The following is a 288,358-nucleotide window of genomic DNA, read 5'->3' as shown; positions in this document are numbered from 1 at the left end:
CGATCATGCTTTGGGCTTGTGTTGCAGCCAGTGGCGTGGGGAACATTTCACTGGTAGAGGGAAGAATGAATTCAATTAAATACCAGCAAATTCTGGAAGCAAACTTCACACTGTCTGTAAAAAAAAAGCTGAAGAGGAAAAGTGGATGGCTTCTACAACAGGATAATGATCCTAAGCACACCTCAAAATCCACAAAGGACTACCTCAAGAGGTGCAAGCTGAAGGTTTTGCCATGGCCCTCACAGTCCCCCGACCTAGAAAAAAAAAGCAGTGCATGCAAGACGACCCAAGAATCTCACAGCACAAGCCTTTTCCAAGGAAAAATGAGCGAAAATCCCCCAAACAAGAATTAAAAGACTCAGCTGGCTACAGAAAGCGTTTACAAGCTGTGATACTTGCCAAAGCGGGTGTTACTAAGTACTGGCTATGCAGAGTGCCCAAACTTTTGCTTCGGGCCCTTTTCCTTTTTTGTTTTTTTGAAACTGTAAAAGATAGAAATAAAAAAGTAATCTTGCTTAAAATATGTCATCTTTAACTTTATGCCTTTTGGAAATCAGGTGATCTTTTACTTGCTTAGCTATTCACAGTGACAGAAATTTTGACTAGGAGTGCCCAGACTTTTGCATGCCACTGTACCTAGTTGCAAGAAAAAGTTTATTTTGCAATTACCTGGTTTTCTGCATTAAGTACTCATAAAATGTGGTCTGATCTTACCTACATCAGAATAATAGACAAACACAATCTGCCTAAACTAATAACACAAACAATTGTACTTTTCATGTCTTTATTGAAGACATTGTTTAATCATTCACAGTCCAGGCCAGAAAAAAGGTACATCAACCCTTGTATTTAATAACTGGTCAAACCTCCTCTGGCAGCAATAATGTCCACCAAACATTGCCTGTAACTGCTGATCAGACTTCCACAAGGCAAGAAGGAATTTTCGACCATTTCTCCATACAAAACTGTTTCAGTTCATCAATATTTCTGGGATACCTTTCATGAACAGCCCTCTTCAGGTCACGCCACAACACCTCAATTGGATTAAGATCTGGACTATGATTTGGCCATTCCAAAAAATGTATTTTCTTTGCTTTTAAACCATTGTGTTGTTGATTTACTCTCGTTTTTTGTTGCATCATCCAACTTCTATTAAGCTTTAGGTGACGGACTGCTACTCATTCTCCTGTAAAAAGTCTTGATACAACTTTGAATTCATTGTTTGCAACGATTGCAAGCTGCTGAGATCCTGAGGCAGCAAAGCAGCCCCAAACCATGATGCTCCTTCCACAATGCTTCACTGTTGGGATGAAGTTTTGGAGTTGGTGTGCAGTGTCCATTTTCCTCCAAACATAGCAGTGTGTGTTTCTGCCAAAAAGTTCAATTTGTGTCTATTCTGTCTACAGAACATTGTCCCAGAAACATTATGGAATATCCAGATGGGCTTTTGCAAACTTGAGACATACAACAGTTTTTTTTAAATTTGGTTTCCTGCATGGTGTCCTTCCATGAAAACCATTGTTGTTCAGTGTTTTTCTTGTAGCGGACACATCAATAGAGACTTCAGCAAGTTCTAGAGATTTCCCACCTCATTGAATGGCAGAGTAGGTTCATGGGACAAAAAGTATTTATGTCCATAAAACTAGCCTATCAAGTCTGTATAATTCAGAAAGCAAATCTATTGGTCCTCATACAATGAACTGAAGGGCGGGGGGAGGGGAGGAAACACTGGCTACATTCAACAAACCCAGTGCTACTTGTTGCTAATGGGCCGCAGAGCAGACTAAAACTGAGATGACAGACCTTAAAGTCTTGGCATCTTTTCCATGTTGGTAGATTGCACAGGATGTCACCAAGCACATAAATGAAAAACAAATACTGCTTAAAGATGTGTAGATTGTGTACTGGGAATTGGCCAGAGTTCTTCTCAGACAACCCAAGGTCAGAATGGCCAATAGAACATCCAGACAACATGGCATACTTGAAGTCTGTTCACTGAAGTACACCTTGGAAATTGGACTTATTTTTGTAAAGGCAGTAAGTTAGGACGGTGGGGATGGAGATATGTCTCTACCAAGGGAGCTGTAAGGTGGCCCTTCCCGCCACTAACCTGAAGATCACCCTTAAGCAAGGTGCATTAGCCCTCAATCAGGGTCACATGAAGCCATGGGAGAAGATGGTGGATGGCTCTTTGAGCAGCTGGTGCACATCACAAGTCCTGGTTACGTGACCACTAACACCAAGCCGACATTCTCAGAGTAATGACCTGCTTGCAAAGGCTCTGCCAGAAGTCGGCAATAGCAAACCATTTCTGTAGAAAAATTTGCCAAGACCAATCATGGTCATGAAACCATGATCACCTATGTCATACAACACAGCACATAATTACAACGATAGAGAAGTTGGGACAGATATCCAAAGTTTAAGGTGTGGCTGTTGCATCCGAGTTTGTTATCACTTTAAATAGTGTAAAAGCTTTAAAATCAATCAATTAATAACAATAAAATCTAAAGCAGAAAAACTCTAAATACTTGCCAGGATGTGGAAATAGAAATGGTTAAAGGAAAATGGATCAATAGAACTAACAATGGGGTAGAGAAGTATGGAAGCTGGCATATTCAAACATTATGCACAACTTTTATGAAGTATTAGAATGAACCACCCTTAAAAAGACATACCAGCTAGTGCATAATAAACTTCTGCCAAGACTGAAACCAGACTTCCAGTCTGTGTGCTAACCCAGTTCATAAAATTGCAGGCTGATTGTTAAACTGGATCATGCTTTTCCCAATAGAGGCACCCAATATCATAAGAGGTAGCTAAAAAGCATTCATCTTGGCTTGACTAATTTATTCTTCTTTAAAGACCTCATGCCTGGACAAAGATGGCATTGGAACATACCAATAATAGCCACAGCTGAGAAGATATAATCAATCAGTTAGCCCGGCTGCTATCTCAAGACAACCTCTCCAAATATTAATTTCAGCCAGCAGATCTATATTGCAATTCAAAGGTAGAAATAAGCAATGAATTATAATCTACAATTAAGATAACCTGTCCAAATACCAATGGGAATATACAAATATATTTGTCTAGAAGCTTATAAAATAAGACGGCATCTTGATAACTCTCTACTTCCCAACTCTCACACTCAATTCACAGAAGTGTATTGAACAAAACTAAGATAAACCATACGAGTAAGAAAACAGGTTATCCAAACATCTTTCTGACATTTGTTCAGACCCTCTCAAACCAGAGACCCTGCTGAAAACTAACCAACCCCAAGTAGTCATCTAACTGGGCTATAAGCCAGACAAACCCTCCTCCCACACCTCCATGGTCCAATATGCCCCCACATTCCTAGCCTGCACCGCATTCCCTAACTTACATTCCCACCAGTCCCGTCTTCGGCCATCCCACTTCAGACAAGTCCCTGGGCCCTGCTCCCGTGCGGCCTGTTTGCTTGGGCTTTCATCGAGCTTTCCTTCGACACGCTGGTCCGATTAGGCTTACCTCGATGACCTCGTTGACCTCCCGAATACACTCCACCATATGCTGGACAATCTGCTCGGCGCTCAGCACCTCGTAGCGGTAATCCTCTTCCTCCTGCTCGGCGCCCAGGCCTCCCAACCCGCCCAGGCCTCCAAGGCCGCCGACTCCGCCGCCAACCCCATCGCCGTCCTGCCCGGGCTCCAGGCCGGGTTCCTGCATCTCCACCTCGCCGATCTCGAAGTTGTCCTCAGGCTCGCTTTCCTCGCTGTACTCGTCCTCATCATACATGTAGCCCTCATCCGAGTCCATGGCTGCGCGGGTGCCGGGTGTGAGCTGCCGGCGTGTGGAGGAGGGAGGGGAGGGGGTGGGTGGGTGGGTGTCCCTGCCTCAGGCTCCGCTCCGCACTCCCCCCGGCAGCGCTACCGCAACAAAGGGACTGGGCCGCGCACTCTCTCCCGGCGACACCCGCGCCTGCGCGCGTCCGCCTCCGTCGTCACTTCCGCCCCACCGACGTGCCACTTCTGCCGCACAATAGTGCCCCCTCTGTGATGTCACCGCCTGTTCGCCGATGCCCTCTCGCGCACGCGTGTTCTGCGCCTCGACGATGACGCGATGACTGGTTGTTCGTCCGCTGGCTTCCCGCTCTCGGGCTGGCGTTTTATTACCACGTTAAATCATGGTTTGGCTGCGACTCTGGCCGGTTCCTGTCCTTTCACCCGCCGGCAGTGCCGAACCTTCCTCTCACCCGCTTCGGTCTCTGAGCAGGAGGTAACGCCCAGTCAGTATTCGGTCTCGCCTTCTCTCCTGCCTGTCTAACACGTCGGTAAACTTCGACCACGGTTCCATCTTGTTTAAAATGTAAGCTTTTAATAAGAAAAGTAATTCTATCCTACATGAAACTAGTGCAAAACCACTTGTTGAGATCCGTTTGTTCGAGACTGAATGAAACTTGTTATCCAATGTCACCTTCATCCAAACAAACCCAAACTGCAGGGTCTATCTCAATTTTTTCCCATTTTGGAAGTTGATTTTCAAGTTTTGGTTTATTGTCATTCAACCGTACACTAGTACATGGTCAAATAAGACACGTACCTCCTGACCAAGGTGCACAACACAGTACATGTAATTCACACACAACACATCAAGTAATATTATCACAAATAAGTTAACAAAATAATAAGGTGCATTTACGACACAAGTTAAAAAGTAAACAGGATAACGCTACTGGTGCTTCATATGTGATGAACTTGGATGGTGGCAGGAAATTCAGTAGTCTTACAGCCTGGGCCCATCCTATACACTTCATACTGTAATGCTTCACGATCTCCTGCCTGATGGTAGGCGTCAGAGATTGTTGGAAGGATGAGACTGAAGATGTTACAAACATCCTCCTTGCTGGAGTAAAAGCAACACATCAGGGTACGAGGGGGTTTGGCATCTATCGAACAGTATGTGTTACAATCTATGGGACATGAATGAAAAATGAGGGTGACTTAGATTAATTATTGAGGTGGTTTGCATCAGATAGTTCTATTGCTCAGAATATGAGCATGCCTTCTACAGCTGTACTTGTGTAATGTGGGCTGTGCTGTTGCATAATGCATCTCCAATTACCTTTCAGAACTGGTGAGCTTCCCCTTTAAACCCCTTGTGAAGGATCTCCAACAATGCTTTTAGATAGGGAACTTCAGGGTTTGTCTGCAGTAGAAATTTTACAAACCCAGCACCCAAGTGCCCTCATTACCATCTCGGGTGACCTCAACCATGTTACCATGGCTAGAACACTGCCCAACTTCACGCAGTATGCGAGCTGTACAACCAGAGGGGAGAGGACTCTGGATTTGATGTATGCTAACGTTAAGGATGCATACAGCTCCTCTCCCCTCCCCCCAAAGGGAAGGTCAGACCACAATCTGGTGCATCTAAAACCCTGCTACGTGCCCCGGTGAAGAGTAAACCAGCAACCTCGAGGACAGTGAGAAAATGGTCGGAGGCTTATGAGGCGCTCCAGGGTTGTTTTGAGGTGACAGACTGGCAGGCACTCTGTCAGCCACATGGAGGTTGCGGGTTTACTCTTCACCGGGGCACGTAGCAGGGTTTTAGATGCACCAGGTTGTGGTCTGACCTTTCCAGTGGGGGGAGGGGAGAGGAGCTGTATACATCCTTAACCTTAGTGTACATCAAATCCAGAGTCCTCTCCCCTCTGGTTGTAAGGACTACTTCGCCATGTATTCAACCTGAGCCTGAGGCTCCGGAGGGTTCCTGTACTGTGGAAGACATCCTGTGCCGAAGACGCCGCGCCCCAACGGCCTCAATGACTACAGACCGGTGGCATTGACCTCCCACATCATGAAGACCCTGGAGAGACTTGTTCTGGAGCTGCTCTGGCCTATAGTCAGGCCACACTTAGATCCCCTCCAGTTCGCCTACCAGCCCCGACTAGGAGTTGAGGATGCCATTGTCTACCTGCTGAACCGTGTCTACACCCACCTGGACAAGCCAGCGAGCACTGTGAGGGTCATGTTTTATGACTTTTCCAGTGCGTTCAACACCATCCGCCCTGCTCTGCTGGGGGAGAAGCTGACAGCGATGCAGGTGGATGCTTCCCTGGTGTCATGGATTCTTGATTACCTGACTGGCAGACCACAGTACATGTGCTTGCAACATGGTGTGTCCGACAGAGTGATCAGCAGCACTGGGGCTCCACAGGGGACTGTCTTGTCTCCCTTTCTCTTCACCATTTACACATCAGACTTCAACTACTGCACAGAGTCTTGTCATCTTCAGAAGTTTTCGGATGACTCTGCCATAGATGGATGCATCAGAAAGGGAGATAAGGTTGAGTACAGGGCTACGGTAGGAAACTTTGTCACATGGTGTGAGCAGAATTATCTGCAGCTTAATGTGAAAAAGACTAAGGAGCTGGTGGTAGACCTGAGGAGAGCTAAGGTACCGGTGACTCCTGTTTCCATCCAGGGGGTCAGTGTGGACATGGTGGAGGATTACAAATACCTGGGGATACGAATTGACAATAAACTGGACTGGTCAAAGAACACTGAGGCTGTCTACAAGAAGGGACAGAGCCGTCTCTATTTCCTGAGGAGACTGAGGTCCTTTAACATCTGCCGGACAATGCTGAGGATGTTCTACGAGTCTGTGGTGGTCAGTGCTATCATGTTTGTTGTTGTGTGCTGGGGCAGCAGGCTGAGGGTAGCAGACACCAACAGAATCAACAAACTCATTCGTAAGGCCAGTGATGTTGTGGGGATGGAACTAGACTCTCTGACGGTGGTGTCTGAAAAGAGGATGCTGTCCAAGTTGCATGCCATCTTGGTCAATGTCTCCCATCCACTACATAATGTACTGGGTGGGCACAGGAGTACATTCAGCAAGAGACTCATTCCACTGAGATGCAACACAGAGCGTCATAGGAAGTCATTCCTGCCTGTGGCCATCAAAATTTACAACTCCTCCGTTGGAGGGTCAGACACCCTGAGCCAATAGGCTGGTCCTGGATTTATTTCATAATTTACTGGCATAATTTATGTATTACTATTTAACTATTTATGGTTCTATTACTATTTATTATTTATGGTGCAACTGTAATGAAAACCAATTTCCCCCGGGATCAATAAAGTATGACTATGACTAAATGGTGAGGAGAGTGGATAATTTGAAAGGGAAGCTACACTTGATGGTGGTATAACAACATAAGATATAGGTGAAGTCCTGGTGAAAGGTCTTAGCCCAAAACATCAACTGTTTATTCTCCTCCAGTGATGCTGCCTGACTTGCTGAGTTCCTCCATCATTTTGTGTATGTTGATCAGGATTTCCAGCATCTGCAAAGTCTCTTGTGTTTGTAAGATATAGAAGCTGCATTAGGACTTGCACCAGTGTCACTTTCCTGAATTAGCCCCATACTTTCAATATCCAAAAGTGTATGGATCTCTGCTTTGAATATATTCAGGTATTCACAGTGCACAATATTCTTTGGGTACAGAATTCGAAGGATTTACTATCCTTTGGGTGAAGAATTTCCACCTTGTGTTGAGACTTCAATCTTTTCAATGTATCGCAGTTCACCCATCTTGTCAAGCCCCGCAGGTGTTTTATTCAGTAACTGGTGTGACCCCCCCCCCCCCCCCCCCCCCCCGTATAGCAATAACTTCAACCAAACATTTCCAGGAACTGTTGATTTCTCCTGCCCATTGGCTTGGAGAGATTTTAGGTCATGCTTCAACTCAGATATATTGGTGAGCTTCCTTGCATGCACTACTTGCTGCACTCCTTCCACAACATTTCTATAGGATTAAGGTCAGGACTTTGACTGGGCAGTTCCAAAACACCAACTTTTTTCTTTTTAAACCATTCTGTTGTTTCTGCAAAAGGACTTGGATGGATTGGAAGACTAGGCAAAGAAGTGGCACATGGAATACAACTTAGGAACATGTGGGGTTGTGCATTTTGCTAGGAAGAATAAAGTTAAACTATTTTCTCTTCCCTTTTATTTTCTAAAAGGGAAGATAATTCAGAAATTAGAGGTACACAGACACTTGTAAGGTTTTAGGTTTGGTGTGATGTTTTTTCTTCAAACATAGCAGTGAGCATTGTAGAACATCCAGATGGTGTTTTGTTCAACACTTTTTTTAATCAGTAGTTTCCTCCATGGTGTCCTTCCATGAATACTATTCTTTCTCTGTTCATGTGTCTACTATAAGACAAACACTGAACAAGAGTGGTGTTCATGGAAACATGGTTTTCCGAAAAAGAAACATTGCTGCATGTCTCAAGTTTGCAAATAACCTCATGGGTGTTCTGCAGTGCTTCTGGGACAATGTTCTGTGGACAGATGAGACAAAAGTTGAACTTTTTGGTTAAAATGCACCCAGCTATGTTGAGAGAAAAAAGGGCACTGCACACAACACCAAAACCTCATGCTAACTGTGAACTATAATGGAAGGAACATCATGGTTTGGGGCTGCTTTGCTGCCTCAGAGCCTGGACAGCTTGTAATCATTGAGGTAGCAATGAATCCCAAACTGTATCAAGACATTTTACAGGAGAATGTTGGGGTAGTGGTCCATCACCTGAAGCTTAATAGAAGTTAGATGATGCAACAAGACAATGATCCAAAAAAACAACAACAGAATACTTTAAAAAGAAGAAAATTTATGTTTTGAAATGGCCAAATCAGAGTCCAGATCTTAACCCAATTGAGATGTTGTGGCATGACCTGAAGAGGGCTGTTCATGCAAGGTATTCCAGCAATATTGATGAACTGAAACAATTTTGTAAGGAGGATTGCTCTAAAATTCCTCCAAGCCAATGTGCAGGACTGATCAACAGTGGAAACGTTTGGTTGAAGTTATTGCTGTACAAGGGGATCACACCAGTTACTGAATGCAAATACTCATAATATTGAGCAACACACATAAAAGTTGCTGGTGAACAAAGCAAGCCAGGCAGCATCTCCAGGAAGAGGTACAGAATGGGAATGGGACGTGGAATTAAAATGTGTGGCCACTCCCATTCTCATTCCCATTCTGATATAATCTATCCACGGCCTCCTCTACTGTAAAGATGAAGCCACACTCAGGTTGGAGGAACAACGCCTTATATTCTGTCTGGGTAGCCTCCAACCTGATGACATGAACATTGTCTTCTCAAACTTCCACTAATGCCTCACCTCCCCCTCGTACCCCATCTGTTATTTATTTATTTATATACACAAATTCTTTTCCTCTCTCCTTTTTCTCCCTCTGTCCCTCTCACTATACCCCTTGCCCATCCTTCCCCCGTCCCCCTTTTCTTTCTCCCTAGGCCTCCCGTCCCATGATCCTCTCATATCCCTTTTGCTAATCAACTGTCCAGCTCTTGGCTCCATCCCTCCCCCTCTTGTCTTCTCCTATCATTTCCGATCTCCCCCTCCACTTTCAAATCTCTTACTAGCTCTTCTTTCAGTTAGTCTTGACGAAGGGTCTCGGCCCGAAAAGTCGGCTGTACCTCTTCCTAGAGATGCTGCCTGGCCTGCTGCGTTCACCGGCAACTTTTATGTGTGTTGCTTGAAATTCCAGCATCTGCAGTTTTTCTCGTGTTTGCGGACTTATAATATTGGATCATTTTTCTCAATAAATAAATGAACAAATATAATGTTTTTGTGATATTTATTTAATTGGTTCTCTTTTTCTAGTTTTAGACATATGAAGATCTGATCACATTTTAGGCCATATTTATGCAGAAATAGAAAAAATTCTAAATCGTTCACAAACTTTCTAGCATCAATGTATATAAAGGACTGTTTGAACACTAAAGGTCACACCATTTAGAAATTATTACTTTCTTTTTTCCCTACTAATGTGGACAAGCTTGTGTTTTTCTGTACCATACTTTTATATGTTGTGTGCTCATCATTCTCTTAGACTTTGTCATCATCATCATCAGGTGCCATGCCCAGTTTGAGCTTTTATGGCCCACACACTCCTGTTTCGAGTCAAGTGGATCAATTCATTGGTATTCATTTCCAGTTCTCTGGCTGCTGACTCCATCATCATTTGTCTTTGCCTTCCTCTTGCTTTCTTCCCTTCAATCTTTCCCATAATTACCGTGCATTCTAACCCCGCTTTCCTAATCACATGTCCAATGAAGTTACGTTGCCTTTTCATGATCTCATGCAATATTTCTCTTTTTGTGTTTGCTCTGTTCATGACATCCTTGTTAGATATTTGTTTTGTCCGTGATATTCTTTGCATCCTCCTCAAAAACCACATCTCTGCTGCTACAATTCATTTCCTCATGTTACTAGATATTGTCCAACATTCTGAGCCATGTAACATAGCTGGATAAACGTAACGTTTCAGTACTCTGAGGCGGGTTGTCATGACTAGTTTAGTATAGGTCAGTATACTCTTCATTCTCGTAAAGGTGTCTTGCCATCCCTATGCTTCTTTTGATGTCCAAGTCGCACCTGCCATCTGATGTCACCTAGCTTCCTAAGTAGCAAAAGTTCTGTACTTGTTTTATATCTTCCCCATTTATTCTCAGCCTGCAGATAGGGTTCTCCTTCTTTTTAGATATCACCATACATTCTGTGTTTTTGCAGTTGACAGATCCATTTTTGCACTTTCTTCAACAATTATATCAATTAAGTTTTGTAGTCTTTGTACAACCTCCAAAATCCCTCTACAGCCATATTAGTGTCATTAGCAAACTTCAATTTATTAGTATTTTAATATCACTGGCATATGTTGTGAAATATATTGTTTAGTGGTATCAGAATCAGGTTTAATATTATTGGCATATGTTGTGAAATATGTTATTTAGTGGTAGCTGTACATTGCTGTGCATAATAATAAAAATAAGTTACAATACAAAATGTATATAAAAATTAAATTAGGTAAGTTAGTGGGAAAAGAGTGAAAATAAGTAGTGAGGTAGTGTTCCTGGGTTCATTGACTATTCAGAAATCTGATGGTAGAGGTAAAGATTCTGTTCCTGAAACATTGAGTGTATGTCTTCAGGCTCTTGTGCCTCCTCCTTGATGGTAGCAATCGGAAGAGGGCATGTCCTGGGTGATGGGAGCCCTTGTTGATAGATATTGCGTTCTTGAGCCATTGTTGCCTTTTGAAGGTGCCCTTGATGTTGGGGAGCTGGCTGAGCTTAGAACTTCCTGCCTTTTCACCTGATTCTGTTCAGTGGTCCTCCATATCAGAGGGTGATGCAATTAGTTAGAATGCTCTCCATGGTACACTTGCAGAAGTCTTTGGTGACATCTTCTCAAACTGCGGATGAAATATTGTTGCTGTTGTGCCTTCTTTGTAATAGGATCAATATGTTGGACCCAGGATAGATCCTCAGATATGTTGATGCCCAGGAACTTGAAGCTGCTGGCCGTTCAATGAGTACTGGTGTTTGTTCCTTCGACTTCCCCTTCCCGAAGAAGTCCACAATTTATTAATTGGTCTTACTGACGTTGAGTGCAATATTTTTGTTGCGACGCCACTCAATCAGTTGATCCTTCTCGCTCCACTACACCTTCCCGCCACCATCTGCAATTGAGCCAACAATAGTTGTGTCATCAACAAATTTATAGATGCTGCTTGAACTGTGCCTAGCCACATAATTGTGGGGGTAGAGAGAGTAGGGCAGTGGGCTAAGCACGTATCCTTTAGGTGCACAGTGTTGATAGTCAACAAGATGTTATTTGTGATTATTTCCACTGACTGTGGTCTCCTGGTAAGGAAATCAAGGGAGGTTCAGAGGTCCAGGTTTTGGGGCCTGTTGATTAGAACTGAGGGTATGATTGTGTTGAACACCAAACTGTAGTAAATAAGCTATGGTTTGATGTAGGTATTGCTATGTCCAGGTGATCCAAGGCCGAGCAAAGAGTCAGTGAGATTGTATCCACTGTAGACCTACCATGGTGATAGGCAAATTGCAGTGGGTCCAAGTCCTTGCTTTGGCACGAGTTGATTCTGGCCATGACCAACCTCTTAAAGTACTTCATCACAGTTTATGAGAGTGCAACTGGATGATAGTCATTGAGGCAGCTTGCCCTGTTCTTGGATACTGGTATGACTCTCACCCTTTTGAAGCAGGTGGGAACCTCCAACTGCAGTGGTGAGAGACTGAGGATGTTCTTGAATACTTCCACCAGTTGGTTAGCACAGGTTTTCAATGCCTTACAAGGTACACCATCAGGGCCCGACACCTTGCGAGGGTTCAGATGTTCTGAAGTTGGTCTCGAAGACAGAGATCACAGGGTCACCAGATGCTGCAGGGATTCACACAGGTGTAGTTCTATTCTCCCATTTCAAAGCATGCATAAAAAACGTTGAGCTCACCTAGGAGCGAAGCATTATAGCCATTAATGATGTTAGGTTTTGCCTTGTAGGGAGTAATGGCCTGCAAACCCTGCCAAAGCTGATGTGTATCCAATTCCACCTCTAATTTCAATCAGAATTGGGGTTTTTTGCTCTTAAAATAGCCTTCTGTTGGTCATGTTAAGGCTTCTTGTCTAATTCTGGATCACCAGTCTTGAATGGCACAGGTCTAGCCCTCAGCAGACTAGAGTCTCCTGGGTCATCCACAGCTTTTGGTTTGGTATGTCCATAATGTTCTCGAAGGCACACATTCTCCAGTTCAGCTTCCCCAATGCGTACCTGACGTTGGCTTGAGGTGCAATGTACACCACTACCAGGATGACTGCACAAAACTCCCTTGGCAGATAAAATGGGCAACATTTGACTGCTAGATGTTCCAGGTCAGGTGAGGAGGACAGACAAAACCACCACGTCGGTGCACCATGATGAGTTTGAGCACACTCCACCTCCTATACCTTTAAAAGACTGAGCTGTCCTGCCTTGCAGAGAATGGTGAAGCCATCAGGCTGCAGCACTGTGTCTGAAGTGGTGGGTGTGAGCCATGTTTCTGTGAAGCAAAGTACACATTCCCTCTGGTGCTGCAACCTTGCTCTAAGGTCCTCAGTTTTATTTTCCAGAGGCTGTACATTCACCAGCAGAATAGGCAGGAGTGGGAGTCTATGGCCTCTGTGTTTCAATCATACCTGAAAGCTTTGTGTGCCTTATCCAGGGATAGGGTTCCTCTTGTCCTCACCTACCACCACACCAGCCTCCGCGTCCAGACATAATTCCTTGTAACTTACGCCAATAGGACTGCCAAGCACATCTTTCCCTCCCTTCCCACTTTCTGCTTTCCGCAGGGATCGCTCACTACGCGACTCCCTTGTCCATTCATCCCTCCCCATTGATCTCCCTCCTGGCACTTATCCTTGCAAGCAGAACAAGTGCTACACCTGCCCATACACTTCCTCCTTCACTACCGTACAGGGACACGAACAGTCCTTCCTGGTGAGACAACACTTCATCTGTGAATCTGTTGGAGTCATCTCTTGTATCCAGTGTGGCTTCTTATATATCGCTGAGAGCCAACATAGATCGGGAAATCGGTTTGCCAAGCACCTATGCTCCGTCTGCCAGAAAAAGTGGGATCTCCCAGTGGCCACCCTTTTTAATTCCACTTCCCATTCCCATTCTGATATGTCAATCCATGGCCTCCTCTACTGTTGTGAAGAAGCCACACCCAGGTTGGAGAAGCAACACCTTATATTCTATCAGGGTAGCCTCCAACCTGATGGGACAAACATCGATTTCTCAAACTTCTGGTAATGCCCCACCCTTCATTCCCCATCCCCTTTTCCCTCTTTAACCTTATCCTCTTGCCCGCCCATTGCCTCCCCCTGTCCTTTCTTCCATGGCCTTCTGTCCTCTCCTATCAGATTTCCATTTCTCCAGCCCTGTTTCTCTTTCCCCAATCAACTTCCCAGTTCTTTACTTCACCCCTCCCCTCTTGGTTTCACCTATCACCTTGTGTATCTCCCTCCCCTCTCCCCATCTTTTAAATGTACTCTTACCATTTTTTTTCCATTCTTGCTGAAGGGTCTCGGCCTGAAATGACAACTGTACTCTTTTCCATAGATGCTGCTTGGCCTGATGAGGTCCTCCACCATTTTGTGTGTATTTCTTGGATTTCCAGCATCTACAGATTTTCTTTTGTTTGTGTCTTATCCGCTTTTTTCTTAAAGGGGAACTGCACTCGCGACCCGAATTTACAGTCCAGGATCCACTGATATCGCTAGACTTGAGTGAAGATAGATTTTGTTAAGCGTCTTGAATTCATACTGCAATTTGAGAGAGAGAAGCATAAGTTAGATGTATCAGTATCACAATGGAATAAAGCGAATTACAGAGGCAGGAGAGAGGACCCTACCCAGGTGGATTGGAGGAGGATAGTGGCGGGGATGTAGGGAAGAGCAGAGACGGCTGAAGTTTCTGGGGATAGTTATGTCCCACAAAGGAAGAAGTTCTCAAATGGCAACCGTGGTTGACAAAGGAAGTTAGGGACTACATAAAAGCCAAGGAAAGGCATATAAGATAGCAAAACTGAGTGGGGAATTGGATGATTGGGAAGCTTTTAAAATCCAACAAAAGGCAATTAAAAACCAATGAGAAGGGAAAAGATGAAATATGAGGGCAAACTAGAGCAAAGCAGGATTCTAATAGTTTTTTTTTCAGTTATATAAAGAATAAAAGGGGGGTGAGAGTTGATACTGGACCACTGGAAAATGATGCTGATGAGGTAGTAGTGGGAGACAAAGAAATGGCAGATGAACTTAATGGGTACTTTGCATCAGTCTTCACTGTGGAAGACACTAGCAATGTGCCAGAGGTCCATGAGTGTCAGGGAGCAGGAGTGAGTGCCATTGCTAATACAAAGGAAAAAGTGCCAGACAAACTCAAAGGTCTTAATGTGGATAACTCACCTGGACCAGATGGGCTACATCCCAGAGTCCTGAGAGAAGTTGCTGAAGAGATAACGGATGCATTGGTCATGATCTTTCAAGAATTACAGTACTCGATTCTGGCATAGTCCCTAAAGACTGGAAGATTACAGATGTTACTGTACTCTTTAAGAAGGTAGGAATGCAAAAGAAAGAAAATTATAGGCCAGTTAGCCTAACCTCAGTGGGTAAGTGCTGGAGTCTATTACTAAGGAAGAGGTTTCAGGGTACTTAGAGACTAATGGTAAACTTAGTTAAAGTCAATATGGTTTCTGTGAAGGGAAATCTTGCCTGACAAATCTGTTAGAGTTCTTCGAGGAAGTAACGAGTAGGGTGGACAAAGGAGAGGCAGTGGATGTAATTTACTTGGATTTTCAGAAGGCATTTGATAAGGTGCCACACATGAGGCGCAAGCTAAAATCCAATGGCGTTACAGGAAAGAAACTAGCATGGATAGAGGAATGGCTGACAGGCAAGAGGCAGCGACTGGGAATAAAGGGGGCCTTTTCTGTTTGGCTGCCAGTGACTAGTGGTGTTCCTCAGGGGTCAGTATTGGGACCGCTACTTTTCACCTTGTTTACAAATGATTTGGATAATGGAATTGGTGGCATTATGACTAGATTGCTGATGATGCAAAGATGGGTAGAAGGGGAGGTAGTACCGAGGAAACAATGTGATTGCAGCAGGACTTAGACAAATTGGAAGAATGGGCAAAAATATGGCAGATGGCGTACAGTTTTGGAAAATGTATGATAATGCATTTTGGTATAAGAAACAATAGTGCAGGCTAATATCTAAAAATGGGGAGAAGGTTCAAACATCAGAGCTACAGAGGGACTTCGGAATCCTCGTGCAAGACTCCCAGACGGTTAATTTACAAGTTGAGTCTGTGGTAAAAAATGTTGGGGAATTTCAAGGGGAATAGAACAGTCGAAGCAAGCAGCTGAGAAGGAGTGAAGAAATCGGGTAGAAAAAGTCGTTTTTTTTTCTAAACACTGCTCGGGGAGAAGGGTCTGCACTGCGCAGGTGTGTGACGTAGCGCGCCAAGGTTTAAAAAGTAGACCACCATATACAGCGGCCGTCATTGTAGCGGCCATCATCGGAATGGACTGAGTCAGAGTGGGACGGCTTTGGCTCAAATAGGCTTCAGCGAGAGCAGGCAGAGGCCAGGGTAGGTTCCGGTAAGTTTTTTGTTCAGATTGTTTAGTGCAATGAGAATGCCAGGCGGGATGTTGGAATGCTCCTCTTGCAGGATGTGGGAAGTCAGGGAGCCCTCCGGTGTCCGTGATAACGACACCTGCAAGAATTGCATCCAGCTGCAGCTCCTAACAAACTGCGTTAGGGAACTGGAGCAGGAGCTGGATGACCTGCGGATCATTTGGGAGAATGAGGAGATTATAGATCGTAGTTACAGGGAGGTAGTTACGCCAAAGGAGCAGAGGACAGGAAATTGGGTCACTGTCAGGCGAGGGAAGAGGAAAGGGCAGGCAGAGCAGGGTTCCCCTGTGGCCATTCCCCTCAACAACAAGTATACCGCATTGGATACTGTTGAGGGGGGGTGACTTACCTGGGACAAGCTGCAGTAGCCGGATCTCTGGCACTGAGTCTGGCTCTGCAGTGCAGAAGGGAGGGTGGAAAAAGAGGAGAGCGGTAATGATAGGGGATTCGATCGTTAGAAGTGCAGATAGGAGGTTCTGTGGTCGTGACAGAGAATCCAGGATGGTTTGTTGCCTCCCAGGTGCCAGCGTCAAGGATGTCTCTGATCGATTGCATGACATTCTGAAGTGGGAGGGTGACCAGCCAGATGTCGTGGTGCACATCGGTACCAATGACATAGCAAGGAAGAGTGAAGAGGTCCTGGACAGTGAGTATAGAGAGCTTGGTACGAAGTTGAAAAGCAGGACCTCCAGGGTGGTAATCTCAGGATTGCTACCTGTGCTAGGTGCCAGTGAGGGTAGGAATAGGATGCTCTGGAGGAGGAACTGGTGTAGGGGGCAGGGTTTCAGATTTCAGGATCATTGGGACCTCTTCTGGGGCAGGTGGGACCTGTACAAGAGAGATGGGTTACACTTGAACCACAGGGGGACCAATATCCTTTCAGGGAGGTTTGTTATTGCTATTGGGGAGGCTTTAAACTAGATTTGCAGGGGGATGGGAACCAGAGTGCCAGAGCTGACAGTGTGGCTGGGGTGAAAAAAATTATGTTGAAATTTTAAGCAAATCCGCTGATAGAAAGGTTGTGAGTGGTGGTAAAAATCTTCTGAGGTGTATATATTTCAATGCTAGGAGTATTGCGGGGAAGGCAGATGAGTTGAGGGCGTGGATTGACACGTAGAATTATGATGTTGTAGCAATTAGTGAAACTTGGCTACAGGAGGGGCAGGACTGGCAGCTTAATATTCCAGGGTTCCGATATTTCAGATGTGATGGAGGCAGAGGAAAGAAAGGTGGGGGAGTAGCATTGCTTGTTAGGGAAAATATTACAGCAGTGCTCAGGCAGGACAGATTAGATGACTTGTCTACTGAGTCCTTATGGGTGAAGCTGAGAAACAGGAAAGGTATGGCCACATTAGTGGGATTGTATTACAGACCACCCAATAGTCAACGAGACTTGGAAGAGCAAATCTGCAGAGAGATAGCAGGCAACTGCAGGAAACATAAAGTTGTGGTGGTAGGGGATTTTCATTTTCCATACATTGATTGGGACTCCCATACTTTTAGGGGTCTAGATGGTTTAGAGTTTGTAAAATGTGTTCAGGAAAGTTTTCTAAATCAATATATAGAGGGACCAACTAGAGGGGATGCAATATTGGATCTCCTGTTAGGAAACGAATTAGGGCAAGTGACGGAAGTCTGTGTAGGGGAGCACTTTGGTTCCAGTGATCATAACACCATTAGTTTCAATTTGATCATGGACAAGGATAGATCTGGTACTAGGGTTGAGGTTCTGAACTGGAAGAAGGCCAAATTTGAAGAAATGAGTAAGGATCTAAAAAGCGTGGATTGGGACAGGTTGTTCTCTGGCAAAGATGTGATTGGTAGGTGGGAAGCCTTCAAAGGGGAAATTTTGAGAGCACAGAGTTTGTATGTTCCTGTCAGGATTAAAGGCAAATTGAATAGGAATAAGGAACCTTGGTTCTCAAGGGATATTGCAACTCTGATAAAGAAGAAGAGGGAATTGTATGAAATGTATAGGAAACAGGGGGTAAATCAGGTGCTTGAGGAGTATAAGAAGTGCAAGAAAATACTTAAGAAAGAAATCAGGAGGGCTAAAAGAAGACATGAGGTTGCCTTGGCAGTCAAAGTGAAGGAGAATCCAAAGAGCTTTTACAAGTATATTAAGAGCAAAAGGATTGTAAGGGATAAAATTGGTCCTCTTGAAGATCAGAGTGGTTGGCTTTGTGCGGAACCAAAGGAAATGGGGTAGATCTTAAATAGGTTTTTTGCATCTGTATTTACTAAGGAAGCTGGCATGAAATCTATGGAATTGAGGGAATCAAGTAGTGAGACCATGGAAACTGTACAGATTGAAAAGGAGGAGATGCTTGCTGTCTTGAGGAAAATTAAAGTGGATAAATCCCCGGGACCTGACAGAGTGTTCCCTCGGACCTTGAAGGAGATTAGTGTTGAAATTGCGGGGGCCCTGGCAGAAATATTTAAAATGTCGCTGTCTACGGGTGAAGTGCCGGAGGATTGGAGAGTGGCTAATGTTGTTCCGTTGTTTAAAAAAGGATCGAAAAGTAACCCGGGAAATTATAGGCTAGTAAGTTTAACGTCGGTAGTAGCTAAGTTATTGGAAGGAGTACTAAGAGACAGAATCTACAAGCATTTAGATAGACAGGGACTTATTAGGGAGAGTCAACATGGCTTTGTGCGTGGTAGGTCATGTTTGACCAATCTATTGGAGTTTTTCGACGAGATTACCAGGAAAGTGGATGAAGGGAAGGCAGTGGATATTGTCTACATGGACTTCAGTAAGGCCTTTGATAAGGTCCCGCATGGGAGGTTAGTTAGGAAAATTCAGTCGCTAGGTATACATGGAGAGGTGGTAAATTGGATTAGACATTGGCTCGATGGAAGAAGCCAGAGAGTGGTGGTAGAGAATTGCTTCTCTGAGTGGAGGCCTGTGACTAGTGGTGTGCCACAGGGATCAGTGCTGGGTCCATTGTTATTTGTCATCTATATCAATGATCTGGATGATAGTGTGGTAAATTGGATCAGCAAGTTTGCTGATGATACAAAGATTGGAGGTGTAGTAGACAGTGAGGAAGGTTTTCAGAGCCTGCAGAGGGACTTGGACCAGCTGGAAAAATGGGCTGAAAAATGGTAGTTAGAGTTTAATACTGACAAGTGTGAGGTATTGCACGTTGGAAGGACAAACCAAGGCAAAACATACAGGGTTAGTGGTAAGGCACTGAGGAGTGCAGTGGAACAGAGGAATCTGGGAATACAGATACAAAATTCCCTAAAAGTGTCGTCACAGGTAGATAGGGTCGTAAAGAGAGCTTTTGGTACATTGGCCTTTATTAACCGAAGTATTGAGTATAAGAGCTGGAATGTTATGATGAGGTTGTATAAGGCATTGGTGAGACCGAATCTGGAGTATTGTGTTCAGTTTTGGTCACCAAATTACAGGAAGGATATAAATAAGGTTGAAAGAGTGCAGTGAAGGATGTTACAAGGATGTTGCCGGGACTTGAGAAACTCAGTTACAGAGAAAGGTTGAGTAGGTTAGGACTTTATTCCCTGGAGCGTAGAAGAATGAGGGGAGATTTGAGAGAGGTATATAAAATTATGATGGGTATAGATAGAGTGAATGCAAGCAGGCTTTTTCCACTGAGGCAAGGGGAGAAAAAAACCAGAGGACATGGGTTAAGGGTGAGGGGGGAAAAGTTTAAAGGGAACATTAGGGGGGCTTCTTCACACAGACAGTGGTGGGAGTATGGAATGAGCTGCCAGACGAGGTGGTAAATGAGGGTTCTGAGAATAAATTGGACAGATACATGGATGGGAGGTGTATGGAGGGATATGGTCCGTGTGCAGGTCAGTGGGACTAGGCAGAAAATGGTTCAGCACAGCCAAGAAGGGCCAAAGGGCCTGTTTCTGTGCTGTGGTTTCTATGGTTTCTAAAAGCAAGGAGATAATGCTTTATAAGACACTAGTTAGGCGCACTTGGAGTATTGTCAACAGTTTTGGGCCTCATATCTCAGAAAGGATGTGTTGTCATTGGAGAGAGTCCAGAGGAGGTTCACGAGGCTGATTCCAGGAATGAAAGGATTAACGTATGAGGAGCGTTTGGACACTTTGGGCCTGTACTCACCAGAATTTAGAAGAATGCGGTGGGGGGGGAATATCATTGAAACCTTATGAAAGTTGAGAGGACTAGATAGGGTGGACGTGGAGAGGATGCTTTCAATGGTGGGGATATCCAGAACTCGAGGGCACAGCCTCAAAATTGAGGGCAACCTTTTAGAACAGAGATAAGGAGGAATTCTTTTAGCCAGAGAGTAGTGAATCTGGAATGCTCTGCCACAGACAGCAGTGCAAGCCAACTCCATGTGTATATTTAAGGTGGAAGTTGATCATTTCCTGATCGGTCAGGGCATCAAAGGATATGGAGAGAAGGCAGGTGTATGGGATTGAGTGGGATCTGGGATCAGCCATGATGGAATGGCAGAGCAGATTCGATGGGCTGAATGGCCTAATTCTGCTCCTGTGTCTTAGATGGTCTTTTGGTTTTAACATGATGTTGTTTACTGAACTACCCATAGCTGTGGATTTCAGCTCAGAGGAGAAAGAAGATAACCTTCCAAAGTTCTGTCCTGAATATATTCACAAAGCTTGAAGAGCAGATTGAGTATTAGACTCTGGTGGGATACTTCCCCCCTCCCCCCACAGAGGACAAAATCTTACTGATGTTTGATCTCGCCATAAAACATGCTTGCTGTGCAAATCCCCCAGTAAAGATCAGTACTTTGCAGGAAGGAACAAAGAAAGTTTGGTATGTTGGAAAAGAACATCGGAACCATAAAATATGATCACTTTTGTAGCTTCAAGTGTGCTCAGGGCTCATTCCTGCCATTGTTGACTTATGCTGAGCAGTTATATCTAGTGAAAAATATTGTGCTGCTGAAAGGAAGTTAGTAGGTCAGACAGTATCTGTAGAAATGAACTAGTGACATTTCTCATCACTGATGCTGTCTGACCTGCGGAGTTCCTTTAATAGCTTAACCTTCACTCTGGATTTCAATGTCTGCAGTGTCTTAAAGTTAATTGTCATTCAACTACACATGAATACAGCCAAAGGATTACCTGGGACCAGATGCAAAGCACGCTACTAAGTCATACACAGCGCAAGGTACATATAGCACATGTAAGGCAGCAGTAAACATACAGTTACACAAAAAATAATCTAGCCCAAGTCCCTGAGTGTCGTATCCTGTAGACTGATGGTGCATGGGATATTGTTGGTAAGAACAAGCTCGAAGAATTCCGATCATCACGCTTTCATGCAGCTGCAGACTGACAGTGACACTAGAGGCTTGTATCGCTGGTGAAAAGTATCCTTTACTTTGGAATGAAAATTATTTCTTTTATGTTGCAAGTCTGAAAGCTGCAATATTAATAAACATGGATGCACCTGGAACTGTAATAAAGAATTTTTTAAAATGGCTGAATTTTTTCAACCACTTACAGATGCGAAGAAAGTTGTGGTCTGGTCTTAAATTACCTTCGTGTGGTAATAAAGCAGCTCTGTAAGAACTAACGTTATATTAATATGGTGCAAAATCTTTTACACTGCTGAACTGGAAATATCAGTTTAGCCAATTATTTTTATGTTTCACTTTCTGGGAGTTTCTGCATTTGTTCTCTGAGTGTTACAGTTACATAGTCCAACTTCATTTCCACATCGTCATTCAGATGAGTAAAGCTTTAGAATCTTTTATAGTAAGAGAGGCAATGTGAATACTTAAAGGCACTGCCACATAAACTAATTTGTTCCCGACACAGAATCAGGATCAGGTTTAATATCACTGACATATATCATGAATATTGTTGTTTAGTGGCAGCAATATAGTGCAATACTTTAAAAAGCTATGAATTATCATTAAAAATATATTTTTAAACACATAATTAGTGCAAAAAGAGAGCAAAAATAGTGAGGTAGTGTTCATTGGTTCACTGTCCATTCAGAAATCTGATGGTGGAGGGGAAGAAGCTGTTCCTAAAAACTTGAGAGTGTGCCTTCAAGTTCCTGTACCTCCTCCTTGATGGCAACAATGAGAAGAGGGCATGTCTGGGTATGGGAATCCTGAATGATGGATGCCGCCTTTTTGAGGCACATTAATACTTGCATTAAAATTCTCTCTAATCACAATTTCTGATGTAATTATTGGACACTTAACCAAGCAGATTGATGGTTACATTACGCAATTAGCACAGATCAAAATGATACAGATTGCAACACCAACAGGATAAAAGATCCTAGTATGTGACTAAGTACTCTAGAATGTTTAACATCTAACTTGTTAAAAATTCTTTTTACTTGTGAGTAGCTTTGGAAATTGAAGAATTGTTGTATAGGAGGAGGAAGTAGATGCTGAGTGAAGGTTTCACTTTAACACCTGAACAAATACTTAGAAAATAATTCGATATTTAAATTACAAAGCATTATACAAATCTTTATTGCACAGAAAAATACATTTAGAGAGAAAAGGGGAAATAAATAAACATGAGAATACCTGCAGATACAGGAAATCCAGAGCAACAGACGCAAAATGTTTGAGGAACTCAGGAGGACAGACTATCTATGGAGGGAAATTAACAGTTGATGTTTCAGGCCAAGACCTTTCTTCAGGACTGCAAAGGAAAGGGGAAGATGCCTCAATAGAAAGGGGGGGAGGGGATAAAGGATAACTGGAAGGTGACAGATGAAACCAGGTGGGTGAGAATGATAAACAGTTGGAGAGGAAGGAATCAACTAGGAGAGGAGAGGTGAAAGGGAAGGAGGCGGGGAATCAGAGGGAAGCAATAGGCAGGTAAGGAAAGGTAAGAGGCCAGAGTGAGTAATAAGGGGAGGGGGAGGGAATTTTTTTTCACCGAAGGAGAAATCAATATTCATGTCATCAGGTGGCAGCTATCCAGATGGAATATAAGGTGTTGCTCCTCCACCCTGAGGTTGGCCTCATCTTAGCACAAGAGACCAACACTTTGGAATGGGATTCAAAATTGGAATTAAAATGCCGGGCAGTTATCCCTGCAAGCAGCCAAAGTGCTACACCTGCCCATTCACCTCCTCCCTCACCTCCATTCAGGGCTTCAAACAGCCCTTCCAGTTGAGGCAACATTTCACCAGCAGATCCACTGGGGCCATTTATTGTGTCTGGTGCTCCCAATGCACTGGTGAGACCAGTCATAAATTGGGGGACCATTTTGTTGAGCAATCTGCCAAAAGTGAACTTCCTCGTGGCCCAACATTGTAATTCTGAATCCTGGATATGCTACATTGTGGCTAAAAAAAAAGTTATTAATGAGATTTGGAGTTTTTTTACTTGGTATCCAAGTTTTGAGCAATTGAAATTTTATTTTTGGCATTTGTCAGAAATTTGCCTGAGATTTAATATTCTGTTCCATGGTAATTAATTTTTTTTGTTCTTTGGTTCAGTCCATATGAACTCATTTGATGAACTTACAATACATCTCATTATTGTAACACAACTTTTTCACACATATGAGAACTCTGTAACTGGAATGCTGAGCTCTCATTCCTGTCCCTCTTTGCCATGTTTCAGTAATCATAAAGGTATCAGTCATCTGCATGACTATATCAGTACTTTATTCTCTGTACTTACATTCAGGTCTATGCCATTTAACATGGCCAAACTCCTTTTTATATCTACTTTATAATTTTGATTTGCTCCAAAATTTCTTACTAATTTCCTATCTTCCATTTCCACTCTCTTTTAATCTCTTCAGAATTAATGCTTCTTGCATCTCAGGGGCTGTATGGAGTTTGCATCAATTCTCCCTATGACTGCATTGATTTGTACAGATGCTCCAGTTTCCTATTGTATCCAAGGACTGTGAACGTGTGTGGGAGAATTCAGAGGGGGTTACAGCAATGTGGGGAGAATAAAATAGGATTAGTGTAGGAATAGTGTAATTGATGGTCGGTGTGAAAACTGGATTAAGGGGTCTGTTTTTCATGTGATTCTGTGACACATTGTATCCAGAAGCCCAACTTATACTTCTGCGTCAAATGTACGCCGTACCTTACACCATAGGGTGACGTGCACCTCCCCGAAAATGTAACTCATGCGTCGCAGTGATGCAGACCGCAGCAACTGTGATTGGTCCGCTTGGTAGCATTGCATTTCCTCCTATGCATTTCCGGTTGCTTTCCACCACCATGTCTGTACACTGATGCAAAATAAATGATTGGAGACGATAAACCAAATCGTCAAATCTACCTGCCGACATCTGAAAATATTTGAAATACATTTTCTTGTCCATGCCTCTCACGAAGAAACTCAACACAGTGGCATAGAAACCCCACCGCCAACTAGTGTTTTGGTGGTGAATTGCAGAGTGACGCAGACACAACTGCACATACTCGCTACGGCGTAGGGCTACGCAAAAGTATAAATCAACCTTAACCATTAACACTGACTCAATTCTACTACAATTACACTAATCCAGCCACACACTCATCCTAATTCAAATGGACATAAAATTTCACAGTTTAACAGAATTACATAAGATAAAAGAAGGTCCTTTGGCCCAGCATATTCATAAAGTACACATCTATACCATTCCCTCTTACCTGCACTTGGTCCATGAGCCTTTTGTGTCCTAGAGATTCATGTGATCATTCAGATGGATTGAATGATGTCAGTGTAGCATCACGCAGGTCATAAAGAGTAATACAACATGGAAGCAAGCCCTTTCTCCCAATGATAATCATCCTATTAGACCACATTTGGCCCATATCCCTCAAAACCCTGCTATCCATGTACTTACCCCAAATGTTTTTTAAATGTTTGCTATCTGTCTCAACCACTTTCTCTGGCTGTTCATTATGTACTGTATATGCTCCAATGTTTCACCATCCTGGAAAAAAGTTGCTTCTCAAGTCCTTTATAAAGCTTTTATCTTAATCCTCTATCTAATTTTTAGTGTCTCTTTCCTGGGGAAAAGACTATTTGCGTTTACTCTATACCCCAACCGATTTTATGCACCTCTACAAGGTCACCCTGCAATCTCCTACGTAGCAAAGAATAAAGTCATAGCCTGCCCAACCTTTCCCTGTAAGTCATTCCCTCAAGTTTTGGCAAAATCCTTGGGTCTCAGGCCTAACTCTCAACTGTTTATTCATTTCCATGGATGTTGCCTGACCTGCTAGGTTCCTGAAGCATTTTGTGTTTGTTGTTTTGGATTTTCAGTATCTGCAGAATTTCTCGTCTTTGTAACTCTTATCTACACTCTTTCCATTTTAATGATGTCTGCTTGAAAACAGGGCAACCAGCATTGTATTGCAAGTGTGGCCTCACCAATGTCCTGACAGACTGCATCATACAATCCAGACACCTAAACTCATTGTCCGGACTGATGAAGACCAGTGAGCCAAATGCCTTTGTCTATCTTTGTTATTGCTTTGAGAGAAATATCTGCTTGTACTCATCGGGTCCTGTTCGACAACATTCTCTACGGATTCACCATTCACTGTTCAAGCCCCACCATTTGTTGGGTTTGATTTCCCAAAATGCAATTTTGGACTTTCTGACTTAAACACCATTTGCCAACCCTTGGGCCAATTGCCTGGGTGATTAACATCTCCATCTAATTTTACTGTCTGTAATACTACCAGTCCTGAAGAAGGGCTTCGGCTCAAAACGTCAACTATTTATTCATTTCCATAGATGTTGCCTGACCTGCCAAGTTTCTCCAGCATTTTGTGCATGTTATAATACTACCTGTTTGAGTGTAATCCACAAACATACTAACCATGCTTTGTACCTTCACATTCAAATTTATACTTAAATAACAAACAACAAAGGTCCCCGCACCAACCCCTGTACGATTGTACATTAGTCAGAAGCATCCAGCATGAGAAATAACCTTCGATTATCACTCTCTGCTTTCTACAATTGAGCCAATTATAAATCCAAACAGCCTATCCATTCTCTCCTTACAAAGTAAGCATTCCAGTCCTGGGGCTCTGTCATTCATTATTAGGGGATAGCATTTTCGCAAGATTGGAAGAGATGTAGTCAAGATAGCATGGGAGCCAGTAGGTTTATAAAATATACTGATAGTTTGTCTCCAGAGATGAAGAGAGAAAGAACAAGAAAGGGGAGAAAGTTGTCAGAAATGGACCAAGTGAATTTAAGGACAAGGTGGAAATTAGAGGCAAAGTTCATGAAACTGTTAAGCTCAGCATGCAGCACCAATTCAGGAAGAGTTGAGGAGCATTGCTAGGGAAGGGCTTGGACATGGACCACATAGCCAACAAAAAGGCAGGCATAGTTGGGGTCCATGTGGGTGCCTCTGGTTACCTCTCAGGTTTCGAGTAAGTAGGAGGAGCTGAAAGGGAAATTGCTAAGTGCGAGCACCAATTCTACCAGATGGAGGAGAATAGTGGTGGAGTGGATCTGGTTGGGTCTGTTGTCAAAAAAAGAGGCAGAGAACTTTAAGACCTTCTTGATGGGGGATAGAAATGTATAGGTACTGACCTCATCAATATAGTTTTTTCTACCTCCTTAAAAGTTTTATCAAATTGGTCAGCTAGGAGCTTATTTGAACAAAGATATGCTGATTGCTTTTGATTAATTACTGCCTTTCAAAATGTCAATTAATGTAGTCCCTTGTCAGGACATTGAAGCAGGGACCCAATTACAACCAAGTACTGTGTGCACTGTGATATTTACTGAGTAGCAAACAGGGGGCAACAAAGTTGGCGGTAAAGTTCAGGCAGAGATCAAAACAGCCAGAGAAATCCAAAAACCAGAATTGGGAAACAGGCAGAGTTGATATTCAGGTGGACAGAGTACAGATACAAATGCTGGAAAATTCACTGGCACAATCTGGCAACAAACAGCTGAAAACACAGGACTGAAATACACTGAGCAATAAACAGAGAGGCAGATGATAGGTGGAGCACAATGAGACACGGGTGGCAGCAGTACTGGTAATAATGAGAAGCAGATGAGAGCTGGAGTACTCAGTAACACAGGGGCCGGAGTAGAGCAGGAGCGAGGACAGGAGCACATGGCAATACAAAACCGCAGACTGACAGCTAGGGGGAAAACACATAAAAAGACAGAGTTCAGCTGGAGGTACTGACATCCCTGACCTCTGACAGACTCACAGGCCTGTGATTATCTGGTTTATCCCTTTGCCATTCTTGAATAGAGATGCTACATTTGTTGTCCTTCAGTCATCTAGCACCTTACCTGATGAAGCTCTCTTGGTCAAAGTTGACCATAGATGTAGCGTCTTAGCTCTCAAAATCGATATGCAGACCAGGGCAGTACAATATGGAGAGTAAGCTGTTACCCATGCAGCAGGCTTCCCCACCCCCCATGCAGCTGATGGAATGGCAGAGACTGATACAGTTTGGCACCAGTGGCATCACAGGTGTTGCCAGTCAGTATTGAGCTCAGCATAAGACTGACTTAGGGACTTCAGCTGTAGACCTTTCCTTGGGGTTTACTCCCAAAGCCCTCCCCGTGAGTGGGTATAGCTGCAAGACAATGGAGGTTTGAGATCAGTTTTCCTTCTCCTAGGTTAGCTGCCAACCACGGTTAATGAGCCTTAAGCAACTGGTTTTAAGGCATTAGTAACCTGCTTTTGCCCTTCTTCCATTAGTAGAAACAATTTCAGTATGAAGATCAGGAGCTGGACTTGGTTGTCAATGGCTATTTGAGATGCACGCCCACTGAGAGTATTTAATAGGTAGTGGGAGCTTATCCCCACTATCCCCCCCACCGGCTATGACAACTTTAATGAACCAGCACCTCAACTGCCAGCAAAGATCTAAAATCTTTGTCAAGACCCCATCAATCTTCTGTTCTGGAGCATCCTGAGACACATTTAATCATATCCTGGAGACTAATTTAAGGCCCACTGACGAATAGATCTCTTTTTTAATAATAGTGTACACTTGGTAGCAACTTTATTAGGTACGTCTGTACACTTGCTTATTCATGCAAGTATCTAGCAAGTCATGTGATTTGCTGAATGCATAAGAGCATGCAGACATGGTCAAAAGGTTCAGTTGCTGTTCAGACCAAACATCAGAATGGGGAAGAAATGTGATCTTTGTGACTTTGATCATAGAATGATTGTTGGTGCCAAATGGGGTGGTTTGAGTATCTTAGAAATTGCTGATCTGCTGGGATTTTCATGCACAACTATCTTGATGGTGTGCACAGCAAAAAACATCCAGTGAGGGGCAGTTCTGTAGGTGAAAATACTTTGTTAATCAGAAAAGTCAGAGGAGAATGGCCAGACTGGTTCAAGCCGATCGGAGGGTGACAGTAACTCAAATAACCATGCAATACAACAGTGGTGTGCAGAAGAGCATCTCTGACTGCACAGCACGTCAATCCTTGAAGTGTATGGGCTACAGCAGCAGAAGATCACAAACATACACTCAGTGGCCACTTCATTAGATACAGGAAGTACTCCAGAATTTCACCATCCCCAACCTGGAATTCCAACAGCTTACTCTCATGTGAAACCAAGACACCAGCTCCTGGTTGGCAAGGAGAGAATGTGCAAGCTGACTCTTGTCATAACCAACAATTTTGCCAGAGACACAAGAAGAACCTATGACAACATTTCTAATCAAACTCAAGCACTAGTTAGATTAACTTGTTATTATAGTGAATGATTGGAAGGATGTCTGCATCACTTCTGCTGTGATAGGTATTAATAGGTTGAACTGACCATCAACCAGTCCCCAGACAGTAACAATAGAAATATTATGTCAAATAAATAAATGTTGAAATCTCAAGGACCATCCTAGGTAGCCAATATAAACCATAGGCAGCCTTCTTGACTTAGCACCTCACAGACAACATGAAGACTCCAAACAGTAGGAGTCACAGAATCCCTACAACAGGTAGATGGCCCCAAAGTTCACCATCATTAATATTTGTGAAAATATCAGGACTGGTTTAATGGGAATCAGCACCAAACTCCATGTTTCATGGGGAAAGAAATAACTTCAGGAAAGAGCAGTGGGTGAAACTGATGCAGGAGATCCAGTAATTTGCTGATAACCATTATGTGCAGGGCTAACAGGATTACCTATAACAAAGTGCACCCCAACTCCTGCTGAAGGCCCCCTGGAAGCATTTCAGTTATCCCTTCAACTGTGATACCTCCTTCTCATGTTTCCTCGATCGTTCCATAGCAAATTTGTCCAGTCTTGATGGCACTCCTGACCAAGGAGAACTTAGAAAGTTTATATGCCAAATGTAAAACAATAAGGCATCAGGAAGAGATGGTATTAATGCAGAAGTCCTCAAATGTTAGAGCTATAGCAAGAGCTGCTATAGGTATACTTGCTTGCATCTTCAGTTACCTGATGAGCTAACTGTAGCCTTTAGCCAGAAGCAGATGTCGTCAGGTGATGTCCAACCTTCATAGACGGTTTCAACCTTTAAACACTACACTCTCCAATTGGCAGGTTAGTGGTGGCCAAGTCACTGCCCATCTAATCTTGACGTTCAGCTCATATACAGCTTCCTTCCCCAACCTGCGAGCTGCTTGGTTCTTGTTCTTTTCATCAAGGCCAACGCAAGCAGCAGTCTCCATGCCGACCTTGCTGGTAACCCTCTAAAGCTGATCTATACAAGGAAAAGCCACATCTGCCATCCTTTGTCCCAGCACTCCTGGACTAAGGACTGTACTTCAGGGCCTTTCTCTCGTGAGCCTCCTCGCATCCTTCCTGCCATGGTACTGTGAGCTCCACTAGGATGACTTTCTTGTTTTTGGTGGACCATAGTACGATGTCTGGTCGAAGTGTGGTTTGCACCACCTCTGGGAACTGCAACTTCCTGCCCACATTGACCCTCATCTCCCATAATTTGGCAGATTGGGTTTAGGCCTCTTTGATATGACTGGTGTGGCCCTCTCCTTGATAAAAATGACTGCCCCGTTTGCCTCTCTGTCAGCTGGTCTCTTTTTACACCTCTCCAGCTCCAGTATATCAGCCTGGGACAGCAGGAACTTGTCGTGGCGCCACCTGTACTGTCCTTGTGTTAAAGCTGTTTTGCATCCTGATAGTATGTGTGCTTGTGAACCCCACTAACCAGAAAGCTTGCTATTAGGGCACTCTCTCAGCTGGCATGTGGGCAGCTGTGATGGAGAGTGTCTTGAGTAAATATGGAATAAAAACATGGATGTGGGGAACTAAAGGGAAACAGAAGGGGCAGATTTGAAGATCATTTTGGATTACTTTTCATGGCTGGACATGAAAAAACATCCCAATAATAATAATAATCAAGGGGGCTGTAACGAGGGAGGAACTTGAAACAATCCCCGTTGGTTGTACAGCAAAGTAGTAGTCACTGTAACAAGAATACACATAGATTAAGATGTTAGCTGTCCTGTGTGATCAGCAGTTGGTCTGCCACCTGTCTTCAGGAGAGAGAGAGATGAGGAAAACAATGGAGCAGCATTTGGAGATGTGTAATGAAGGGACGGGAGAGAGAGTAACAGAAGGAGGGAGCTGTCAAGAGCGGCTCCCCCTTTGAACCCTGAACTGCTTGAAGTGATGGACAGGCAATACCCCAGCAGGGGGATAAAAAGGGACAGGTTCGCTAAGGCACACACGACACCCGAGGTAACAAGACCCTGGAAGCGGTGCGTCTCTCACAAGTCGGTGGGAAGTACCGGGCCATAAACGCACAGGGTGGAAAGGCACGATCGGCGAGAACCTGGTGTGTGTCCACCCTTGCCTGGGTGCCAGGTTCAGCGCAGGGAAACGATCATATCTGGAAACGGAGGGGTCACGGTCGGTGACCTCAGATGACATCACAAAGGACTCGCCCGAAAGCTGACTGCGAAGGTCTGTCTGGAAACCTTGAATATTCATTCGTTTTGCTCTCTCTCTCCTTCCCCCCACTGTCCATCGCCACGGCAGTGATTACTGTGAACTGAACTGAACTAAATTGAACTGAACTTTGTGTCACTTTGAAACTGGTCATTTACCCCTAGACAACGATAGAGCTTGATTGATCCTGTTATCTTAATTCTGTGTACGTGTGTTTATCATTGCTGAACTGTTGCATTTATTATCCTTTTGATTAGAGTACTGTGTTGCTTGTTTCTTTAATAAAACTTTCTTAGTTCTAGTAATCCAGACTCCAACTGAGTGATCCATTTCTGCTGGTTTGGCAACCCAGTTACGGGGTACGTAACATCACCAAAGCACTGCCAGACTGAGTGCTGTTCCAGTGACCAGAGATCATACCTTAGCTGCTGTCTCAGTTTCTTCTGCTGAAATTTTTTTTTAAACTTCAGATGCTGGAGATCTTAAACGAAAAGAGAAAATGTTGTCAATACTCAGCAGGACCCTTTGAGCCTATGGGAGGAGAAACAGAGTTGACATTTTAGGTTGGAAACCATTCCTCAGAGCTAAAAAGGAGACAGAGGAACTAGCAGAATAACTGTGGGTTCTGACAGTGTAAAACTGGAATGATACAAATCAGCTGGCCTCCACAGCCACCTGTGGCAATGAACTACACAGATTCACCACCCTCTGGCTAAAGAAATTTCCTCTCATCTCTGTTCTAAAGGGAAGTCCTTCTATTCTGAGGCTATGCCCTCTGGTCCTAGATTATGCCATTATTACTATTACTATTTATGGTGCAATGGTAATGAAAACCAATTTCCCCCGGGATCAATAAAGTATGACTATGACTATGATTAATGAAAACATAGACCAGCACACGCAGAATGCTGGAGGAGCTCAGTAGGCGACGCACCATCCATGGAAGTGAATAAACAGTCGACGTTTCAGGCTGAGACCCTTCATCAGGACTGGGAAGGAAAGGATGAGGCCAGAATAATAAGGTGGGAGGAGGACAATCTAGAAGATTATAGATGAAAAAATGTGGGTGGGGAGGGGGAATGAAGTAAGAGGCTGGGAGATGATAGATGAAAAAGGTAAAGGACTAAAGAAGAAGACATCCTCTCCATGTTCACTCTATCCACGATTCAACAGGTTTTGAATGAGATTCCCCCTCATTCTTCTAAATGCGAGTGAGTATATGCCCAGAGTCATCAGGCACTCTTCATATGTTAACCATTATACATTTGAGAGCAAAGTTTGTTTAAAAATGGAGAATTATGTTATCTCAAACTTGCTTCAGGAGGGGGTGAACGAATCTGATACTATCACCATGTTTAAGCATCGTTTACATAAGACCCAAAACAGGCAATCGAAGAAGAAAACACAGGGCTGTTATGGAGGTGCCAATGACTGGTTACATCGTTCTCTGATATAAGACCAAATTCCTGTCAGTGTAGTTCCCAAATTACTTCACAATTAGATTTTGTGGCCTTGAAGACTTAAAAGGCTGGAGCAAATAACTAACAAAATAATAGTAAGGTTTTTAAAGGTTACGGGGAGAAGGGAGGAAAATGGGGTCAAGAGGGAAAATAAATCTGCCGTGATTAACTGGCAGAGAAGATGCAAATGCAAGTGGTCTAATTCTGCTCTGATGTCTAATGGTTTAATCCAAACAATGATACACCATGTCTTATAATTCTCATCACTGGAAACCAAACCCAGAGTTAAAGAACCCAAATGTTAGGTTTCAATTGGTGAGTTTCAACAGCCCAGTTCTGCATTTCATTCAACTGTCTAGCTGCATTTATATCAACACTCAGCCAAGCGTTTATATCAACAGTCCAGACCTACGTTTATATCAGCAGTCTAGCCAAGCATTTATATCAACAGTTATCCCTGTGTTTATATCAACAATCAGCCCTGTATTTATATCAAATAAAGGTGCCAATGACTGGTAACAGCACTGTCTGATACAGAGACGCCAATAACTGGTTACATCACTGTCTGATATAGAGTTGTTAATGACTGGTTACATCACTGTCTGATATAGAGTTACCAATGATAGTCTACATCTCTGTCTGATACCGAGGCACCAGTGACTGGTTACATCATTGTCTGATATAAGACCACATTCCTCTCAATGTAGTTCCCAAATGACTACACATTTAGACTTTGTGGCCTTGCAGACATAAAAGGCTGCAGCAAATAACTAACAAAATAAAGGATTGAATGGCAGTGAAGACTCAAATGCAAATGGCCTAGTTCTGCTCTGATGTCTAATGGTTTAATACAAAGATTGATGCACCATGTCTTATAGTTCTCATCATCACCGGTAACCAAACCAAGGGTTAAAGAACCCAAACGTTAGGTTTCAATTGGTGAGTTTCAACAGTCCAGTCCTGCATTTAATTCAACTGTCCAGCTGCATTTATATCAACACTTAACCCTGTGTTTATATCAACAGTCCAGACCCACGTTTATAACAGCAGTCTAGCCAAGCATTTATATCAACAGTTATCCCTGCGTTTATATCAACTAGGGGTGCCAATGACGGGGTACATCGCTGTCTGATATAGAGTTGCCAATAACTGGTTACATCATTGTCTGATACAGAGGCACCAATGACTGGTTACATCACTGTCTGATATAGATTTGCCAATGACTGGTTATATCACTTACGTAGAGGTACCAATGATTGGTTATAATTCAGTCTGATTTTGAGATGCCTATGTCTGGTTTCATCACTCTGATATAGAGTTGCCGAGGATTAGTTACAGCAATTTCTGATATAGAGGCGCCAATTAGTGTCTGATACAGAGTTACCAATGACTGGTTACATCACAGTCTAACATAGAGTTATTAATGATTGTTTATATCATTGTCTGATATAGAGGCGCCAAAGACTGTTACATCACTGTCTGATAAAGAGGTGCCATTGACTGGTTCCATCACTGTCCGATATGGAGGTGCCAATGACTTTTTACATCACTGACTGATATAGAGGCATTAATAACTATACTTTATTGTTGCCAAACAATTGATACTAAAACGTACAATCATCACAGAGATATTTGATTCTGTGCTTCCCGCTCCCTGGTTTACAAATATTAAGTATAAAAAATATTTAAAATAGTAAAAAATTAATAAATATTAAAAAATTAAATTATAAATTATAAATAGAAAATAGAAAAATGGAAAGTAAGGTAGTGCAAAAAAACTGAGGCAGGTCCAGATATTTGGAGGGTACGGCCCAGATCTGGGTCAGGATCCGTTCAGCAGTCTTATCACAGTTGGAAAGAAGCTGTTCCCAAATCTGGCCGTACCAGTCTTCAAGCTCCTGAGCCTTCTCCCGGAGGGAAGAGGGACGAGGGACAAAAAGTGTGTTGGCTAGGTGGGTCGTGTCCTTGATTATCCTGGCAGCACTGCTCCGATAGCTTACGGTGTAAAGTGGGTGTAATAACTGGTTCCATCACTGTCTGTTACAGGAGCGCAAATGACTGTTTACATCACTGTCTAATATAGAGGCGCTCATAACTGGTTACATCACTGTTTGATATAGAGGCGCTAATGACTGGTTCATCATTGTCTGCTTTAGAGGCATCAATGTATAATTACATCACTCTGATATAGAGTTTCCAATGTCTGGTCACATCACTCTGTTATAGAGGGGCCAACGACTGGTTACATCACTGTCTGATATAGAGTTCCCAAAGACAGATTATGTCACTGTCCGATATGGAGGCACCAATGACTAGTAACATCATTGTCTGATATAGAGGCACCAATGAACTGGTTACATCAATGTCGGATATAGTGGCAGCAATGACTATTTACATCACTGTCTGATATAGAGGAGCTAGTGACTGGTTACATCACTCTGCTATGGAAGTGTCAGTGACTGGTTACATCACTGCCTGATATGGAGGTGCCAATGACTTCTTAAATCATTGTCTGATAGAGAGGCACCAATGTATGGTTACATCACTCTGATATATTGAATTTCCAATGTCTGGTTACATCACTCAGATATATTGAATTTCCAATGTCTGGTTACATCACTCAGATGAAGAGGTGCCAACGTCTGGTTACATTACTGTTTGATATAGAGATACCAAAGATGAATTACATTACTGTTTGATATAGATAATGATTAGTGATATCATTGTTTGATACAGAGTTGCCAATGACTGGTTACATCACTGTCTGATACAGAGTTATCGATGACTGGTTACATCACTGTTTGATATAGAGTTACAAATGACTGCTTACATCATTGTCTGATAAAGAGGCGCCAATATTTGGTTACATCAGTGTTAAAGAGTTACCAATTATTAGTTATACCACTGTCTGATATAAATTTGCCAATGACTGGTTACATTACAGTCTGATTTTGCGATGCCTATGTCTGGTTTCATCACTCTGATCTAGAGTTGCCAAGGATTAGTTACAGCAATTTCTGATATAAAGGCACCAATTAATGGTTACATCACTGTATGATACAGAGTTACCGATTACTGGTTACATCACAGTCTAATATAGAATTACCAATGAACTGGTTACATCACTATCTGATGTAGAGGATCCAATAACTGGTTATATCATTATCAGATAAAGAGGCACCAATGACTGGTTACATCACTGCATGATATAGAGGCGCCACTGTCACACTTGATTGGTCCTGTTCTTTCATGTCTTATCCTCTTGCTCTTCACATACTTGTAGAATGCCTTGGGGTTTTCCTTAATCCTGTCTGCCAAGGGCTTCTCATGGCTGCTTCTGGCTCTCCTAATTTCTTTCTTAAGCTCCTTCCTGCTAGCCTTATAATCTTCCAGATCTCTATCATTACCTAGTTTTTTGAACCTTTCGTAAGCTCTTTTCTTCTTGACTAGATTTACAACAGCCCTTGTACACCACAGTTCCTGTACCCAACCATCCTTTCCCTGTCTCATTGGAAAGTACCTATGCAGAACTCCATGCAAATATCCCCTGAATATTTGCCACATTACTTCTGTACATTTCCTTGAGAACATCTATTCCCAATTTTTGCTTCCAAGTTCCTTCCTGATAGCCTCATATTTCCCCTTACTCCAAATAAACGCTTTCCTAACTTGTCTGTTCCTACCTCTCTCCAATGCTATGGTAAAGGAGATAGAATTGTAATCACTTTTTTCTAAAATGGGTCTCCCAATGAGAGATCTGACACCTGACCAGGTTCATTTCCCAATACCAGATCAAGTACAGCCTCTCCTCTTGTAGGCTTATCTACATATTGTGTCAAGAAACCTTCTTGAACACACCCAACAAACTCCACCCCATCTAAACCCCTCGCTCTAGGGACATGCTAATCAATATTTGTGAAATTAAAATCTCCCACCACAACAACCCTGTTATTATTATACCTTTCCAGAATCTGTCTCCCTATCTGCTCCTCAAAGTCCCTGTTACTATTGGTTGGTCTATAAAAAACACCTAGTAGAGTTATTGACCCCTTCCTGTTTCTAACTTCCACCCACAGAGACTCCGTAGGCAATCCCTCCATGTCTTCTTCCTTTTCTGCAGCTGTGACACAATCTCTGATCAACAGTGCCATGCCCCCACCTCTTTTGCCTTCCTCCCTGTCCTTTCTGAAACATCTAAAGCCCGCAGCTGAGCCATCCAAGTCCATTCCTGCACCTGAGCTATCCAAGTCTCTGTAATGGCCATAACATCATAGCTCCAAGTACTGATCCATGCTCTAAACTCATCCGCTTTGTTCATAATACTCCTTGCATTAAAATAGACACATCTCAAACCATTGGTCTGACCACATCCCTTCTCTATCACCTACCTATCCTCCCTCTCACACTGTCTCCAAGCTTTCTCTATTTGTGAGCCAACTGCCTCTTCTCCAGTCTCTTCAGTTTGGTTCCTACCCCCCAGCAATCCTAGTTTTAATTCTGCCCAATAGCCTTAGCAAACCTCCCCACCAGGATATTGGTTCCCCTCAGTTTTAAGTGCAACCCATCCTTTTTGTACAGGTCACACCTGCCCCAAAAGAGGTCCCAATGATCCAGAAATCTGAATCCTTGCCCCCTGCTCCAATCCCTCAGCCACGCATTTATCCTCCACCTCAGTCTATTTCTATATTCACTTTCATGTGGCACAGGCAGTAATCCCAAGATGACTACCTTTGTGGTCCTGCTTCTCAACTTCCTTTCCTAACTCCCTGTAGTCGGCTTTCAGGTCTTCCTCCCTTTTCCTACCTCTGTTGTTGGTACCAATATGTACCATGACCTCTGGCTGTTCTCCTTCCCACTTCAGCATATTGTGGACGTGATCAGAAACATCCCGGACCCTGGCACTTGGGAGGCAAACTACCATCTGTGTTTCTTTCCTGCGTCCACAGAATCGCCTGTCTGACCCCCTAACTATAGAGTCCCCTATTACTGCTGCCATCCTCTTCCTTTCCCTACCCTTCTGAGCCACAGGGCCAGACTGTGTGCCAGTGTGAGCCACTGTTGCTTCCCCCAGGTAGGCCGTTCCCCCCCTAACAGTACTCAAGCAGGAGTACTTATTGTCAAGGGGTACACCACAGGGGTACTCTCTAAGCCTCTGACTCCTGCCCTTCCCTCTCCTGACTTATCTGTCTCCCCAGGCCCCGGAGTGACTACTTGCTTATAGCTCCTATCTATCACCTCCTCACACTCCCTGACCAGATGAAGGTCATCGAGCTGCATCTCCAGTTCCCTAACGTGGTCCCTAAGAACATAAGAAATAGGAGCAGGAGTAGGCCATCCGGCCCATTGAGCCTGTCCCGCCATTCAATAAGATGATGGCTGATCTGTCCGCAAGCTCAGCTCCACCTACCTGCCTTTTCCCCATAACCCTTAATTCCCCTAATATGTAAAAACCTACCTAACTGTTTCTTAAATATATTTAGTGAAGAAGCCTCAACTGCTTCCCTGGGCAGAGAATACCACAGATTCACCACTCTCTGGGAAAAACAGTTTCTCCTCATCTCCGTCCTAAATCTTCTTCCCTGAATCTTGAAGCAATGTACCCTCATTCTAGTCTCACCTACCAATGGAAACAACTTTCCTACTTCTATCTTATCTATCCCTTTCAAAATTTTGTATGTTTCTATAACATTCCCTCTCATTCTTCTGAACTCCAGAGAGTATAGTTCCAGGCGACTCAATCTGTCCTCATAGGTTAACCCCTTCATCCCTGGAATCAGCCTGGTGAACCTCCTCTGCACTGCCTCCAAAGCCAGTATATCCCTCCTCAAGTATGGAGACCAGAACTGCACACAGTACTCCAGGTGCGGCCTCACCAGTATCCTGTATAGTTGCAGCATGACCTCCCTGCCTTTGAATTCAATCCCTTTAACAATGAAGGCCAACATTCCGTTTGCCTTCTTAATAACCTGTTGTATCTTCAAGCCAACATTTTGCAATTCATGTACAAGCACTCCCAAGACCCTCTGCACAACAGCAGCTGCAATCTTTCACCATTTAAATAATAATCTGCTCTTCTATTATTCCTTCCAAAGTGGATGATTGCGCATTTACCAATGTTGTATTCCATCTGCCAGATCTTGGCCCACTCATTTAACCTATCTATATCCCTCTGCAGACTCTCCACATCCTCTGTACAATTTGCTTTTCCTCTCAGTTTAATGTCATCAGCAAATTTTGCTATGCTACACTCAGTCCCCTCTTCCAAATAATCAATGTAAATGGTAAACAGCTGTGGGCCCAGCACCGACCCCTGCGGCACCCCACTCACCACTGACTGCCAACTGGAGAAACACCCATTTATACCAACTCTCTGCCTTCTATTGGTTAACCAATCCACTATCCATGCCAATACATTTCCTCTGACTCTATGTATCCGTATCTTATTTATAAGTCTCTTGTGCGGCACCTTATCGAACGCCTTCTGGAAATCCAGGTATACAACATCCACCTGTTACCCCTATCCACTGCATTCATTATGTCCTCAAAGAACTCCAGTAAGTTTGTCAAACAGGACCTGCCCTTTCTGAATCCATGCTGCGTCTGTCTAACCGAACCACTCCTTTCTAAATGTTTTGCTATTTCTTTCTTGATGACAGCTTCAAGCATCTTCCCAACTACAGATGTTTAGCTAACTGGCCTATAGTTGCCCGTCTTTTGCCTGCATCCTTTTTTAAAAAGTGGCGTGACATTTGCTGTCTTCCAATCCGCTGGAACCTGCCCAGAGTCTAGAGAGTTTTGATAGATGATTACCAACGTGTCTATGATAACCTCCACCAATTCCTTCAGCACCCTAGGGTGCATCCCATCAGGACCAGTGGACTTATCTACCTTCAGGCCCTCTAGTTTGCTCATCACTATCTCTTTAGTGACAGTGATTTTATTGAGGTCCTCACCTCCCATTTCATCCATAACATCCTTCTTTGGCATATTAGACATGTCCTCCACTGTGAAGACCGATACAAAATAGTCGTTCAATGCCTCAGCCATTTTCTTATCACCCTAAGGAGCTGCAGCTCGGTGCACCTGGCACAAATGTGGCTGTCCAGGAGGCCGTAAGTCTCCTGGACTTCCCACATATGACACCGAGCACTGGCCTCACACACATACTTCCTGTCTGTATTCTACCTCGCCTCGACCCGTTATCGCCGAAGCCTCATTGAGTCAAAACCTTCCTACTCTATCTCACTCTACTCTGACGCCCCTCTACTCTTACGCCCGCTCTATGCAGCTGTCTCCTTTAAACTCTTCTCGCTGTTCTTACTGGCTGACCACCACGTGCTTGCGCAGTCGTGCCCCGCTCAAACGGCTGAAAAAATAGATCTCCCCCTCCCCCTCCAACTTTCAAATCCCTTACTCACTCTTCCTTCAGTTAGTCCTGACAAAGGGTCTCGGCCTGAAACGTCGACTGCACCTCTTCCTAGAGATGCTGCCTGGCCTGCTGCGTTCACCAGCAACTTTTATGTGTGTTGCTTGAAAAAATAACCATCTCCTTTTAAACTCTTCTCGCTGTTCTCACCGACTAACATCCACGTGCTTGTGCAGTCATGCCTCGATATAGAGTTTCCAAAGACAGATTATATTACTGTCTGATACAATGGCACCAAAGACTGGTTACATCATTGTCTGTTATAGATGCGCCAATAACTGGTTACATCGCTGTTTGATATGGAGGCGCTAATGACTGGTTCGTCATTGTCTGCTTTAGAGGCACCAATGTATAGTTACATCACTCTGATATAGAGTTTCCAATGTCTGGTTACATCACTCAGACATAGAGGTGCCAATGACTGGTTACATCACTGTCTGGTATAGAGTTTCCAATGATTGGTTACATCACTGTCTGATATAGAGACGCCAATGACTGGTTATATCATTGATTGATATAAGACCACATTCCTCTCAGCGTAATTCCCAAATAATGACACATTTAGAATTTGTGGCCTTGCAGACATAGAAGGCTGCAGCAAATAACTAACAATATAACAGTCAGCTTTTCAAAGGTTAAGGGGAGAAGGCAGGAAAATGGGGTCAAGAGAGAAAATAAATCAGACATGATTGAATGGCAGAGAAGACTTAAGTGCAAATGGCATAATTCTGCTCCATTGTCTCATGGTTTAAAACATAGAAAAAAGACATAGAAAACCTACAGCACTGTACAGGCCCTTCGGCCCACAAAGCTATGCTGAACATGTCCTTATCTTAGAAATTACCTAGTTACCCATAGCCCTCTATTTTTCTAAGCTCCATGTACCTATCCAGGAGACTTTTAAAAGACCTTATCATATCCGCCTTCACCACCGTCGCTGGCAGCCCATTCCACGCACTCACCACTCTCTGTGTAAAAAACTTACCCCTGATATCTCCTATGTACCTACTTCCAAGCACCTTAAAACTGTGACCTCTCATGTTAGGCATTTCAGCCCTGGGAAAAAGCCTCTGACTATCCACATGAACAATGCCCCTCATCAACTTATTGTCCTCTATCAGGTCACCTCTCATTCTCCGTTGCTCCAAGGAGAAAAGGCCAAGTTCACTCAACCAATTCTCATCAGGCATGCTCTCGAGGCAACATCCTTGTAAATCTCCTCTATACCCTTTCTATGGTTTCCACATCCTTCCTGTAGTGAGGTGACCAGAATTGAGCACAGTACTCCAAGTGGGGTCTGACCAGGGTCCAATATAGCTGCAACATTACCTCTCAGCTCCTAAACTCAATCTTACGATTGATGAAGGCCAATGCACTGTATGCCTTCTTAACCACAGAGTCAATCTGTGCAGCAGCTTTAAGTACCCTATGGACTCCACACTGCCAAGATTCTTGCCATTAACACTATATTCTGCCATCATATTTTACCTACCAAAATGAACCACCTCACACTTACCTGGGTTGAACTCCATCTGCCACTTGTCAGCCCAGTTTTGCCCCTTATCAATGTCCTGCTGTAACCTCTGACAGCCCTCCACACTATCCACAACACCCCCAACCTTTGTATCATCAGCAAATTTACCAACCCATCCCTCCACTTCCTCATCCAGGTCATTTATAAAAATCACCAAGAGTAGGGGTTCCAGAACAGATCCCTGAGGCACACCACTGATCACTGACCTCCATGCAAAATGTGACCCATCTACAACCACTCTTTGCCTTTTGTGGGCAAGTAAATTTTGGATCCACAAAGCACGGTCCCATGCCTCCTTACTTTTTCAATAAGCCTTACATGGGGTACCTTGTCAAATGCCTTGCTGAAATCCATACACACTACATCTACTGCTCTACCTTCATCAATATGTTTAGTCACATCCTCAAAGAATTCAATCAGGCTCATAAGGTACGACCTACCTTTCATAAAGCCATGCTGACTATTCCTAACCACATTATGCCTTTCCAAATGTAAATCCTCCCTCTCAGGATCTTCTCTATCAACTTAGCAACCACTTGTCAGTACCTCCAGTTGAACTCTGTCTTTTTGTGTGTTTCCCCCTAGCTGGCAGTCTGTAGTTTTGTATTGCCATGTGCTCCTGTCCCTGCTCCTGCTCTTCTCTGGCCCCTGTATTACTGAGTACTCTGTCTGTCTGTATCTTGTTTTACGGCGGTTGGCGTCCAGCTTAATGGTGCATTACCGCCACCCTCTGCTCCGGAATGTGCGCTAGACATACACTCTAAATCCCTTCACCCAATCGCGCGCACACACACACACACACACACACACACACACACATATATACAAACCTACACTTCACCCTTCCATCTTTGACCATCCTAGTATCCTATTCCTGTTTATTCGTCATATTCTATAAAAAATCCCTGTACCCCTTAAAAACACGAAAAATACCCGGACTTGTGCTCTCTCACCCATGCCCAGCAACCCTTTTAATGTGAATTCCTGCATCCCCAACTCCCTTAATTTATTTCTCATCATCTCTCTCTGTATCCCATACTTCCTGCAACACAAAACTACATGTTCTACTGACTCCTCTTCCTGACATTCCTCACACAATCCTGTCTGGTGTTTCCCTATCATTTTCAATGTTTTGTTTAATGCACAGTGCCCCAGCCTTAACCTAGTCCACACAATTTCCTCTCTTCTGTTTCCATTACCTACCCTAGTAACTGCAACACTCTTTTGTATTTGATATAAATGCCTCCCTTTCCCCTCCCTGTCCCATCTTTCTTGCCACATTCGGTTGACTTTTTCCCAGATTACACACTTAACCTCTGCTTTACTGATACTAATGTGCATTTCCACATTTTCTTTCTTTAACGCCCTCTTTGCCAACTCATCCACCCTCTCATTCCCCTTCACCCCTACATGTGCTGGAACCCATAGAAATTTTACCTGACCTCCCTGATTTGCAATTCTTGTAACTAACTGAAGGACTTCATAAAGTACATCTTGCCGACTGTTTGTGTGAAAAGACCTTAAACTTGCTAGAACTGAGGATGAATCTGAACATATCAATGCTTTGGCTTGTCTGGCTTTCTGCACCCATTGCAACGCAACCAACACTGCCAGCATCTCCACTGTAAACACCCCTAACTTATTAGATGTTCTTCTGCTGATTCCAATTTCTTTTGCTGGTATTACCACCCCAAACCCTGTCACTCCTGTTTCAGGTTCCTTCGCACCATCTGTATAAATGTGAGTATAATCACTATACTTTTCCATCACATGACAGTTAAATGCATTTACCAAATCTGTTTTATATCTTTCTTTCCTTTTTACCTCTAACAAATGCCAGTCTATGTCAGGCCATACAAGCTTCCATGGAGCTACAACCAGATAAACAACTGAAGGACTTATCCTCAGATCAAATACTCCACATTCTTTCGTGATATCATTCCCTACCCGACTAAAGGTATCTCTCTGAAACCTCCCATTTTCCCAGCACTCCTGCAACACTCCTTTAGTAGGGTGAGAATCATTGTGCCCCTGCAAGTTAGCCCAGTAGTTTGCCATCAGTTGCATCCTCCTTAGTTCCAAAGGCATTATTCCCATTTCTACCTGTAGGGCTGACACTGGTGACATTTTAAAAGCCCCACTGCGCACTGTCAAGGCCTGAGCCTGAATCACATCCAGTTTCCTTATAAGAGACCTAGCTGCTGATCCATATGCTATATTTCCATAGTCCAACACAGATCTTACTAAAACCACATACATTCTCTTCAAAGCTGAACAACTTGCTCCCCATTCCCTACCAGTCAAACATCTCATCACATTTATTACTTTTTTACATTTCTCCTCAACTTTCCTGATATGGTCTGCCCATGTTAATCGTGAATCAAATATAACTCCCAGAAATTTAAATGATGCAACCCTTTCTAATTCAACCCCATACATCCTTAACTTCTTCCCTACCTCAACCCTTTTCCTGGTAGAAAATACAGTTTGAGTTTTATCTACTGAAAATCTACATCCCCAATCATAACCCCACTCCACCACTTCATCAATTGCTTCTTGTAGTTCCCTGATTATATGGTCCATGTTCCTGCCTCTTTTCCACAAGGCCCCATCATCCGCAAACAGTGACCTACTGGTACCTTTGTGAAGACATCGTTGATCATAATGATGAAAAGTAACGGGCTAGAGTACTCTGTCTCTCATCTGCTTCTCATTATTACCTGAACTGCTGCCACCCGTGTCTCATTGTGCTCCACCTATCATCTGCCTCTTTGTTTATTGTTCAGTGTACTTCAGTCCTGTGTTTTCACCTGTTTGTTCCCAGATTGCGCCATTGAGTCTTTCTAGCTTTTGTATCTGAGCGCTGCCTGTTTCCTGATTCTGATCTTTGGATTTCTCTAGATATTTTGATTTCTGCTTGAACTTTGATGCTGATTTTGTTTGCGCCTTGGAATTTGTTACTCAATAACTATCACTGTGTGCACAGTACTGGGTCTGTGATTGGATCCCTGCTCCAGTGTCCTGATACCACTGAAGTAAGACTCACTGGTCTATAATTTCCTGGGTTATCTCTACTTGATTTCTTGAATAAGGGAACAACATCTACAGCCTTCCAATCCTCTGGAACCTCTCCTGTCCCCATTAATGCAAAGATCATTGCTAGAGGCTCAGTAATCTCCTCCCTTCCTTCCCACAGTAGCCTAGGGTACATCTTGTCTGTTCCCAGTGACTTATTCAACTTGATGCTTTCCAAAAACTCCATCACATCCTCTTTCTTAATGTCTATATGCTCAGGCTTTTCAGTCTGCTGTAAGTTATCCCTACAATTGCTATGATCCTTTTCCATAGCGTATTCTGAAGGTAAGTATTCATTAAGTACCTCTGTTATCTCCTCTGGTTTCATACACACTTTTCCACCCTTACACTTGATTGGTCCTATTATCTCTCATTTTATCCTCTTGCTCTTCACATACTTGTAGAATGCCTTCGGGTTTTCATTAATTCTGTCCACTAAGGCCTTCTCATGGCCCCTTCTGGCTCTCCTAATTTCATTCTTAAGCTCCTTCTTCTAGATCACTATCATTACCCAGTTTTTGGAACCTTTCGTAAACTCTTCTTCTTGACTAGATTTACAACAGCCTTTGTACACCGCAGTTCCTGTACCCTACCATCCTTTCCCTGTTTCATTGGAATGTACTTATGCAGAATGCCACACAAATATCCCTGAATATTTGCCACATTTATTCTGTATGTTTCCCTAAGAACATCTGTTTCTAATCTATGCTTACAAGTTCCTGCCTGATAACCTCTTTCTCTTTACTCCAATTAAATGCTCCCCTAACTTGTCTGTTCCTATCTCTCCCCAAAGATCTGATAAAGGAGATGGATAGTGATCACAATTCTCCAAAATGCTCTCCCACTGAGAGAACTGATACCTGACCAGGTTCATTTCCCAATACCAGATCAAGATCAGCCTCTCCTCTTGTAGGCTTATCTACATATTGTGTCAGGAAATCTTGAACACACCTAACAAACTCCATCCCATCTAAACCCCTGGCTCTATTTTCTATTGATGCCAATCAATATTTGGGAAATAAAAAAATCTTCCACCACAACAACCCTATTATTATTACACTTTTCCAGAATCTGTCTCACTATCAGCTCCTTGATGTCCCTGTTGCTATTGGGTGGTCTATTTATTTAAAAAATAAACACCTAGTAGAGTTATTGACCCTTCCTGTTTCTAACTTCCACCCACAGAGACTCGGTACACAATCCCTCCATGACTTCCTCCTTTTCTGCAGCTGTGACACTCTCTCTGATCAACAGTGCCACACCCCCACCTCTTTTTGCCTCCCCCCCCCCATCCTTTCTGAAACACCTGAAGCCTGGCACTTGAAGTAACTATTCCTGACCCTGAGCTAGCTAGGTTTCTTTAATGGCCACAATATTGTAGCTCCAAGTACTGATCCATGCTCTAAGCTCATCCGCTTTGTTCATAATACTCCTTGCATTAAAATAGTCACATCTCAAACCATTGGACTGAGTGCATCCCTTCTCTATCACCTACCTATTCTCCCTCTCTCACTGTCTCCAAGCTTTCTCTATTTGTGAGCCAACTGCCTCTTCCTCCGTCTCTTCAGTTCAGTTCCCACCGCCCAACAATCCTAGTTTAAACTCTCCCCAATAGTCTTTGCAAACCTCCCCACCAGAATGTTGGTCCCCCTGGGATTCAAGTGCAACCCATCCATTTTGTACAGGTCACACCTGTCTCAATGATCCAGAAATCTGAATCCAATCCCTCAGCCACGCATTTATCCTCCATCTCACTCTATTCCTGTACTCACTGTCACGTGGCACAGGCAGTAATCCCAAGATGACTACCTTTGTGGTCCTGCTTCTTAGCTTCCTTCCTAACTCCCTGTAGTCTGCTTTCAGGACCTTTTCCTACCTATGTCATTGGTACCAATATGTACCATGACCTCTGGCTGTTCTCATTCCCACTTCAGGATATTGGGGATGCGATCAGAAAAGTCCCGGGCCCTGGCACCTGGGAGGGAAACTACCATCCATGTTTCTTTTCTGCGTCCACAGAATCGCCTGTCTGACCCCCTAACTATAGAGTCCCCTATCACTACTGCCATCCTCTTCCTTTCCCCACCCTTCTGAGCCACACAGCCAGATTCTGCGCCAGAGGCACGACCACTGTTGCTTCCTCCAGGTAGGCCGTCCCCCCCAGCTGTACTCAAACAGTAATATAAAGAATGATACACCATGTCTTATTGTTCCCATCATCACCGGAAACCAAACCAAGGGTTAAAGAACCCAAACGTTAGGTTTCAATTGGTGAGTTTCAACAGTCCTTTCCTGCGTTTATATCAACAGTCCAGCCCTGCATTTATATCAAATAGAGGCACCAATGACTGGTTACATCACTGTCTGATATGGTGGCGCCAATGCCTGGTTACTTCACTCTGATAGAGACGTGCCAATAATTTGAAGATTTAAAAGGCTGCAGCAAATAACTAACAAAATAATAGTCAGGTTTACAAAGGTTACGGGGAGAAGGGAGGAAAATGGGGTCAAGAGGGAAAATAAATCTGCCCTGATTAACTGGCAGAGAAGATGCAAATGCAAGTGGTCTAATTCTGCTCTGATGTCTAATGGTTTAATCCAAACAATGATACACCATGTCTTATAATTCTCATCACTGGAAACCAAACCCAGAGTTAAAGAACCCAAATGTTAGGTTTCAATTGGTGAGTTTAACAGTCCAGTCCTGCATTTCATTCAACTGTCTAGCTGCATTTATATCAATACTCAGCGTTGTGTTTATATCAAGAGTACAGAACCTCGTTTATATCAAAAGTCCATCTGCATTTATGTCAACAGTCGAGCCCTGCATTTATATCAACAGTCCAGCCCTGCATTCAATTCAACTGTCCAGCTACATTTATGTCAACAGTCCAGACCCATGTCTACATCACTGTCTGATACAGAGGCGCCAATGACTGGTTACACCATCGTCTGGTATAGAGTTTCCAATGACTGCTTACATCACTGTCTGATGTAGAAGTGCCATTGACTGGTTACATCACTGTTTGTTGTAGAGTTGTCAGTGATTGGTTACATCACTCTGATATATAGTTACCAATGAATGGTTAAATCACTGTCTGATATAGAGTTACCAATGACTGGTTACGTCATTGTTTGATATAGAGTTGCCAATAACTAGTTACATCACTGTCAGATATAGAGTTACCAATGGCAGGTTACATAACTGTCTGATTTAGGGGTGCCAATTACCTGTTACATCATTGTCAGATAAGGAGGCGCCAGTGACTGGTGACATCACTGTCTGATATAGAGGAGACAATGACTGGCTACGTTACTTTCAGATATAGTGTTTTCAATGACTGCTTACATCACTGTCTGATAGAGAGGCGCCAATGAATGGTACATCCCTGTCTGGTATAGAGACCCCAATGACTTCTTACATCACTGTCTAATAGAGAGTCACCAATGAGTGGCTACATCATTGTCTGATATAGAGGCACCGATGGCTGGTTACACAACTGTTTGATATAGAGGTAGCAGTGATTGGCTATATCACTGTCTTATACAGAGGCCCTAATGACTGGTTATATCACTTTCTGATATAGAGTTACCAATGACTGGTTTTATCACTGTCTGAGATAGAAGTGCCAATGTCTGGTTACATCACTGTTTGATATAGAGTTTCCAATGACTGGTTACAATACTGTAAGTTATAGATGCACCAATAACTGGTTACACCATTGTCTGATATAGAGTTACCAGTGACTGCTTACATTACTTCATATGTCAGTGATAAACTTTATTCTGATTCTGTGCTGTAGAGTTCTATGACTTTTATCCAATGGATGTGGCAGCAGAATATCAAAGTGGTTGTGATGTGTTTGAGAAGTTTCAGAAGGGTTTCTTCAAGGCCTGTAAGAAAGTTGATCATGGAGGTTAGAGAATTGGGGTTTCACGTGTTGACATGGATTGAAAAAGAAAGGAAAGCATTAGAATGTAATTTCATGTCACCAGCATGTGCCATGAAATTGACAAACAATACAATAAGATTGACACAATCCTTGAATTAAACTAAGGGTGCAGATATTAACTATTGAAGTTAATTAAGTAATGCTAGAATAAAAATTAAAAAGTAATGAAATAATGTTCATGGGTTCAATGTCCATTCAGAAATCAGATGGCAAAGGGTAAGAAGCTGTTCCTGAATCTGTGTGTGCCTTCAGGCTTCTGTTCCTCCTTCCCAATGGTAGCAATGAGATCAAGGCATGATCTGGGTGATGGGGGCCCATACTGATGGACTTACCTTTTTGAGGCATCACTCCTTGAAGACATCCTGGATACTACGGAGGCTGGTGCCCATGAAGGAGGTAACTAAATTTACAAATCTGGGGCTTATTCCGATCCTGTGTAGTAGTGCCCCACATCCTCACCATCCACACGATGATGCAGCCAGTTAGAATGCTCTCCACGGTACATCTGTAGAAATTTCCGTGCCTTTGGTGACACCCCATATCTCCTCAAACTCCTTAGGAAACATAGCTGCTGTCGTGCCTTCACGGGTTAGCAACTTTCTATGCTGGGCCTGGGTTAAGTCCTCAGAGAAAAGAACAGGACAAGCAGATCTTCCTTAGGTTGTCAGGGTGTGACTAGTGAATGACCACAGGGTCACAGCACCACACCCTCGCCCCATGCTGATATCTATGATCTCAGACATCCCACCTCTCCTGGAAATTCCGGGAGTCTCCCGCATATTAATGGTGGCTCCCTGATGCCCGCAAATTATATATAATATCACGGAAATCAATTTTTTTGAGAGCGAAAGAAAGCAAGACAGAGCGCGAGAGCGACCACGGGAAAGAGAGCGCGCGCGAGAGACAGCAAGAGCAAGCAAGCGAGAGCGCATGAGCAAGCAAGCGAGAGCGCGAGAGACCACGAGAGAGAGAGAGAGAGAGAGCGTGAGTGAGAGAGAGAGAGAGAGAGAGCGCACCATGGCAGAGTGTTCCAAAAAACATGTAAAATGTACGTCACCCCAGACAACACTAAAATGTACCCCTGCCTAATAGGAGTAAAAATAATGACAGTGTTGCTCGCTGCACTGTTTACAACAGTGACTTTTCTATTGCTCATGGAGGGTTAAGACTGTAAAAGACATGTTGAGGTAAGTTTAACAGGCATCATTCGTTCATTAGCATAGCTAATGTTATTTAAACTAGCTGGCTAGCTGCTAAGGAGCTACTCTATTGCAGACATCCCACCTCTCCTGGAAGTTCCGGGAGTCTCCTGCAAATTGATGGTGCTACCTCCCTGAAATGAGTTTCTGCAGGGTGGGATGTCTGATCTGACTGGATCACCTCCCCCTAAAGACATGGAACTGGTCAGTAATGAGGAGAATGTACCGGGTTTCAAAGGTAATCAGGTAAACAAAATGAGTGACACAGTCCTGATGAAGGGTCTCGGCCCAAAATGTCAACTGTTTACTCTTTTCCATAGACGCCGCCTGACCTGCTGAGCTCCTCCAGCATTTTGTATGTTGCCCTGGATTTTCAGCATCTGTAGAATCGCTTGTCTTTAAGCTAAGAGAAGAAGGTAGCAGATGGAATAGTGAGTAAAACATATTAGGATGAGCAACAAGTAGAACATGTGGCAAGGAATATCCCTTTGCATCTCTGCAATGGAAGTTGGAGCCTTCAGAAGCCTGCAGAATGGAAGTGCCCCCTCATGTCGCTACACGGAGTAGCTGTACACATCAATCATTATCAACTACTGCTCTCCAGTGGCTGCCTGTTTACATTGCACTGAAGGTCCGATCGGTTGTAGGATAAAATTTGTGACCAAATTGTGGAAAGTAGCACTTCAGTTAATTGCTGTAATTTTCAAATCTTGGTGGGTATATTCATTTCAGGGGAGGGGTTGTTTGACAGTCTTTTATGTACAGTTTCTCATAAATTTTGTTGTATTTATTTATTTTTCTGTAAATGCCTGCAAGGAAAGGAATCTCAAGTTAGTACAAGTATTAGAAATGTATTTTTATAATAAATTTTACTTTGAACTTATTAATATTTAAAACAATTTATTAAATCATGCCTTTGGAGTACTTTCGCAATTACGGCTTTTATTTCATAGAAACATAGAAACATAGAAAATAGGTGCAGGAGTAGGCCATTCGGCCCTTCGAGCCTGCACCGCCATTTATTATGATCATGGCTGATCATCCAACTCAGAACCCAGCCTTCCCTCCATACCCCCTGACCCCTGTAGCCACAAGGGCCATATCTAACTTCCTTTTAAACATAGCTAATGAACTGGCCTCAACAGTTTGCTGTGGCAGAGAATTCCACAGATTCACCACTCTCTGTGTGAAGAAGTTTTTCCTAATCTCGGTCCTAAAAGGCTTCCCCTCTATCCTCAAACTGTGACCCCTCGTTCTGGACCTCCCCAACATCGGGAACAATCTTCCCGCAATCTAGCCTGTCCAATCCCTTTAGGATCTTATACGTTTCAATCAGATCCCCCCTCAATCTTCTAAATTCCAACGAGTACAAGCCCAGTTCATCCAGTCTTTCTTCATATGAAAGACCTGCCATCCCAGGAATCAATCTGGTGAACCTTCTTTGTACTCCCTCTATGGCAAAGATGTCTTTCCTCAGATTAGGGGACCAAAACTGCACACAATACTCCAGGTGTGGTCTCACCAAGGCCTTGTACAACTGCAGTAGTACCTCCCTGCTCCTGTACTCGAATCCTCTCGCTATAAATGCCAGCATACCGTTCGCCTTTTTCACCGCCTGCTGTACCTGCATGCCCACTTTCAATGACTGGTGTATAATGACACCCAGGTCTCGTTGCACCTCCCCTTTTCTTAATCGGCCACCATTCAGATAATAATCTGTTTTCCTATTTTTGCCACCAAAGTGGATAACTTCACATTTATCCACATTAAATTGCATCTGCCATGAGTTTGCCCACTCACCCAACCTATCCAAGTCACCCTGCATCCTCTTAGCATCCTCCTCACTGCTAACACTGCCACCCAGCTTCGTGTCATCCGCAAACTTGGAGATGCTGCATTTAATTTCCTCATCCAAGTCATTAATATATATTGTAAACAACTGGGGTCCCAGCACTGAGCCTTGCGGTACCCCACTAGTCACCGCCTGCCATTCTGAAAAGGTCCCGTTTATTCCCACTCTTTGCTTCCTGTCTGCTAACCAATTCTCCACCCACACCAATACCTTACCCCCAATACCGTGTGCTTTAAGTTTGCACACTAATCTCCTGTGTGGGACCTTGTCAAAAGCCTTTTGAAAATCCAAATATACCACATCCACTGGTTCTCCCCTATCCACTCTACTAGTTACATCCTCAAAAAATTCTATGAGATTCGTCAGACATGATTTTCCTTTCACAAATCCATGCTGACTTTGTCCGATCATTTCACCGCTTTCCAAATGTGCTGTTATCACATCCTTGATAACTGACTCCAGCAGTTTCCCCACCACCGATGTTAGGCTAACCGGCCTATAATTCCCCGGTTTCTCTCTCCCTCCTTTTTTAAAAAGTGGGGTTACATTAGCCACCCTCCAATCCTCAGGAACTAGTCCAGAATCTAACGAGTTTTGAAAAATTATCACTAATGCATCCACTATTTCTTGGGCTACTTCCTTAAGCACTCTGGGATGCAGACCATCTGGCCCTGGGGATTTATCTGCCTTCAATCCCTTCAATTTACCTAACACCACTTCCCTACTAACATGTATTTTGCTCAGTTCCTCCATCTCACTGGACCCTCTGTCCCTTACTATTTCTGGAAGATTATTTATGTCCTCCTCAGTGAAGACAGAACCAAAGTAATTATTCAATTGGTCTGCCATGTCCTTGCTCCCCATAATCAATTCACCTGTTTCTGTTTGCAGGGGACCTACATTTGTCTTTATCAGTCTTTTCCTTTTTACATATCTATAAAAGCTTTTACAGTCCGTTTTTATGTTCTCTGCCAGTTTTCTCTCATAATCTTTTTTCCCCTTCCTAATTAAGCCCTTTGTCCTCCTCTGCTGAACTCTGAATTTCTCCCAGTCCTCAGGTGAGCCACTTTCTCTGGCTAATTTGTATGCTACTTCTTTGGAATTGATACTATCCCTAATTTCTCTTGTCAGCCACGGGTGCACTACCTTCCTTGATTTATTCTTTTGCCAAACTGGGATGAACAATTGTTGTAGTTCATCCATGCAACCTTTAAATGCCTGCCATTGCATATCCACCGTCAATCCTTTAAGTGTCATTTGCCAGTCTATCTTAGCTAATTCACGACTCATACCTTCAAAGTTACCCCTCTTTAAGTTCAGAACCTTTGTTTCTGAATTAACTACGTCACTCTCCATGTTAATGAAGAATTCCACCATATTATGGTCACTCTTACCCAAGGGGCCTCTCACGACAAGATCGCTAATTAACCCTTCCTCATTGCTCAAAACCCAGTCCAGAATAGCCTGCTCTCTAGTCGGTTCCTCGACATGTTGGTTCAAAAAACCATCCCGCATACATTCCAAGAAATCCTCTTCCTCAGCACCTTTACCAATTTGGTTCACCCAGTCTACATGTAGATTGAAGTCACCCATTATAACTGCTGTTCCTTTATTGCACACATTTCTAATTTCCTATTTAATACCATCTCCGACCTCACTACTACTGTTAGGTGGCCTGTACACAACTCCCACCAGCGTCTTCTGCCCCTTAGTGTTACGCAGCTCTACCCATTTCGATTCCACATCTTCCCGGCTTATGTCCTTCCTTTCTATTGCGTTAATCTCTTTTTTAACCAGCAACGCCACCCCACCTCCCCTTCCTTCATGTCTATCCCTCCTGAATATTGAATATCCCTGAACGTTGAGCTCCCATCCCTGGTCACCCTGGAGCCATGTCTCTGTGATCCCAACTATATCATAATCATTAATAAAAATCTGCACTTTCAATTCATCCACCTTATTACGAATGCTCCTTGCATTGACACATAAAGCCTTCAGGCGCTCTTTTACAACTCTCTTAGCCCTTTTTAATGCTTGCCCTGGATTTGTCGGCCTGCCACTTTTACTTTTCCCCTTTGTACTTTTTGCTTCTACGCTCACTTTACACCCCTCTGTCTCTCTGCACTGGTTCCCATCCCTCTGTTGTGAACTAACCTCCTCACACCTAGCCTCTTTAATTTGATTCCCACCCCCCAACCATTCTAGTTTAAAGTCACCTCAGTAGCCCCCGCTAATCTCCCTGCCAGGATATTGGTCCCCCTAGGATTTAAGTGTAACTCGTCCTTTTTGTACAGGTCACACCTGCGCCAAAAGAGGTCCCAATGATCCAAAAACTTGAATCCCTGCCCCCTGCTCCAATCCCTCAGCCACGCATTTATCCTCCACCTCATCGCATTCCTACTCTCACTGTCGCGTGGCACAGGCAGTAATCCCGAGATTACTACCTTTGCGGTCCTTTTTCTCAACTCCCTTCCTAGCTCCCTATATTCTTCTTTCAGGACCTCATCCCTTTTCCTACCTATGTCATTGGTACCTATATGTACCAGGACCTCTGGCTCTTCACCCTCCCACTTCAGGATATCTTGGACACGATCAGAAATATCCCGGACCCTGGCACCAGGGAGGCAAACTACCAACCGAGTCTCTGGACTGCGTCCACAGAATCGCCTATCTGACCCCCTTACTATCGAGTCCCCTATCACAACTGCCCTCCTCTTCCTTGCCCTACCCTTCTGAGCTACAGGGCCAGACTCTGTGCCGGAGGCAGGGCCACTGTCGCTTCCCCCGGGTAAGCTGTCCCCTCCAACAGTACTCAAACAGGAGTACCTGTTGTTAAGGGGCACAGCCGCCGGGGTACTCCCCATCACCTGCCTTTTCCCCTTCCCCCTCCTAACCATGACCCACTTGCCTGCCTCCCATGGCCCCGGCGTGACCACCTGCCTTCCACTCCTCTCTATCACCTCCTCGCTCTCCCTGACCAGACGAAGGTCATCGAGCTGCAGCTCCAGTTCCGTAACACGGTCCCTTAGGAGCTGCATCTCGATGCACTTGGCGCAGATGTAGACGTCCGGGAGGCTTGGAGACTCCAGGGCCTCCCACATCCGACACCGAGAACAGCAAATTGCCCTCACAGTCATAATGCCCCTCTCCTCAAATAGCAACAGAAAATGAATGTCAAACCTTCCTCGCCTCGCCCGCTTCCGCCTAAGCCCGTTGAGCCGAAGCCCTTAAGCCTTCACTCTGCTCCCGGCTCACTCTGCCGCCCGCAAACTACGCTGCCCGCTCTCTGAGGCTCTGTTCCTTTTAAATCTGCCGCGCTGCACTGCCCGACGTCACACGCCTGCGCAGTCCCGCCTCTCAGAAAGCCGTTGGAGAAAAAAAAATAACGAAAATTTCAAAAATCTCTTTCTCGGCACTCCCACTCAGACTCTCAGACTCCTTCTTCGAATCCAATGTAGCTTGCTACTGATCAGAGATTGGACATCTCATTTGCTCCTGTCAAGGTTCCGGCAGCTCTGCCAGTAAAGGCATTTTGACCACAAGGCCATAAGACGCAGAGCAGAATTAGGCCATTCGGCCCGTCCAGTCTGCTGCACCATTCCATCAGGGCTCATTTATTTTCCCTCTCAACCGCATTCTCCTCGCTTCTCCCTGTAGCTTTTGATACTCTGACGACCCAAGAACCTACCAACCTAGGCATTAAATATTCTCAATGATTTGGCCTCCATAGCCGTCTGCGGCAATGAATTCCGTAGATTTATTTCCCTCTGGCTAAAGAAATCCCTCCCAATCTCTGTTCTCAATGGATGTCCCTCTATTCTGAGGAAGTGCCCTCTGGTCGGGCACTGATGTGGATGTTGAGTGAATTCTGTGACACAACAGATGGACACAACACAATGACCGAAGAGCGAAGAAGCTAGGCTTAACGTATCCGTACTGCTGGTCCCAGAAATAAGGAGAGCGCCAGAAATCACAGACAAGCGCGGTGAACTGCTGCTTGGCCTATTTTAGTTCAATTTCCAGTGCCACAGTACTCCAGTCATTCTGAGTCATTTAACCAACAAGTTTACTCCAAAAATGTGGAAAATATGAATTTGGGGGTGTTGGAGTGGGGTCCCACCAAAGTAAACATGAGCGACTCCAGCCAAGGCACCGTGGTTCTGCTTCGGGAGTTAACTCTCCATCAATTAAACCGCACAGGCAACGGACAGATTGACTCATCAGGCTATGAATGAGGCTGTGTTGAGCCCCCATCAGATACATCGCGTTTTAAAATATCCCGGGATTGTAATGTGAGAGAGTCTCTGTGTGAGAGGGTTGGTCCCTGGAACAGTTGGCTAGTCACTCCCCTCGCTCGCCACCAGACGCACGCACACACTGCTGGAAAAAAGACTTTTGGAAGGTGCATGAGAGAGACAGATGGCCCCGAGAAGGCGATCCGTTTTGCTGGCTACCTCGTCACTATTACACCTCCTGTACTCTGCCCTCCTTACTAACCTTGCATCAGCTTCTGGTGGTAAGTGATCTTAATTCAATTCTTAAACAGTTATGCATTTCTCTCCAATGCGTGAATTTCTGCTTTAAACAATTCTGCGATGAAATTTAGCAGTAGGGAGGTTAAGTGTTCCGTTTGCTCCGGCTACTGGCGCCTTGGTTGGAGTTTGAAGGCTGTCAGCCAAGTCAACTTGTGAAGATCAGTGAACACATGCCGGGCTGTAGTATCCTTTTTTAAACCAGGAATATTGGTGAAACGGTAAAGATTGGTAGCAGCAACCTCGCTGGTCATTCGCTAGAAGTACTCGCTCCCTAAAACTCGCCGTATCGAGCGAGTAAAGTACAGTTATTGTATAATCAATTCGCAGGACCTTTTAATATCGAATCAATCAACTCAAGTCGGTATGCCTTGCCTGGGGTCCAATTATAAGATGCAATATAATCATATCTGTAAAAGCTCAGACAGACATATAAAGGACGGATGCTTCTAAATCAAAATATCCCTAATATTTATGAACGATTTTTCGTTGCAGATGTGTCTGTGGGATATTTTACACTAAAGTTCATACAAGCACCGACCAGTAGAGACATTTGAACCATTTATCAGAGTATCTTAACGGCAGTTGAGATTGCGATAATGAGGTTTGAGAGTGGCATTTGAGTTTATTTGATACATACAAGTGAAATTGGAGCCTTGCCCCTTTCATCAGCCTTCTTCAACTGAGACTATGGTTGAGGAGATGATCTGTACTATAGTTGTCTAACATAGTATGTTGTCTTATAGATGTGTGCTCTGTGTGTGTGCTAATATATCAGCAAACACAGCACACACACACACACTGACACCCACATATATACATACTCACACACACACTTACACAAACTCACACACACAAACACACTCACACACATACACACACACATACACACACTCTCACACTCACACGCATACACACACACATACACACACTCTCACACACACACACACAAACACACACACATACACACACCTCACACATACACACACACACAAACACACATACACACACACACACATACACACACTCTCACACATACATACACACACACAAACACACTCACACACATACACACACACACATACACACACTCTCACACATACACACACACACAAACACACACTCTCACACATACATACACAAACACACTCACACACATACACACACACACACACACACTCTCACACATACACACACATACACAAACACACACTCTCACACATACATACACAAACACACTCACACACATACACACACACACACACACACTCTCACACATACACACACATACACAAACACACACTCTCACACATACATACACACACACACACACACTCACACACATACACACACACACACATACACACACTCTTACACACATACACACACAAACACACTCACACACATACACACACACACACATACACACACTCTCACACACACATACACACACACAAGCACACTCACACAAACACACCCTCAAGATCCCTCTATTCCTCTACACTGCTAAGAACCTTGTCATTAGTCAGCAAATATGTGTTATCTCTGAGGCTCACTGATCAAAACATGGTCTAAATTTGGAGAACATAATGTAAATGTTATTAAAATTACAAAATAAAATAATCTTCACATGAGAAAGTACAGAAATACAATACTTTCTTCCTATGGTTTATGCATTTTCCTGCCAGTCTCTTTCGAGGTTAGATTTGATGTCTAAATATGGTATCTTTCTGGGACATGAATAAAGCTGCTTATTTCATATTGTAGAAACTTGCTTTGTTTCCAGACTTTCTTTCTGTAAATAGATGTGATTTAACAGGCACACACAGCCCAAGTGACTGTTACTGTAATATTTAATATTGCTGGGGTCAGTGTTCATAAATAGATGTGCAAACAAGTGCAGATGTTGTAATGGAACCACTGTGCAGTACTCAAACTCTTCATTCTTCACTTTCTTGTGGACTTAGTTCCATATAAAGTCAACTTGCCCGTTGGCTCCTGCTACATAAATAATAACTTTAATGGAGACAGACCTTCAGAGAGATTGGGGGAATGGTAGCCAAGGCAAACAGCAGACTATTTACCACTCTAATGGAAAGTTACAAACTCTCTAAAAATTACTCTATAATCTTTTAACACTTAACTATTCATTTCTACCAGTTTAAAACAGGAAATTCACAGGCTGCCTGTGGCCTTTTAATGTTACCAGGGAAAGCATTACGTAGCAACTTGCATTCAGTCAGAGTTCACCTGCAGCTAAGAAACAAGCTGGATGCCTTGAGAAATCAGACAGTGCAGCTCTCGATTTTAAGGGAAAAGCTGCAGTGTGGTTGCATGAGCTCACTCTCTGCTGGTTTCATAGGGCATTGGTCAGTTCACTCTTGGAGTATCCGGAGCTGTTTTAGGGCCCCTTGTCTAAGAAAGGATGTGCTGGCATTACAAAATGTCCAGGAATGAAAACGGTTAACATATGAGGAGGGTTTGAGGGCTCTGGACCCATACTCATTGGAGTTCAGAAGAATAAAGAGGGGATCTCATTCAAACTTACCGAATATAGAAAGATAGAGAGGATGTGGAGCAGATGTTTCCTATAGTGGGGGAGTCTAGGACCAGAGGGCACAGATAGAGTGGATGTGGAGAGGATGTTTCATATAGTGAGGGAGTCTAGGACCAGAGGACACAGATAGAGTGGATGTGGAGAGGATGTTTCCTATAGTGGAGGAGTCTAGGACCAGAGGACACAGATAGAGTGGATGTGGAGAGGATGTTTCATATAGTGAGGGAGTATAGGACCAGAGGGCACAGATAGAGTGGATGTGGAGAGGATATTTCCTATACTGGGGGAGTCTAGGACCGGAGGACACAGATAGCGTGGACGTGGAGAGGATGTTTCCTATAGTGGAGGAGTCTAGGACCAGAGGACACAGATAGAGTCTATGTGGAGAGGATGTTTCCTATACTGGGGGAGTATAGGACCAGAGGGCACAGATAGAGTGGATGTGGAGAGGATGTTTCCTATAGTGGGGGAGTCTAGAACCAGAGGGCACAGATAGAGTGGATGTGGAGAGGATATTTCCTATACTGGGGGAGTCTAGGACCGGAGGACACAGATAGCGTGGACGTGGAGAGGATGTTTCCTATAGTGGAGGAGTCTAGGACCAGAGGACACAGATAGAGTCTATGTGGAGAGGATGTTTCCTATACTGGGGGAGTATAGGACCAGAGGGCACAGATAGAGTGGATGTGGAGAGGATGTTTCCTATAGTGGGGGAGTCTAGAACCAGAGGGCACAGATAGAGTGGATGTGGAGAGGATATTTCCTATACTGGGGGAGTCTAGGACCGGAGGACACAGATAGCGTGGACGTCGAGAGGATGTTTCCTATAGTGGAGGAGTCTAGGACCAGAGGACACAGATAGAGTCTATGTGGAGAGGATGTTTCCTATACTGGGGGAGTCTAGGACCAGAGGACACAGATAGAGTGGATGTGGAGAGGATGTTTCCTATACTGGGGGAGTCTAGGACCAGAGGACACAGATAGAGTGGATGTGGAGAGGATGTTTCCTATAGTGGGGGAGTATAGGACCAGAGGGCACAGACAGAGTGGACGTAGAGAGGATGTTTCCTGTAGTGGGGGAGTCTAGGACCAGAGGACACAGATAGAGTGGATGTGGAGAGGATGTTTCCTACAGTAGGGGAGTCTAGGACCAGAGGGCACAGATAGAGTCTATGTGGAGAGGATGTTTCCTATACTGGGGGAGTATAGGACCAGAGGGCACAGATAGAGTGGACGTGGAGAGGATGTTTCCTATACTGGGAGAGTCTAGGACCAGAGGGCACAGATAGAGTGGATGTGGAGAGGATGTTTCCTACAGTAGGGGAGCCTCGAGCCAGAGGGCACAGCCTCAGAATAGAAGGATATACCTTTAGAACAGAGATGAGGAGGAATTTCTTTTGCCAGAGAGGGGTGAATCTGTGCAATTTATTGCCAGAGATGGCTGTGGAGGCCAGGTCAGTGGATATATATGAAGCAGAGTTTGATAGTTTCTTGATTAATCAGGTCATCAGAGGTTATGGGGAGAAGGCAGGAAAATGAGGTTGAGAGGAATAATAAATCAGCTATAATGGAATGGCAGAACAACCTCAACAGGCCGAATGGCCAAATTCTGCACCTGTGTCTTACGGTTTTATGGATGGATATAAAATGTCCCCTTGTAATCACTCAGAAAATACATGAGTCTGAAATACTTTATCTTGCAACTGTGGCTTGGTGTCTGTTACGTGATTCTTACTGCCTTTTCCTCAACCTCTCCACAACAATCACCAGCTCTGCTGTGCTCTGTGTTAGCAGGTGCACTAAGCTCTATACAGACACTGCAGGAGAAGTGGTTCTTCTGATTGCAGGCAACCACAGATAGTCTCTGACACAGTCCACTTGATTTCAGCCCATTCCAGTACCAGCACTCACTCCTGCCACTTTCTATCTTCCGTGCAATCACCCTGCTTCTTGGGTCAGCACACAAACTCTGTATCAGAGAGTAAAAAAAAACCGAAGTGTAGATCATTCTGCTGACTACCCATTTCAGCAAGGTTGTTTCAAAGTTCAAAATAAAATTATTATCAAAGTACATATACTACCCCGACATTCAATTTCTTCTGGGCATTCACAGCAGATACAAAGAAGCACCATAGGATGAATAAAAAGCTGCAAACACAACAGACAATAACCCTTGTATAAAAAGATGACAAAATATACAAATACAAAAATGAAATTATTAAATAAGTAAATATCAAGAACATGAGATGAAGAGTCCTTGAAAGAGGGTCCATAGGTTGTGGGAACATTTCAATGGCAAGGCAAGTGAAGTTGTCCCATGTGGTTCAGGATCCTGATGGTTGAGGGTAATAACTGTCCCTGAACCTGGTGTTGTGAGTCCTGAAGCTCCTGTAACTTCTTCCTGATGGCAGCAGCGAGAAGAGATTTCATCTGAAGTTGGGGCCATTTACAGTATTTTGTATTTTTTTTTGTGTTTTTGACTGAGCTCAACATGGGGCTCAAGGACCTTTACCATTGTCCAAGGGTTTCTGAATTTGAAAAGCTTGTATGTAGTTTAATTTCTTGGTACTGAGGAAGCTGTGACTTGGCTTCTTTTGGAATATTTGCTGATGTCAAAAACTGAAGTTGGTATTTATTTTGACTAATTATTTAATTTGCTTGGGAGTGAATCTAAATTCAAAGTTCAAAGTAAATGTATTAATTAGAATACATATATGTCACCTTAGACCACCATGAGATTCAATTTCTTGCAGGCATTCACAGAATCACAACAGAATCAATGAGAAACTAGATGCAAAGACTTACAAACAACGAACGTGCAAAAGAAAACAAACCAGGCAAATAAATATGTAATGCTGAGAAAAGCAGCTGTAGTGTCTTTGAAAATGACTCCATAGGTTGTGCAATCACTTCAGATGTGAGGTGAGTGAAGTTATCCACACATGGTAAGTCAGAGACCATAGAATGGCAGAAGTTGGGGCCAGAGAGTCTGAAAGTGATTAAAAGAGAGGTTGGGAATCCCTGGAGTGTCTGAGAAAGAGTTTGAGGATTAGTCAGGCAGCCAAGGAAGAGTACAGACATGGGAGAAGTTGCATTGTCTGCAATATTGAACTGAGGTACACTCTTAGCAATGTTACAAACTGAAAGTTCTTCAAGCAGGGTTAAATCTTTACTGCAGTTGCCAACATCTTTTCACAGTTGCTGGCGCATTGCAAATGGTTCCTCTCTGTCTCTCATTCTCACATTCCTCTTCGCAAGCTCATTTCTTTGGTCCTCTCTTTAGGAACTCTTCCCCTTTTTCTTGCCCTCAACACTGAACTCCTGGCTTGTGTCATGGAGTTTATTATTTGCAGACAGTGATTACTTCCTAAGCTCAGTAGCGACTTAGTCGCTAGCTATATCACTAAAGATTCACTAAAATACAGACCGGAGAAGTTTCCAGTTGTGAATAGAGCAATCCTATGAGAAGGGTTGAAAAGATTCTTAGGAGTTTAGAAAAATAAGATTCAAACATACAATTCTGAAAGGGTCTGACAGATGGATGCTGTTGGATTCTTTGGCTGGAAATTTAATGTTCTGTCCATGTTTTGAAACATCTCCACCATGGACAGCCTCAAGACTGGCAGCGAAAGGAAGAGGGTTGGGCCTGTCAGCAGCCTGTGCCCCAGTAGGGTTGATGGGTAAAGCAAAGGAAAAGAATGTTGGGAATCATTGGAAAAGATCTGTGAAGACAAAACATGTCTGAGATGAAACAGGTAGTTGTTGGAATCCAGTGTAATCAGGGACCGGGGACGGAGTGACGGACAAAGTGGAATTGTGGGAGGAAATCACCCAGCATCTTATCAAAAGCTAGGAAGGGTTCAGCAGCCATCTGGCCTATGCATGCTCTTGCTTTTAACATGTTGAGTTACTTAGTTTCAGTTTTTGCCACAGCTGAACTGTGACAGTTAATATCAGCAGTTGTCACTTAAAGAGTGAAAGATTGAGAGTGTTTCCATCCTGATCATTGTCAAGTGACTTCACCCAAATTCCAGCCAGATGATCTTTCCAGTTGAAGAGTGGGACAGACTCGGATTCATAGACCCACACAGGTGGAGGGCTTAACATAGAAACATAGAAAACCTAGAGCACAATACAGGCCCTTCGGCCCACAAAGCTGTGCCGAACATATCCTTTCCTTAGAACTACTGAGGCTTACCCATAGCCCTCTATTTTTCTAAGCTCCGTGTATCCATCTAGGGGTCTCTTAAAAGACCCTATCGCTTCCGCCTCCACTACCGTCGATGGCAGCCCATTCTACACACTCACCACTCTCAAAGTAAAAAACTTACCCCTGACATCTCCTCTGTACCTACTTCCAAGCACCTTAAAACTATGCCCTCTTGAGCTAGTCATTTCAGCCCTGGGGAAAAGCCTCTGACTATCCATATGATCAATGCCTCTCATCATCTTATACACCTCTTTCAGGTCACCTCTCATCCTCCGTCACTCCAAGGAAAAGAGGCCGAGTTCACTCAAGCTATTTTTATAAGCCATGCTCTCCAATCCAGGCAACATCTTTTGTAAATCTCCTCTGCACCCTTTGTATGGTTTCCATGTCCTTCCTGTAGTGAGGCGACCAGAATTGAGCACAGCACTCCAAGTGCGGTCCAAATAGCTGCAACGTTACCTCTTGGCTCTTAAACTCAATCCCACGATTGATGAAGGCCAATGCACTGTATGCCTTCTTAACCACAGTGTCAACCTGTGCAGCAGCTTTGAGTGTCCTGTGGACTCGGACCCCAAGATCTCTCTGATCCTGCACACTTTCAAGAATCTTGCCATTAATGCTATATTCTGCCATCATATTTGACCTACCAAAATGAACCACCTCATACATATCTGGATTGAATTCCATCTGCCACTTCTCAGCCCAGTTTTGCATCCCATCAATGTCCCACTGTAACCTCTGACAGCCCTCCACACTATCCACAACAAGCCAAACCTTTCTGACATTAGCAAATTTACCAACCCATCCCTCCACTTCCTCATCCAGGTCATTTATAAAAATCACAAAGAGTAGGGGTTCCAGAACAGATCCCTGAGGCACACCACTGGTCACCAACCTCCATGCAGAATATGATCCGTCTGCAACTGCTCTTTGCCTTCTGTGGGCAAGCCAGTTCTGGGTCCACAAAGCAACGTCCCTTTGGATCCCATGCCTCCTTACTTTCTCAATAAGCCTTGCATGGGGTACCTTATCAAATGCCTTGCTAAAATTCATATACATTACATCTATGGCTCTACCTTGATCAATGTGTTTAGTCACATCCTGAAAAAATTCAATCAGGCTCGTAAGGCATGACCTGCCTTTGACAAAGCCATGCTGACTATTCCTAATCATATTATGCCTCTCCAAATGTTCATGAATCCTGCCTCTCAGGATCTTCTCCATCAACTTACCAACCACTGAGGTAACACTCACTAGTCTATAATTTACTGGGCTATCTCTGCTCCCTTTCTTGAATAAGGGAACAACATCTGCAACCCTCCAATCCTCTGGAACCTCTCCCATCCTCATTGATGATGCAAAGATCATTACCAGAGGCTGAGCAATCTCCTCCCTCACCTACCACAGTAGCATAGGGAACATCTCGTCCGGTCCCGGAGACTTATCCAACTTGATGCTTTCCAAAAGCTCCAGCACATCCTCTTCCTTAATACCTATATGCTCAAGCTTTTCAGTCCACTGCAAGTCATCCCTGCAGTCGCCAAGATCCTTTTCCATAGTGCATGCTGAAGCAAAGTATTCATTAAGTACCTCTGCCATCTCTTCCAGTTCCATAAACACTTTTCCACTGTCACACTTGATTGGTCCTATTCTCTCACATCTTATCCTCTTGCTCTTCAAATACTTGTAGAATGCCTTGGGGTTTTCCTTTATCCTGTCTGCCAATGCCTTCTCATGGCCCCTTCTTGCTCTCCTAATTTCATTCATAAGCTCCTTCCTGCTAGCCTTATAATCTTCTAGATCTCTATCACTACCTAGTATTTTGAACCTTTCGTAAGTTCTTCTTTTCTTCTTAACTAGATTTTCCATAGCCTTTGTACACCACAGTTCCTGTACCCTACCATCCTTTCCCTGTCTTATTGGAACATATCTACTCAGAACCCCATGCAAATATCCCCTGAACATTTGCCACATTACTGCGATACATTTCCCTGAGGACATCTGTTCCCAACTTATGCTCCAAGTTCATGCCTGATAGCCTCATATTTCCCCTTACTCCAATTAAACATTTCCCTAACTTGCCTGTTCCTATCCCTCTCCAATGCTATGGTAAAAGAGATAGAATTGTGATCACTATCTCCAAAATGCTCTTCCACTGACCTGACACCTGACCAGGTTCATTTCCCAATACAAGATCAAATACAGCCTCTCCTCTTGTAGGCTTATCTACATATTGTGTCAAGAAACCTTCCTGAACACATCTAACAAACTCCACCACATCTAAACCCCTCACTCTAGGGAGATGCCAATCAATATTTGGGAGATTAAAATCTCCCACCACAAAAACCCTGTTATTATTACTCCTTTCTAGAATCTGTCTCCCTATCTGCTCCTCAATGTCCCTGTTACTATTGGGTGGTCTATGAGAAACACCCAGTAGAGTTATTGACCCCTTCCACTTCCATCCACAGAGACTCCGTAGACAACTCCTCCACGACTTCCTCCTTTTCTGCAGCCGTGACACTATCTCTGATCAACAGTACCTCACCCCCACCTCTTCTGCCTCCCTCCCTGTCCTTTCTGAAACATCTAAAGCCTGGCACTCCATTCCTGTCCCTGCACCATCCAAGTCTCTGTAATGGCCACAACATCATAGCTCCAAATACTGTTCCACGCTCTAAGCTCATCCGCTTTATTCATAATACTCCTTGCGTTAAAATAGACACATCTCAAACCATCGGTCTGAGTGCGTCTCTTCTCTATCGCCTGCCTATCCTCCCTTTTGCACTGTCTCCAAGCTTTCTCTATTTGTAAGCCAACCTCCCTTTCCTCCGTCACTTCAGTTCGGTTCCCACCGCCAGCAATTCTAATTTAAACTCTCCCCAATAGCCTTAGCAAACCTCCCCACCAGGATATTGGTCCCCCTCAGATTCAAGTGCAACCTGTCCTTTTTGTACAGGTCACACCTGCCCCAAAAGAGATCCCAATGATCCAGAAATCTGAATCCCTGCCCTCTGCTCCAATCCCTCAGCCACGCATTTATCCTCCACTCACTGTACTCACTGTCACATGGCACAGGCAGTAATCCCGAGATTACTATCTTTGTGGTCCTGCTTCTCAACTTCCTTCCTAACTCCCTGTAGTCTGCTTTCAGGACCTCCTCCCTTTTCATGCCTATGTCGTGGGTACCAATATGTACCACGACCTCTGGCTGTTCACCATCCCACTTCAGGATATTGTGGACGCGATCAGAAACATCCCAGACCCTGGCACCTGGGAGGCAAACTACTATCTGCGTTTCTTTCCTGCATCCACAGAATTGCCTGTCTGACCCCCTAACTCACTGCTGCCATCCTCTTCCTTTCCCTACCCTTCTGAGCCACAAGACCTGACTCTGTGCCAGAGGTGGGACCACTGTTGCTTCCCCCAGGTAGTCCTTCTCCAACAGTTCTCAAACAGGAATACATTGTTCAGAGGGACGGCCACTGGGGTACTCTCTAGCATCTACCTCTTGCCCTTCCATCTCCTGACTGTTACCCGCATATCTGTCTCCCCAGGCCCTGGAGTGACTACCTGTCTATAGTTCCTCTCTATCACCTCCTCATTCTCCCTGACCAGACAAAGGTCATTGAGCTGCATCTCCAGTTCCCTAAGGAGCTGCAGCTGGATGCACCTGGTGCAGATGTAGTTGTCCAGGAGGCTGGGAGTCTCCGGGACCTCCCACATCTAACACCGAGCGCAGAAAATCGGCCTCACACACATACTTTCTGTCTGTATTTTAAACAGATAGCTTACCCCACCTCGACCGGCTATCACCAAAGCCTCGTCGGGCTTGTTGAAATTTGTCCTTGTCTGCACACAAGAGTGCAGGTCAATAGACCTGAAACTGTAGCACCCAGGAGAGGACAGGGCAGGATGATAGTTCAGCATATAGCGTTACACTATTACAGCTTGGGGCATCAGAGTTCAGAGTTCAATTCTGATGTATAAGGAGTAACCGTGTGGGTTTCCACCAGGTGCCCTGGTTTCCTCCCAAAGTTCAAAGACATACTGGTTAGTAGGTTAATTGGTCATTGTAAGTTGTCCTGTGATTAGGCTAGGATTAAATAAGTGGCTTACTGACTGTTCAGTGCCATATCACTAAATAAATAATGAAATACATTTAGAAAAACTAAACACAAAAATAGCTTTACATAACTCTTGCATGTCATCTGTTTTGATTGTTCAGGTACTTATCATAAATTAACTAGCTGGAATATGTTTTGCATAAGGCTGGAATAAGGTATCAGTGTCTCCTCTGAATAAAACTTGCCTGTTTTAGGGTTTCTACTCATTTTCATGTCTGTTAATTAGCTTTATGATTAAGTACAATGGCTTGTGATGGAATTCACATGAAGTCACTTATGATGACAGTCATCTTGCTTCCATTCAATGCATTGCACAGAGCTGTCCATTAAACCTAAAGCAGAGCAACAAACAAACTGCTGGAAGAACTCAGTGGGTCAGGCAACATCTGTGGAAGGAAAGAAATTGTCAACATCTCCAGAGGCTGCAAAACGTACCAAGTACTTCCAGAAGATTGCTTGTTGCTTCAGATTACAGCAGCTGGGGTCTCTTGTGCTTAAAATAGACATTAACCCATATTTCATCTTTCAGAGTGTAAAGTACTCAGTGTGGGGTAGATTACAATGGACACCAAATGATAGAAAAGGTGGGTTAAGTGACATTGGAAAGGACTGGGGAAAAAGATTTAAGTATAGAGATTTAGGGAAGGAATTCCAGTTGGTGAAATGAAGTGGCTTCAACATTGAGATACGGATCAAAGTACAACCACCATCAAACGGTTCAATCAAAAATCAATTAGTGATCAGAGATGCCCTTTGTTGCTTTTAACACGGCGTGAATTCTCATTGTAATAAAAGACTGCTTGGGATGGGGTGGTGAGGAATTCTAAAATTCTGAAGTTTAAGGAAAAAAAGGAAGAAAAATAGAAAGATACGATGTTTTATAGTGAAGATACAGGCAAGATGATGTAGAAAATTGTGTTGAAGCATAGGAAGAGCAAGAGATGAAAATTCAGAGACCTGACTGAATTAATATCAAAGAAGGGATACATAGGCTCAATGACAGAGCAAATCCGAAGGCTGAGGTGAGAGTAATTGTTTATTATCAAGTGAAGCAGGAGCAATTCTGTAAACAGTCATCTGTTATAGGATATACTGGCAGAAGTAACTATGGTACAATTTGATGGTACAATGGTACAATTTTACGCTGTGTTTAGAATGTGTATCTCAATAATAAATGATAATAATTCCCAGTTTAATCTAATTGAATTTCTCTTTTTGATACATAATTGTGTTATCTCTTTTATATGAGCCCCAGGACCCACACCACCCAGTTCAGGAACAGTTGTTACCCCTCAATCATCAGGCTCTTGAATCAGTGGGGATAACTTCACTCAACTTCACTCACCCCATCACTGAACTGTTTTCACAACCTATGGACTCATTTTCATGGACCCTTCATCTCATACTCTTGATATTTATTGCTTGTTTATTTGTTTGTCTGGCTGCATATTTATTTGTTTATTTATTCATTCATTTATTCACTCATTCATTCACCCATCCGCTCTTTTGAATTTGCACAGTTCGTTACCGTTTGCACTCTGGTTGTTTGTCCATCCCGTTGGATTCCGTTGTGTTTCTGGGGAGTACTGACAATGCCCAGGAAATGAATCTCAGGGTTGTTTATGGTGACATTTATGATCAACTTTGATAATAAATTTACTTTGAACTTTGAATATGTAAGGGACTATGTTTGTATTGCATAGGAAGTAATTACTAACGGACACAAGCTACTAGCCTAGCAAGGCTCATTCTTGTTGAAGTTAATCTGTTTACAAAGAAACTTGCTTGTTCCTAAACCTTCAAATTAAAAAAAAATTGCTTTATGAAGAACAGATTGGAAACAGGACTTGTTTATAAAATCCACTTATTGGATGTGTTCCCGTTCCATGTGATATTAGGTCCCATTGAAAAACAGATGGGTAAGGAAAAGGACAGTAGGCCTCAAGTTCAAATGTCCTCACATGCTTCAAGAGCGATACGAAATCTCATGATAATTGTACATTGCATCTTGTAATGCTCAAACTCTTGGGAAGCTCCGAGTTTACCTCTGATTAGTGGCACAATGTAATTAAAGTGACTCATAGCCCATGAATTTGGTATTCTGGCACAATGTCTTGGCCAAGATGACTGGAACTTTTATAGTTTCTCAAATTCACTTCTACTTGAAGCTTGGTAAGTGAGGAGCCTCCACACGGCTGGGTAAGAGTTTCCAGCCAAACTCTCCTAGTATCGACTGAAGCAAAGCCATTCGTTATACTCGAGCAACACACACACACACACACACACACACACACACACACACACACACACACGCACACACGCACACACGCACAAGTGCTGGAGGAACTCAGCAGGTCAGGCAGCGTCTATGAAGGGGATAAAGAGTCAATGCTACGGGCCTTATGAAGTGTTTATGATTACTGCACCGTTACTATTTCAGTTCTCCAGATGTTGTGTTTAAAGTGACTGACTGACAGTCAGAACTCACCGAGTTTCTTGTGTTATTGGACCCATGATGTTTGCAAAGTGAGAATACATAATTTGGGATTACTGAGAGCTTCTATTTTTGTGCAGCACTGTTTCCATCTTCGTGTGCGGCTTTTCATTGGTACTATTGTGTTTCTTCATATTTACTGTGAATGCCCACAGGGAAATGAATTTCAGGGGAGTATACGGTGACATATATGTGCTTAATAAATTATAACAAATTTACTTTTTACTTTGAACTTTATTTTTTTCTGGAATGGAAGCAGTCATGGGAAAACTTGCTAAGTATTTTCCAGGACATTTATAAGGACAGCATAAAGAATATAATTGTCAGTGACTGGTTGAAGAAACAGGCTTCAATGAGAAGTGTTTCTCCCTCCATGCTGCTTTACACCTGCAGGATATTAGGAGCATAGACGTGCAGCCGATATTATTTTGAATCCATTCATATATTCTTCATGCCACAGAGGAGTAGTGAAATTTAGTTTAACGAATAGATTTCTGTTTACTATTTTAAAATTCTCACTCTGGTTCTTAAGAATCTTGATGTCCTTACCCTTTGTCCTCTGTAAGCCCCTGCCAGCCTCACAGCTTTCTCCTATCTCTCGACAGCTTTAATATAATCTCCACTTCTAAAGTCTGACTTTAACTGCTCCATTATGAGTGGCTATTTCTTCAGCCGCCAAGACCCCAAACTCTGAACTTTCCCATTCATTTGACATTCTTTTCAGTAAAATCTATTTTTTTGACTCAACATTTCATCATTTGCCATTTGGTTCAATATATGTTCTTGTAGGTAAATGTACGTCGTTTATTAGTGTACCGTATAAATGAGGTTTGCTGCTGAGGACTAGAAGGTGCAGGTGAGCTCCTCCTGTTCTGTGTGGGAGGGAACCTCTGGCATTTTCCTTCCGACAGCAATTTTCAATAATTTGGAAATTGGAACTCTGCCTTAACTTTGGACGCTGCTCAGTCAGATTGGCTGCAGGTTCCTAGAGCACATTTTGGCTTCAGCGGAACCTGACTATGTTGTTATTAACTCTTTGTTGCCATCCTGTGGAGAATTTACATGATTAAAGATGAAGGAAGAGATGACCCCAGACAGTCCTTCCAGATGAGGTGACACTTCACCTGTGAGTCGGCTGGGGTGATATACTGCGTCCGGTGCTCCCGATGCAGCCTTCTATATATTGGCGAGACCCGACGCAGACTGGGAGACCGCTTTGCTGAACACCTACGTTCTGTCCGCCAGAGAAAGCAGGATCTCCCAGTGGCCACACATTTTAATTCCACATCCCACTCCCATTCTGATATGTCTATCCACGGCCTCCTCTACTGTAAAGATGAAGTCACACTCAGGTTGGAGGAACAACACCTTATATTCCGTCTGGGTAGCCTCCAACCTGATGGCATGAACGTTAACTTCTCAAACTTCTGCTAATGCCCCACCTCCCCCTCGTACCCCATCCGTTATTTATTTATATACACACATTCTTTCTCTCTCTCTCCTTTTTCTCCCTCTGTCCCTCTGACTATACCCCTTGCCCATCCTCTGGGCTTCTGCCCCCTCCCCCTTTTCCTTCTCCCTGGCCTCCTGTCCCATGATCCTTTCATATCCCCTTTGCCAATCACCTGTCCAGCTCTTGGCTCCATCCCTCCCCCTCCTGTCTTCTCCTATCATTTTGGATCTCCCCCTCCCACTCCCACTTTCAAATCTCTTACTCACTCTTCCTTCAGTTAGTCCTGACGAAGGGTCTTGGCCCGAAACGTCGACTGTACCTCTTCCCAGAGATGCTGCCTGGCCTTCTGCGTTCACCAGCAACTTTGATGTGTGTTGCAAGGAAGAGATGAGCTTTATTTGTTACATGTTCATTGAAACGTACAGTGAAATGCATCATTTGTGCCAACGACCAACACAGTCTGAGCATGCGCTGGGGCAAGTGTGGCCATGCTCACAACTTTCTAACCCTAACCTGTACGTCTTTGGGAAGTGGGAGGAAACTGGAAATCCACGTGGTCATGGGGGAGAACGTACAGGCTCCTTACGGATAGTGGTGAGAATTGAACCCTAATGGCTGGCGCTGTAAACTGCGCCAACCGCTAAGTTACCATGCCACCCGTTCAAGGACACTCTCAGCATGTTGTAGCTATGTTCAGACCCAACTTCTCATGCTTTCAGAAAGTTCTATGGTGCTATAGCTGGTACTGTTCAGAGTCTTTCAGATCATTTGATGTCTGTGTTTTGCCTGCTCATATTGACACATTGCAAATGCACTGAGAGTTTGGATGAGCTGTGGAGGGTTGTAGGGCAGAGTGGAGTACATCAGACAACTTGTTTGGATGGTCCAGCCATGGCTGAAGTAGATGAAGGCAGACAATTGGAGGTATAAGTTTGGTAGGAGACAGAGGTTGTTTACCCCTCGCTCTGGTGCTCTTCCTCTTTCCCTTTCTCCTATGATTCACCCTTCTCTCCTACCATATTTCTTCTGCTTCAGCTCTTCAGCTCTTCCACCTATCACCTCCCACTTTCTCACTTTATCCACCCACCTGGTCTCACCTACTACCTGGCAGCTTGTATTCCTTCCCCCCAGCCCCCACTTTCTTATTCTGGTTTCTTCCCCCTTCCTTTCCTGTCCTGATGAAGGGTCTCAGCCTGAATCATTGGCTGTTTATTCTTCTCCATAGATGCTGCCTGACCTGCTGAGTTCCTCCAGCATTTTGTGTCTGTTGTTCTGGATGTCCAGCATCTGCAGAATCTGTTGTGTTTATGAGGTTGTTTATTGTCTGAGTGAAGCTGAAGCAATGGCTGGAGAAGAGATGGAATGGCTTAATCCTTCTGTAATCATGTAAGGATGGGTGGCTTAACAAGGAAACAGACTGACCAAGTTGTTGAGAAATAGCATTGAGCCAGGATTTGGAGGGAAAAGTTTAAAAAGTTTGTGACAATGGACATGAAAGAAGAGACAATTGAGCTTGTTTAGTGATGGAAGGGCTCGACATTGAGAGAAAGCAGTATATGTAATTAACAATGCATTACAATCATTCTTCTGCAAGAACTGACAGGGAGTTAAGAGGTGCTGAGGCCTTGCAAAAAATCACAATATAGACTGTTACTGCACTGGCAGAAGTGAATGAAGTAAAATTGGATGACTTAGTAGTGCTTTTAGAGCACTTTGAGATTTACGGTGGGATGTTAAGCAGCTCTCTCAGTGATCCTGCACTTGTGGGATCAATTGTGAGCAGACATCCCACCTCTCCCGGAAGTTCCGGGAGTCTCCCGCATATTAATAGTGGCTCCCTGATCCCGCAAATTATATACAATGTCCCGGAAATCAATTTTTTTGAGAGAGAGCGAGCGTGAGAGAGACCACGAGAGCAAGAGAGCGCACAAGAGAAAGAATGAGCGTGAGAGCGAGCGTAAGCGTGAGGGCGAGAGTGACCATGAAAGAGAGAGAGAGAGAGAGAGAGCGAGAGAGTGCGCAAGAGAGAGAGAGAGAGAGAGAGAGAGAGAAAAGAGAGAGCGAGAGAGAGAGAGAAGAGAGAGAGAGCGAGAGAGAGAGAGAGAGAGAGAGAGAGAGCACGCGCACGCCTTGGCAGAGTGTTCCAAAAAAAGAAAAAAAAAACGTGCGTCACCCCAGACTACACTAAAGTGTAGCCCTGCCTAATAGGGGTCAAAAATAATAACAGTGTTGCTCGCTGCACTGTTTGCAACAGTGACTTTTCTATTGCCCAGATGACTGTAAGAGACATGTTGAGATGAGTTTAACAGGTGTCATTTGTTCATTAGCGTAGCTAACGTTATTTAAACTTGCTGGCCAGCTGCTAAGGAGCTACTCTACTGCAGACATCCCACCTCTCCCGGAAGTTCGGGGAGTCTCCCGCAAATTGATGGTGCCACCTCCCTGAAATGAGTTTTTGTAGGGTGGGATGTCTGATTGTGAGTTTATACATGAATGCTGTTACAAGTCGACAGCCCACCTTCTATCTCTGTCCATTTCTGTTTTCATTGACTTAAAAACTGGCTGTCGATTTGTTACAGATCAATAATAAATCACAGTCAATACTTACTCTCTTTTATTTGTTTTCTAGGGATTTTGGGTTCTCTGATAAGGAATACAGTGATTACCTAAACCATCAGTAAAGATGCCACATATAAACCCGGCATGTCTCTTGTAAAATAACGGCCACATTATAACTCACACTAACATCAGTGACCTCCATTTGCTTCTTGAGAAATATTTGTTACTGATTGCATTACATTACTGCAAGCACATTTTCTTCGATATCTCTACAAGTGACGAGATTCAGATGTATAGGATTTATTACTTTGTCACACATGCAATGACATCGAGTGTTGGCAGGGTAATTGACAGTCAAGGCCAAAATGGCCACATCCAATTTTCACAAACATCAACTTTCCTCCAGATTTCATGTGAATTGTTTCAGAGAGGGGAGGTACGCTAACACTGGGACTGAGACCTTTAGATGAAAAGAGACCTGCATAATTTATCAGTTCTGCTAAAATATAATACAGTATACAGTAATTCAATCTGGGAATCCTCTTAATATCCAACGAAAAGATGGAAATAATAACCAACAGCAAGCAATATTGATTATGTGTGTCTTAAAGGAATGCATACACTGTGTAGTTTCTTCCAGGCCAAAAGTACATCTTACAGCTGATTAATAAATCAAGCTACAGTCTCAGGTGAAATCTCCACACCTTGTTTGTTGTAACCCAGTAGGAATAAAAATAAAAAAACATCTTTTGATTTGCACAGAACATTTCAAAGACCTTCCCAATCAATAAATTTTGAAGTGAAGTCATGAAGGCAGGCAGAAGCAGCAAGTTGTCATTGATTCTTTACTTGTCACATTGACTTTGAAAGAATCAGAGAAATGTGTCATTTGTGTCAACAATCAACAACCAATACAGTCTGAAATGTACTGAAGGTTTCCATCCCTGATTCTGCAGTACTGTCTCTGGTCAATATTTACCCCACAATTTACATTGCAGAAAAAAAAATTAAGACCTTCATTTTCATGGTATTAGTTTTGGGAGTTTTCTGTGCATAAATTGACTGGACAGCTTCCTGCATTATAACAATGACAGCACTGCAAAAGATTTCTTCAAAAATTCAAGTGCTTTGGAGTGTCCTGAGTACGTGAAAGGTGTTAGAGGAACACAAGCCTACTTTGTACTACTCAGATATTTGAACTTGATCATAGAGCTGAAACTGAACACATAGTTAAAATGTTCAGGCATCACAGATCATGTTCAAGTTCTGGATCAAGATGAATTATCATTCAACTACACATGAATAGAACATAATGAAACGGCATTCCTCTGGGGCCAAAGTTCAAAACACATCACCAACAGCACACAGAACATATAGCACATATTGTTATGTCAGGAGAAAACAAACACTCACACACATATAAAAATAATAAAACCCAAATCCTTGAATGGGATGGCCTGTAGGAAAATGGTGCCAGAGGAAGTTCTCCTGGTCCAGCTTGTTCTCCAACCCAGCAAACACTGGAGGGCACCCTGTAACCCAGTGAGAAATATTACATACCTGCAGATACAGCTTCTGCAAACTCATCAACCACTCCATCTGCAAATCCATCAGCCACTCCATCTGCAAATCCGTCAGCCACTCCATCTGCAAATCCGTCAGCCACTCCATCTACAAACCCATCAACCATTCCATCTGCACTCCTCACTCCTACTGCAAGCCCGTCAACCACTCCATCTGTTCTTCATCTCATTACCGTCAACCACTCCATCTGTTCTTCATCTCATTACCGTCAACCACTCCATCTGTTCTTCATCTCATTACCATCAACCACTCCATCTGTTCTTCATCTCATTACCGTCAACCACTCCATCTGTTCTTCATCTCATTACCGTCAACCACTCCATCTGTTCTTCATCTCATTACCATCAACCACTCCATCTGCTCTTTATCTCATTACCGTCAACCACTCCATCTGCTCTTCATCTCATTACCGTCAACCACTCCATCTGTTCTTCATCTCATTACCGTCAACCACTCCATCTGTTCTTCATCTCATTACCGTCAACCACTCCATCTGCTCTTTATCTCATTACCGTCAACCACTCCATCTGTTCTTCATCTCATTACCGTCAACCACTCCATCTGTTCTTCATCTCATTACCGTCAACCACTCCATCTGTTCTTCATCTCATTACCGTCAACCACTCCATCTGCAAACCCGTCAGCCAATCCACCTGTAAACCCACCAACCACTCCATCTGCTCTCCTTCTGCAAACCTGTCAACCACTCCATCTGCATTGTAATGTCTTGATAATAAAGAAGCAAAACAAAAAAGGATAAAAATAACAATGAAAATAAGGAATAAGACAATAAAGAAGCCATAACAGCAGACATGACTCTTGGCCTGAGGAAATAAACTGTCTAAAGCAATCCATAGCATGTGTTGTGTCAAACCCAGACATTCTCACACAATGCAAACTAATCGGGTAGCTGTCAATACAAACAATTCCCATTAAAGAACTACACTTTTCATACAGCAGGGAGTTTTTAAGAAACTATTGTTTCTGGTATTTTGTGCTCACTGAGGTTAGAGACATGGTAGTGTAGTGGTTAGCACAGTGCTATTGTAGCTCAGGGGTCATAGTTCAGAGTTCGGTGCCGGTGACCTCTCTAGGCTAATTTGTATGTTCCTCATCATGTGTGAAGGTTTCCTCCGGGTTTGCAGATTCCTCTCACAGTCCAAAGATGTATGGGTTGGTAGGTTAATTGGTCGTTGTAAATGGGCCTGTGATCAGGCTGGTGGTTAAATCGGTGGGTTGCTGGCAGTGTGGCTCGGTGGGACAGAAGGGTCTGGTCTGCCCTGTACCTCTAAATAAATAAAAATAGATAATAAATAAATAAAATACAAGATACACTAACCGCTTAGTATGGAAACAGTGTAAAACTTCTTTAATTCTTGCTTCTGCAATGCCTCTCAGTTCCTAACCCGGGAAGTCTCAGGATCTGAGTAATCTTTCTATTTCCCAAAGCATCCATCTTAATTGATAGCTTGGTAAAAAGACTTAACTATTTCAATATTTGAGTCTTCAAATCTTACAAATCATAATAGGGCCCCATGAGACCATTCCCCTGAACATAGTGGGAGTGAGTGGGAGGGAGGGGTCTGTCCAAGGCCTGGTGACCTGTCTCTATGTGTGTGTGAGTGGGAGGGAGGGAGGGAGGGGTCTGTCCTGGGGTAGGGGTTTGTCTCTGTGTGTGAGTGTGAGTGAGTGAGTGAGTGGGAGGGAGGGAGAGAGGGGTCTGTCCTGGGGCTGGTGACCTGTCTCTGTGTGTGAGTGAGTGGGAGGGAGGGAGAGAGGGAGTGGTCTGTCCTGGGGCTGGTGACCTGTCTCTATGTGTGAGTGAGTGGGAGGGAGGGAGGGGTCTGTCCTGGGACTGGTGAATTGTCTCTATGTGTGAGTGAGTGGGAGGGAGGGGTCTGTCCTGGGGCTGGTGACCTGTCTCTATGTGTGAGTGAGTGGGAGGGAGGGAGAGAGGGGTCTGTCCTGGGGTGGGGGATTTGTCTCTATGTGTGAGTGAGTGGGAGGGAGGGAGAGAGGGGTCTGTCCTGGGGTGGGGGATTTGTCTCTATGTGTGAGTGAGTGGGAGGGAGAGAGGGAGGGATCTGTCCTGGGGTCGGGGACCTGCCTCTGTGAGTGAGTGAGATCCTGCCAAGGGATCTCAGCCCGAAACGTCGTCTGTTCTCTTTTCCATTAATGCTGCCTGGCCTGCTGAGTTCACGGCCCATTCACCATTGAGGAACTGAAGAAGGCCAAATATGCACTCAAACAGGGCAGGAGCGCTGGACCAGATGGGAAACCACCAGATGCCCTGAAGAACTGCGACCTGGATGACATCTTGCTGGACATATGTAATATGGCACTGATGAAAGGCGACAAACCAGAACAGTGGTCACTCTCAATCATTATCCAAGTCCCCAAGTCTGGATCCCTCACAAAGACAGATAACTACTGCGGTATCAGCTTGACCTGCAACTTAGCAAAGTTATGCAATCAGATGATCTTGAACAGGATTCGCACCGCCATTGACCCTAAGCTAAGATTCAATCAGAATGGTTTTCGGCAGAAGCACATAACAGTAATGCAAATACTTGCTCTCCATAGGATCATCAAGGAAGTCAAGAAGAACAACCTACCAGCCGTGCTTACTTACATCGATGTTCGCAAAGCTTTTGACTCCATTCACCGAGGTAAAATGCTGAAGATCCTGAAAGCTTACGCAGTGCCAGACCATCTACTGAGAGCAATAGAGTCCAGCTATACCAAAACCATGGCGAAAGTTGTATCACCAGACGGAGAAACAGCAGTGTTCGAGCTCCTAGCTGGTGTGCTGCAAGGAGACACTCTGGCACCCTACATCTTTATAATCGTCCTTGATTATGCTTTGCGTCAAGCTACCAAAGATCACGACAAGCTTGGTTTTACCATAAAACCAGGGTGAACCAAAAGGGTCAGACCAGTTACGCTCACAGATCTCGATTTTGCAGGTGACATAGTCCTGCTCTCTGACCAGATGGAGGAAGCACAGCAGCTACTGACAAAGGTGGAAATTGAGTGCAATAAAGTTGAACTTCACCTAAACGCTAAAAAGACAGAGTACATGGCGCTTAACTGCGACGAAGGTACTCTCAAGACCGTAGAGAATGATACCATTAAGAAAGTCTTTGACTACAAGTACCTTGGGTCAAGAATGATGAGTTCGGAGAAGGACATAAAGATACGGAAGGCGCTGGCGTGGAGGGCTATGAACGACATGAAGGAAATTTGGAAGTCAAACCTGACCAGAGGGCTTAAAAAGAGGATTTTCATAGCAGTCATAGAGTCCATTCTCACGTATAGATGCGAGACGTGGACACTCACCAAGACAATGCGAAAGTCTCTAGATGGTTGCTATACACGAATGCTCTGGATGGCTCTTGTTGTGAGTTGGCAACAGCACATGACGAACGTCGAGCTCTATAACAACCTACCGATGCTCACCACTAAAATCGGGGCGAGAAGACTGCAATTAGCGGGGCAATGTCTACGCCACCCCGAGCTACCTGCCAGCCTAGTCATTATATGGGAGCCCAGGCACGGGAGGATGAACCCTGGGTGCCCTCCCAAGACTATGGTCAACAGCTCCTAGAAGAGAGTGGCGTGGCTAATGTAGATGAACTGAGCACACTGATGAGGGAGAGGGAGAAGTGGAGAGTCCGTCATCGCGCCCGAAACCTGCCCTCTAGGCCTGAGTTGACGTAGTAGTAGTAGTAGGCCTGCTGGGTTCCTCCAGTATTTTGTGCGTGTTGCTTGGATTTCCAATATTGGCAGATTCCCTCTTGTTTGAGAAGTAGAAGTAGGTGTTCTCCTCAGACCCAATGAGATTTCCATAAAAGAATGGGAATCCTGTGGCCAAACAGTCCACACTCAGATACCTAATGCAACCTCCATGAGAATTAATTCAACCTAGGTTCCTGGGATGTCTCACTTCCCTGCAGGTGAATTGGTCATCTCTCCCATCTCCTTACCTGCACCAGGGGCCTATCAACATGATAAGCAGCTGGGTGAAGAACTTGGAGAGCTCCTACCTTTGGGGTTCCTATGTCCTTTCCTATCCATTGGTCATCACCTCTACTCCATTCTTTCCTCACCCTGAGTGAACATTAAAGCTAGTTAGGTCATTCAAAAGGGGATTGTGAGAATCTCTGCAAGCACGAAGGTGACACAAAAGGTATAGAATTGAAATTATTTGTACAGATGAAATCCAGTTAGATGTGTTACAATTCCTAAACATTTGGAATCCAAGAGAAGATTAGGTTTAATGCTGAGAAGATTTGTTTTTGAAGAGCCATCAACCTCTGGGAAAATCCACTGAAAAAGATGGTGATTAAAAATCCCCAGGGTAGAAGTTTGTCATTGGTCTCTGGAGCTAACACTGTGGCATCAGCCACCCACTGTATTCCTCTCCCAGTTCACAGTACAATTATAGTATCAGCCACCCACTGCATTCCTCTCCTAGTTCACGGTACAATTACAGTATCTATTCTGCACTAGATCCATTAAGAAAGTTTTCCCCTAATTTTCTCAATGAAAAATTTAAAAAATTCTTAGTTGACATATTCCATCATAGATCTTAAATTACATGTTGCAATGATGAGCCCTGAAAAATTATAGTTTTTGGACTTTGCTTCATTCCCTCAAGAAGGAAAGTAATTTCCTTTTTCTTCGTCTATTACTGAGACGTTTATTTTTGCTGCTCCTCCCGGGACAGAGGGTGGTTCCGGAACTGATGACTGATGTCCCTGGTTAGGACATTGATTGGATTGGCAGAGATGAATAGGTCTTTTCGTTCTTCTTTCTGTGGGTTCCTGTGTTATTCATTCATTCTCCTCTGGTAACGATCACTCCCGAGACCAGTCATTGACTCACAGTGGGATCTGGTGTTACTAACCGTCACTGGGGTTATTGCTGGCCTTCAGTAGCATTAGCCACTGGAGCCCGGTGTACCTATATCCTCCAGGGTCAATGTACTGATCCTTACCACAGTTTACTAATTCTTCAACATCTGGAGGAATATATGAGTTTATCCACTACAGAAGGAAGGTTTTTTTTAATTTCAAGCATAGACTTTATTCATAATGAAGAATATATACAATGGAAGAAATAGTGCGTCACATACAAAATACTGGAGGAACTCAACAGGTCAAGCAGCATCTGTGGATGGAATAGACTGTTCATTCATTTCCATTGATACTACCTGACCTCCAGCATTTTGTGTGTGTTGCTCTGGAGTTCCAGCCTCTGTAGCACCTTTTGTGTGAAGGGATAAACAGTCAACGTTTTGGGCTGAGACCCTTCATCAGGCTGCTGCCTGACTGATGCTGCTGGGGCATTTACTCGGAAGAACCCTTTCACAAAGGACAGGAGGTGGTGTGACAATGTCTGGCTGATTGAGGCTTTGCACTGAGGAGGAGCAAGACCCCTTTTCTGCTAAACCAGTGACCGGCAGATCCTCGGCACGTACCGACACTTGGTACCCATGTGCTTTGTATCCACTCTGCCTGATACAGCCACTCACGGAGGTGGTCATCAGGATGAGGGCAGTGTTAGCCTCTATTCACTGAGGACTTTTGCATTGTGACCTGTCAGACACACTTCATCATAGATTCTCAGGTGAGCTTAAATGAGCAGAATATTGTTTAACTGGAGAGAATCTACAAAATCATAAACAGATGCTGGAAATCAAGGGCAACACACACAAAATGCTGGAGAAACTCAGCAAGTCAGGCAGCATCTATGGAGAGGGATAAACAGGTGATGTTTCAGGCTGAAACCCTTCATCAGGACTGGAAAGGAAGGGGAAGAAGCCAGAATATGAAGGTGGGGTGAGAGGGCAAGCTGGCAGGTGATAGGTGAGACCAGGTAAGGGGGAAGGTGGGTGGGGGAAGAAGGATGAAGTAAGAAGCTGTGAGCTGATAGGTGGAAAAGGTAAAGGGCTGAAGAAGAAGGAATCTGATAGGGAATAGTGGACTATGGGAGAAAGGGGAGGAAGAGAGGAACCAGAGGAAGGTGATGGGCAGGTGAGAAGAGAAAGGGTGACAGGGGAACCAAAATAGAGATTGGAAAAAGAGAGAAGGGCTAATGGGAAAGAAATTGCTGTAAGTTGGATGGTCATGTCATCAAGGCTACCCAAATGTTGCCCTGCAGAGCTCTTGCAAATGAGACCCATTAATGTTAGCTTGCAGGTAGAAAAAGAATTATTAAGGCAAATGGAATATTGGACTTTTTGTAAAGTGGAGTGATTGTAAAAGTATTGAAATCTTGCTACAACTGCACAATGTGCATATGTCACTCCACTCTTTAAGAAGAGAGGGAGGCAAAAGAAAAGAAATTATAGGCCAGTTAGCCTGACCTCTGGTTGAGAAGATGTTGGAGTCCATTACTAAGGATGAGGTTTCGGGATACTTGGAGTCACATGATAAAATAGGCCAAAGTCTATATGGTTTCCTTGAGGGGAAATCTTACCTGACAAATCTGAGGAAATAACAGGCAGGATAGACGAAGGAGAATTGGTGGATGTTGCTTAGTTGGATTTTCAGAAAGCCTTTGTCAAGGCTGCTAAGCAAGATGAGAGCCCATGTTAATATATGAAACATACTTGCATGGGTAGAAGGCTGGCTGATTGGCAGGAGGCAAAGAGGGGGAACAAAGGGGGCCTACTCCAGTTGGCTGCTGGTGCCTAGAGTTGTTCCACATATATTGGTGTTAGGACCGCTTCTTTTCACATTATATATCAATGATTTGGATGATGGAGTTGATGGTTTTATGGCCAAGACTGCAGACAATAAAAAGATACTTAAGTCATTGAGTATAATTAAAGTGGAGTTGATAGGTTCTTGATTAGTCGGGTGTCAATGGTTATGGGGAGAAGGCAGGAGAATGGGGTTGAGAGGGATAATAAATAAGCCATGATGGAATAAATCGATGGGATAAATGGCCTAACTCTGCTCCTGTGTCTTATGAATAAATCACCTGGTGTACAACACACAGCTTTGGTTGTTTTATTTTTATTTTGGCATTGGACACAGTTCAAAGAAAGTTTATAGTTTACTAAATTGATGAAGTGTTTTTTTTGAGGAAAGATTGAATAGGTTGAACCAGTACTCATTAGAGCTTAGAAAAAGAGAGAGTTATGTTTAAAACATACAAGGGTCTTTTAAGAGGCTCTTGGATAGGTACATGGAGCTTAGGAAAATAGAGGGCTATGGGTAACACTAACTAACCTCTAGAGTAAGTACATGCTCAGCACAGCATTGTGGGCTGAAGGGCCTGTATTGTGCTGTAGGTTTTCTATGTTCTATGTTCTTTCTAAGATTTTGAGGGGTGTTTGCTGAAAGAATGTTTATACTTTGTGAGCGGTGGAATTTAGAAATCTGAATATGATATTGCCCAATTCTTCTCCAGAGAGCATCATGAGCTTTTGCAATGGACTACTGCTGCTCCTGTTTCTCTCCTTCACTGAAGATCAGTAAAGGAAGATGGTGGAGTCTTCTTTTACTGATCTTCATTGAAGACAAATTCCAATTTATAACTCAAGCTTTCTCGAACACGATCTGTATTGCAATGTTGATATATTATTGAAACTTTTAGTTAAAGGGTCAACTTGCATTCAGGTCTGTGAATCTGAATTATCAGCCTCACTGCCCTTTCTGCATCAGGATTGATGAAGTCTTCCAAATTCCTTTTGAAACTGCAGCTAAAACAAATTTTCCATTCGTCTCAAAGGCAGTTTATGGCACACAGACCAGGATACATTTCAATAGCATATTGAAAACACGCTGGTGTAAGCGTCAGCAATGGAACTGGCTTTTCTTCAATGAGGAGAGTGTAACACGGCAGAAGATTATGCAGGAAGGGTACTTGAAATCCACCAGCATATGCCATGATAGGAAAGGTACGTTGCATCCGGAGTTTCTCCAGTTAGCAGACGATTTCCCTCCACGCCTCTCTGACGTAGTGGGGAACTGTGTACGAGGCAAGTTACAGCAGTGGTTTGCCACTGCCTTCTGCCGAGTGAGTTTCCGAAGAGATCACCAGCTCATAACCCAGCATGGATGGAAAGCGTGCAGGGGAGCCGGCTGGATTCAAACTCTGGAGCTTTCGTCCCGAAGTCCGGCACTGACTGGTAAAATAATGCTTTGGATGTTCAAGATGTATGGAACTGATAAAACAAAATCAGGTCCTTTGAATGAATAGAACTATACCCATGTTCATAGTGAGCAGAAGGGTCTCACAAATGTTCATCTCACACTGTCAGTGGCCACTTTATTAGGCACACCTGTCCATTACTGCAGATATCTAATCAGCCAATCATATGGCAGCAGCTCAATGCGTTAAAGCATGCAGACGTGGTCAAAAGGTATTTACCCTGAAATCCTTACTGAGCTTCCCTTTCAATATAGTGTCTCTGCTGTTCCTCCTGGTACTAGCAAACTCAATCCTTTAACTGTTCCTAGTTGAAAACCTTTCACCAGAATTCTTTATTAGATTTCCTCATCACTATCTTACATTTATAAACTTCAGTTTTAAACCAGAGCAGTAAGGCTGATCAACACCACTACCCACTAACTCTACCATCAGTCACCTTGTGTAGGGCCTATTATCGATTGTACAGTCAATCTATGTATACAACATATTTTATGTATTCATATTTATTGTGTTTTTGTTACTGTTGTGTTCTTTATCTTTTTTTTTGGTTCTGCATCGGATCCAGATTAGCAATTATTTCGTTCTCCTTTACACTTGTGTACAGGAAATTACATTAAATAAACTTGAATCTCTAACCTTTTGAACGTTTACACATGGAAACATTTCATTATTTATCCTATTGAATCTCTTCCATCGCTGTGAATCTCTTGTTAGCTACTCCTTTAAAGGGCCAAGGGTTAATTAGTTTTTCATGACTGTGAGAGCTCTCATCCTTGTAAACAGTGTTTACATCTTCTTCAGAACAGAAACATATGTAAAGTTTAACAAAAGATTTCTCTGTGAATTACAACCTATGATTTTCATTTAATTCCAGTACTTGGTTTGATTTTTATGGCCTTGTTAACCTTCTCCAGTTTACTTTCTGCTAATCTACTTTGTTGTGTGAGATCTTTCATGAATTCCATTGTGTTGTGGCTGCCTGCAAGAAGATAATCTCAAGGTTGTATATGGTATATATACTTTGATAATAAATGTACTTTGAACTTTATGAAGTTGTGCTCCCGCATTCCATGGTACCATCCCTACTCTTTCAGATTTGGACAATCAACTTAACGTTTCTGCCACCTCGATTTTAATCTGTATAGAAATGCATTTTCCTTCACATCCCTATTCTGCAACAGTAATGATATTTTTCAATGAAGAAATTGTAGTGGCCAACAAGGTTTCCTCTTTCTGGTGCCTTGCACCTGTGACAAAGTACAAGGTCTGCACATGAAGCTTCCATTTGCCTTCATTCAGATGTAGGGGCTGGGCCGCATTTTCCAACAAGCGGCGCAGGGATATATTGGGTCACTTGGGATATTAGATTAGATTATGAGGACACTCAGTCCTCGTTTATTATCATTTAGAAATGCATGCATTAAAAAATGATACCATGTTCCTCCAGAATGATATCACAAGAAAACACAGGACAAACCAAGACTAAAACTTACAAAACAACATAATTATGACATATAGTTACAACAGTGCAAAGCAATACCATAATTTGATAAAGAGCAGACCATGGGCACAGTAAAAAAAAGTCTCAAAGTCCCGATAGCCTCATCATCTCATGCAGGCAGCAGAAGGGAGGAACTCTCCCCGCTATGAACCTCCAAGTGCCGCCAACTTGCTGATGCAGCACCATTGGAAGCACCCGACTGCAGCGGACTCTGAGTCTGTCTGGAAACCCCCTCTGATGCAGCCTCTCCGAGCACCATCCTCTGCCGAGCGCTTCGACCCCGCCCCGGCCGCCAAGCAACAGGCAAAGCCGAGGACTCGGGGCCTTCTCCTCCGGAGATTCTGGACCACACAGTAGCAGCAGCAGCGAAGCAGGCATTTCAGAAGTTTCACCAGATGTTCCTCCGTGCTCTCACATCTGTCTCCGTCAAATCAGGATTGTGCACGGCACCCTACTTGACAAATAACAGACATCACCACCGGAGTGGCCGCTGCGAGCTGCGTCACGCTGCCATCTTCTCCTCCCTTCACAGGGATATATTGGATCACAGGAATATATTGGATCACAGGGATATATCGGATCACAGGGATATATCGGATCACAGGGATATATTGGATCACAGGAATATATTGGATCACAGGGATATATCGGATCACAGGGATATATCGGATCACAGGGATATATTGGATCACAGGGATATATCGGATCACAGGGATATATCGGATCACAGGGATATATTGGATCACAGGAATATATTGGATCACGGATATATTGGATCACAGGAATATATTGGATCACAGGGATATATTGGATCACAGGGATATGTCGGATCACAGGAATATATTGGATCACAGGGATATATTGAATCACTGAAGCACAGTTGGTTGTTGAGGAGTTAAGAGCGTTTCCACTCTTTCAGAATAATAATACTTGCCAACTCTTTGTTTTCCCTTCGTTGCAACCATCTGTTAGGGAGCCAGTCCTGTCGAGCTGCTCCAGCCTTGCACTACTGTAAAATAAGCAGGAGGGTGGCAAGATGTGTATTTCGGTCAGGTCTGTTACTCATTACCCTGCCTCCCCAGTTACTCATTCTCTTTACTCATTTCCAGTAGTGACCAGCAGTAGGAAGGTCTCCCTTATGGCCTGCAGCTGACAATTCGGAAATCTGTTGCAAAGAGTCTATTTATAGTTTAGTTAGATATATCACTTAAAATAACTCCACTGTTAAGAAGCCCCAAACCTGTGTGTTTTAAAAGCTCCTCAGGGGGTCAGTTGTGCGTCTATATTTAACACATTTAGTGCCATCTTTATTACTTATTTTCCAAGTGCCCTCAGGAGCAGGGGGGCAGAAAGTTAATTCTCACTTTCAACTTCCACACAGATGTGCACTTCAAGGAAACGCAGTGGATCACTTGCAAACGGGACCTTGAAAATTTTTGTGTTTCCTGGGTCTTTTACATCATAATTCGAACAGGAACTCTCTTCAATCACACAAATTTAAAGAATAATCTTATCAGATAAGGAATGGGAGAGGTGGGGGGTAATTTGTTTGTAGTAACTAGTATTTTAATCAGCAAATGTTGGTTTTATCCAGGAGGAACAGTTCTATCTAGTATTCTGTCAAAGAATGATGACTACAATATTATGATTAACAGCCGTGAGCTCCTATTCCAAAGATATTGATCACCCCACTGTCTACTTCACCACTTCTTTTGCTTGATACCTGACAGTTAGCATTCCCCAATTATCATTTACAAACAGAATATTTTGCATAGGAAATCAGAAAACATGGTCTTGAACACTCTAGGTAACTTCTTTACAGTTTGTCGTTTGGCAGTTTTTCAGAAATGAGTCTCTTAAAAACAGGCCCTTGAAAGGGTCACACTTTTGTGTTTCCTGTGGCTTTTACCTTATACTTTGAACAGGAACTCTCTTCAATTGGATGAAGGTAAAGAGTAATCTTCTCAGATAAGGTCTGGGGGTGGGGGTTAATCTCCAGAATATTGAAGTTAACCTAACGTGGAGTGAATGACAACCCAACCACCCACATTCAGCACATGCTGCTTCCAGCAATGAAGAGAAAGTTGACGGACTCTGACTCACCCTTAGTGTAGGGAGGAGCAAAGCGAGCAGTGCAGTTATTAAACTTGTTCACAAATTTTCTATTTGCAAACCAAACACCATTTTTTATTCTTCCCTGTCTAATTTTATGTAAATAAGTGTGTAGAATGCATTTCTAGAAATGTTTATTTTAATTCTTTTGGATATTACCTTTTCGTAAGTAACTCTCAGCAGGAGATGTTAAAATCAAGAACAGATTTACATGAAGTTATCTGCCAATTTTCAAAGTGATTCCCAACATGAGCATATTCCATAAGCTGCAGTCATTGGGGATGGAAAGTTTGGTTTTATTTGTAGAATGTGGGTGTTACGCAGCAAGGCTTAAATTTATTACTCCAGAACTGAGTGGTTTGTTGAACTATTGTAAAGATTAGTTATTGGCCACATTAAGGTTAGATTGGGTAAGGGTGTCAGATTGTTCTCCATCAGAGATGATGTCTATGGCAATTCAGAGGTTTCATTGTCATTAAGTTTGAGTCGATTTCCATGTTTCGATCACTATCTGACAACCCCAGCAGCTTTAATTGGATTTGAACTTGAGTTGTTGGATTATTAGTCCATCCAGGCTCCTCAATAACCCACCCACTGTTGTACTGTGGGACAGAAAGTGAGACAGAACTCGGTGCACAGCACAGTTTGACGATGATTAATGTGATTTGACAGCAAGCTGGGCCACGGCCTGATTATCCATGACTAATGCCCACGTGGCTGATACCCCTTTAGTGGATGGCCAATGGTGAATGCCACCTGGACTGGTGGTCTTTTGTCTGCTAGCGGCCTGACCATCAGAGTCAGAGCCAGGTTTAATGCCACTGGCACACGTGGTGAAATTTGTTGTTTGGTGGCAGCTGTACAGTGCAGTAAATAATAATAGACTCTAAATCACATCAAGAAATATATATATATGTAAAAGGTAATGCAAAAGGAAAGCAAAAAAAGAAAAAATATTGAGGTGGTGTTCATGGGTGCAATGTCCATTCAGAAATCTGATGGTGGAGGGGAAGAAGCTGTTCCTGAAATGTTGTGTATGTGTCTTCAGGCTCCTGTTCCTCCTCCCTGATGGAAGCAATCAGAAGGGGGCATGTCCTGGGGCGGGCGGGGTCCTTAATGATGGATCCCGTCTTTTTGAGGCATCACCTTTCGAAGGTGTCCTCGATGCTGGGGAGGCCGGTGCCCATGTTGTAGCTGGCTGAGTTTACAGCTTTCTGCGGCTTTTTCCGATCCTGTGCCCTCCATACCAGACAGTGATGCAACCAGTTAGAATGCTCTCCACTGTACATCTGTAGAAATTTGTGAGAGTCTCCTCAAACTCTTAATGAAATATAGCTGCTGTCGTGCCTTCTTTGTAATTGTATCATTATACTGAAAGGCCTGTTACTGACCAATGGCCCTGGCTAAAGGCCATTTGAGTGATTACCCCTATTTGAGTGATAGTCCCTTGGCTGATGGTTCTGTGTCTGGAGGCTCCTGGGCTGGGTCAGTTGGTTGCTGGCTCCTTCACTGATGGTTCATGACTAATAGACCCTCAGTGATGTCTCATGCCCAGTTTCCAACCTTCTCCCTGACCTTGGCTCCTAGTCTAAGAGCCCCCTGATGAACCCCAATTTACTGATTGCCTTTCCTAGGACCTCTGCTGAAGGTGATGCTAGTTCCACAGGTGGCAGGAATCATTCATTGTGCTCCAGTGGTTTGGTGTCACAACATGAGGTCTGTTCACTTTGGTGTTTGCTATAGGATTTGTTTAAATATAAAATACTATGAAACACATTCAGTTTCTAGCCTCACTAGCACACACAAACGGTGATAGTTTTGGTGGAATGTGTGCACAGTCAGACTGTGGGTGTTGTCTTGTTTCAGAGGTAAAGTTGGCTGACACATTTTGTTCAATACCTGTTCCAGCTACATTTTTTCCAGTACTTCTAATAGTTTCTGATTTATCACTGCCAGATTTCCAGTTCTCTCTGCAGTGCTCGGTTGTGCGTTGCATCATTTGACTATTTGCGTTCACTGAAATAAATAGAATTGCCTGTCCTGACCAATAGCATTGCACTTCAAAATGGATCATTTTTCAGGAACTTAGTTTCCACTGAGATCTTTGCTGCTGGCATTGCCAGTGAATAAAGTGTACAAGTAATTATGGACATTTGCGTTTATGATGATGCTGTGAGATTACAGCTGTTTCTGGCTGAAACTCAGCTCAGCAGGAATGTGCAAGCGCTCCGAAGATCTGACATTCACACACCTCACCCTTGTGTAAAGACAACACCGTGCTTTAGGCCACGCCCAAGTTCACCATTCAAGATTTGCCTCGTTTCATGAGACACAGGAACAGAATTAGGCCCTTCTGCCCATTGAGCCTGCCCTGCCATTCTGCCATTTCACCTTGGCTGATTTATTACACCTCTTAACTCCATTTTCCTGCCTTCTCCCTGTAACCTTTGATTCCCTGACGAATCAAGAATCTATCAACCTCTACTTTATACCCAATGACTTGGCCTCCACAGCCTTCTGTGGCAGTGAATTCCACAGATTCACCTCCCTCTGAATAAAGAAATTCCTCCTCTTCTCTGTTCTAAATGGACGTCTATTCTTCTCTGAGGCTGTGCCCTCTGGTCCTAGACTCCCTCAGTATAGGAAACATCCTCCCCATACCCACTCAGTCTAGGCCTTTCAATATTTGGTGGGTATTAATGAAATCACCCCTCATGCTTCTAAACTTCAGTGAGTACAGGCCCAGAGACAGGTGAATTGATTATGGGGAGCAAGGACATGGCAGACCAATTGAATAATTACTTTGGTTCTGTCTTCACTAAGGAGGACATAAATGATCTTCCGGAAATAGTAGGGGACAGAGGGTCCAGTGAGATGGAGGAACTGAGGGAAATACATGTTAGTAGGGAAGTGGTGTTAGGTAAATTGAAGGGATTAAAGGCGGATAAATCCCCAGGGCCAGATGGTCTGCATCCCAGAGTGCTTAAGGAAGTAGCCCAAGAAATAGTGGATGCATTAGTGATAATTTTTCAAAACTCTTTAGATTCTGGACTAGTTCCTGAGGATTGGAGGGCGTCTAATGTAACCCCACTTTTTAAAAAAGGAAGGAGAGAGAAACCAGGGAATTATAGACCAGTTAGCCTAATGTCGGTGGTGGGGAAACTGCTAGAGTCAGTTATCAAAGATGTGATAACAGCACATTTGGAAAGCAGTGATATCATCGGACAAAGTCAGCATGGATTTGTGAAAGGAAAATCATGTCTGACGAATCTCATAGAATTTTTTGAGGATGTAGCTAGTAGAGTGGATAGGGGAGAACCAGTGGATGTGGTATATTTGGATTTTCAAAATGCTTTTGACAAGGTCCCACACAGGAGATTGGTGTGCAAACTTAGAGCACACAGTATTGGGGGTAAGGTATTGATGTGGATGGAGAGTTGGTTGGCAGACAGGAAGCAAAGAGTGGGAATAAATGGGACCTTTTCAGAATGGCAGGCAGTGACTAGTGGGGTACCGCAAGGCTCAGTGCTGGGACCCCAGTTGTTTACAATATATATTAATGACTTGGATGAGGAAATTAAATGCAGCATCTCCAAGTTTGCGGATGACACGAAGCTGGGCGGCAGTGTTAGCTGTGAGGAGGATGCTAAGAGCATGCAGGGTGACTTGGATAGGTTGGGTGAGTGGGCAAATTCATGGCAGATGCAATTTAATGTGGATAAATGTGAAGTTATCCACTTTGGTGGCAAAAACAGGAAAACAGATTATTATCTGAATGGTGGCCGATTAGGAAAAGGGGAGGTGCAACGAGGCCTGGTTGTCATTGTACACCAGTCATTGAAAGTGGGCATGCAGGTACAGCAGGCAGTGAAAAAGGCGAATGGTATGCTGGCATTTATGGTGGGAGGATTCAAGTACAGGAGCAGGGAGGTACTACTGCAGTTGTACAAGGCCTTGGTGAGACCACACCTGGAGTATTGTGTACAGTTTTGGTCCCCTAATCTGAGGAAAGACATCCTTGCCATAGAGGGAGTACAAAGAAGGTTCACCAGATTGATTCCTGGGATGGCAGGACTTTCATATGATGAAAGACTGGATGAACTAGGCTTATACTCGTTGGAATTTAGAAGATTGAGGGGGGATCTGATTGAAACATATAAAATCCTAAAGGGATTGGACAGACTAGATGCAGGAAGATTGTTCCCGATGTTGGGGAAGTCCAGAACGAGGGGTCACAGTTTGAGGATAAAGGGGAAGCCTTTTAGGACCGAGATTAGGAAAAACTTCTTCACACAGAGAGTGGTGAATCTGTGGAATTCTCTGCCACAGGAAACAGTTGAGGCCAGTTCATTGGCTATATTTAAGAGGGAGTTAGATATGTGGGGACTGACGGATACTCGGTCCCACTGTGGGACTGATGGATACTCTGTCCACTGTGGGGACTGACGGAAACTTGGTCCCACTGTGGGACTGACGGATTCTCTGTTCACTGTGGCGACCGACGGATACTGTGTCCCACTGTGGGACTGACGGATACTCTGTGCACTGTGGGGACTGACGGATACCCTGTCCCACTGTGGGGACTGACGGATTCTCTGTTCCACTGTAGGGGACTGACGGATACCCTGTCCCACTGTGGGGACTGATGTTTCTCTGTCCACTGTGGGACTGACGGATACCCTGTCCCACTGTGGGACTGACGGATTCTCTGTCCCACTGTGAGGACCGACGGATACCCTGTCCCACTGCGGGGACCGACGGATACTCTGTCCCACTGTGGGGACCGACGGATACTCTGCCCACTGTGGGGACTGACGGATACTCTGTCCCACTGTGGGGCTGACGGATTATCTGTCCATTGTGGGGGCTGACGGATACTCTGTCCACTGTGGGGACAGGGTTTGAAATTTTGCATTAAGCTCTATTTATCAAAGTTTTGTGGGTGGATGTAGAGAATAATTTGCATCACATATTGAAGAGAAACGTTTGAGTTTGTGCTGAAATCTGTTTAAAATTGAAACCCTTCAGGAGGTTTGTCAATTGGGTCTGTGAAGCCTTTGTTCATTCATGCCAGAGATGTGTCTATAAAAATCAGAATCAGGTTTATTATTGCTGGCAGGTGTTGGGAGATTTGTTGTTTTGTGACACCAGTACATTGCAATATGGGATAAATATACTTAAGATTACTTCAGTGGTTGGTAAGTTGACGGAGAAGATCCTGAAAGGCAGGATTTATGAACATTTGGAGAGGTATAATATGATTAGGAATAGTCAGCATGGCTTTGTCAAAGGCAGGTCGTGCCTTACAAGCCTGATTGAATTTTTTGAGGATGTGACTAAACACATTGATGAAGGAAGAGCTGTAGATGTAGTGTATATGGTTTGAGCAAGGCATTTGCCCTATGCAAGGCTTATTGAGAAAGTAAGGAGGCATGGGATCCAAGGGGACCTTGCTTTGTGGATCCAGAATTTGCTTGCCCACAGAAGGCAAAGAATGGTTGTAGACGGGTCATATTCTGCATGGAGGTCGGTGACCAGTAGTGTGCCTCAGGGATCTGTTCTGGGATCCCTACTCTTTGTGATTTTTATAAATGACCTGGATGAGGAAGTGGAGGGATGGGTTGGTAAATTTGCTGATGACACAAAGGTTGGGGTGTTGTGGATAGTGTGGAGGGCTGTCAGAGGTTACAACGGGACATTGATAGGAATCAAAATTGGGCTGAGAAGTGGCAGATGGAGTTCAACCCAGATAAGTGTGAGGTGATTCATTTTGGTCGGTCAAATATGATGGCAGAATATAGCATTAATGGTAAGGCTTTTGGCAGTGTGGAGGATCAGAGGGATCTTCGCGTCTGAGTCCATAGGACACTCAAAGCTGCTGTGCAGGTTGACGCTGTAGCTAAGAAGGCATACGGTGCATTGGTCTTCATCAATCATGGGATTAAGTTTAGGAGCTGAGAGGTAATGTTGCAGCTATATAGGACCCTGGTCAGACCCCACTTGGAGTACTGTGCTCAATTCTGGTCCCCTCACTACAGGAAGGACATGGAAATCATTGAAAGGGTGCAGAGGAGATTTACAAGGATGTTGCCTGGATTGGGGAGCATGCCTTATGAGAATAGGTTGAGTGAACTCGGCCTTTTCTACTGGAAGCAATGGAGGATGAGAGGTGACCTGATAGAGGTGTATAAGATAATGAGAGGCATTGATCATGTGAATAGTCAGAGGCTTTTCCCCAGGGCTGAAATGGTTAGTATGAGAGGGCACAGGTTTAAGGTGCTTGGAAGTAGGTACAGAGGAGATGTCAGGGGTAAGTTTTTTTTTGCAGGGAGTGGTGAGTGTGTGGAATGGGCTGCCGGCAGTGGTGGTGGAGGCGGAAACGATAGGGTCTTTTAAGAGGCTCCTGGATGGCTACATGGAACTTAGGAAAGTAGAGGGCTATGGGTAAGGACTAGGTAGTTCTAAATTAGGGACATGTTCGGCACAGCTTTGTGGACTGAAGGGCCTGTGCTGTGCTGTAGGTTTTCTATGTTTCTATTACAATAAGACGTGTATATATATACATAAAATTAAACTAAATAAGTAGTGTATAAAAGGGGTGCTCATGGAAAAAGCAGTTCCTGAAATGTTGAGTGTGTGACTTTACAAGCTGATGCAATGTGTAGTGAGGAGAGGCTGTTGATAGGGAAAAACAGGATGAGTTGCAACATAAAAGGTGGACAAAATCAAAAAGGGTGAATACAGGACTGAAGGTGTTACATTTGAATGCTTGCAGTACATGGAATAAGGTAGATGAACTTGCAGCACAGTCGCAGATTGGCAGGTATGCTGTTGTCGGCATCACTGAATGATGGCTGGAAGAAGATTATGGCTGGGAGCTTCATGTCCAAGGATTCACATTGTATCAAAAGGACAGGCAGGAAGGCAGAGGTGTTGGTGTGGCTCTGTTGGTAAAAAATGAAATTAAATCATTAGAAAGAGGTGACATAGGGTGAGAAGGTGTTGAATCTTTGTGGATAGGGCTAAGGAACTGCAAGGATAAAAGGATTTGATGGTAGTTATACACAGAGTCCCGAACAGTAGTAAGGATGTGGTCTACATGCTATCACGGGAGATTGAAACTACATTCAAAAAGATAATGTTACAGTAGTCATGGGGGATTTCAACATGCAGGTAGATTGGGAAAATCGGGTTGTTGCAGACTTCAAGCAGGGAATTTCTGGGATGCCTACGAGTTGGATTTTTAGAGCAGCGGATGGTTGAGCCCACTAGGGGATCAGCCATTCTGTACTAGGTGTTGTGTAATGAACCAAAATTGATCAGGGAGCTTAAGGTAAAAGAACCCTCAGGGACAGTGAGCATAATATGTTCTAATTCACCCTGAAATTTGAGAAGGAGAAGCTAAAGTCAGATATATCTATATTACAGTGGAGTAAAGGGAATTACAGTGGCCTGCTAGAGGAATTGACCAGAATTGATTGGAAAAGAACACTGGCGGGGATGACAGCAGAGCAGCAATGGCTGGAATTTCTGGAAGCAATTCAGAAGGCACAGGATATATACATCGTAAAAAAGGAAGAAGTATTCTAAAGACAAGATAACACAACCAAGGCTAACAAGGGAAGTCAAAGCCAACATAAATGCCAAAGAAAGGGCATCTAATAGAGCAAAAATTAATGCAAAGTTAGAGCTTTGGGAACCTTTTAAATACCAACAGAAGCCACTAAGAAGTTGAAGATGGAACAGGAAACTAAGCTAGCCGATAATATTGAAGAGGATACCAAAAGTTTCTACAGATACATAAGGTGTAAAAGAGAGGCGAGATTGGACGTCAGACTGCTGGCATAAGATGCTGGAGAGGTAGTAATGGGGGACAAGAATTGGTGGACAAACCGAGTAAATATTTTGCATCAGTCTTCACTGCAGAAGACGCAAGCAGTGTTCTGGAAGTTCCAGGTGTCAGGGGGCACAAAGTGTGTGAAGTTACCATAACTAGAGAAAAGGTTCTTAGGAAACTGAAAGCTCAGAAGGTAGATAAGTCACCTGGGACAGATGATGTACACCCCAGGGTTCTGAAAGAGGTATCTGAAGAGATTGTAGAGGCATTCATAATGACCTTTCAAGAATCACTAGATTCTGGAATGGTTTCGGAAGACTTGGAAAAATGCAAATGTCACTCTACTCTTCAAGAAGGGAGAGAGGCGGAAGAAAGGAAATTAATAAGCCAGTTATTCTTGGCTCAGTTGTTGGGAAGATTTTGGAGTTGAAGAAAGCTGGAGGGGGAGGTAGTTTTGAGGAAATAGTGAGCCTACAGAAGGACTTAGACAGGTTAGAAGAATGGGCAAAGAAGTGTCAGATAGAACACAATGTCAGGAAGTGTATGGTCATGCAGATTGGTAGAAGAAATGAAAAGGTTGACTAATTTTCTAAATGAAGAGGAAGTACAAAAAACTGAGGTGCAAAGGGACTTGGGAGTCCTTGTGCAGGATTCTCTAAAGGTTAATTTGCAGGTTGAGTCTGTGGTGAGGAAGGCAAATGTGACATTACCATTCATTTCAAGAGGACTAGAATATAAAAGCAAGGATGTAATGCTAAGACTTTATAAAGCACTGGTGAGGCCTCACTTGGAGTATTGTGAGCAATTTGCGTCCCTTATCTTAGAAAGGATGTGCTGAAACTAGAGAGGGTTCAAAGGAAGTTCACAAAAATGATTCTAGGATTAAACAGCTTGTCATATGAAGAGCGTTTGATGGCTCTGGGCCTGTATTCACTGGAATTTAGAAGAATGAAGGGTGGCCTAATTGAAACCTATTAAATGGTGAAAGGCCTTGAGAGAGTGGATGTGGAGAGGATGTCTTCTATGGTGGGAGAGTCTGGGTCCAGAGCTCACAACCTCAAAATTGAGGGGCGTCCTTTTAGAGTGGAGATGATGAGGAATTTCTTTAGCCAGAGAGGGGTGAATCTGTGGAATTTGTTGCCAAAGGCAGTGGTGGGAGCCAAGTTTTCAAGTATATGTAAGCAGAGGTTGATAGATTCTTGGTCGGTCAGTGCATGAAGGGATATGGGGGGAAGGCAGGAGACTGCGGCTGAGAGGAGAAATGGATTAGTCATGATGAAATGGTGGTCAGACAAGACAGGCTGAATGGCCTAATTCTACTCCTACACCTGATGGTCTTAGGTCAGTTTGAATCAGTCTGTCCATTCTCCTTTGTCCTCGCTCACTAACAAGGCATTTTCACCCCTAGAACTGCTGCTCATTGGATGCTTTTATACATTGAGCTGCTGCCCCGTGATTGGCTGATTAGATATTTGCATTAATGAGCAGATATACATGTGTACCTAATAAAGTGGCCACTGAGTGTACATATGAATTTTTGGATGACTATTAGCAGCAGGATTAGAACCATCTTTCACAAAACATAGAACAGTAGAGCAGAAGGAAAGGGCCTTTGACCTGTCATGTCTGTAGCAACAATGATGCTATTCTAACTAATCCTAACTCCTAGCACACGGTCCATTTCTCTTTCTCTCTATTCCCTGTTTGTTCACTTGTCTGTTTAAATGCTTCCTGAATGTGACCATCTTATCTGCTTCTACTAGCTGCCATGGTTGTGTGTCCCTGGCCCCTACTACTCTCTGGGTCAGTCAGCTGGTCTGCACTTTTCCTTTCAACTATCCCCTCTCACTCTAAAGCTCTGATTCTGGCTTTTGACATTTCTATCCCAGGGAAGAGACTCTGACTTTCTACCCCATCCCTGCCTCTCAGAATGTTATCAACTGTCAGCCTGTGTAATAAACAAGAGTTTCTACAGATGCTGAACATCCAGAGTAACGCACAAAAATGCTGGAGGATCTCAGCAGGTCGGGCAGCATCTATGGGAAAAAAAGAGTTGATGTTTCTGGTCCTGATGAAGGGTCTTGGCCCAAAAGTCGATTCTTCATGGTTTACCGTAGATGCTGCCTGACCTGCTGAGTTCCTCCAGTAAAGCTCTCCTAGTGAAGGCAAGCACGCTGTCTGCCTCCTTTACCACATATCAACTTGTGTCACCACTGTCAGGGAGCTCTGAAGATCCCTCCGTACATCAGTGCTCCGAGCGGTCCTGTCACTTCTGGTATTCTTTCTCCTTGACTATTTTCAAAACCTACATTTGATTAGATCCTGTGATACAGTGCCTATAAAAAGTGTTCACCCTCCCTTTCTTGGAAGTTTTCATGTTTTGTTATTTTACAATATTGAATCACAGTGGATTTAATTTGGCTTTTTTTGACACTGACCAACAGAAAAAGACTCTTTGTGTTGAAGTGAAAACAGATCTCTATAACGTTATCTAAATTAATTTCAAATATAATTTGTGTCATATTAAAAACTTATGCAATCAATTATTTTGTGTATTAATTACAAATATAAAACACAAAGTAATTGATTGATAAGTATTCACTCCTTTTAATACGACACACCACATCATCACTGGTGCAGCCAATTGGTTTTAGGAGTCACATTATTAGTTAAATGGAGATCTGTTTTTGGAGACCTGCGTGCAGTCAAGGTGTTTGAACTGATTGCAATAAAAATACACCTGTATCTGGAAGGTCCAACTGCTGGTGAGTCAGTATCCTGGCAAAAACTACACGATGAAGACGAAAGAACACTCCAAGCAACATCACAGAAAGGTTATTGAAAAGCACGAGTTAGGAGATGGATACAAGATGTAGCCCCCGGCCAGCCTCAGGGTCACTTGGCTCGCTGTCGTCTAAGGAAGCAGCCTCGGCCCCGCCAAACTGGGTAATTAGTTTGTGTGGATGCTGTGTGATATACCCCACCCCACCAAATAACAGATAATACACCAGATACAATTAAATGATTTACAGTTTATAGATATTACTGGAACTATATAATTAATAGAGAATAAAATATAAAAGGAAAATAAAAGGCGCCACACTTATCAACGTTCAATCTCTTCGTGTACAAACAGTTAGAGCTCAAGACCCTTCTTCTTCACCCTGTGACCCCTCGGACCACCTCGACCAGCCGCCTGGGACCAACAACGGTAGTTGACCAGACGCTCCACACGAGTCCGTCTCTGTCTCCTCTCCTTGCTGAACGCCCTCCTCGGGGTCCGACCCCGTTCGCGGACTCACAGCACCTGGTCCATCCTCTGTCCCTCTCTCCCGCCTTCTCTCCCCAAAACCCTGCGCCTACAATCTCTTACAGGCACCCCACAGGCATAACAACTAACCCAATTGGTTTATTTGTCCTCTTATCAGTAGATAATCCAAAACAATCTGCCAGCGCAAGAACTTTCTCAGCGTTTAACATAACAAAGAAGCATTCCCAAGTATAACATAACAAAGAAGCCATTTTAATTAGCCCATGCAGTAACATAAGAGACGAAACACCCCTACACTCTCCCCCCACCAAATAAAGTCATGTCCTCATGATTTCTAAATAACTCGCCAACCAGTCCTGCAGACACACAGCACACACATACACAGATACACACAGTAACAGTACTCCCCAAACAGTGGACCTTACGCCCGTTCCACGGGCGCTACATAGGCTAACCTATCTGGGAGCTTCTTAACCCTCCGAGACCTCCGTACCCCCTCACCTAAACCCAAAAGGCTCAGACACTACTAGGGATACCTTGGGCCTGCTTGCCAACTCCTCGCTCACTCAGGCCACCATTACAGCTCGGAGCCCCCTGTCCAGTGTCCGGGTCCCCGCCTCTCCTCCTTCCTGATCTTGCCATAACTCAGACTGCCCACGGCTAGCCCTCCCCACTACACCTGACTCAGTGGGAGAAGGGCCAAAGGTCTCTTCCTCAATCACGGGGGAGTTAGTGAAAGGCAGCAGGTACCACATGTGCAGCACATCATCCTTCGAATTTGTATTCTTCCTCATTCCCTCGATCGGTAGCTGCTGTTTGAGTTTCTCCAAACTGAAACATTTAGCCTGGGCTACCCCTTCAGCCTCCTGCAGTCGAGATGTCAGCTTGTTCAGGGACTCCTTCAGCTCTCGCCACAGCCTCAGCAGTTCTGACTCAGGGTTCCTGGCCATCTCAATCTGGGATGCAGCTACCCCACCAGCTTCTTCCACCCTGACCTGAAAAGCAGCAGCTAAAGGATGTTCAACCTCCAGTTTTTCCTTCCTGATGACGTCTTCCAGGTCAACTTTCAGTTTTTCCACTTCATTTAAACTCGTGATAGTCATCTTCAGGTTCCTTTCAAGCGTCCGCCTCCCTTTTCCAAGATCGGTCCTCCATTTCTTCACCTCCTCGGGAGTGTAGTCAAACTCCCCTCCCTGGACTGTCAGTTTTCTGTTGGCCTTAGTCAGAACACTTCCTTGATCTTCCCCAACTTGTAAGTCTTCCAATCTTTTCTGAATTGACGTCTTGAGTTTCTGCTGGTCCCTTTGAAGGTGGGTCATTGTTTCTTCTCGCTGGATTAATTCATCAGTACATGACCGCAGTGTCGGCTCGGAATTCCGTTGCTCCTTCTCCACGTTGATGAGCGTGAATTCCAAGTCTGCAATGGTCATCCCACAATCGCGGCACTCAGTCTTCGGCCGGCATTTCTGAGCACTCAGTTCGGCGGTGCAAATCCCCTCTCTCCCCTGTGTCTCATTCAGATTGACGACCTGGGTTTCCATCCCCAGGTCCACCACCATCTGTTCCAACACCAGGAAGTTCAACTGGTATGTCGGGTCAATTTTCTCACATTGCACCAAACCCCTCCGGCCAAAAACTCCTCCTCATTTGACACTTCGCTTCGGTCGCCCGGGCTCAGTCACTCGCCTCGCCTCATAGTCCCCCCAGGCGAATCCAAGCTCTAGGCAGTCATCCACATACGCCAAAACTCCACAAAGGAAATTTCCAAGTCACTGAATATCCCTTGGAGTACAGTTAAGTCAATCAAAATCTGCCTAGAGCAGGCTGTCCTCAAAAACAGAGTGATCGTGCAGAAAGGGGACTCGTGAGGGAGGCCAACAAGAGACTCAAGGCAACTCTGGAGGAGTTACAAGCTTCAGTGGCTGAGATGTGAGACTGTGCATACAACTGTTGCCTGGGTGCTTCATCAGTCATAGCTTTATGGGAGAGTGGCAAAGAGAAAGCCGTTGTTTGGGAAAAAATCTCACAGGAAATCTCAGCTAGAGTTCTCCAGAAGGCATATGAGAGACTCTGGTCAGCTGGAAGAAGGTTCTATGGTCTGATGAAACCAAAATCAAGCTTTTTGGCCATCAGACTAAACTCTATGTTTGGTGTAAGCCAAACACCTCATATAATCAAAAACACATCATCTCTACCATGGTATGGCTGCATCATGTTGTGGGAATGCTTCTCTGCAAGCAGGCCCTGGCAGGCTTGTGAAGGTAGAGGGTAAAATGAATGCAGCAAAATACAGGGAAATCCTGGAGGGAAACCTGATGCAGTTTGCAAGAGAACTTTGACTTGGGAGAATATTTGTTTTCCAGCAAGACAATGACCTAAGCATAAAGCTGAGCAGGAATGACTTAAAAACAACAAAGTTAATGTCCTGGGGTGGCCAAGTCAGAGACCAGACCTCAATCCAATTGAGAATTTGTGGCTGGACTTGACAAAGGCTATTCATTCACGATCCCCATGCAATCTGACAAAAGTTGAGGAGATTTGTGAAGAAGAATGTGGGTTGGAGTGTCCAGATGTGCAAAGCTGATAGAGACCTATCCACACAGACTCAAGGCTGTAATTTCTGCCAAAGGTGCATCTACTAAATACTGACCTGAAAGGGTGAATACTTCTGCAACCAATTATTTTGTGCTTTATATTTGTCATTAATTTAGATTACTTTAGAAATCTGTTTTTACTTTGATATGAAAGAGTCTTTTGATACTTTGATATGAAAGATCAGTGTCAAAAAGCCAAATTAAATCCACTGTGATTCAATGTTGTAAAACAATGAAACATGAAAACGTTCGGGGGAGGGGGGGCGGTGTAAATACTTTTTATAGGCACTGTACTCAAAGTTCAAAGAGTTCAGAGTAAATTTATTATCAAAGTATGTCACCAAATACTACCCTGAGATTCATTTTCTTGCCGGCATTCACAGTAGAGCAAAGAAATACGTTAGAATCATTGAAAAGCTACACACGAAGACTGACAAGTAACCAATGTGCAAAAGAGACAAACTGTGCAAATATACAAAAATGAAACAATAAATAAATAAATAAATAATCTTGAGAACATGAATTGTGGAGTCCTTGAAAGTGAATCCACAGGTTGTGGAATCAGTTCAGTGTAGTGGTGAGTGAAGTTTTCTGCACAGGTTCAGAACCCTGATGGTTGCAGGGTAATAACTGATCCTGAACCTGGTGGTGTGGGACCTAAGGTTCCTGTACCTCCTGCCTGATGGTAGCAGTGAGAAGAGAGCATAGGCTGGGTAATGATGGTCCTTGATAATCTTGCTGTCTTGTGGCTGCACTCTGTGTAGATGTGGTCAGTAGTAGGGAGGGCTTTGCCTATGATGCACTCGACTGTATACTGAAGACTTTTTTGTTCTAGAATGTAGAGTGGTGCCCACAGAGACTCGATGTCCTGTGTTTGATAAACTTCCTCCATCAATCTGCAAATTTACTAATCAGACCACCTACCTTTCCAACTGATTTCTACAGATTACAAAGATCACAGCACTGATCAACATTTCCATCCAGCTGATTTCTACCGATTGCAAGGATCCCAGCACTGATCTTGTGAAACATCACTGTACACAGACATCCAGTCAGGATAACTCCTCCGCCACAATCCTTGGTATAGAAATCAAGGAAGGATAAATTTGGCTTGACCACTGTACTCTTTATGGTCAAATAACTAGCTAATATATGCAGTGGTTATTTTATTAGGTATATCTGCACACCTGCTTGTCAATGCAAATATCTAATCAGCCAATTGTGGCAGCAACTCGTTGCATGAAAGCATGCAGACATGGTTAAGAGGTTCAGTTGTTGTTCAGACCAAACATCAGAATGGATTAGAGATGTGTTTGAAGTGACTTTGACCGTGGAATGATTTTTTGGTGCCAGGTGGGGTGGTTTGAGTATCTCAAAAATTGCTGATCTCCTGGGATTTTCACACACAACAGTCTTTAGAGTTTACAGAGAATGGTGTGAAAAGCATCCAGTGAGTGGCAGTTCTGTGGGTGAAAATGCCTTGTTAATGAGAGCAATCAGAGGACAATAGCCAGACAGTAAGGCAACAGTATCTTAAATAACTGCACGTTACAACAGTGATTTGCAGAAGAGTATTTCTGAGTGCACAACATGTCAAACATTGAAGTGGACGGACTACAGCAGCAGACACCCAGTGGCCCCTTTATTAGATATCTAATCAAATGGTCACTGAGTGTATTTATGAACCGAATTGGTAACCTACAGAATGGAGAAGGTGAAATTTAGAAGGTGTCACATGACAAGTGACAGACTGTCAACATCTTCAGGACAGAGAGGAAAAAATGAGGGGAACCGGATACTGATTTACAGTCTCTCTATTTCACAACCTACTCCTTAAACAGTTATCTCCGGACTGATGTTCCTGTGTTTAAGTGCAGGGGAAGTTTAAACTACAGTGAAAATTCCTTTTTTTTGTGAGCATTTGAAATGTCAAATGCTCACCCCAGAACTAAATTTACTTCTGTACAAATTGCTCTTTTATTCCAAAAGGGCACTGTGTGGACATTCTTTGATGTGCTTTTGTTTTAGGAAGCATGCATGATTTGTGATGTTGCTTGTTGGTGCAGCTGCAAACGGTCCTGCTTTGAGTAAATCATAATCACCAGCTAATAAAGCACTAAGCAAAAGGCAGGCACGGGCAGAGTGCCGGCTATTTTCAAGCTGGGCTTTGTGATGCTGTTGGATCGTTCTGCAGTGGAACTGCTGCCCAACAACTAAGTTTGGCCTTTTAGACATTCTGACAGAGAAGAAAATAACCCGAGTGATGCTAGAGTTACTCAGGAAATAGTGAGTCATTCTATTGGATCAGTCATAAAACAGTACTTGTACTTGCTCAGTGCTCCTGTTTCACACTAACTCCTGTTCCACACCAACTCCTGTTCCACACTAACTAGAGTTACTCAGGAAATAGTGAGTCATTCTGTTGGATCCATCATAAAACAGTACTTGTACTCGCTCAATGCTCCTGTTCCACACTAACTGATGAAAGCAGACAGCAGCTAAGTCACCAAGACTACTTTCTGTGTAAAACAATAAGGACTGTTTTTAGCAACAGATGATAAAATATAGATATAGATATACATCATTCCAAAAGATCTGTATTTAATAATATGCAATATTGGAAAATGCACTCCATTTCTCACCTGTACTTGCTTCTGTCAGGCCTGTGCATGTGGGCATCTCCCAGTCTCTACCTTGCTAATAGTACACACCTGCCACTCGTTCCGCACTCCTCACCTGCAGCCTATTTGAACCCAGCTCTCATCCACAGCGCTTGTTCACTATCAAACCAGCCGGTCTCAACCAGTTTCTCTGAGCCTTCAGTTACCTTGTGCCTGTTACGTTTCATTCCTGTTCTTTCTTGTTTTGTGGCCCCTCGTGGCTTTTTACTTTGCAGTCTATTAGTAAAGTTATCGCTGACTGCTAAATTGTCTCCACTGCTCTGCTTTTGGATCAAGCCTCCCCTACGTTTGCTGACAGCTTCTCTCTCACATGCATATTTCTTTCCCAAGCTCTCTTATGTCACTCTGTCAGAATGTTCTTTCCTCTATCTCTAAAATTATCACTAGCTGCTTCTTTCCCAGTTATGGAGAAGATTTCAATTGATACAGAACCCTTCATAACCTCAGAACTTCCACATAACCTTCATCTGAGGGAGCACATTTGAAATAGGGAAGTGTGGTGCAGGTTAAATAACATGGATAGGCCTCTCCTACGCAGCAGATTCACATCTGGGTACCAGAATCAAACAGGACATGAAATTCGCAAGTACGTTTCCCAGCAGAGCTCCCCGGCCATGATGGGAGTAGGCTACAGTTTCAGGACTAATAATAAGGCCAGAATAATAAGGTGGGGGAGGGAAAGGAGTACGAGAATAATGTCTATCTGGGCAAAATAAAATTGGTACTTTTAGAAGTATACTTCCTTTAGTCCTGAAACTGTAGCCTACACCCGTCTTGGCCGGGGAGCTCTGCTGGGGAACGTACTTGCGAATTTCATGTCCCGTTTGATTCTGGTACCCAGATGTGAATCTGCTGTGTAGGAGAGGACTATCCATGGTATTTAACCTGCACCACACTTCCCTATTTCAAATGTGCTTCCTCAGATGAAGGTTGTGTTAAGATCTTGAATAGATGTAACGAAGAGGAAATAAGCAAAAAAGAATTGTTCTGGCATTTTGGTACTTGCTGTGGCTGATTCATTTATTTTGCATTGTCAGATCGATTGATTTTATATTTTCCCATTTGTTGCAGTATCTCTCTTTGGAGATGGTTATGTGGAAGTGAGGGAGCCAGGGTCACCAACTTTCAGTAGACTCTCTATGAAGTTCTTGACCAGCAGACGCAATGGGATTCTCTTCCTGGCTGCAGGCCACAGTAATTACCTGCTGATGCGGTTACACGCTGGAGCATTACAGGTATAGTACTGCAAAGGGTATTCTGCACCTAAGCCAAGTATGGTCTATAGACATAAGAAACAAGCAGTATTTCAGATGAACAAATCTCTGGCATTAGTTTATCACACTTTAACAATTACGTTGTATGGGTAGTCTGTAATCCACATTGAGTTTACCTATTTACCACCCAGTGTTTTTCTTTCTCACTCCTACTGGTCCACCTAGCTTCTCAATTCCCCTCCGTTCCCAGTTATTTGATTTGTCACCTTCTCCATCTCATTCCATCTACCCTATGCACCTGGGCTCTTTCTCCCTTGGCCTACCATCCTTCATCCTCTCCTCTTTGATTCTGTCTGTCATCCTTGCTTATCTCATACCACATCATCTTTCCTCTGCTCCTCTCCTGCCTTGCTCCATGTGCCCATTGTTGTCCACTTCACCTGACTCTGTATCACCCCTCCCTCTCACCTCTCTTTCCTTGCCACCCTGAGTTGTGACACAGAGTCCGGACCTGAACTGTTGACTACCCTTCAGCTTCCACAGAGGTTGTCTGAGCCACTGAGTCCCTCCGACAGTTGGCTTTACCCTGCAAAATAATTGCCATTCAGAATCAGAATCAAAATAAGGTTTAATATCACCGGAGCACGTTGTGAAATGTGTTGTTGTGTGGCACTAGTACATTGCAATACATAATTTTATAAAATCTATAATACAAATTTAAAAAGTAGTGCAGAAAGTGAGCAAACACTAGTGAGATGGTGTTCATGGGCTCATTGTCCATTCAGAAATCGAACGGTGAAGGGGAAGTGTGAAAACGGAAGTAAACATCTGAGCTCTGTCCCCACAGAAGCCTATCTTGGTTTTATTTGTTCTTCTGTCCTGAATGGTAATCCGGAACCAGGCACATTTTCAGTATGGTGAATGTGCAACTCTAGGGTATCCTCTCCACTGAATTTATTACTGTCCACATGTTCATCATAATGGAGAGCATTCCATTACACTCCTCTCTTATAGGGAATGGATTAAGGTGCCAAGAAAAGAGTAATTTGTCAAAGCGTTCCCAACAACATTGAAAAGTGCTTGCCACAATTTAGGACAAGGCAGCTGACATTCGTACCCTGCCTATCCTAAACATTCATTCATTCCCTCCAGAACCAATTTGTAATGACCAGTGTGCACAAAAATCTTGTGCTGTGCAATTTTTTTTGCCCAGTGACAACAACATGTATGCATTGAATTTTTAAGTGTAAGTAAACCTGCAGCTACTCTGAGAATAATAAACTACCAAGTCCAGTGTGTGCTGTTCATTGTTTAAAGGAAATAAAGTAACTGTCAATAGGAATTTTGATCTCCTCTGGGTTTGATTGTTTTCGCTTTCATCATCTGCATTCTTACAAAACACACATAGCAGGCCTGCAGCGGGTAATGAAGGATTTTCTCGCTGGAGCTTTTGCACACTGTCCATGTGTGATCTGTTTGCTAAATGATGGTTTAAAAAGTCAAGTTTCCAAATATCACTCCACTTCTTCCCATTGAAAATTCTCCAGCAATTTTTGCATCATGACAGTACACGCGTAACACCAGATCCTGTACTGTACACATAAATATTTCTCGTACCTGCACGTTCCTGACCTCATGAGCTTTTGGTGCAGCAGTTTCTATTGTTTCATTAAGCCATTCCATTTCAAATGAGCTAGCAGTTCTTTTGCGCTTCACGTCCTTTGTTTCTTTGGAATTCGATATGATGAATCAATAATTTCTTCGATAAAACAGTATAAATAAGCCAGTTCTAAAATCTGCAGACAAATCATCACAAGCTCCAGGTTGTCAACACTGTCTGCATCAGAACCTGGAAAAGGAAATGTACGACCGTGAACTTATACATAACAAGCCAACAAGGTAGAGGGCGACAACCTTTTGTGCGCAGTTTGAATTCCTTTGTGCGCTAGTAGCGAAAGATGTGTGTGGGTGAGTGTGCGCGCATGCACACATGCGCGCACACACACACACACACACACACCCCTTAGCGGGAGCATTATCCACAAACAGTGTCTGTAGACCGTGACTCATACAAAATTCATACCAGTTGCTCACCCAACAACTCCTTCACTTGTGATCTTCAATACCAAAACAGACAAGGCCAGTAGCATCATCCGCATCCCCACCAAGATTAAAGATTAGCTTTATTTGTCACATGTAGATTGAAACAGGCAGTGAAATGCATCGTTTGCATCAAGGACCAGCACAGTCAGAGCGTGTACTGCGCACAGCCCCCAGGTGTCGCCATGCTGCCGGCACCAACATAGCATGCCATAACTCACTGAGCCTAACCCGTACATCTTTGGAACGTAGGCGAGAACTGGAGAGAACTGCAGTCACGGAGAGAACTCCGTGAGAGTCCTTAGAGACAGCAGTGGGACTTCCACTCTGAATGCCGATTGCTGGCACTGTAAATGCGTTATGCTAACTGCTACACTATCAGGTTTGGATGAGTGGACTGAAATTGCTGCTCTAGGCAAAGTACAAAAGTACAAAGTAAATTTATTGTCAAAGGACATATATGATACCATATACATATCTGAGATTCATTTTCTTGCGGGCATACTCAATAAATCCATACTAGAATCAATGAAAGACCATTTGTCTTGTTCCACCAGTGAGCAAAAGACAACAAACTGTTGAAATACAATACAATAAGCAAGAAAGAATAATTATCATAAATAAGCAATAAATATTGAGAACATTAGATGAAGAGTCCTTGAAAGTGAATTTATAGGTTGTGGGAACAGTTCAGTGATGAGGTGAGTGAAGTTGAGTGAAGTTATCCCCTCTGGTTCAAGAGCCTGATGGTTGAGGGTAATAACTCTTACTGAACCTATAATAGGCATACTATGAAAAGTTGGTACTTTGAGGGAAGATGTACACCATCTAGAGCAAATGTGTGTGACAGTCTACTTTGGACTACTAGTGATAGACTCTAGTCATTTATCCTCGTCAGCTTGTCGTCTAATTGCATTTGTTACATTAGTAGCTAGAAGATCCGTTTTACTTAAATGGAAAGATTCCCCTACTACATTTCAATGGTTTTCCCAAATGATAGCATGCCTAAACTTGGAAAAATAGGAGCGGTACTATGAATCCTTTGGTTAAGTTTGAAGAGATTTGGAGGTCATTTATTCAATATTTTCATATGATGTAAGTTGACCTTTTCTGAATCTTTTGTAATAATTTTTTGTTAACGTATAGAGGAGCGGAGTTAATGACAAATAATAATTCCAGCTGTCGTAATACGACAGCCCATTCTTTGTTTGTTTTTTTAATTTAGTTTTCTTTAGTTTATGATTTATTTTTCTGTTTATCTTTCTCATAGTTGCTATGAGATTAGGAGGCTAAACTATATTTGTCACTTCGAATCTGTGCTTCTCCATGTTAACCGTTATTAATGTAATTCCAATCTCTTTGTATCATTATTATTATTGTGATGTTTATCAATTTTGAAACTTAATAAAAAGATTGAAAAAGAAAGAAAGAGATTCCCACTAGATGGTATCTTCACCAAAAGTCAAAAAGGAGGCTTGTGACCACTTTCTCAAGTGCCTTTGGAGTGAACGATAAAAACTGTCCCTGCCAGTGACATCAGCATTCTGAAAGTTAATAAATCAACCACAAATTTGCAGACCTCCTCCCACTCTCATCTCCATATCCTCACTGATATTCATATTGTGGTTTGTAACAGCAGTATGAGAAAACCCTGGGAAATTGCAGATGTTGATTGTTGCAGACCGTAAGTTTTCAGGAAACAAGAAAGATCATTTAATTATTCCACAACTTGAACTATTATGGATTCCTTACAAACCATTAAATTCCCCAAAAAATTATTTTCCCAGACCACTAAAATGCTTTAATTTATTTTATTTTGTTTCATTTAGAGTTCCAGCATGATAACAGGGCCTCCTGGTCCAATGAGCCTGCACTCCTCAAATACACCCATGTGACCAATTAATCTGCTGACCCGTACCACTTTAGAATGTGAAGGGAACTGGCACGTCCGAGGGAAACCCACGCAGTCTCAGGAAAAATGTACAATCTCCTTATAGACAGTGGCTGGAATTGAAATCGGGTCAGCAGCACAGTAAGGCATTATGCTAACTGTAAACTTGGTCACTGGCACAGTAAAAGTGTTACACTAACTGTAAACTGGGTCACTGGCACAGCAAAGTGTTACACTAACCATAAACTGGGTCACTAGCACAGTAAAGTGTAACAGTAACTGTAAAATGGGTCACTGGCACAGTAAAGTGTTACACTAACCGTAAACTGGGTCACTGGCACAGTAAAGTGTAACACTAACTGTAAACTCGGTCACTGGCACAGTTATGTGTAACACTAACTGTAACCTGGGTCACTGGCACAGTAAAGTTTTACACTAACCGTAACCTGGGTCACTGGCACAGTAAAGTGTTACACTAACTGTAAACTCGGTCACTGGCACAGTTATGTGTAACACTAACTGTAAACTGGGTCACTGGCACAGTTATGTGTAACACTAACTGTAACCTGGGTCACTGGCACAGTAAAGTTTTACACTAACCGTAAACTGGGTCACTGGCACAGTAAAGTGTAACACTAACTGTAAACTCGGTCACTGGCACAGTGAAGTGTTACACTAACTGTAAACTGGGTCACTGGCACAGTGAAGTGTAACACTAACTGTAAACTCGGTCACTGGCACAGTGAAGTGTAACACTAACTGTAAACTGAGTCACTGGCACAGTAAAGTGTAACACTAACTGTAAACTCGGTTACTGGCACAGTTATGTGTAACACTAACTGTAAACTGAGTTACTGGCACAGTGAAGTGTAACACTAACTGTAAACTGAGTCACTGGCACAATAAGGTGTAACACTAACTGTAAACTGAGTCACTGGCACAGTGAAGTGTAACACTAACTGTAAACTCGGTTACTGGCACAGTGAAGTGTAACACTAACTGTAAACTCGGTTACTGGCACAGTGAAGTGTAACACTAACTGTAAACTGAGTTACTGGCACAGTGAAGTGTAACACTAACTGTAAACTGAGTCACTGGCACAATAAGGTGTAACACTAACTGTAAACTCGGTTACTGGCACAGTGAAGTGTAACACTAACTGTAAACTGAGTTACTGGCACAGTGAAGTGTAACACTAACTGTAAACTCGGTTACTGGCACAGTAAAGTGTAACACTAACTGTAAACTGGGTCACTGGCACAATAAGGTGTAACACTAACTGTAAACTCGGTTACTGGCACAGTGAAGTGTAACACTAACTGTAAACTGAGTCACTGGCACAGTGAAGTGTAACACTAACTGTAAACTGAGTCACTGGCACAGTAAAGTGTAACACTAACTGTAAACTCGGTTACTGGCACAGTTATGTGTAACACTAACTGTAAACTGAGTTACTGGCACAGTGAAGTGTAACACTAACTGTAAACTGAGTCACTGGCACAATAAGGTGTAACACTAACTGTAAACTGAGTCACTGGCACAGTGAAGTGTAACACTAACTGTAAACTCGGTCACTGGCACAGTGAAGTGTTACACTAACTGTAAACTCGGTTACTGGCACAGTGAAGTGTAACACTAACTGTAAACTCGGTTACTGGCACAGTGAAGTGTAACACTAACTGTAAACTCGGTTACTGGCACAGTGAAGTGTTACACTAACTGTAAACTCGGTTACTGGCACAGTGAAGTGTAACACTAACTGTAAACTCGGTTACTGGCACAGTGAAGTGTAACACTAACTGTAAACTCGGTTACTGGCACAGTGAAGTGTTACACTAACTGTAAACTGAGTTACTGGCACAGTGAAGTGTAACACTAACTGTAAACTGAGTCACTGGCACAATAAGGTGTAACACTAACTGTAAGCTGAGTCACTGGCACAGTGAAGTGTAACACTAACTGTAAACTCGGTTACTGGCACAGTAAAGTGTAACACTAACTGTAAACTGGGTCACTGGCACAATAAGGTGTAACACTAACTGTAAACTCGGTTACTGGCACAGTAAAGTGTAACACTAACTGTAAACTGGGTCACTGGCACAATAAGGTGTAACACTAACTGTAAACTCGGTTACTGGCACAGTGAAGTGTTACACTAACTGTAAACTCGGTCACTGGCACAGTGAAGTGTTACACTAACTGTAAACTCGGTCACTGGCACAGTAAAGTGTAACACTAACTGTAAACTGAGTCACTGGCACAGTGAAGTGTTACACTAACTGTAAACTCGGTTACTGGCACAGTGAAGTGTAACACTAACTGTAAACTGGGTCACTGGCACAGTGAAGTGTAACACTAACTGTAAACTCGGTTACTGGCACAGTGAAGTGTAACACTAACTGTAAACTGGGTCACTGGCACAATAAGGTGTAACACTAACTGTAAACTCGGTTACTGGCACAGTGAAGTGTAACACTAACTGTAAACTGAGTCACTGGCACAGTGAAGTGTAACACTAACTGTAAACTGAGTCACTGGCACAGTAAAGTGTAACACTAACTGTAAACTCGGTTACTGGCACAGTTATGTGTAACACTAACTGTAAACTGAGTTACTGGCACAGTGAAGTGTAACACTAACTGTAAACTGAGTCACTGGCACAATAAGGTGTAACACTAACTGTAAACTGAGTCACTGGCACAGTGAAGTGTAACACTAACTGTAAACTCGGTCACTGGCACAGTGAAGTGTTACACTAACTGTAAACTCGGTTACTGGCACAGTGAAGTGTAACACTAACTGTAAACTCGGTTACTGGCACAGTGAAGTGTAACACTAACTGTAAACTCGGTTACTGGCACAGTGAAGTGTTACACTAACTGTAAACTCGGTTACTGGCACAGTGAAGTGTAACACTAACTGTAAACTCGGTTACTGGCACAGTGAAGTGTAACACTAACTGTAAACTCGGTTACTGGCACAGTGAAGTGTTACACTAACTGTAAACTGAGTTACTGGCACAGTGAAGTGTAACACTAACTGTAAACTGAGTCACTGGCACAATAAGGTGTAACACTAACTGTAAACTGAGTCACTGGCACAGTGAAGTGTAACACTAACTGTAAACTCGGTTACTGGCACAGTAAAGTGTAACACTAACTGTAAACTGGGTCACTGGCACAATAAGGTGTAACACTAACTGTAAACTCGGTTACTGGCACAGTAAAGTGTAACACTAACTGTAAACTGGGTCACTGGCACAATAAGGTGTAACACTAACTGTAAACTCGGTTACTGGCACAGTGAAGTGTTACACTAACTGTAAACTCGGTCACTGGCACAGTGAAGTGTAACACTAACTGTAAACTCGGTCACTGGCACAGTAAAGTGTAACACTAACTGTAAACTGAGTCACTGGCACAGTGAAGTGTTACACTAACTGTAAACTCGGTTACTGGCACAGTGAAGTGTAACACTAACTGTAAACTGGGTCACTGGCACAGTGAAGTGTAACACTAACTGTAAACTCGGTTACTGGCACAGTGAAGTGTAACACTAACTGTAAACTCGGTTACTGGCACAGTGAAGTGTTACACTAACTGTAAACTCGGTCACTGGCACAGTGAAGTGTAACACTAACTGTAAACTGGGTCACTGGCACAGTGAAGTGTAACACTAACTGTAAACTCGGTTACTGGCACAGTGATGTGTAACACTAACTGTAAACTGAGTCACTGGCACAGTGAAGTGTAACACTAACTGTAAACTCGGTTACTGGCACAGTGAAGTGTAACACTAACTGTAAACTCGGTCACTGGCACAGTGAAGTGTTACACTAACTGTAAACTCGGTTACTGGCACAGTGAAGTGTAACACTAACTGTAAACTGGGTCACTGGCACAGTGAAGTGTAACACTAACTGTAAACTCGGTTACTGGCACAGTGAAGTGTTACACTAACTGTAAACTCGGTCACTGGCACAGTAAAGTGTAACACTAACTGTAAACTGGGTCACTGGCACAATAAGGTGTAACACTAACTGTAAACTCGGTCACTGGCACAGTGAAGTGTTACACTAACTGTAAACTCGGTTACTGGCACAGTTATGTGTAACACTAACTGTAAACTCGGTTACTGGCACAGTGAAGTGTTACACTAACTGTAAACTCGGTTACTGGCACAGTTATGTGTAACACTAACTGTAAACTCGGTTACTGGCACAGTGAAGTGTTACACTAACTGTAAACTGGGTCACTGGCCCAGTGAAGTGTAACACTAACTGTAAACTCGGTTACTGGCACAGTGAAGTGTTACACTAACTGTAAACTCGGTCACTGGCACAGTGAAGTGTTACACTAACTGTAAACTCGGTCACTGGCACAGTGAAGTGTTACACTAACTGTAAACTTGGTTACTGGCACAGTTATGTGTAACACTAACTGTAAACTCGGTTACTGGCACAGTGAAGTGTAACACTAACCGTAAACTGGGTTACTGGCACAGTGAAGTGTAACACTAACTGTAAACTGGGTTACTGGCACAGTGAAGTGTAACACTAACTGTAAACTGGGTCACTGGCACAGTGAAGTGTAACACTAACTGTAAACTGGGTCACTGGCACAGTGAAGTGTTACACTAACTGTAAACTGGGTCACTGGCACAGTGAAGTGTTACACTAACTGTAAACTCGGTCACTGGCACAGTGAAGTGTTACACTAACTGTAAACTTGGTTACTGGCACAGTTATGTGTAACACTAACTGTAAACTCGGTTACTGGCACAGTGAAGTGTAACACTAACCGTAAACTGGGTGACTGGCACAGTGAAGTGTAACACTAACTGTAAACTGGGTTACTGGCACAGTGAAGTGTAACACTAACTGTAAACTGGGTCACTGGCACAGTGAAGTGTAACACTAACTGTAAACTGGGTCACTGGCACAGTGAAGTGTTACACTAACTGTAAACTGGGTCACTGGCACAGTGAAGTGTTACACTAACTGTAAACTGAGTCACTGGCACAGTGAAGTGTTACACTAACTGTAAACTGGGTCACTGGCACAGTGAAGTGTTACACTAACTGTAAACTGAGTCACTGGCACAGTGAAGTGTAACACTAACTGTAAACTGGGTCACTGGCACAGTGAAGTGTTACACTAACTGTAAACTCGGTCACTGGCACAGTGAAGTGTTACACTAACTGTAAACTCGGTTACTGGCACAGTGAAGTGTAACACTAACTGTAAACTCGGTCACTGGCACAGTGAAGTGTTACACTAACTGTAAACTGGGTCACTGGCACAGTGAAGTGTAACACTAACTGTAAACTCGGTCACTGGCACAGTGAAGTGTAACACTAACTGTAAACTCGGTCACTGGCACAGTGAAGTGTTACACTAACTGTAAACTCGGTCACTGGCACAGTGAAGTGTAACACTAACTGTAAACTCGGTCACTGGCACAGTGAAGTGTTACACTAACTGTAAACTGGGTCACTGGCACAGTGAAGTGTAACACTAACTGTAAACTCGGTCACTGGCACAGTGAAGTGTAACACTAACTGTAAACTCGGTCACTGGCACAGTGAAGTGTAACACTAACTGTAAACTCGGTTACTGGCACAGTGAAGTGTAACACTAACTGTAAACTCGGTTACTGGCACAGTGAAGTGTAACACTAACTGTAAACTCGGTTACTGGCACAGTGAAGTGTAACACTAACTGTAAACTCGGTCACTGGCACAGTGAAGTGTAACACTAACTGTAAACTCGGTCACTGGCACAGTGAAGTGTTACACTAACTGTAAACTCGGTCACTGGCACAGTGAAGTGTTACACTAACTGTAAACTCGGTCACTGGCACAGTGAAGTGTTACACTAACTGTAAACTCGGTCACTGGCACAGTGAAGTGTAACACTAACTGTAAACTCGGTCACTGGCACAGTGAAGTGTAACACTAACTGTAAACTCGGTCACTGGCACAGTGAAGTGTAACACTAACTGTAAACTCGGTCACTGGCACAGTGAAGTGTAACACTAACTGTAAACTCGGTCACTGGCACAGTGAAGTGTAACACTAACTGTAAACTCGGTCACTGGCACAGTGAAGTGTAACACTAACTGTAAACTCGGTCACTGGCACAGTGAAGTGTTACACTAACTGTAAACTCGGTTACTGGCACAGTGAAGTGTAACACTAACTGTAAACTCGGTCACTGGCACAGTGAAGTGTTACACTAACTGTAAACTCGGTTACTGGCACAGTGAAGTGTTACACTAACTGTAAACTCGGTTACTGGCACAGTGAAGTGTTACACTAACTGTAAACTCGGTTACTGGCACAGTGAAGTGTTACACTAACTGTAAACTCGGTTACTGGCACAGTGAAGTGTAACACTAACTGTAAACTGGGTCACTGGCACAGTGAAGTGTAACACTAACTGTAAACTCGGTTACTGGCACAGTGAAGTGTAACACTAACTGTAAACTCGGTCACTGGCACAGTGAAGTGTTACACTAACTGTAAACTCGGTCACTGGCACAGTGAAGTGTTACACTAACTGTAAACTCGGTCACTGGCACAGTGAAGTGTTACACCAACTGTAAACTCGGTCACTGGCACAGTGAAGTGTAACACTAACTGTAAACTTGGTCACTGGCACAGTGAAGTGTTACACTAACTGTAAACTCGGTCACTGGCACAGTGAAGTGTTACACTAACTGTAAACTGAGTCACTGGCACAGTGAAGTGTAACACTAACTGTAAACTCGGTCACTGGCACAGTGAAGTGTAACACTAACTGTAAACTCGGTTACTGGCACAGTGAAGTGTAACACTAACTGTAAACTCGGTCACTGGCACAGTGAAGTGTAACACTAACCTTAAACTCGGTTACTGGCACAGTGAAGTGTAACACTAACTGTAAACTCGGTCACTGGCACAGTGAAGTGTTACACTATATGCCACCCTAGTCAGTGACAGAAAGTTTAATGTTCCTGTATATCTTCTTGTTCTGAATGGACAATGAACCCATGAACACTACCTCACTTTTTGCTCTACATACTTAATTTTATATATATTTTCTTACTGTGATTTATAGTTTTAAAAAATTATTCAACAACTTTATTCTGAAAATACCCACTCCATGTATACAGCAGTCACAGTAACATGAAATAAATGTTCTGTCAGCTATGTAATGGAACAGAATTTGTATGAATTGTATGAATGAAATGAAATGAAATGAATTGAGTTAGTCCTGACGAAGGGTCTCGGCCGGAAATGTCGACTGCACCTCTTCCTAGAGATGCTGCCTGGCCTGCTGCGTTCACCAGCAACTTTGATGTGTGTTGTTTGTATGAATTGAGTCATTTTTCTGATTTCTGTGAAGTCCACACCCAGCTTAGACTAAACACTGTGGCTCTGCTGATGCCTTTGCCAATCTGGTTCAGGACCACAATGGGATCAATGTGGTCCTGTCTGTGTTGATGGCTGGTGTCTGTAGGTGTTCACACCTGCAGTGAAAGCAATTTGCTCTGTATCTTGGAAACCGGACAGCTGAGTAACCAGCATTTCACCAGCTCTTTAGAGGTACAACACTGAACAGGTCCTTCCAGCCTAACGCCTAGCAAACCACTGATTTAACCCTAGCCTAATCACAGGGCAATTAATGATGACCAACTCATCTGTATATCTTTCAATTGTGGGAGGAAACTGGAGTACCCGGAGCAAACACACCCATTCCACGGGGAGGACATACAGACTCCTTGCAGATGACTTAGATTTTAACTTCGAACTCTGACATTCTGAACTGTAATAAGATCACACTAACCTCTACACTGTCGTGGTGCCCATTTATCAGTCTCAGACTCAGCTTTAATATTACTGGCATATGTGGTTAGGAATGTCGTTTTGCAACAGAGGTACATTGCAGTTTATGATGATAGAAGCATAGAACATAGAAAACTTACAGAACAATACAGGCCCTTCGGCCCACAAAGCTGTGCTTACCTTAGAAATTACCTCGGATTACCCATAGCCCTCTATTTTTGATGGTGGGAACAAGTTTTCCTAAAATGTTGTGTGTGAGTCTTCAGGCTCCTGTACCTCCTCCCTGAAGGTAGCACTGAGAAGTGGGCATGTCCTGGATGATTGGGTGGGCGGGCGGCGGGGGGGGGTCCTTAATGACGGATGCCGCCTGAGGATGTGCTCGATGCTGGGGAGTCCAGCACCCTTGATGGAGCCGGCTGGGTTTACAACTTTCTGCAGCTGTTTCTGATCCTGTCAGTTGCCCCCCCACCACCGTACCAGATGGTTACGCAATCCACTAGAATGCTCCCCTTGGTAAATCTGTTGAAATTTGTGAGTCCTTGGTGACAACCAAGTCTCCTAAAACCGGTAATGAAGTGCCTCCTTTGTAATTGCATCAATATGCTGGTGAAAGGTAACTGGTGAAATATTGGGGCAGCACAGTAGTGTAGCAGTTAGCGTAACACTTTTACAGCGCCATCGACCCAGGTTCAATTCCTGCCGCTGTCTGTAAGGACTTTGTACATTCTCCCCATGACTGCGTGGGTTTCCTCTGGGTGCTCTGGTTTCCTCCCACCTTCCAAAGGTGTATGGCTAGTAGGTTAACTTATTACGTGGGTGTAATTGGACGGTGCAGCTCATTGGGCGGGAAGGGGCTGTTACTGTACTGTATCTCTAAATAAGTTAAAAATTAAAAATAATTTTCGTGAGAGGCTTACTCCACAAAGTGACAAGGTACCACACTCAGGTGTGGCTGTGTGAAGATATGTGGAATTTTTGCAAGGTAACCAAACAAGATGATTGAATTACTCAATAAACTAGTAACGAACAAAGAAGCACTGAATATCTACAAATAAACTGGTGTTAATAAGTTCAATTTAAGACAGATATTGAGGAAATAGGAAAGGATTTCCCATATATAACTGCCCTGTTGTTTATGCAGTAAGTCTGTATTTGGCCTGATACCCCAATGTTTTAGTGAGGTCATTTCTCAATTTGTGCGAAATTCAGAGGCAAAGAATGTAACAGCCTTGTGAGCACAGCCTACCTAATAATCAGGCTGGAGGAAATATTGCTGGACGACTGATCCAGTTTTACAGAACGATGAATTGAGGTTTGGGGACTTCCATGCACACCAGTCTCTGCAGCAAACAGTCAGACCCTGCTCTGCTCTATTGGTGCCTGGAACTGAGGACCATAAAGCAGAGCTGCCACAGTTGTATATAAAATAAATAGTCTAACCACTATTAGTAAATATTTTTATTTAACCTCAACTAAGGTCAAGGCAGAAAACACAGTTCCAGCATTCTGACTGCTGCTTTGGGAACACAAACCTTGCCTATAAAGTTGTCCCTTGTGTGGGAAGTTTAACAGGAAAATTATCCCTCACCTATTGAACCAGGGAGAGTGTTGAGAAAAGCTGATAAAGAACGGAACAGTGCGGGCTTAAGAAACTTAACCAAAGTTGCTTGACTTTTCCCTTCAGTTAATTACAACCCATCACGCCTTCTAGGCCATAGGCTGCCCACAGCAGCTCACCAGAGTTCTCAGTCCTGGGCCAGTCTTTCGAGTTGCCCCAGGGTGTAGCACAACTTCTTGCTACATCCTTCTATAGCTCGTGGATTTCAGAGCATTGGGGTTGCTAGCCCCATGTCCAACCTCCTCATTTCACAGATGGGCTTGGGACTATCCATGACCGAGTTAGTTAATACAGTGAAGCACCAATAATCTGACAAGTTTGGAACTTAAGTGGGGGCAGACTAGAATGCATACTTTCTTTATTAATGCACCCACATGTTTTAAATTTGCTTTTATTTAAATGTTACATGGTATTTTAATAAACTTGGTACATTAAAAGGGAGCATGGTATTCAGTATCCAGTAAATTGAATGGGAGCACGGGGACCAGTGAGTGGCAGAAAGGTTGGGAATTGGTGCCCAGTCAGTAGAAGGGAGATTGGGAAGTGGAGCTCAGATTGGTGGAAAGGAGATTGGGAAGTGGGGCTCAGATCAGTGAAAAGGAGATTGGGAAGTGGAGCTCAGATCAGTGGGAAGGAGATTGAGAACTGGAGCTCAGATCGGTGGGAAGGAGATTGGGAAGTGGAGCTCAGATCGGTGGAAGGGAGATTGGGAAGTGGGGCTCAGATCAGTGGGAAGGAGATTGGGAAGTGGGGCTCAGATCGGTGGAAGGGAGATTGGGAAGTGGGGCTCAGATCGGTGGGAAGGAGATTGGGAAGTGGGGCTCAGATCGGTGGGAAGGAGATTGAGAAGTGGAGCTGAGATCAGTGGAAGACAGATTGGGAGGTGGAGCTCAGATCGGTGGGAAGGAGATTGGGAAGTGGGGCTCAGATCGGTGGAAAGGAGATTGGGAAGTGGAGCTCTGATCGGTGCGAAGGAGATTGGGAAGTGGAGCTCAGATCGGTGGGAAGGAGATTGGGAAGTTGGGATCAGATTGGTGGAAGGGAGATTGGGAAGTGGGGTTCAGATCGGTGGAACGGAGATTGGGAAGTGGAGCTCAGATCGGTGGGAAGGAGATTGGGAAGTGGAGCTCAGATCGGTGGAAGGGAGATTGGGAAGTGGGGCTCTGATCGGTGGGAAGGAGATTGGGAAGTGGGGCTCAGATCGGTGGGAAGGAGATTGGGAAGTGGGGCTCAGATCGGTGGAAAGGAGATTGGGAAGTGGAGCTCAGATCGGTGGGAAGGAGATTGGGAAGTGGAGCTCAGATCGGTGGGAAGGAGATTGGGAAGTGGAGCTCAGATCGGTGGAAGGGAGATTGGGAAGTGGGGCTCAGATCGGTGGGAAGGAGATTGGGAAGTGGGGCTCAGATCAGTGGGAAGGAGATTGGGAAGTGGAGCTCAGATCAGTGGGAAGGAGATTGGGAAATGGAGCTCAGATCAGTGGGAAGGAGATTGGGAAGTGGAGCTCAGATCAGTGGGAGGGAGATTGGGAAGTGGGGCTCAGATCAGTTGAAAGGAGATTGGGAAATGGAGCTCCGATCGGTGGGAAGGAGATTGGGAAGTGGAGCTCATATCGGTGGGAAGGAGATTGGGAAGTGGGGCTCAGATCGGTGGGAAGGAGATTGGGACGTGGGGTTCAGATCGGTGGAAGGGAGATTGGGAAGTGTGGTTCAGATCGGTGGGAGGGAGATTGGGAGTGGAGCTCAGATCGGTGGACGGGAGATTGGGAAGTGGGGCTCAGATCGGTGGAAAGGAGATTGGGAAGTGGAGCTCAGATCGGTGGGAAGGAGATTGGGAAGTGGGGCTCAGATCGGTGGGAAGGAGATTGGGACGTGGGGTTCAGATTGGTGGAAGGGAGATTGGGAAGAGTGGTTCAGATCGGTGGGAGGGAGATTGGGAAGTGGGGCTCAGATCGGTGGGAAGGAGATTGGGAAGTGGGGCTCAGATCGGTGGAAAGGAGATTGAGAAGTGGAGCTCAGATCGGTGGGAAGGAGATTGGGAAGTGGAGCTCAGATCGGTGGAAGGGAGATTGGGAAGTGGGGCTCTGATCGGTGGGAAGGAGATTGGGAAGTGGAGCTCAGATCGGTGGGAAGGAGATTGGGAAGTGGAGCTCAGATCGGTGGGAAGGAGATTGGGAAGTGGGGCTCAGATCAGTGAAAAGGAGATTGGGAAGTGGAGCTCAGATCAGTGGGAAGGAGATTGGGAAGTGGAGCTCAGATCAGTGGAAGGGAGATTGGGAAGTGGAGCTCAGATCGGTGGGAAGGAGATTGGGAAGTGGGGCTCAGATCAGTGAAAAGGAGATTGGGAAGTGGAGCTCCGATCGGTGGGAAGGGGATTGGGAAGTGGAGCTCATATCGGTGGGAAGGAGATTGGGAAGTGGGGCTCAGATCGGTGGGAAGGAGATTGGGACGTGGGGTTCAGATCGGTGGAAGGGAGATTGGGAAGTGTGGTTCAGATCGGTGGGAGGGAGATTGGGAGTGGAGCTCAGATCGGTGGACGGGAGATTGGGAAGTGGGCCTCAGATCGGTGGAAATGAGATTGAGAAGTGGAGCTCATATCGGTGGGAAGGAGATTGGGAAGTGGGGCTCAGATCGGTGGGAAGGAGATTGGGATGTGGGGTTCAGATTGGTGGAAGGGAGATTAGGAAGAGTGGTTCAGATCGGTGGGAGGGAGATTGGGAAGTGGAGCTCAGATCGGTGGGAAGGAGATTGGGAAGTGGGGCTCAGATCGGTGGAAAGGAGATTGAGAAGTGGAGCTCAGATCGGTGGGAAGGAGATTGGGAAGTGGAGCTCAGATCGGTGGAAGGGAGATTGGGAAGTGGGGCTCTGATCGGTGGGAAGGAGATTGGGAAGTGGGGCTCAGATCGGTGGGAAGGAGATTGGGAAGTGGAGCTCAGATCAGTGAGAAAGTGATTGGGAAATGGAGCTCAGATCGGTGGGAAGGAGATTGGAAAGAGTGGTTCAGATCGGTGGGAGGGAGATTGGGAAGTGGGGCTCAGATCGGTGGGAAGGAGATTGGGAAGTGGGGCTCAGATCGGTGGAAAGGAGATTGCGAAGTGGAGCTCAGATCGGTGGGAAGGAGATTGGGAAGTGGAGCTCAGATCGGTGGAAGGGAGATTGGGAAGTGGGGCTCTGATCGGTGGGAAGGAGATTGGGAAGTGGGGCTCAGATCGGTGGGAAGGAGATTGGGAAGTGGAGCTCAAATCAGTGAGAAAGTGATTGGGAAATGGAGCTTAGATCGGTGGGAAGGAGATTGGGAAGTGGGGCTCAGATCAGTGAAAAGGAGATTGGGAAGTGGAGCTCAGATCGGTGGGAAGGGTGATTGGGAAGTGGAGCTCAGATCGGTGGGAAGGAGATTGGGAAGTGGAGCTCAGATCGGTGGAAGGGAGATTGGGAAGTGGGGCTCAGATCGGTGGGAAGGAGATTGGGAAGTGGGGCTCAGATCAGTGAAAATGAGATTGGGAAGTGGAGCTCAGATCGGTGGGAAGGAGATTGGGAAGTGGAGCTCAGATCGGTGGGAAGGAGATTGGGAAGTGGGGCTCAGATCGGTGGGAAGGAGATTGGGAAGTGGGGCTCAGATCGGTGGAAAGGAGATTGGGAAGTGGAGCTCAGATCGGTGGGAAGGAGATTGGGAAGTGGAGCTCAGATCGGTGGAAGGGAGATTGGGAAGTGGAGCTCAGATCGGTGGGAAGGAGATTGGGAAGTGGAGCTCAGATCGGTGGGAAGGAGATTGGGAAGTGGAGCTCAGATCGGTGGGAAGGAGATTGGGAAGTGGAGCTCAGATCGGTGGAAGGGAGATTGGGAAGTGGGGCTCAGATCGGTGGGAAGGAGATTGGGAAGTGGGGCTCAGATCGGTGGGAAGGAGATTGGGAAGTGGAGCTCAGATCGGTGGGAAGGAGATTGGGAAGTGGAGCTCAGATCGGTGGGAAGGAGATTGGGAAGTGGGGCTCAGATCGGTGGGAAGGAGATTGGGAAGTGGGGCTCAGATCGGTGGGAAGGAGATTGCGAAGTGGAGCTCTGATCGGTGGGAAGGAGATTGGGAAGTGGAGCTCAGATCGGTGGAAGGGTGATTGGGAAGTGGAGCTCAGATCAGTGGGAAGGAGATTGGGAAGTGGAGCTCAGATCAGTGGGAAGGAGATTGGGAAGTGGAGCTCAGATCGGTGGGAAGGAGATTGGGAAGTGGAGCTCAGATCAGTGGGAAGGAGATTGGGAAGTGGAGCTCCGATCGGTGGGAAGGAGATTGGGAAGTGGAGCTCAGATCAGTGGGAAGGAGATTGGGAAGTGAGGCTCAGATTGGTGGGAAGGAGATTGGGAAGTGGGGTACAGATCGGTGGAAGGGAGATTGGGAAGTGGGGCTCAGATCGGTGGGAAGGAGATTGGGAAGTGGAGCTCAGATCGGTGGATGGGAAATTGGGAAGTGGGCCTCAGATTGGTGGAAAGGAGATTGGGAAGTGGAGCTCCGATCGGTGGGAAGGAGATTGGGAAGTGAGGCTCAGATTGGTGGGAAGGAGATTGGGAAGTGGGGTACAGATCGGTGGAAGGGAGATTGGGAATTGGGGCTCAGATCGGTGGGAAGGAGATTGGGAAGTGGAGCTCAGATCGGTGGAAGGGAGATTGGGAAGTGGGGCTCAGATCGGTGGAAAGGAGATTGGGAAGTGGAGCTCAGATCGGTGGGAAGGAGATTGGGAAGTGAGGCTCAGATTGGTGGGAAGGAGATTGGGAAGTGGGGTACAGATCGGTGGAAGGGAGATTGGGAATTGGGGCTCAGATCGGTGGGAAGGAGATTGGGAAGTGGGGCTCAGATCGGTGGGAAGGAGATTGGGAAGTGGGGCTCAGATCGGTGGGAAGGAGATTGGGAAGTGGAGCTCAGATCGGTGGGAAGGAGATTGGGAAGTGGAGCTCAGATCGGTGGGAAGGAGATTGGGAAGTGGGGCTCAGATTGTTGGGAAGGAGATTGGGAAGTGGGGCTCAGATCGGTGGGAAGGAGATTGGGAAGTGGGGCTCAGATCAGTGAAAATGAGATTGGGAAGTGGAGCTCCGATCGGTGGGAAGGAGATTGGGAAGTGGAGCTCAGATCGGTGGAAGGGAGATTGGGAAGTGGGGCTCAGATCGGTGGGAAGGAGATTGGGAAGTGGAGCTCAGATCGGTGGGAAGGAGATTGGGAAGTGGAGCTCAGATCGGTGGAAGGGAGATTGGGAAGTGGGGCTCTGATCGGTGGGAAGGAGATTGGGAAGTGGGGCTCAGATCGGTGGGAAGGAGATTGGGAAGTGGAGCTCAGATCAGTGAGAAAGTGATTGGGAAATGGAGCTCAGATCGGTGGGAAGGAGATTGGGAAGTGGGGTTCAGATCGGTGGGAGGGAGATTGGGAAGTGGGGCTCAGATCGGTGGGAAGGAGATTGGGAAGTGGGGCTCAGATCGGTGGAAAGGAGATTGGGAAGTGGAGCTCAGATCGGTGGGAAGGAGATTGGGAAGTGGAGCTCAGATCGGTGGGAAGGGAGATTGGGAAGTGGGGCTCAGATCGGTGGGAAGGAGATTGGGAATGGAGCTCAGATCGGTGGGAAGGAGATTGGGAAGTGGAGCTCAGATCAGTGGGAAGGGAGATTGGGAAGTGGAGCTCAGATCGGTGGGAAGGAGATTGGGAAGTGGGGCTCAGATCGGTGGAAGGGAGATTGGGAAGTGGGGCTCAGATCGGTGGGAAGGAGATTGGGAAGTGGAGCTCAGATCGGTGGGAAGGAGATTGGGAAGTGGAGCTCAGATCGGTGGGAAGGAGATTGGGAAGTGGAGCTCAGATCGGTGGGAAGGAGATTGGGAAGTGGGGCTCAGATCGGTGGGAAGGAGATTGGGAAGTGGGGCTCAGATCGGTGGGAAGGAGATTGGGAAGTGGAGCTCAGATCGGTGGAAAGGAGATTGGGAAGTGGAGCTCAGATCGGTGGGAAGGAGATTGGGAAGTGGGGTTCAGATCGGTGGAAGGGAGATTGGGAAGTGGGGCTCAGATCGGTGGGAAGGAGATTGGGAAGTGGGGCTCAGATCGGTGGGAAGGAGATTGGGTAGTGGAACTCAGATCAGTGGAAGGGAGATTGGGAAGTGGAGCTCAGATCGGTGGGAAGGAGATTGGGAAGTGGGGCTCAGATCGGTGGGAAGGAGATTGGGAAGTGGAGCTCAGATCGGTGGGAAGGAGATTGGGAAGTGGGGCTCAGATCGGTGGGAAGGAGATTGGGAAGAGTGGTTCAGATCGGTGGGAGGGAGATTGGGAAGTGGGGCTCAGATCGGTGGGAAGGAGATTGGGAAGTGGGGCTCAGATCGGTGGAAAGGAGATTGGGAAGTGGAGCTCAGATCGGTGGGAAGGAGATTGGGAAGTGGAGCTCAGATCGGTGGAAGGGAGATTGGGAAGTGGGGCTCTGATCGGTGGGAAGGAGATTGGGAAGTGGGGCTCAGATCGGTGGGAAGGAGATTGGGAAGTGGAGCTCAGATCAGTGAGAAGGTGATTGGGAAATGGAGCTCAGATCGGTGGGAAGGAGATTGGGAAGTGGAGCTCAGATCAGTGGAAGGGAGATTGGGAAGTGGAGCTCAGATCGGTGGGAAGGAGATTGGGAAGTGGGGCTCAGATCGGTGGAAAGGAGATTGGGAAGTGGAGCTCAGATCGGTGGGAAGGAGATTGGGAAGTGGAGCTCAGATCGGTGGGAAGGAGATTGGGAAGTGGGGCTCAGATCAGTGGGAAGGAGATTGGGAAGTGGAGCTCAGATCGGTGGGAAGGAGATTGGGAAGTGGAGCTCAGATCGGTGGAAGGGAGATTGGGAAGTGGAGCTCAGATCGGTGGGAAGGAGATTGGGAAGTGGGGCTCAGATCGGTGGAAAGGAGATTGGGAAGTGGAGCTCAGATCAGTGGGAAGGAGATTGGGAAGTGGAGCTCAGATCAGTGGGAGGGAGATTGGGAAGTGGAGCTCAGATCGGTGGGAAGGAGATTGGGAATTGGGGCTCAGATCAGTTGAAAGGAGATTGGGAAATGGAGCTCCGATCGGTGGGAAGGGGATTGGGAAGTGGAGCTCATATCGGTGGGAAGGAGATTGGGAAGTGGGGCTCAGATCGGTGGGAAGGAGATTGGGACGTGGAGTTCAGATCGGTGGAAGGGAAATTGGGAAGTGGGGTTCAGATCGGTGGGAGGGAGATTGGGAGTGGAGCTCAGATCGGTGGACGGGAGATTGGGAAGTGGGCCTCAGATCGGTGGAAATGAGATTGCGAAGTGGAGCTCATATCGGTGGGAAGGAGATTGGGAAGTGGGGCTCAGATCGGTGGGAAGGAGATTGGGATGTGGGGTTCAGATTGGTGGAAGGGAGATTGGGAAGAGTGGTTCAGATCGGTGGGAGGGAGATTGGGAAGTGGAGCTCAGATCGGTGGGAAGGAGATTGGGAAGTGGGGCTCAGATCGGTGGAAAGGAGATTGAGAAGTGGAGCTCAGATCGGTGGGAAGGAGATTGGGAAGTGGAGCTCAGATCGGTGGAAGGGAGATTGGGAAGTGGGGCTCTGATCGGTGGGAAGGAGATTGGGAAGTGGGGCTCAGATCGGTGGGAAGGAGATTGGGAAGTGGAGCTCAGATCAGTGAGAAAGTGATTGGGAAATGGAGCTCAGATCGGTGGGAAGGAGATTGGAAAGAGTGGTTCAGATCGGTGGGAGGGAGATTGGGAAGTGGGGCTCAGATCGGTGGGAAGGAGATTGGGAAGTGGGGCTCAGATCGGTGGAAAGGAGATTGCGAAGTGGAGCTCAGATCGGTGGGAAGGAGATTGGGAAGTGGAGCTCAGATCGGTGGAAGGGAGATTGGGAAGTGGGGCTCTGATCGGTGGGAAGGAGATTGGGAAGTGGGGCTCAGATCGGTGGGAAGGAGATTGGGAAGTGGAGCTCAGATCAGTGAGAAAGTGATTGGAAAATGGAGCTTAGATCGGTGGGAAGGAAGTTGGGAAGTGGAGCTCAGATCAGTGGAAGGGAGATTGGGAAGTGGAGCTGAGATCGGTGGGAAGGAGATTGGGAAGTGGGGCTCAGATCGGTGGAAAGGAGATTGGGAAGTGGAGCTCCGATCGGTGGGAAGGAGATTGGGAAGTGGAGCTCAGATCGGTGGGAAGGAGATTGGGAAGTGGGGCTCAGATCAGTGAAAAGGAGATTGGGAAGTGGAGCTCAGATCAGTGGGAAGGAGATTGGGAAGTGGAGCTCAGATCGGTGGGAACGAGATTGGGAAGTGGAGCTCAGGTCGGTGGGAAGGAGATTGGGAAGTGGGGCTCAGATCAGTGGGAAGGAGATTGGGAAGTGGAGCTCAGATCAGTGGGAAGGAGATTGGGAAGTGGAGCTCAGATCAGTGGGAGGGAGATTGGGAAGTGGAGCTCAGATCGGTGGGAAGGAGATTGGGAATTGGGGCTCAGATCAGTTGAAAGGAGATTGGGAAGTGGAGCTCCGATCGGTGGGAAGGGGATTGGGAAGTGGGGCTCAGATCGGTGGGAGGGAGATTGGGAGTGGAGCTCAGATCGGTGGACGGGAGATTGGGTACTGGAACTCAGATCAGTGGAAGGGAGATTGGGAAATAGAGCTCTGATCGGTGGGAAGGAGATTGGGAAGTGGGGCTCAGATCAGTGGGAAGGAGATTGGGAAGTGGGGTTCAGATTGGTGGAAGGGAGATTGGGAAGTGGGGCTCAGATCGGTGGGAAGGAGATTGGGAAGTGGGGCTCAGATCGGTGGAAAGGAGATTGGGAAGTGGAGCTCAGATCGGTGGGAAGGAGATTGGGAAGTGGAGCTCAGATCGGTGGAAGGGAGATTGGGAAGTGGGGCTCTGATCGGTGGGAAGGAGATTGGGAAGTGGGGCTCAGATCGGTGGGAAGGAGATTGGGAAGTGGAGCTCAGATCAGTGAGAAAGTGATTGGGAAATGGAGCTCAGATCGGTGGGAAGGAGATTGGAAAGAGTGGTTCAGATCGGTGGGAGGGAGATTGGGAAGTGGGGCTCAGATCGGTGGGAAGGAGATTGGGAAGTGGGGCTCAGATCGGTGGAAAGGAGATTGCGAAGTGGAGCTCAGATCGGTGGGAAGGAGATTGGGAAGTGGAGCTCAGATCGGTGGAAGGGTGATTGGGAAGTGGAGCTCAGATCAGTGGGAAGGAGATTGGGAATTGGAGCTCAGATCAGTGGGAGGGAGATTGGGAATTGGGGCTCAGATCAGTGGGAAGGAGATTGGGAAGTGGAGCTCAGATCGGTGGGAAGGAGATTGGGAAGTGGAGCTCATATCGGTGGGAAGGAGATTGGGAAGTGGGGCTCACATCGGTGGGAAGGAGATTGGGATGTGGGGTTCAGATTGGTGGAGGGGAGATTAGGAAGAGTGGTTCAGATCGGTGGGAGGGAGATTGGGAAGTGGAGCTCAGATCGGTGGAAAGGAGATTGAGAAGTGGAGCTCAGATCGGTGGGAAGGAGATTGGGAAGTGGAGCTCAGATCGGTGGAAGGGAGATTGGGAAGTGGGGCTCTGATCGGTGGGAAGGAGATTGGGAAGTGGGGCTCAGATCGGTGGGAAGGAGATTGGGAATTGGAGCTCAGATCAGTGAGAAGGTGCTTGGGAAATGGAGCTCAGATCGGTGGGAAGGAGATTGGGTACTGGAACTCAGATCAGTGGAAGGGAGATTGGGAAGTGGAGCTCAGATCGGTGGGAAGGAGATTGGGAAGTGGGGCTCAGATCGGTGGAAAGGAGATTGGGAAGTGGAGCTCAGATCGGTGGGAAGGAGATTGGGAAGTGGAGCTCAGATCGGTGGAAGGGAGATTGGGAAGTGGAGCTCAGATCAGTGGGAAGGAGATTGGGAAGTGGAGCTCAGATCAGTGGGAAGGAGATTGGGAAGTGGGGCTCAGATCAGTGGGAAGGAGATTGGGAAGTGGGGCTCAGATCGGTGGGAAGGAGATTGGGAAGTGGGGCTCAGATCGGTGGGAAGGAGATTGGGAAGTGAGGCTCAGATTGGTGGGAAGGAGATTGGGAAGTGGGGTACAGATCGGTGGAAGGGAGATTGGGAATTGGGGCTCAGATCGGTGGGAGGGAGATTGGGAGTGGAGCTCAGATCGGTGGACGGGAGATTGGGAAGTGGGCCTCAGATCGGTGGAAATGAGATTGGGAAGTGGAGCTCATATCGGTGGGAAGGAGATTGGGAAGTGGGGCTCAGATCGGTGGGAAGGAGATTGGGACGTGGGGTTCAGATTGGTGGAAGGGAGATTGGGAAGAGTGGTTCAGATCGGTGGGAGGGAGATTGGGAAGTGGGGCTCAGATCGGTGGGAAGGAGATTGGGAAGTGGGGCTCAGATCGGTGGAAAGGAGATTGAGAAGTGGAGCTCAGATCGGTGGGAAGGAGATTGGGAAGTGGAGCTCAGATCGGTGGAAGGGAGATTGGGAAGTGGGGCTCTGATCGGTGGGAAGGAGATTGGGAAGTGGGGCTCAGATCGGTGGGAAGGAGATTGGGAAGTGGAGCTCAGATCAGTGAGAAAGTGATTGGGAAATGAAGCTCAGATCGGTGGGAAGGAGATTGGAAAGAGTGGTTCAGATCGGTGGGAGGGAGATTGGGAAATGTGGTTCAGATCGGTGGGAGGGAGATTGGGAGTGGAGCTCAGATCGGTGGACGGGAGATTGGGAAGTGGGCCTCAGATCGGTGGAAATGAGATTGGGAAGTGTAGCTCATATCGGTGGAAAGGAGATTGGGAAGTGGGGCTCACATCGGTGGGAAGGAGATTGGGATGTGGGGTTCTGATTGGTGGAAGGGAGATTAGGAAGAGTGGTTCAGATCGGTGGGAGGGAGTTTGGGAAGTGGAGCTCAGATCGGTGGAAAGGAGATTGAGAAGTGGAGCTCAGATCGGTGGGAAGGAGATTGGGAAGTGGAGCTCAGATCGGTTGAAGGCAGATTGGGAAGTGGGGCTCTGATCGGTGGGAAGGAGATTGGGAAGTGGGGCTCAGATCGGTGGGAAGGAGATTGGGAAGTGGAGCTCAGATCAGTGAGAAAGTGATTGGGAAATGGAGCTCAGATCGGTGGGAAGGAGATTGGGAAGTGGAGCTCAGATCGGTGGGAGGGAGATTGGGAAGTGGGGCTCAGATCGGTGGGAAGGAGATTGGGAAGTGGGGCTCAGATCGGTGGAAAGGAGATTGCGAAGTGGAGCTCAGATCGGTGGGAAGGAGATTGGGAAGTGGAGCTCAGATCGGTGGAAGGGTGATTGGGAAGTGGAGCTCAGATCTGTGGGAAGGAGATTGGGAAGTGGGGCTCAGATCAATGGGAAGGAGATTGGACAGTGGGGCTCAGATCAGTGGGAAGGAGATTGGGAAGTGGAGCTCAGATCGGTGGGAAGGAGATTGGGAAGTGGAGCTCAGATCGGTGGGAAGGAGATTGGGAAGTGGAGCTCAGATCGGTGGGAAGGAGATTGGGAAGTGGGGTTCAGATCGGTGGAAGGGAGATTGGGAAGTGGGGCTCAGATCGGTGGGAGGGAGATTGGGAGTGGAGCTCAGATCGGTGGACGGGAGATTGGGAAGTGGGGCTCAGATCGGTGGAAGGGAGATTGGGAAGTGGAGCTCAGATCGGTGGGAAGGAGATTGGGAAGTGGGGCTCAGATCGGTGGGAAGGAGATTGGGAAGTGGGGTTCAGATTGGTGGAAGGGAGATTGGGAAGAGTGGTTCAGATCGGTGGGAGGGAGATTGGGAAGTGGAGCTCAGATCGGTGGGAAGGAGATTGGGAAGTGGGGCTCAGATCGGTGGAAAGGAGATTGGGAAGTGGAGCTCAGATCGGTGGGAAGGAGATTGGGAAGTGGAGCTCAGATCGGTGGAAGGGAGATTGGGAAGTGGGGCTCTGATCGGTGGGAAGGAGATTGGGAAGTGGGGCTCAGATCGGTGGGAAGGAGATTGGGAAGTGGAGCTCAGATCAGTGAGAAAGTGATTGGGAAATGGAGCTCAGATCGGTGGGAAGGAGATTGGAAAGAGTGGTTCAGATCGGTGGGAGGGAGATTGGGAAGTGGGGTTCAGATCGGTGGGAAGGAGATTGGGAAGTGGAGCTCAGATCGGTGGAAGGGAGATTGGGAAGTGGGGCTCAGATCGGTGGGAAGGAGATTGGGAAGTGGAGCTCAGATCGGTGGGAAGGAGATTGGGAAGTGGGGCTCAGATCGGTGGGAAGGAGATTGGGATGTGGGGTTCAGATTGGTGGAAGGGAGATTAGGAAGAGTGGTTCAGATCGGTGGGAGGGAGATTGGGAAGTGGAGCTCAGATCGGTGGAAAGGAGATTGAGAAGTGGAGCTCAGATCGGTGGGAAGGAGATTGGGAAGTGGAGCTCAGATCGGTGGAAGGGAGATTGGGAAGTGGGGCTCTGATCGGTGGGAAGGAGATTGGGAAGTGGGGCTCAGATCGGTGGGAAGGAGATTGGGAAGTGGAGCTCAGATCAGTGAGAAAGTGATTGGGAAATGGAGCTCAGATCGGTGGGAAGGAGATTGGGAAGAGGGGTTCAGATCGGTGGGAGGGAGATTGGGAAGTGGGGCTCAGATCGGTGGGAAGGAGATTGGGAAGTGGGGCTCAGATCGGTGGAAAGGAGATTGCGAAGTGGAGCTCAGATCGGTGGGAAGGAGATTGGGAAGTGGAGCTCAGATCGGTGGAAGGGTGATTGGGAAGTGGAGCTCAGATCAGTGGGAAGGAGATTGGGAAGTGGAGCTCAGATCAGTGGGAGGGAGATTGGGAAGTGGAGCTCAGATCGGTGGGAAGGAGATTGGGAAGTGGGGCTCAGATCGGTGGAAAGGAGATTGGGAAATGGAGCTCCGATCGGTGGGAAGGAGATTGGGAAGTGGAGCTCAGATCGGTGGGAAGGAGATTGGGAAGTGGGGCTCAGATCGGTGGGAAGGAGATTGGGAAGTGGGGTTCAGATCGGTGGAAGGGAGATTGGGAAGTGGGGCTCAGATCGGTGGGAAGGAGATTGGGAAGTGGAGCTCAGATCGGTGGGAAGGAGATTGGGAAGTGGGGCTCAGATCGGTGGGAAGGAGATTGGGAAGTGGAGCTCAGATCGGTGGGAAGGAGATTGGGAAGTGGGGCTCAGATCGGTGGGAAGGAGATTGGGACGTGGGGTTCAGATTGGTGGAAGGGAGATTGGGAAGAGTGGTTCAGATCGGTGGGAGGGAGATTGGGAAGTGGAGCTCAGATCGGTGGGAAGGAGATTGGGAAGTGGGGCTCAGATCGGTGGAAAGGAGATTGGGAAGTGGAGCTCAGATCGGTGGGAAGGAGATTGGGAAGTGGAGCTCAGATCGGTGGAAGGGAGATTGGGAAGTGGAGCTCAGATCGGTGGGAAGGAGATTGGGAAGTGGAGCTCAGATCGGTGGGAAGGAGATTGGGAAGTGGAGCTCAGATCAGTGAGAAAGTGATTGGGAAATGGAGCTCAGATCGGTGGGAAGGAGATTGGGAAGTGAGGCTCAGATCGGTGGGAAGGAGATTGGGAAGTGGGGTACAGATCGGTGGAAGGGAGATTGGGAAGTGGGGCTCAGATCGGTGGGAGGGAGATTGGGAAGTGGAGCTCAGATCGGTGGGAAGGAGATTGGGAAGTGGGGCTCAGATCGGTGGAAAGGAGATTGGGAAGTGGAGCTCAGATCGGTGGGAAGGAGATTGGGAAGTGGGGCTCAGATCGGTGGGAAGGAGATTGGGACGTGGGGTTCAGATTGGTGGAAGGGAGATTGGGAAGTGTGGTTCAGATCGGTGGGAGGGAGATTGGGAAGTGGAGCTCAGATCGGTGGGAAGGAGATTGGGAAGTGGGGCTCAGATCGGTGGAAAGGAGATTGGGAAGTGGAGCTCAGATCGGTGGGAAGGAGATTGGGAAGTGGAGCTCAGATCGGTGGAAGGGAGATTGGGAAGTGGGGCTCTGATCGGTGGGAAGGAGATTGGGAAGTGGGGCTCAGATCGGTGGGAAGGAGATTGGGAAGTGGAGCTCAGATCAGTGAGAAAGTGATTGGGAAATGGAGCTCAGATCGGTGGGAAGGAGATTGGGAAGTGGAGCTCAGATCGGTGGGAAGGAGATTGGGAAGTGGAGCTCAGATCGGTGGGAGGGAGATTGGGAAGTGGGGCTCAGATCGGTGGGAGGGAGATTGGGAGTGGAGCTCAGATCGGTGGACGGGAGATTGGGAAGTGGGCCTCAGATCGGTGGAAAGGAGATTGGGAAGTGGAGCTCAGATCGGTGGGAAGGAGATTGGGAAGTGGGGCTCAGATCGGTGGGAAGGAGATTGGGAAGTGGGGCTCAGATCGGTGGGAAGGAGATTGGGAAGTGGGGCTCAGATCGGTGGGAAGGAGATTGGGAAGTGGGGTTCAGATTGGTGGAAGGGAGATTGGGAAGAGTGGTTCAGATCGGTGGGAGGGAGATTGGGAAGTGGAGCTCAGATCGGTGGGAAGGAGATTGGGAAGTGGGGCTCAGATCGGTGGAAAGGAGATTGAGAAGTGGAGCTCAGATCGGTGGGAAGGAGATTGGGAAGTGGAGCTCAGATCGGTGGAAGGGAGATTGGGAAGTGGGGCTCAGATCGGTGGGAAGGAGATTGGGAAGTGGGGCTCAGATCGGTGGGAAGGAGATTGGGAAGTGGAGCTCAGATCAGTGAGAAAGTGATTGGGAAATGGAGCTCAGATCGGTGGGAAGGAGATTGGAAAGTGTGGTTCAGATCGGTGGGAGGGAGATTGGGAAGTGGGGCTCAGATCGGTGGGAAGGAGATTGGGAAGTGGGGCTCAGATCGGTGGAAAGGAGATTGCGAAGTGGAGCTCAGATCGGTGGGAAGGAGATTGGGAAGTGGAGCTCAGATCGGTGGAAGGGTGATTGGGAAGTGGAGCTCAGATCAGTGGGAAGGAGATTGGGAAGTGGAGCTCAGATCGGTGGAAGGGAGATTGGGAAGTGGGGCTCTGATCGGTGGGAAGGAGATTGGGAAGTGGGGCTCAGATCGGTGGGAAGGAGATTGGGAAGTGGAGCTCAGATCAGTGAGAAGGAGATTGGGAAATGGAGCTCAGATCGGTGGGAAGGAGATTGGGAAGTGGGGCTCAGATCGGTGGGAAGGAGATTGGGAAGTGGGGTTCAGATCGGTGGAAGGGAGATTGGGAAGTGGAGCTCAGATCGGTGGGAAGGAGATTGGGAGTGGAGCTCAGATCGGTGGACGGGAGATTGGGAAGTGGGCCTCAGATCGGTGGAAGGGAGATTGGGAAGTGGAGCTCAGATCGGTGGGAAGGAGATTGGGAAGTGGGGCTCAGATCGGTGGGAAGGAGATTGGGAAGTGGGGCTCAGATCAGTGGGAAGGAGATTGGGAAGTGGGGCTCAGATCGGTGGGAAGGAGATTGGGAAGTGGGGTTCAGATTGGTGGAAGGGAGATTGGGAAGAGTGGTTCAGATTGGTGGGAGGGAGATTGGGAAGTGGGGCTCAGATCGGTGGGAAGGAGATTGGGAAGTGGGGCTCAGATCGGTGGAAAGGAGATTGAGAAGTGGAGCTCAGATCGGTGGGAAGGAGATTGGGAAGTGGAGCTCAGATCGGTGGAAGGGAGATTGGGAAGTGGGGCTCTGATCGGTGGGAAGGAGATTGGGAAGTGGGGCTCAGATCGGTGGGAAGGAGATTGGGAAGTGGAGCTCAGATCAGTGAGAAAGTGATTGGGAAATGGAGCTCAGATCGGTGGGAAGGAGATTGGGAAGTGGAGCTCAGATCGGTGGAAGGGAGATTGGGAAGTGGGGCTCAGATCGGTGGGAAGGAGATTGGGAAGTGGGGCTCAGATCGGTGGAAAGGAGATTGGGAAGTGGAGCTCAGATCGGTGGGAAGGAGATTGGGAAGTGGAGCTCAGATCGGTGGAAGGGAGATTGGGAAGTGGAGCTCAGATCGGTGGGAAGGAGATTGGGAAGTGGAGCTCAGATCAGTGGGAAGGAGATTGGGAAGTGGAGCTCAGATCGGTGGGAAGGAGATTGGGAAGTGGGGCTCAGATCAGTGGGAAGGAGATTGGGAAGTGGAGCTCAGATCGGTGGGAAGGAGATTGGGAAGTGGGGCTCAGATCGGTGGAAGGGAGATTGGGAAGTGGGGCTCAGATCGGTGGGAAGGAGATTGGGAAGTGGGGCTCAGATCGGTGGGAAGGAGATTGGGAAGTGGAGCTCAGATCAGTGAGAAGGTGATTGGGAAATGGAGCTCAGATCGGTGGGAAGGAGATTGGGAAGTGTGGTTCAGATCGGTGGGAGGGAGATTGGGAAGTGGGGCTCAGATCGGTGGGAAGGAGATTGGGAAGTGGGGCTCAGATCGGTGGAAAGGAGATTGAGAAGTGGAGCTCAGATCGGTGGGAAGGAGATTGGGAAGTGGAGCTCAGATCGGTGGAAGGGAGATTGGGAAGTGGAGCTCAGATCAGTGGGAAGGAGATTGGGAAGTGGAGTTCAGATCGGTGGAAGGGAGATTGGGAAGTGGGGCTCAGATCGGTGGGAAGGAGATTGGGAAGTGGGGCTCAGATCGGTGGGAAGGAGATTGGGAAGTGGAGCCAAGATCAGTGAGAAGGTGATTGGGAAATGGAGCTCAGATCGGTGGGAAGGAGATTGGGAAGTGTGGTTCAGATCGGTGGGAGGGAGATTGGGAAGTGGGGTTCAGATCGGTGGGAGGGAGATTGGGAAGTGGGGCTCTGATCGGTGGGAGGGAGATTGGGAGTGGAGCTCAGATCGGTGGACGGGAGATTGGGAAGTGGGCCTCAGATCGGTGGAAATGAGATTGGGAAGTGGAGCTCAGATCGGTGGGAAGGAGATTGGGAAGTGGGGCTCAGATCGGTGGGAAGGAGATTGGGAAGTGGGGCTCAGATCGGTGGGAAGGAGATTGGGAAGTGGGGCTCAGATCGGTGGGAAGGAGATTGGGAAGTGGGGTTCAGATTGGTGGAAGGGAGATTGGGAAGTGTGGTTCAGATCGGTGGGAGGGAGATTGGGAAGTGGAGCTCAGATCGGTGGGAAGGAGATTGGGAAGTGGGGCTCAGATCGGTGGAAAGGAGATTGAGAAGTGGAGCTCAGATCGGTGGGAAGGAGATTGGGAAGTGGAGCTCAGATCGGTGGAAGGGAGATTGGGAAGTGGGGCTCTGATCGGTGGGAAGGAGATTGGGAAGTGGGGCTCAGATCGGTGGGAAGGAGATTGGGAAGTGGAGCTCAGATCAGTGAGAAAGTGATTGGGAAATGGAGCTCAGATCGGTGGGAAGGAGATTGGGAAGTGGGGATCAGATCGGTGGGAGGGAGATTGGGAAGTGGGGCTCAGATCGGTGGGAAGGAGATTGGGAAGTGGGGCTCAGATCGGTGGAAAGGAGATTGCGAAGTGGAGCTCAGATCGGTGGGAAGGAGATTGGGAAGTGGAGCTCAGATCGGTGGAAGGGTGATTGGGAAGTGGAGCTCAGATCAGTGGGAAGGAGATTGGGAAGTGGAGCTCAGATCAGTGGGAAGGAGATTGGGAAGTGGAGCTCAGATCGGTGGGAAGGAGATTGGGAAGTGGGGCTCAGATCAGTGGAAAGGAGATTGGGAAGTGGAGCTCAGATCGGTGGGAAGGAGATTGGGAAGTGGAGCTCAGATCGGTGGGAAGGAGATTGGGAAGTGGGGCTCAGATCGGTGGGAAGGAGATTGGGACGTGGGGTTCAGATCGGTGGAAGGGAAATTGGGAAGTGTGGTTCAGATCGGTGGGAGGGAGATTGGGAGTGGAGCTCAGATCGGTGGACGGGAGATTGGGAAGTGGGCCTCAGATCGGTGGAAATGAGATTGGGAAGTGGAGCTCATATCGGTGGGAAGGAGATTGGGAAGTGGGGCTCAGATCGGTGGGAAGGAGATTGGGACGTGGGGTTCAGATTGGTGGAAGGGAGATTGGGAAGAGTGGTTCAGATCGGTGGGAGGGAGATTGGGAAGTGGGGCTCAGATCGGTGGGAAGGAGATTGGGAAGTGGGGCTCAGATCGGTGGAAAGGAGATTGAGAAGTGGAGCTCAGATCGGTGGGAAGGAGATTGGGAAGTGGAGCTCAGATCGGTGGAAGGGAGATTGGGAAGTGGGGCTCTGATCGGTGGGAAGGAGATTGGGAAGTGGGGCTCAGATCGGTGGGAAGGAGATTGGGAAGTGGAGCTCAGATCAGTGAGAAAGTGATTGGGAAATGGAGCTCAGATCGGTGGGAAGGAGATTGGGAAGTGTGGTTCAGATCGGTGGGAGGGAGATTGGGAAGTGGGGCTCAGATCGGTGGGAAGGAGATTGGGAAGTGGGGCTCAGATCGGTGGAAAGGAGATTGGGAAGTGGAGCTCAGATCGGTGGGAAGGAGATTGGGAAGTGGAGCTCAGATCGGTGGAAGGGAGATTGGGAAGTGGGGCTCAGATCGGTGGGAAGGAGATTGGGAAGTGGGGCTCAGATCGGTGGGAAGGAGATTGGGAAGTGGAGCTCAGATCAGTGAGAAAGTGATTGGGAAATGGAGCTTAGATCGGTGGGAAGGAAGTTGGGAAGTGGAGCTCAGATCAGTGGAAGGGATATTGGGAAGTGGAGCTGAGATCGGTGGGAAGGAGATTGGGAAGTGGGGCTCAGATCGGTGGAAAGGAGATTGGGAAGTGGAGCTCAGATCGGTGGGAAGGAGATTGGGAAGTGGAGCTCAGATCGGTGGGAAGGAGATTGGGAAGTGGGGCTCAGATCGGTGGAAAGGAGATTGGGAAGTGGAGCTCAGATCAGTGGGAAGGAGATTGGGAAGTGGAGCTCAGATCGGTGGAAGGGAGATTGGGAAGTGGAGCTCAGATCGGTGGGAAGGAGATTGGGAAGTGGAGCTCAGATCAGTGGGAGGGAGATTGGGAGTGGAGCTCAGATCGGTGGACGGGAGATTGGGAAGTGGGCCTCAGATCGGTGGGAAGGAGATTGGGAAGTGGAGCTCAGATCAGTGGGAAGGAGATTGGGAAGTGGGGCTCAGATTGGTGGGAAGGAGATTGGGACGTGGGGTTCAGATTGGTGGAAGGGAGATTGGGAAGTGTGGTTCAGATCGGTGGGAGGTAGATTGGGAAGTGGAGCTCAGATCGGTGGGAAGGAGATTGGGAAGTGGGGCTCAGATCGGTGGAAAGGAGATTGGGAAGTGGAGCTCAGATCGGTGGGAAGGAGATTGGGAAGTGGGGCTCAGATCGGTGGAAGGGAGATTGGGAAGTGGAGCTCAGATCGGTGGGAAGGAGATTGGGAAGTGGGGCTCAGATCGGTGGGAAGGAGATTGGGAAGTGGAGCTCAGATCAGTGAGAAGGTGATTGGGAAATGGAGCTCAGATCGGTGGGAAGGAGATTGGGAAGTGTGGTTCAGATCGGTGGGAGGGAGATTGGGACGTGGGGTTCAGATCGGTGGAAGGGAGATTGGGAAATGGGGTTCAGATCGGTGGGAGGGAGATTGGGAGTGGAGCTCAGATCGGTGGACGGGAGATTGGGTACTGGAACTCAGATCAGTGGAAGGGAGATTGGGAAGTGGAGCTCAGATCGGTGGGAAGGAGATTGGGAAGTGGGGCTCAGATCGGTGGGAAGGAGATTGGGACGTGGGGTTCAGATTGGTGGAAGGGAGATTGGGAAGAGTGGTTCAGATTGGTGGGATGGAGATTGGGAAGTGGGGCTCAGATCGGTGGGAAGGAGATTGGGAAGTGGGGCTCAGATCGGTGGAAAGGAGATTGAGAAGTGGAGCTTAGATCGGTGGGAAGGAGATTGGGAAGTGGAGCTCAGATCGGTGGAAGGGAGATTGGGAAGTGGGGCTCTGATCGGTGGGAAGGAGATTGGGAAGTGGGGCTCAGATCGGTGGGAAGGAGATTGGGAAGTGGAGCTCAGATCAGTGAGAAAGTGATTGGGAAATGGAGCTCAGATCGGTGGGAAGGAGATTGGAAAGAGTGGTTCAGATCGGTGGGAGGGAGATTGGGAAGTGGGGCTCAGATCGGTGGGAAGGAGATTGGGAAGTGGGGCTCAGATCGGTGGAAAGGAGATTGGGAAGTGGAGCTCAGATCGGTGGGAAGGAGATTGGGAAGTGGAGCTCAGATCGGTGGAAGGGAGATTGGGAAGTGGAGCTCAGATCGGTGGGAAGGAGATTGGGAAGTGGAGCTCAGATCAGTGGGAAGGAGATTGGGAAGTGGAGCTCAGATCGGTGGGAAGGAGATTGGGAAGTGGGGCTCAGATCGGTGGAAAGGAGATTGGGAAGTGGAGCTCCGATCGGTGGGAAGGAGATTGGGAAGTGGAGCTCATATCGGTGGGAAGGAGATTGGGAAGTGGGGCTCAGATCGGTGGGAAGGAGATTGGGAAGTGGGGTTCAGATCGGTGGAAGGGAGATTGGGAAGTGTGGTTCAGATCGGTGGGAGGGAGATTGGGAAGTGGAGCTCAGATCGGTGGGAAGGAGATTGGGAAGTGGGGCTCAGATCGGTGGGAAGGAGATTGGGAAGTGGAGCTCATATCGGTGGGAAGGAGATTGGGAAGTGGGGCTCAGATCGGTGGGAAGGAGATTGGGACGTGGGGTTCAGATTGGTGGAAGGGAGATTGGGAAGAGTGGTTCAGATCGGTGGGAGGGAGATTGGGAAGTGGGGCTCAGATCGGTGGGAAGGAGATTGGGAAGTGGGGCTCAGATCGGTGGAAAGGAGATTGAGAAGTGGAGCTCAGATCGGTGGGAAGGAGATTGGGAAGTGGGGTTCAGATTGGTGGAAGGGAGATTGGGAAGTGGGGCTCAGATCGGTGGGAAGGATATTGGGAAGTGGGGCTCAGATCGGTGGGAAGGAGATTGGGAAGTGGAGCTCAGATCAGTGAGAAGGTTATTGGGAAATGGAGCTGAGATCGGTGGGAAGGAGATTGGGAAGTGAGGCTCAGATTGGTGGGAAGGAGATTGGGAAGTGGGGCTCAGATCGGTGGGAAGGAGATTGGGAAGTGGGGCACAGATCGGTGGAAGGGAGATTGGGAATTGGGGCTCAGATCGGTGGGATGGAGATTGGGAAGTGGAGCTCAGATCGGTGGGAAGGAGATTGGGAACTGGAGCTCAGATCAATGGGAAGGAGATTGGATAGTGGGGCTCAGATCGGTGGAAAGGTGATTGGGAAATAGAGCTCAGATCGGTGGGAAGGAGATTGGGAAGTGGGGCTCAGATCGGTGGAAAGGAGATTGGGAAGTGGAGCTCAGATCGGTGGGAAGGAGATTGGGAAGTGGAGCTCAGATCGGTGGGAAGGAGATTGGGAAGTGGAGCTCAGATCGGTGGGAAGGAGATTGGGAAGTGGGGCTCAGATCGGTGGGAAGGAGATTGGGACGTGGGGTTCAGATTGGTGGAAGGGAGATTGGGAAGTGTGGTTCAGATCGGTGGGAGGGAGATTGGGAAGTGGGGCTCAGATCGGTGGGAAGGAGATTGGGAAGTGTGGTTCAGATCGGTGGGAAGGAGATTGGGAAGTGGAGCTCAGATCGGTGGACAGGAGATTGGGAATTGGGGCTCTGATCGGTGGGAAGGAGATTGGGAAGTGGGGCTCAGATCGGTGGGCAGGAGATTGGGAAGTGGGCCTCAGATCGGTGGAAAGGAGATTGAGAAGTGGAGCTCAGATCGGTGGGAAGGAGATTGGGAAGTGGAGCTCCGATCGGTGGGAAGGAGATTGGGAAGTGGAGCTCAGATCGGTGGGAAGGAGATTGGGAAGTCGGGTTCAGATCGGTTGGAAGGAGATTGGGAAGTGGAGCTCAGATCAATGGGAAGGAGATTGGATAGTGGGGCTCAGATCAGTGGAAAGGAGATTGGGAAGTGGGGTTCAGATTGGTGGAAGGGAGATTGGGAAGTGGGGCTCAGATCGGTGGGAAGGAGATTGGGAAGTGGGGCTCAGATTGGTGGGAAGGAGATTGGGAAGTGGAGCTCAGATCGGTGGAAGGGAGATTGGGAAGTGGGGCTCTGATCGGTGGGAAGGAGATTGGGAAGTGGGTCTCAGATCGGTGGGAAGGAGATTGGGAAGTGGAGCTCAGATCAGTGAGAAGGTGATTGGGAAATGGAGCTCAGATCGGTGGGAAAAAGATTGGGAAGTGGAGCTCAGATCGGTGGGAAGGAGATTGGGAAGTCGGGTTCAGATCGGTTGGAAGGAGATTAGGAAGTGGAGCTCAGATCAATGGGAAGGAGATTGGATAGTGGGGCACAGATCGGTGGAAAGGAGATTGGGAAGTGGGGTTCACTTCGGTGGAAGGGAGATTGGGAAGTGGGGCTCAGATCGGTGGGAAGGAGATTGGGAAGTGGGGCTCAGATCGGTGGGAAGGAGATTGGGAAGTGGGGCTCAGATCGGTGGGAAGGAGATTGGGAAGTGGAGCTCAGATCAGTGGAAGGGAGATTGGGAAGTGGAGCTCAGATCGGTGGGAAGGAGATTGGGAAGTGGGGCTCAGATCGGTGGAAAGGAGATTGGGAAGTGGAGCTCCGATCGGTGGGAAGGAGATTGGGAAGTGGAGCTCAGATCGGTGGGAAGGAGATTGGGAAGTGGGGTTCAGATCGGTGGAAGGGAGATTGGGAAGTGGGGCTCAGATCGGTGGGAAGGAGATTGGGAAGTGGAGCTCAGATCAATGGGAAGGAGATTGGATAGTGGGGCTCAGATCGGTGGAAAGGAGATTGGGAAGTGGGGTTCAGATCGGTGGAAGGGAGATTGGGAAGTGGGGCTCAGATCGGTGGGAAGGAGATTGGGAAGTGGGGCTCAGATCTGTGGGAAGGAGATTGGGAAGTGGGGCTCAGATCAATGGGAAGCAGATTGGACAGTGGGGCTCAGATCAGTGGGAAGGAGATTGGGAAGTGAGGCTCAGATCGGTGGAAGGGAGATTGGGAGGTGGGGTTCAGATTGGTGAAATGGAGTTTGGGAAGTGGGGCTCAGATCGGTGGGAAGGAGATTGGGAAGTGGAGCTCAGATCGGTGGGAAGGAGATTGGATAGTGGGGCTCAGATCGGTGGAAAGGTGATTGGGAAATAGAGCTCAGATCGGTGGGAAGGAGATTGGGAAGTGGGGCTCAGATCGGTGGGAAGAAGATTGGGAAGTGGAGCTCAGATCAGTGGAACGGAGATTGGGAAGTGGAGCTCAGATCGGTGGGAAGGAGATTGGGAAGTGGGGCTCAGATCGGTGGAAAGGAGATTGGGAAGTGGAGCTCCGATCGGTGGGAAGGAGATTGGGAAGTGGAGCTCAGATCGGTGGGAAGGAGATTGGGAAGTGGGGCTCAGATCGGTGGGAAGGAGATTGGGAAGTGGGGTTCAGATCGGTGGAAGGGAGATTGGGAGGTGGGGCTCAGATTGGTGGGATGGAGATTGGGAAGTGGGGCTCAGATCTGTGGGAAGGAGATTGGGAAGTGGAGCTCAGATCAATGGGAAGGAGATTGGATTGTGGGACTCAGATCGGTGGGAAGTAGATTTGGAAGTGGATCTCAGATCAGTTGGAAGGAGATTGGGAAGTGGGGCTCAGATCGGTGGGAAGGAGATTGGAAAGTGGAGCTCAGATCAATGGGAAGGAGATTGGATAGTGGGGCTGAGATTGGTGGAAAGGAGATTGGGAAGTGGAGCTCAGATCGGTGGGAAGGAGATTTTGAAGTAGGCTCGGATCAGTGGAATGCAGATTTGGAAGTGCGGCCCTGATCAGTAGAAGGAACATTGGGAAGTGCAGCTCAGATTGGTGGAAGGGAGGCCAGGTTGAGGAGCCCCAGTCGGTGAAAGGAAGTTTAAGAAGTGGAGCAACAATTTGTGGAAAGGAGATTGGGAAGAATGAAGAGGATCAGTGGAAGGGAGATCAGGAAGTGGGTCCCCATTTGGTGGAAGGGAGGCTGGGGAGTGTGGTCCTGATTTATGGAAGGGAAATCGGGAAGGGGCCCCAGTCAGAAGAAGGAATATTTAGAAGTGGGGCTCCGATCACTGGAAGGGAGACTGGTAAGTGGGGCCCAGACCAGTAGAAGGGAGACTGGTAAGTGGGGCCCAGACCAGTAGAAAAGAAGTCAGGCTGTGGTGAATGGGAGGGAATGTGGGAACCAGGCCTTGGTCAGTCAGAAGGGAGCTCAGTTGACAGATGTCCAACCATCAATATTTCTGTATGATCAGTTAGCAGCGGATCCTCTGTGTCCAGTAAACAATCTAATGAAACTGAGGTACTCAAAGTTAAATCCTTGGTTTACTGAAGTGTATTATAGTCAATTCCTCTCCATCTCTGATTTTTAGGCCACTCTCTACTTTTCCTGCCAGATCATAGTCAGAGCACTACAACACAGAATCAGTCCTTTCAACCCATCTCGTCCATACTGAGCTATTATCCTGCTTCCATACCCCTCCTATCCATCTACTTATCCAAACTTATCTTAGATGTTGAAATTGAACCTGCATCCACCAGTTGCACTGGTAGCTCGTTCCACACTCTCACCACCTGCTGAGTGAAGAGGTTCCCCTAACATATTTCACCTTCCAATTGTAGTCTCACCCACCCTCAGTGGAAAAAAACCTGCTGGATCATCTCCGACTGGCATTAAGGAGATATACCTCCTGTACCTGCGTATATGCTTGTGGTCTTCTGCTGCCGTAGCCCATTCACCTTAAGGTTTGACGTGGTGTGCATTCAGAGATGCTCTTCTGCACATCACTGTTGTAATGCGTGGTTATGTGAGTTACTGTCGCCTTCCTGTCAGCTTAAGGTAATTCATCCATTTCCCTCCGAGCTCTCTCATTAAGAAGGCATTTCCACCCACAGAACTACTCTTCAATGAATGTTTTTGTTTCTCACATTATTCTCTGTAAATTCTAGAGACTGTTGTGTGTGTAAACTCCAGGAGAAGTGCAGTTTTTGAGATATTCAAATCACCCTGTCTGGCACCAACAATTATTCCATGTTCAAAGTCACCTAGATCACATTTCTTCCTCAATCTGATGTTTGCTCTGAACAGCAACTGAATCTCTTGACTATATCTGCATGCTTTTATGCTTTGAGTTGCCGCCACGTGATTGGCTGATTATTTGCATTAACGAGCAGGTGTACAGGAGTACCTATGACAGTGACCACTAAAGTGTATTTGGAGACCTGTGCCATGCCCTGATCGATCCACGAGACTTCGCTCCACCTTGCTGCAGAACTGTGCACACTCTGGTGGATAGAGAAATCGCACTATTACTAATCTTGTTGCTTTTAACTTTGGAGATTCCCATTAAAAGTAATTTCTGTTACTTTTTGATTTTTCAGGTGAAATTGCAGCTTGGATCTAAAGAAGGGACATTGGATTCTCAGAAGGATGTAAACCTTAACAACCTGGTCTGGCATGATGTTTCTCTTGTTCATGAAAATAAGTCTCTAACCTTGACTGTAGATGGACTTTCTAGAACCATGGAAGTACCTGACCATTTTAATAAACTGCAATTCAACTTTGGCTTGTATCTGGGTGGACCTGGAGATGCAAAGATCCCCCATTTATCACGGACATCCACCATGTTCAGAGGTTGCATTTCCAAGGCTGAGTTTAATGATCATGACATGTTATCCTCACTTGTTTCACTGCCTGAGTATAACACAGAGGAGGGATGCAGCAATGTAATTGTTGCAGGGGCCGATTATCCTGCCAACTTTCTAGGTCCAAGATCCTTTATCTCCCTTCCAAGTTGGAGTACAAAAGGAGAACGAAAATTTGAGTGCTTTCTAAAGACAGCTATATTGCAAGCCCCTCTACTTTACCACGCAGGATGGCAAACAAACTTTATTGCTTTAGAAATTGTAGGTGGTTATTTAAGAGTCTTAACTGATAATGGAAATGGAATTGTTATACTGGACAATATGCATTTTGTCAGTGATGGAAAATGGCACAGTGTTAAAATGCTTTTTAATACAAGTTATGTACAACTTATAGTAGATGATAAATTATCCCAAGTCCAGCTAATTGTCAATAAGAAGTCATATCTGGGTCTCCAAGGACATCTGTTCATTGGTGGAATAGACAACAAAACTTCAGCTGAACTAGTTAAACGTGGTCCATCTTATGTGTTGGTGGAAAGAATAGCGTCTGGCTCCTTCATTGGTTGTATTCGCAACATACGGGTAAACTCAGAGCAGAAAAGCTTGGCCAATGCTTTAGTCACCAGGGCTGTCAACACTGCATGTAGGGAAGAAGAGAATGTGGCAATGGAAGAAGGTGAAAACAAGGCAGAAGTTAGGGTTTCACCTGTACCCATTGCAAGTTTTCGGGGAATTCTAAAGAGCAATCCACCATGCGTGATCACTAAAAACATGTCCAATATCTTCAATGGTTTTACAAGACTATTAGATCTGAGACCATTGACTGTAAAGGAAGCAGGAAGTTCTACCTTGGACCTCAAACACATCCAGCCCACTATTGATATACGCAGAATTGGAATAAGACATTCCCAAGTGGTTTTCAAGATAACTCAGGATGGCAGACATGGACATCTGGAACTAAATATTCCAGGTGCCAAAAGCAGAAAAGCATTCACTTTGTTGGATGTGATCAGTGGCTATGTTAAATACCATCACGATGGATCTGAAGTGTTACATGACCAGTTAATATTGGAAGTATCCATTCATAGTAAGCAAGAGATCCCAAATTGTTTAAAGAAGGGTCAACGTTATATTTTTAATGTGTCAATTGTCCCAGTCAATGACCCACCAGAACTAACCTTCCCAAACAAGGATCTTATGATTCTTGAGAACACCTGGAAGACCCTTGGTCCAGAGGTCATTGTACCCAGAGATGCTGACAACATTTGTGCTGAATTAAAAATCATTGTGATTAATAAAGAAGATCAAGGTTATGTTGAAGATGCAAGAAGACCCAGCCAGAGGATTGCAGAATTTTCATGTCAGGATCTTAAAGGAGGAAATATTCGCTATGTTCACGGTGGGGCAAAAGTGTCCCAGTTATTGCTTCAGGTCAGTGATGGAGAAAGAATGAGTGATGTAACTTCCCTGAGAATTGTGGCTGTGAAACCTGACCTCCAATTGGGCAAGAACACAGGTTTAATTCTTCCACAGGGAGGCGTGAGTCTAATCACCATGAGCAATCTCTCTGTAGAGACCAATGCGGTCAGTCAGGAGGTAGATGTGGTATACAACATTACTGAGCCATTACATTATGGTGAGGTCCAGAAACGTGATGCTACTGGGGAATGGAAATCAGTCAGGGCATTCCACCAGTACGATGTAGAGCAGGGCCACCTTCGATACTTCAGCACCGATCCTGAGGTCCGAACACAAGACATTACTGAGAAACTAAAGTTTTCAGTGACAGTTGGACGACAAATACTTGAAGATAATGTATTTCTTATTAAAATAAAAAGTTCCAAAATAACGCTTCTCAGAATATCTCCAAATGAGCTGAATAATGTTAGACGAGGCAAGATTACACACAATGAACTTGAGGCTGCAATAGAAGGAGATTTAATCCCTGCTGACTCGTTCAGGTATGTGATTCTAAAGTCTCCTGGTAAAGGAAAGTTACTGGTGGAAAATAAGGAGCTAAGAGCAGGTTCTACCTTCACACAGGAGGATTTAAAACAAGTAGGACTCACTTATGTGGCTACTGTTAGAAACACTGAAGAAACCCAAGATAGTTTTCAGTTTCAAGTATTTGTTGGTGATCAACAATCCCCTGTTTATACTTATCCAATATTGATTGGCATTGATCCAGACATACCGGCTCTGATTACTAAGGCGTTAGTTGTGGTGGAAGGAGGTGAAAAAATCATTACCAAGAATCAACTTTTCACTGTGGGTCAGGGTGCTGTTGCTTTTGTGTATAACGTTACACAGGGCCCTCAGCACGGAGAGCTGACCATACAGCCAGATACCAAGGAACCTGTCACAGTGTTTACCAATGAGGATATTCTCCAAGAGCGGCTCATGTATAAGCACGACGACTCTGAAACACTGGAAGACAAGATTGGTTTTGTAGTTGTGGAACAGTTTACAGGTGATGAACCTAAGGCGGATGTGATTCATGGTACATTACATATTTACATAAGCCCAGTAAATGACCAGCCACCTGTTCGAGTGGTGAATAAGACATTAAATGTAACCCTAAACGGACAACACTTACTGACCACAGCAGAACTTTGTTTTCACGATGCAGATTCTGATTTTAATGATTCCAAATTGATTTATACTAAGTGGGGGACATCCAATGGCAATATTGTATCTGCAGATGACACTGCTCATGAGCTTTCCCGCTTCAGTCAGGAAGACATGGAAAAGAAGCGTGTGTTATTTAAACACCATGGCGCTCGCCGAGGAAAGTTCCAGCTGCAAGTGTCTGATGGTGTACACCAAGCAACAGCCGTGCTGGAAGTTCATGCATTAGACCCTTACCTGAAAATAGTCAATAATTCAACCTTCTTGGTTCAGCAAGGACAAGAAGCAAGTGTCCATGGCTATTTCCTCAGCGTGGAGTCCAATGTGGACATTTGGAGTGAAGAAGAAATAGTATACCAAATAACACTTCCCCCAAGACATGGGGAGATTCTAGTCAATGGTGAACCAAATTTGACGTTCTCCCGGAAAGATATAAATAATAACCAAGTAGTTTATCACCATGACAACAGCAGACATTCAAGAGATTCCTTTAAATTTATGGTTGAAGTGAAAGAGGTTAAAGCAGAGGGAATTTTTCCCATTTTGATCGTTATGGACAGTCATCATCACCAACCAGTCGTGGTGCACAATGAAAAAATCCTTGTAGACCAAGGAGGAGCAAAGGTCATTCAAATGGAGCAACTGCTGGTAAGTCAGGTCTAACTATATGCTTATTTCATTGCCTTCAATCCTCTCCCAACTGGACCAGTTCATGATAAGTTCAGATCCATGGCAGGGCTATGGGAGGGGGTACAGGAGACTGAAGACACACTCTCAATATTTTGGGAACAGCTTCTTCCCCTCCACCATCAGATTTCTGAATGGATATTGCACCCATGAACACTTCCTCACTATATTTTTTTCTCTTTTTTGCTCTCTTTTTGCACTACTATTAAATGTATTTATATACATTTCTTATTATAGATTATAGTTTTTGTTATTATATATTTACAACATACTGCTGCTGCAATCGACAAATTGCATGACATTTGTCAGTGATATTAAATCTGATTCTGATTCTGATATAGTAATTTGTTCCTTTCCAATCTTATATTTATGTTAAAAGTAACAAGTTGAAATAAGAGAACTCTGTACAAATTGAGGCAAATTTAGCTATTCTGAATCTCAAACCATGAACCTAGCTTCTAAGTTTGCTATTGGTATGTGGTGCAATTAGGCAATGTGGTAGTGCAGTGGTTAGCACAACGCTATTGCAGTGCCAGTGCCAGTTCCTGCCACCGCTCGTAAGGAGTCTGTGCCCTCCGTGGGTATCCTCTGGGTGCCCTGCTTTCCTCCTACATCTCCAGTAGATTAATTGGTCACATGAGTGTATCTGTGTGGCATGGCCTGTTACAGTGGAGTATTTCTAAATTAAAAATTAAATTGTACTGAATAGAAGAAACTCTGGAAAGAGAAATGCAATATTCCAATAGCTGTACATGTATCATTTGTGCTCCAAGATATGCCCATTGAGAGCTCCTGCTGCAGGCTGCCTTGGTCCATTCTGAATTTCAGTTCTGAGGATAGTAATTAGCAGAAGGAAAGTTGGAATTATTTGCTTAGGTTTTTTATATATAATTGAATTGCTGCCACCATGTGGACCTAATTAGATCTGTCTGGTTCAGATCCATGGTTAGTCTAAGAGTAGCTTATCACCAAAACCCCCAGCCTATAGATATTTTCAAGGTCTTTTATTTTAAATTGCATCCTGTTTAAACGATTGAGGAAGGCCCTGGGGTAACAATAAATGAAACCGTACCGGTCACAGCAGCCCTGAGCTAACAGACCCCCCACTCGTTCACCGAATCAGTTTTGATTATCCTCAACCTATTGGAATATCAAGACAGAGAAAATTGATAAGGATGTTGCTGGGGTTTGAGGACCTGAGTTATAGGGAAGGGCTGAACAGGTTGGGACTTCATTCCCTGGAGCGTAGGAGAATGAGGGGAGATTTGATAGAGATACAGTATACAAAATTATGGAGGGTATAGACAGGGTAAATGCTAGCGGGCTTTTTCCACTGAGGTTGGGTGAGTCTAGAACTAAGGGTTATGGGTTATGGGTGAAAGGTGAAATGTTTAAGGGGATATGAGGGGGAAGTTCTTCACTGAGAGGGTGGTGAGACTGTGGAACGAGCTGCCAGCACATGTGGTGCATACGATTTTGATTTCAATTAAGTTTGAATAGGTACGTGGATAGAAGGGGTGCAGGTTGATGGGACTAGGCAGGTGAATAGTTCAGCATGAATTAGAAGGGCTGAAGGGCCTATTTCTGTGCTGTAGTGTTCAATGACTATGACTCTATAACAGTTTCATGGAAGCATGACTTGAGCTGGTGAGTGCCTTTGCTTATTTGATGGCAGTGAGCCCCACTGTATACGCAGAAGGAATGGTGCTGACAATCTGTGCATTACTCAATTCATCATATGGAAGAGATTTGAAAACATGAACAGCTGGGGAATTACATAGAAACATAGAAAAAACCTACAGCACAATTCAGGCCCTTCAGCCTGCAAAGCTGTGCCAAACATGTCCTTACCTTACAGATTGCCTATGGTTATCCATAGCCCTCTATTTTTCTAAGCTCCGTGTACCTAACCAAGAGTCTCTTAAAAGACCCTATCGTATCCGCCTCCACCACCACCGCTGGCAGCCCATTCCACGCACTCACCACTCTCTGCGCAAAAAAAAACTTACCCCTGACATCTCCACTGTACCTACTTCCAAGTGTCTTAAAACTGTGCCCTCTCATCTTAGCCATTTCAGCCCTGGGAAAAAGCCTCTGACTATCCACATGATCAACGCCTCTCATCATCTTATACACCTTTATCAGCTCACCTCTCATCCTCCATCGCTCCAAGGAGAAAAGGCCAAGTTCACTCAACCTATTCTCATAAGGCATGCCCCCCAATCTAGGCAACATCCTTGTAAATCTCCTCTGCACCCTTTCTATGGTTTCCACATCCTTCCTATAGTGAGGTGACCAGAACTGAGCACAGTACTCCAAGTGGGGTCTGACCTGGGTCCTATATGGCTGCAACGTTACCTCTCAGCTCTTAAACTCAATCCTATGGTTGATAAGGGCCAATGCACCGTATGCTTTCCTAATCACAGAATCAACCTGCGCAGCAGCTTTGAGAGTCCTATGGACTTGGACCCCAAGATCCCTCTGATCCTCCACACTGCCAAGAGTCTTACTACATTCTGCCATCATATTTGACTGACCAAAATGAACCACCTCACATTTACCTGGGCTGAACTCCATCTGCCACTTCTCAGCCCAGTTTTGTATCCTATCAATGTCCCTCTGTAACCTTTAACAGCCCTCCACACTATCCACAACAGCCACAACCTTTGTGTCATTCGACAAGTTTACTAACCCATCCCTCCACCTCCTCATCCAGGTCATTTACAAAAATCACGAAGAGTAGGGGCCCCAGAACAGATCCCTGAGGCACACCACTGGTCACCGGCCTCCATGCAAAATATGACCTGTCTACAAGCACTCTTTGCCTTCTGTGGGCAAGCCAGTTCTGGATCCACAAAGCAATGTCCCCTTGGATCCCATGCCTCCTTACTTTCTCAATAAGCCTTGCATGGGATACCTTGTCAAATGCTTTGCTGAAATCCATATACACTACATCTACTGCTCTACCTTCATCAATGTGTTTAGTCACATCCTCAAAAAATTCAATCAGGCTCATAAGGCACAACCTGCCTTTGATAAAGCCATGCTGACTATTTCTAATCATATTATGCCTCTCCAAATGTTCATAAATCCTGCCTCTCAGGATCTTCTCCATCAACTTACCAACCACTGAAGGAAGACTCACTGGTCTATCATTCCTGGGCTATTTCTACTCCCTTTCTTGAATAAGGGAACAACATCTGCAACCCTCCAATCTTCCATAATCTCTCCCGTCCCCACTGATGATGCAAAGATCATCACCAGAGGCTCTGCAATCTCCTCCCTCGATTCCCACAGTAGCCTAGAGTACATCTTGTCCGGTCCAGGTGACTTATCCAACTTGATGCTTTCCAAAAGCTCCAGCACATCTTTTCTTAATATCAACATGCTCAAGCTTTCCAGTCTGCTGTAAGTCACCCCCACAATTGCCAAGGTTCTCTTCCGTAGTGAATACTGAAGCAAAGTATTCATTAAGTACCTCTGCTATCTCCTCCAGTTCCATACACACTTTTCCACTGTCACACTTGATTGGTCCTATTCGCTCATGTCCTCTTGCTTTTCACATACTTGTAGAATGCCTTGGGGTTTTCCTTAATCCACCCACCAAGGCCTTCTCATGGATGTTCTGGCTCTCCTAATTTCATTCTTAAGTTCCTTCCTGCTAGCCTTATAATCTTCTCGATCTCTATCATTACCTAGTTTTTTGAACCTTTTGTAAGCTTTTCTTTTCTTCTTGACTAGATTTACAATGGCCTTTGTACACCATGGTTCCTGTACACTACCATCCTTTCGCTCTCTCATTGGAACGTACCTATGCAGAACTCCATGCAAATATCCCCTGAATATTTGCCACATTATCTTGCATACATTTCCCTGAGAACATCTGTTCCCAATTTATGCTTCCAAGTTCCTGCCTGATAGCCTCATATTCAGAGGGTGGTAAATCTGTGGAATTTGTTGCCACGAGCGGCTGTGGAGGCCAAGTCATTGAGCTCATTTAAGGCAGAGATAGATAGGCTCTTGATTAGCCAGGGCATCAAAGGGGAGTGGAGATGACTGGATGAAGTGGATCAGTCCATGATTGAATGGCGGAGAGGACTCGATGGGCTGAATGGCCTAATTCTGCTCCTAAATTTTATGGACTTAGACAATTACTCACATGACTTAGAGAATTATTGAATTGAATTGACTTTATTACTTCCATCATACATATACATGGAGTAAAAATCTTTATGTTATGTCTCCATCTAAATGTGCAATATGCAATTTATAGTAATTTATAATAAATAGTATGTACAACAGGACAGTCAATATAATACAGAAATACAATTGTATCAGTATGAATTAATCAGTCTGATGTCCTGGTGGAAGATGCTGTCCCGAAACCTGTTGGAACTGGCCTTTTTGCTGCTGTACCATTTCCCGAAAGGTAGCAGCTAGAACAGTTTGTGGTTGGGGTGACTTGGGTCCCCAATGATCCTTCGGGCCCTTTTTACACACCTGTCTCTGTAAATGTTCTGAAACATGGGAAGTTCACATCCACAGATGTGCTGGGCTATCCACACCACTCTCTGCAGAGTCCTGCGATTAAAGGAGGTACAGTTCCCATACCAGGCAATGATGCAGCCAGTCAGGATGCTGTCAGTTGTGCTCCTGTACAAAGTTCTTAAGATTCAGACAACTCTTTACATAGCAATAAATTTGTTTTGATTTTGATAACAGCAATGACCACACTTCACAAATAACTTGTAGTTTGAGAAAATGCGTTGCTATTATAAAACATTACATTAATTTAATCTCTTTTGTACTTTGACTGCCACATTGAAATCGTCTTTGTGGAAATTTAAAAAAGTATTGCCTATTTTGGATAATGCAATGAAATAACATTCTTCTGTGGTTAAAATTAGATCAACAATAGAACAATTTGTGTGTGCCCTAATACCACAGCAGTTAGTGTGACACTTTTACAGCTCAGAGTGTTCTGCAGTTCAGAGTTCAATCCCAGCACCGTCTGTAAGGACGTGTTTTCCCTGTGGGATATGGTGCTTGGGGGTGTGAATCAGTGTTTGCTGGGGAGGGGGGATGAGGCTAAGGGCATCGCTGGGGGAGTAGGTCAGTGTGTTGCTGGGGGAGTGTGTGGATCGGTGTGTTATTGGGGTGTGTGGATCAGAGTGTTGTTGGGGTGTGTGTGGAACAGTGTGTTGTTGGGGTGTGTGTGGCTCAGTGTGTTGTTGGGGTGTGTGTGGATCAGTGTTTTGGTGTGTGTGGATCAATGTGTTGTTGGGGTGTGTGTGGATCAGTGTGTTGGGGTGTGTGTGGATCAGTGTGTTGTTGGGGTGTGTGTGGATCAGTGTGTTGTTGGGGTGTGTGTGGTTCAGTGTGTTGGGGTGTGTGTGGATCAGTGTGTTGTTGGGGTGTGTGTGGATCAGTGTGTTGTTGGGGTGTGTGTGGCTCAGTGGGTTGTTGGGGTCTGTCTGTATCAGTGTGTTGTTGGGGTATATGTGGCTCAGTGTGTTGTTGGGGTGTCTGTCATTCAATGTGTTGCTGGGGGTGTGTTTGGATCAGTGTGTTGTTGGGGTGTGTTGGGATTTGTGTGTGTCAGTGTGTTGTTGGTGTGTATGTGGTTCAGTGTGTTGTTGGGGTGTCTGTCATTCAGTGCGTTGCTGGGGGTGTGTGTGGATCAGTGTGTTGTTGGGGTGTGTGTGATCAGTATGTAGTTGGTGTGCGTGTTGTTCAGTGTGTCATTGGGGTGTGTGTGGATCAGTGTGTTGTTGGGGTGTGTGTTGTTCAGTGTGTTGTTGGGGTGTGTGTGGATCAGTGTGTTGTTGGGGTGTGTGTTGTTCAGTGTGTTGTTGGGGTGTAGTTTAGTGTGTTGTTCGGATGTGGTTCAGTGTGTTGTTCGGGTGTGGTTCAGTGTGTTCTTGGGGTGTGTGTGGTTCAGTGTGTTGTTGGGGTGTGTATCATTCAGTTCGTTGCTAGGGGTGTGTGTTGATCAGTGTGTTGTTGGGGTGTGTTGGGATCTGTGTGGTTCAATGTGTTGTTGGGGTGTATGTGGCTCAGTGTGTTGTTGGGGTGTATGTGGCTCAGTGTGTTGTTGGGGTGTCTGTCATTCAGTGCGTTGCTGGGGCTGTGTGTGGATCAGTGTGTTTTTGGGGTGTGTGTTGTTTAGTGTATAGTTGGGGTGTGTATGGCTCAGTATGTAGTTGGAGTGCGTGTTGTTCAGTGTGTCATTGGGGTGTGTGTGGCTCAGTGTGTTGTTGGGGTGTGTGGATCAGTGTGTTGGGGTGTGGATAAGTGTGTTGTTGGGTGTGTGTGTGGATCAGTGTGTTGTTGGGGTGTCTGTCATTCAGTGCGTTGCTGGGGGTGTGTGTGGATCAGTGTGTTGTTGGGGTGTGTTGGGATCTGTGTGGTTCAGTGTGTTGTTGGGGAGTATGTGGCTCAGTGTGTTGTTGGGGTGTGTTGTTCAGTGTGTGGTTGGGGTGTCTGTCATTCAGTGCGTTGCTGGGGGTGTGTGTGGATCAGTGGGTTGTTGGGGTGTGTGTGGATCAGTGTGTTTTTGGGGTGTGTGGTTCAGTGTGTTGTTGGGGTGTGTGTGTGGATCAGTGTGTTGTTGAGGTGTGTGTGGATCAGTGTGTTGTTGGGGTGTGTGTGGATCAGTGTGTTGTTGAGTGTGTGTGTGGATCAGTGTGTTGGGGTGTGTGTTGCTCAGTGTGTTGTTGGGGTGTGGTTCAGTGTGTTGTTCGGGTGTGGTTCAGTGTGTTCTTGGGGTGTGTGTGGATCAGTGTGTTGTTGGGGTGTGTATCATTCAGTTCATTGCTGGGGGTGTGTGTGGATCAGTGTGTTGTAGGGGTGTGCGGATAAGTGTGTTGTTGGGGTATGTGTGGTTCAGTGTGTTGTTGGGGTGTGTGAGGATCAGTGTGTTGTTGGTGTGTGTGTGGCTCAGTGTGTTGTTGGGGTGTGGTTCAATGTGTTGTTGGGGTGTGGATCAGTGTGTTGTTGGTGTGTGTGTGGATCAGTGTGTTGTTGAGGTGTGTGTGGATCAGTGTGTTGTTGGGGTGTGTGTGTGGATCAGTGTGTTGTTGGTGTGTGTGGATCAGTGTGTTGTTGGGGTGTGGATCAGTGTGTTGTTGGTGTGTGTGTGGCTCAGTGTGTTGTTGGGGTGTGTGTGTGGATCAGTGTGTTGTTGGGGTGTGGATCAGTGTGTTGTTGGTGTGTGTGTGGATCAGTGTGTTGTTGGGGTGTGTGTGGATCAGTGTGTTGTTGGGGTGTGTGTGTGGATCAGTGTGTTGTTGGGGTGTGTGCGGATCAGTGTGTTGTTGAGGTGTGTGTGGATCAGTGTGTTGTTGGGGTGTGTGTGTGGCTGAGTGTGTTGTTGGGGTGTGGATCAGTGTGTTGTTGAGGTGTGTGTGGATCAGTGGGTTGTTGGGGTGTGTGTGGATCAGTGTGTTGTTGGAGTGTGTGTGGATCAGTGTTGTTGGGGTGTGGATCAGTGTGTTGTTGGGGTGTGTGTGGATCAGTGTGTTGTTGGAGTGTGTGTGGTTCAGTGTGTTGTTGGGGTGTGTGTGGATCACTGTGTTGTTGGGGTTTGTGTGGATCAGTGTGTTGTTGGGGTGTGTGTGGATCAGTGTGTTGTTGGGGTGTGTGTGGTTCAGTGTGTTGTTGGGGTGTGTGTGGATCAGTGTGTTGTTGGAATGTGTGTGGATCAGTGTGTTGTTGGGGTGTGTGTGGATCAGTGTGTTGTTGGGGTGTGTGTTTGGATTAGTGTTTTGTTGGTGTGTGTGTGGATCAGTGTGTTGTTGGGGTGTGTGTGTGGATCAGTGTGTTGTTGGTGTCTGTGGATCAGTGTGTTGTTGGGGTGTGGATCAGTGTGTTGTTGGAGTGTGTGTGGATCAGTGTTGTTGGGGTGTGGATCAGTGTGTTGTTGGGGTGTGTGTGGATCAGTGTGTTGTTGGAGTGTGTGTGGTTCAGTGTGTTGTTGGGGTGTGTGTGGATCACTGTGTTGTTGGGGTGTGTGTGGATCAGTGTGTTGTTGGTGTGTGTGTGGTTCAGTGTGTTGTTGGGGTGTGTGTGGATCAGTGTGTTGTTGGAATGTGTGTGGATCAGTGTGTTGTTGGGGTGTGTGTTTGGATTAGTGTTTTGTTGGAGTGTGTGTGGATCAGTGCGTTGTTGGGGTGTGTGTGGATCAGTGTGTTGTTGGGGTGTGTGTGGATCAGTGTGTTGTTGGGGTGTGTGTGGCTCAGTGTGTTGTTGAGGTGTGTGTGGATCAGTGTGTTGTTGGGGTGTGTGTGTGGATCAGTGTGTTGTTGAGGTGTGTGTGGATCAGTGTGTTGTTGGGGTGTGTGTGGATCAGTGTGTTGTTGAGTGTGTGTGTGGATCAGTGTGTTGGGGTGTGTGTTGCTCAGTGTGTTGTTGGGGTGTGGTTCAGTGTGTTGTTCGGGTGTGGTTCAGTGTGTTCTTGGGGTGTGTGTGGATCAGTGTGTTGTTGGGGTGTGTATCATTCAGTTCATTGCTGGGGGTGTGTGTGGATCAGTGTGTTGTAGGGGTGTGCGGATAAGTGTGTTGTTGGGGTATGTGTGGTTCACTGTGTTGTTGGGGTGTGTGAGGATCAGTGTGTTGTTGGTGTGTGTGTGGCTCAGTGTGTTGTTGGGGTGTGGTTCAATGTGTTGTTGGGGTGTGGATCAGTGTGTTGTTGGTGTGTGTGTGGATCAGTGTGTTGTTGAGGTGTGTGTGGATCAGTGTGTTGTTGGGGTGTGTGTGTGGATCAGTGTGTTGTTGGTGTGTGTGGATCAGTGTGTTGTTGGGGTGTGGATCAGTGTGTTGTTGGTGTGTGTGTGGCTCAGTGTGTTGTTGGGGTGTGTGTGTGGATCAGTGTGTTGTTGGGGTGTGGATCAGTGTGTTGTTGGTGTGTGTGTGGATCAGTGTGTTGTTGGGGTGTGTGTGTGTCAGTGTGTTGTTGGGGTGTGTGTGTGGATCAGTGTGTTGTTGGGGTGTGTGCGGATCAGTGTGTTGTTGAGGTGTGTGTGGATCAGTGTGTTGTTGGGGTGTGTGTGTGGCTGAGTGTGTTGTTGGGGTGTGGATCAGTGTGTTGTTGAGGTGTGTGTGGATCAGTGGGTTGTTGGGGTGTGTGTGGATCAGTGTGTTGTTGGAGTGTGTGTGGATCAGTGTTGTTGGGGTGTGGATCAGTGTGTTGTTGGGGTGTGTGTGGATCAGTGTGTTGTTGGAGTGTGTGTGGTTCAGTGTGTTGTTGGGGTGTGTGTGGATCACTGTGTTGTTGGGGTTTGTGTGGATCAGTGTGTTGTTGGGGTGTGTGTGGATCAGTGTGTTGTTGGGGTGTGTGTGGTTCAGTGTGTTGTTGGGGTGTGTGTGGATCAGTGTGTTGTTGGAATGTGTGTGGATCAGTGTGTTGTTGGGGTGTGTGTGGATCAGTGTGTTGTTGGGGTGTGTGTTTGGATTAGTGTTTTGTTGGTGTGTGTGTGGATCAGTGTGTTGTTGGGGTGTGTGTGTGGATCAGTGTGTTGTTGGTGTCTGTGGATCAGTGTGTTGTTGGGGTGTGGATCAGTGTGTTGTTGGAGTGTGTGTGGATCAGTGTTGTTGGGGTGTGGATCAGTGTGTTGTTGGGGTGTGTGTGGATCAGTGTGTTGTTGGAGTGTGTGTGGTTCAGTGTGTTGTTGGGGTGTGTGTGGATCACTGTGTTGTTGGGGTGTGTGTGGATCAGTGTGTTGTTGGTGTGTGTGTGGTTCAGTGTGTTGTTGGGGTGTGTGTGGATCAGTGTGTTGTTGGAATGTGTGTGGATCAGTGTGTTGTTGGGGTGTGTGTTTGGATTAGTGTTTTGTTGGAGTGTGTGTGGATCAGTGCGTTGTTGGGGTGTGTGTGGATCAGTGTGTTGTTGGGGTGTGTGTGGCTCAGTGTGTTGTTGAGGTGTGTGTGGATCAGTGTGTTGTTGGGGTGTGTGTGTGGCTCAGTGTGTTGTTGGAGTGTGTGTGGATCAGTGTGTTGTTGGGGTGTGTGTGGTTCAGTGTGTTGTTGGGGTGTGTGTGTGGATCAGTGTCTTGTTGGGGTGTGTGTGGCTCAGTGTGTTGTTGAGGTGTGTGTGGATCAGTGTGTTGTTGGGGTGTGTGTGTGGCTCAGTGTGTTGTTGGAGTGTGGTTCAATGTGTTGTTGGGGTGTGGATCAGTGTGTTGTTGGGGTGTGTGTGGATCAGTGTGTTGTTGGAGTGTGTGTGGATCAGTGTGTTGTTGGGGTGTGTGTGGATCAGTGTGTTGTTGGGGTGTGGTTCAGTGTGTTGTTGGGGTGTGGATCAGTGTGTTGTTGGGGTGTGTGTGGATCAGTGTGTTGTTGGGGTGTGTGTGGATCAGTGTGTTGTTGGAGTGTGTGTGGATCAGTGTGTTGTTGGGGTGTGTGTGGATCAGTGTGTTGTTGGGGTGTGGTTAAGTGTGTTGTTGGGGTGTGTGGTTTAGTGTGTTGTTGGGGTGTGTGTGGTTCAGCGTGTTGTTGGGGTGTTGATCAGTTTTTTTGTTGGGGTGTGTGTGTGGAGAAAGACTACAATGGCCATGAAGCCTTGCGCAGGCACTTGCCGATTATTTTTCTATAAATTGTTTTTGGCGATTCTGTTCGGGGGGTGGGGCTGTTAGTTTTGACCGGAATATCTGTGATAAGTGGCTAATACACTGAATTTCGTTTCTAAAAGGCTGTATCTAACAAATTTAATATTAAACACACAGCGCATATTTTCCTCGCATGTGTTACGTATCCCGTAACTGGGTTGCCAAACCAGCAGAAATGGACCACTTAGTTGGAGTCTGGATTACTGGAACTAAGAAAGATTTATTAAAGAAATAAGTAACACAGTACTCTAATCGTAAGGATATAAATGCAACAGGTTAGCAATGATAAAACACACGTACACAGAACTAGGATAATAGGAATCAATCAAGCTCTATCGCAGTCTAGGGGTAAAATGATCAGTCTCAAGTGTCGCAGAGTTCAGTTCAGCTGAGTACAGTTGTGCCATTGGAGAGAGAGAGAGAGAGAAGGATGATATGCAAATCGAATTCAGACAGACCTTGATGTTCTCCGCAGTTAGCTTTTGGGCGAGCCTTTTTTAATGTCTTCTGAGGTCATCGACTGTGACCCCTCGGTTCCGGATACGGTCGTTCTTCCACGGTGAACCCAGCATCCAGGCAAGGGTGGACACACACACCAGGTTCCCGCCGATCGTACCTTTTCACCCTGTGTGTCTATGGTCGGTCCTGCGACCAGACCTCCAAAACTCCCACCAACTTGTGGGGGCACACCGCACTTCCATGGTCTCGTTATCTCGTGATCTCGTGGTGTCTATCTTGCCTTAGTGAACCTGTTCCTTTTATCCCCCTGCTGGGGTATCACCTGTCCATCAAACTTCAAACAGTTCAGGTTCAAAGCAACCAGTCTGACAATACTCGGAACTGTGTCTCTTTTCATTAATCTCTCTCATCTCTCATTAACATTTCTGAATTCTGCTCCATTGTCTCACTTACCTCTCTCATTAGCATCAATCTTCTGATTACTTGGTTTTTCGTCACACATGAACATAGTGATAAGTCAATTATGAGGGGAGGACAGGGGAGCTTGAAGTAAGTATTGAACGAACTTCCAGTAGAAGTGTCAGAAGCAGGTTCGATATTCTCATTTAAAGTTAAATTGGATAGGTATATGGTCAGGAAAGTAATGGAGGGTTATGGGCTGAGTGCAGGTCGGTGGGACTAGGTGAGAGTAGTGTTCGGCACAGATGACAAGGGCAGAGATGGCCTGTTTCCGTGCTATAATTGTTATATGGTTATATAAGTCAATAGTATCATAACATTTTAAGTAATGTTTGGATATTAAACACAGAGCATATTTTCCCCGTATAAACATATAAAATCATTGCAACGCACCAATATCGCTGAATCAGTAGGAGCCCTGGGCTTGTTTTCCTGCAACAAGATGGTCCTATTGAGGAGTGATGGGAGACAGCGATACTCGAAGGGGGTTCCTTATGTCCAGTCTAATCCGCAAATTAGTTTTTGTTACATTCATTGCAGAGATACTTTGGAAATGGAAGCAATGTTTTCACTGCTTCCGTGGCTATCTCAGGATATTGAGCCTTGACTTTGATCCAGAATGCCGGCAGAGATGTTATGTCAAACAGACCTTTCAGCCCGCCGTTATTTGCAAGCTCGATGAGTTGATCTCCTTCCCGTGCTGACATGGACGACGCGTGGGTAATGACCTCGCATGCGTAATGGCTCAACAGTGGGCGTGACAGGGAATGAGGAAAGGTGCAGCTGACTCATATCACCAAATCATATCATTTCCTCGCGGCCCAGTAGCGCATGCTCTGCGGCCCGGTACCGGTCCGCGGACCAGTGGTTGGGGACCACTGGATTAGTGTGTTGTTGGGGTGTGTGTGGACCAGTGTGTTGTTGGAGTGTGTGTGGATAAGTGTGTTATTGGGGTGTGTTGGGATCTGTGTGGATCAGTGTGTTGTTGGGGTGTGTGTGGATCAGTGTGTTGTTGGTGTGTGTGTGGATCAGTGTGTTGTTGGGGTGTGTGTGTGGATTAGGGTGTTGTTGGCGTGTGTGTGGATCAGTGTGTTGTTGGGGTGTGTGTGGATCAGTGTGTTGTTGGAGTGTGTGTGGATCAGTGTGTTGTTGGGGTGTGTGTGTGGATTAGGGTGTTGTTGGCGTGTGTGTGGTTCAGTGTGTTGTTGGGGTGTGTGTGGATCAGTGTGTTGTTGGAGTGTGTGTGGATCAGTGTGTTGTTGGGGTGTGTGTGTGGATTAGTGTGTTGTTGGTGTGTGTGTGGATCAGTGGGTTGTTGGGGTGTGTGTGGATCAGTGTGTTGTTGGAGTGTGTGTGGATTAGTGTGTTGTTGGGGTGTGTGTGGATCAGTGTGTTTGTTGGGGTGTGTGTGTGGATTACTGTGTTGTTGGTGTGTGTGTGGTTCAGTGTGTTGTTGGGGTGTGTGTGTGGATCAGTGTGTTGTTGGGGTGTGTGTGGATCAGTGTGTTGTTGGGGTGTGTGTGTGGATTAGTGTGTTGTTGGGGTGTGTGTGGATCAGTGTGTTGTTGGGGTGTGGATCAGTGTGTTGTTGGGGTGTGTGTGTGGATCAGTGTGTTGTTGGGGTGTGTGTGGATCAGTGTGTTGTTGGTGTGTGTGTGGTTCAGTGTGTTGTTGGGGTGTGTGTGGATCAGTGTGTTGTTGGTGTGTGTGTGGATCAGTGTGTTGTTGGAGTGTGTGTGGTTCAGTGTGTTGTTGGGGTGTGTGTGGATCAGTGTGTTGTTGGGGTGTGTGTGTGGATTAGTGTGTTGTTGGGGTGTGTGTGGATCAGTGTGTTGTTGGGGTGTGTGTGTGGATTACTGTGTTGTTGGTGTGTGTGTGGTTCACTGTGTTGTTGGGGTGTGTGTGGATCAGTGTGTTGTTGGGGTGTGTGTGGACCAGTGTGTTGTTGGGGTGTGGATCAGTGTGTTGTTGGAATGTGTGTGGATCAGTGTGTTGTTGGGGTGTGTGTGGATCAGTGTGTTATTGGGCTGTGGTTCAGTGTGTTGTTGGGGTGTGTGTGGATCAGTGTGTTGTTGGGGTGTGGTTCAGTGTGTTGTTGGAGTGAGTGTGGTTCAGTGTGTTGTTGGGGTGTGTGTGTGGATCAGTGTATTGTTGGAGTGTGTGTGGATTAGTGTGTTGTTAGGGTGTGTGTGGATCAGTGTGTTGTTGGGGTGTGTGTGGATCAGTGTGTTGTTAGGGTGTGTGTGGATCAGTGTGTTGTTGGTGTGTGTGTGGTTCAGTGTTTTGCTGGGGTGTGTGTGGATCAGTGTGTTGTTGGAGTGTTTGTGGTTCAGTGTGTTGTTGGGGTGTGTGTGGATCAGTGTGTTGTTGGTGTGTGTGTGGTTCAGTGTGTTGTTGGAGTGTGTGAGGATCAGTGTGTTGTTGGGGTGTGTGTGGATCAGTGTGTTGTTGGTGTGTGTGTGGTTCAGTGTTTTGTTGGGGTGTGTGTGGATCAGTGTGTTGTTGGAGTGTGTGTGGATCAGTGTGTTGTTAGGGTGTGTGTGGATCAGTGTGTTGTTGGTGTGTGGGTGGTTCAGTGTGTTGTTGGGGTGTGTGTGGATCAGTGTGTTGTTGGGGTGTGTGTGGATCAGTGTGTTGTTGGGCTGTGGTTCAGTGTGTTGTTGGAGTGAGTGTGGTTCAGTGTGTTGTTGGTGTGTGTGTGGTTCAGTGTGTTGTTGGGGTGTGTGTGGATCAGTGTGTTGTTGGAGTGTGTGTGGTTCAGTGAGTTGTTGGGGTGTGTGTGGATCAGTGTGTTGTTGATGTGTGTGTGGTTCAGTGTGTTGTTGGGGTGTGTGTGGATCAGTATGTTGTTGGGGTGTGGATCAGTGTGTTGTTGGGGTGTGTGTGGATCAGTGTGTTATGATGTGTGTGTGGTTCAGTGTGTTGTTGGGGTGTGTGTGGATCAGTGTGTTATTGGGGTGTGGTTCAGTGTGTTGTTGGGGTGTGTGTGGTTCAGAGTGTTGTTGGGGTGTGTGTGGTTCAGTGTGTTGTTGGGGTGTGTGTGGATCAGTGTGTTGTTGGGGTGTGTGTGGATCAGTGTGTTGTTGGAGTGTCTGTGGTTCAGTGAGTTGTTGGGGTGTGTGTGGATCAGTGTGTTGTTGGGGTGTGTGTGGATCAGTGTGTTGTTGGAGTGTGTGTGGTTCAGTGAGTTGTTGGGGTGTGTGTGGATCAGTGTGTTGTTGATGTGTGTGTGGTTCAGTGTGTTGTTGGGGTGTGTGTGGATCAGTGTGTTGTTGGGGTGTGTGTGTGGTTCAGTGTGTTGTTGGGGTGTGTGTGGATCAGTGTGTTATTGGAGTGTGTGTGGATCAGTGTGTTATTGGGGTGTGGTTCAGTGTGATGTTGGGGTGTGTGTGGTTCAGAGTGTTGTTGGGGTGTGTGTGGTTCAGTGTGTTGTTGGAGTGTGTGTGGATCAGTGTGTTGTTGGAGTGTGTGTGGATCAGTGTGTTATTGGGGCATGGTTCAGTGTGTTGTTGATGTGTGTGTGGATCAGTGTGTTGTTGATGTGTGTGTGGTTCAGAGTGTTGTTGGGGTGTGTGTGCTTCAGTGTGTTGTTGGGGTGTGTGTGGATCAGTGTGTTGTTGGGGTGTGTGTGTGGATTAGTGTGTTGTTGGGGTGTGTGTGGATCAGTGTGTTGTTGGGGTGTGTGTGTGGATTAGTGTGTTGTTGGTGTGTGTGTGGTTCAGTGTGTTGTTGGGGTGTGTGTGGATCAGTGTGTTGTTGGGGTGTGTGTGGATCAGTGTGTTATTGGAGTGTGTGTGGATCTGTGTGTTATTGGGGTGTGGTTCAGTGTGTTGTTGGGGTGTGTGTGGTTCAGAGTGTTGTTGGGGTGTGTGTGGTTCAGTGTGTTGTTGGGGTGTGTGTGGATCAGTGTGTTGTTGGGGTGTGTGTGGATCAGTGTGTTGTTGGAGTGTCTGTGGTTCAGTGAGTTGTTGGGGTGTGTGTGGATCAGTGTGTTGTTGGGGTGTGTGTGGATCAGTGTGTTGTTGGAGTGTGTGTGGTTCAGTGAGTTGTTGGGGTGTGTGTGGATCAGTGTGTTGTTGATGTGTGTGTGGTTCAGTGTGTTGTTGGGGTGTGTGTGGATCAGTGTGTTGTTGGGGTGTGTGTGTGGTTCAGTGTGTTGTTGGGGTGTGTGTGGATCAGTGTGTTATTGGAGTGTGTGTGGATCAGTGTGTTATTGGGGTGTGGTTCAGTGTGATGTTGGGGTGTGTGTGGTTCAGAGTGTTGTTGGGGTGTGTGTGGTTCAGTGTGTTGTTGGAGTGTGTGTGGATCAGTGTGTTGTTGGAGTGTGTGTGGATCAGTGTGTTATTGGGGCATGGTTCAGTGTGTTGTTGATGTGTGTGTGGATCAGTGTGTTGTTGATGTGTGTGTGGTTCAGAGTGTTGTTGGGGTGTGTGTGCTTCAGTGTGTTGTTGGGGTGTGTGTGGATCAGTGTGTTGTTGGGGTGTGTGTGGACCAGTGTGTTGTTGGGGTGTGGATCAGTGTGTTGTTGGGGTGTGTGTGGATCAGTGTGTTGTTGGGGTGTGGTTCAGTGTGTTGTTGGGGTGTGTGTGGACCAGTGTGTTGTTGGGGTGTGGATCAGTGTGTTGTTGGAATGTGTGTGGATCAGTGTGTTGTTGGGGTGTGTGTGTGGCTCAGTGTGTTGTTGGAGTGTGGTTCAATGTGTTGTTGGGGTGTGGATCAGTGTGTTGTTGGGGTGTGTGTGTGGATCAGTGTGTTGTTGGGGTGTGTGTGGATCAGTGTGTTGTTGGGGTGTGGTTCAGTGTGTTGTTGGAGTGAGTGTGGTTCAGTGTGTTGTTGGGGTGTGTGTGTGGATCAGTGTATTGTTGGAGTGTGTGTGGATTAGTGTGTTGTTAGGGTTTGTGTGGATCAGTGTGTTGTTGGGGTGTGTGTGGATCAGTGTGTTGTTAGGGTGTGTGTGGATCAGTGTGTTGTTGGTGTGTGTGTGGTTCAGTGTGTTGCTGGGGTGTGTGTGGATCAGTGTGTTGTTGGAGTGTTTGTGGTTGAGTGTGTTGTTGGGGTGTGTGTGGATCAGTGTGTTGTTGGTGTGTGTGTGGTTCAGTGTGTTGTTGGAGTGTGTGTGGATCAGTGTGTTGTTGGGGTGTGTGTGGATCAGTGTGTTGTTGGTGTGTGTGTGGTTCAGTGTTTTGTTGGGGTGTGTGTGGATCAGTGTGTTGTTGGAGTGTGTGTGGATCAGTGTGTTGTTAGGGTGTGTGTGGATCAGTGTGTTGTTGGTGTGTGGGTGGTTCAGTGTGTTGTTGGGGTGTGTGTGGATCAGTGTGTTGTTGGGGTGTGTGTGGATCAGTGTGTTGTTGGGGTGTGGTTCAGTGTGTTGTTGGAGTGAGTGTGGTTCAGTGTGTTGTTGGTGTGTGTGTGGTTCAGTGTGTTGTTGGGGTGTGTGTGGATCAGTGTGTTGTTGGAGTGTGTGTGGTTCAGTGAGTTGTTGGGGTGTGTGTGGATCAGTGTGTTGTTGATGTGTGTGTGGTTCAGTGTGTTGTTGGGGTGTGTGTGGATCAGTATGTTGTTGGGGTGTGGATCAGTGTGTTGTTGGGGTGTGTGTGGATCAGTGTGTTGTTGATGTGTGTGTGGTTCAGTGTGTTGTTGGGGTGTGTGTGGATCAGTGTGTTGTTGGGGTGTGTGTTTGGTTCAGTGTGTTGTTGGGGTGTGTGTGGATCAGTGTGTTATTGGAGTGTGTGTGGATCAGTGTGTTATTGGGGTGTGGTTCAGTGTGTTGTTGGGGTGTGTGTGGTTCAGAGTGTTGTTGGGGTGTGTGTGGTTCAGTGTGTTGTTGGGGTGTGTGTGGATCAGTGTGTTGTTGGGGTGTGTGTGGATCAGTGTGTTGTTGGAGTGTCTGTGGTTCAGTGAGTTGTTGGGGTGTGTGTGGATCAGTGTGTTGTTGGGGTGTGTGTGGATCAGTGTGTTGTTGGAGTGTGTGTGGTTCAGTGAGTTGTTGGGGTGTGTGTGGATCAGTGTGTTGTTGATGTGTGTGTGGTTCAGTGTGTTGTTGGGGTGTGTGTGGATCAGTGTGTTGTTGGGGTGTGTGTGTGGTTCAGTGTGTTGTTGGGGTGTGTGTGGATCAGTGTGTTATTGGAGTGTGTGTGGATCAGTGTGTTATTGGGGTGTGGTTCAGTGTGTTGTTGGGGTGTGTGTGGTTCAGAGTGTTGTTGGGGTGTGTGTGGATCAGTGTGTTGTTGGAGTGTGTGTGGATCAGTGTGTTATTGGTTTGTGGTTCAGTGTGTTGTTGGGCGGTGTGGCTCATGGGGCCAGAGAAGTGCCTATTCCAAGTGTTATCTCTAAATATAATAAGAATTTTAGCTCCTCAGGTCCAGATCTTTATTTGTTGCATTACACTTAATAGTTTTCTTTGAGCTGTTTCTAGACCTCTGCCAATCAAAAAAAAATTACATAACTCTCTCATTAATTTTTCCTATCACTTCCATCAGTATTAATTAATTATACTTCAGTCTGTTGATCCAAGCCCATTAATTAACGAACTAAATTTAATTCCTTTACTCTTTGCATCTCCAATTAAATCAATAAATAATGACTTGTTTGCTTCCTTCCTTTGCCAATAATAAAGTGCATCATAAATCCTCATTCTCTAAGACACAAGAGCTGCCCTCTTCAACTTCTCCCTTTCTCTGTCTCCTGATGTACTGGGGGCACTGGGCCAAGTCACAGCTTTTGTGAGATTGTCCAAGAATCTTGGTAATGTCTGTGTCTCAAGTTTCGACACTCAAGATTGTTTAATGCCATTTCCAGTAGACAAGTTTAAAGGAGAATGATATAATTGTTACTCCAGATTCAATACAGCACAAAAAACACTATAATAATAATAATCATAATAATAATAATAACACACAACAAATACTCAAACAAGAAAAAATATGCAGGTGCTGGAAATCCGAGCAACACACACAAAATGCTGGAGGAACTCAGCAGGCCAGGCAGCATCGATGGAAAAAGGTCCTGTTGATGTTTCAGGCAAAGCCCTTTGGCAGGACTGGAGAGAGAAAGCTGAGGGGTAGATTTAAATGGTGGGGGAGGGGATCTGTGCCATCTGTGCCAGGTGTGTCGAGCTGCAGCTCCTTAGGGGCCGTGTTAGGGACCTGGAGATGCAGCTCAATGACCTGCATCTGGTCAGGGAGAGTGAGGAGGTGATAGAGAGGAGCTATAGGCAGGTAGTCACACCGGGGCCTGGGGAGACAGGTAAGTGGGTATCAGTCAGGAGAGGGAAGGGCAAGACTCAGATGCTAGAGAGCACCTCTGTGGCTGTAGCCCCTGACAATAAGTACTCCTGTTTGAGTACTGTTGGGGGGATGGCCTACCTGGGGGAAGCAACAGTGGCTGTGCCTCTGGCACAGAGTCTGGCCCTGTGGCTCAGAAGGGTAGGGAAAGGAAGTGGATGGCAGCAGCGATAGGGGACTCTATAGTTAGGGGGTCAGACAGGCGATTCTGTGGACGCAGGAAAGAAGCACAGATGGTAGTTTACCTCCCAGGTGCCAGAGTCAGCGATGTTTCTGATCGTGTCCACAATATCCTGAAGCGGGAAGGAGAACAGCCAGAGGTCGTGGTCCATATTGGTACCAACAACATAGGCAGGAAAAGGAGGAGGTCCTGAAAGCAGACTACAGGGAGTTAGGAAGGAAGTTGAGAAGCAGGACCACAAAGGTAGTAATCTCGGGATTACTGCCTGTGCCATGCGACAGTGAGTATCGGAATAGAGTGAGGTGGAGGATAAATACGTGGCTGAGGCATTGGAGCAGGGGGCAGGGATTCAGATTTCTGAATCATTGGGACCTATTTTGGGGCTGGAGTGGTCTGTACAAAAAGGATGGGTTGCACTTGAATCCGAGGGGGACCAATATCCTGGCAGGGAGGATTGCTAAGGCTATTGGGGAGAGTTTAAACTAGAATTGCTGGGGGATGGGGACCAAACTGAAGAACCAGAGGAAGAGGTGGTTGGTTAACAAATACAGAAAGTTTGGAGACAGTGCGAGAGGGAGGATAGGTAGGTGATAGAGAAAGGACGTGCTCAGACCAATAGTTTGAAATGTGTCTATTTTGATGCAAGGAGTATTATGAACAAAGCAGATGAGCTTAGAACGTGGATCAGCATTTGGAGCTATGATATTGTGACTTGGATGGAGACTTGGATGGCTCAGGGGCAGGAATGGTTACTTCGAGTGCTTGGCTTTAGATGTTTCAGAGGGGATAGGTAAGGAGGCAAATGAGGTGGGGGGTGTGGCACTGCTGATCAGAGAGAGTGTCACGGCCGCAGAAAAGGAGGAAGTCATGGAGGGATTGTCAACTGAGTCTCTGTGGTTGGAAGTTAGGAACAGGAAGGGGTCAATAACTCTGCTGGGTGTTTTGTTTATTAAAATAGACCATCCAGTAGCAACAGGGACATCAAGGAGCAGATAGGGAGACAGAGTCTGGAAAGGTATAATAGTAACAGGGTTGTTGTGGTGGGAGATTTTAATTTCCAAAATATTGATTGGCATCTCCCTAGAGTGAGGGGTTTAGATGGGGTGGAGTTTGTTAGATGTGTTCAGGAAGGTTTCTTGACACAGTATGCAGATAAGCCTACAAGAGGAGAGGCTGTACTTGATCTGGTATTCGGAAATGAACCTGGTCAAGTGTCAGATCTCTCAGTGGGAGAGCATATTGGAGATAGTGATCACAATTCTATCTCCTTTACCATAGCATTGGAGAGGGATAGGAACAGACAAGTTAGGAAAGCATTTATTTGGAGTAAGGGGAAATATGAGGCTATCAGGCAGGATCCTGGAAGCATAAATTGGGAACAGATGTTCTCAGGGAAATGTGTGGAAGAAATGTGGTAAATGTTCAGGGGATATTTGTGTGGGGTTCTTTGTAGGTACATTCCAATGAGACAGGGAAAGAATAGTAGGGTACAGGAACAGTGGTGTACAAAGGCTGTTGTAAATCTAGTCAAGAAAAAAAGAAAAGCTTACGAAAGGTTCAAAAAACTAGGTAATGATAGAGATCTAGCGGATTTAAGGCTAGCAGGAAAGAGTTTAAGAATGAAGTTAGGAGAGCCAGAACGTCCATGAGAAGGCCTTGGTGGGTGGATTAAGGAAAACCCCAAGGCATTCTACAAGTATGTGAAAAGCAAGAGGATAAGACATGAGAGAATAGGACCAATCAAATGTGACAGTGGAAAAGTGTGTACAGAACCAGAAGAGATAGCAGAGGTACTTAATGAGTACTTTGCCTCGGTATTCACTGCGAAAAAGGATCTTGGCAATTGTAGGGATGACTTACAGCAGACTGAAAAGCTTGAGCATGTAGACATTAAGAAAGAGGATGTGCTGGAGCTTTTGGAAAGCATCAAGTTGGAGAAGTCACCGGGACCAGATGAAATGTAGCCCAGGCTACTGTGGGAGGCGAAGGAGTAGATTAATGAGCCTCTGGTAATGATCTTTGCATCATCAGTGGGGAGGGGAGAGGTTTTGCAGGATTGGAGGGTTGCAGATGTTGTTCCATTATTCAAGAAAGGGAGTAGAGATAGCCCAGGAATTTATAGACCAGTGAGTCTTACTTCAGTGGTTGGTAAGTTGATGGAGAAGATCCTGAGAGGCAGATTTATGAACATTTGGAGAGGCGTAATATCATTAAGAATAATCATCATGGTTTTGTCAAAGGGAGGTAGTGCCTTACGGGTCTGATTGAATTTTTTTGAGGATGTGACTAAACACATTGATGAAGGTAGAGCAGTAGATGTAGTGTATATGGATTTCAGCAAAGTATTTGACAAGGTACCCCATGCAAGGCTTATTGAGAAAGTAAGGAGGTATGGGATCCAAGGGGACATTGCTTTTTGGATCCAGAACTGGCTTGCCCACAGACGGCAAAGAGTGGTTGTAGACAGGTCATATTCTGCATGGAGGTCGGTGACCTCAGGGACCTGTTCTGGGACCCCTACTTTTCGTGATTTTTATAAATGACCTGGATGAAGAAGTGGAGGGATGGGTTTTGCTGACACAAAGGTTGGGATTGTTGTGGATCGTGTGGAGGGCTGACAGCGGGACATTGATAGGATGTAAACCTGGGCTGAGAAGTGGCAGATGGAGTTCAACCCAGATAAGTGTGAGGTGGTTCATTTTGGTAGGTCAAATATGATGGCATGATATAGTATCAATGGTAAGACTCTTAGCAGTGTGGAAGATCAGAGGGTTCTTGTGGTCCGAGTCCATAGGACACTCAAAGCTGCCGCACAGGTTAACTCTGTGGTTAAGAAGGCATACAGTGAATTGGCCTTCATCAACCGTGGGATTGAGTTTAGGAGCCGAGAGGTAATGTTGCAGCTGTGTTGGACCCTGGTCAGACCCCACTTGGAGTACTGTGCTCAGTTCTGGTCGCTTCACTATAGGAAGGATGTGGAAACCATAGAAAGGGTGCAGAGAAGATTTACAAGGATGTTGCCTGGATTGGGGGGCATGCCTTATGAGAATAGGTTGAGTGAACTTGGCCTCTTTTCCTTGGAGCAACGGAGGATGAGAGGTGACCTGAGAGAGGTGACCTGAAAGAGGTGTATAAGATGATCGTGTGGATAGTCAGAGGCTTTTCCCCAGGGCTGAAATGGCTAGCACGAGAGGGCACAGTTTTAAGATGCTTGGAAGCAGATACAGAGGAGATGGCAGGTTTTTACGCAGAGAATGGCGAGTGCGTTGAATGGGCTGCCAGCGGCGAGGGTGGAGATAGATACGATAGGGTCTTTTAAGAGACTCCTGGACAGGTACATGGAGCTCAGAAAAATAGATGGCTATGGGTAACCCTAGGTAATTTCTAAGGTAAGGCCATGTTCGGCACAGCTTTGTGGGCTGAAGGGCCTGTATTGTGCTGTAGGAATTCTGTGTTCTATGTTTTTTCTCTATTTTGTTGTGTTGTGTCAGTTGTGCCTCAGAGACTAGCACTCTCGCCTATGACATGCAGGATTTTAAGGCTGACTTCCTTGTACAGTGGAGATCCAGACTTTTTCATTGCTGCCCTGCGAACTGTTCATAACCAGAATAGTCTTTCTTGTTAAGCCCATCAGCCCTGCTAGGGCAAGGGCTGCAATAGCATCTTGCCAGAGTCCTCGGTCCTGGGCTGACAGAACATTGATTCTGTGGCTTCTGCTTTCACCACACAACTTCACACAACTTATTGATGAAAATCCTGGCCTGAGCTCTTTGGAGTTTCTGTTAGGTTTGTGCAGGATGGGGTTGCTGCCCCATGCCCAGCCGGGCTTGGCATTGTCCATGGTGGAGTTCCTTTTCTTGGCGGCTCATGCGTGAGGAATGTGAGTGTCAGCATTAGAGCCCTGTGGAAGTCGGGAGAGAGAGGATAAAAGAAGCAGATTTGGGCAATGCTGGTCTTTTTGGGCTGCACGGGTGTGGGAGTCAGAGGCCTGCTGAAGTTTGGAGAGCAAGTATGAAAAGAGCAGACTCGGGTAGAGCTGGTCTTTTTTCAGTGGCTCAGATGCGAGGGGTGTGAGTGTTAGTGTCAGAGTTCTACTGAATTCGAGAGTGAGTGGATAAAAGGAGCAGATTCGGGCAAAGCCAGTCTTTTTAGACTGCGCAGGTACGGAAGTGTCAGCACCAGAGGCCTAAACTCAGTTGCAAATAAAAGAGGGGTAAACTCAAGTGGAGCGGCCACTGTTTGAACGTACCAGTGATAGAGAGTGAAGTCTTTGGCTTAACAGGCTTTGGCGTGAACAGGTTAAGTAGAGGCAAACCTTTTCCTGTTTTAGTATAGAGTTGTCAGCAAGGAATGCTCCTCCTATCAGGTGTGGGAATTCAGGATACCTGACTGTTTCCCTGATGACTGTATCTGCAGGAAGTACACCCAACTTCAGCCCCTGACTGACCAGATCAAAGTATTGGATGTACTCAGGATCATTCGGGAGGCTGAAGTTATAGACGAGACATTTGAAGAGCTGGTCACACCCAGAGTACAGGTTGCGGACAGTAGACGGGTGACTATCAGGAGATGTGAGGGGATTAAGAAGTCCATTCCCTGTGGCCATTCCCTCAGCAACAAGTAAACCCCTTTGGATGTTGCTGGAGTGGGGAGATGACTCATCGGATCATGGCAGCAGCTGCTGGGGCGGGGCAAGGTGGCCGGCTCTGAGCCTCGACAGGGAAGGGTAAAGTCAGGCGGGTAATAGTTATAGGGGACTCGATAGTTAGGGGTATGGAGAGGAGACTCTGTGGCCACAAAAGGATGATGTGTTGTCTCCCAGGTCCTAGGGTCTATGATGTATCAGAACGGCTGCAGGATACTCTGAAACGGGAGGGGGAGCAGCCAGAGGTCGTGGTGCAAATTGGCACCAATGACATGGGCGGAAAGGGGGAAGAAGTCCTACGCAGTGAGTACGTAGAGTCAGGAAAGAGGCTGAGGAGAAGGGCATCGGAGGTAGTAATCTCCGGATTACTCCCTGTGCCACGGGCTAGTGTAGGTAGGAATGGGGTGATAGCACGGATGAATGAGTGGCTGAGGAGATGGTGCAGGGGGCAGGGGTTCAGGTTCTTGGATCACTGGAACTTTTTCTGCTGAAGGGTGACCTCTCCAAGAGAGATGGGTCACACCTGAACTGGAAGGGAACCAGTATCCTGGCCAGGAGTTCTTTGAGGCTATTCAGGAGAGTTCAGACTAGTTTTTCAGGAGGCTGGGAGCCAGAGGCCCAGGCCAGGAAGGGAAGGATCAGACCAGAAGATAGATGTCAGGGAAAGTATTGAAAGGTATAATTGAAGGTATGATGGGCCGGATAGTTTGAAGTGTGTATATTTTAATGTTAGGAGTGTTATGGGTAAGGGTGATGAACGTAGAGCGTGGATCAATACATGGAACTATGGTGTTGTAGCCATTGCTGAAACTTGGTTGAGAAAGGAGCAGGAATGGGTGATAAATGTATCAGGTTTTCAAAGGTAATGAAAAGATAGAGGAGAAGATAAAAGAGGGAGATATCTGGGAGACTTCCAGCCTCCCTGATGGCCACATCTGCACAAAGATGCAGCTCCTTGGAGACCGTGTTAGAGAACTGGAGCTGCAGCTCGATGACCTTTGACTTGTTAAGGGAAGTAAGGAGGTGATTGATAAGAGTTACAGAGAGGTAGTCACCTGGGGGCCACAGGTGATACATAAGTGGGTGATCGTCAGGGGAGGGAAGGGAGGGCACCAGGTACTGGAGAGTACCCCTGTGGCCGTCCCCTTATCAATAAGTACTCCATTGTGAGTACCGTTGGGGGGGAACAGCCTACCTGGGGAAAGCAACAGTGGCCATGCCTCTGTCACAGAGTCTGGCCCTGTAGCTCAGTAGGGTAGGGAACAGAAGAGGATGGCAGTAGTAATAGGGGACTCAATAGTTAGGGGGACAGATAGGCAATTCTGTGGGGGTGAAAAAGAAAAAAGGATGGCAGTTTGCCTCCCAGATGTCAGGGTTTGCGATGTTTCTGAACATGTAAACAATATCCTGAAATGGGAGGGTGAGCAGCCAGAGGTCGTGGTACAATGACATTGGTAGGAAAAGGGAGGCCCTGAAAGCAGACCACAGGGAGTTAGGAAGGGAGTTGAGAAGTAGGACCACAAGGGTAGTATTCTCGGGATTACTGCCTGTGCCACGCGACAGTGAGTATAGAAATAGAGTGAGGTGGAAGATAATATCCTGGCAGGGAGGTTTTGCTAACACTATTGGGAAGGGTTTAAACTAGATTTGCAGGGGGTGGGAACCGGAGTGAAGAGGCAGAGGATGGGGTGGTTGGCGCACAAGTAGTGACAGCTTGTAGGGAGTTTGTGAGGAAAGATAGGCAGATGATAGAGCAAAGGTGCACTCAACCAGATGGCTTGAGATGTCTATTTTAATGCAAGGAGTATCATAAACAAAGCGGATGAACTTAGAGCGTGGAACTATGATGTTGTGGCCATTACAGAGACTTGGATGTGTCAGGAGCAGGAATGGCTGCTGAGTGTGTCAGGCTTTAGGTGTTTCAAAAAGAACAGAGACGGAGGCAAAAGAGGTGGGGGGGGTGGCATTGCTAATTATGGATAGTGTTACGGCTGCAGAAAAGGAGGATGTCATGGAGGGATTATCTACCGAGTCAATGTGGGTGGAAGTCAGAACCAGGAAGGGGGCAATAACTTTACTGGGTGTTTTTATAGACCACCCTATAGATACAGGGATATTGAGGAGCAGATAGGGAGGCAGGTTCTGGAACGGTACAATAATAGGGTTGTTGTGATGGGAGATTTTAACTTTCCTAATATTGACTGGCATCCCCTCAGAACAAGGGGTTTAGTTTAGATGGGGTGGAGTTCGTAGGTGTGTTCTGGAAGGTTTCCTGACACAATATGTAGATAAGCCAACGAGAGGAGAGGCTGTACTTGATCGGGTATTGGGAAATGAACCTGGTTGGGTGTCAGATCTCTCGGTGTGAGAGCATTTTGGAGGTAATGGTCACAACTCTATCTCCTTCAGCATAGCAATGGAGATGAATAGAAGGAGATAATTTGAGGAAACATTTAATTGGGGTAGGGGGAAATATGATGCTGTTAGGCAGAAACTTGGGAACATAATTTGGGAGCAGATGTTCTCAGGGTAATGCACAGCAGAAATGTGGCCAATATTCAGGGAACATTTGCATGGCGTTCTGCATAGGTATGTTCCATTGAGGCACGGAAAGGATGGTAGGGTTAAAAAACCATGATGTACAAAGGATGTAGAAAATCTAGTTAAGAAGAAATGAAAAGCTTACAAAAGGTTCAAGAAACTAGGTACTGTTAGAGCGCTAGAAAATTACAAGGTTGCCAGGCAGGAGTTTAAGAATGCTATTAGGAGAGCTAGAAGGGGCGATGAGAAGGCCTTGGTGGGCAGGATTAAGGAATACCCCAAAGCATTCTACAAGTATGTGAAGAGCAAGAGGATAAGACGTGAAAGAATAGGACCAATCAAGTGTGAGAACAGGACCAATCAGGAGCGAGAGTGGAAACATTTGCATAGAACCGGAGGAGATAGTGGAGGTAGTTAATGAATACTTTGCTTCAGTAATTACCAGTGAAAAGGATCTTGGCAATTGTTGGGATGACTTACAGCTGACTGAAATGTTTGAGTGTAGAGACGTTAAAGAAAAGGTTTTGCTGGAGCTTTGAAAAAAGCATTAAGTTAGGTAGGTTGCCGGGACTGTACCAGGGTTGTGGGAAGTGAGGGAGGAGTTTGCTGAGCCTCTTGAGATGATCTTTGCATCATCAATAGGGACTCGAGAAGTACTGGAGGATTGGACGGTTGCAAATGTTGTTCCCTTGTTCAAGAAAGGGAGTAGAGATAACCCAGGAAATTATAGAAATTTTAGTTTTACTCCAGTGTTAGTTGTTAGAGAATATCCTGACAGGCAGGGTGTTTGAGCATTTGAAGAGACATAATCTGATTAGGGATAGTCAGCATGGTTTTGTCAAAGGCAGGTCATGCCTTATGAGCTTGACTGAATTCTTTGAGGATGTAACAAAATGTATTGATGAAGCTCGAACAGAGGATGTAGTGTATATGGATTTCAGTAAGGTATCTGATAAGGTTCCCCATGCAAGGGTCCTTCAGAAAATAATGAGCCATGGTTCAAGGAGACCTTGGAAAGGAGACCTTGCTTTCTGGATCCAGAATTGGCTTGCCCACAAAAGACAAAAAGTGGTTGTAGACAGGTCATATTCTGCATGGAGGATGGTGACCAGTGGTGTTCTGCAGGGATCTATTCTGGGACCCCTCTTCCTTGTGATTTGTATAAATGACCTGGATGAGGAAGTAAGGGTGGGTTAGTAAGCTTGCTGATGACACAAAGGTTGGGGGCGTTGTGGATAATCTGGAGGGTTGTTAGAGGTTACAGCGCGACATCAATAGGATGCAGAACTGGGCTGAGAATTTCCTTTCTTTTGCCCTCCTCCCCTCTTAAAGAGTGGAGTAACATTTGCTATCTTCCAGTCCTCCGGGACCATGCCAGAATCAAATGATTCTTGAAAAATTATGACCAATGCATCCGTTATCTCTTCAGCAACCTCTCTCAGAACTCTGGGATGTAGTCCATCTGGTCCAGGTGACTTATCCACCTGAAGATCTTTGAGTTTGCCTTGCGCTTTTTCCTTTGTGATGGCAATGGTACTCACTCCTGCTCCCTGACACTCACGGACCTCTGGCACACTGCTAGTGTCTTCCACAGTGAAGATAGATGTAAAGTACCCATTAAGTTCATCTGCCATTTCTTTGTCCCCCATTACTACCTCACCAGCTTCATTTTCCAGTGGTCTAATATCAACTCTCACCTCCCTTTTACTCTTTATATAACTGAAAAAATCTTTTAGCATCCTGCTTTATATTATTAGCTAGTTTGTCCTCACATTTCATCTTTTCCCTTCTTATAGCTTTTTTAGTTGCCTTTTGTTGGATTTTAAAAACTTCCCATTCATCCAACTTCCCACTCACTCTTGCTACATTATATGCCCTTTCCTTGGCTTTTATGCAGTCCTTAACTTCCTTTGTCAGCCACAGTTGCCTAACCCTGCCATTTGAGAACAACTTCTTCTGTGGGACATATCTATCCTGAGTCTTGTGAACTATTCCCAGAAACATCAGCCATCTCTGCTCTGCCATCATCCCCACCCATATCCTCCTCCAATCCACCTGGGAAAGCTCCACTCTCATGTCTCTAATTCCCTTTATTCCATTGCAATACAGATACATTTGAGTTATGCTTCTCCCTCTCAAACGGCAGTATGAATTCAATCATGTTATAATCATACTATAAGGGTTCTTTTATGTTAAACTCCCTAATAAGATCTGGGTTATGACACAACACCCAATCCATTACAGCCTTTCCCTGAGTAGGCTCAAGCACAAGCTGCACTAAAAAGTCATCTCTTGGGCATTCAACAAACTCCCTCTCTTATGATCTGACACCAACCTGATATTCCCAATCCCCTTGCATATTGAAGTCCCCCATTACAATTGTGTCATTACCCTTATTACATGCCTTTTCCAGCTCCCTTTGCAATCTCAGCCCCACATCTTGGCTACTATTTGGAGGCCTATATATGATTCCCATAATGGATTTTTTCACCTTTGCAGTTTCTTAACTCCATCCACAAAGAATCAACTTTCTCTGACCCTATGTCACCTCTTTATAAAGATGTAATTCTATCTCTTACAGCCACACCACCGCCTCTGCCTTCCTGCCTGTCCTTTCAATACAAAGCATATCCTTTGATGTGAAGCTCCCAACTATGACCTTCTTTCAGCTACAAGTCAGTGATGCCCATGACGTCATACTGACTAATCTCTAATTGTGCCACAAGTTCGTCCACCTTATTCTGAATGCTGCACATATAGACATAGACATAGACATACTTTATTGATCCCGAGGGAGATTGAGTTTCGTTACAGCTGCACCAACCAAGCATAGAGCATAAATATAGAAATACAAAAACCACAAACGATTAAACAACAATATGCAAACTATGCCAGATGGAAATGAGTCCAGGACCAGCCTATTGGCTCAAGGTGTCTGACCCTCCACGGGAGGAGCTGCAAAGTTCGATGGCCACAGGCAGGAACGACCTCCCGTGATGCCCAGTGTTGTATCTCGGTGGAATATGGCTGAAGTCCAACAGCAAAAAGTTCAATATCCGGTCTACAAACACGTTCCCTCGATCGTAATATGACCCGGATTGCACCATCTGTTGTTAACCAGAACAGCAAGCCCCCAACTCCTTTACGCTTACCGCTCTCAGTGCACTTCCGGTCAGCCCGGTACATATCCAAGTACAGTACCTTCAGTCAGACATTAATTGTCCTTTTGAAATTTGCCTCTGTGGACGATTTAACTCTTTGCTCTGTCTGCATTTGTACCCGATCATTGGCTTGTCCTTCTTTACATTCATGTTACACCCATCATCTACTTGTAAACCAGCTGGCTCATCCTCAGCTCTGTCTTCCTGGTTCCCATCCCCCTGCCATATTAGTTTAAACCAACATCTCGAGTAAACCTCCTCACAAGAATATTGGTCCCCCTCAGATTCAAGTGCAACCTGTCCCTTTTGTACAGGTCCCACTTGCCCCAGAAGAGATCCCAATTATTGAGAAATCTACATCCCTGCCCCCTGCTCCAATTCTTCTGCCACCTCATTCTATTCCTATCCTCACTGTTGCATTGTACTACCCTTGAAGGCCTGCTTCTCAGCATCCTTTCTAACTCCCTGTATTCTGTTCTCAGGACCTCCTCCCTTTTTCAGTCTATGTCATTGGTACCAATAGGTACCATGTCTTCTAGCTGTTCACACTCTCCTCTCAGGATATTGTGAACACATTCAGAAACATCGTGGACCCTGGCACCTGGGAGGCAAACTATCATCCGAGTTTCTTTTTCGTGTCCACAGAATCACCTACCTGTGCCCCTATCTGTAGAGTCCCCTGTTAGCGCTGGTATCTGTCTATCACTGCCTCACTTTCTCTGACAAGCCGAAAGTCATCAAACTGCAGGTCCAGTTCCCTAACACAGTCTCTAAGGAACTGCATCTCAAAGCACCTGGCACAGATGTGTCCATTGGGGAGGCTGGGAGTCTCCTGGAAATTCCACAGCTGACATACAGAACAGAACACTGGCCCTGTAGACATGCCTCCTATTCCCTCAAGATTTAAATTTTTAAAAAGAAATAGGAATGAACTAACGTACTTACCTTGACTCTGCCTGTTCTTGCCGAAGCCTTACCACTCTGACTCAGACCACTGCCACGATGACTGTTCTGCTAGACGGTACCTCTCTTTTATGGAGACTGGGTTTTTAAAGCTTTTTGCTCGACTTGTGAGGGAATGCATCTATTGCATCTGCACAGCACTCCAATCAACAACCAGTATCTTCGTGTCCTCTCTGGCCACAAGTGAGGTCCCTGAGCATTGGTGAGTGGCTAATGTTGGACCCCTATTTAAGAAGGGAATGAGGGAATCCTGGGAGCTGTAGACCAGTAAATCTCATGTTAGTTGTAGGGAAATTGCTGGAAAAAATTCTTTAGGATAGGATATGTGAGCCTAATGTGGCCTAATTCGGGACAGCCAGTGTGACTTTGTGTGGGGCAGATCCTTCCTTACCAACTTGATAGAGTTTTAGCACAGTGGACGTTGTCTACATGGATTTTAGTAAAGTATTTGACAAATCCCCTCAGGGGAGGCTAATACAGAAGATTAAGATGCATGGGGTCTGCGGCAAATTAGCTGTTTGGATTCAGAATTGCATAGAAGGCCGAGGGTAGTGGTTGGAGGGACTTATCTGAGATGGAGGTCTGTAATTAGTGGAGTTCCACAGGGATCTGTGCTGGGACCTCTGCTGTTTGTGATGTCGATAAATGACCTGAAGGACAATGTAGATGGGTGGGTTAGTAAATTTGCAGATGATACTAAGCTCGGTGGAGTCATGGATAGTGTAGAAGATTGGCAAACAATACAGCATGATATAGATCAGTTGCAGATATGGACAGAGAAATGGCAGATGGAGTTTAACCCAGATAAATGAGGTGTTGCACCTCAGTAGGGCAAATACACAGAGACAGTTCACTGTTAGGGGCAAGGTCCTCAACAGTGTTGCTGAGCAGAGAGATCTTGGGAGCCAATCTCCTTGAAATTGGCCACACAGGTCGATAAGGTGTTTAAGGAGGCTTTTGGAATGCTTGCTTTATTAGTCAGGTATCGAGTTCAAAAATCAGGAGATAATGTTGTAACTTTATAAAACTCTGGTTAGGCCACATCTCCAGTGTTGTGTACGGTTCTGGTCACCCCACTAGAGGAAGGATATTGAGGATTTGGAGAGGTTGCAGATGAGGTTTACCAGGATACAGCCTGGTTTAGAGGGCATGTGCTATCACGAGAAACTGGAACAACTTGGGTTGATTTCTCTGGAGTGCCGGAGTCTGAGGGGAGATCTGATAGAGGTTTACAAGGTTATGAGAGACATAGATAGAATGGACAGTGAGTATCGGTTTTCCAAGGTTGAAATGTCTAAACCCAGAGGGCATTTAGAGAGGGGCTGGGTTCCAGGGGGATGTGAGGGGTAAGAATTTTACTCAGAGAGTGGTGGATGCCTGGAATGCGTTGCCTGGTGTGGTGGTGGAGGCACATACATTAGAGACTATTAGGAGATGTTTGGATAGGCACACGGATGTAGGGAGGATGGAGGGATATGGACATAGTGTGAGTAGGAGGGATTTGTGTTTAGGTGCTTTGGATTTGCTTTTCAGCTGGTTGGGTACAGCACTGTGGGCCGAATGGCCTGTTTCTGTGTTGTACTGTTCTGTGTTCTAAAACAGTCCACAAGTCAGAAAGGCAGCTGTGACCTGTGTGTCCCAGATGGCAAGTCACCCTCCCAGACTCCCCAGCGTGTGTACATATCTACAGGCCACACATGGCTTCATAAGCCAGGGAGGATTTGTACTGAGGAAAGTCCACCCTGGGTCCCAGACAACATTCAGCCTTGTTACCTGGTCATTAGTATGTAGCTTAATGTTGTCATAGCTGGGGGGGGGGGGGCGGACTCTGGAGAGGTACTGGGGAATAAACCCTGTTACCTGTTAAATGCCCCCAATGGCTACACCTCAAATAGGCTCCGACAACCAAGTCCAGCTCCTGGCCTTCACACGTGGTTTAACTACTGAGCCCGGCAGAACCGTTTCTACCGGCAGGAGTGGGGCAAAGGAGGTTGTTGTTCCTCTCTCTGCACTTTGTGCGCAGTGGATGGCCTTGCTGTTGCTTTAGCATTTGTCTGTCTTTTCTGAGGCCAAATTGCCAGCTCGACGTTCAACCCAGCACGGATGGAAAGCATTCAAGGAGCCGGCCAGATCCAAACCCAGGACCACTCACCTTGAAGTCTGGTGTGGATGACACTACACCGCCGGCCAGCTAAAGCTGGGTTACTGGTGCCTTAAAACCAGTCGCTTTGGGCAAATGGGGCTCATCAGCTGTGGTTGGCTGCTCATCTCGGAGAAGGAAAACTCTGCAGCCTTGCAGTTATACCCACTTGTGGGAAGGCTTCAGGTGTAAGCCTCGAGGAAAAAGTCTGGAGCTGGATCTCGAATGCAGTCCTTCATTGGGCTCAACGCTGCTGGTGCCAAGCTGTTTTGGTCTCTGCCATTCCTCTGGATTCATCAGCTGCGTGGAGAGGAGCAGCCAGCTTGCTTTCTGTATCGTACTGCCCTGGCTCGCATCTGACAGCTGGGGCGCCACATCCGTGGTCAACGCCGACCAACAGAGAGCTGTAATTATGTAGCTGGATGGGTAGGTTGGCCACTCTATTTCCCATGTTTCTGAAGTGCCTGCACTTGAAAAAGTACACCACAGGCCGGAAGACATTCAGAGGGATCTGTAGAAAGTGTTAGAATATATGGATAAAATTTATAAGTTAGATGTAAAAGTCAGCGAATTCAGTTAGTGCAAAGCTTTACAGCAACCAGCTGTAAGGTGGGGTGTGGTTCCCACTGCTGCCTGTAAGGAGTTACATACGGGTCAGCTTAGTGAGTTGTGGGCCTGCTATGTAGGTGTCAGAGCTAGGGGCGACCCAACACAATCTTCAAACAAGAGAGAATCTGCAGATGCTGTAAATCTAAGCAGCACACACAAAGTACTGGAGAAACTCAGCAGGCCAGGGTCTTGGTCTGAAACGTTCACTGTACTTTTTTCCAGAGATGCTGCCTGGCCTGCTGAGTTCCTCCAGCATTTTGTATGTGTAAGCTGGATTGGTGTTCCTGAGCAGAATGGTGATGCTGTTCCCCCGTTTGAAACTATACAGCCAAAATCTTCAGCCAGAGTCTGCATTAAATTATTGGCATTACACTGTAGTGCTGCTGCAAAAATCAACACATCTCACGTCAGAACATCAGAGGTTCTGTCCATGCGCACTGTCGAGTGATGACATGGCCTCACAGCGTCTCCTGGTGGTGTTGTGGCAGGATTGATCTCCCTCCCTCTCTCCCTTTCCCCCTCTCCCCCTCTCCCTCCCCCTCTCTCTGCTCCTCCCTCTCCCTCCCTCTCTCCCCCCCCCCTCCCTCACCATCTCCCTCTCCCCCTCTCCCTCCCCCTCTCTCTGTTCCTCCCTCTCCCTCCCTCTCTCCCCCTCCCCCTCCCTCACCATCTCCCTCTCCCCCTCTCCCGCTCCCCCTCTACCCCTCCCCCTCCCTCCCCCTTCCTCACCCCCTCCCTCTCCCCTCCTCTCCCCATCCTTCCCCCTCTTCCTCCTCCTCCCCCTCCCTCAGCATCTCCCTCTCCCCCTCTCCCTCCCCCTCTCTCTGTTCCTCCCTCTCCCTCCCTCTCTCGCCCTCCCCCTCCTCCTCCCTCACCATCTCCCTCTCCCCCTCTCCCGCTCCCTCTCTACCCCTCCCCCTCCCTCCCCCTTCCTCACCCCCTCCCTCTCCCCTCCCCTCCCCATTCTTCCCCCTCTTCCTCCCTCCCCCTCCCTCACCATCTCCCTCCGCACCTCTCCCTCCCCTTCCCTCTCCCGCTCCACCTCTGCCCCTCCCCTCCCTCTCTCTCTCTCCCTCCCCCTCCCCCACCCTCTCCCTTTCCCTCTCCCCTGCCCCCTCCTTCCCCCTTCCTCTGCCCCTCCCTCCCTCCCCCCTCCCCTCTCCCTCTCTCCCTCTCCCTCTCTCCCTCCCCCCTCCCCTCTCCCTCTCTCCCTCTCCCTCTCTCCCTCTCCCTCCAGCTGTTGCAGTCTGGCCTTAGAAATGGTTCACTCACAGATTCACTCTCCTAGGCACCACTTGCTTATTTCTATCCCTGGCCAATTCCCCACTGCTGTGAAAATGTGCCTGTTAGCTTTTGAAGATTAAAATCTGGATTTAGCCTGTATGTTCATTCCACAAGAATGAGGCAAAATATCAATGTAACTTCCTCTTTGCTCACTGCAGAATATGAACTGTCTTTCATGGGTTTATTGCCTTTGATTGAACCATCTGTCCACAGCCACCCCTGAGTGAAATACTCATCTCCCACTGACAATACTGTTTAAAGCAGGCTTTCTTCATCATCATTGTGTCCTTGGGTTTAAATCAAATTGAACAAGCATGGAAGAGTTTTCTGATATTTAGTAAAAGGTTATTATCGGAAAAATAGGTTATTAATTAGCTCTTCTCTTTGAGTGGTGGGGTGGTGATACATCTCTACCAAAGGAGATGGGCTACATTTAAGAGTTCATTGGCTATATTTAAGAGGGAGTTAGATATGGCCCTTGTGGCTACGGGGGTCAGGGGGTATGGAGGGAAGGCTGGGGCGTGGTTCTGAGTTGGATGATCAGCCATGATCATAATAAATGGTGGTGCAGGCTCGAAGGGCCGAATGGCCTACTCCTGGACCTATTTTCTATGTTTCTATGTTTCTATGTAAGACACTCCTTCCCTCCGCTAGCCTGCAGGTCACCCTTGGACAAGGTGTGGCACCTGATTAGTCCCCCCACTGAGGAGGGTCAGGTGAAACATTGGAGCAGGTGGTGGATGGTCGTATGAGCAGCCGGTGAGATCAAAAGTCCTGGTAATGCGACCACTGACGCCAGGCAGCTAAATGCTGAAGAGTAATGACTGGAGTCACCCATCTTGTAAAGACACTGCCCAGAAGAAGGCAACGGCAAACCACTTCTGCAGAAAAGTTTGCCAAGAACAATCACGGTCATGGAAAGGCCATGATCGCCCACGTCATACGACATGGAACCTAATGAACGAATGACCCTCTGTTATTTATCTTTAGCTTAAAATGCTATTTATAACACATTGCTAATATTTCCTGGCATGTAGTTCATTGAATTTGGTCGTCAAAGTGTAGCTTTATTCCTCCTTTAATTATTCCTTTAGAAGTTCTGTCTCTTTAAGGAATAGTCTGCTTAGGACCCTAGTTGCCGTGTGCCATGCCAGTTGTTTATGATCTTCAGTGCTGTTAACCAACACAGTTTACTAACCAGTTCACTGACACAGTTCACTAACCAGCACTGTTCACCAGCACAATTCACTAACCAGCACTGTTCACTGATAAAGTTCACTAACCAGCACTGTTAATCGATACAGTTCACTAGACAGCACTGTTAATCGATACAGTTTACTATTAGTGTTGTTAACCAACACAGTTCACAAACCAGCACTTTTTACTAACCAGTACAGTTCATTGAAGCAGCTCACTAGCAGCACTGTTAACCAATACAGTTCACTCATCAGCATTGTTAACTGACACAGTTGACTAACCAGCACTGTTCACTAACTAGTACTGCTAACCGACACAGTTCACTAACTGTTTCCATTTCATTTGTCCGTCTATGTCAGTAGTGTTTTGCTGCTTTGAACAGATGTTTGTCCATCCGAGACTTTCTCCCAGGACCCTCACGGATGTCAGGCAGGAGCTGTCTGAAACCCTGGTACAAATCCTCCAGATCTGACTGAGCCTGGAGACTCAGGGCGGTCAGATGTTTTGAAAGGCAGAATGTAGTGGAGTGGTTAGCACAATGTTTTACATACAGGGGACCTGGGTTTGATTCCCGCCGCTGCCTGTAACAAGTTTGTACGTTCTCCCCATGACCGCGTGGGTTTCTTCCGGGTGCTCTGGTTTCCTCCCACTGTCCGGTTGTTAGATTAATTGGTCATTGGAAGTTGCCCTGTGATTATTCTAGGATTAAATCGGGGGATTGCTGGCTGGTGCAGCTCGAAGGGCTGGAGGGCTTGACCCCACTGTATCTCAATAAAGAAATACGAACGGTTTAACAAAGCTGACATCTGAACAACAGGGCGGCACCATTGGCATTGTTTGTACAGGAAACGATGGAAGCACAGTGGGTGGGCCTCACTCCCTGATTCCCAGCACAGTGGGAGGGGTCCAGTCCCTGATTACCAGCACAGTGAGTGGGGCCAGTCACAGATAACCAGCACAGTCTATGGGTCCAGTCTATGATTCCCAGCACAGTGGGTGGGGCCAGTCCCTGATTACCAGCACAGTTGGTGAGTCCAGTCTATGATTTCCAGCACAGTAGTTGGGGCTCACTCCATGATTCCCAGCACAGTGGGTGGAGCTCACTCCCAGATTACCAGCACAGTGGGTGGGGCCAGTCCCTGATTACCAGCACACTCGGTGAGTTAAGTCTATGATTCCCAGCACAGTGTGTGGGGTCCAGTTCCTGATTCCCAGCACAGTGGGTGGGGTCCAGTTCCTGATCACCAGCATAGAGGGTGGGGTCCAGTCCCTGATTACCAGCACTGTCGGTGAATCCAGTCTATGATACCCAGCACAGTGGGTGGGGCCAGTCCATGAATCCCAGCACAGTTGGTGAGTCCAGTCTATTATTCCCAGCACAGTGGGTGGGGATCACTCCCTGATTACCAGCACAGTCAGTGGGGTCCAGTTCCTGATTACCAGCACAGTGGGTGGGGTCCAGACCCTGATTGCCAGCACAGAAGGTGGGATCCAGACCCTGATTACCAGCACAGTCGGTGAATCCAGTCTATGATTCCCAGCACGGTGGGTGGGGCTCTCTCCCTATTTACCAGCACAGTGGATGGGGCCAGTCCCTGATTACCAGCACAGTGGTTGGGGCCAGTTCCCGAATCCCAGCACAGTTGGTGAGTCCAGTCTATTATTCCCAGCACAGTGGGAGGGACTCACTCCCTGATTCCCAGCACAGTGGGTGGGGGCCAGTCCCTGATTCCCAGCACAGTGGGTGGAGCCCACTCCCTGATTACCAGCACAGTGGGTGGGGCTCACTCCCTGAATCCCAGCACAGTTGGTGAGTCCAGTCTATTATTCCCAGCACAGTGGGTGGGGCTCACTCCCTGATTACCAGCACAGTCAGTGGGGTCCAGTTCCTGATTACCAGCACAGTAGGTGGGGTCCAATGTCTGGTTCCCAGTACAGCGGATGGGGCTCATTCTGTGGTTCCTAGCACAGTGGATGGCGTCCAGTCCCTGATCACCAGCACAGTCGGTGAGTCCAGTCTATGACTCCCAGCACAGTGGGTGGGGCCAGTCTCTGATTCCCATCACAGTAGGTGGGCCTCACTCCCTGATTCCCAGCACAGTGGGTGGGACTCAGTCCCTGATTCCCAGCATAGTGGGCGGGGCTCACTGCCTGATTCCCAGCACAGTTGGTGGGGCTCAATCCGTGATTCCCAGTACAGTGGGTGAGGTCCAGTCCCTGATTTCCAGCACAGTGGATGGGGCTCACTCCGATTCCCAGCACCGTGGGTGGGATCCAGTCCCTGATTCCGAGCACAGTAGGTGGGGCCAGTCTATAATTCCCAGCACAGTGGGTGGGGTCCAGTCCCTGAATCCCAGCACAGTGGGAGAGGCTCACTCCCTGATTCCCAGCACAGTGAGTGGGGCTCACTCCCTGATTCCCAGCACAGAGGGTGGGGTCCAGTCCCCGATTACCAGCACAGTCGGTGGGGTCCAGTCCCTGATTCCCAGCACAGAGGGTGGGGTCCAGTCCCTGATTACCAGCACAGTCGGTGAATCCAGTCTGTGATTTCCAGCACAGTGGGTGGGGTCCAGTTCCTGATTATCAGCACAGTGGGTGGGGCTCACTCCCTGATTCCCAGCACAGTGGGTGGGGGCCAGTCCCTGATTCCCAGCACAGTGGGTGGAGCCCACTCCCTGATTACCAGCACAGTGGGTGGGGCTCACTCCTTGAATGCCAGCATAGTTGGCGAGTCCAGTCTATTATTCCCAGCACAGTGAGTGGGGCTCACTCCCTGATTACCAGCACAGTCAGTGGGGTCCAGTCCCTGAATCCTAGCACAGTGGGAGGGGCTCACTCCCTGATTACCAGCACAGTGGGTGAGGCCAGTTCCTGATTCCCAGCACAGTGGGTGGGGCCAGTTCCTGAATTGCAGCGCAGTAGGTGGGGCCAGTCCCTGATTACCAGCACAGTCGGTGGGTCCAGTCTATAATTCCCAGCACAGTGGGTGGGGCCAGTTCCTGATTCCCGGCACAGTGGGTGTGGTCCAGATTCTGATTCCCAGCACAGTGGGTGGGGCTCACTCCCTGATTCCCAGCTCAGTGGGTGGGGCCCAGTACCTGATTCTCAGCACAGTGGGTGGGGCTCACTCCCTGATTCCCAGCACAGCGGGTGGGCCCAGTACCTGATTCCCAGTACAGTGGGTGGGGCTCACTCCCTGATTCCCAGCACAGCGGGTGGGGCCCAACTGCGGTGTGTTAAAAGGTCATCACTCTTGTGAAGGTAATTGTCTCCCTCTATTTCACTGTATGATCAGGCCGTGTACATTTCTGGTTGTCATAGGAAACGAGGTAATGTATAATAATGGGCAGGAGGAATGAGGGACTGGAGTAACTGAGTGATGGTCCAGGTCCAGAGACACATGGAAAGGCTGAGAGCTGTTTGAAAGGGTCAGGGGCTCAGCATACTGAGGAGCTGTTCACCTTGTCTGGAACATTACAATGGAGGGCATGGAAAGCAGATACATGTAATTCTGTTGTGGAGAAAGCAAGTTTAATTTCATGAGCAGTCAGTCAATGGGCAACATTGAAAGTAGATAATGCTGTCTTACTCAAAGCAGATAGGGTTCTTTAAGAAAATGATATGTTGGAATGTTGCCGATGAGAAATTTGTGACTGGTTTAACCAGCAGGGAGGAATGTTGGTTTTGGAGCAATGTTCTCCAAAGGTTTCTGTCCCTGTGATTCCCTTGGGAAACGTGTGCGTCTGTTGCAGAATGAATAATCGGGATTGATTGCTATCATTAGTCATCAATGTGTTGAATGTTATAACCAGGGTTAATTAGATAGACCGTGGTCTTTCTTATACAGAGGTTTCCCTTTACCTCTGTAACTGACTACCTTTGCAGTGGGGCCTCAGCTTGGGCACTCTGGAATGAAAAGTTAAGATAAGGCTGAAGTGAAAGCCTGGATAAAATCCGTCCCAGTTCGTCACAGGGACTGTAGATTCAGAGGGAGGATGGACAAAGTTTCGAGCTAGTGACCTTCGTCCGCGTGATGACCACGTCTCCAGAGAAGTGGGCTGAGCAATGTGGAGGAGACTGTAAGAGAAAATCTAGTGAATATTTGAGAGTGTGGGTGGTTGAGATACTGGGGGATATGGAGGAGGTTAAGTATGATGCTCCATTTTTAATGAGTGTTTTCCTGGTGGGTTATACGTGCATTCAGACATGCATGATATTGTGTTTCATGAGCTGCTTGCTGAGGCTGCAGCTTCTGTTGAAATGCTACTCAGAGGAAACAAATGGAACAGTGAGTTATGGGCCAGAGGCCACCGCCCAAGTCTCAGATTGATTTAAGATTGTGCTGTAGATGCTGATTGCTAACACGGCCGGTTGCAACTCAGGATTAAAGGTCCACATAGTTGCTACAGATCCAGAAAGCTCCCTCTTCCCGCCTAATGAGCTGAGACAATCTCAGGATCTAAGCAAATGGCAGGTCACTCACTCTGTGCTGGGAAGAGTGGATGTGATCAGCTGGAAGACTGGAAATTTGGAAATCTGTGTTGGTATCTTCAATATTCCTCAAGAATGAGGATACACTACTTGCACTCCAGTTTGGGCTTCAGAAGCCAATGAGGGCTTTGGGGTCTAGAGCATAGGTAGGGCAGGAGACGTTTGATGCGCCTGTGATTGGCAAGCTGGGGGACATTGTATGTTACCACCCCCCACCCCTCCTCGCTCACGTAATGTCTCTACGTGCTCTGAACCAGCTGTTCATACATCTGTTTGTCGTGCTCACTGTCTTCCTGTGGGCAATTCCATCTCCACCTTCAGCAGATGTAGGCCTGGGATGCTGAGAATTTCCACCAAATGTTTTCTTTGTTCTCCTGGTAGTTCCTTGAAGTATAACACCTGATTCAAGAGTCTGGGGTCAGCCTTGTGAATTACATAGTCTGCCTCGATGCTGGCAATGTTGGCCAGGGAAGGGAGGTTGACCTTGGTTTCCTTCTGCTGCCAGTGGATTGGGAGGGTTTTGTGCAGACAGCATTGATGGCAATTCTCCAGTGCTCTGAGGTATGTACGGAGATTATCCAGGTTTCCAAATCACATGCTGCACAGCTGTTTGGTAGACTGTGGTCTTGGTCTTTAAGCATTTTCTTCTGTTCAATCTGGTAATATTGTGATTCAGAAGTTCTTTAGAAATCAAGAACAAGGCATAGAACTTAGTGGTTATGGCTGTTTACAAGGTGCTACAGGAACAAAGAATGGACAAAGGAAGCAAAAGGTTAAAGAACATAAACACAAGAGATTCTGCAGATGCTGGAAATCCAGGGCAACACACACACAAAATGGTGGGTGAACTCAGCAGGTCAGGCAGCATCTACGGAAATGAGTAAACAGTTGACCTTTTGGACCAAGACCCTACATCATGGCTGGAAAGAATGGGGGAAGACACTAGAATAAAAAGGTGAGGGGATTTGGGAAGGAGGACAGCTAGAAGATGATTGGTGAAGCTGGGTGGGTAGGAGAGGTAAAGGGCTGGAGAGGAAGGAATCTGATAGGAGAGGAGAGTGGATCACAGTAGAAAAGGAAAGAGGAGGGGTCCCAGGGGGATGTGATAGGTAAATAAGAAGAGGTAAGGGGCCAGAGTGGGGAATAGAAGAAAGGGGAGGACAAGGGGATTTTTTAACAGGAAGGAGAAATTGACATTCATTTTTCAATATACTTTATATTCCATCTGGGTAGCCACCAATCTGTTGGCATGAATATATTCCCCCCTGCCCAGCCCCTTACCCCTTCTCGGTTGTCTATCACCTCCCCCAGTGCTCCTCCTCTTTCTCTTTCTCCTATGGTCCACTCTCCTCTCCTATCGGAATCCTCTCCTATCAGATTCCTTCTTCTCCAGCCCTTTACCTTTCCCACCCACCTGGCTTCAGCTATCAACTTCTAACTTGCCCTCCTTCCCGTCCCCGCAACTTTTTATTCCGGATTCTTCCCCTTTCCTTTCCAGTCCTTATGAAGGATCTCGGCCCGAAGTGTCAATTGTATATTCATTCCCGTAGGTGCTGCCTCACCAGATAAGTTCCTCCAGAATTTTGTGTGTGTTTCAAAAGAACAGAGAAGTTGTGATCCTTTTATATGAATAAGCTGCTCAAACTACAGAGATAACAAGACATTCCAGTGATAAGGAATAACCTATGAAATAATCAGTTTCAGTGTCGTGACACAGGCTGCAGACAAACTTCTAGAAAAATACAGAATCAGCTAATTCACTGAACAGCTACACATACAGATGATTATATAAAAATTATAAGTAAGTTCAAGAAAGTTAAACTACTGTATAAGAAAAATAACAAGTCTATGCTCTAATCCAACATTTCATCAGCCAGAAAATGACAAATTGTACAGATTTCTAGCTGATTTCTGAGTCTTTCTCATGTGTCCATGGAGCAGGGAACCTTGTCGTCATTATCTGCCTTCCCTGGGAATTGGGTCCTGACATCAGAAAAGAGTCCATAATTTCAGGGACTCTCAGAGACTTTGATTATCATGGTGCTGTTGTGGTGAGGTTAGGTTGGCAGAATATCCTTACACCCCAGTTGTTTAATGCAAGGCCGATTATTTTGTATCCCCCAGTGAAAAATTCAATGACTTTGTCTCTGATGTGGAGATACGTTCATCACTCACACACACTCTATCATTGAATGAATTTACCATTCTTGATGACAGAGAGGCAACAATTTCTCAGTGATCCTAGATGAACTCTTGACCAGTAGAAAGCTTCTTGGAGCAGAGATGCAGAGTTGGAGCAGGAAGATTGCTATTATCCTTTGTTGGCCCAGCCTACACTGAGGTTGGGTCTGTGGTTTAAAGATTCCGAGATGCAAAGTACATTTATCATCCAAGTATGTATGCAGGTAACAATCCTAAGATTTGCCTTCCCACAGACAGCCACTAAAACAAAAAAATTTGGATGATCTTGTTGCACTATTACAGATTGTCGGGTATGATGTTGTGATCATCACTGATTCATGGTTGAAGGATGGTTGTAGTTGGGAGCTGAATGTCCAAGGTTACACCTTGTATTGAAGGGATAAGAAGGTAGGCTGAGGGTGTGGCATGGCTCTTCTGGTAAAGAATGGCATCAAATCAGTAGAAAGATGTGACATAGGATTGGAAGATGGTGAATCCTTGTGGGTTGAGTTGAAAAACTGCAGGGTAAAAGGGCTCTGCTGGCAGTTATATACAGGCCTCCCAACAGTGGCTGGGATATGGACGACTGATTAGAACGGGAAATAGAAAAGACGTGTCAAAAGGGCAATGTTACAATAGTCCTGGGAGATTTTCACATGCAAGTTGATTGGGAAAATCAGGTTGGTAATAGATCTCAAGAGAGTGAGTTTGTTGAATGCGTATGAGATGGCTTTTGAGAGCAGTTTGTCATTGAGCCTACTAGGGGATCAGCTATACTGGATTAGGTGTTATGTAATGAACCAGAGGCAATTAGGGAGCTTTAGGTAAAGGAAGTAGGAGGTAGTAAACACAATATGATTGAGTTCAACTTGAAACTTGATAGGGAGAAAGTAAAGTCTGACATAGCATTATTTCACTGGAGTAAAGGAAATTACAATGGTATGAGAGAAGAGTTGGCCAAAGTAAATTGGAAGGAGATGCTGGCAGGGATGACAGCAGAGCAGCAATAGCATGAGTTTCTGGGATAACTGAGGAAGGTGCAGGATAAATGTATTCCAAAAACGAAGTAAAACTCAAATGGTAAAACGTGTCTGACAAGGGAAGTCAAAGCTAATGTAAAAACAAAAGACAGAGCATACAACAAAGCAAAAATTAGCAGGAAGATTGGGGATTAGACCATAAGACCATAAGACCATAAGACAAAGGAGCAGAAGTAGGCCATTCGGCCCATCGAGTCTGCTCCGCCATTTTATCATGAGCTGATCCATTTTATCCTATTTAGTCCCACTGCCCCACCTTCTCACCATAACCTTTGATGCCCTGGCTACTCAGATACCTATCAATCTCTGCCTTAAATACACCCAATGACTTGGCCTCCACTGCTGCCCATGGCAACAAATTCCATAGATTCACCACCTTCTGACTAAAAAAATTTTTTTGCATTTCTGTTCTGAAAGGGCGCCCTTCAATCCTGAAGTCATGCCCTCTCGTACTGGACTCCCCCATCATGGGAAACAACTTCGCCACATCCACTCTGTACATGCCTTTTAACATTCGAAATGTTTCTAGGAGGTCTCCCCTCATTCTTCTAAACTCCAAGGAATACAGTCCAAGAGCGGACAAACGTTCCTCATATGTTAACCCTCTCATTCCCGGAATCATTCTAGTGAATCTTCTCTGTACCCTCTCCAACGTCAGCACATCCTTTCTTAAATAAGGAGACCAAAACTGCCCACAGTACTCCAAGTGAGGTCTCACCAGTGCCTTATAGAGCCTCAACATCACACCCCTGCTCCTATACTCTATTCCTCTAGAAATGAATGCCAATATTGCATTCGCCTTCTTCACTACCGACTCAACCTGGAGGTTAACTTTAAGGGAATCCTGTACGAGGACTCCCAAGTCCCGTTGCATCTCAGAACTTTGAATTCTTTCCCCATTTAAATAATAGTCTGCCCGTTTATTTTTTCTGCCAAAGTGCATAATCATACACTTTCCAACATTGTACTTCATTTGCCACTTCTCTGCCCATTCTTCCAATCTATCCAAGTCTCTCTGCAGACTCTCCGTTTCCTCAGCACTACCGGCCCCTCCACCTATCTTCGTATCGTCAGCAAACTTAGCCACAAAGCCATCTATTCCATAATCTAAATCGTTGATGTACAATGTAAAAAGAAGCGGCCTCAACACTGATCCCTGCGGAACACCACTGGTAACTGGCAGCCAACCAGAATAGGATCCCTTTATTCCCACTCTCTGTTTCCTGCCAATCAGCCAACGCTCTATCCACGTATGTAACTTTCCCGTAATTCCATGGGCTCTTATCTTGTTAAGTAGCCTCATGTGTGGCACCTTGTCAAAGGCCTTCTGAAAATCCAAATATACAACATCCACTGCATCTCCCTTGTCTAGCCTACTGGTAATTTCCTCAAAAAATTGTAATAGGTTTGTCAGGCAGGATTTTCCTTTAAGGAATCCATGCTGAGTTCTGCCTATCCAGGTACTCTGTAACCTCATCCTTGACAATCGACTCCAACAACTTCCCAACCACCGATGTCAAGCTAGTAGGTCTATAATTTCCTTTTTGCTTCCTTGCCCCCTTCTTAAATAGTGGAGTGACATTTGCAATCTTCCAGTCCTCCGGAACCATGCCAGAACCTATCGACTTTTGAAAGATCATCGCTAATGCCTGCGCAATCTCCACAGCTACTTCCTTCAGAACACGAGGGTGCATTCCATCTGGTCCAGGAGATTTATCTAGCCTATTCAGCTTCCTGAGTACTTTCTCTGTCGTAATTGTGACTGCGCACACTTCTCTTCCCTGCCACCCTTGAGTGTCCGGTATCCTGCTATCTTCCTCAGTGAAGACTGATGCAAAATACTTGTTCAGTTCCTCTGCCATCTCCTCATCTCCCATTACAATTTCTCCAGTATCATTTTCTATCGGTCCTATATCTATTCTCACCTGTCTTTTACTCTTTATATACTTGAAAAAGCTTTTAGTATCCTCTTTGATATTATTTGCTAGTTTCCTTTCATAATTAATCTTTTCTCTCTTAATGACCTTCTTGGTTTCCTTTTGTAAGGTTTTAAAAACTTCCCAATCCTCTGTCTTCCCACTAATTTTTGCTTCCTTGTATGCCCTCTCCTTAGCTTTAACTTTGGCTTTGACTTCCCTTGTCAACCACGGTTGCATCCTTTTTCCACTCGAAAATTTCTTCTTTTTTGGAATATACCTGTCTTGCACATTCCTCATTTCTCGCATAAACTCCAGCCACTGTTGCTCTGCTGTCTTTCCCGCCAGTGTCTCTTTCCAGTCAACTTTGGCCAGTTCCTCTCTCATGCCACTGTAATTTCCTTTACTCCACTGAAATACCGACACATCAGATTTCGGCTTCTCTTTTTCTAATTTAACAGTGAACTCAATCATGTTATGACCACTGCCTCCTAAGGGTCTTTTCACCTCAATCTCTCCAATCACCTTCATTCATTACACAATACCCAATTCAGCACAGCCGATCCCCTAGTAGGCTCAACAACAAGCTGTTCTAAAAAGCCATCTCGCAGACATTCTACAAATTCTCTCTCTTGAGATCCAGTGCCGACCTGATTTTTCCAATCTACTCACATGTTAAAATCCCCCACAATTATCATAACACTGCCCTTCTGACAAGCCTTTTCTATTTTCTGTTGTAATTTGTAGTCCACATCAATGCAGCCGTTTGGAGACCTAGAAATAACTGCCATCAGGGTCCTTTTACCCCTGCTATTTGTTAGCTCAACCCATAAAGATTCTGCACCTTCCGATCCTATATCACCTCTTTCTAATGATTTAATATCATTTCTTACCAATAAAGCTACGCCTCCCCCTCTGCCTATCTTCCTATCCTTCCGATACACCGTTTACACCGGATTGGGAAGCTTTTAAAAACTTAGAGAGCAACTGAAAGAATCATTTGGAGGGAAAAGCTGAACTATGAAAGCAAGCTATCAAACAATATCAAAGGAGGTTGTAAAAGCTTTTTCAAGTGTGTAAAAAATAAAAGAGATGAGAGTGGATATAAGACCACAAGAAAATGAGACCAGAGAAATCATGGGGGCCAAGGAGATGACAGATGAAGTAAATGAACATTTTGCATCAGTCTTCACTGTGGAAGACACTAGCAGTGAGCCAGGTGTTGAAGGGTCTGAGGGCAGGGAAGTGAGTGCAGTTACTATTACAAAGGAGAAGGTGCTCAAAAAGCTGAAAGACCTAAGGGTATGTAAGTCACCCAGACCAGATGAACTGCATCCTAGGGTTCTAAAAGATGTAGCGTTAGAGATTGTGGAGGCATTAGAAATGACCTTTCAAAAATCATTGGACTCTGGCGTGATGCCAGAGAATGGGAAAATTGCAAGTGTCACTCCACTATTTAAGAAAGGAGGAAGGTAGCAGAAAGAAAATTAATAGACCAGTTAGCCTGACCTCAGTGGTTGGGAAGATGTTGGAGTCAATTGTTAAGGATGAGGTTACGGAGTACTTGGTGACACAGGACAAAATAGGGCAACATCAGCGTGGTCAGCAGGATGAGGTTGGGTTGATTTATCATGGAGCGAGCGTAGTGAGGTTTATGAGGATCCCGGGGGAGCAGAACTGTTGCCTGATGAGAGATTGAATCAGTTGGCCCCATTGGCACAGAACTAGATAGGACAACGTCAGCATGGTTTCCTTCAAGGAAAATCCTGCCTAATGAACCTGTTGGGAGGTGACCTTTGAGGAGATTACACGTTAGATAGATGCAGTGGATGTTGTATGTTTGGACTTTCAGAAAGCCTTTGACAAGGTGCCACACATGAGGCTGCTTACCAAGTTAAGAGCCCAAGAGTATTATGGGAAAGTTATGAACATGGCAGGAAGCAATCAGTGGGAATAAAAGAATTCTTTTCTGGTTGGCTGCCAGTGACTAGTGGTGTTCCGCAGGGGTTGGTGTGGGGACTGTTTCTTTTTATGCTGTATGTAAATAATTTAGATGATAGAGTAGATGGCTTTGTTGCCAGGTTTGCCAATGATATGAAGATTGGTGAAGGGGCAGGTAGTGTTGAGGAAATAGGCAGGCTGCAGAGGAACTTGGGCAGATTAGGTGAATGGGCAAGAAACTGGCAAATGAAATAATGTTGGAAAATGCATGGTCATGCACTTCGTTAGCAGAAATAAATGTGCAGACTATTTTCTAAACAGGGAAAAATCCAACAATTTGAGATGCAAAAGGACTTGAGAGTCCTTGTGCAGAAACCCTAAAGGTTAACTTGCAGGTAGAGTCGGTGGTGAGGAAGGCAGATGCGATGTTAGCATTCATTTCAAGAGGTCTGGAATACAAGAGCAGGGATGTGATGCTGAGGCTTTATAAGGCATTGGTGAGGCCTCACCTTGAGTAATGTGAACAATTTTGGGCTCGTCATCTAAGAAAAGATGTGCTGGCATTGGAGAGAATTCAGAGGAGGTTCACAAGGATGATTTTGGGAATGAAAGGGTTATCATATGAGGAATGTTTGATAGCCCTGGGTCTGTACTTGCTAGAATTTAGAAGGATGAAGGGGGAATCTCATTGAGACCTTTTGAATGTTGAAAGGCCTAGATAGAGTAGATGTGGAAAGGATGTTCCCATGGTGGGGGAGTCTAGGGTAAGAGGGCACAGCACAGGACAGAGGGGAGTCTATTTAAAACAGCAATGCGGAGAAATTTCTTTAGCCAGAGAGTGGTGAATTTGTGGAAATTGTTACCACAGGCAGCTGTGGAGGCCAGGTCGTTGGATGTATTTAAGGCAGAGATTGAAAGGTTCTTGATTGGACACAGCGTCAAAGGTTACAGGGAGAAGGCTGGGGAATGGGGAATGGGGCTGAGGAGGGGAAAAGAGGATCAGCCATGATTGAATGGAGGAACAGATTCAATGGGCCAAATGGCCTAATTCTGTTCCAATGCTTATAGTCTAAAACCATGGACCTGCCCAAGGAAAGCCATCAAGCCCCCAGTGCACAAAAAAAGAACAAATTGCAGAACAGCAAAAAGAAAAATGAGCAAAAAGCAGAATACAAAATACCAAACCACAAAGTCATTGGATGAGTCCAGGCACAGTCAGTTCAATACAACACTGTGCCTTTTGCTATCTGCTGACTGCAGAGCCAGTCCAACCCGATCAAAATCACACAAAATAGCCACAAAAAAAAGGAGTAACCAGAAACCAGAAAGATATCATAACGTGAAGTACCGCATCATCCACAAACTGCATCGATTAAACTTGCCCAAGACCTTGCACCTTCCTCTGGGAGCCACGGGCGAGAGGAAGAGAGAGCAGCCACATGCAGGCAGACGGCACCAAACACTGCTGGCCCTCTGCTCTCAGCCGTCCACGATGCTTCGTTCAGTGAGATCAGGAGAAATGGAATTGTTCATGGGCTCTTACCCCATCTCTAGGCCACACACTTCACTTGAAACCTCACCAAACCCCCTCAGAGTTAGCAAAATGCCAGATCGTTCAGTCAGCCCGAAAACACACCACCTAAATGCAGATCATAGGGTCTAACAAGGAGGGTCAGAGCCGTCTCTATTTCCTGAGGAGACTGAGGTCCTTTAACATCTGCCGGACGATGCTGAGGATGTTCTACGAGTCTGTGGTGGCCAGTGCTATCATGTTTGCTGTTGTGTGCTGGGGCAGCAGGCTGAGGGTAGCAGACACCAACAGAATCAACAAACTCATTCGTAAGGCCAGTGATGTAGGGATGGAACTGGACTCTCTGATGGTGGTGTCTGAAAAGAGGATGCTGTCCAAGTTGCATGCCATCTTGGACAATGTCTCCCATCCACTACATAATGTACTGGGTGGGCACAGGAGTACATTCAGCCAGAGACTCATTCCTCCAAGATGCAGCACAGAGCGTCATAGGAAGTTATTCCTGCCTGTGGCCATCAAACTTTACAACTCCTCCCTTGGAGGGTCAGATTATTGCATAATTTACTGGCATAAATTACATATTACTATTTAACTATTTATGGTTCTACTACTTTCTATTATTTATGGTGCAACTGTAACAAAAACCAATTTCCCCCGAGATCAATAAAGTATGACTATGACTACTATGACTAAGACTAACAGGAGCAGAACCACATTTGGAAGAAAGAGAAGTGAAAGCAGTGAAAGAAGTAGTTTTGTGAACCGTCTGGAGGATGTTGCCCTTGGTCGTGATGTTCGACGGTGCCATATGGCGAACCCATCATGAAGTGGGTCAGGATTTGCAGTTGTAGAATGAGAACAGAGAGATTTGAGAAAGATTCTCCATAATCTCTCTTGGTTGACAGAGAAAAGAGTTGAAGCAGGTGTAGCAAAGTGTATTTGTGTACCTTCTACAAGGTGAATAAGATAGAAACAGCAGGTATCCATCGATGTGAAGTTAGCATACAGTCATGGAGCAATCAGATGCACCCAGCCTTCAAACCACTTGGCTGATATTTGTGCTGTTAACTGAATTCACAGGGAAACAGGCCCCTCAGTCCGGGTCCTGAAAAGAAACATAAAATAATAATGATTAACACAAGAGATCCTGCAGGTGCTGGAAATCCAGAGCAACACACACAAAATGCTGGAAGAACTCAGCAGGTTAGGCAACATCTATGGCAGGCCAAGACCCTTCACCAGGTTTAGAAAGGAAGTGGGAAGATGCCAAAATAAGAATGTGGGAGAGGGAAAGGAGTACAAGCTAGAAGGCGATAGGTGAGACCAGATGGGTTATAACCCCATTATAGTTACATCCCGTTTTGGCCTTCCAACCACATCACAGTTCTCTTCCTCGTTCCCCGAGTACTGAAGATATTTGCTATTTATAGTTTGTTTCAGTGTCGCAGTATAAGATTTCAAAGTTCAAAGTAAATTTATCAAAGTGTGTAAATATATGTCACCGTATACAACCCTGAGGTTCATTTTCTTGTGGGCATATTCAGTGTATTGAAATAATGATAACTATCATAGAATCAATGAAAGACCACATGCACCAACTTAGATGTTCAACCAGAATGTAAAAGACAATAAACTGTGCAAATAAATAAGCAATAAATATCAAGAACATGTGATGAAGAGTCCATTGGTTGTGGGAACATTCAATGATGGGGCAAGTGAAGTTGAGTGAAGTTATCCCTTTGGTTCAAGAGTGTGATGATTGAGGGGTAGAACTTTTCCCAAGCCTGGTGTTGTGGGTCCTGAGGCTCCTGTACCTCATTCCTGATGGCAGCAGCGAGAAGAGAGCAGATCCTGGGTGGTGGTGGACCCCATCACATACAGGTCCACTGCAGATTGTACATTGAAGGGGAAGGAGCTCCCCAGTCGATGAGAACATTGTTAATGTGCAAACTCACTGAGAGATCCTGGAAATCGTGGACCTTTTTCAGAACCAACTCCCAGGGAAGGCAGACAATAATGTCAAATTTCACTGCTACACAGAGACAAAAAGGAGACTGTAGAACTGCAGACATCTGTACAATCTGTCTTTTTCTGACTGAAGAAATGTTGATTTACAGCGTAGTATTTTTCTAATAGTATAAATTATAATTTTTATAGTCGCCTGTATATGTGTAATTGTTCAGTGAATTTTCAGAATCGGAAACAGGTTTAATGTCACTAACATATGTTGTGAAATTTGTCGTGTACTACATCATTCTGGAACCTGAGCAAAAATCTTCATCATGTCAAGTGCTGTCCACTGAAAGCCAAGGTGAGATCTCATAGTGGATTCCTGCCAGGCTGAAGCACAAAACCTACTATTTCAGAAAGGATCGTGAGATCAGGTTCTTTAGATCAGAATTATAATAGGAATCATGTTTACACATCATGAAATTTGTTGTTATGTGGCAGCAAGATATTAAAAATTGAGTTTCAGTAACGGAATAAATGGTGCAACAGCAGAATGGGGTGTTCATGGTTCATGGACCATTGAGAAATCTGATGGTCGACGGGAAGAAGCTGTTCCTAAAATATTTTGGGTCGTTGGGCACCTGTACCTCCTCCCTGATGGTAGCAATGAGAAGGGGGCATGTCCTGAATGGTGAGGCTCCTTCATAATAGATGCTGCCTCCTTAAAGCACTGTTTGTTAAGGATGTTCTCGGTGGTGGGGAGGTTGTGCCCGTGACGGTGGGGAGGGTTGTGTCCCTGACAGTAGGGAGGGTCGTGCCCGTGATGGTGGGGAGGGTTGTGTCCCTGACGGTGGGGAGGGTTGTGTCCGTGACAGTGGGGAGGGTCGTGCCCGTGACGGTGGGGAGGGTTGTGTCTGTGACGGTGGGGAGGTTGTGCCCGTGATAGTGGGGAGGGTTGTGCCCGTGATGGTGGGGAGGGTCGTGCCTGTGACGGTGGGGAGGTTGTGCCCGTGACGGTGGGGAGGGTTGTGCCCGTGACAGTGGGGAGGGATGTGTCCATGACGGTGGGGAGGTTGTGCCCGTGATGGTGGGGAGGTTGTGTTCCTGATGGTGGGGAGGTTGTGCCCATGATGGTGGGGAGGGTTGTGCCTGTGATGGTGGGGAGTTTGTGCCCATGATGGTGGGGAGGGATGTGTCCATGACGGTGGGGAGGTTGTGCCCGTGATGGTGGGGAGGTTGTGTTCCTGATGGTGGGGAGGTTGTGTCCCTGACGATGGGGAGGTTTGTGCCCGTGGCGGTGGGGAGGTTGTGCCCGTGACAGTGGGGAGGTTGTGCCTGTGATGGTGGGGAGGTTGTGTCCCATAACGGTGGGGAGGTTGTGCCCGTGACAGTGGGGAGGGTTGTGCCCATGACGGTGGGGATGTTGTGCCCGTGACGGTGGGGAGGGTTGTGCCCATGACGGTGGGGAGGTTGTGCCCGTGATAGTGGGGAGGGTTGTGCCCGTGATGGTGGGGAGGTTGTGCCCATGACAGTGGGGAGGTTGTGCCCATGATAGTGGGGAGGGTTGTGCCCGTGACAGTGGGTAGGGTTGTGTCTGTGATGTTGAGGAGGGTTGTGTCCCTGATAGTGGGGAGGGTTGTGCCTGTGACGGTGGGGAGGTTGTGCCCGTGATAGTGGGGAGGGTTGTGCCCGTGACAGTGGGGAGGTTGTGCCCGTGACAGTGGGGAGGGTTGTGTCTGTGACGGTGGGGAGGTTGTGCCTGTGACAGTGTGGAGGGTTGTGCCCATGACGGTGGGGAGGTTGTGCCGTGGTGGTGGGGAGGTTGTGTCTGTGACGGTAGGGAGTGTTGTGTTTGTGATGGTGGGGAGGGTTGTGTCCCAGATAGTGGGGAGGGTTGTGTCTGTGTCGGTGCGGCAGGTTGTGTCCGTGACAGTGGGGAGGGTTGTGTCCCAGATAGTGGGGAGGGTTGTGCCCGTGATGGTGGGGAGGTTGTGTTCCTGATGGTGGGGAGGTTGTGTCCCTGACGATGGGGAGGTTTGTGCCCGTGACAGTGGGGAGGTTTGTGCCCGTGACGGTGGGGAGGTTGTGCCCGTGACAGTGGGGAGGTTGTGCCTGTGACGGTGGGGAGGTTGTGTCCCATAACGGTGGGGAGGTTGTGCCCGTGACAGTGGGGAGGGTTGTGCCCATGACGGTGGGGATGTTGTGCCCGTGATAGTGGGGAGGGTTGTGCCCGTGATGGTGGGGAGGGTCGTGCCTGTGACGGTGGGGAGGTTGTGCCCGTGACGGTGGGGAGGGTTGTGCCCGTGACAGTGGGGAGGGATGTGTCCATGACGGTGGGGAGGTTGTGCCCGTGATGGTGGGGAGGTTGTGTTCCTGATGGTGGGGAGGTTGTGCCCATGATGGTGGGGAGGGTTGTGCCTGTGATGGTGGGGAGTTTGTGCCCATGATGGTGGGGAGGGATGTGTCCATGACGGTGGGGAGGTTGTGCCCGTGATGGTGGGGAGGTTGTGTTCCTGATGGTGGGGAGGTTGTGTCCCTGACGATGGGGAGGTTTGTGCCCGTGACGGTGGGGAGGTTGTGCCCGTGACAGTGGGGAGGTTGTGCCTGTGACGGTGGGGAGGTTGTGTCCCATAACGGTGGGGAGGTTGTGCCCGTGACAGTGGGGAGGGTTGTGCCCATGACGGTGGGGATGTTGTGCCCGTGACGGTGGGGAGGGTTGTGCCCATGACGGTGGGGAGGTTGTGCCCGTGATAGTGGGGAGGGTTGTGCCCATGATGGTGGGGAGGTTGTTCCCATGACAGTGGAGAGGTTGTGCCCATGATAGTGGGGAGGGTTGTGCCCGTGACAGTGGGTAGGGTTGTGTCTGTGATGTTGAGGAGGGTTGTGTCCCTGATAGTGGGGAGGGTTGTGCCTGTGACGGTAGGGAGGTTGTGCCCGTGATAGTGGGGAGGGTTGTGCCCGTGACAGTGGGGAGGTTGTGCCCGTGACAGTGGGGAGGGTTGTGTCTGTGACGGTGGGGAGGTTGTGCCCGTGACAGTGGGGAGGGATGTGTCCATGACGGTGGGGAGGTTGTGCCCGTGATGGTGGGGAGGTTGTGTTCCTGATGGTGGGGAGGTTGTGCCCATGATGGTGGGGAGGGTTGTGCCTGTGATGGTGGGGAGTTTGTGCCCATGATGGTGGGGAGGGATGTGTCCATGACGGTGGGGAGGTTGTGCCCGTGATGGTGGGGAGGTTGTGTTCCTGATGGTGGGGAGGTTGTGTCCCTGACGATGGGGAGGTTTGTGCCCGTGACGGTGGGGAGGTTGTGCCCGTGACAGTGGGGAGGTTGTGCCTGTGACGGTGGGGAGGTTGTGTCCCATAACGGTGGGGAGGTTGTGCCCGTGACAGTGGGGAGGGTTGTGCCCATGACGGTGGGGATGTTGTGCCCGTGACGGTGGGGAGGGTTGTGCCCATGACGGTGGGGAGGTTGTGCCCGTGATAGTGGGGAGGGTTGTGCCCGTGATGGTGGGGAGGTTGTGCCCATGACAGTGGGGAGGTTGTGCCCATGATAGTGGGGAGGGTTGTGCCCGTGACAGTGGGTAGGGTTGTGTCTGTGATGTTGAGGAGGGTTGTGTCCCTGATAGTGGGGAGGGTTGTGCCTGTGACGGTGGGGAGGTTGTGCCCGTGATAGTGGGGAGGGTTGTGCCTGTGACAGTGGGGAGGTTGTGCCCGTGACAGTGGGGAGGGTTGTGTCTGTGACGGTGGGGAGGTTGTGCCTGTGACAGTGTGGAGGGTTGTGCCCATGACGGTGGGGAGGTTATGCCGTGGTGGTGGGGAGGTTGTGTCTGTGACGGTAGGGAGTGTTGTGTTTGTGATGGTGGGGAGGGTTGTGTCCCAGATAGTGGGGAGGGTTGTGTCTGTGACGGTGAGGAAGGTTGTGTCCGTGACAGTGGGGAGGGTTGTGTCCCAGATAGTGGGGAGGGTTGTGCCCGTGATGGTGGGGAGGTTGTGTTCCTGATGGTGGGGAGGTTGTGTCCCTGACGATGGGGAGGTTTGTGCCCGTGACAGTGGGGAGGTTTGTGCCCGTGACGGTGGGGAGGTTGTGCCCGTGACAGTGGGGAGGTTGTGCCTGTGACGGTGGGGAGGTTGTGTCCCATAACGGTGGGGAGGTTGTGCCCGTGACAGTGGGGAGGGTTGTGCCCATGACGGTGGGGATGTTGTGCCCGTGATAGTGGGGAGGGTTGTGCCCGTGATGGTGGGGAGGGTCGTGCCTGTGACGGTGGGGAGGTTGTGCCCGTGACGGTGGGGAGGGTTGTGCCCGTGACAGTGGGGAGGGATGTGTCCATGACGGTGGGGAGGTTGTGCCCGTGATGGTGGGGAGGTTGTGTTCCTGATGGTGGGGAGGTTGTGCCCATGATGGTGGGGAGGGTTGTGCCTGTGATGGTGGGGAGTTTGTGCCCATGATGGGGGGGAGGGATGTGTCCATGACGGTGGGGAGGTTGTGCCCGTGATGGTGGGGAGGTTGTGTACCTGAGGGTGGGGAGGTTGTGTCCCTGACGATGGGGAGGTTTGTGCCCGTGACGGTGGGGAGGTTGTGCCCGTGACAGTGGGGAGGTTGTGCCTGTGACGGTGGGGAGGTTGTGTCCCATAACGGTGGGGAGGTTGTGCCCGTGACAGTGGGGAGGGTTGTGCCCATGACGGTGGGGAGGGTTGTGCCCCAGATAGTGGGGAGGGTTGTGTCTGTGACGGTGAGGAAGGTTGTGTCCGTGACAGTGGGGAGGGTTGTGTCCCAGATAGTGGGGAGGGTTGTGCCCGTGACGGTGGGGAGGTTGTGCCCGTGATAGTGGGGAGGGTTGTGCCCGTGACGGTAGGGAGTGTTGTGTTTGTGATGGTGGGGAGGGTTGTGTCTGTGATAGTGGGGAGGGTTGTGTCTGTGACGGTGGGGAGGTTGTGCCCGTGACAGTGGGGAGGGTTGTGTCTGTGACGGTGGGGAGGTTGTGCCCATGACAGTGGGGAGGGTTGTGCCCATGACGGTGGGGAGGTTGTGCCCGTGGTGGTGGGGAGGTTGTGTCTGTGACGGTGAGGAAGGTTGTGTCCGTGACAGTGGGGAGGGTTGTGTCTGTGACTGTGGGGAGGTTGTGCTGTGACAGTGGGGAGGGTCGTGCCCGTGACGGTGGGGAGGTTGTGCCCCTGATAGTGGGGAGGTTGTGCCCGTGACAGTGGGGAGGTTGTGTCCCTGACGGTGGGGAGGTTGTGCCCGTGACAGTGGGGAGGTTGTGTCCCTGATAGTGGAGAGGTTGTGTCCGTGACGGTGGGGAGGGTTGTGTCTGGGACGGTGGGGAGGTTGTGCCCGTGATAGTGGGGAGGGTTGTGCCCGTGACAGTGGGGAGGGTTGTGTCTGTGACGGTGGGGAGGTTGTGCCCATGACAGTGGGGAGGGTTGTGCCCATGACGGTGGGGAGGTTGTGCCCGTGGTGGTGGGGAGGTTGTGTCTGTGACGGTGAGGAAGGTTGTGTCCGTGACAGTGGGGAGGGTTGTGTCTGTGACTGTGGGGAGGTTGTGCTGTGACAGTGGGGAGGGTCGTGCCCGTGACGGTGGGGAGGTTGTGCCCCTGATAGTGGGGAGGTTGTGCCCGTGACAGTGGGGAGGTTGTGTCCCTGACGGTGGGGAGGTTGTGCCCGTGACAGTGGGGAGGTTGTGTCCCTGATAGTGGAGAGGTTGTGTCCGTGACGGTGGGGAGGGTTGTGTCTGGGACGGTGGGGAGGTTGTGCCCGTGATAGTGGGGAGGGTTGTGCCCGTGATGGTGGGGAGGGTCGTGCCTGTGACGGTGGGGAGGTTGTGCCCGTGACGGTGGGGAGGGTTGTGCCCGTGACAGTGGGGAGGGATGTGTCCATGACGGTGGGGAGGTTGTGCCCGTGATGGTGGGGAGGTTGTGTCCCTGACGATGGGGAGGTTTGTGCCCGTGACAGTGGGGAGGTTTGTGCCCGTGACGGTGGGGAGGTTGTGCCCGTGACAGTGGGGAGGTTGTGCCTGTGACGGTGGGGAGGTTGTGTCCCATAACGGTGGGGAGGTTGTGCCCGTGACAGTGGGGAGGGTTGTGCCCATGACGGTGGGGATGTTGTGCCCGTGACGGTGGGGAGGGTTGTGCCCGTGACGGTGGGGAGGTTGTGCCCATGATAGTGGGGAGGGTTGTGCCCGTGATGGTGGGGAGGTTGTGCCCATGACAGTGGGGAGGTTGTGCCCATGATAGTGGGGAGGGTTGTGCCCGTGACAGTGGGTAGGGTTGTGTCTGTGATGGTGAGGAGGGTTGTGTCCCTGATAGTGGGGAGGGTTGTGCCTGTGACGGTGGGGAGGTTGTGCCCGTGATAGTGGGGAGGGTTGTGCCTGTGACAGTGGGGAGGTTGTGCCCATGACAGTGGGGAGGTTGTGCCCATGATAGTGGGGAGGGTTGTGCCCGTGACAGTGGGTAGGGTTGTGTCTGTGATGGTGAGGAGGGTTGTGTCCCTGATAGTGGGGAGGGTTGTGCCTGTGACGGTGGGGAGGTTGTGCCCGTGATAGTGGGGAGGGTTGTGCCTGTGACAGTGGGGAGGTTGTGCCCGTGACAGTGGGGAGGGTTGTGTCTGTGACGGTGGGGAGGTTGTGCCTGTGACAGTGTGGAGGGTTGTGCCCATGACGGTGGGGAGGTTGTGCCGTGGTGGTGGGGAGGTTGTGTCTGTGACGGTAGGGAGTGTTGTGTTTGTGATGGTGGGGAGGGTTGTGTCCCAGATAGTGGGGAGGGTTGTGTCTGTGACGGTGAGGAAGGTTGTGTCCGTGACAGTGGGGAGGGTTGTGTCCCAGATAGTGGGGAGGGTTGTGCCCGTGATGGTGGGGAGGTTGTGTTCCTGATGGTGGGGAGGTTGTGTCCCTGACGATGGGGAGGTTTGTGCCCGTGACAGTGGGGAGGTTTGTGCCCGTGACGGTGGGGAGGTTGTGCCCGTGACAGTGGGGAGGTTGTGCCTGTGACGGTGGGGAGGTTGTGTCCCATAACGGTGGGGAGGTTGTGCCCGTGACAGTGGGGAGGGTTGTGCCCATGACGGTGGGGATGTTGTGCCCGTGATAGTGGGGAGGGTTGTGCCCGTGATGGTGGGGAGGGTCGTGCCTGTGACGGTGGGGAGGTTGTGCCCGTGACGGTGGGGAGTGTTGTGCCCGTGACAGTGGGGAGGGATGTGTCCATGACGGTGGGGAGGTTGTGCCCGTGATGGTGGGGAGGTTGTGTTCCTGATGGTGGGGAGGTTGTGCCCATGATGGTGGGGAGGGTTGTGCCTGTGATGGTGGGGAGTTTGTGCCCATGATGGTGGGGAGGGATGTGTCCATGACGGTGGGGAGGTTGTGCCCGTGATGGTGGGGAGGTTGTGTTCCTGATGGTGGGGAGGTTGTGTCCCTGACGATGGGGAGGTTTGTGCCCGTGACGGTGGGGAGGTTGTGCCCGTGACAGTGGGGAGGTTGTGCCTGTGACGGTGGGGAGGTTGTGTCCCATAACGGTGGGGAGGTTGTGCCCGTGACAGTGGGGAGGGTTGTGCCCATGACGGTGGGGAGGGTTGTGCCCATGACGGTGGGGATGTTGTGCCCGTGACGGTGGGGAGGGTTGTGCCCATGACGGTGGGGAGGTTGTGCCCGTGATAGTGGGGAGGGTTGTGCCCATGATGGTGGGGAGGTTGTTCCCATGACAGTGGGGAGGTTGTGCCCATGATAGTGGGGAGGGTTGTGCCCGTGACAGTGGGTAGGGTTGTGTCTGTGATGTTGAGGAGGGTTGTGTCCCTGATAGTGGGGAGGGTTGTGCCTGTGACGGTAGGGAGGTTGTGCCCGTGATAGTGGGGAGGGTTGTGCCCGTGACAGTGGGGAGGTTGTGCCCGTGACAGTGGGGAGGGTTGTGTCTGTGACGGTGGGGAGGTTGTGCCCGTGACAGTGGGGAGGGATGTGTCCATGACGGTGGGGAGGTTGTGCCCGTGATGGTGGGGAGGTTGTGTTCCTGATGGTGGGGAGGTTGTGCCCATGATGGTGGGGAGGGTTGTGCCTGTGATGGTGGGGAGTTTGTGCCCATGATGGTGGGGAGGGATGTGTCCATGACGGTGGGGAGGTTGTGCCCGTGATGGTGGGGAGGTTGTGTTCCTGATGGTGGGGAGGTTGTGTCCCTGACGATGGGGAGGTTTGTGCCCGTGACGGTGGGGAGGTTGTGCCCGTGACAGTGGGGAGGTTGTGCCTGTGACGGTGGGGAGGTTGTGTCTCATAACGGTGGGGAGGTTGTGCCCGTGACAGTGGGGAGGGTTGTGCCCATGACGGTGGGGATGTTGTGCCCGTGACGGTGGGGAGGGTTGTGCCCATGACGATGGGGAGGTTTGTGCCCGTGACGGTGGGGAGGTTGTGCCCGTGACAGTGGGGAGGTTGTGCCTGTGACGGTGGGGAGGTTGTGTCTCATAACGGTGGGGAGGTTGTGCCCGTGACAGTGGGGAGGGTTGTGCCCATGACGGTGGGGATGTTGTGCCCGTGACGGTGGGGAGGGTTGTGCCCGTGATGGTGGGGAGGTTGTGCCCATGACAGTGGGGAGGTTGTGCCCATGATAGTGGGGAGGGTTGTGCCCGTGACAGTGGGTAGGGTTGTGTCTGTGATGTTGAGGAGGGTTGTGTCCCTGATAGTGGGGAGGGTTGTGCCTGTGACGGTGGGGAGGTTGTGCCCGTGATAGTGGGGAGGGTTGTGCCTGTGACAGTGGGGAGGTTGTGCCCGTGACAGTGGGGAGGGTTGTGTCTGTGACGGTGGGGAGGTTGTGCCTGTGACAGTGTGGAGGGTTGTGCCCATGACGGTGGGGAGGTTGTGCCGTGGTGGTGGGGAGGTTGTGTCTGTGACGGTAGGGAGTGTTGTGTTTGTGATGGTGGGGAGGGTTGTGTCCCAGATAGTGGGGAGGGTTGTGTCTGTGACGGTGAGGAAGGTTGTGTCCGTGACAGTGGGGAGGGTTGTGTCCCAGATAGTGGGGAGGGTTGTGCCCGTGATGGTGGGGAGGTTGTGTTCCTGATGGTGGGGAGGTTGTGTCCCTGACGATGGGGAGGTTTGTGCCCGTGACAGTGGGGAGGTTTGTGCCCGTGACGGTGGGGAGGTTGTGCCCGTGACAGTGGGGAGGTTGTGCCAGTGACGGTGGGGAGGTTGTGTCCCATAACGGTGGGGAGGTTGTGCCCGTGACAGTGGGGAGGGTTGTGCCCATGACGGTGGGGATGTTGTGCCCGTGATAGTGGGGAGGGTTGTGCCCGTGATGGTGGGGAGGGTCGTGCCTGTGACGGTGGGGAGGTTGTGCCCGTGACGGTGGGGAGGGTTGTGCCCGTGACAGTGGGGAGGGATGTGTCCATGACGGTGGGGAGGTTGTGCCCGTGATGGTGGGGAGGTTGTGTTCCTGATGATGGGGAGGTTGTGCCCATGATGGTGGGGAGGGTTGTGCCTGTGATGGTGGGGAGTTTGTGCCCATGATGGTGGGGAGGGATGTGTCCATGACGGTGGGGAGGTTGTGCCCGTGATGGTGGGGAGGTTGTGTTCCTGATGGTGGGGAGGTTGTGTCCCTGACGATGGGGAGGTTTGTGCCCGTGACGGTGGGGAGGTTGTGCCCGTGACAGTGGGGAGGTTGTGCCTGTGACGGTGGGGAGGTTGTGTCCCATAACGGTGGGGAGGTTGTGCCCGTGACAGTGGGGAGGGTTGTGCCCATGACGGTGGGGAGGGTTGTGCCCCAGATAGTGGGGAGGGTTGTGTCTGTGACGGTGAGGAAGGTTGTGTCCGTGACAGTGGGGAGGGTTGTGTCCCAGATAGTGGGGAGGGTTGTGCCCGTGACGGTGGGGAGGTTGTGCCCGTGATAGTGGGGAGGGTTGTGCCCGTGACGGTAGGGAGTGTTGTGTTTGTGATGGTGGGGAGGGTTGTGTCTGTGATAGTGGGGAGGGTTGTGTCTGTGACGGTGGGGAGGTTGTGCCCATGACAGTGGGGAGGGTTGTGCCCATGACGGTGGGGAGGTTGTGCCCGTGATGGTGGGGAGGTTGTGTCTGTGACGGTGAGGAAGGTTGTGTCCGTGACAGTGGGGAGGGTTGTGTCTGTGACTGTGGGGAGGTTGTGCTGTGACAGTGGGGAGGGTCGTGCCCGTGACGGTGGGGAGGTTGTGCCCCTGATAGTGGGGAGGTTGTGCCCGTGACTGTGGGGAGGTTGTGTCCCTGACGGTGGGGAGGTTGTGCCCGTGACAGTGGGGAGGTTGTGTCCCTGATAGTGGAGAGGTTGTGTCCGTGACGGTGGGGAGGGTTGTGTCTGGGACGGTGGGGAGGTTGTGCCCGTGATAGTGGGGAGGGTTGTGCCCGTGATGGTGGGGAGGGTCGTGCCTGTGACGGTGGGGAGGTTGTGCCCGTGACGGTGGGGAGGGTTGTGCCCGTGACAGTGGGGAGGGATGTGTCCATGACGGTAGGGAGTGTTGTGTTTGTGATGGTGGGGAGGGTTGTGTCTGTGATAGTGGGGAGGGTTGTGTCTGTGACGGTGGGGAGGTTGTGCCCGTGACAGTGGGGAGGGTTGTGTCTGTGACGGTGGGGAGGTTGTGCCCATGACAGTGGGGAGGGTTGTGCCCATGACGGTGGGGAGGTTGTGCCCGTGGTGGTGGGGAGGTTGTGTCTGTGACGGTGAGGAAGGTTGTGTCCGTGACAGTGGGGAGGGTTGTGTCTGTGACTGTGGGGAGGTTGTGCTGTGACAGTGGGGAGGGTCGTGCCCGTGACGGTGGGGAGGTTGTGCCCCTGATAGTGGGGAGGTTGTGCCCGTGACAGTGGGGAGGTTGTGTCCCTGACGGTGGGGAGGTTGTGCCCGTGACAGTGGGGTGGTTGTGTCCCTGATAGTGGAGAGGTTGTGTCCGTGACGGTGGGGAGGGTTGTGTCTGGGACGGTGGGGAGGTTGTGCCCGTGATAGTGGGGAGGGTTGTGCCCGTGATGGTGGGGAGGGTCGTGCCTGTGACGGTGGGGAGGTTGTGCCCGTGACGGTGGGGAGGGTTGTGCCCGTGACAGTGGGGAGGGATGTGTCCATGACGGTGGGGAGGTTGTGCCCGTGATGGTGGGGAGGTTGTGTCCCTGACGATGGGGAGGTTTGTGCCCGTGACAGTGGGGAGGTTTGTGCCCGTGACGGTGGGGAGGTTGTGCCCGTGACAGTGGGGAGGTTGTGCCTGTGACGGTGGGGAGGTTGTGTCCCATAACGGTGGGGAGGTTGTGCCCGTGACAGTGGGGAGGGTTGTGCCCATGACGGTGGGGATGTTGTGCCCGTGACGGTGGGGAGGGTTGTGCCCGTGACGGTGGGGAGGTTGTGCCCATGATAGTGGGGAGGGTTGTGCCCGTGATGGTGGGGAGGTTGTGCCCATGACAGTGGGGAGGTTGTGCCCATGATAGTGGGGAGGGTTGTGCCCGTGACAGTGGGTAGGGTTGTGTCTGTGATGGTGAGGAGGGTTGTGTCCCTGATAGTGGGGAGGGTTGTGCCTGTGACGGTGGGGAGGTTGTGCCCGTGATAGTGGGGAGGGTTGTGCCTGTGACAGTGGGGAGGTTGTGCCCATGACAGTGGGGAGGTTGTGCCCATGATAGTGGGGAGGGTTGTGCCCGTGACAGTGGGTAGGGTTGTGTCTGTGATGGTGAGGAGGGTTGTGTCCCTGATAGTGGGGAGGGTTGTGCCTGTGACGGTGGGGAGGTTGTGCCCGTGATAGTGGGGAGGGTTGTGCCTGTGACAGTGGGGAGGTTGTGCCCGTGACAGTGGGGAGGGTTGTGTCTGTGACGGTGGGGAGGTTGTGCCTGTGACAGTGTGGAGGGTTGTGCCCATGACGGTGGGGAGGTTGTGCCGTGGTGGTGGGGAGGTTGTGTCTGTGACCGTAGGGAGTGTTGTGTTTGTGATGGTGGGGAGGGTTGTGTCCCAGATAGTGGGGAGGGTTGTGTCTGTGACGGTGAGGAAGGTTGTGTCCGTGACAGTGGGGAGGGTTGTGTCCCAGATAGTGGGGAGGGTTGTGCCCGTGACGGTGGGGAGGTTGTGCCCGTGATAGTGGGGAGGGTTGTGCCCGTGACGGTAGGGAGTGTTTTGTTTGTGATGGTGGGGAGGGTTGTGTCTGTGATAGTGGGGAGGGTTGTGTCTGTGACGGTGGGGAGGTTGTGCCCGTGACAGTGGGGAGGGTTGTGTCTGTGACGGTGGGGAGGTTGTGCCCATGACAGTGGGGAGGGTTGTGCCCATGACGGTGGGGAGGTTGTGCCCGTGGTGGTGGGGAGGTTGTGTCTGTGACGGTGAGGAAGGTTGTGTCCGTGACAGTGGGGAGGGTTGTGTCCCTGATAGTGGGGAGGGTTGTGTCTGTGACGGTGAGGAGGGTTGTGTCCGTGACAGTGGGGAGGGTTGTGTCCCTGATAGTGGGGAGGGTTGTGTCTGTGACGGTGAGGAGGGTTGTGTCCCTGATAGTGGGGAGGGTTGTGCCCGTGACGGTGGGGAGGTTGTGCCCGTGATAGTGGGGAGGGTTGTGCCCGTGACGGTGGGGATGTTGTGCCCGTGACGGTGGGGAGGGTTGTGCCCATGACGGTGGGGAGGTTGTGCCCGTGATAGTGGGGAGGGTTGTGCCCGTGATGGTGGGGAGGTTGTGCCCATGACAGTGGGGAGGTTGTGCCCATGATAGTGGGGAGGGTTGTGCCCGTGACAGTGGGGAGGGTTGTGTCTGTGACGGTGGGGAGGTTGTGCCTGTGACAGTGAGGAGGGTTGTGCCCATGACGGTGGGGAGGTTGTGCCCGTGGTGGTGGGGAGGTTGTGTCTGTGGTGGTGGGGAGGTTGTGTCTGTGACGGTGAGGAAGGTTGTGTCCGTGACAGTGGGGAGGGTTGTGTCCCTGATAGTGGGGAAGGTTGTGCCTGTGATGGTGGGGAGGTTGTGCCCGTGATAGTGGGGAGGGTTGTGCCCGTGACGGTAGGGAGTGTTGTGTTTGTGATGGTGGGGAGGGTTGTGTCTGGGATAGTGGGGAGGGTTGTGCCTGTGACGGTGGGGAGGTTGTGCTGTGACAGTGGGGAGGGTTGTGCCCGTGACGGTGGGGAGGGTTGTGTCTGTGATGGTGAGGAGGGTTGTGTCCCTGATAGTGGGAAGGGTTGTGTCTGTGATGGTGAGGAGGGTTGTGCCCGTGACGGTGGGGAGGTTGTGCCCGTGACGGTGGGGAGGGTTGTGTCCCTGATGGATCTGGCTAAGTCTACAACCCTCTGCAGCCTCCTCAATCCGGTGTGTTGGAGCCTCTGTTCCAGGCAATGACGCAGGCAGTCAGAGTGCTCTGCGATTGGCTAAATTAGTTGTCCAGTGATAACTGAACTACCAAGTACTCTTCAGCATTTACTGATAGTGTGTCTGTTTATTGTGATCCCCTGGACAGGTAACTCATGATGCCAGTCTTCCATCGGACCTGATCTACTCTGTGAAGGTTCCTCCTGCTTATGGACATCTAGCCATGGTCAGTGACAGCTCGAGAGCTGCCCTGCAGAAGCCCCTCGACTCATTTTCCCAGGATGATATAAATAGAGACAGAGTCCAGTACATTAATCGCAGACTCAGCCCTCAGGGAGATGCTTTCACTCTGGATGTATCCAATGGATTTAAGACGGTGGATGGTCTAACGGTTGTGATAGATATCATCCCTGATCTCATTTCTTTGGAAACCCAGAACATCTCAGTGAGAGAGGGAGATGAACAGCTGCTCGGTGAGGACATCCTCAACATTCCCAATTACCTCCACTCCTCCAATTTTCGATTTTACATCACAAAACCCCCGGAACATGGCAGGATCGGGTACCAAGGGCTTCCTGAAGATGGCCTTTCATTTTTCAGTATGAAGGAGGTAAGGTTGGCTGGTTGTTCTAATCATGGATGAGGATTCGTGCAGATGTGGATATGTTGTAGAGTTATACAACACACAGAAACAGGTCCATCTGGCCAACTCACACAGTGTCTGTCTGGGTCAGTTCCATTTGCTGGTGTTTGGCCCGCTTCTGTCTGACCTTTTCTGATCACGTACCTTTCAAAATGTCTTTTAAGCTTATAATTGGATCCTACTCTGTGACTGCCTCTGGACTTCAGTGGTACCTGCTGTGTCTGGAAATGCTGACGTGGATATTTCTCCGTTTATTTGTGTTGATGGCCACCGTGAACACAAGTTACATACTGTGCTGGGTAGCAAGATAGCGCAATGCTTTACTCCGCCTGCTATCACACTGCTGTGAGGAGTTTGTATGTTCTCCCTGTAATGGTGTGGGTTTCCTTCGCGTGCTCCGGTTTCCTCCCACATTCCAAACACAGACGTTAGTGAGTTGTGGGCATGCACTGTTGGTGCCAGAAGCCTGGAGACACTTGTGGGCTGCCCCCAGCACATCCTCGCTGAATTAATCTGACACAAATGACATTTCACTGTTTGTTTTGATGTACATGTGACAAATAAAGCTGATCTTTAATTCCCCCCGCCCCCATCTCGCTCTCACTCTGATCTATCAGTCTGTGGCCTCCTGCACTATTACAGTGAGGCCCAATGCAGGCCTGAGCAACAATGTCTGATCTCCCTTCAGGTTACAGCCAAATTCCCCAGCTTCCAGTTAGCATACCTTCATTCTGTGTGTGGTCGCTTCTACTATTATTTTAGCTCAGTTTTGTTCTCTCTGTTCATACAGTCTGTTCTGCTGTTGGCGACAGCTAACACACGCATAATCTGCATTAACCCTTTGTTCCTCCCATCCCTCCCCTCCTCCTCTGATCCCCTTTTCCCAGTTCTGATGAAAGGCCTGACACCTGAACGAATAACGACGATAATCGATCCGCAGATGCTGTATTCACTGGCTCAGTGTTTCAGTACTTTGTATTTTTGTTTCAGATATCCAGCACCTGCTGATTTTTGTTTGACTATTTAACAACCCTCTGTTGGGTAAGGTGTGTGTTTGATGCCCGTCCATTGTCTGCAGTACAATGGTTGGCAATGTGGATAATGGCAGCAAGTGATGGAGTGGCTAGGTCTGTGATGGCTGAGGTTTGATTAGATTAGATTTATCTGTCATGTGCACAGTGAAACGCATCGTCAGAGGATGTGCTGGGGGCAGCCCACAAGTGTCTGTGTGCCTCCAGTACACAACTTACTCACCCCAACCATACACATACACATACCCATACCATACAACCTACTCACCCCAACCGTACATCTTTGAAGTATGGGAGGAAACCGGAGCATCAGGGAAAACCCACACGGTCACGGGGAGAACGTACAAACTCCTCACAGTCAGTGGCCGGAATTGTGCTACCATACCACACGTTCTGTTTAACTGTTTAATGTCTGTTTAACTCTGTTGTTTCCATGATTCTGCTTTTGAACATCTGTTTTCTGCCTGTTTTTAGGTTAAAGAGGATGCTGTGTTTTATTTCCATGACAACAGTGAAACACTGACAGATAGTTTCACTGTGATTGTAAATGCTTCTGAGATTGACAGAAAGAGTGAAGCGAAGACAGTCCATGTAACGGTGATCCCTGTTAATGACGAGCAGCCTATCATCACCGTTAACACTCCACTGGAGGTAACTGTTGATGTTTTGTAACTCCAAAACATTAAACTAATTGAAGGTAAAACACAGGAGCCAGGAAACATTTCTACTTTGTTTTTACTTTAGTAAGATGCACACATATGATGTGGTGACGTAATAACGTGTGCCATTCACATACTTTACATATAACTTGTAATGAATTATTTAAACAACAAAGACTACTTAATCAAACAATATATTTTTCAGTATTACTCAAATATGTCCAGTTTAAGACAGCGCTACTGAAGTCAGGTGACAGCTTATTGGTGGGCAATAAGGCAAGAAATACAACTCAATACTTTATTATAACACATTTCTGTGGTAAATTGTGGTAAACTATCTCTGCAAACAATGAAAAGGCAAGGACAGACAAGGCTGACTCGAGGGTCAAGCAATGGTGGTGTGATGCAAAGTTGGAGCGTAACATGGCTGAGGAGAAGTGAGGTTAAGGCATAGTCGAAATCAATACAGAGTCAGAGATGGAATTGGAACGAGCAAATTGGAGAGGAGTTGGTGTGGAAGAGTTTCATAGCCTGTTCACCTACACCAGGAGTGAGAGTGGATTGATTTAAGTCAGTGTGGAGGAGTTTCGTAGCCCGTCCACCTACACCGGGAGCGAGAGTGGACTGATCTAAGTGCTGAGCTGATTTGGAAAGGTCAAGAACGGTCTTGGGCTGGGCAGTGGGTTACAAACCCAGAGTGTATTGATGCAGCAGGGCCCAGGTCCTAGGGCAGGGGACGACCCAGTGTTGGGATGATTTAAACGCTGGCCCAGATAGACTGAAAATGCAGGGTGTCAGGACCAGAGGTGAGGGTCAGGTCGAATCCGCTCACTCTTCCGCGATGTTCACTCCTCTCTCCATGTGGCTGAGGCAGTAAGGTTGCTCCGGCTGATGCGTGCTTTGTGACTGTGAGTTTTGTGGAGATTTGCCCTGCTGGGTGCTGAACTGAGACCGAGGCTTTGGGCCTACATCAGCTGCTTCACACTCCGGGTCTAAGGACGCAATCTGGCTCGGAATGCTGTTGCTTGCTTTTATTGTTTGTTTCTCTTTTTCTGTGCACTGGGTGTTGGCCTTTTTTTTTGATTGGGTTCTTTCGGATTTCTTGCTTTCTGGCTGCTTGTAAACAAATGAATCTCAAGGTTGAGTATGATTTATACATTCTTTGATAATAAATGTACTTTGAATCCTTTGAAATATTAAATAAACATCAGTAACTTTTGGGCTCCGCTCCCACCTTGACCTCACTGGTTAATGAGAACTTAGTTTTTATTATTTATTTAGAGAAACTATGTGGAACAGGTTCTTCCGGCCAATGAGCCACACCCTCCAGCAACCCATCGATTTAACCCTAGCCTAATCACAGGACAATTTAGGTAACCAATTAAACTACCAACTGATATATCTTTGGAATGTGGGAGGAAACCGGAGCACCGAGAGGAAACCATGCAGAATGTACAAACTCCTCATGGAGGGTGCTGGAATTGAACCCTCGTCACTAACTGCCACTCTACTGCAGCACCCTGGCCGGCCGGTTGTCCAGACAAAGTCCGCTGACAGTCTGATCAGGAGGAAGGGATGGATGATTTCTCAGCTCTGCTTTCAGATCCTCATTACTGGATTCTGTAACAATCATTGGAAGGATAATGTTATTTAAAATACACTTAGCGGCCACTTAATTCGATACACCTTAATGTCTGCTTGTTATTCTAAATATCTAATCAGCCAATCATGTGGCAGCAACTCAATGCATAAAAGCATGCAGGCATAGTCAAGAGGTTCAGTTGTTGAGTGCAAATATCAGAATGGGAAAGAAATGTGGTTTTGATCGTGGAATGATTGTTGGTGCCAGACAGGGTGGTTTGAATATCTCAGAAACTGTCGATCTCCTGGGGTTTTCATGATCAACAGTCTCTTGAGTTTACAGAGAATGGTGCGAAAAACAAAAGAACAGCCAGTGAGTGGCAGTTCTGTGGGTGAAAATACCTTGTTAATGAGCGAGGTCAGAGGAGAATGGCCAGACTGCTTCAAGCTGACAGATGCAATGGTAGCTCAAATAATCAAATGCTACAACAGTGGTGCGCAGAAGAGCATCTCTGAACATATAACACGTTGAACCTTGAAGTGGATGGGCTACACCACAGCAGCAGATGACCACACCGGGTTCCTCTCCTGTACCACTGAGTGTATCGAAAACTCTCTTCTTTTGTCTCCAAGTCCCTTCGTTGATTCCCATTACCTCCTGGATCACACGCTGGCCTTTAAATCCTGAACAACTATGTCCACCTACGGAAAGCTTTGAAGTCTTCAGGGAGGATGCGGTTTGGGAGATGAGGGGTGGCCAGGTACCTGAGAGATGGATTTAAAATCCTGAAGAATATATGCAGAGAAGAGAGAGGGTGTCCCCATTGACAGAGGGGCCATGCGCTAGGGGAATGGAGGAGAGGAGCAAAGCAAAGTGAAATTATTTTGTGTTTATGTTTTAGTTCATGAATACAGCCAAACGAAACAGCATTCCTCCAGGGCCGTGGCGCAAAACACAGTATCAGCAGTCCCATCAGTTATGATAGCAGAGACCAGCATGCAGTGGCAAAAAATATATTTAAAAAACAATGGAGCCCAAGTCCCTGGGTGTCATGGCTGGTAGACTGATGGTACGTGGATATTGTCCAGGAACCATGATTCTGCAAGAGCAAGCCTGCAGCAGTTCCTCATCTCATGCAAGTAAAGCCACAGATGAAAGCGTTCCAGCTTGTCTTCCACCGAACGAACACTGAAGGGCAGCACCGAGCCCAGCCAGCTCCAGCATCTCCTTCCCCAGTGTCCGCAGCACGTGACCCCAAGGAATGGGTGCTTGGTCAGTTCCACAGCTGAGGGAAATGACATGTGGGAAATCTTTCTGTGGTGAGAGGGTGGGGATCAGAACGCAGTGCAGCATTCAAAGGGGAACTGAATATAGGTGACTGGGTGTGAAGGATGTGCAGGCCTGTGGGGTGAGAGCACTGCACTTCAATAGAGCCAGGAAGGGCTGGGCAACTGAAATATCCTTCAGCCAACACAGGCAGTTGAGTGTCTGATTCCCCAAATCCTGGGTCTGAGAGAACTGTTGCAAAACCACCCAACTCTTCCTCTTGTAAATGTTTGAGGTTGTAACCACTTGCAGCTGACCATCACAAATACTTTCTGTTAACTTTGTTATATAACCCTCTCACCATAGGTTTGTAATGAGTTAGTTATTACTGTGAGTTCAGTCTGCCAACAACATAACTCTACAAAGAACGGGGAATAACAATGAGAAGGCTATAAATAAACATGTCTATGGTGAATATGATTTGGGTAAAAGCAAACATAAAACTTTGAATGTTCCTTTAAGAGAAAGCAGTCCTGTTACTCGTATGAATACCGACACACCCATGCAAATTTACTGTTACCCAGGAAGCAATACTTCAACTCATACTAGCATAAACTTCAATTCAAATTGTATTAACAAAATATTTTAAACTATAACAAACACAATAATATTATATAATACAAAATACAGAAAAGGGCCCATGATCTATATATATATATAAATATTAGTCTATAATGTGCACATAATGGTTGGAGCTCATTGTCGCGTAGTCAGTCCAGTTTGCTTCACTTTGTTTATTAATAGTGCTGAAACAGTTTTGCCTGAAAACCCAGTCCAGGTGAAACATAAATAAATATCCATGCCACATCCATGGGAAAAGGTGTCGAACTTTCTCCAAAGTTGTGAGCTAACTAACTAACTAAAAGTTATCTGCACATTCTCCGTGAGACCATTGTCTGCAGGAGGATTTTCCGACAGCGGTACCCATCCTTCCAAGTGGGTTCAGTGAGTGCCTCACCATGTTTTTCTGTTGTGTTCATTGTCCATTTCCATTCTTCTTCTTTCTCCTTCCTCAATCCCGCTTCCTGTTTCCCACCACCTTCGCTAGAATGTTCCCAAGACAGACCCTATTGAATAATTCAACAAGCCTGACTTTATCAATTGACTTTTTATCTTAATCAGCAAAAATGAAATATTCAATTGCACAATGTAATCAAAGGAACGCTGATTGCATTTTGAGAAACTCTGTGGAAAATAAGACATCCAACATCATAACTCATGCATGGCCTTAAACCAGGGTATTGCAGATAAAATATTTCCCTTCATAGATGCAACCTGACCTGCTGAGTTCCTCCAGCGTAATTTTGTGTGTTGATAGAAAATATAAAACATGCTTGACTTTTTGTAGACACAAGAGATTCAGCAAGTGCTGGAAATCTTGAGCAGCTCACACAAAGCCCTGATGAGGGGTGTCTTTTTGTATTTGCAGTCTGAGGGGAAGCCACTGGGTGGCGGCATTGAGCAGCAGTAACTGAAGAGGGAAAAGGCCTGATCATTGGAAACACATCGATAAATTAGTGAATAATTCTGGAACTGAGCGGTGTGGGATATTAGTATAGAGGGGGAGATAAGGCCTGAATATTGACCACTGGGCAGGTTTAAGTGACCCAATCATTGTAATTTCTTGTTTTTTATGAATGTGGTTGGAATGTGCTCACCAAGGGACAATATAACAGGTACTGTCCATCCAGGGGTAGTGTGGTTTGGACTGACCATCGCAGGTGGTGTAGCAGGATTGACTACAGGGGATGGTGTGGTCCCCCAGGGACACTGAGATTGGAATTGACCACCAGGGACACAGATCGTGATTGACCACTGAGAATGGTGTGGGCAGGAATGACTGTCTCAATGGCTCTTGATAAAGCATTAGGTCACCTGGACAAGACGAACACCTATGTCAGGATGCTGTTTGTTGACTATAGCTCAGTGTTTAACACCATAACTCTCACAGTCCTGATCGATAAACCACAGAACCTGGGCCTCTGTACCTCCCTCTGCAACTGGATCCTCAGCACCCTAATCAGCAGACCATAGTCTGTGCGGATTGGTGATAGTATCTCCTTCTCACTGACGATCAACACTGGTGCACCTCAGGGGTGTGTGCTTAACTCACTGCTCCGCTCTCTATATACCCATGACTGTGTGGCTAGGCGTAGCTCAAATACCATCTATGAATTTGCTGACAATACAACCATTGTTGGCAGAATCTCAGGTGGTGACAAGAGGGCGTACAGGAGTGAGATATGCCAACTAGTGGAGTGGTGTCGCATCAACAACCTGGTACTCAACGTCAGTAAGACGAAAGAGCTGATTGTGGACTTCAGGAAGGGTAAGACGAGGGAACACACACCAATCCTCATAGAGGGATCCGAAGTGGAGAGAATGAGCAGCTTCAAGTTCCTGGGTGTCAAGATCTCTGAGGATCTAACCTGGTCCCAATATATCGATGCAGCTATAAAGAAGGCAAGACAGTGACTATATTTCTTTAGGAGTTTGAAGAGATTTGGTTTTTCACCTAAAACACTCAAACACTTCTGTAGATGTACTGTGGAGAGTATTCTGACAGGCTGCATCACTGTCTGATATGTGGGGTGGTGGGGTGCTACTGCACAGGACCAAAAGAAGCTACAGAAAGTTGTAAAATTAGTAAGATCCATCTTGGGTACCAGCCTCCATAGTATCCAAGACATCTTCAAGGAGCAGTGCCTCAGGAAGGCGGCATCTATTATTGAGGACCCCCATCACCCAGGACATGCCCTCTCCTCATTGTTACATCAGGAAGGAGATACAGAAACCTGAAGGCACACACTCAGCCATTCAGGAACAGATTCTTCCCTCTACCATACCTTTCTTTAATGGACACTACCTCACTTTTTAAATATTATTTCTGTTTTCCACTATTTTAATCTGTTTGTGAGTCCTGAGATACCTGTACCTTCTACCTGATGGCAGCAGCGAGAAAAGAGCATGGCCTGGGTGTGAGGATCTTTGATGATGGATGCTGTTACAGTGTTTCATGTAGATAGATGCTTAGACCACACTTAGAATGCTGTGTTCATTTCTGGCTGTCTCATTAAAGGTGGCATGTGGAAGCTTTAGGGAGGGTGCAGAGGAGGTTTACCAGGATGCTGCTGGGACTGGAGGGCCTGCATCATCAGCAGCCCTCACAATCCTTTGTAGGGACGCAGGCAGATACCTTGCAGCTGAGGATAAATGTAGGAATTGGGTAAATGAGTGGACGAGGGCCAATTCAGCCTCGATAGGTCAAAGGGTCTCTTTTTATGCTTTATGACCCAGTGGTATTAATTAATGTTCATCTGGGAATTAATATAATGGAAACATAATTCTGACTGATACTCCAGTAGGATCACAGACAAGCCAGAATCTGCAGATGCTGGAAATCCAGAGCACACACACAAAATGGTGGAGGAACTCAGCAGGCCATCAGGCCATGCAGCACGTAGGGAAAAGAGTACAGTCGATGTTTCAGGCTGAAACCCTTCGGCAGGACTGGAGGGAAAAAGCTGAGCTCCTGAGCTGCTGAGTTCCTCCAGTATTTTGTGTGTGTTGCTCGGATTTCCAGCATCTGCAGATTTTCTCTAGTTTGTGATTTGATTACTACTCTGTGGTCTCTTCCAGGGATGCCTAACCTGAGGAAGTTTAGATCTTCCCTTTGACAGGAGTTCAGTGAAACTCTCTCTCACTGCTCCCCCGCTGTGATCCCTGCTACCCTCCAACTCTTTGACCATGTGCTCACTCCAATAGGATATCTATTGTCTAATACTTGTATGGGAAATGGTTACTGTTCCAGAACAGCATTAAGCCACTTAATATTGTCACAGTGTACTTTGTCCATTAATTATTGTCTATCCATTTCTACTTCATTGGCCCCAGAAGTTCTTGTGTGACTCAGAAGATTCCATTTCCTTATGTAGGACACAAAAGTTGTTCCATCACAGAAGGGAATTTTTACCTATCTATTTTAATGCTGGAACCCAGCCGACAGCATTATTATTCCTGTCAGATGATCTGTGCATCTACTGCTGACTGGTGGGTTTGTTGTTTGAACACATCCCTGCATTCGTACTCTATCGATGGTGGTGACAGAGTGTATCAGTGGCAGGTGTGTTAGGGGTTGCTGTGGTTTGACGTATCAGACAACCAGCAGCTCTGGGTCTCTGCTTACTGAGTCTTCCTCAAAGCGCTGGGCATGAAATAGATTTCTCATGGCCCCCCAGTAGCTGCAGCCTGCTTTCTCTTTATTACGTTAGCAATGAGATGACATGCAGTGTGGGGGGGGGGGGGTGGATTCCGCATAGCCTGGAGGGGGGTGGGAGGAGGTGACTCTGCCCAGTGTGTCCTGGAAACTTCTGGATGTCAACATGTCAGAATCCACAAGGAAGAGCATCATCACCCAGATCTACAAACTGAGGGGGAGAAGACTGAAGTCAGCAATTGGAGACTCATGTCACTCTGAATTACAAGATCCTGTCGGAGACCAACACCAATCGGATCAAATCTGTTCTGGGACAAGCGATAGGCCCAGCAGGGAAAGCCGTGACAGCCTGGTGTCGGTATAACATCACCTGTGTGTGAAATAGAATGTTACCATGTCAGAGGATCTGTCCGGGGCAGCAGGCAAGAGCAATTACGAAGGAGGCACGGCAGCACTTCTACTTCCTTCAAAGTTTGCGAAGATCTGGCATGGCATGTAAAACTTTGACAAACTTCCATAGACGTGTGGTGGAGAGTGCATTGACTGGCTGCGTCACAGCCTGGTATGGAAGCATCAACACCCCGAACGGAAAATCCTACAAAAAGTAGTGGATGTGGCCCAGTCCACCACGGGTAAAGCCCTCCCCACCACTGAGCACACCTACATGGAGCGTTGTCACAGGAAAGCAGCATCCATCATCAGGGACCCCCACCACCCAGGTCATGCTCTCTCCTCACTGCTGCCGTCAGGAAGAAGGTACAGGAGCCTCAGGACTCACACCACCAGGTTCAGGAACAGTTATTACCCCTCAACCATCAGGAAAGAGGTACAGGAGCCTCAGGTCCCACACCACCAGGTTCAGGAACAGTTATTACTTCTCAACCATCTTCAACCAGTGGGGATAATTTCACTCAACTTCACCCACCCCATCACTGAATCTTTGCCACAACCTAGGCACTCACTTACAGTATTTATTGCTTATTTATTATTAGTATTTTTAATGTTGTATTTGCACAGTTTGTTGTCTGTCTGTCCTGTTCATTGATCCTATTGTGTTTCTTGGACTTACCAAGTTATGCCCACAAGAAAACGAATCTTGACGTTGTATATAGTGACATACAGCATATGTACTTCGATAATAAATTTGCTTTGAACTTCGAACTTTGAACGGAAGGGTAGACATCTGGCCACTATCGTCTGCCTGAACATTACTGGCGTTCCAGTACAGTGAGCTGTCCATGTGGGTTCTGCTGCCTGGCACGTTCCAGGCTGCAGGAATATGTGCTAAGACATGCACTGAAGATGGGTGTAACAAATGCAAAGACTTTGTGGGGAAGGAAAGTAATCTGAGATCCCTCCACCACTGGGTGCTGAGAGGCTGAGTCCTGTACCCAAGAGGTGTGTAATCTGGAGTTCTTTGAGGATATAATGAGTGCAGTGAATCGAGGGGAACAGATGGACATTATTTACTTGGGTTTCCAGACGGCGTTTGATAAGGTGCCACATAAGATAACGATGCATAGAGTTGGGGTGATGTACCAGCACGGATAGAGGATTGGTAGAGCAGAGAGTTGGGACACATGGGTATTACTCTGGTTGGCAATCAGTGGTGAGCGGTGTGCCACAGGGGTCGGTGCTGGGCCCTCACCTGTTCGCGATATCCATTAACGATCTGGAAGAGGGGACCGAGTGTAGTGTATCTGAGTTTGCTGATGATACTAAATTGAGTGGAGAAACAAATTGTGCAGAAGATAAGGAGAGTCTGCAGAGAGATATCGATAGGTTAAGTGTGTGGGCAGGGGTATGGCCAATGTTGGTAAATGTGAGGTCATCCACTTTGGAAATAAAAATGGAAGAGCAGATTATTATTTAAATGGTGAAAGATTGCAGCAGGCTGCTGTGCAGAGGGACTTGGGAGTATTTGTTCATGAATCACAAAAGGTTGGTTTGCAGGTGCAGCAGCCTATCAGGAAGGCAAATGGGATGTTGGCCTTCATTGCTAGAGGGATTGAATTTAAGAGCAGGGAGGTTATGCTGCAACTGTACAGGGTACTGGTGGGGCCGCACCTGGAGTACTGTGTGCAGTTCTGGTCTTCATACTTGAGGAAGGATATACTGGCTTTGGAGGCAGTGCAGAGGAGGTTCACCAGGTTGATTCCAGAGATGAAGGGGTTAGACTACAATGAGAGATTGAGTCGCCTGGGACTGTACTCTCTGGAATTCAGAAGAATGAGAGGGGATCTTATAGAAACATAAAATTATGAAGGGGATAGATTCCACTGATAGGTGAGACTAGAACTAAGTGATATAGCCTCAAGCTTCAGAGGAGTAGATTTAGGACGGAGATGAGGAGGAGCTGCTTTTCCCAGAGAGTGGTGAATCTTTGGAATTTCGTGCCCAATGAAGCATGGCGGCTACCTCAGTAAATATATTTAAGACAAGGGTGGATAGATTTTTACATAGTAGGGGAATTAAGGGTTATGGGGAAAAGGCAGGGAGGTGGAGATGAGTCCAAGGTCAGATCAGCCATGATCTTATTGAATGCTGGAGCAGGCTCAATGGGCCAGATGGCCTACTCCTGCTCCTATGTCTTATGTTCTTATGTTCTTGTGTGTGTGTGGATGGGGAGGGGGGGCTTGGGTGTGCGGGACTCAGAGGTGGAGGCAGAAGTTCCAAATGGAGAGAGTTTGACTATATTTCATTGCTTTTCCTAGATGTGGGAAGACAGTCATGCTGAGATTTCCTTGGATTTACTGTACACGGAGGATGCTGACAGCCCTGCAGATAAACTAGTTTATTCCATCAGCCCTCCATCTAATGGGCACGTGGCCCTGAAGCCTGACCTGGCTGACAACGTCCTGAAGTTCACCCAGGCTGAGATCAATGCAGGGCTGGTCACCTTTGTACACCATGGTAAGGCAGCCCTAACCTCACCTAACACTGTGCCCCAAAACCAGCCTAGTCAACTTTCCCAGTGACCGGGCACAGAGAGGTGGGATACCGTGGAGCTCCCCCATTTTAAAGTCAGGCTGACAGGGTTGTGAAGCAGACACCTGGTCCTGGTTCCATGCCAACATGGAGAGAAGATCCCCAGAACAACAGATGGAACAGTTTATAGTTTCGGATCAAGCCCTACTTTTGGGCTGAGAATTCCAGATTCATTACCCTGCAGGTTAAGAACATTCCTTCCCATCTTCATCCTGATAAGTGACCCTATTATCAGACAGTAACCCCTGTCTCTAAACCATCCCTACATCTACCCCACCAGTGCCTGAAACACCTTCCCCTCATCCTTCCAAGCTGTCTGTTAAATCAACCCACCATTCAAAGAATGAACTACTGAAGTCCCTCTGTCACAGGAATATCTTTCCGTAGTTTAGAGGACTGGGACACTATACTCCATACGTGGTCCCACCAGACTTAAAATCATCTCTAACCAGTGTAAGGAAGGAATCTAATGTGATGTAATTCTATTTGAAAATGTATTTTAGCATTCTTGTACTGGAGTCCAAACTCAGTTTGTAAAGGAAGGCCCCATCTGTTTTACTGGATATGCTGGTGAGTTTGAACCAAGCCCCGATCCTGTCCCAGACGCATTAAACAATCTTGGACAGACGAAGAAACCCTTTGCTTTTGCAATGCTCCAACTGCCTTTCCCAAGTGCTAATGTTACCATCTAGCTCCATTTTGTGCACACCTAAAACTGAACTGTAACATAAGAGATGAAGAAATTGGAGCAGAAACAGGCCGTTTGGCCGATTCAGCCTGCTGCATGATTCGGTAAGATCATGGCTCACCCATTGCCATCTCCCAGAATCAGAATCACATTTCTGTGTTGTGTTGGGGAAAGCCAGGGAACACACACACAATCCCCATCAAGTGGTCAGCAATGGATAAGTTGAGCAGTTTCAAGTTCCTGGGTGCCAACATTTCTGAGGATCTACCCTGGGTACATCATATTGATGCAATTTCAATGAAGGCAAAACAGTGAATATATTTCACTAGGAGTTTGAGGAGATTTGGTATGTCACCAAAGACTCTAGCCAATTTCTACAGCTGTACCGTGGAGAGCATTTTGGCTGGTTGCATCACTGTCTGGTATGGGGTGGGGATGTAGGCTAATGTGCAGAATCGAAAAAAGCTGCAAAAAGTTGTAAACTCATCAACCCCCCCATCATGTGCACCAGCCTTCGAAATGCAATGCCTTCAAAATGCACCATATATCATTAAGGACCCCCATCAGCCAGGACAAGCCCTCTTCTCATTGCTACCAGCATGAAGAAAATACAGGAGCCTGAAGACACACACTCAGCAATTCAGGAACAGCTTCTTCCCCTCTGCCATCTGATTTCTGAATGGACAATGAACCCATGAACACTGTCTCACTCTTTCTTCTCTCTTTTTGCACTAATTTAATATATATCTTACTGTAATTTATAGTTTTTAATTATCATATTTTACAATGTACTGCTGCCATGTGACAACAAATTTCCTGACGTATGCCAGTGATATTAAACCCGATTCTGATTTAATTCTGTGAAGTTTGTTGTGTGGCAGCTGTACCTCACAATGCATAAAAGTACTCAGTCACAATAGTAAATATATAGAGCAGATAAGTGGCACAAAAAGAGAGTAAATCTAAATTTCTGATGGTGGAAGGGAAGAAGCTGTTTGTAAAATGAGTAGTGTATGTCTTCCGGCTCCTGCACCTCCTCCAGTATGGTAGTAATGAGAAGATGGCATGTCCTGGGTAGTGATGTCCCTAGCTTGTTCCAAGTACTCAACTGTGGAATCTCTCCTTTTCTTCCCAACTTTTCTCTTCCCCTCCCACCTGGATCATTCCCTTATCATCGATCCTCTTCTCTCCGCATCTTTCCTCTCACTCTCCATAGGCCTCCCTCAGACCGTGGTAGGTGAGGCGGCTGCTCCTGTGCTCTCCTCTCTCAATCTTCTGCTCCATCTAGAAATTGTCACGTCGTTTCTGTAGCACTGTGACCATTCTTCAACAGAGAGGATGACCAAGGGAGAAGGTAAATCTGATGAATCAAATGGGAAATGCTGGGCCTGAAACAGACAGAAATCAAACATGAAAGATGGTCAAATGAGAAGTGTTTTCTAATCTGTTTCCCCCTCCATGTGTCTCACAGGATCATTGTCTGGAGGGTTCCATTTTCAGGTGTCCGATGGTATTAACCACACCCCCAGCCAGTTATTCACAGTCAAGGCTAGATCCTTGAAGATTCAGATCAAAACTGAGGAGCCTTTCGTTGTTTATCCAGGTAAGGACAAGGGCTAAGGTAACTAGTGTGGGCTGTGTCAGAATATGGGCTCGGTAACTAGTGTGGGCTGTATCAGAATATGGGCTCAGGGTAACCAGTGTGGGCCGTGTCAGAATATGGGCTCGGTAACTAGTGTGGGCTGTGTCAGAATATGGGCTCAGGGTAACTAGTGTGGGCCATGTCAGAATATGGGCTCGGTAACTAGTGTGGGCTGTATCAGAATATGGGCTCAGGGTAACCAGTGTGGGCCGTGTCAGAATATGGGCTCGGTAACTAGTGTGGGCTGTGTCAGAATATGGGCTCAGGGTAACTAGTGTGGGCCATGTCAGAATATGGGCTCGGTAACTAGTGTGGGCTGTATCAGAATATGGGCTCAGGGTAACCAGTGTGGGCCATGTCAGAATATGGGCTCGGTAACTAGTGTGGGCTGTATCAGAATATGGGCTCAGGGTAACTAGTGTGGGCTGTGTCAAAATATGGGCTCAGGGTAACTAGTGTGGGCTGTGTCAGAATATGGGCTCAGGGTAACTAGTGTGGGCTGTGTCAGAATATGGGCTCAGGGTTACTAGTGTGGGCCGTGTCAGAATATGGGCTCAGGGTTACTAGTGTGGGCTGTGTCAGAATATGGGCTCAGGGTAACTAGTGTGGGCTGTGTCAGAATATGGGCTCAGGGTTACTAGTGTGGGCCATGTCAGAATATGGGCTCGGTAACTAGTGTGGGCTGTATCAGAATATGGGGTCAGGGTAACTAGTGTGGGCTGTGTCAAAATATGGGCTCAGAGTAACTAGTGTGGGCTGTGTCAGAATATGGGCTCAGGGTAACTAGTGTGGGCCATGTCAGAATATGGGCTCGGTAACTAGTGTGGGCTGTATCAGAATATGGGCTCAGGGTAACCAGTGTGGGCCGTGTCAGAATATGGGCTCAGGGTAACTAGTGTGGGCTGTGTCAGAATATGGGCTCAGGGTAACTAGTGTGGGCTTTTTCAGAATATGGGCTCAGGGTTACTAGGGTGGGCCATGTCAGAATATGGGCTCGGTAACTAGTGTGGGCTGTATCAGAATATGGGCTCAGGGTAACTAGTGTGGGCTGTGTCAAAATATGGGCTCAGGGTAACTAGTGTGGGCTGTGTCAGAATATGGGCTCAGGGTAACGAGTGTGGGCCATGTCAGAATATGGGCTCAGGGTAACTAGTGTGGGCTGTGTCAGAATATGGGCTCAGGGTAACTAGTGTGGGCAGTGTCAGAATATGGGCTCAGGGTAACTAGTGTGGGCTGTGTCAGAATATGGGCTCAGGGTAACTAGTGTGGGCTGTGTCAGAATATGGGCTCAGGGTAACTAGTGTGGGCTGTGTCAGAATATGGGCTCAGGGTAACTAGTGTGGGCTGTGTCAGAATATGGGCTCAAGGTAACTAGTGTGGGCTGTGTCAGAATATGGGCTCAGGGTAACTAGTGTGGGCTTTTTCAGAATATGGGCTCAGGGTAACTAGTGTGGGCCATGTCAGAATATGGGCTCAGGGTAACTAGTGTGGGCTGTGTCAGAATATGGGCTCAGGGTAACTAGTGTGGGCAGTGTCAGAATATGGGCTCAGGGTAACTAGTGTGGGCTGTGTCAGAATATGGGCTCAGGGTAACTAGTGTGGGCTGTGTCAGAATATGGGCTCAGGGTAACTAGTGTGGGCTGTGTCAGAATATGGGCTCAGGGTAACTAGTGTGGGCAGTGTCAGAATATGGGCTCAGGGTAACTAGTGTGGGCCATGTCAGAATATGGGCTCGGTAACTAATGTGGGCTGTATCAGAATATGGGCTCAGGGTAACTAGTGTGGGCCATGTCAGAATATGGGCTCGGTAACTAGTGTGGGCTGTATCAGAATATGGGCTCAGGGTAACTAGTGTGGGCTGTGTCAAAATATGGGCTCAGGGTAACTAGTGAGGGCTGTGTCAGAATATGGGCTCAGGGTAACTAGTGTGGGCCATGTCAGAATATGGGCTCGGTAACTAGTGTGGGCTGTATCAGAATATGGGCTCAGGGTAACTAGTGTGGGCAGTGTCAGAATATGGGCTCAGGGTAACTAGTGTAGGCTGTGTCAGAATATGGGCTCAGGGTAACTAGTGTGGGCTGTGTCAGAATATGGGCTCAGGGTAACTAGTGTGGGCAGTGTCAGAATATGGGCTCAGGGTAACTAGTGTGGGCTGTGTCAGAATATGGGCTCAGGGTAACTAGTGTGGGCTGTGTCAGAATATGGGCTCAGGGTAACTAGTGTGGGCAGTGTCAGAATATGGGCTCAGGGTAACTAGTGTGGGCTGTGTCAGAATATGGGCTCAGGGTAACTAGTGTGGGCTTTGTCAGAACATGGGCTCAGGGTAACTAGTGTGGGCTGTGTCAGAATATGGGCTCAGGGTAACTAGTGTGGGCCATGTCAGAATATGGGCTCGGTAACTAGTGTGGGCTGTATCAGAATATGGGCTCAGGGTAACTAGTGTGGGCTGTGTCAGAATATGGGCTCAGGGTAACTAGTGTGGGCCATGTCAGAATATGGGCTCGGTAACTAGTGTGGGCTGTATCAGAATATGGGCTCAGGGTAACTAGTGTGGGCTGTGTCAAAATATGGGCTCAGGGTAACTAGTGTGGGCTGTGTCAGAATATGGGCTCAGGGTAACTAGTGTGGGCTGTGTCAGAATATGGGCTCAGGGTAACTAGTGTGGGCCGTGTCAGAATATGGGCTCAGGGTAACTAGTGAGGGCCGTGTCAGAATATGGGCTCAGGGTAACTAGTGTGGGCTGTGTCAGAATATGGCCTCAGGGTATCTAGGCAAACAACAGGAATTCTGCAGATGCTGGAAATTCAAGCAACACACATAAAAGTTGCTGGTGAACGCAGCAGGCCAGGCAGCACCTCAAGGAAGAGGTGCAGTCGACGTTTCAGGCCGAGACCCTTCGTCAGGACTAACTGAAGGAAGAGTGAGTAAGGGATGTGAAAGTTGGAGGGGGATGGGGAGATCCAAAATGATAGGAGAAGACAGGAGGGGGAGGGATGGAGCCAAGAGCTGGACAGGTGATAGGCAAAAAGGATATGAGAGGATCATGGGACAGGATGTCCGGGAAGAAAGACGGGGGGGGGTGACCCAGAGGATGGGCAAGAGGTATATTCAGAGGGACAGAGGGAGAAAAAGGAGAGTGAGAGAAAGAATGTGTGTATAAAAATAAATAACAGATGGGGTACGAGGGGGAGGTGGGGCATTAGCGGAAGTTAGAGAAGTCGATGTTCATGCCATCAGGTTGGAGGCTACCCAGACGGAATATAAGGTGTTGTTCCTCCAACCTGAGTGTGGCTTCATCTTTCAGTAGAGGAGGCTGTGGATAGACATGTCAGAATGGGAATGGGATGTGGAATTAAAATGTGTGGCCACTGGGAGATCCTGCTTTCTCTGGCGGACAGAGCGTAGGGTGTTCAGCAAAGCGGTCTCCCAGTCTGCGTCGGGTCTCACCAATATATAAAAGGCCACATTGGGAGCACCGGACGCAGTATATCACCCCAGCCGACTCACAGGTGAAGTGTCACCTCACCTGGAAGGACTGTCTGGAGCCCTGAATGGTGGTAAGGGAGGAAGTGTAAGGGCATGTGTAGCACTTGTTCAGCTTACACGGATAAGTGCCGGGAGGGAGATCAGTGGGGAGGGATGGGGGGGACGAATGGACAAGGGAGTCACGTAGGGAGCGATCCCTGCGGAATGCAGAGAGGCGGGGGGAGGGAAAGATGTGCTTAGTGGTGGGATCCCGTTGGAGGTGGCGGAAGTTACGGAGAATAATATGTTGGACCTGGAGGCTGGTGGGGTGGTAGGTGAGGACCAGGGGAACCCTATTCCTAGTGGGGTGGTGGGAGGATGGAGTGAGAGCAGATGTACGTGAAATGGGGGAGATGCGTTTAAGAGCAGAGTTGATAGTGGAGGAAGGGAAGCCCCTTTCTTTAAAAAAGGAAGACATCTCCCTCGTCCTAGAATGAAAATCCTCATCCTGAGAGCAGATGCGGCGGAGACGGAGGAATTGCGAGAAGGGGATGGCATTTTTGCAAGAGACAGGGTGAGAAGAAGAATAGTCCAGATAGCTGTGAGAGTCAGTAGGCTTATAGTAGACATCAGTGGATAAGCTGTCTCCAGAGACAGAGACAGAAAGATCTAGAAAGGGGAGGGAGGTGTCGGAAATGGACCAGGTAAACCTGAGGGCAGGGTGAGAGTTGGAGGCAAAGTTAATAAAGTCAACGAGCTCTGCATGCGTGCAGGAAGCAGCGCCAATGCAGTCGTTGATGTAGCGAAGGAAAAGTGGGGGACGGATACCAGAATAGGCACCAAGCATAGATTGTTCCACAAAGCCCACAAAAAGGCAGGCATAGCTAGGACCCGTACGGGTGCCCATAGCTACACCTTTAGTTTGGAGGAAATGGGAGGAGCCAAAGGAGAAATTATTAAGAGTAAGGACTAATTCCGCTAGTTGGAGCAGAGTGGTGGTAGAGGGGAACTGATTAGGTCTAGAATCCAAAAAGAAGCATAGAGCTTCAGGAAGGTCTCAAAGTGGTCTCAGTGGAGAGGGGATGGTTGGGGTGAGAGGAAGATGGAGCCTCTGAGGGCCCTGGAGTTGACGGTGGGATCTGAGGGAGACGGAGTTGCAGAGTGGTGGTGGGGGAAGGGGAGACGGGAGTCACAATAGCAGCACATAAAGACCCGGCCTGGAGTTCAAGGCTGGAGTCGCAGTTGGTGGTTGCGCAATCACTTAGAATGTGTCCATGGCCGTTCTGTCTGGGTAGCCTCCAACCTGATGAAGCTAATTTGGCAGGGCGATGGGAACCAGAATGATAGGGCTGAGAATGTGGCAGTCAGTGAGATGTGTAAAAGTTTAAGAGGGGGCCAGAATTGAGAAGGGTGATGAATATGATTAATACAGGAATGAACGTGTTGTATTTGAATGTATGCAGTTTATGGAATAAGGTAGATAATCTTTGGCAGAGTTAGAGATTGGCACTATGATGTTGTAGACATCATATTCATGGTTTGAGATGTGTCTATTTTAATGCAGAAGTATCATGAACAAAGCAGATGAGCTTAGAGCGTGGATCAGTACTTGGAGCTATGATGTTGTGGCCATTACAGAGACTTGGATGGCTCAGGGGCAGGAATGGCTACTTCAAGTGCCAGGCTTGAGATGTTTCAGAAAGGACAGGGAAGGAGGGAAAAGAGGTGGAGGCGTAGCACTGCTGATCAGAGATTGTGTCACGGCTGCAGAAAAGGAGGAAGTCATGGAGGGATTGTCTACTGAGTCTCTGTGGGTGGAAATTAGAAACAGGAAGGGGTCAGTAACTCTACTGGGTGTATTTTATAGACCACCCAGTAGTAACAGGGCCATTGAGGAGCTGATAGGGAGACAGATTCTGGAAAGGTGTAATAATAACAGGGTTGTCATGGTGGGAGATGTTAATTTCCAAAATATCAATTGGCATGTTCCTAGAGCAAGGGGTTTAGATGGGGTGGAGTTTGTTAGGTGTGTTCAAGAAGGTTTCTTGACACAATATGTAGATAAGCCTACAAGAGGAGAGGCTGTACTTGATCTGGTATTGGGAAATGAACCTGGTCAGGTGTCAGGTCTCTCAGTGGGAGAGCATTTTGGAGATGATGATCATAATTCTATCTCCTTTACCATAGCTTTGGAGAGGGATAGGAACAGACAAGTTAGGAAAGTGTTTAATTGGAGTAAGGGGAAATATGAAGTTATCAGGCAGGAACTTAGAAGCATAAATTGGGAACAGATGTTCTCAGGGAAATGTATGGCAGAAATGTGGCAAGTGTTCAGGGGATATTTGTGTGGCATACTGCATAGGTACGTTCCAATGAGACAGGGAAAGGATGGTAGGGTACAGGAACTGTGGTGTACAAAGGCTGTTGTAAATCTTGTCAAGAAGAAAAGAAAAGCTTATGAAAAGTTCAAAAAACTAGGTAATGATAGAGATCTTGAAGATTATAAGGCTAGCAGGAAGGAGCTTAAGAATGAAATTAGGAGAGCTAGAAGGGGCCATGAGAAGGCCTTGGTGAGCAGGATTAAGGAAACCCCCAAGGCATTCTACAAGTATGTGAAGAGCAAGAGGATAAGACGTGAGAGAATAGGAACAATCAAGTGTGACAGTGGAAAAGTGTGTATGGAACCGGAGGAGATAGCAGAGATACTTAATGAATACTTTGCTTCAATATTCGCTACGGAAAAGGATCTTGATTGTTGTAGGGATGACTTACAGCACATTGGAAAGCTTGAGCATATAGACATTAAAAAAAGAGAATGTGCTGGAGATTTTGGAAAGCATCAAAATGGATAGTCTCTGGGACTGGATATGATGTACCCCAGGCTATTGTAGGAGGTGAGGGAGGAGTTTTGCCGAGCCTCTGGCATTGATCTTTGCATCATCAATGGGGATGGGAGAGGTTCCAGAGGATTGGAGGTTTGCAGATGTTGTTCCCTCATTCAAGAAAGGGAGTAGAGATAGCCTAGGAAATTATAGACCAGTGAGTCTTACTTCAGTGGTTGGTAAGTTGATGGAGAAGATCCCGAGAGGCAGGATTTATGAACATTTGGAGAGGCATAGTATGATTATAGTATGATGTGTTTAGCATGGCTTTCTCAAAGGCAGGTCATGCCTTATGAGCCTAATTGAATTTTTTGAGGATTTGGCTAAACACATTGATGAAAGTAGAGCAGTAGATGTAGTGTATATTGATTTCAGCAAGGCATTTGATAAAGTACCCCATACAAAGCTTATTGAGAAAGTAAGGAGGCATGAGATCCAAGGGGACCTTGCTTTGTAGATCCAAAATTGGCTTGCTCACAGAAGGCAACAAGTAGTTGTAGACGGGTCATATTCTGCATAGCAGTTGGTCACCAGTGGTGTGCCTCGGGAATCTGTTATGGAACCCCTTGTCTTTGTGATTTTTATAAATGACCTGGATGAGGAGGTGGAGGGATGGGTTAGTAAATTTGCTGATGACAAAAGTTGGGGGTATTGTGGATAGTGTGGAGGACTGTCAGAGGTTACAGCGGGACATTGATAGGATGCAAAACTGGGCTGAGAAGTGGCAGATTGAGTTCAGCGCAGATAAATGTGAGGTGGTTCATTTTGGTAGGTCAGAATATAGTATTAATGGTAAGACTCTTGGCAGTGTGGCGGATCAGAGAGATCTTGGGGTCTGAGTCCACAGGACACTCAAAGCTGTTGCGCAGGTTGACTCTGTGGTTAAGAAGGCATATGGAGCATTGGCTTTCATCAATCGTGGGATTAAGTTCAAGAGCCGAGAGGTAATGTTACAGCTATATAGCACCCTGGTCAGACCCCACTTGGAGTACTGTGCTCAGTTCTGGTCGCTTCACTACAGGAAGGATGTGGAAACTATAGAAAGAGTGCAGAGGAGATTCACAAGGATGTTGCCTGGATTGGGGAGCATGCCTTAGGAGAATAGGTTGAGTGAACTTGGTCTTTTCTCCTTGGAGCGGTGGAGGATGAGAGGTGACCTGATAGAGGTATATAACCTGATAGAGGTGTATAAGATGATGAGAGGCATTGATCGTATGGATAGTCAGAGGCTTTTTCCTAGGGCTGAAATGGCTAACATGAGAAGGCACAGTTTTAAGGTGCTTGGAAGTAGGTACAGAGGTGATGTCAGGGGTAAGTTTTTTACGTAGAGAGTGGTGAGTGCATGGAATGGGCTGCCGGCAATGGTGGTGGAGGCAGATATGATACGGTCTTTTAAGAGACTCCTGGATAGGTACATGGAGCTTAGAAAAATAGAGGGCTATTTTACCCAAGGTAATTTCTAAAGTACGTGCATGTTCGGCACAGCATTGTGGGCCGAAGGGTCTGTATTGTGCTGTAGGCTTTCTATGTTTCTATGTTTCTATCACTGAGTCATGGCTGAGAGAAGATCATAGTCAGGAGCTTAACATCCAAGAATGCACAGTGTATTAAAAGACAGGCAGGTAGGCAGAGGGGGTGAGGTAATTCTACTGTTAAAAATGAAATCAAATCCTTAGAAAGAGGTGACATAGGATCAGAAGATGTAGAATCCTTGTGGATAGAGTCAAGAAACTGCAAGGGTAAAAAGACCCTGATAGGTGTTATATACAAGCCTCTGAACAGTAGCCAGGATGTGGACTACAAATTACGACAGGAGATAGAAAATGCATGTCGAAAGGGTAATGTTATGATAGTCGTGGAGCATTTTATTATGCAGGTTGATTGGGAAAATCAGATTGGTTCTGGATCCCAAGAGAGGGAATTCGTAGAGTTCCTACATGATGGCTTTTTAGAGCAGCTTGTAGTCGAGCTCACCAGAGGAACGGCAATTCTGGATTCGATGTCGTGTAATGAACCTGATTTGATTAGAGAGCTGAAGGTAAAGGAAACCTTAGGAGACAATGATTATAGTGTGATAGAATTCACCTTATGACAGAATTGCTGTCTGAGAAGAAGAAGCTAAGATTGAATGTATCAGTATTACAGTAAAAGAAAATACAGAGACATGAGAGAGGAGATGGCCAAAGTTGATTGGAAGGGGACACTAGTAGGGATGATGGCAGAAAGCAAAGGCTGGAGTTTTTGGGAGCAAGTTTCGTAAGGCACATGAAAGATACTTCCCAAAGAAGAAGTATTCTAAAGTGAGGTTGAGGCAGCTGTCGTTAACAAGGGAAGTCAAAAACAGCATCAAAGCAAAAGAGGGGGCATATAATAGAGCAAAAATGAGTGGGAAGCTTTTAAAAACCAATGGAAGGCAAGTAAAAATCCCATAAAGAGAGAAAAGTTGAAGTATGAAGGTAAGCTACTAATAATATAAGAGGATTCAAAAAAATTTTACAGATATATGAGGAGAGATGAGATAGATATTGTACTGCTGTAAAATGATGCTGATGAGGTAGTAATGCAGGACAAAGAAGTGGCGGATGAACTTAATAAAATTTTTGCATTGGTCCTCACTGTGGAAGACACCAGCAGAATGCCAGAAATGTGAGAGTGTCAGTGGGAAGAAGTGAGTGTCTTTGCTCTTTCTAAGGAGAAGGTGCTTGGGAAGCTGAAAAGTCTGTAGGAAAGTAAGTCATCTGGACTACAGATGGTCTACACTCCATGGTTCTGACAGAGATCATGAAGGCACTAGTAATGATCTTTCAAGAATCACTAGATTCTGTAATGGCTCCAGAGCACTGGAAAACTGAATATGTCACCCTACTATATAAGAGGTGAAGGAGGCGGAAGAAAAGAAATTTCAGGCCACTTTGTCTAACTTCAGTGGTTAGAAAGATATTGAAGTCTATTATTAAGGATGAAGTTTTGAGGTACTTGAAGCCACATGACAAAATAGGCCAAAGTCAGCATGGTTTCCTTAAGGAGAAATCTTACCTGACAAATCTGTTGAAGTTCTTTGAGGAAATAACAAGCAGGATAGACAAAGGAGAGTCAGTTGATGTTGTTTCTTTGGATCTTCAGAAAGCCTTTGATGAGGTGCCACACATAAGGCTGATGTGCAAGATAAGGGCCCATGGTATTACAGGAAAGTTACTAGCATGGATAGAAGGTTGGCTGACTGGCAGGAGTGGGAATATAGGGGACCTTTTTCGTTTGGCTGCCAGTAACAGATGGTGTTCTGCAGGGGTCAGTGTTGTGACCACGCCTTTCATGTAATGCGTCAATGATTTGGGTTAAGGAATGGATGGCATTGTAGCCGTTTGTGAACAACACAAAGATTGGTGGAGGGGCAGGTAGTGTTCAGGAAACAGGGTAGCTGCAGAAGGACTTAGTCATATTGGAGAATGGGCAAAGGGTCTGATGGAATATAGAGCAACACACTCAAAATGCTGGAGGAGCTCAGCAGATAAGGCAGCATCTGTAGAAAAGAGTCAACGGTTGACATTTTGGGCTGAGACCCTTCTTGAGAACTGGAAGGGAAGCGGGGAAGATGCCTGAATAAAAAGGTGAGTTGGAAGGTTACAGGTGAAACCTTCCCTCTCGCTGATCATTAGTGTTCCCTCACGCTGATCATTAGCATTCCCTGATGCTAATCATTAGCATTCCCTCTCGCTGATCATTAGCATTCCCTCACGCTAATCATTAGCATTCCCTCTCGCTGATCATTAGCATTCCCTCACACTAATCATTAGCATTCCCTCTTGCTGATCATTAGCATTCCCTCACGCTAATCATTAGCATTCCCTGATGCTAATCATTAGCATTCCCTTACACTAATCATTAGCATTCCCTCTCGCTGATCATTAGCATTCCCTCACGCTAATCATTAGCATTCCCTCTCGCTAATCATTAGCATTCCCTCCCGCTAATCATTAGCATTCCCTGATGCTAATTAGCATTCCCTCACACTAATCATTAGCATTCGCTAATCATTAGCATTCCACACTAATCATCAGCATTCCCTCTTGCTAATCATTAGCATTCCCTCACACTAATCATTAGCATTCCCTCTCACTAATCATTAGCATTCCCTCTCGCTGATCATTAGCATTCCCACGCTAATCATTAGCATTCCCTTACGCTAATCATTAGCATTCCCTCTCACTAATCATTAGCATTCCCTCTCGCTGATCATTAGCATTCCCACGCTAATCATTAGCATTCCCTCACACTAATCATTAGCATTCCCTCACACTAATCATTAGCATTCCCTCTCGCTAATCATTAGCATTCCCTCACGCTAATCATTAGCACTCCGTCACACTAATCATTAGTATTCCCTCACGCTAATCATTAGCATTACGCAAATCATTAGCATTCCCTCTCGCTAATCATTAGCATTCCCTCACACTAATCATTAGTATTTCCTCTCGCTAATCATTAGCATTCCCTTATGCTAGATTAGCATTCCCTTACACTAATCATTAGTATTCCCTCACGCTAATCATTAGCGTTCCTTCACACTAATCATTAGCATTCCTTCTCACTAATCATTAGCATTCCCTCTCGCTAATCATTAGCATTCCCTTACACTAATCATTAGTATTCAGCTAATCATTCCCTCACACTAATCATTAGCGTTCTTTCACACTAATCATTAGCATTCCCTCGCTAATCATTAGCATTCCCTCACGCTAATCATTAGCATTTCCTTACGCTAATCAGTAGCATTCCCTCTCGCTAATCATTAGCATTCCCTTACACTACATGTATTCCCTCACGCTAATCATTAGCATTCCCTCTCGCTAATCATTAGCATTCCTTACGCTAATCATTAGCATTCCCTCTCGCTAATCATTAGCATTCCCTTACACTAGTATTCCCTCACGCTAATCATTAGCATTTCCTCACACTAATCATTAGTAGTCCCTCACGCTAATCATTAGCATTACGCAAATCATTAGCATTCCCTCACTAATCATTAGCCCTCTCGCTAATCATTAACATTCCCTTATGCTAGATTAGCATTCCCTTACACATCATTAGCATTCCTTCACACTAATCATTAGCATTCCCTCGCTAATCATTAGCATTCCCTCTCGCTAATCATTAGCATTTCCTTACGCTAATCATTAGCATTCGCTAATCATTAGCATTCCCTTACACTACATGTATTCCCTCACACTAATCATTAGCATTCCCTCACACTAATCATTAGTATTCCCTCACGCTAATCATTAGCATTACGCAAATCATTAGCATTCCCTCTCGCTAATCATTAGCATTCCCTCACACTAATCATTAGCATTCCCTTACGCTAATCATTAGCATTCCCTTATGCTAATGATTAGCATTCCCTTACACTAATCATTAGCATTTCTTCTCACTAATCATTAGCATTCCCTCTCGCTAATCATTAGCATTCCCTCACACTAATCATTAGCATTCCCTCTCGCTGTGCTGCAGGACCAACAGGTTTCGGGAACACCGAAGGGCGTCTTTCACTGAGTTCATGACCTTCCAGAAGCAATTGATGCCTGCCTCAGTGTGTGTCCACCCCTAGATCAGAGCATGCTCTGTTCTGCGGCTGCTAGGGATAAACCCTTTCATTCACCTCCACACTCTCTCAGCAAATCCACAGTCTGCAAAGAGGTGGGAGGCTGTTTCTTCCTCATCATGGCTATCCCAAAGACAGCGTGTACAGGGGGTGAGATGTCATCTGTAGTGTAAAGCTCTGACTATGAGGGCTCCTCTCACCGCCATCCAAGCAAAGTCATAGTGCTTGTTGGTGATGAGCCATTCTGCCAGGTTGTTTGAACCATTTGTTCAGGGAACAAGCCACAGGATCCATAGTGTCCTTGTCCCACATTGTCAGCAGGAACATTCCACACTGACCACTGCCTGATGGACATGTGGTTAAAGGTGTTTACTTAGAAAACAGTGAGGCTCCTAAACTGGGTGGTATTTAACCAGTCCATCTGGGACTGCCCCTGTGAGGAGGTGCCTGATACCTGTCTGGATGGGAATGGTGCATGATGTGAGTGACGTAGAGAAGTCCAAGCAAAGAGTTGGCAGAATGGTCATGAAATTGGTACAAACCCTTGTCCTTCATTTCATTTCACTATCCCATTCCCAGGAACACGCCAGCCAATCACAACCAGGCACCTAACAGCAAGAACCAATGATGACAGTAAAGCAAGGAACCGACCAATCACATACACAATTGTGACGCCCCCTGCCTTGGGACAGCTAGTTGCAGTTCACAATGAGAACATCACTGGGAATGTTTTCAGCTTCACTGAAGAAGACGTGAGTTTGTGTTTCATTTTCCTCTCTTCTCTGGAGAATGTGGCAGATTTCCACCTGGAAGCTGAGATTTGAGTATGGCCCAAGTTCCTCTGGAGTTCAGTGTAAGTCCAGAACCTTCGGTGGCAAGTCCAGTGGGGAGACAGCCCCTGAAACAGGACATGGCGACACTCACTGGCAAAGCCAGCGGGTAGACAAAGTCAAAGTCAGCACTTGCTCAAAGTCAGGAGCACCGTGGTAATTAGTGTAACAGCTCAGGGCAGCACAGTTCGGAGTCCACTGTACTAACTTGCCCATGGCATGTAGGTTTCCTCCGGGTACTCTGGTTTCCTCCCACAGTCAAAAGATGTACTGATCAGCAGATTAATTGGTGATTGTAAATTGTCCTCTGATTAGGTTAGGGATTAAGTCAGATGGATGCTGGGGGCAGCTCAGTAGGTTGGCAAGTGTCTGTTCTGCTCTGTATCTCCAAATAAATAAATAAATAAAGTTGCAGGAAAGGGGAGGCAGATTTATATTTATTTTTATTGATTTTATTTAGGGATACAGAGTGGAACAGACCCTTCCAGCCCAGTAAGCTGCACTGCCCAGTAATCACGTGACAATTTACAATGACCAATTAACCTACTAACTGGTACGTCTTTGGACTGTGCGTGGAAACTGGAGCAATCAGAGATCGTGGGGGGACCTACAGATGACGTTGGAATTGAACTCTGAACTCCGATGCCCAGAGCTGTAATATCATCCTGCTCACCATTACGCTACTACTGTGCAGAAAAATGATGATGCATTCGAGGTTGGCACTGTTCAAAACTCCATCCAGTCTAGGTGGAGGACGTCAAACTGAAAAGCTAAACCTGCAAGTGCAATACATCTGTTATAAAAGCAGAAATGATGCAAAATAACTGGTTAGGCAGCTTCTGTGGAGAGTGAAACAAAGTTAATATTTCAGGCCAATGACCTTTCACCAGAACCCAGCAATTTCTAGTTTTGTGCTGGCAGCAGCCAATGTTACTCTGGGTAGAGATCGCAAAGGCTTCACCACAGTCACCCACAACTCCACAGAATTAGGGGTTCTGCTGGATGGCTGGAGCACTGCAAACGTAGCTCCCTGTGTAAACATGAGAGTTCTGCAGATGCTGCAAATCCAGAGTAATACACACAAAATGCTGGAGCAACTCAACAAGTCAGGCAACGTCTATGGAGGGGAATAGAGTGTCGATGTTTCAGGCCAAGACCTGGTGAAGGGTCCCTGCCTAAAACATCGACTGTTTACTCTTCTCCATAGATGCTGCCTGCTCTGCAATGGACGGTCCCAAGCCCGGCTGCGAAAGAGGGTCGGGCATGGCACTAGCAACCCCATCCCACAGAAAAATTCAGTGGTGCAGACACTCCAACAGAAGCTCCAAAGATCCATCCTTGGGAGAGGAAGGATCTCTGATAGGTTACATCTCGAAAGACTGGCCCGGGACAGAGGTTTCTGGTGAGCTGCTGTTGGTGACCTCTGCCACAGTAGGCGTGATGGGAAGAAGAAGAGTAGATGCTGAGCTCCTTCAGCACTTCGTGTGTGTTCCTCTGTGTAAAATAAAAGACAAGAAGTTAAACCAGGAAACCATAGCCACCCCATTATAGGGAACAGATTCAACAAATTCAGACATAATTCATCATTGAATAGAAGGTGGTTACCGAACATAGATTAAGTGTAAGTCATGTTTGATTAACTTGAGTTGTTTGTATCAGGGGAGGGTTGATAAGGGTGGTGTAGTTGATTTTGTAAATGCGGACTTTCAAAATTTGATAAGGTGCCATGAGGCATTAGGAAAACTGGGAGTAAAGCAGGGGTTCCCAACCTTTTCTCTGCCATAGACCAATGTCATTAAGCAAGGGGTGTGTGGACCCCCAGTGTAGAGACTGCATGTAATATTAGATAAACAGAAAGCAGAGAGAATAGTGATGAGCAGTTGTGACCTAGGATACACTACTGTTCTCTTGCAATTGGTATTAATTCCACTGTCTGTTTGGTAAGTACTTTTGTTATAAAGTAGGCTTGACATGACATTTTTACAACATTTGTATAGTTTACTAAGCTGAGAATTGTAGTAAGCAGTGCAGGAAATCACAGGTTTCAAGTCACAAACAGATTGGCGAAAGGGGTGGACATGAGCCAGATTGTCTTGAGACGATAAGACTGTAAGACGCAGAAGTGGAATTATTCCATTCGGCCCATCGAGTCTGCTCTACTATTCCATCATGACTGATTTATTATCCCTTTGAACCCCATTCTCCTGCTTTCCCCCGTAACCTTTGTCACCCTGACTAATCAAGAACCTACCAACCTCTGCTTTAAATATACCCAATGACTGGGTCTACACAGCCATAAAACTATAAGAGATGGAGCAGAATTAGGCCTTTTGTCTCATTGAGTCTGGTCTGTCATTTGATTAAGGCTGAACCATTTCCCTCTCAACCCCATTCTCCTGCCTTGTCTCCGTAACCTTTCATACTCTGACTGATGAAGAACCTATCAACCTCTCCTTTAAATACTCTGGCCTCCATGGCTGCCTATGGCAATAAATTCCAGATTCACCATCCTTTGGCTAAAGAAACTCCTCCTTGTTTCTGTTCTAAATGAACATCCTTCTACTCTGAAGCTGTGCCCTCTGGTCCTAGACTCTCCCATTATTGGAGACATCTTCTCCACATCCACTCTATCCAGGCCATTCAATATTCAATAGGTCTCAATGAGATTCCCCCTTAGTCTGTCCCTAAAGCAGCGAAATTACACATTCTGTTTGAAAATATGAGGGGATTGATATTAACGTTAATGCCTCCTGGTTCCTGATCAAATATATTAGATGTTACAGTTTCGAAGGGGTGCAGGAGTAGGTCTAAAGTGTTGAAAATATTGAGAAGGTTGTTTATAATTGGACACAGGAAGTTAAGTTCTATAAACCGGGGATAGATTTCATCTGCAAGAATGTTACATGAATCATAAAACTGATATCAACGGTTTGACACCAGCTGGAGTGTTGAATCCATTTTTTAGGAAGGATGTGAAGACTTTGGGAAGGAAATGAGGGCTCTGTGGATTGACTGGGCAGGGAGGGATTGTTCACCAAGGAGAGATTCATCATAGGGGCCATCTGAATCCAGAAAGGCTGTTTCTGTGGCTGTAAGATCAAGGGACTAGAGCATTTAACTGGTGAATGAACCAGGAGCTGCAAGTTACAACCTAGATGACCCATGGGGTGCTACGGCCGCATAGCAGTTAGCGTGACACTATTGCAGGTTGGGGCGTCGGAGCTTGGAGTTCATTTACAGCGTCCTCTGTAAGGAATTTGTATGTTCCTTGCTGGGTATGCATGTGTTTCCTCTGGGTGCTCTGGTTTCCTCCCACAGTCCAAAGATGTACCAGTTAGTAGGGTAATTAGTACTGGTAAATTGTCCCATGAATAGCCTGGGGGAAGATCGGTGGGTTGCTGGGTGGCATGGGACATTGGGCCAGGGTGGCGTGGGACATTGGGCCAGGGTGGCGTGGGTCATTGGGCCAGGGTGGCGTGGGACATTGGGCCAGGGTGGCGTGGGACATTGGGCCAGGGTGGCATGGGTCATTGGGCCAGGGTGGCGTGGGTCAGAGGGGCCTGCTCCACACTGGATCTCTGAGTAAAGATTCATCTTTACTTTCAAAGGGGATTTTCTGGTTTAACACAAGGAGGAGCATTGCAGTACTTTTGGTCTTCTGGCAAGACTGCTACTTCCTTTAAGAGAGAGAGGTGATGTGGGTCTAATGGAAAGCGATGGGCTGAGTGGCCTCCTGCGGTGGGACTGGACCCCTGTGGAAAAGCTGCCTGGTACAGCAGTGATAGGCCTGGTGGGATCAGAGGCAGAATAGAGGCGAGGAACAAGGACACAAAAGAAAATATCAGATAAATTACCCTTGCGTTCTGAAGATTGGAGATGTAGTTTAAATAGTTGTTGCTGAATTATATCGCTCTGACTTTTGCTATTGTTAGTGCCAGAGGAGATAAATGAGTTTCTGAAATCACATTGCTCATACTTCATGCTGGAAGAACGTAATTAATTTCACCAGTGAACACAGTCATACACTGCATCACTTTTCATCTCCAACCAGACTGAAATAAATGGCCACCATTACCTTAGCTGTCAGATTATCATGAAATTATTCACTCTCTGCCTGCTCACAGAACAATTTCCTTCAAGGTTCTGGTCCTAAAGATGTTAAAATGTCAGAGCCAAGGACATATTTAAGAAGTCAAGCAGCTCAGTAAATTCTCACTAGGTTAGAGATCGATTAATGTTCTGGTAAGGTGGCGGTATGCGCAAACACAGTGGCTTCTACAAGGCCAACAAAAGCTGAAACGTATTTTTAAAACGTTTTTTATGATTGCTAGACCCCACTGAGCATTAAGAACTTAAAGTACTGCGGGTCTATCCCATCAGCGAGTTGCTGGTTGAAAAAGAAACTGAAGGAGCGGGACTTGGTGTGGATTGTGCGGCTGCCTGCATCCGGGAGTCATCGGAGGAGCTGATGAATGAAGGCAGTGTGCAGTCTAACAGCGAGTGATCGTCTTTGTCACTTTTCTTGTCATCACAAGACCCCACTGGACATTGTTAATGTGGCATGCTGCAATGCCTGGTTTATTGGCAAACAGCATCACTTTCCTTTTGGGTGCCTCCGTCACAGCAGGGACGGCTTCAAGCCACGGCGTCGTCTGTCAGCATCCGCCCAGGAGAGGCGTCAGAGTAGGGTGCTCGACCAGAGTGCCCGAGACGGTGTGGCCTTGTGTCCATCAGTGCTGTTCCCAGTCTTCACTGGGCAGAGGATAAGACATCAGGCCACGGGAGCAGAATTGGGCCATTTGACCCGTTGAGTCTGCTCTGCTATTTCATCATGGCCGATCCATTTTCACTCTCAGCCCCAATCTTCTGCCTTCTCCCTGTATTCTTTCATGCCTTGACTAATCAAAAATCTATCAACCTCTGCCTTAAATATACCCAATGACTTGGCCTCCACAGCTGTCTGTGGCAACAAATTCCACAGATTCACCATTCTCTGACTAAAGAAATTCCTCCTCATCTCCGTTCTAAAAGGATGCCCCTCTGTCCTCTGTTGTTAAACTCTCCTACCACAAGAAACATCCTCTCTACATCCACTATATCCAGGCCTTCAATGGTTCAATTTAATATGAGAGAATGTATACACTATACAACCTGAAATTCTTACTCTTCACAGACAGCCACAAAACAGAAGAAGAACCTGCATGAGATGCTGTGGAAAGTGCAGGGCCTACGGCTGGAGAGACTTCAGCGTCTGTGTACTGTGAGACACACATCAGAACCTCTAGGCTAAAGTGACCAAAGACACTTGCAATTTCTACAGATGTACTGTGGAGAGCATTCTAACTGGCTGTATCACTGCGGTGGGGGGGGGGGGGGTTCTCCTGCACAAAATCAAAATCAGTTGTGAGAAGTATTGTAGGAAAGGCTGCTGACTTTAGGGCCTAGATCAAAACATGGAATTATGATATTGTGGCCATTAATGAGACTTGGTTGCAGGAGGGGTAGGATTGTCAGCTCAATATTCTGAGTTTCCATTGTTTTAGACATGACAGAGTGGGAGGGATTAAAGGAGGAGAGGTGGTGTTACTAGTCAGGGAAAATGTCACAGCAGTGTTCAGTCAGAATAGACTGGAGAACTCGTCTAGTGAGGCTTTATGGGTGGAACTGAGGAATCACTAATAGAGCTATATTGCAGACCACCCAAAGGTCCATGGGATTTAGAGGAACAAATCTATAGAGAGATTGCAGGCTTTTGCAAGAAACATAAGGTTGTTATAGTAGGTGATTTTAACTTTCCACATATTGACTGGAAAACCCATACTGTAAAATAACTAGATGGGATAAATTTTGTCAAATATGTTCAGGAAAATTTCTTTACTTCAGTACATAGGAACCCCAACTAGAGAGAGTGCAATACTTGATCTCCTAATAGGAGATGAGACAGGGCAGGTGACATGTTTGTGTAAGGGGACACTTTGCATCCAGTGATCACAATGCCATTAGTTTCAAAGTAATTATGGAAAAGGACAGGTCTGGTCCTCAGGTTGAGATTCTAAATTGGAGAAAGGCTGATTTTGATGCTATCAGAAAGGACCTGGCAAGTGTGGATTGGAACATGCAAAGGACAAAGTTGGTCCTCTGGTTGATCATCTATGCGTGGAGCCAGAGGAGACAGGGGATATCTTAAATGGATATTTTACGTCTGTATTTATTTGGGAGACAGACACTGAGTCTATGATGATGAGGCCACCATCGTTCAGGGTCGACCATGGATCTTGTGTTCCAGTTGTCTAGATAGGCAAGCCAGTACAATATGGAGAGAAAGCTGTTGCCCGTGTAGCAAACTCCCCCACCCCACTCATCTGATGACGCCAAAGGAATGGCAGAGACCGATACAGTTTGGCACCAGCAGCTTCACAGGAATTGATAGCGTTGAACTCAATGTAGATCTGCCTTAGGGACTCCAGCTCCGGATGTTTCCTTGGGGTTTACTCCCAAAGCCTTCCCCATGAGTGGATAGAGCAGCTAAACAGCAGAGGTTTGAGATCAGAGTTTTCCTTCTCCTAGATGAGCTGCCAACCATGACCCAAGCCGAGTCTCCAGAAGTGAGGCAAAGCAACTGCAAGGTCACGGATCCTATACAGATTACAGAGGAGGAGGTGTTTGCTGTCTTGAGTCCAGTTAAGGTGGATAAATCCCCAGGGCCTGACAAAGTGTTCCCTCAGACCCTGTGGGAGGCAAGTGCAGAAACTGCAGGGGCTCTAACAGAGATTTTTAGATCATCCTTACCAACAGATAAGGTACCAGAGGATTGGAGGATAGCTAATGCTGTACTGCTGTTTAGGAAAGGCTCTAAAATTAAACCATGAAATTATAGGCTGGTGAGGCTGATATCAGTAGTGGGAAAGTTATTGGAAGGTATTCTAAGGGCCTGGATATACTGTATATAGATATGGACTGATTAGGGATAGTCAGCGTGGCTTTGTGCAATGTGGGTTGTGGTCTAACCAGTCTTGCAGAGTTTTTTTTGAGAAAGTTATCAGGAAAGTTGATGAAGCCAAGGCAATGAATGTTGTCTTCATGGACCTCAGCAAGGCATTTGACAAGGTCCTGCATGGGAGGCTGGTCTAGAAGGTTCTGTCACTTGGCATTCAAGGAGAGGTAGTAAATCGGTTAGACATCGGCTTTGTGAGAGAAGCCAGAGAAAGTTAGTACATAGTTGGCTCTCTGACTAGAGGAGTGCTGCGGGGATTGGTGCCGGGTTGGTTGTTGTTTGTCATCTACGTGAATGATCTGGGTGATGATGTGGCCAACTGGATCAGCAAATTTGCGAATGACACCAAGATTGGAGTGTATTGGACAGCGGGATTGTACCAATTGGAAAAATGGGCTGAAAAATGGCAGATGGAGTTTAAAGCAGACAAGTGTGAGGCATTGCACTTTGGTGGGACCACCCAGGGTAGGTCTCACACAGTGAACAGTAGTGTGCTGTGGAGTGTGCTAGAACAAAGGGATCTGGGATGTAGGTCCATAATTCATTGAAAGTGGTGGCACAGGTAGATGGGGTCCTAAAGAAAGTTTTTAGCTCATTGACTTTCATAAATCAAAGTATGGAGTACAGGAGATGGGATGTTATGTTGAAGTTGTATAAGACATTGCTTGGGTCTAATTTGAAGTACTGTGTGCAGTTTTGGTCACCTACCTAGAGGAAGGATGTAAATAAGGTCGAAAGAGTGCAGAGAAAGTTTACAAGAATTTTGCCAGGACAGGAGGACCTGCGTTATAAGATTGAATAAATAAGGACTTTATTCCTTGGAATGAGGAAGATTGAGGGGAGATTTGATAGAGATGTATAATTATGAGGGGTGTAGGTGGGGTAAATGCAAGCAGGGTTTTTCTGCTGAGGTTGGGTGGGACTACAACCAGAGATCATGGGTTAAAGGAGAAAGATGAAAAGTTTAAGGGGAATATGAGGGGAAACTTCTTCACTCAGAAAGTTGTGAGAGTATGGAGAGAGCACCAGCCTAAGTGGGGCATGTGAGCTTGATGTCAACATTGAAGAGAAATTTGGATAGGTACATAGGTGGCAGGAGTAGGGAGAGCTACGTTCCAGGTGCAATTTGATGGGAGTAGGCAGTTTAAATGGTTCAGCGTGGACTAGATGGGCTGAAGGGCCTGTTTCTGTGCTGTACTTTTCTATGACTCTATGTCAGGCTGATAAACGCCCTACCCACTACCCCACCCCTCCACCACTACATACACATCAGCTAAATTCACTTTATGTACATACAAGTAGTCTATGTGTATAACATTTACTTGGACATTGTGTTTGATAGAATTGCATTTACGTTTATGTTTATTGTGATTTGTTTATTATTATGTTCTTTATGTAATCATTTCTTTCTCCTTTACATGAGTGTACTGAAGAATGACAATTATCGAGGTGTGACTGAAAGGGCTTGGGGCTGCTGTTGAGGATTAGGGTTGGGAAGCTCCTCCAGTACCGACACGCTAAACCAAGCAGCTTCTTCCTGTGTCTCCGACTCCTATGATTCATGCATTCCTGCCTCTGCACTTTAATTCATTCCATGATATGTGCAGGTTTAATTTATCATGCCGCCCAAGATACACAGACTTGCAGATTAATCAGCTGCTCAGCTCTTTGCTGCCACACCTAATTTCCAGGAACTTTATGTCTAACACCAGGAGAGAAATAGAAGTTGTTCTAGGCGATATGCATGTTACATTGGATCTCCTCTTCTCAAGCACTGTCAGAAATGTGCACCAACAGCCTTCAGGATTTTAACCCAAGTGAATGAACTGACATCCTTGACATACATAAGGAGTAAAAATCTTTACATTACATCTCCATCTAAATGTACATGTGCAATCATAGTAATTTATAATAAATAGAACAGTCAGTGTAATATAGGGTACACTTAAATCAGCGTGAGTTAATCAGTCTGATGGCCTGGTGGAAGAAGCTGTCCCGGAACCTGTTGGTCTTGGTTTTTATACTGCAGTACTGTTTCCCAGATGGGAGCAGCTGGAATAGATTGTGGTTGGGGTGACTCAGGTTCCCAATGATCCTACGGGCTCTTTTTACACACGTGTCCTTGTAGCTGTCCTAAAGGATGGGAAGTTCACAACTACAGATGTGCTGGGCTGTCCGCACCACTCTCTGCAGAGTCCTGTGATTCAGGGAGGTACAGTTCCCATACCAGGCAGTGATGCAGCCAGTCAGGATGCTGTCAATTGTGCCCCTGTAGATAGTTGTTAGGATATGGGGGCCCGTACAAAACTTCCTCAACCGTCTGACGTGAAAGAGGCACTGTTGTGCCTTTTTCACCACAGAGCTGGTGTGTACAGATGATGTGAGGTCTTCGGTGATGTGGATGCCGAGGAACTTAAAGCTGTTTACCCTCTCAGCCCAAGATCCATTGATGTCAATAGGGGTTAGCCCGTCTCCATTCCTCCTGTAATCCACAACCGGCTCCTTTGTTTTTGCGACATTGTGGGAGAGGTTGTTATCTTGACACCACTGTGTCACAGAGATGACTTCTTCCCTGTGGGCCACCTCGTTATTGTTTGAGATAAGGCCAATCAATGTAGTGTTGATGACAAATTTAATTAGCAGATTGGAGCTGTGGGTGGTGATACAGGGAGTAAAGGAGGGGACTCCGTACGCAGCCCTGAGGGGTTCCCGTATTGGTTATTTCCTGAGATGATCATTGGCAAGTCCTGTACTCATAAAGTCATAGAGCACAGAAACAGGCCCTTTGGCCCATCTAGTCTGTGACAAGCTATTATTTTGCCTAGTCCCATTGACCTGTACCCAGACCACAGCTCTCCATATCCCTCCCATTCAAACTTCTCTTAAACGTTTAAATCAAAATTGCATCCATCACTTCCACTCTCTCACAGCCCTCTGAGTGAAGACGTTTCCCCTCATATTCTCCTGAAACATTTCACCTCTCACCCTTAACCCAGGACTTTGAGTTCTATTCTCACCCAACCTCAGTGAAAAAAGCTTGCCTATCATTGCTTCTGAACAGAGATCAGAATCAGGTTTATTGTCACTGACATACAGTATGTCATGAAATTTGTTGTGTTGTGACAGTAGTTCAATGCAAGGCATAAAAATTACGATAAGTTACAATAAGAAATAAAATAAATAAATAGTGCCAAATAGTGAGGTAGTGATGAGTTCATGGACCATTCAGAAATCATTCAGTGGAGGGGGGGAATCACTGAGTGCACCTTCAGGATCCTGGCCCTCCTTGTTGGTGGCAGAGTGAGGAGAGTGGCCGTCTTTCATCATGGACGCCGCCTTCTTCAGGCACTGCCTTTTGAAGATATTTGAAGGGAGGTTGTGCCGTGATGGTGGGGAGGGTTGTGTCCCTGATGGTGGGGAGGTTGTGCCCGTGATGGTGGGGAGGGTTGTGTCCCTGACGGTGGGGAAGGTTGTGTCCGTGACGGTGAGGAGGGTTGTGCCCGTGATGGTGGGGAGGTTGTGCCCGTGACGGTGGGGAGGCTTGCGTCCCTGACGGTGGGGAGGGTTGTGTCTGTGATGGTGGGGAAGTTGTGCCCGTGATGGTGGGGAGGGTTGCGTCCCTGACGGTGGGGAGGGTTGTGTCTGTGATGGTGGGGAGGTCGTGCCCGTGACAGTGGGGAGGGTCGTGTCCCTGATGGTGGGGGGGGGGGGTTGTGTCCGTGATGGATCTGGCTAAGTCTACAACCCTCTGCAGCCTCCTCAATCCTGTGTCTCGGATACTCCATAGCAGGCAGTAATGCAACTTGTCTGAATATTCTCCACTGTATGTCTGTAGAAATTTGTTATGGAGTTTTTGGTGACATACCAAGTCTTGAACTGCTGACAAAGTACAGTATAGCTGCTGGTGAGCTTCCTCATGATTGCGATACTGGAGCCCCTCAGGGCTGCGTATGGAGTCCGGTTGGGCCCAAGGTAGACCCTCTGAGAGGTTGACACTCAGGAAGCTGAAGCTGTTCACCTTTCGCACTGCTGATACCTTGATGAGGACTGGTGTGTGTTTCCCTTGACTTCCCCTTCCTGAAGTCCATCAGTTCCTTGGTCTAGCTGATGTTGAGTACAACAAGGTAGTTGCTGTGATTCCACTCAGCTAGCCATCTACACGCCTCATCGTCAGCATCATCGGACTGTCACCAACCCCAGAATATGTGGGTTTAGGTTCTGATGAGATCTGGGGTCACTGGTGTAACTATGGGCTCTGTGACCTGACCCCAACCTTTGACCCTGGAGGCAGCTGATACTCCTGGTACTGCCAGAGTCCAATAACAATGATGGATTTAGCTGGTGGAGTGGGGCAGGGGAGGGTAGGCTGTATAAACACGCGAGGGTGAGATGCTGTTAGGAGGGGTGGGACAAACTCGAGAAAATCTGAAGATGCTGGAAATCCAAAGCAACACACACAAAGTGCTGGAAGAACTCAGCAGGTTAAGCAGCATCTATGAAAAAGAGTAAACAGTCAACGCTTCGGGCCGTAAGAGATTGGTGAAAGAGATTAAGGGCTGGAGAAGGGGGAATCTGATAGGAGAGGACAGAAGGCCATGGAAGAAAGGGAAGGGGAAGGAGCACCAGAGGGAGGTGATGGGACGGGAAGGTAAGGAGGTAAGGTGAGAGATGGAAACGGGAATGGGGAATGGTAAAGGAGGCAATTACTAGAAATCGATGTTCGCTCCATCAGGTTGGAGCCTACTCAGATGAAATATAAGGTGTTTCTCCTCCAACCTCATCGCAACAGCAGAGGACTGACATGTCAGAATGGGAACGGGAAGTAGAATTGAAATGGGTGCCCAACGGGAGATGCTGCTTTATCTGGTAGGTGCTTAGCAGAGCAATCTCCCAATCTATGTCGGGTCTCACCGATATACAGGAGGCCACAGTGGGAGCACCGAATGCAGTAGATGCCCCCAACAGAATTGCAGGTGAAGTGTCGCCTCACCTGGAAAGACTGTTTGGGACCCTGAATGGTAGTGAGGGATGAGGTGTAGGGGCAGATGTGGCACTTGTTACATTTGCAAGGGTAAGTACCAGGAGGGAGATCAGTAGGGAGGGACAAGTGGACAAGGGAGTCGCGTAGGGAGCGATTGCTGAGGAAAGTGGAAAGTGAGGGAGAGGGAAAGATGTGTTTGGTTGTGGGATCCCGTTGGAGATGGTGGAAGTTAGGGAGAATTATGTGCTGGATGCGGAGGCTGGTGGGGTGGTAGGTGAGGACAAGAGGAACCCTATCCCTGGTGGGGTGAGGACAGATGTGCACAAAATGGTAAGAGATGTGGGTGAGGGCAGTGTTGATGATAGAGGAAGGGATGCCCCTGAAGAAGGAGGACATCTCCCTCGTTCTGGATTCAAAAGCCTCATCCTGAGAGCAGATGAGGCGAAGACGGAAGAACTTAAAGAAGGTGATGGCATTTTTACTGGTGATGGGGTAGGAAGCAGTATAGTCCAGGAAATTGTGAGAGTCTGTGGGTTTATAAAAGATATCTAGAGATGGAGACAGAGAGATTGAGAAAAGGACTAGGTAAAATTTGAGGGCAGGCTGGAAGTTGGAGGCAAAGTTAATGAAGTCGGTGAGCTCAGCATGCGTGCAGGAAGCAGCATCAATGCAGTTGTCGAAGTAGCGTAAGAAGAGTTGGGGAGCAATGACGGTGTGGGCTTGGCACATAGACCCTTTGATGTAGCCGACAAAAAGGCAGGCATAGCTGGGACCCACGTGAGTGCCCATGGCTACATCTTTGGTTTGAGGGAAGTGGGATGAGCCGAAGGAGAAATTATTCGGGGTGAGGACCAGTTGCACCAGACGAGGAGTGTGGTGGTGGAGGGGAACTGGTTGGGCTAGAAAGAGCTCAGGTGGGAGTGTGGGGCGGAAAAGTCTGTCTCTGTGCAGTACATTCCATACATCTGTGAGGGATGGTAACGTTTGTCCAGGATAATGTTCCACAGTGACTTCTTTCCCTTCCACCAACAGCTGGAGACCACCAACATTTTCTACCACCATGACTGGCCCAAGGAGCCCTTCTGGGAGTGTCAGGATTCATTCCAGTTTCTAGTTTCCTCTCCCCCAGCAGTTACAGAGAAACACAACCTGACCCTCTTGATTTCCTTTGAACATCATGGTCCAGGACAAGGCACCCAGCTTTGGAGGAATGAAGGTAAGCTTTCAGTTCTCTGCCCACCTCCAGCCTGGGGTAGATTTCACAGCCACTCACAGCTCTTCTTCTTTATCTCCGCTACTGGGGCATTGGCTGCCAACAGCAGCTTGCTAGAGTGCTCTGTCCTGGGCTGAAGGCTCATCGGCCCTGTGGTTTCTACTTTCATCACACAACTTCATTAGTCTTCTGGATGAAGATCCACCTCTCCCAAGGATGAAATCCTTGGAGCTCTGTTGGCATTTCTGTGGCACTGGGTTTTTATGGGATGGGGTTGCTAGTCCCATGCCCAATGGCCCTTTCACAGCCGGGCTTGGGTCCGTCCGTGACAGAGTTATTCACGGCTCTTAGGTACCAAGAAAATGGGCTACTGGCCAGAGGGAGTTTTCCAGTCAATCGATTTCTTGTGATTTTTGAATCTTTGGTCCTGATCTTGAGTTCAAGTTTAATTATCATTCCATGAATACCACCAAATGAAACGGTGTTCCAGGATGATTTCTCAGCCTCACGCCATTAAACTGTCCCTGAGAGCAGAGCGTACCTGGGGGCAAGATAGATCAATGGGAACCAGTCGAGGCACAGTACTTACATCTCCAGATGCTACATCAACAACTTTGCAGAAAATATGAGCTTGTCATATAAAGTGCAGACCGATGAATAGCTGTCTACAGAATATGGAGAGAATGCATAAACTGATCTCTTATTGGTTGGCAAGGGGTAATGAGTGGTGGGCGAAAGGGAACAATTTATATGCGTAACTGGGATGAAGACACTGAATATATAGCTTCGACCAGAAACAGGCCATTTGGCCCACAATGATGTGCTGAACCAATTAAATTAGAAATCAAATGGCCAATTAAACTAGTCCTGTTAGTTAGTCCTGACGAAGGGTCTCGGCCTGAAACGTCGACTGCACCTCTTCCTACAGATGCTGCCTGGCCTGCTGCGTTCACCAGCAACTTTGATGTGTGTGGCCAATTAAACTAATTTCTTCTGCCTATACAATATTCATATCGGGGAAAAGCAGTCGACGTTTCGGGCCGAAACCCTTCGGCAGGATTGTGTGTTGCTCGGATTTCCAACGTCTGCAGATTTTCTCTTGGCAATGTTCATATCGTTCCATTTCCTCACATTTCATGTGACTACTTAAACTTCTCTTAAAATTCTCCAATGTTTCTCTCTCTACCACTACTCCAGGCACCCACTACTCTCATAGACTCATAGAGAAGTACAGCACAGAAACAGGCCCTTTGGCCCATCTAGTCCATGCCGGAACATTTAAACTGCCTACACCCATCAACCTGCACTGTGACCATAGTCCTCCATACCCCTGCCATCCATGTACCTATCCAAACTTCTCTTGAGCATTAAAGCTGAGCTTGGAGACATCACTTGTGCTGACAACTCATTCCACACTCCCATGATCCTCGCAGTGAAGAAGTTTCTCTTCAAGTTCCCCTTAAACATTTCACCTTTCACACTTCACCAATGACCTCTAGTTGTAGTCCCACCCAACCTCGGTGGAAAAAGCCTGCTTGCATTTACCCTATCTATACCCCTCATAATTTTGTATACCTCTATCAAATCCCTTCTTAATCTTCTACGTTCCAAGAAATAAAGTCTTAACCTATTCAATCTTTCCAACCTATTCAATCTTTCCATATTACTCAGGTCCTCCAGACTCAGCAACATACTTTCAAATTTTCTCTGTACTCTTTCAACCTTACTTAGATCTTTCCTCTAGGTAGGTAACCAAAACTGCACACAATACTCCAAATTAGGCCTCACCAACATCTTATACAACTTCAATGTAACATCAGAATTGGAATCAGAATCAAGTTTAATGTCACTGGCATATCTCATGAAATTTGTTAACTTTATGGCACCAGAACAATGAAATACATGAAAAAATAAATATAGAGAAAAAAAACTTGAGTTACAGTAAATATATACATGTCTATTAGATAGATAAATTAAAATACATAGGGCAAAAAAAACAAATAAAAATGCAGTGAAAAAGTGTTCATGGATTCAAAGCCCGTTCAATGACATTCCATCTCCTGTACTCAGTATGTTGACTAATGAAGGCCAATGTGCCAAAACCTTTCTTTATGACCCTATCCACCTGTGACACCACTTTCAGCGAATTTTGGACCTATATTCCTAGATCTGTACAGATTGAAAAGGAGGAGGTGCTTGCTGTCTTGAGGAAAATTAAAGTGGATAAATCCCCGGGACCTGACAGGATGTTCCCTCGGACCTTGAAGGAGACTAGTATTGAAATTGCAGGGGCCCTGGCAGAAATATTTAAAATGTCGCTGTCTACAGGTGAGGTGCCGGAGGATTGGAGAGTGGCTCATGTTGTTCCGTTGTTTAAAAAAGGATTGAAAAGTAATCCGGGAAATTATAGGCCAGTAAGTTTAACATCGGTAGTAGGTAAGTTATTGGAGGGAGTACTAAGAGACAGAATCTACAAGCATTTGGATAGACAGGGACTTATTAGGGAGAGTCAACATGGCTTTGTGCATGGTAGGTCATGTTTGACCAATCTATTGGAGGTTTTCGAGGAGGTTACCAGGAAAGTGGATGAAGGGAAGGCAGTGGATATTGTCTACATGGACTTCAGCAAGGCCTTTGACAAGGTCCCGCATGGGAGGTTAGTTAGGAAAATTCAGTCGCTAGGTATACATGGAGAGGTGGTAAATTGGATTAGACATTGGCTCAATGGAAGAAGCCAGAGAGTGGTGGTAGAGAATTGCTTTTCTGAGTGGAGGCCTGTGACTAGTGGTGTGCCACAGGGATCAGTGCTGGGTCCATTGTTATTTGTCATCTATATCAATGATCTGGATGATAATGTGGTAAATTGGATCAGCAAGTTTGCTGATGATACAAAGATTGGAGGTGTAGTAGACAGTGAGGAAGGTTTTCAGAGCCTGCAGAGGGACTTGGACCAGCTGGAAAAATGGGCTGAAAAATGGCAGATGGAGTTTAATACAGACAAGTGTGAGATATTGCACGTTGGAAGGACAAACCAACGTAGAACATACAGGGTTAATGGTAAGGCACTGAGGAGTGCAGTGGAACAGAGGGATCTGGGAATACAGATACAAAATTTTCTGAAAGTGGCGTCACAGGTAGATAGGGTCGTAAAGAGAGCTTTTGGTACATTGGCTTTTATTAATCAAAGTATTGAGTATAAGAGCTGGAATGTTATGATGAGGTTGTATAAGGCATTGGTGAGGCCGAATCTGGAGTATTGTGTTCAGTTTTGGTCACCAAATTACAGGAAGGATATAAATAAGGTAGAAAGAGTGCAGAGAAGGTTTACAAGGATGTTGTCGAGACTTGAGAAACTCGTAGAAGAATGAGGGGAGATTTGATAGAGGTATATAAAATTATGATGGGTATAGATAGAGTGAATGCAAGCAGGCTTTTTCCACTGAGGCAAGGGGAGAAAAAAACCAGAGGACATGGGTTAAGGGTGAGGGGGGAAAAGTTTAAAGGGAACATTAGGGGGAGCTTCTTCACACAGAGAGTGGTGGGAGTATGGAATGAGCTGCCAGACGAGGTGGTAAATGCGGGTTCTTTTTTAACATTTAAGAATAAATTGGACAGATACATGGATGGGAGGTGTATGGAGGGATATGGTCCATGTGCAGGTCAGTGGGACTAGGCAGAAAATGGTTCGGCACAGCCGAGAAGGGCCAAAAGACCTGTTTCTGTGCTGTAGTTTCTATGGTTTCTATTCCTTTGTTCTACCACACTCCTCAGTCCCTACCATTCACTGTGTAAGACCTATCCTGTTTGGTCCCACCGAGTGCAACACCTCACACTTGTCTGCATTAAACTCCATCTGCCATTTTTCAGCCCATATTTCCAGCTGGTCCAGATCCCTCTGCAAGCCACGATAGCCTTCCTTGCTGTCCATTACACCCCGATCTCAATGTCATCCGCAAATTTGCTGATCCAGTTAGCCATGTTATCAACCAGATCTCTGTAAAAAAAAATTGCCCCTCACATCTCCTTTGAAATTACCCCTCTCACAAATTAATAGCCTCTGGTATTAGACATTTCAAGCCTTGGGAAAATATATTTTTGTCTACTCCATCTATGCCTCTCATAATCTTATAAACCTCTACCAGAAGATATGAACCATACTGAAGGTGTGGTTGCTAAGACTGCCCCTGACAGAAAGGTAGGTAGGAAAGTATTGAATAACATTCAGTAATAATTACATAAGAGAAAGCAGCGGAATTAGGCCATTCAGCCCATCGAGTCTGCTCTGCTATTTCATCATGGCTGATCCTTTTTTTTAGATTAGATTATGAGAACACTCAGTCCTCTTATATTGTCATTTAAAAATGCATACATGCATTAAGAAATGATACAATGTTTCTCCGGAGTGATATCACAGAAAACAGGACAAACCAAAGACTAACACTGACAGAACCACATAATTATAACATATAGTTACAGCAGTGCAAAGCAATACCATAATTTGATAAAGAACAGACCATGGGCACGGTGAAAAAAAGGAAACTCCCTGCCATAAACCTCCAGGCACTGTCAACTTGCCGATACTTTGGAAACAGCCGACCCTGAGTCCATCCGTTGGAAAACTCCGAGCTTCCGAGCAGCCTCTCCAATACAGCTTCCCGAGCGCCATCCTCTGCCGTGCACCTTCGACCTCTCCCCGGCCGCTGAAACACGCAAAGCCGAAGATTTCGGGGCCTTCAGCTCCGGAGATTCCGGTTACCACACAGTAGCAGCTGCAGCGAAGTGGACATTTCAGAAGTTTCCCAGATGTTCCGCTGTACTCTCATGTCTGTCTCCATCAAATCAGGATTGTGCACGGTCCCCTACTTGACAGATAACAGACACCATCACCGAAGTGACCGCGCGCGCTGCTGTCGTGCTGCCATCTTCTCCCCCCTCAGACAGGGGTGGGAACCCTGTGACATGGGGGCAGTCACAGACACAGTAAGAAGTACCTGTGTAGAGTGCATTATGTTGAACATAGAGGGTCATCACCTGATTCCCACCCCTGTCTGTGACCTCATGGATTTCCTGCGGGTGATCCAGTTTCCTCCCTCACCATCGAGCAGACATTCCAGCCTCACCTGTCCCAGCTCTCTGGGGCCCTCAGACGGACATCAAGCTGTGAGAGCAGATAGTCATGCAGTGTTCAGCACCAGCTGTAAGATCGAGATTCGATTAGTAACCGCGTGGCTTTCCTCTGGGTGCTCCAGTTTCCTCCCACGTTCCAAAGATGCACAGTAAAGGTTAGCGTTAGCAAGTTGTGGACATGCTATGTTGGTGCTGGAAGCATGGCGACACTTACGCGGGTTGTCCGCAGCACAATCCTCACCGATTTGATTTGACGCAAGTGACACATTCCACTCCGTGTTTGAACGTACACGTGACAAATAAAGCTCATTTAATCTAATTTCAGACCCGTTTCTGAATTTCAATGTACATTGTTGTGACCTGCAGGAGTGAGAACCAGAAAAATCACGGAGTGTTGTGGAGGTATTCCCAAGACTGCCCTGAGTGACAGGTCACAAGTACACGTGTGAGGGAGCAGCAGAAATATTTTAAGCGGAAGGCTGTGAGGCTGTGGAGAGCTCTGCTGGGCAGTGACTGTAGCAGATGCCACTAACATTAGGAGGTGTCGTGGTGACTGAAGGAAAGGAGGGTGTCAGGACATGTCTGGAGCTGGAATAACATTCCCAGCTGCAGATTGCATGAGGGCAGTCTGCAGCTGTAAACTTCTACAGAGGTACAGTGAAGAGTATATTGACTGTTTGCACCATAGCCTGAGTATGGAAACACCAGCCATAAACACAAGAATTTCTGCAAACGCTGGAAATCCAAAGCCACACACACAAATGCAAGAGGAACTCAGCAGCTCAGGCAGCATCAATGGAAAAAAGTAAACTGTTGGCGTTTTGGGCTGAGACCCTTCAGGACTGGAAAGGAAGGAGGAGGTGCCAGTCCTGAAGAAGACTCTTGGCCTGAAACATTGACTGTTTATTCATTTCCCTAGTTGCTCTCTGACCTGCTGAGTTCCTCCAGCATTTTGTGTGTGTTGTTTTGGAAACGCCAATGCCCTTGAACGGAAAAGCCTGCAAGAAGTGGTGAATACAGCCCAGTCCATCACGGGTAAAGCCCTCCCCAACACTGAGCACATCTACATGGAGCGCTGTTACAAGAAAGCAGCATCCACCATCAAGAACCCCCATCACCCAGGCCATCCTCTCACCTCACTGCTGCCATCAGGAAGGAGGCACAGGAACCTCAGGACCCACACCACCAGGTTCAGGAACAGTTATTACCCCCCAATCATCAGGCTCCTGAGCCAGAGGGGATAACTTCACTCATCTTCACACACCCCATCACTGAACTGTTCCCACAACCCATGGACACACTTTCAAGGACTCCTCATCTCGTTCTCAATATTTATTGCTTACTTATTTATTATTATTTTTATTTATTTTTGTATTTGCACGGCTTTTTCTGCAGGTTGGTTGTTCTCTGCCTGTTGGGTGTGGTCTTTTGTTGATCCTATTGTCTTTTTTGTATTTACTGTGAATGCCCACAAGAAAATGAATCTCAGGATTATATATGGTGACATATGTGCAATTTGATAACAAATTTACTTTGAACTTTGAATGAACAAAGTGTCTTTCTTTCCTCTACAGGCCTGAAGCTGCCTCAAGGTGAACGTGCAGCAATTGACCAGTCATTACTCGATGCTTCCAACCTCCTGGCCTCAGTGCCTGCAACCGATCGGTCTGCTTATGACGTGGTATTTGAGGTGAGCACCCAGCCACTGCATGGGTTCCTCTCCCTGCCTGGCAAGCGAAAGGTGGGGCGGTTCACCCAGTCTGACTTGCTGTCATCGGCACTACAGTACACACACATCAGGTCAGGGTCACTGACCGACAGCTTCGTGTTCCGAGCTCGGCTGGGCCTAAGGAGAAAGTCGCTGGCCCAGCCTGCATACAACAGAGCTACCATTGTTATTTCGGAGCCCTTTAATGTGACGGCACTGCCAGTGAAGGAGTATCTTCCACAGATTGTGACGATGAGATCAACCCTCCACGCACTGCAAGGTTCCAGCCTAGAGTTGACTCAGGAGCACATGCACACTGCCGACCCTGATAACATGCCGGAAGAAATTCAGTACAGCGTGCTCACAGGGCCAGACAATGGTTTCTTTGTGCATCGAGTTAACAGCAGGATGCCCATAAAGCAATTCACACAGGCCGATATCAATGCTGGCAAAGTACTTTTCAAAGCAGAGGGCCCACCAGGTACCAGCACATTCCACTTCAGGGTCTCTGATGGGGAACATCCAGCAGTCGAGGGGACTCTGACTATTGAGGTTCTGAAAATGATTCACAACAAAGAGATTGTATTAATACAGGGTGAGCCAGCAGCACCCATAACCAGAGAGCATCTTCTGGCAGATAGCAAGGGAGATGACCCAGTGCGTTACAAGGTAACCCAGCAGCCAAGGCATGGAGAGGTAACTGTGAACCAGACTGTGGTGACCGAGTTCCTGCAGAGGCACGTAGACGATGGAGTGCTGAAATACCGTATGACGGACTTCTCCGTTCACCAGGACAGCTTCCAGGTTTGGGCCCTGACCCACAAGGGCAATGTATCGGGCACGGTGAACATTACAGTGCGGCCACTGGTGAGGGTGGCCCGTGAGCTACAGTGGCCCAGAGGTACCACCGTCTTAATTGATACAGATATTTTGGATGCAAGTGAACTGGGCCTTAAAACCCAGAGCATTCCCTCCTTCTGCCTCATCCAGCAGCCCAGAGCTGGGAGACTAATCCGGCTACATAAAGAGAATGGAACTCGAAGTCCGCTTGGCAGTAACTTCACCCAGACTGACCTCGAAGACAGAAATGTAGCCATTGAAGTCTTTGATTCTGATGTGGCTGTGACATACCCACAGCTGGATGGCTTCCACTTTCTCTTGAAAGCTGATGGAGTGCCAGCTGCCATGGGTGCTCTGGAATTTCAGACTGTTGCGTATATACCAAATCGCCATTACAATGCCACACTAGTACAGAACTCCTCCCCGAGGAGTACAGAGTCAAGGTATTCCAGCACCAGCCCTCCAGCTCAGGATGCAAATGAAATGGATGGGTACTCTTCTGCATCAACGTGGAATCCCTTCACATTTGGACGAAGAGGGAATGAAGTGACATCAGACAGTGTAACAACAGAGTTCCCATCCACAACAGGAAATGAGAGGGTCCTCAGGTCATCAGACAGCAATCTCATCGCAATCATTATTTCTGTTATCCTGATCATTTTGCTTTTGTTGATTATAGCCACAGTTGTGATCTACATTACAAAGCGCAACAAGACAGGAAAGCACAACGTGCAGGCGGCCCCCCGTAACGGTGCTTTGGAGAACGAGACCTTTCGGACAACTGACCATGTTCAGTCTGTCCCTCTAGTGAACGTCAGGCCATTAAACGGCACAGATGTACAATCCAACAGTGGCCACGTTAATCCTGAGGCGAACCAGTTCTGCAAGTCAGGCAGGCCTACAGTGAAGACTAGTCACTACTGGGTATGACCCCTGTACCAGTACACAGCCCAGCACTGCTCCTCAGGCCAGTTACAACTCCGAGCCCTGCACCTCATGACATGGAGGCAGATCGTTTCCCACCATCACCTGCAGCAGTGGCTTCCACTCCGGATGCCACATCCTTTTACAAACCAAATGCCTTGTTAGCTGCCGGGTGACCTGTTCACATTCCAGAAATTAAAATAACTGATCTTTTTATAACGGATGTATGAAAATAATATTTATTCCGATTTCAAGCCTGCCCTTGCTGGAGCTGCCTGGCTGAGGTGCAGCCCTTGCCAGCTTGTAACGGGGACAATGTGGACTTGCCGTGGCGAGATTGTGCCAGGGTCTGGGCCACGTTTAATGTGTGCTGCAGGATTATGAAAGGTGGGACATCGCTCCATTTCAGCGGGCTAAGATTTACGGACTGGCACCGTCCATTTCCATCGGATATCAAGGCTTGCAGACGTTCTCAGTCATGCTAGTTTTGATCGATTTAGCACGGTATACAAAGCAGCAAAGTTAGGCTGTTCGGGCCATTGAGTCGGTTCTACCATTTGATTTGTTTCTAATCCTGTTGATGATTGGTCACTAGATTTCTGATTCCCTGTGATCCCAGTCCAGTAAGGGTACACATAGGAGCTGTGGTAACACACCATGCCATCTACAGCCTTCCTGAGTTACACCCAGCGTGCCACAACCCAGCTAGCTGACTAGTTGACATCAGGTGGACTTCCAACACTCTCTGGGCGGTCCCACACCTCTGACATCCCCACCCCCCTATATTTTCCTCCAATTACTTTAAAATTATGCCTCTTGGTATTAGCCATTTCCACCCTGGGAAAAAGTCTCTGGTTATCCACTTGATTTATGCCTTAATATCTTGTACATCTCTATCAAGTTACCTCTCATCCTCCTTTGCTCCAAAGAGACAAGCATTATGTGCTTGCACTGTCTGTTTGCCCAGATCTCTTCCCGGTGCCTGTGCTCATTCGGACACAGTGGGAGGCCACTACCTGGCACCAGAGTTTGTCAGAGCTGCTGTCGTCTGATTGTTTGAGAGTTGCATGTTGACTACTCATTCCAAAGCCCTGACCACATACTCTGCACTGTAAACGCTTCTGTCTCCTACTCAGGGCAGGCTGCACTGTGGAGGGGTTGGCTGCTGAGTGGGAATTTATACCGAGGTGTGTTCTTCCCTCATAGTTGAATATAAAACATCACTTTGGCATTCAAACAACTTCCCAGTCATGTCCTGGCTGTGTTATCTCTCAGTCAACACCAACAAACAGGTCGGCCGTTACTTGTGGGAGATTTCTGTGCATAAATATTGTTGCTGTAGGAGTGCCAAAGCTTCCCTCGTCTGGATGTCAGAAAACAACCTGAGCGTTACAACCTACTGACAGTTTGGCACTTGCACCCTTCAATATCAGGTGGAATACAGCCGAACTCCAAGGGGCACGCTCGAACAGGCTGCCGTGTGGATGAGTGTTAGTGTCTGCCACAATCAGGTTACACCATGGCAGACGAGTGGTGCCTCGATATACGGGATAGACTCCTGCCTCCATTGACAGGGGTGTGGGTGATCGCTTTTACTCAGTCATGTGAAAGGGGAACATGCCGGAGGAATTCAGCAGGTCGGGCAGCGTCTATGAAATGGAATAAACAGTCACAATTTGGGCTAATGACCTTCGGGTGATGGGAAGAAGCCAGAATAAGAAGGTGTGGGGATGGGGAGGGGATGAAGTGACAATCTGGCAAATGATAGTTGAGATGAGGTGAGGGGTGAGGTAGAGGGATGGGGAGGTGATGAAGTGACAATCTGGCAAATGATAGTTGAGATGAGGTGAGGGGTGAGGTAGAGGGATGGGGAGGTGATGAAGTGACAATCTGGCAAATGATAGTTGAGATGAGGTGAGGGGTGAGGTAGAGGGATGGGGAGGGGGTGAAGTGACAATCTGGCAAATGATAGTTGAGATGAGGTGAGGGGTGAGGTAGAGGGATGGGGAGGTGGGGTGAAGTGAGAATCTGACAGATGATAGTTGAGATGAGGTGAGGGGTGAGGTAGAGGGATGGGGAGGTGATGAAGTGACAATCTGGCAAATGATAGTTGAGATGAGGTGAGGGGTGAGGTAGAGGGATGGGGAGGTGATGAAGTGACAATCTGACAGATGATAGTTGAGATGAGGTGAGGGGTGAGGTAGAAGGATGGGGAGGGGATGAAGTGACAATCTGGCAAATGATAGTTGAGATGAGGTGAGGGGTGAGGTAGAGGGATGGGGAGGGGGTGAAGTGACAATCTGGCAAATGATAGTTGAGATGAGGTGAGGGGTGAGGTAGAGGGATGGGGAGGTGGGGTGAAGTGAGAATCTGACAGATGATAGTTGAGATGAGGTGAGGGGTGAGGTAGAGGGATGGGGAGGTGATGAAGTGACAATCTGGCAAATGATAGTTGAGATGAGGTGAGGGGTGAGGTAGAGGGATGGGGAGGTGGGGTGAAGTGAGAATCTGCAGACGGTAGTTGAGATGAGGTGAGGGGTGAGGTAGAGGGATGGGGAGGTGATGAAGTGACAATCTGGCAAATGATAGTTGAGATGAGGTGAGGGGTGAGGTAGAAGGATGGGGAGGGGATGAAGTGACAATCTGGCAAATGATAGTTGAGATGAGGTGAGGGGTGAGGTAGAGGGATGGGGAGGTGGGGTGAAGTGAGAATCTGACAGATGATAGTTGAGATGAGGTGAGGGGTGAGGTAGAAGGATGGGGAGGTGGGGTGAAGTGAGAATCTGACAGATGATAGTTGAGATGAGGTGAGGGGTGAGGTAGAGGGATGGGGAGATGGGGTGAAGTGAGAATCTGACAGATGATAGTTGAGATGAGGTGAGGGGTGAGGTAGAGGGATGGGGAGATGGGGTGAAGTGAGAATCTGACAGATGATAGTTGAGATGAGGTGAGGGGTGAGGTAGAGGGATGGGGAGGGGGTGAAGTGACAATCTGGTAAATGATAGTTGAGATGAGGTGAGGGGTGAGGTAGACGGATGGATGAGGTAGAGGGATGGGGAGGGGGTGAAGTGAGAATCTGACAAATCATAGTTGAGATGAGGTGAGGGGTGAGGTAGAGGGATGGATGAGGTAGAGGGATGGGGAGGGGGTGAAGTGAGAATCTGACAAATGATAGTTGAGATGAGGTGAGGGGTGAGATAGTGGGATGGGGAGGGGGATGAAGTGAGAGTCTGGAATAGGAAAGGTGGAGGAGGTAAAGTATTAAAGTAGAAGGAATCCGGTAGGAGAGGAGAGTGGACTATGGGAGAGAGGGAAGGAGGAGGGGAGAGGTGGAGGTAAGAGTAGAAGGGGTAGGGAGGGGCGAGATAGGAAATGGAAAATGAGGAAAGGGTAGTTCCTCCAGCATTTTGTGTGGTGTTTTCTGGATTTCCAGCATCTACAGAATCTCTTGTGTTTATGGTCCGTACCTTCTGCAGTCCTGTCTCATCATGTCAACACCATTGCGGTCCGAGTGGGAGGTCACAGAAATACAGCAATCCTGCCAATAAAAAACACTATCTGCTGGGAAATCAGAGCAACAGTCACCCATCCCCAGGCAGAAGATGTTAAAATTAGCCAACGCACATAAAGTTGCTGGTAAACGCAGCAGGCCAGGCAGCATCTCTCGGAAGAGGTATATTCAACGTTTCAGGCCGAGACCCTTCGTCAGGTTAAAATTACCCTCTGTTTAACCATACACATTGCCAAAGGGTCTGCTTGTTGAAGTTAAAAGTAAGAAAACAAACGAAAGTTCTTGTAACCTCAGAAAAAGTTCTATCTCACCATTCTCCTGTCCTCACAAGAAACAAAGTCAAGTGCAACTGGTGTAAACAGCCAGTGGGTTGATGTCCGTGTACTGATAAACCAACGATCGAGTCCCATGCAATACTTGTGAGCTCTTACGGGGGGGGGGGGGGCGCAGGCGGGTGGTTCAGGGCCAACACTGAAATAATTCACACCAGGACTGATGGTCCAGGCGCATGCCTGGGTTGTATGAAACTGGCAAACACATTGTACGTTGTTGGCTGGATATAATAAAATCATTGTTCTTATCCTGGTCTCGAGAATTCTTTCAGTTACTCTGAGCCAAGAGAACAAGCGACATCCCGGATTTGAGCTGGAAGTCCTGGGTGAGCCCTGGGTTTGAGTTGGAAGTCCTGGGTGAGCCCTGGGTTTGAGCTGGAAGTCCTGGGTGAGTCCCGGGTTTGAGCTGGAAGTCCTGGGCAGGTCCCGGGTTTGAACTGGAAGTCCTGGGTGAGTCCCGGGTTTGAGCTGGAAGTCCTGGGTGAGCCCCGGGTTTGAGCTGGAAGTCCTGGGTGAGTCCCGGTTTCGAGCTGGAAGTCCTGGGTGATTCCCGGGTTTGAGCTGGAATTCCTGGCAGATTTCTGGGTTTGAGCTGGAAGTCGTGGGTGAGCCCCGGGTTTGAGCTGGACATCGTGGGTGAGTCCGGGGTTTGAGCTGGAAGTCCTGGCAGATTCCAGGATTTGAGTGCAGTGCTGTCATCATCACAACAGTGTGTGGAGGTGGAAACTACAGAAGACACCTTCGCAGTCAAACAGCATCTGACTGATTGTCAACCAGGCTCATACATTTGGCATGGCCACTGGACGAAGAATGGGAGGGCGGCAGGGACTCTGCGGAATTAACCTGAGCATTCTCAGAACAGAACAGAAGGAAGAAAAGCTGAGTAGTGTATTAGTGTGACGTATCGATCAGCTCAGTGTGACGTATCGATCGGCTCAGTGTGACGTATCATATCGATTGGCTCAGTGTACCGTATCGATCAGCTCAGTGTGACGTATCATATCGATTGGCTCAGTGTACCGTATCGATCAGCTCAGTGTGACATATCGATCGGCCCAGTGTGACGCATCGATTGGATCAGTGTGACGTATTGATCGGCTCAGTATGACATATCGATCGACTCTGTGTGACGTATCGATCTGGTGGCTCTGTGTGCTACATGTCCTCCCCGTGGAAAGTGTGTGAGCTCTGGTTTCGTCCCAGAGTCCAAAGACGTATTGGGTAGGTTAATTGGTGATTGTAAATTTTCCCGTGATTATGTTAGGGTTTATCGGGTTTGTTGGGGTAGCTGGGGTGACGTGGCTCAGAAGTCTGGACTGTGGGCTGGGCTACTCTGGGCTGTATCACTAAACAAGAGTAAAATCAGTATCAGTGTTGGTCTGCCACCAGCAATCAATGGGTGCTCCACACTGACAATCACTATCCCTCTTTCTCCTCACCACACCCTTGAGATCGTTGGAAACAGGATTGGAACCAGATTCCATTTGCAGGTCACTGTCTCCGGAAGAATGTAAGCTCTTATCGAAGTTCCCGCCAGGCTTTTTGAGTTTGGTGTGGAAGGAATGAGACAGGAAATGACAGCTCGTTTAACTGAATCCACTGCGTTACTGCCCGCAGGTGTTTGCCAAGCTGGGGTAACTCTGCAAGCATCAGCTCCAGTCTGATGGTCTGGAAAGTGATAAGCAGGAAACCTCAGCATCTTTTCACTCCAGAATCCACTCAAGGAGATTAAAAGCAATAACCCATTAACATTAGAACTGCCTACAGGTCTGTAAGAGGTTGAATCTCTTCCCGGCAGGTTTGAAATATGACTTGGGGCAATACAATGTCTTACTTCAGGATTGTCTAATGCCATTCCCAGTATACAAGTGTAAAGAAGAACAAAATAATTGTTACTCCAGAACAGACACAGCACAAAAAAACCCACAAAACATAAAAACACAATAATAATGAAAGGAACACACAATAAATATAAATACATAAGATTGCTTATTTAGATTATGAGAACACTCAGTCCTCTTTTATTGTCATTTAGAAATGCATACATGCATTAAGAAATGATACAATGTTTCTCCAGAGTGATATCACAGAAAACAGGACAAACCAAAGACTAACACTGACAGAACCACGTAATTATAACATATAGTTACAGCAGTGCAACGCAATACCATAATTTGATGAAGAACAAACCATGGGCACGGTAAATAAAGTCTCAAAAGTCCCCGAGTCGATCGACTCCCGAGTCCCCGATAGCAGGCAGCAAAAGGGTGAAACTCCCTGCCACAGACCTCCAGGCACCGTCAACTTGCCGATACCTTGGAAGCAGCCGAGCACAGCCGACACTGAGTCCATCCGTCCGAAAACTCCAAGCTTCCGACCAGCCTCTCCGATACAGCCTCCCGAGCGCCATCCTCTGCCGAGCTCCTTCGACCTAGCACCGGTCGCTGAAACAAGCAAAGCCAAGGATTTCAGGGCCTTCTGCTCCGGAGATTCCGGTTACCACACAGTAGCAGCGGCAGCAAAGCGGGCATTTCAGAAGTTTTCCAGATGTTCCCCTGTGCTCTGTCTCCATCAAATCAGGATTGTGCACGGTCCCCTACTTGACAGATAACAGATATCATCACCGAAGTGGCCGCGCGCGCTGCCATCGAGCCGCCATCTTCTCCCCCCTCCCGGGAGGATATACATAGATTGATTGATGGGACTAGGTAGTTTAAATGGTTTTGCACAGACTAGGTGGGCCAAAGGGCCTATTTCTGTGCTGTATTTTTCTACGACTCTGTGATTGTGTGTCCATAAAGTGACACTAGGCTCTACATAAGGAGACTGACAGGAAATAATAAAGTAGTGGTGGAGTTAGTGGGTGGAGGTGTTGATCAGCCTTGCTGCTTGGGAAAAGTTACTGTTTTCAAGTTGGGTGGTCCTGGCATGAATGCTATGTGGCCTCCTCCCTCATGGGAGTGGGACAAGCATCTCCATCAGGGAGTGGTGTGATCAGGGAGTTACTGTAAGGTAAAACCTGTCAGAGGACATCAGGAGTTAGTCAAGTTTGGAAGACAACTTATTGCAGATGACAGCGCAATTTTTGTTCATACAGACCTGGATTTACGCAGGAGCAATGATTTCTCATAGGGAATGTAGAGATGAATTGAAATGTCTTCCAGGCCTAACCTGTTGATGCAGTCACCCACGGTTCCACAAATGAAGTCATCTGCTAGGCAGGAAGAGCAAAAGAAGTATTCACAGAAACCCTGACGTTTGCAAACAAAACCAGACACACTCCCACAAACATAACGTATTTCCAGGAACTGCAGATTTTTTCCTCTACATACTCTGCATTGTCCTGTTCAAGAAGGTTGGGGGGGGCGGGGGGGAGTGCACTATGTACAGTTCTGTTTGCCTAACTACTGGGGCTGGAGAGCTGGAATTGTGAGAATCTTGATTTCTTTCCCTAGATATTATAAATTTCAAAAGGGCTTGGGGGACAAGTTTTCACACAGAAGGTGGTGGGTATATGAATGGGCTACCAGAGGAGGTGGCTTAGGCAGCTGCAATTGTAATGTTTAAAAAAACATTTGGACAAGTATGCAGGTAGGGAAAGATCAGAATTAGAATCTCATTTAATATCACCAAACTATGTCATGGAATTTGTTATCTTTGTGGCAGCAGTACAATGTAATCCATCATAACAGAAAAAACATGAATTACAGTAAGTATAATTATTAAATAGCTAAATCAAATAGGTCGTGCAAAATTTAGAAAATAAGTAGTGAGGCCTCAACGTCCATTCACAAATCGGATGGCAGAGGAGAAGAAGCTGTTCCTAAATGACTGAATGACTGAGTGAGTGCCTTCAGGCTCCTGTACCTTCTCCCTGATGGTAACAATGAGAGAAGACCTGGGTGACAGGGGTCCTTAGTGATGAATGCTGCCTTTTTGAGGCACCGCTCCTTGAAGGTGTCCTGGATACTGTGGAGCTAGTGCCCATGATGGAGCTGACTGAGTTTAAAGTTTCTGCTGCTTACTTCAATCCTGTGCAGCAGCCCCCAGTGATGCAACCATCTGGGATGGGGATTTACAGGGATGTGAGCCAAATACAGGCGAATGGTACCAGTTCAGGTGGACAATGTGGTCAGCATGGACCAGTTGGGCCAAAGGGCCTGTTTCTGTGTGATCCCCTCAGTTGGACGGGGTCAGCTGTGGGTGTTGAGTCCTAGTTGTCCACATCATACGCAAGCCAGGGAAGGACGATACGGAAAACAAGCTGTCGCCCCTGCAGCAGTGTGTCTGACGAATCCGAAGGAACTGTAGAGACTGATACATTTTAGCACCAGTGACGCTGCAGGAGCTGAAGTGTTGGAGGAGCTACACGCCAGTCAGCAAGGCATGGTCAAAATGAAAACATTGGCTTGAAGCTTTGGCTGGTGTCCTGGGATGAATCAGCAGATTAGCACCACATCCAAAAGATGCCAAGAGCAGTGTCTCTCCAGCCCTGGGAATGGCCTGTATCGCCCTGGCAGAGGATTCATGTGGATTTTGCTGAACTATTCATGGGCACAAATTTCTTGGTAGTAGTGGATGCAGCTACAAAGCGGCCTGAAGTGTTCCCAACAGTCTCCATGACAACCTCACACGACATGTTGAGAAGCCTCTTCTCAAGGACTGGTGTTCCAGAACACTTCATCAATGGCAATGGACCACAGTTTGTTGCCAAACAGTCTCCGTCATTCCTGAAAATGAATGGAATAAGACACATTCCATCTGCACCGTACCACCCAGCTACAATGGCTTGGCAGAAAGCTTCGTCCAGAGTCTAAAGAACGCACCATGAGCAAAGTTCAAAGTAAATTTATTATCAAAGTATATACAAGTCAGTATATACAACCATGAGATTTATTTTCTTATGGGCATACTCACTCATTCCATAATAGAAAAATAACCATAATGAAAGACTGCACCAACTTGGGTAGACGATCAGCGTGCAAAAGAGAACAAACTGCAAATACGAAAAGAAAGAAATTAATAATAAATAAATAAACAAACAAACAAACAAGCAAGCAAGCAAGCAAGCAGTAAATATCAAGAACATGAGCTGAAGAGTCCTGAAAGTGAGTCCATTGCTTGTGGGAATATTTCAGTGATGGAACAAATTAAGTGAGGTTATCCTCACAAGTCCAGGAGCCTGATGGTTGAGGGCTAGTAACCGTTCCTGAACCTGATGGTGTGAGTCCTGAGGCTTCTGTACCTCCTTCTTGAGGGCATCAGCGAGAAGAGAGCATGACCTGGCTGGTGGGTGTCCCTGATGATGGATGCTGCTTTCCTGCGACAGTACTCCGTGCAGCTGTGCTCAATGGTGGGCAGGGTTTTACCTGTGATGGACTGGGCCGTATCCACTACCTTTTCTGGGATCTTCCATTCAGGGGTGTTTCCACACCAGGCTGTGATGCAGCCAGTCAATACACTCTCCACCACACATCTATAGTCTGTCAAAGTTTTAGATGCCGTGCTGATTCTTCGCAAGCTCCTAAGGAAATGGAGGTGCTGCTGGGCTTTCTTCATAATTGCACTTGCATGGTGGGCCCAGGACAGGTCCTCTGGAATATTAACACCAAGGAATTTAAGTTGCTGACCCTCTCCACCCCTGATCCTGTGATGAGGACTGGCTCATGGACCTCTGGTTTCCTCCTCCTGAAGTCAATCATCAGCTCCTTGGTCTTGTTGACATTTAATGTTCCTGAAGGCATCACTCAGCCAAATTTTGAATCTCCCTCTTATATTCCGATTTGTCACCACCTTTGATTCAGGCTATGATTACGTAGGCCCGTACTCCTGGCTCCTGGGGTTTTCTTGTGATTAGTTCATGGAGTTACAAACCACAACACTCTGTTCCTCCTCCTCATTGCTGGTGGAGGAAATCAGAAATGGAAACAGGAACAATCCCTACAGCCCTCGTGCCTGCTCTACCATTTACTCAATTCGCAGCCAATCCTTAAACTCCAGATTGCTTTCATATCCACAAGACTTGGATTCAGATCCAGTTACTTATCACGTGTACGTCAAAGCATACAGTGACCTGTTGTTTGTGTTAACAACTAACACTCAGGGATGTGCTGGGGACAGCCCACAAGTGTCACCACACATTCCAGCACCAACACAGCACGTCCACAGAACAATACGAGCAGCAACAAGCAACAAAACAACAGGAGCAAATCAAGCCGCTGTCCACCCACCCACCCATGCACACCTATAGGCCTCAGTCTCCAGTATCCGGGCCCCAGTCTCCAGTATCCAGGCCCCAGTCTCCAGTATCCGGGCCCCAGTCTCCAGTATCCAGGCCTCAGCCATTGGGCTTCAACTTCCAGCAGTCCTCCAACTCCAGGATAGGCCTCAGTCTCCAGTATCCAGGCCTCAGTCTCCAGTATCCAGGCCCCAGTCTCCAGTATCCGGGCCCCAGTCTCCAGTATCCAGGCCTCAGCCATTGGGCTTCAACTTCCAGCAGTCCTCCAACTTCAGGATAGGCCTCAGTCTCCAGTATCCAGGCCTCAGTCTCCGGTATCCAGGCCTCAGTCTCTGGTATCCAGGCCCCAGTCTCCAGTATCCAGGCCTCAGCCACAAGGCTTAAACTTCCAGATTTCAGATCAGCCATTGGGATCCAACCTTTGGTAACAACCGCCAGGCTAGCTGATGACAAGGCCTTGAATTCCACCATTGATCTCCAGGAAGCAGACAGACATCAAAGTATTCAGCAACTAAACTAGAGCAAGAGGTTTGGATGGGGTAGAGTTTGTTAGGTGTGTTCAGGAAGGTTTCCTGACACAATATGTAGATAAGCCTACAAGAGGAGAGGCTGTACTTGATCTGGTATTTGGAAATGAACCTGGTCAAGTGTCAGGTCTCTCAGTGGGAGAGCATATTGGAGATAGTGATCACAATGCTATCTCCTTTACCACAGCATTGGAGAGAAATAGAAACAGACAAGTTAGGAAAGTGTTTAGTTAGAGTAAGGAGAAATATGAAGCTATCAGGCAGGAACTTGGAAGCATAAATTGGAAACAGATGTTCTTAGGGAAATGTACGGAAGAAATGTGGCAAATGTTCAGGGGATATTTGCGTGACATTCTGCATAGGTACGTTCCAATGAGACAGGGAAAAGATGGTAGGGTACAGGAACCGTGGTGTACAAAGGATGTAGAAAATCTAGTCAAGAAGAAAAGAAAAGCTTACGAAAGGTTCAAAAAACTAGGTAACTATAGAGATTTTGAAGATTATAAGGCCAGCAGGAAGGAGCTTAAGAATGAAATTAGGAGAGCCAGAAGGGACCATGAGAAGGCCTTGGTGGGCAAGATAAAGGAAAACCCCAAGGCATTCTACAAGTATGTGAAGAGCAAGAGGATAAGACATAAGAGAATAGGACCAATTAATTGTGACAGTGGAAAAGTGTATATGGAACCGGAGGAGATAGGAGAGGTACTTAATGAATACTTTGCTTCTGTATTCACTGTGGAAAAGGATCTTTGTCATTGTAGGGATGACTTACAGTGGACTGAAAAGCTTGACCATGTAAATATTAAGAAAGAGGATGTGCTGGAGCTTTTGGAAAGCATCAGGTTGGATAAGTCACCAGGACCAGACCAGATGTACCCCAGGCTACTGTGGGAGCGAGGAAGGAGATTGCTGAGCCTCTGGCAATGATCTTTGCATCATCAATGGGGATGAGGGAGGTTCCAGAGAATTGGAAGGTTGCAGATGTTGTTCTCTTATTCAAGAAAGGGAGTAGAGATAACCCAGGAAATTATAAGCCATTGAGTCTTACTTCAGTGGTTGGTAAATTGATGGAGAAGATTCTGAAGGGCAGGATTTATGAACATTTGGAGAGGCATGATATGATTAGGAATAGTTAGCATGGCTTTGTTAAAAGCAGGTTGTGCCTTACGAGCCTGATTAAATTTTTTGAGGATGTGACTAAACACATTGATGAAGGTAGAGCAGTAGATGTAGTGTATATGGATTTCAGCAATGCATTTGATAAAGTATCCCACGAAAGGCTTATTGAGAAAGTAAGCCTTGCATAGCCACCCCAATTGGTTTTGTCCAAAGTGCATAATCACTTCTGGTAAAAACAATTCACCCTTCTAGAAATTGATCTGGTAAACTTTCACTACCCTTGTCAACAGCAAACCAGCCTTCATCAACGCAGAATCTGAATCCTAGGAACCCCTCCACAAGTTATGAGAACACGTCCACCAGATTCTGGGCCAGTTCAAGCTGGTGTCGCTGCAACCTCGTGCAGGCAGTAAGCATGACTTTATCAGCAATGCTGTGCCTCATGAGCAATGGAGCAGAGAGCAATTGGAGAAGCTACTTTCACATTGTATTGTAAATGGAATGTTCACATTCATTTCGAGAGGACTGGGACATTAAAACAAGCATGTACTTGCCGGAGTTCAGAAGAATGAGGTGGGATCTCAGTGAAAGCCTTTGAATATTGACAGACCAAGATAACGTGGATGTGGACAGGATGTTTCCTGTAGTAGGAGAGTCTAGGGCCAGAGGGCACTGGATAGATGGATGTGGATTTAGCACAGAGATGATGAGGAATTTATACAGCCAGAGGGAGGTGGATCTGTAGAATTCATTGCCACAGATGGCTGTGAAGGCCAAGTCATTTGGATATAATATTTAAAGAGGAAGTTGATTGTAAGGGTGTCAGTGGTTACAGGAAGAAGGCAGGAGAATGAGATTGGGAGGGATGTTAAAGCAAACACAAGAAGATCTGCAGATGCTGGAAATTCAAGCAACACACACAAAATGCTGGTGAATGCAGCAGGCCAGGCAGCATCTATAGGAAGAAGTACAGTCGACATTTTGGGTTGAGACTCTTCGTCAGGAGTAATTGAAAAAGAGATAGTAAGAGATTTGAAAGTGGGAGCTCTATTCCTCCCCCTCCCGTCTTCTCCTATCATTTGGGATCTCCCCCTCCCCTCCCACTTTCAAATCTCTTACTAGCTCTTCTTTCAGTTAGTCCTGACGAAGGGTCTTGACCCGAAACGTTGACTGTACTTCTTCCTATAGATGCTCCCTGGCCTGCTGCGTTCACCAGTATTTTGTGTGTGTTGTTGGGATGTTAAAGCAGCCGTGATAGAATGGTGGGGTCGAAAGTCTCATTCTATGTTTTCTGGTCTTTGGGCGGCTTCACCGCCACCCACAGCAACAGCTGGTTGAGGAAGGGCCCTGCGATGCTCTGTCTGGCCAGTAGGGGGCAGAACTGAGCACACTTACAGCTTTGACCACAGCTCGTCATCTGTATGCTTGGTATGAAGATGTTTTTCTTATCCCGTACAATGTCGTGAGTGTGAGGAAGAATCGTCAATAAACAGCTCCGCGCAGGAATCACGCAGGATGATATCACTGGGAGCCGACCGCACGCACTGGCCTCGTGAACCAGAGGAGTATTGGTGCACCGTCTCCAATTATCTTGGCAAAAAGAAACGTTAACAGAGAAGGGGGAAATCCCCCGGCTGCACCCGAGTTTTTTTTACATTCATCTCATATCAGAAATGAGAAAAGCTTCAGCAAAGATCTGTTTTAACCCTTTTGGGAACTTGGCATTTAAAGGAACACGCCAGCAGAAAGAGAAATCGTTGAAACCCGGCCGAATGTGTCACGGTTACCAGGATCGATTCACACGCTATCATTACCGCTGGATATCCCTCTCCAGGCGTGTAATCTCACCGCACAGTCAGAAATGAATTATCCCAATTCGTACCGTCCGTTTCCAGCACAACCCTCACGATAACATGTGTTCCCCCAAGGGCTGTAACCCTCACTGTAACACTGACACACCCCACACCCCTCACTGTGACACTGACACACCCCACATGACACACTGTAACACCGATACACCCAACAGCCCTCACTGTAACACCGACACACCCCTCACTGTAACACTGACACAACCTGCATGAGTCATTTCCGAGTTTCCCCTGGAATCTGCTCCTTCCTCATCCAATCGTGCTCCATGAAGGTACCAATGAGTGACGGGGTTCTGCAAAGTGGGTCCAGGGAGTTCGCTGCGATGTTAAAGGGCAGGACCCCTAGGGTTGTGATCTCAGGATTGCTACTTGTACCACGTGCTAGTGAGGTCAGACCTTGGCAGATTGTACAGTTTAATACGTGGCTAACGAGCAGGTGTAGGAGGATGGGCATTGGGCTGTCTTCCAGGGAAGGTGGAATCTCTACAGATGGGCCAGTTTGCACATGAATTGGAGGGGGACTAATATCCTAGTGGGAAGGTTGGTTAGTGCTGCATGGTGAGATTTAAACTAGAGTTGCGGGGGGACGGGAACCAGAATGCCAGAACAGGGAGTGGAGAGGTTGTGGAGGCAGAGGTTGGCAAGACTTCAGACAAAGTTAGGAATCAAAAGGTTGAGCCTGGTGCGACTAGTGCCCTGAGCTGCATATATTTATATATTTCAATGCAAGAAGCATCCTAGGAAAGGCAGATAATAGCACTGAAGATGAGGTTGCTGGTTTACAGAGGCAAGGTGTAGTGAGGGGAGGTTGTTGATAGGGCAAAATTGCAGTCAACAGGATGAGTCACCACGTAAAAGGTGGACAAAATCGAAAATGGTGAATACAGGACTGAAGGTGTTGTATTTGAATATGCACAGCATACAGAATAAGGTAGATGAACTTGCAGCACAGTTACAGATTGGCAGGTATGATGTTGTGGGCATCACTGAATCAAGGCTGAAAGAAGATTATAGCTGGGAGCTTCATGTCCAAGGACACACATTGTATTGCAAGGATAGGCAGGATGGCAGAGGGGGCGGCATTGCTCTGTTGGTAAAAAATGAAATCAAATCATTAGAAAGAGGTGACATGGGGTCGGAAGATGTTGAATCATTGTAGAGAGAGCTGAGGAACTGCAAGGGTAAAAAGACCCTGATGGGAGTTGTATACAGGCCCCAAGGAGTAGTAAGGATTTGATCCGCAAATTACAACGGGAGATAGCAAATGTATGCCAAAAGGGCGATGTTACAATAGTCATGGGAGCTTTCAATATGCAAGCAGAATAGAAAATCAGGTTGGTGCTGCATCGCATGAGAGGGAATTTCTAGAATGCTACAAGATTTTTAGAGCAGCTCATGGTTGAACCCACTCAGGGTCAGTTATTCAAGACTGAGAATTATGCAGTGAGCTGGAATTGATTAGAGGGCTTAAGGTGAAAGAACCCCTTGAAGCAAGTGATCATATTATGATCAAATTCACTCTGAAATTTGAGAAGGAGAAGCTAAAGTCAGATGGATCAGTATTACAGTGGAGTAAATGGAATTTCAGAGACACGAGAGAGGAGCTAGCCAGAATTTATTGGAAAAGAACACCGACAGAGATGATGGCAGAGCAGAAATGGCTGGAATTTCTGGAAGCAATTGAGAAGGCACAGGATATATACATCCAAAGGGGAATAAGTATTTTAAAGGAAAGAGATTTCTTGATAATTGGGACCTCTTCTGGGGCAGGCAGGACCTGTACAAAAGGGACAGGTTGCACTTGAATCCAAGCGGGACCAATATTCTTGTGGGCAGGTTTACTCAAGATGTTGGGAGTGGTTTAATCTAATATGGCAGGGGGATGGGAACCAGTATGATCAAGCTGAGGATGAGCCAGCAGCTTTACAAGTAGATGATGGGTGTAACATGAATGTAAGGAGGGACAAGCCAATGATTGGGTACAAATACAGACAGAGCAAAGAGTTAAATTGTGCAACAAAGGCAAAATTCAAAAAGGCGAAGAATGCGGGACTGAAGGTGCTGTATTTAAATGCACGTAGCATTTGGAATAAGGTGGACATACTGGTGGCACAATTAGAGATTGGTCGGTATGAGGTTGTGGGTATCACTAAGTCATGGCTGAAATAAGTCCATAGTTGGGAGCTTAATATCAAAGGATATAGTTTGTATCAAAAGTACAGGCAGGAAGGCAGAGGTGGTGGTGTGGCTCTGTTGGTAAGAGATGGAATTACATCTTTGTACAGAGGTGACATAGGGTCAGAGAATGTTGAATCTTTGTGGGTGGAGTTAAGAAACTGTAAGGGTAAAAGAAATCCATTATGGGAATCATATATAGGCCTCCAAATAGTAGCCAAGATGTGGGGTTGAGATTGCAAAGGGAGCTGGAAAATGCATGTAATAAGGGTAATGACACAATTGTAATGGGGGTCTTCAATATGCAAGGGGATTGGGAAAATCAGGCTGGTGTCAGATCACAAGAGAGGAAACTTGGATGCATATGAGATGGCTTTTTAGAGCAGCTTGTGCTTGAGCCTACTCGGGGAAAGGCTGTCTTAGATTGGGTGTTGTGTAATTACCCAGATCTTATTAGAGAGCTTAATGTAAAGGAAACCTTAGGAAGCAGTGATCATAATAGGACTGAATCCATATTGCAATTCGAGAGGGAGATGCACAAGTCACATGTATCAGTATCACAATGGAATACAGGGAATTATAGAGACATGAGAGAAGAGCTTGCCCAGATGGATTGGAGGGGGATACTGGCAGGGATGACGGCAGAGCAGAGATGGCTGACGTTTCTGGGAATAGTTCACAAGACTCAGGATAGATATGTCCCACAGAAGAAATTGTTCTCAGATGGCAGGGGTAGGCAACTGTGGCTGACAAAGGAAGTTAAGGACTGCATAAAAGCCAAGGAAAGGGTAGCAAAAATGAGTGGGAAGTTGGATGATCAGGAAGCTTTTAAAATTCAACAAAAGGCAACCAGAAAAAGCTGTAAGAAGGGAAAAGATGAAATATGAGGGCAAACTGGCCAGTAATATAAAGCAGGACACTAAAAGTTTCTTCAGTTATACAAAGAGTAAAAGGGAAGTGAGAGTTGATACTGGACCACTGGAAAATGATGCTATTGATGTAGTAATGGGGGACAAAGAAATGGCAGATGAACTTAATGGGTACTTTGCATCACTCTTCACTGTGGAAGACACTAGCAATGTGCCAGAGGTCCATAAGTGTCAGGGAGCGGGAGTGAGTGCCATTGCTACTGCAAAGAGAAAAGTGCTAGGCAAACTGAAATGTCTTAAGGTGAATAAGTCTCCTGGACCAGATAAGTTAGCCTAACCTCAGTGGTCGGAAAAGTGTTGGAGTCCATTATTAAGGATGAAGCTTTGGGGTACTTGGAGACTAATGATAAAATAAATCAAAGTCAGTATGGTTTCTGTAAGGGGAAATCTTACCTGAGAAATCTGTTTGAGTTCTTCAAGGAAGTAATAAAGGAGAGGCAGTGGATGTCATTAACTTGGATTTTCAGAAGACATTTGACAAAGTGCCACACATGAGGCTGCTTACCAAGATAAAATGCTATGGCATTACAAGAAAGTTACTGGCATGGATAGAGGAATGGCTGACAGGTAGGAGGCAGCAAGTGGGAATAAAAGGGGCCTTTTTTAATAGGCTGCCAGTGACTAGTGCTGTTCCTCAGGGGTCAGTATTGGGACCATTACTTTTCCCATTGTTTGTCAGTGATTTGAATAATGGAATTGATGACTTTGTGGAAAAATTTGCGGATGATACGAAGATAGCTGGAGGGGTAGGTAGTGCTGAGGAAGCAATGTGATTGCAGCAGGACTTAGACAAATTGGAAGAATGGGCAAAAATGTGGCTGATGGAATAAAGTGTTGGAAAATGTATGATAACGCATTTTGGTCTAAGGAACAATAGTGTGGACTATTATCTAAACGGGGAAGGGTTCAAACATCAGAGGTGCAGAGGGTCTTGTGCAAGACTCCCAGAAGGTTAATTTACAGGTTGAATCCGTGGTAAAGAAGGCAAATTCAATGTTAGCATTTATTTCAAGGGGAATAGAATATAAAAGCAAGGAGATAATGCTGATGCTTTATAAGACACTAGCCAGGCCACACGGAGTATTGTCAACAGTTTTGGGCCTCATGTCTCAGAAAAGATATGTTGTCATTGGAGAAACCCTAGAGAAGGCTCATGAGAATGATTCTGGGAATGAAGGGGTTAACATATGAGGAGCATTTGGCAGCTTTGGGTCTGTACTCACTGGAATCTAGAAGAATGCAGGAGATCTCATTAAGGACTAGATAGGGTGGATGTGGAGAGGATGCTTCCTATGGTGTGGGTATCCAGAACTAGAGGACACAGACTCAAAATTGAGGGGTGACATTTTAGAACAGAGGTAAGGAGGAATTTTTTTAGCCAGAGAGTGGTGAATCTGTGGAATGTTCTACCACAGACAGCGGTGGAGGCCAATTCTGTGGGTATATATAAGATGGAAGTTGATCGTTTCCTGATCGGTCAGGGCATCGAAGGATGTGGCGCGAAGGCAGGTGTATGGGATTCATTGGGATCCGGGATCAGCCATGATGGAATGGTGGAGCAGATTCGATCAGCTGAATGGCCTAATTCTGCTCCTATGTCTTATGGTCTTATAAAAGTGCAAAAATTAGTGGGGTTAGAAATTTGAGAAGCTTTTTAAAACCAACAGAAGGCAACTAAAAAAATTAAGACAGTAAAGATGAAAGCTAGCCTGACACCAATAGCTAAATGTAAGCTAGCCTGACACCAATAGTTTCTTCAGAAATTGTAAAAGAAAGGCAAGCGTGACTATCGGCCCACGGGAAGTCAATGCTGGAGAGCACTCCTGCCGTCACCTTGTGTTTCTCCTTCCCCTCCCACTCACCTTCTAACTCTGGCCTCTCACCTTTTTTCTCCAGTCCTGCTGAAGGGTCTCAGCCCAATTCATTGACCGTAATCTTTTCAATAGATGCTGCCTGGCTTGCTGAGTTCCTCCAGCATTTTGTTTGTGCTGTTTGGATCTTCAGCATCTGGAGAGATAGTAATGCGGGACAAGGAAATTGCAGAAGTATTGAATAAGTATTTTGCATCAGTCTTCACTGTGGAAGACGCGAGCAGTATGCTGAATGTTGCAGGTGTCAGGAAGCACAAAGTGTGTGAAGTTACCATAACTAGAGAGAATGCTCTTGGGGAACTAAAAGTTCACCTGGACCTGAAAGATGTCTGAAGACATTATGGAGGATTAGTAATGATCTTTCAAAGATCACTAGATTCTGGAATGGTTCTGGAAGACTGGAAAATTGCAAATGTCACTCCACTCTTCAAGAAGAGAGAGAGGCAGAAGAAAGGAAACTATAGGCCAGTTAGTCTGACCTCAGTGGTTGGGAAGATATTGGAGTTGATTATTAAGAATGAGTTCTCAGGGTACTTGGAGGCACATGATAAAATAGGCCATAGTCAGCATGGTTTCCTCAAGGGAAATTCTTGTCTGACAAATTTGTTGGAATTCTTTGAAGAAACAACAAACAGGATAGACAATGGAGAATCGGTTGATGTGTATTTGGATTTTCAGAAGGCCTTTGATGAGTTGCTGCACATGAAGTTGCTCAACAAGCTATGATCCCATGGCATTACAGGAAAGGTCCTTGCATGGAGAAAGCAGTGCCTGGTTGGCAGGAGGAAGAGGGTGGGAATAAGGGTAATCTTTTTTGGTTGGTTGCCGGTGACCAGTGGTGTTCCACTGGGGTTTCTATGATGGGACCGATCCTTTTTATATTATATGCCAATGATTTGGTTGATGGAATTGATGGCTTTGTTGCAAAGTTTGCAGAGGATGTGAAGGTAAGTGGAGGAGAAGGTAGTTTTGAAGAAGTAGAAAGTTGACAGAAGGACTTAAACAGATTAGGAGGATGAGCAAAGAAATAGCTGATGGAATACAGTGTCAGGAAGTGTATGGTTATACATTTTGTTGAAAAAGTGAAAGGGTAAACTATTTTCTAAATGGAAAGAAAATACCAAAAAAAACTGAAGTGTAAGGGGACTTGGGAGTCGTTGTGCAGGATTCCCTAAAGGTTAATTTGCAGGTTGTGTCATGGTCCATCCATGAAGTCCGTATTCCGGTTCACGGTCTGGTCCATTGATCCTTGCTCCAGGTTTTCCTGTCTACCCTGTTTCTGTTCTTGTTGAGATAATTGAGGCAGCTGTTGCTCGTTGGGGTTGGTTGCATAAATACCTTCAGAGACCAGGGTGTGGCCGCTGGATTGTTCTTGTCCTTGCTCCTTGTATCCCTTCCCCTGCCTTCTGTTTCCTCGCCTGAAGCCCTGCCTGTCTTGCCGGTAGCTCTCGTCTCGCCTTGCTTTGCCAGAAGCCTTGTCTTGTCTTGCCGGTAACTCTTGCCCCGTCTCGCCTGCAGTCTTGTCCTGGAACCATCCTGTACCTAGCTCCCTTCCTGTCCCTTGCCTCTGTCAGGTGGTGATCCGCCCCCTGCCCAGGAGAAGCCTGCCAAGCCTCGCCTCAAGTCTCCTGCCTCCTGCCTCCAGCCTCGCCTCACGTCAAGTCTCCTGACTCCTGCCTCCAGCCTCGCCTCAAGTCTCCTGCCTCCAGCCTCCAGCCTCGCCTCAAGTCTCCTGCCTCCAGCCTCCAGCCTCACCTCGCCTCAAGTTTCCTGCCTCCAGCCTCCAGCCTCACCTCGCCTCAAGTCTCTTGCCTCCAGCCTCCAGCCTCCAGTCTCGCCTTGCCTCAAGTCTCCTGCCTCCAGCCTCGCCTCAAGTCTCCTGCCTCCAGCCTCCAGCCTCCAGTCTCGCCTTGCCTCAAGTCTCCTGCCTCCAGCCTCGCCTCAAGTCTCCTGCCTCCAGCCTCCAGCCTCACCTCAAGTCTCCTGCCTCCAGCCTCCAGCCTCACGTCAAGTCTCAAGCCTCCAGCCTCCTGCCAAGACTCGCTTCGTCTCTTGCCTAGCCCCAAACCAGAGGCAAGACCCAGGTACTGGGTCCTTGTCCAGTCTCTGGCTCGGAGTCCATCCTGCCTCCTGCCAAGCCTCGCCTCTAGCCTCAAGCCTGAAGACTCCAGCCTCTAGCCTCTAGCCTCTAGCCAAGCCAAGTCTCTAGCCTCTGGCCGCTAGCCAAGCCAAGTCTCTAGCCTCTGGCCTCTAGCCAAGCCAAGTCTCTAGCCTCTGGCCTCTAGCCAAGCCAAGCCTCTGGCCTCTAGCCAAGCCAAGTCTCTAGCCTCTTGCCAAGCCAAGCCTCTAGCCTCTAGCCTCAAGCCTGAAGATTCCAGCCTCATCCTGCCTGCCTGCCAAGGCTCATCCTTGCCTAGTTCTGGGGTCCGAGCCAGAGGCAAGACCCAGATATTGGGTCCTTGTCCAGCCTCTGGCTCGGAGTCCAAGCCCGGGCTCCTAGCTCTCTTGTCCAGTCCTGTTCCGGGTTCCCGGTTTTCGTGTCCATGTCCTTGCCATCGCCCTGTATCCTAGTCCTGTCCCTAGTACTTCAGTGTCTGTGCCTTGCACTTGGGTTCGTTCCCAGCCACCTCCTTATGACAGGTTGAGTCTGTGGTGAGTGTGATGTTAGTATTCAGTTCGAGAGGACGAGAAAGAAAAGCAAGGTTGTAATGTAGAGACTTTATGAAGCACTGGAGAGGCCTCACTTAGAACATTGTGAGCAATTTTGGGCCCCTTATCTTGGAAAGGATAGAAACATAGAAACATAGAAAATAGGTGCAGGAGCAGGCCATCCGGCCCTTCGAGCCTGCACCGCCATTTATTATGGTCATGGCTGATCATCCAACTCAGAACCCCGCCCCAGCCTTCCCTCCATACCCCCTGACCCCTGTAGCCACAAGGGCCATATCTAACTCCCTCTTAAACATAGCCAATGAACTGGCCTCAACAGTTTGCTGTGGCAGAGAATTCCACAGATTCACCACTCTCTGTGTGAAACTACAGGATGTGCTGAAACTAGAGGTGGGTTCAAAGGAGGTTCACAACTATGATTCCAGGATTGAGTGGCTTGTCACATGAAGAACGTTCGATGGTTCTGAGCCTGATTTCAATAGAATTTAGAAGAATGAGGGGTGACCTCATTGAAACCTATCATATGGTGAAAGGCCTTGATAGAGTGGATGTGGAGACGATCTTTCCTACGATAGGAGAGTCTAAGACCAGAGGACACAGTCTTTTAGAATGAGATGAGGTAGAATTTCTTTAGCCAAAGTATTGAATTTGTGGAATTTTTTGCCACAGGCCGCTTAATAGGTAGTGGGAGCTTATCCCCACTGCCCGCCCCACTACTACGAGAGTAAAATGCGCTGTTTTGCTTCAACAACCATCACAGTCTGAGGATGAGCCAGGGGCAGCCCACAAGTGCTTCTGGCACCAACATAGCATGTGTGTTACTCTACATTTCAAGTATCTGTAGAATCTCTCGTGTTTACTAACCCTTTGGTCTTTGGGAGGAAGGCGGGTCACAAGGAGGAAACCCACGCGGCGACCAGTGGGGGAGGGAGGGCTGTAAACAACTCCTTGGACTGTAAAGATTACACTTCCATTCAAAATGATTTCCGCATAGTAGGCACCGCTGAGATTCGAACTCAGGATCTCCTGTTTACTAGACAGGCGCTTTAACCAACTAAGCCACGGCGCCGGCTGCTAAACTGATGCTTCTCTCAGTATGACCCATTCAAGTCTGGTTCTCTCTTTGATCTGATTTGATGGCGTGATGCGAGAATCTATGTCTGTTTCAACGGACAGAGGTTTGATCCTGACCTCGAATGTTCAAAGTTCAGAGTAAATTTACTATTACTACCCTGAGATTCATTTTCTTGCGGATATTCATAATAAATGTAAAAAACGCAACATAATCAATGAAAGACCGCATCCAACAGGAAAACAATAAATGTGGAAAAATACAAACTGTACAAATACAAATAAAAAAAACAAATGATAATAATCATAATGATAAAATGAGCAAATATTTCACCTATCACCTGCCGTTTCTCTCTCACCTCCCCCACCTTTTAAATCTATTCCTCGGCATTGTTTTTTCTCCAGTCCTGCCGAAGGGTTTCGGCCCGAAATGTCGACTGTACTTTTTTCCATGGAAGCTGGCTGGTCTACTGAGGTCCTCCAGCGTTTTGTGTGTGTTGCTCGGCTCTCCAGCATCTGCAGAGTTGGTAACTGTAAGAGTGATTTGATAACTATTGCTGAACCTGGTGGTCCGGCTCCCTCGCACACCCCGAAGATACGGTGTGGGACTAATTGCCTCTCACTGCTGCTGGAGGAACTCAGCGGGTCGAGCAGCGTCTGTGGGCCGAAAGTAATTGTCAACGTTTCGGGTCAGGACCATAGGACAGAAATAGAGCTTTCGGCCCGTCGGGTCTTCCCCGTCATTCCATCGCGGCTGATTTATTATCCCACTTAGCCCTGTTAACCTATAACCTTTAACATGATTAAGCAACCTCCGCTCTAAATGTCCTCAATGGCCAAGGCCGCACGGCCGTCTGTGGACGGAAAGTAATTGTTGACGTTTCGGGCAGAGACCCTACATTTGATTCAAGCATCTCAACCTGTTGTGTGTCTGGAGAGAATAAAAGTGTAAGTGAAAGGGAGATGGTTCAGGGGGTGAGGAGAGGGACAGTGGAATTGATGGAAGCTGGCACAGAACCAATGGTCAGTAAGCATTGCTTCAATCCGCTGCTTGCTCCAGCAGTCTGGCACTCCCTTGATGTTGACCTTGTCACGTCCTGTCCTTTACTTCCCGGAGATGGGGACCATACAAGTTCCCGATCATCCCCCTGGAGCGGGACTCGAACCCCCGATATTTCGGCCACAGACGGATGCAGCGGGATTTATTGTCCGGGGACAAGCAGAGGCATTTTTGTTTGAATTTTCTGAATATTTTTTCTAACCTCGCTACTCCCACTCCCGCCCTTCCAGGCCTGCCGGATCACCCTGGATTCATTGGAACTCGGGGCGCTGGCCGGCAGCCCAGCGGCAGATTCCTGCAGCCGGCGGGCTCCGGGGACGTGACCTCGGTCGGAAGCACGTCTATGCCTCTCACTGCAGGCGGAGTCTGTGCATTCCTGGAATGTGAAACGAACCCGGATGCGTTAGCACGATCCCAGGGGTTGGGCTGTTCCTCGCTGTCACTGCCCCAGCAAACTTAAAAAGTTCAAAATAAATTTATTATCAAAGTGTATACGTGTCACCATATACAACCCTGAGGTTTCTCGCGGGCATTCACAGTAAGTACAGTACAAACAAACCCATGCCCAGACCGCATTTCGGGAAATCAGATCCCCTGATTGTTCTCCCACCTGCAAACGGGCAGAGGCTACAGGGCAAGACTTCGGAGATTCGGACACCACAGAGGCGGTGGCGGGAGGCAGAGGAGCGGTTTCGGGATTGTTTCGAGTCAGTGGCAGGGTTGTGTTCAGGGACTCACCCGTGGATCTGAATGAATGTACCAGAGTTGTGAGGGACTTTATTAAAACAGTTGTAGATGAGTGTGCCCCCAAAAATCATTCAGCGTTCTCCCTAGTCAGAAGCCCTGGATGAACCATGAGGTTGTCAGTCTGCCGAGGGCCAGATCCGAGACTGGTTACTAAGAAGGTCCAGGTACGATCTCCGGAAAGTCACCTCACGGGCAAAGAGACAACTCTGGACTAAACCTGAATCAACGAAGGATGCTCGACACGGCTTGAATGCTATCACCTCTTATAAAGTGAAATCAAGTGACAGGGCTTCATCCGCATCAGTTCAATGCCTCGATGGACGGCCATCCCCAATGATCCTGTGATGACAGTCTCTGGGGCCAAGCCAAGTTGTAAAACCCCTGCGCTGATCAACTGGCTGGAGTGTTCACTCAGATCTTTAACCTCTCGCTTCGGTAGTCTGAGGTACCCACCTGCTTCAAACGGGCCTCACTCATACCAGTGCCTCAGAAGAACGTGATATCCTGCGTCAATACTTATCATCCAGTCGCACTTACATCCACTGTGATGAAATGTTTTGAGAGGTTGATGAAACATATCTACTCCTGCCTGAGAAGCGACTTGGATCCACTCTAATTTGCCTACAGGAGCAACAGGTCGACAACAGATGCCATGTCATCAGCTCTTCACTCAACCCTGGAACTTCTGGACAGCAAAAGGATGCTCCTTATCGATCACAGCTCGGCATTCAATACTATCATCCCCTCAAAACTAATCAATAAGCTTCAAGGCCAAATCCTCAAAAGCTCCTTGTGCAACTGGATCTGCGATCTCCTCACTTGCAGACTCCGGTCATTTGGTCAGGGTGGATTGACAACAACATCTCCCCACAATCTTAACCCCCTGCTCTACTCGCTTTACACTCACGACGGTGTGGCTAAGCACAGCCGAGTGGTGCCGTAACAACATCCTCTGACTTAATGCCAGCAAGACTGACCAAGGAGCTGATGATTGACTTCAGCAGGAGGAAACCAGGGGTCTTTGAGCCAGTCCTCATCGCAGGATCAGAGGTGGAGAGGAAGAGCAACTTCAACTTCCTCTGCGTTATTATTTCGATGGACCTGAGCTGGGCCCAGCACGCAAGTGCAATCATGAAGAAATTATGCAGCACCTCCTCTTCCTTAGGAGTTTGTGAAGATTTGGCATGACATCTAAAGCCTTGTGTGATGGAGAGTATATCAACTGGTGCTGCTTCACAGCCTGGTATAGAAACACCAATGCCCCTGAATGGAAAATCCTACAGAAAGTAGTGGATATGGCCCAGTCCATCACGGGTAAAGCCCTCCCAATCATTGAGCACATCTACACGAAGCATTGGCACGGCAAAGCAGTGTCTATCGCTAGGGACCCCCACCGTCCAGGACACGCTCTCTTCTTGCTGCTGCTAACAGGAAGAAAGTACAGGAGCCTCAGGGCTCACACCACCAGGTTCAGGAACAGTTATTACCCCTCAATCTATTATTATTATTAATTTCTTTTTGTATTTGCAGTTTCTTGTCTTTTGCACAGTGGTTGAATGCCCAAATTGGCGCAGTCATTCATTGATTCTATTATGATTTATTGTGAATGCCCACAAGAAAATAAATCTCAGAGCTGTATATGATGGCGTATATGTACTTTGATAATAAAATTACTTTGAACTTTGAAATAAATAAGCAGTAAATAGAGCCCTTGAAAGTGAGCCCATAAGTTTTGGGAACAGTTCAGTGATGGGGCAAGTGAAGTTGAGTGAAGTATTTAATAAAAAAAATTATACTTAAAATGATGCCATTGAGCACATCTACATGGAGTGCTGTTGCAGGAAAGCAGCGTCCATCATCAAGGACCCCAACATATCTTGCTGCTGCCATCAGGAAAAAGGCACAGGAGCCACGCCACCAGGTTCAGGAACGGTTATCACCCCTCAGCCAGAGGGGAGAACGTCACTGCTCCCACAACCTATCCACTCGCTTTCACCGACTCTTCATCTCATGTTCCCGATATTTATAGCGGATTACCTAGCCAGCTGTTATTTTTCTTTTATTTTGTATCTGCACAGTTTGCTGTCTGTTCACATTGATTGTTTATCCGTCCTGCTGGGTACGGGTTTCATCAATATTGTTTCTTTGTACTTACTGGCAAGGCAAGGAATGCCGGGGTTATATGTGCTGACATATATATATATGATGATAAATTCACCGTGCACTCTGTACTCTGGACCGTCAGGCCTCCGTCAAACTCTCCCTCTGACAGCTTGTTCCATATACTCACCACCCTCCGGATTCTTTCTAGTCCTTTCCCTTCTGGTCTAAACCTATGCCCCCTACCCTGGGGACACGACTGTTACCGCCCACCTTATCGATGCCTCTCATAGTTTTAAACATTTCTATAGGCCCCCTCTTTCTCCTGCGCTCCAACGAATAAACCCACCCTGGCCAACCCCGCCCCGTGAGTCAGACCCTCGAGCACTGGCAGCATCCTCTAAACATTTTTTTACAGTTTAATCATGTTTTCCCAATAGCAGAATGACAAGTACTGAGGGATCTGGTGGTACTGTGGGAGGGTCAGGGCGGATGAAGCCGGACCTCCGGGGAAACCAGGCACCCTCCTCCCTTCTGAAACCCCGACTGCACACCAAGCTCGCCAGGAGCGAACAGAAACGCCCCCTGCCCGTCCTCTGGAGGCCTCAGGCCGTCTCCGCCCAAGTTGCGGGCCAGGCGGGGGGCGGCGGTGGGCCGTTTTCTGCCGCCTTAAGCAAGTTACACAACAGGACCCGATGAAAGGTCTTGGCCTGAAACGTCGACTGTTTGTTCTTTTCCACAGATGCTGCCTGACCTGCCCATTTCCGCCAGCGTTTTGTCAGCGTTGCTTTGGATTTCCAGCATCTGCAGACTTTTTCGTGCCTGGGTCTTTCCCGCGGCTGCGCGTAGGGTAGAGAATCTTTCCGGAATTTCCCTGGAATATTATACATCTGATTAGAGGAGGTTATTTGGCGTATTGGAAAGGATGTTTTTTTTTTGCAGAGCTGTTACATAAGCGCTGAGTTTAAATGTCCTTGTCTACAATGTAACGTAACCCGGCGGTTCAGTGACCAACCCCAGCTCCCGGCTCCGTCTACTGCGGAGAACAGGCCAACTCCCCCGCGTCCACCAGCATTCAACTCAACATAACAACTCCATCACTTTGGCAGAAGAATCGGAGACTTATTCTGTCTCTGCTGTCACCGAGTTTAATAATTCATTAAGGAATTTAATAATGCGGGCATCTTGTTACCGTTGTATAGGGTGTGAGTGAAACCGCACCTGCAGTACAGCTCACTCTGTGTTTACCCACAGGGGATACAGGAACATTGGAGCCAGTCCAAAGGAGATTCACAAGGCTGGCTCCCGGGATGAGTCAGAAAGTGGCCCTATTTGGAGAAGCTAAACAAAAACAGGACGGAAGATCTCAATGGTTCAGGCAACATCCGTGGAGGAAAAGGGGGAGTCGACGTTTGTGTTTGCAATACTACATTAATCTGAAAGGAAGAGAACGATCGCCAGGGAAGGATTGGGAGTTGGGGCAGGGACAGGGGTTGGAAGGTGATAGGTGGAACTCACAGGGAGGGATTGGGAGTTGGGGAGGGATTGGGGTTGGAAGGTGATAGGTGGAACCCTCACAGGGAGGGATTGCGAGTTGGGCAGGGATAAGGGTTGAAAGGTGATAGATGGAACCATACGGGGAGGTGTTGGACAGATCGCCAGTACACAGCGGTCTACAGGGAGGGATTGGGAGTTGGGGAGGGACAGGGCTTGGAAGGTGATAGAAACATAGAAAACATACAGCACAATACAGGCCCTTTGGCCCTCAAAGCTGTGCTGAACATGTCCCTACTTTAGAACTACCTAATAGCCCACTATTTTTCTAAGCTCCATGTACCCATCCAGGAGTCTCTTAGAAGACCCTATCTTATCCACCTCCACCACCGTCGCCGGCAGCCCATTCCACGCACTCACCACTCTCTGCGTAAAAAACCTACCCCTGACGTCTCCTCTGTACCTACTTCCAAGCACCTTAAAACTATGCCATCTCATGCTAGCCATTTCAGCCCTGGGAAAAAGCATCTGACTATCCACACGATCAATGCCTCTCATTATCTTATATACCTCTATCAGGTCACCTCTCATCCTCTGTCGCTCCAAGGAGAAAAGGCCGAGTTCACTCAGCCTATTCTCATAAGGCATGCTCCCCAATCCAGGCAACATCCTTCTGAATCTTCTCTGCACCCTTTCTATGCTTTCCCCATCCTTCCTGCAGTGAGGTGACCAGAACTGAGCACAGTACTCCAAGTGGGGTCTGACCAGGGTCCTATATAGCTGCAACATTACCTCTCGGCTCTTAAACTCAATCCCATGAATGACAAAGGCCAATGCACCGTGTGCTTTCTTAACCACACAGTCAACCTGCGCAGCAGTTTTGAGTGTCCTATGGACTCAGACCCCAAGATCTCTCTGATCCTCCACACTGCCAAGAATCTTACCATTAATGCTATATTCTGCCATCATATTTGACCTACCAAAATGAACCACCTCACAC

The 288,358-nt window shown here is 46.7% G+C and overlaps 2 protein-coding genes, 1 long non-coding RNA gene and 1 other non-coding gene across 5 annotated transcripts in view; 1 reads left to right on the top strand and 3 right to left on the bottom strand.

Moving 5' to 3' along the window:
* Positions 1-3,975, bottom strand: part of LOC134358617 (E3 ubiquitin-protein ligase ARIH1) — a 109,983-nt gene extending 106,008 nt beyond the window's left edge. The window contains exon 1 of one of the 2 annotated variants that reach the window (XM_063071059.1): positions 3,514-3,975. In XM_063071059.1, coding sequence (XP_062927129.1) covers positions 3,514-3,801 — 288 coding nt within the window. In that variant the 5' untranslated portion in view covers positions 3,802-3,975. The remainder of the gene's footprint in view (positions 1-3,513) is intronic. The other variant, XM_063071060.1, reaches the window with a different exon arrangement.
* Positions 3,976-55,802: 51,827 nt separating this feature from the next.
* On the top strand, positions 55,803-261,399 carry LOC134358616 (chondroitin sulfate proteoglycan 4-like). The gene is made up of 10 exons (XM_063071058.1): positions 55,803-55,928; positions 104,162-104,325; positions 142,918-146,457; positions 210,457-210,918; positions 212,457-212,633; positions 222,480-222,678; positions 224,913-225,044; positions 237,609-237,781; positions 250,867-251,050; positions 257,749-261,399. Exons 1-10 carry the CDS (start codon positions 55,832-55,834, stop codon positions 259,650-259,652), a joined length of 7,032 nt encoding a protein of 2,343 aa, XP_062927128.1. The 5' UTR covers positions 55,803-55,831; the 3' UTR covers positions 259,653-261,399.
* A 4,114-nt stretch (positions 261,400-265,513) lies between these two features.
* LOC134358251 (uncharacterized) lies at positions 265,514-273,603 on the bottom strand. The gene is made up of 3 exons (XR_010020840.1): positions 273,447-273,603; positions 266,589-266,700; positions 265,514-266,085 (listed from the first exon to the last, which is right to left on the bottom strand). It is a non-coding gene; the product is annotated as an uncharacterized LOC134358251 (long non-coding RNA).
* Positions 273,604-281,881: 8,278 nt separating this feature from the next.
* trnat-agu (transfer RNA threonine (anticodon AGU)) lies at positions 281,882-281,955 on the bottom strand. Its single transcript has one exon. It is a non-coding gene; the product is annotated as a tRNA-Thr (tRNA).
* Positions 281,956-288,358: the final 6,403 nt, after the last annotated feature.

Source organism: Mobula hypostoma, chromosome 18 (assembly GCF_963921235.1).
Source record: "Mobula hypostoma chromosome 18, sMobHyp1.1, whole genome shotgun sequence".
NCBI lineage: Eukaryota > Metazoa > Chordata > Chondrichthyes > Myliobatiformes > Myliobatidae > Mobula > Mobula hypostoma.
Note: the sequence above shows the minus strand (reverse complement) of the source record. Positions and strands in the feature narration are given on the sequence as shown.

Excerpts from the sequence above, each read along its gene's own strand:
- LOC134358616 (XM_063071058.1), top strand. The coding sequence starts at position 55,832 with ATGGCCCCGAGAAGGCGATCCGTTTTGCTGGCTACCTCGTCACTATTA. Across the intron at positions 146,458-210,456 it reads TTCAAATGGAGCAACTGCTG|GTAACTCATGATGCCAGTCT; the intron begins GTAAGTCAGGTC and ends TCCCCTGGACAG. Across the intron at positions 225,045-237,608 it reads GCCTTTCGTTGTTTATCCAG|GAACACGCCAGCCAATCACA; the intron begins GTAAGGACAAGG and ends TCCCATTCCCAG.